Source organism: Moschus berezovskii, chromosome 17 (assembly GCF_049115385.1).
Source record: "Moschus berezovskii isolate FMDL1 chromosome 17, NW_MosBer_1.0, whole genome shotgun sequence".
In the NCBI taxonomy this organism is placed as follows: Eukaryota; Metazoa; Chordata; class Mammalia; order Artiodactyla; family Moschidae; genus Moschus; species Moschus berezovskii.
Window position 1 is genome coordinate 18,755,075 of NC_142476.1, and position 288,358 is coordinate 19,043,432.

Genomic DNA, 288,358 nt, shown 5'->3' on the forward strand with positions numbered 1-288,358 from the left:
AGTGAGTCAACTCGTCTCATGAGGTGGCCAAAGTATTGCAGTTTCAGCTTTAGCATCATTCCTTCCAGTGAACACCCAGGATCGATCTCCTTTAGAATGGATTGGTTGGATCTCTTTGCGGTACAAGGGACTCTCAAGAGTCTTCTTCAACACCACAGTTCAAAAGCATCAATTCTTCAGCGATCAACTTTCTTCACAGTCCAACTCTCACATCCATACATGACCACGGGAAAAACCATAGCCTTGACTAGATGGACCTTTGTTGGCAAAGTAATGTCTCTGCTTTTTAAAATATTATCAAGGTTGGTCATAACTTTCCTTCCAAGGAGTAAGCGTCTTTTAATTTCATGGTTGCAATCAGCATCTGCAGTGATTTTGGAGCCCAAAAAAATAAAGTCTGATGCTGTTTCCACTGTTATCCCATCTATTTCCCATGAAGTGATGGGACCAGATGCCATGATCTTTGTTTTCTGAACATTGAGCTTCAAGCCAACCTTTTCACTCTCTTCTTTCACTTTCATCAAGAGGCTTTTGAGTTCCTCTTCACTTTCTGCCATAAGGGTAGTGTCATCTGCATATCTGAGATTATTGATATTTCTCCCAGCAATCTTGATTCCAGCTTGTGCTTCTTCCAGCCCAGCATTCCTCATGATGTACTCTGCATATAAGTTAAATAAGCAAGGTGACAATATGCACCCTTGACGCACTCCTTTTCCTATTTGGGACCGATGATAGAAACAAGGTCCGATGCTATAAAGAGCAATATTGCATAGGAACCTGGAATGTTAGGTCCATGAATCAAGGCAAATTGGAAGTGGTCAAACAGGAGATGGCAAGAGTGAACATAGACATTCTAGGAATCAGTGAATTAAAATGGACTGGAATGGGTGAATTTAACTCAGATGACCATTATATCTACTACTGTGGGCAGGAGTCCCTTAGAAGAAATGGAGTAGCCATCATGGTCAACAGAAGAGTCCAAAATGCAGTACTTGGATGCAATCTTAAAAACGACAGAATGATTTCTGTTCGTTTCCAAGGCAAATCATTCAATATTAGAGTAATCCAGGCCTATGCCCCAACCAGTAACGCTGAAGAAGCCGAAGTTGAACGGTTCTATGAAGACCTACAAGACCTTTTAGAACTAACACCCAAAAAAGATGTCCTTTTCATTATAGGGGACTGGAATGCAAAAGTAGGAAGTCAAGAAACACCTGGAGTAACAGGCAAACTTGGCCTTGGAGCACGGAATGAAGCAGGGCAAAGGCTAATAGAGTTTTGTCAAGAGAACACACTGGTCATAGCAAACACCCTCTTCCAACAACACAAGAGAAGACTCTACACGTGGACATCACCAGATGGTCAACACCGAAATCGGATTGATTATATTCTTTGCAGCCAAAGATGGAGCTCTATACAGTTAGCAAAAACAAGACCAGGAGCTGACTATGGCTCAGATCATGAACTCCTTATTGCCAAATTCAGACTTAAATTGAAGAAAGTAGGGAAAACCACTAGACCATTCAGGTATGACCTAAATCAAATCCCTTATGATTATACAGTGGAAGTGAGGAATAGATTTAAGGGACTAGATCTGATAGATAGAGTGCCTGATGAACTCTGGACGGAGGTTCGTGACATTGTACAGGAGACAGGGACCAAGACCATCCCCATGGAAAAGAAATGCAAAAGAGCAAAATGGCTGTCTGAGGAGGCCTTACAAATAGCTGTGAAAAGAAGAGAGGCGAAAAACAAAGGAGAAAAGGAAAGATATAAGCATCTGAATGCAGAGTTCCAAAGAATAGCAAGGAGAGATAAGAAAGACTTCCTCAGTGATCAACGGGAAGAAATAGAGAAAAACAACAGAATAGGAAAAACAAGAGATCTCTTCAAGAAAATTAGAGATTCCAAGGGAACATTTCATGCAAAGATGGGCTCGATAAAGGACAGAAATGGTAGGGACCTAACAGAAGCAGAAGATATTAAGAAGAGGTGGCAAGAATACACAGAACTGTACAAAAAAGATCTTCACAACCAAGATAGTCACGATAACGTGATCACTGACCTAGAGCCAGACATCTTGGAATGTGAAGTCAAGTGGGCCTTAGAAAGCATCACTACAAACAAAGCTAGTGGAGGTGATGGAATTCCAGTTGAGCTATTTCAAGTCTTGAATGATGATGCTGTGAAAGTGCTGCACTCAATATGCCAGCAAATTTGGAAAACTCAGCGGTGGCCACAGGACTGGAAAAGGTCAGTCTTCATTCCAATCCCAAAGAAAGGCAATGCCAAAGAATGCTCAAACTACCGCACAATTGCACTCATCTCACACGCTAGTAAAGTCATGCTCAAAATTCTCCAAGCCAGGCTTCAGCAATACGTGAACCATGAACTTCCAGATGTTCAAGCTGGTTTTAGAAAAGGCAGAGGCACCAGAGATCAAATTGCCAACATCCGCTGGATCATGGAGAGAGCAAGAGAGTTCCAGAAAAACATCTATTTCTGCTTCATTGACTATGCCAAAGCCTTTGACTGTATGGATCACAATAAACTGTGGGATATTCTGAAAGAGATGGAAATACCAGACCACCTGACCTGACTCTTGAGAAACCTGTATGCAGGTCAGGAAGCAACAGTCAGAACTGGACATGGAACAACAGACTGGTTCCAAATAGGAAAAGGAATACGTCAAGGCTGTATATTATGAATGAAAAGAAGTAGAAAAAAAATTAAGGTAGAAAATTAGTTTTATCCTCTATTTGTCTTAAGGGAAGACATTATCTAGCCATCTGACACTTAACTTTTGAATAGTTGTCTTAGAACATTCCAGTTTGATTTCTGAATGGAATTATTTATTTTAAATTGTAACGTTGCAGAAAGGGTGATACTGATATAATTGTTTAATTATTTTTCTTCATTTGAAAACTTAAAATTTAATAATGACAGAAGATAACATGTATGATATTTACTTAAAAGATAAATATGTTTTATAATACTTTTTAAACACACGGGGGAAGATTACAGTTATGTTAACTAGTAGATATGTGGTGCCATCTAATGGCTAATATGAAGATCTGTTTGGTAAACAATGCTTAGCAGTTTGTTTTCTGCTGCATAAACTTTAGCACTGAACTCTCTGGTGCTTTTAAAGTCAAAGGTGCAATTTTAATTTAAATGCTAAGGTTTATGTATATTTTCACTTCAATTTATAGTATCTAAAATTCTGCTACATCAGTGTGATTTGTCATCCCATATAAAAGCATATTTATGCAATTTGCATATTTTATAATACAGCCACACAAAACCAGTTTTAGTAAGCAAGTCGGGTTTGCACATCTTTCCGTCTGCTATCGTCTTTAGTTCTTGACCCCTTTCCCTGGTCCCAGTATGTACTTAGAAATTATTGTCTTGTGGAAGTTCACTGTTACTGTAACATAATTCATTCTTCTTCCCTCCCTGTCTCACTATATTTTATAAAATATGTCCAGCATGTGAGAATAATAGAAGAGACTGGTGATTTTTAAGTGATTCTCCGAATTCTTAGAGGTTCTGTGTAGTCTCTCTAGGGGCTGGCATGGAGGTGGCTGAGGTTGGAAAATTTGCGTTTGAAGGCTCTGGAAGCCTGAAGACTGTTCAACTCTATTTAGCCCAGTTTTTCCTAAATGTATTTTATGATAGAACCTTTGCCATTCTTTTCTTGCAAATAACACATATTGAAATCCTGTTATCTTGAGCTGTTTAGATCAGATTTTGGAAATTGTTCTGTAATGCCTTTTTAACAATAAAAGGATCCTGTGTGTGTGTGGGTGTGTGTGTATTATATATATATAATTTCATTATATATAATTTCAATATATATTTATATAATGAAATACAGTAGCTTTTTTTCTGGTCATCTGAGTTTGAGTGAACTCCAGGAGTTGGTGATGGACAGGGAGGCCTGGCGTGCTGTGGTTCATGGGGTCGTGGAGAGTCGGACACGACTGAGCGACTGAACTGAACTGAACTGAATAATATTTGTTCATTGTCAGTAATTTAGAAAATACAGAGAGTTGTTTAGAAAATATATAGCACATAATTCTACCCTCTACAATAACAATTAATATTTCAGTATTATCATATAATTTTAAAATTTAAATATATACATAGTTTAAACAAAAGAGGTATCACTCTGTGGATTATGTCCAGAATTTTTCTAACCTAATATAACATTGAATATTTTCCTACATTAGCAATCATTTTTCAATTTATTTTCTTACTGTTTATCTAATTTTTAATGATAATATAGTGTTCCATTGTATGGGAATACTATTATTTATTAACCAATCTGCTAGTTCTGGATTTTTTTTAATGTACAAATTTATATTATTACAAATAGTATTTTGAATGGAAACATTTATAGCTACATTCAGTAGCTTTGATTATTTCCTTAGAAAAAAGTAATTTTTACATTGACATAAAATTCCTGGAAATAGATTATCAATGTCAAAGAATATCCTAATTTTTAAGGTATTTTTAAAAGTTTATGGCAGATTTCATTAATAATAATCACATACAAGATTATTTTCTCATTTCTTTGTTTAAAAAGCTTTGTCAAATTGGTATGTTGTTTTACCTTCCCTTTCTCTGTTTACCAAGAATGCGAATATTTTTCATGTTATTTTTTTTCCTGTTGTCTTTCATGAAAAATCCCTAAGTGTCTAAATTGAACTTTGGTATTAGACCCTTCCGTAGCCTGCTAGGCAGTTTTCTGAGTAGCCTTCCCTTAATTTTTGTAGCTACCAAGACTGCTGAATTAGTTTGTCCCAGATGGACTATATAGTCATCTAGGCATTTGGTTTAAGAATAGAAACCAGCATGACTTGATAGATTATATTTAACTTTATGAAAGAAAATCCTACAGCAGGAGCAGTGTGATTTGAAACAACACAGTGACCAAAGTATACAACAGTGTCGTGTGCCCCTCAGTCTTCAGAGTAGATGGGAAATTTAGGCACAAAAGATTTAATTTTAGGGATTGTTCACAAAGAAATTCCTTGGTAAGACAGGAGTGGCTTTACCAGACCCAAAGGAGAATTTAGTTCTAATGCTCTTAATTTTCCTTTATTGCCCTTGCATAGATCAACTGGATTATATTTACCAGTGACTTTTGGAATATACACAAAGAGTCAGGATATTTTTCAGTTTAATGATGATTTACAATTTGAAATTGCTCTTGTAGATTTAAAGTTTATTAAAAATATCAAGTGTGTGCTAAGAGTGGTAACTTCTCTCTCTTTTTTTGCCATATCTTAATTTTTGCTGTCCTCTTCATTGTATAATTTAGAATTTTGATTCTAGTAACTTTTGATGCATAGAATTTTTATATTTGTATGTAGGAAAAAGTATTAATCATTTTTGTTTATGAGTTTTTGTCTTGCTTTTGTAAATTTTATCTAAAATCGAAATTCATTTAAACTTAAACATTTTTTCAGATAGCTAATATGTATGTGAAATCCCTGTATCTGTATGCAGAGATAACAACATTGCTTATTGAATAAACCTCTGAATTTATTTTTTCTTCACTGATTTGAGATAACCTTCTTTATCATATTCTGGCTCACTATGTATACAAATACACTGAACTTTTTATAGGGTTTCATTATTCTGTCTATTCTTTTGTTAATATTGGTAATTATTTTAATATCTGGTTTAGTGAAATCTCATTATGCATCTTGTTAAACATTTTCTCTCTCTCCCATGAATTCTTAACCAAAAAAACCCCTCTTCTATTAATAAATACATCTTCATAATGACCTGAATGAATATCCTTAATGCCTAGCAATCACTACTCTGTTTTTTAACTCTATGATTTTGTAATGTTTATATGCTATATAAGTAGAGTTATATAATATGTGACCTTTTGAGACTTGATTTTTTCACTTAGCATAATGCCCTTGAATTCCACCCAAATTGTTGCATGTATCAGCAATTTGCTCCTTTTTATTTCTGAGAGTATTTCATGGCATCAGTGAACCACAGTCTGTTTAAATATTCACTTGTTGAAGGACAATTGTGTGCTTTCCATTTGGGGGGTTATTGGGGTCCAGCCCCGATATGACCCAGGGTATCCTCGGGATGAACGGCGTCGGCGTCAGAGAGAGAGAGAGAAAGAGAGAGAGACAGGGGCTGATGATTCCTTGGTTTACGCTGGAAACCAATAAAACCCCAGCACGGGGCTTGCTCTGTTTACGTAGGCCGCAGGCGCCCTCTCGAATCACTTGAGGCACCCCACCAGGGCACCCCCTCGAGTGGGTCTTAGAAGCCCAGGCAGATAAGTAAACTCACAGGGCCCAGCGCTCCAAGGATCTCAACCAGAAAAAGGAGAATAGAGAAAAGGATGGAAAGAGAGAAAGAACGACACGGGGAGACCAAGCTTCAGTGCGCAAGGCCCAAAACTTTATTTTCCAGTGCTGCTTTTATACCCTAAGTTATGCGCATAAGAAACAGAGAAAGGGAGGTATAGATTCACGCCAAAATCACGTGGGGTCAGCAGTCTTGACCCTTATCAGGATCAGGGCTTATTTTTGTGTGATAAAAGTTTTAGGTGATTTACATCATCTTCTGGCCAGGGGGCCTGCTAACAGTTTTATGGCCCTCTCTCCTGACAATAGGTTAGTTAGCAAGTAAAAGACTTTTCTTTTAAGGTGACTTTCCTAAAGTCAGGTGCTATACACATGACAAGGTTACATTCCTATAAGGTACAGGTGTAGTGAGCTACAAGAAAGGAATTTATTAACTTAAGATCTGATGTGGTTAAATCAAAGGCTACTACTTATATTCTCTATATGTGATTAATATATTTCCAAGGATACAATAGAGGAAACTGCAGCAAGCATTGATTCAACAATGAAATCTTTTCTAGTACTATTCTAATGATTTTAACTTCTTCAACAGATTCCTGTATTTTAGAATATTAGGCTTTCTGTCCTTGCATGGCTGGGAGGCTATAAACAGTCACACTCATAGTTGTAAGAGCCCGGACAAACTTGTCATGCAAGTTAGAAAGCTATCAGAGGGGCTTGGATTGGAACACTCCTATTAAGCCGAGGAGAACTTTTAAACTACAGCTCTGAATTAATGTTTTCAGAGAAAGGTGGTTGGGGGGAAGCCCCTGTAAGTATTAGAGGACTTGGTAAGAGGCATAAGATAGTAAAGCAGTCAGACTCCAGTTTTCTTTGGGGTAGATGCTCAGGTAAGTCCAGGGGGTTCCTCGAGCCCTGATTAGCCTTTGCCCGTCAGGCCTCTTCCCCAGTTGACCTTTGCCACGGGTAGGATTTCCCTCGCTGGCTCCCGGCAGGGGGTTTTAAGGAGATCCAACCAATTCATTCTAAAGGAGATCAATCCTGGGTGTTCATTGGAGGGATTGATGCTAAAGCTGAAACTCCAATACTTTGGCCACCTCATGCGAAGAAGAGTTGACTCACTGGAAAAGACTCTGATGCTGGGAAAAATTGGGGACAGGAGAAAGGGACAAGAGAGAGTGAGATGGCTGGATGGCATCACTGACTTGATGGACATGAGTTTGAGTGAGGTTCGGGAGTTGGTGATGGACAGGGAGGCCAGGAGTGCTGTGATTCATGGGGTCGCAAAGAGTCGGACATGACTGAGCGACTGAACTGAACTGAACTGAACTGATACATAAAACTGTTAAAAAATTTTGTGTACAGGTTTTTGTATGGATGTTGTCAGAGTTAATTTTATGTTCCATCTTGGCTAGGGTGTAGTACTCAGTTGTTTGGTCAAACACCAGTCTAAATGTTTCTCTGATGTATTTTTTAGGTATGACTGACCTTTAAGCCAGTAATTTTTGAGCAAAGCACATTACCCTACGTAATACAGATGAGCTTCATCCAATCAGTTGAAAACCTTAAAAGGAAAACACTTGAGATCCAGCCGAAAAGGAACAATTTCTGTCTATAGACTGAAAGACTGTACCATCAACTCTTCCCTGGGTCTTCAGCCTGCTGCTGCTAAGTCACTTCAGTCATGTTCGACTCTGTGCGACCCCATAGATGGCAGCCCACCAGGCTCCCCCGTCCCTGGGATTCTCCAGGCAAGAACACTGGAGTGGGTTGCCATTTCCTTCTCCAATGCATGAAAGTGAAAGTGAAGTCTCTCAGTCGTGTCCAACTCTTAGTGACCCCATGGACTGCAGCCTACCAGGCTCCTCTGTCCATGGGATTTCACAGGCAAGAGAACTGGAGTGGGCTGCCATTGCCTTCTCCACTTCAGCCTGCTGGCCTGTTCTTAATGTTTCATATTTGCCAGCCCGACAATCTTACGGCCCAGTTTCTCAAAATAAATCTTCCCCCCTCCCTCTTCTTCCTTCCCTCCCTCTCTCCTCTTTGTTCGGTTTCTCTGGAGAACCCTAATACAGGTTTTGTTACTGAGAGTACTTTTAAAGGAAGGGTATCTTAAGAATGCATTTTCCGAATTAGTTCTGGGATTTCTCCAACTGGTCCCTTGATCTGATTTGGTTTAAAGGTGCTGACTCTGTTTGAAGTGGTAAAGAGTACTGGTTGTCCATGGCCTGGTGTGGCAGTAGTGATAGACACAGCATCAGCAGTGGATATTCCTAATCAAATACTTTTTAAGAGGTGAGACTTTGGTGACCATGTATTTTGACACCTGGCAACATTTTTTCAGAATAACAAGTTTCATGAACATGGCCAGGGAGAAAAAGGTGAACATAGGGATTTGAATTCCTAGCTCATAAATCACCTGAAAATTTCTCTGTCTTCCCCCAAAGAGAGCCTTATCTCTTGTAGTTCAGAGAACTGAGATGGCTGAAAATGAAATCCGAAGTCTCTTCCTCAAAATGGCTAACTTACAACGCAAACTGGATCCCCCGCTTTGTAGGATGTCTGCTGTTGAAATGAGGGTGTTGATGGGGGAGGAAATGGGATCCTGAAAATTGGAATGCTGACACATGGGAAGAGCCTGGTGAGTTTGGAGTTAGCATGACATGCCCAAGGAAGCTGCAGTGCTTCCTCTGAGACAGCTGCTTTGTGATACACTCCTGATTCTCCTTAAAGCCCTCCACCATCCCTCTGTCCGTCTGGACCTGAGTGGACTGGAATCTTAGCTGCCTTGGATGTGAAGTACAAAGAGTGACTCTTGAGGAGTTGTTCCATAATCCAGAAGAACTGCTTGATTTTTCCAGTTTATTTAGACTGAAACGTGGGGAATGTGTCTGGGAGTGACTGTTAAGGGTGTGGCCTAGTGGCGGATTAGCAGTCCCCAGCCTTTTTTGGCGCCAGTGACTGGTTTCATGGTAGACAATTTTTCCACAGACCGGGGGCGGGGGGATGGCTTTGGGATGATTCAAGTGCGTTATATTTATTGTGCTCTGTACCTGTTATTATTGCGTTGTGATATATAATGAAGTAATTATATGACTCTCCATAATACAGAATCAGTAGCAGCCCTGAGCAGAATTTTCCTGCAGCTAGACCATCCCACTCGAGGGTGATAGGAGACAGTGACATTCCAAGTGTGTTGCTTATGTACAATCACAATCTCGGTTTGGTTGCTGTCACTGCAGAAAACCCTGCTTCACAAAGAGAGGGTGTTGGACATAGAAGCAGATTTTCCAGTGCTTTTGTGGCCATCTCGAGATATTCTGCCTTGACTTGCATCCTGAACTTACGGAGATTTGAAGTTGTCTCAAACGTACTTTTAAGACCACCAGTGTGCAATCTCAAGCACAGTCATTCTCTTGTAGCACAGTCGTTCAGTTCACGTGGCTTATTAATAAATGTTCTCGGATCCATTCCTTCCCAGCTGGGGGATCTTTTGTGGTTGGGAAGTAATGCTCAAACTCTTTTGAAAGCTGAGATAAGTGATCATGCACCAGTTGAGAGAAAGAAGGCTCTGGCTCAGTCCCTTTCAAAATCTCTGCAACGTTTGAAACATGTCAAAAATCCCAGTGTTCGCTTGTTGCCACCATAATTCCTGGAAAAGGGAATGGCACCCCACTCTTGCCTGAGAAATCTCATGGACAGAGGAGCCTGGCAGGTAACAATCCAAAGGGTCACAAAGACACATGACTGAGCAACTAAACACATATAAAAGGACTAAAAATAAACAAAACAGTGCTTTAGTTAAGGTAATTCTTTTATACTTAAAAATTTTTATGCTTATTTTGTAGATGTTTGGAAATGTATCTGTGCTGAGGTATACAAAGTATTTGCCTTTAAAAATTTAAATATCCTCCCTACCAATGGTTATGTCTCTGTTCTGTATCCTGTATTTGTAAACAGTATGTTGGTTCAGATAATGAGATCTGAGTTAAAAAACTTGTTTGAATCTTGACTCTGCCACTTAACATCTCTGTGAATTTGAAATTATTCAGTCCATCAAGTTTCAGTTTCCTTTTCTTCAAGGGTAGTGTTATAGAAAGTGAATGGAAATATTACCTGTAAAATATGGCATAGTAAACCTTGAATTAGTGGTTTTTCTTTTTTCCCCTTTTCATGCCACAAGGCATGCAAGATCTCAGTTACCTGATAAGGGGTGGAACCCTTGCCCCCTGTATCAGAAGTGTGCGGTCCTAACCACTGGACCACCATAGAATTCCCTGAATTAGTGTTAGTTTTATTGTAATTATTGATTAGTTTTATTGTAATTATTGATTAGACTTGCTAAAGGTGTGTGTATTTTAATTTAGTTCTCCACCCCCACCAAATCTAAGAAAAAGTTCTTGAATTCTTGTTTTTAATCTTAAGTAATTGATGCTTTTATCTTTATTATTTCTACTGCTTTCTTTTTAGGGCTATTTTATGCCTTCTTTTTAAAACTTATTTAATTGAATGTTTCATCCTTTTATGAGAAAAGAACACAGCGTTTAAGACTGAATTACACTTTCATTAGCCTCCAAGTAATATCAAGATATTTGTGAAAATACAAGAGATGGGATATCAGACTGTTATTTTCACTGGAACTCAAGGAGACTAGAAATTGAACATTGTTTTGAATATGAGATAACCTAATTGCTTTAATAAGAATCCGATGGCATAATAGAAGGCTTAGTTTTCACTTGTTAAAAACTTTATGCTGCTGATTTTTCTCTTACATGTATTATAACATTATTTTACATTTTTGCTTAGCATATTTCATTAAGCCAAAGTTTTCATTAACCTTTATCAGCATTTGGCTCCTGGTGGGATAGTAACTTGCCATTATCTATGTTGAACTTCATTTTGTTTTGATGTATTATTTCTTTAGTATTTTGAGATTCCTCATGTATCTTTCTTTTAATGAATTAGCCACCATGCCCAGCATAACGTTCCTAACATCATCTACAAAATTAATGAACATATTCTCAGTTCCTTCATTCAGTTTATTGGTAAAGATATGAAATAGCAGTTTATAGAGTTATTTTCTTTAAGCTTATTTAAAGTGAAAGTCTCAGTTGTGTCCAACTCTTTGTGACCCCATGGACTGCAGCCCGCCGGGCTCCTCTGTCCGGGGAGTCCTCCAGGCCAGAACACTGGAGTGGGTAGCTGTTCCCTTCTCCCAGGTATCTTCCCAACCCAGGGATTGAACCAGGTCTCCTGCATTGCAGGCAGATTCTTTATTTTTTTAAATTAATTAATTAATTTTAATTGGAGGATAATTACTTTACAATAATGTAGTGGTTTTTGCCATACATTGACATGAATCAGCCACGGGCACACATGTATTCCCCATCCAGAACCCCCCTCCCACCTCCCTCCCCATCCCATCCCTCAGGGCCATCCCAGTGCACCAGCCCTGAGCACCCTGTCTCATGCATCGAACCTGGACCGGCGATCCGCTTCACATATGATAATATATGTGTTTCAGCACTTTTAAATCATCCCACACTCGGCCTCTCCCATAAAGTCCAAAAGTCTGTTTTTTACATCTGTGTCTGTTTTGCTGTCTCGCACATAGGGTCATCGTTACCATCTTTCTAAAGTCCATATAAATGTGTTAGTATACTGTATTTGTGTTTTTCTTTCTGGCTTACTTCACTCTGTATAATAGGCTCCTCCAGTTCATCCACCTGATTAGAACTGATTCAAATTCATTCTTTTAACGGCCGAGTAATATGTACCACAGCTGTCTTAACCATTCATCTGCCGATGGGCATCTAGCTTGCTTCTATACCCTGGCTATTGTAAATAGTGCTGTGATGAACACTGGGGAACACATGTCTCTTTCGATTCTAGTTTCCTCAGTGTGTATGCCCAGCAGGGGGATTGCTGGGTCGTGTGGCAGTTCTATTTCCAGTCTGAGCCACCAGGGAAGCCCTTAAGCTGAGACCGAGTCTTGAGTTTTGGATGTAGTCTTCCATCCTTTTGTGTAGATTTGTTCTTTCTGCCTCTGCCCGTGTCCATATCTCAATACTCAGTCATGTTTGCAGCTGTTTGCTATTCCCTCATCTTAGGTTGCTGGGCCAGAAAAAGAGAATATTCAGTTAGAGAGGGAGTAATTTATTTGTCCTCTTTTGACAATAGATCGAGCCACCAATTAGGGCAGTTGTGATGAACCAGAGAGGTTGGCACAAGGCAGAAAAGCAAAGCTGGCTCTAAGATTAGCACCTGTCTGAGAGATGACCTGAGTGGTATGACCTGCCCTGACGCCTAGTGACTGACTTGTTGGGCTTTCAGATTTTCATCTAGAATCTAGATGCTATCTGTAAGTTTGTAGATTAAATTAAAATTTTCATTTTAGAGGAAACTGTGAGCTTTTCCCAAGAATGCTAGACATGGTGTGTGGTTTTTTTGTCTACATAACTAGTAATTCTTTAACAGAAAGAAATCAACAACTCCTCCTGAAATATTTCAGTGAGACATAAAGATTATTATTTAGTGTCACATGTTTATCTGGATAATTAAAAGTTGGTGTTTTGATAATCTGTACTAATCTTTTCTTGTGTCACTGCCATGGTTGTCCTTAAAAAATAATAGCATTTGGCATTTTAACCCGCAGACTATATTTCATTTACCTGAATATCAGTGGGATTGTCATAGAAGAAAGATCGCTTGTCAAAGCATGTGAATGGCTTGCTAGCTTGTATATGTGTTCACAAAATCCTTAAATAGTTTATATTTTGCTAGAAGATTGTGATATCATGCCATGGATTGGAAGTTCCTATCATTGGAAATAGGAGCATTAATGGAACAGGTACAGGAAAAGTATTTTAAAAATTAGTATAGGACGTTACAGATGTGTTGCTGCATTTACTAGTTTAGATATTTGAGACAGCCTAAAAGGTAGGCTCCAACAAGTACCTCTTTCCTCTAGTCTGTTAGCTGGGCCATCTAGTATGTTGGGTTATCACTGTTTTTTAGCTTGGATTGCTGAAATTATGAAATTGTTTTACTAGTCCACTCGCATCCTTATTTCTATACCAGAGTGAACTTACCACGCAGTACCCAGTAATGTCTGATTCTTCGCGACGCCATGGACCGAAGCCTGCCAGACTCTTCTGTCCATGGAATTTTCTAGGCAAGAATACTGGAATGAGTTGCCATTTTTCTTCTCCAGAGGATCTTCCTGACCCAGGGATTGAACCCACATCTCTTGTACCTCCCGCATTGGCAGGTGGATTCTTTACTAACTGCACCACCTGGGAAGCCACTTAGAGGCCCCGCTGATTTCAGGATAAAGTCCAGATTCCTCAACAATCTTTACAGAGCCTTTCATGATTTTGGCCTTGCTCTCTATCCAGTTTTATCTCTAGACACTTTATACCTTTTATTCTGTTCTCTTAAAATATATTTTTCTCTTTTCTGTGAGTTTTTTTAAAACCATTAATACTCTTTTTTTCCTCTTTGCTTCATCTCTTCTTCTTTCTTACTCTAGAATCTTTATATCTTCACATTTTAGTTTAGGAGTCATTTCCTCCAGGAAGTCTCTATCTCCCAAGTCAAGGTTAGGTGCCTTGTAGTGCTTACATTGTTATGTCTTTGGGTTCAGGAGCCACACCTGTCTTATTCAGGCTTTCATTCCTATCGCTTAGTATATATTGAATACATTAAGGTACATTTGGTACTTCTCATACATTTACACTGACAGAAAAGAGAACCTTTATCCCCTATGGGTACACAGAGCTATCTGCTAAGAGTATTAAAGCTTCATTGTTTTGAATTTTGTATTTTTAATTGCAAAAATTTTCTTTTATTTTTTGTTATTATTAATTTAAAATATAAAAAAGTTTACTTACTAGTTAAATTATGTAATATCTTCCTAAATCTCCAACTGAAATAGACACTGCTGAAAGATGTGTCATGGTGCTCCGCCAAATTTTATTCCTCTTAGTTTCATCATTTATCGCTCATCTTTTCCCTTTTTGACTGATAGATTCTTTCTTCAGCTATGTGATTAATGCTGATCTTGTTATGGGTGATTTGGTTAACTTCCAGAACCACTCCTTATTCTGAAAACATTTTTGACTGAAATTAGTCCCTACTTTAATGATTTGAAGGTTGGATTCACAGCCTCTAAAGGCCAAGACTGAAACTGCTGCCTGTTTCATTCTGCTCCAACACAAGGTTTCATTTATACAAGAGGAATCAGTTCTGGAGATTAAACGTATAGCAATGTGACTGAAATTATTGATACTGTGTTCCTGGCAAGAGATCCTAATGTGTTCTCACCACAAATACCCACAAAAGACGATGACTGAGGTGATGAATGTATCAGTTAGCTTGTTCGTGGTGAATATTCATAGTTGTACCTTAAATATTTACAGTTTTCTGTTGTAAACTGTGCCTCAGTAAAGTTGGAAAAAATATATAATAATATGAAAACGTTTAAAGAGAACTAGTTGACATAATATTAAAGTATAGGAGGAAGTTCTTAGATGTGAAAGAAACTGGTTTGTATTCATCAGAATTCAATGGTTTAGAATTAAAGTCTGAAATAAGTTTATCTAAAACTATTTGACATGAGTTTGGCTTTAACTCGAAGGATTTTCCTGCAGTTAGCATTGTGTTGAAGTTTCAGAATCTTGTCATTGAAGATCTTACTGAAAAGGAAGGGCAAATAATCATTGAAAAAGTAAAAGGGGAAGAAGTGACCTTATCTGTTGTCCATACCACTTGAGCTTCAGATAATTTTGGAGGAATTCATACACACTGAATAGAGAAAAAATTTGAAGCAGGTAACTCTTCTTTGTTGTTTAAAAGAATGTGTATGCTTTGCTGTTGGGTGATTCACCAGGAAAAAAGTTTTTCGTAGTCTAAACTTCATTGGAATTATAATTTTGAAGCCTCAGTCAAGACTACCCTAGAAGAAAAATCTCTTTCAGACATAGAGCTTGATTTATTATTAACAAGTGTTTGCTTTAAATATATTATCCTAAGTGTAGTAAGTACATTATTATCAAGCCTAAGTATTAAGTGTAAAGTTTTTAAATATATTATGTATTTGGTGTTCCATACTTTATAAGTGTTTGCTTTATTTTTTTCAGTTTTTAAAAAATATTAGTATTTTTTTGCTGTTGTTTCAGTATTTGAATGAAATTCCAATTTACTACATGTTACTTAGAGGAAATACAGACTTAATTTACTGATGGTTTGCCATTTGAAACAAGTTGGGTAGCATCTGTTTTATCAGCCTTGTCAGGTAACTGTCTCCCAGAGGGGAGTTTTGTTTCCAAGATCCCATTCCTGCCATCAGTGCCTTCCCCCTGTTGTCCCTTTAAATTACTCAGCAGCCAACTATATCAACTATGTCATGTAAATGTTTTTTTAGTGATTATTTTTTAATAAAATCTAGAATTATCAGATATGTATTATTTCTTTCTTTGATTTATTGTCATTCTCTCCATTTTTCATCATTTATATTATAATATAAAAGTTTCGCAGTTTTTATTTGTGGGAGTAACTGAGATGTTACAGAAGGAAATTTAAGCAAAACATCAAATTAATCTTTTATCTTCCTACCTTCTTTCTTGGATCTCTGATAGGTGATCTGTTTTATGTCTAAACCAGAGAAAAATCAATGGAGGGTTTTTTCTGATTAAAATCTGGGAAAATATTCAGGGATTATTAAATAGGGAGCAATATTCTTTTTAAAACAAAAGTTGACTTCTTATATAGTTCACATTTTGTTCAAGAGATAGAATTGCATCTATTTAATGAATTATTTAAGTCTCCATGACAGTGTTGTTAGAGGACTAGTATTTCTTGCCCAGCAGCACAAATCAGCAATAAAGACCTTATGATGTAAACTGTAAGTTGTTTCTCTTTATTCTTATTTTTAAAAGAATTACTGTATAGGAATCGTAAGTACTTGTTTATTTTGTATGTATTTGAAATGTAATGGGCAAAATAGTTTTATAATATTTATTTTGTAACTAAAAATTAATATATTTTGATACAGATTAGAAAATAATATTATTATATAAATAAATTTATATTGAAAGTGTTAGTTTAATAAATAAATATCTCCCTTATAATTATATTTCAGTACATCTTTGTATTTTTGGCAGAAAGTGATTTTTTTTAGTTTACCTTTTGTAAATATATATATATTCTTTTGTAAATATTTAGTATAGATAACTGCAAAGCCAGTTCCATATACATAGCATAAATAATTATTAATCTTGGACAAGCTAAACTTTTAGTATTTTCTGGTGAGACACTATACCTTGTTCCCTTTTTGACTTTGCAGGTGTTGCCTTTAGATACTCCATATAGAGAATCATATAACTCACAGACACCTTCCTTATATTTTTATTGAGCATTACTAATACCTGTCAGGCTTATTATTCTATAGAATACTTTGTTTTTAAATTTTTATCTTATTAGCTTTCAAAAATATCTTGAATAGAAAATACTATGATTCCAGTTTTATAATTTGTATATTTGAGAAAGTTGAAATCAGTTCCTATATTTTAACATATATACAAAGCTAATCCATGAAATGTTTTTTCATAATGTATGTACTAAGCTATGTTATTTGATCACATGGCTTTCCTTTATTTTTATATTTCAGGTTGGCATTTAAGGAAGCTGTAGTATTACTTGGTGTTTTAAGAAGGTGGGCTCTGGAGTCAAAGTATCTGGGTTCAAATCCAGATTCTATCATTTCCTAGATTTGTGATGTTAGACAAACTTATTACTCTCCAAGCTTCAGTTTTCTAATCTAAAGCCTAAGATAATATGTAGTATTTATTACCACAAAATCGTTTTGAGCATTACATTTAAAATGAAAGATTATAATAGTGCCTGGCAAATAGAAAGCAGTAAGGATTAGTGTTTAACATTTTGGGAGCAGGAATCAGTGTGCCTGTATTCATATCAAGATTTCATCTCACTCAATAATAATTTTAAGATCTTGAAAATTCTTCTTCTTCTTACTGAGCCTCAGTTCCCGTACCTGAAAAATGAGATTATAGTGAGGATTCGGCTTGATAATGCTTGTAATGCATTTTCTAAAGCAGGCACCAACAAATATTAAGCACTCTTTAAATGTTTGATATTATTAATTTTGTTATTGTTTGGTCTTGGTTTTTTTGTTTAATTAAATTTGATTCAGCAAATTTAGTTCTTTAAATGTATAATATTAACTTAAACTAATTAACTGTGTGCTGTTAGAGACTTTGAAGGTTCTCCGTTAAGAGGTAATATACATTTAAAATAGTATTTACTTGCCTGTAGCAAATGACCTAGAATGTTTGGAGAGAGTAGATTTATCTATAGATAAATTAATCATAATCTTAGAAATATTTCTGTGGCTTTTTAAGCAGATTCATAGTATAAGAATTTACAAATAAATTCCATCAGATACTAAAAAATATGTTTTGTATCAGTGAGGTTTGAGCTCATATAATTTTATTTAACTTTTTTGATGATGTATCATGTTTATATCTTCAGGGTGATTTCAGTGTATTGTTCCATCTCAGTTTTATGGACAAGTGGGATTATCAAATAATTAAATATTATCTCAATCCTGACATAAGGGTGAAAAAGTAAAAGTCTGAAGCTTTTTAATATTTTCTGTCAGAAAATGTTATTTCTCTTCTACAGTTACATTACTATTTTAAAATTTTCAATACAAAATGTTTTCCCATGAATGTCGAGAATGGGCGTTTAGCCAAGCAGTGGATTAAAAGGGAGTTATACAGTATGTTTGCCTTGTAAGTATAAGGCACCTTTCACCATTTCCTAGTGAGGAAAGATTCTGTTTTCATTTTGTCCAAATTAATGGTTTGTATTGATCTGAAAATTTGTGAAGTAGGAGATTTCCCATTAAAGCATAGTGCCTGTCATTTGCCAGTGAGGTTTCTATTTGATCAGCGATATCTTTCATATGCAACAGATGAGCAAAAGGAGAACTCCCAACTCTTTATAACGAACCTGACCTTCATCAGAGCACTATCGTATTTCTCTCTTTACTGGACATCCACACTGAAGTAGTCTGCAGACATGCTAAAGTAACATGTCAAAACCTAAACTTGCTACCTGCCTCTCTTCCACTGATTTCTCGGCTCCCATGCTCTAAACCACATGCCTTTACGTTCGTATTTTTTCATTTTTTTAAATGGTATTACCATTCACCCAGGCTTCCCAGGTAGCTCAGATGGTAAAGAATCAACCTGCAATGCAGGAGAGCCTGGTTCGGTTCCTGGGTTGGGAAGATCCCCTGGAGAAGGGATAGGATACCCACCCCAGTATTCTTGGGCTTCTCTAGTGTCTCAGATGGCAAAAAACTCTCCTGCAATGTGGGAGACCTGGGTTCGATCCCTGGGTTGGGAAGATCCCCTGGAAGAGGGCATGGCAACCCACTCCAATATTGTTGCCTGGAGAATCCAATAGACAGAGGAGCCTGGTGGGCTACACTCCGTGGGGTTGCAAAGAGTCGGATACAGCTGAGGAATAAGCACAGCACAGCACTGCACCATTCTCCCATTCGCTCAAGCTAGAAACTTTAGAGTTACCTTCTACTTCTCTTTATCCTCATGCTCTCCATTAACTGACTGGATTGTTGTCAGTTTTCTCTGCACAAACCCACTCCGCCTCTCTGCCATCGCTGCTACCGCTTCGTCCTCATACTTTGCACCATTCACTCCCTGCTGTTTGCCTTGTTTTCTGATTGTTTGAGGGAATGGAGCTCTACAAGGACAAAGTCTGTAGGATGGTGTTCAGGGTTCTTTGACAGTTTGAACCTTGCTTTCATTTTCAGTAACTGTTCTGGCATACTCTTGATCTCTCCTGAACACACGTTCATTCATGCATTTACAGATGTGTATAATGTCAACGGGTAGCGTTGTGCTAAGCGCTTAGGAGACAGAGGTAGATGAGACAGCCATGACTGTTGCACATCGGTGCCGATGGGACGCCGTGCACGCTGTTCCTCGTCTTTGGTCATGCTCTTTCATCCGCCCTTTACTCTTTAATAGAGTTCCTGTGAATCTTTCATACCCTGCCCAAGTGTCATCTCCTTTCTGGAGCGTTTGTAACTTTGCCAGGTGGTATTCCTTCTTTGTGTTCCAGCAGTACTGCTCATATTCAGTACGTCTCTTGTCATGCTTGCTGTATTATACTTGTTTATAGTTGACCTTTCTCCCTGGGTTAAATTTATAAGTGGGAATGGAGGAGGGAAATGAAAGAGGAGCACAGAAATGAGGATTGAGGAAAGGTGTAGGAGAGGCAGGAAGGGAAGACGACAAGGAACACAGGAGAAGTATGAGCAGTAGTTAAAAACACAGACTCTGGAGCCAGACGGGGCTTGAATCCTGATTCTTCTACCTTCTAGCTGGGCACATGGTATAATATCTCCATGTCTCAATTTATAGTGGGGGTAAATGAGAGGAAAATGGTGAAGATTAAAAGAGTTACTAAATATAAAGTACTTGAAAGAGTGACTAGCACATAATATATGTTGTATTGTTTTTATTAGCAATAACTAGCTTTCGTAAGTGAGGTGAGTTATGTTTCCTCCTTCATGTAGTCTTCTAAGAGATGGGAGATTTTTTTTTAATTTTACTTATTTATTTTTAACACCAAAAACATTTTGTATTGGGGTATAGCCGATTAACAGTGTTGTGATAATTTCAGGTGAATAGTGAAGGGACTCAGCCATATGGGATGGGAGGTTTTAAGCTGCTTATTATTATAGCTAACGCTGTGTGTTCACTTACAGCATCACATTTCTTAGTGTGCTTCGGGCCTGGGCTGAAAGGGAAGCTCCTGTCCATATGTGCTGTTTACAGTGTAACACTGAACATGGTTACACTGAGAATTTTGTGTCTTCCTACCAGATTCTGTCCTGCTGTGATCTTCCTAGCTTTTAGATCTGCTGATGATCATTTTTTTACCTGTTGGTTTTTTTTTTTTACCTTAACCTTCAGGCTTGATGTGTATCACTGCTTTATGTCATATACCTTAGATTCTTTTATTAAGCTATGTTCTCTTTCCTGACTATTCTCCAGCCTGAGAATGAGGCAGAAAGGGCTAATGTCTAGGCGTAACGTCTTGGTTCTGGCAGCAGGATCTGTTCCTCCGCACCAGGCAGCTATTCAGAGAGCGCTTCTACCATTCCTGCCACCTTCTCCCTCGTGCTCATCACCCGTCCTTTGCAATATCCTTCTCTGCTCTATCCTCTCCTGCAGTATTGTTGACCCAGCTTTGAGCAGACCATAAGGTCATATCAGTTCTGCACCTGGGATGCCTAGCTTTCACAAATGCTGAAAAGCTAGGAGGGTAAAGCACTCATCATTGACTGGTGGGTGACTTCATTTTTAACAAATGAGTTAGATGCTAATTGTCATGGTTCTTCAGATTAAAAAAGGAATTTTGGAGGAGATGACATTTTAGTCACTGTGAGCAGTGGAGGAGGAAAGAGTAGGGTGGTATTTGAGGCTTTGGATTCATTATCTACTAATGCTTAAGTCAGGCACTAAGATTACAAAAGTTTAGTTCTGTTTAATTCCAAATGACTGGTCCCACAGAGAGAGATAATGCAGAAGTTGAAAAAACAGAGATGACTGAGCATTGGAGAAGTTGGAGAAGGTTTTGTCTGTTCTCACTCTACCAAATCTCCCTGGATGATTTCATCTATTCTCTCGAGAACCTGGCAGTTCATAACAAAGTTTCCTGGAGTTTCTGGAATGCACAGTGATATCCTGTCTCTTGTTTTCACGTGCTGTTTCTTCTGCATGAAATAGTGTTCACTTGGCTAATATTTCTTGGGCTTCCCTGGTGGCTCAGATGGTAAAGAATCCGCCTACAATGCAGGAGACCTGGGTTTGATCCTTGGGTCGGGAAGCTCCCTGGAGAAGAGAACGACTACCCACTCCAGTATTCTGACCTGGAGAATTCCATGGACTCTGTAGTCCATGGGGTCACAAAGAGTCGGACACGACTGAGTGACGTTCACTTTCACTTTTTGGGCTAATTCTTACAATATAATCACGGGAGCCATAACTTGCAGAAAAGCTTACTTAATCCTTCAACACTGGGTTACATAACCTTGGTTGCACCACGTTGTGACTGCCTTCACCAGCCTGTTCAAGGAAGATAGGAAATGCATATGTGATATGCTCGGTGTATGGCCGCTGCTCCAGAGTATTTCTTGGTTGAATGAATGAGTGGTATTTGGTATAGAGAGGATACTTGGTCACTCCTGGCAAGGGGAGGAGGCAGACAGAAACACAGTATGTGGTAAATGGAATCATATGATTGGAGGGTAGTATTGAAAAGAGGCTGGAGTTTTCAGTGCCAAGTTAAAAGGTTCAGAGTTGGTTTAATACAAAAAGACCATTGAAGCTTTTAGAGATAACAGCAGTAGTATACGTTCTCATAAATTTAAGTGCTTGGGAAATAAGTTTTTCTAAATCTTGTTTTAAAATTTTTTTAATACTCGTCAGTGGACTAAATATATGGTAACTGCCTCTTTTATAGACTCATTTCTTTTAAGATTGTTCCCACATAACTTACAGGGAAACTGTTAATATACTCTTCAATAAATTTTAATATACTTTTGAATAAATTGAACAACTCATTAAACAGTGCAATTTATTTTTCTCACAAACTGAACTGTTGTGAACTATGAAAATGTAAAAATAAAATTCAAATAAGGCAGCAATCTTAACACAATGTATAGGGTTTCCTTCTTATTTGTAACTTGAAGAAGAATAAACGCTTACAGCTGTGACTTTTTTTCCCTCCAGTATCTCCAGAGGCAGTTGGATTTTTGTCTGCTGTTGGGGTGTTTATTATCTTGATGCTGCTCCTTTTTCTCTATATTAATAAGAAGTTCTGTTTTGAAAATGTTGGCGGGTTTCCAGATCTTGGTTCAGGATACAGTGCAAGGAAGAATTCACAAGATAAAATTTGTAAGTATCATATCGCTGCTTCTCTTGTTTAGTCTTTCTGTCTACTGTTTATTCCTTTACTTTAAAAATACGATATACATTTAAAAGTTTGATTCTGACATACAATAAACTAACCTTTAGACATTATTCTGTGAGAGTAAAAGGTCTATTACATAAATTATGTTCAGCTATCTTTTTATTGCCCATGAATTGCTACTATATTGCATAAAAATGAATTGTACATCGTCACAGAATGACACTTTTATATACTTTAAGAAGAAGTACATATCTTATTACTTTCTGTGCTTAAATCCATTGTCCAAATAGTTTTCTAGAGAGCTTTTTTCCCATGTCCCTAGAAAGCTTTTGAAAGTATTCACCCTTTAATCTGCTGTTGAATTCTCAGCAATGGATAATTTTGTTGTTTAGGGAAGGTGGTTTTCTTTAATTTAGTATGTAAAATCTGATTATGAAACTTAGTGTTCCTCTTTCCTGCTTGGCAACACAGGTATATTGCTTAGTGTTTCCAGATAATAGGAAAGATGAGGGCTGTGATAGTGTTCTTTTTCTTATGAAAAATTTTTATTTTTTTAAGTTATCATAGAGTTCTTTATTTGCTTTTTGCAAAGACTGGCTTATGTAAATAATAGCAAAAAGAAGTTGAAAATTGTAAAAGTGAGACATTAATTTAGAATTTTAAGGAAAAATTCAAGAGAAGCCTTACATTTCTTGTCCATGTACAAATGTTGAAAAGATGCTTTTCTCTTATATCTGATAACTTAAAAGGTGATAGTCTCATTGTTTATAAAAATCTTATTGTTGAATTACATCATGCAGATTTTGCATTAGGAAACTAGTATTTTATGTGATTTGGTTTGATTAATGTTTCTCATACTTCACTTCAGTCCTGTTTCTTTTTTTTCCATCATTTGTGTAGAATAAACTGGTTAAAGAAACCTCTTTTAGTAGCCTCCAGTAATTCTCTGTTTTGGCATTTCTAGTTTTTCTTTGGTCTTATCCCTTTACACTCTTAAAAATTATTGAGGACCCCAAAGAGTTTTTGTTTATGTCAGTTATAGCTCAGTGATATGTACCAAATTAGAAGTTAAAAGCTAAGAAAAATTTAAAATATTTCTTCAATTTATTTTTAAAACCCCAATAGTAAGTCTATTACTTGTTAATCTAAAATGTATTAATTTTTAAAACTGTATGTTTTCTTTTTTTTTAATTTTCAAAATTTTTATTAGAAAACTGAAATTTACAATGTGTTTACAATGTGATATAAAAACTGTATATTTTCTAAAACAAAAGTGTTTGATGAGAAGAGTGACATTGTTTTACATTGCAAATCTCTCTAATGACTGGCACAGAAGAAAGAAACAACTGGATTCTCATGTCTGCTTCTGCATTCAATCTGTTCCATGGCCTCGGGAAAACCCAAGAGCTCATTTGAGTGAATGAAAGTGAAAAGTTAAATATCCTCTTACTCTTATTGTAGAAAGAGTTTTGACCTTGAGGGTCTATTGGAAAGGTTGGGGGACCTTATTAATTTTTCTGAGGCTGTTTCTTTACTCGCTTATTAAATAATAATAATGATATTTACCTTCTAGAGTTATTATAAAATCAAATAAGAAAAAAATTTGTAAATCACAATCCCTTACATATAACAGCCACTCAGCAAATGTTCTCTCTCTGCTCTTCCCTTTTCTAACTTGTGGAAAATTGTTTAGATATGTAAACAAATACATATTTGGGGGAATATATGTATTTGGGGAATCCTTAATACATTTTTTATTTTGAAATGGTATTGGTACTTTGTTAATAATATAGGGCAGTTCCCATACATAGACTATTAATAAGTTAACTAAAAATTACATAATAAAAATCCTTTTTATACTTCTTCTTGCAGGTATAGAATAAAAACCCAATAATATTTGAGGGGAAAATACTGTCTTGCTGCTGTCATGACAGCTGTGGAGTGGGAAAAAATGTCATTATGTTTAAACCAAGTGGTTTGATTTTTTTTTTTTTGAAGCATCTTTTACTTCAACATATTTCTTCCATTACGTAAGCATTTACAGAAAGATTAAAAGCCATAATTTGAAATACTGATATTGAACTAATGAATAGCACCATTTAAGTAATGTTTAATTGAAACTCCAGAGTGCTTCATATTTTGAGAAGAGAAAATTCCATGATTGCAGCTTTTAGGAACAAGGAATTAGAAGATGGCATTTTTCAAAAGTTTTCAGCAGAATCTGCCTTCCATGTCCTCTCTGGTGGACACGATCAGTAATGCTGTGGAAGATTTGACCACTGCTGTAGGAGAAGTCAGCTATGCCTTCACTGACTCAGTTGCTGAACAGGTTACAAGCATGATAAATGGCTTTCGCCCAGAAGAGGAAAGCTCTGCCGCCTCAGAAGCTGCAGATACTTCTAAACAAGAAAGCACCACAATACCAGAAGTCTCCCAAAACACTGATTGTCAGAAAGCACCATTCAGTTTAGAGAACCGAGCAAATCGAATACATAGCTATAATCCTTCCGTTTCACAAAAGCAAGACCAAGGGATGAATGAAGGAGGAGGAGTTAAACGTATTAATGATAGGCAGCAGATGCCATCACAATATCAAGAAACAGATAATGCTTTGAAAGGTGATTCTTCTATGAAAGGCCACGTGAGTGATGGTAGGGTATCAGTTAGCAGGCAGAATGCAAGTGCTGGATCTACTTGGCAAGAACTTGAAAGTACTGACAGGTGTAGAAAAAATGGATTAGAAATTTCCAGTGATGGTAAACTTGACTTAAAGGAGGTAAGATATCAAGAAATGAAAGAAAATTACTTAAAGAAAGCTGAAACACATATTAAAAGTAAAGGATACAAAGGGAATAACTACTCAGGAAATGAACGTTCTCCAAAAGATGTTTTGGAAAGCGGTAGACAGAGGATACAGAAATCCATTAAGGAGGAAGACTTATATCCAGCAGCATCAACTAATTCTAAAGAGCAGTGTCAAGGAAAAATCAAAGAACAAATAAATCCAACAAAATACTACAAAGGGAAAGGAGGTGTAAAAACAAAGAAAAATGAAGCCATTTCTGCCAAAAAAGAAACAGCAAAGAGTAAAGATGAAAAATATTTTAAGATAATACCAGAAAAAGGTGAGGTCTCCTAATGTGAGTTTGAGTGATAAAATTTTCTCTTAATTTTTTCACATTAGGAAAAACATCATCCAGCTTCTTTAATTGTTCTCTGTACATCTGTCTTTCTAAGGCTTTCTTGAGTCCTCTTACTGGGAGACATTTTTAAAGTCATGCAGTTTTTTCTTATAGTCCTTTCAAAAGCATGTTGTTTGTATTCCTCTGATTTAAGTATTGCCCCTGGTCCCTGCATTATTTGGACAATTTTAAGGACCTTCATTTTACTTAATACCCATTTATTGTACAACCCAGAACTCTATGGTTTTCTTAAGTACTGTGCCTACTTTAATTGGAGTTTATTTAGTGTCTTAAAGTTGAATTTTAAAATTTTGTGTTTTTGTAACCTACCCTTACCCCTTTATACGTTATTGCTCTTCACATCTTTCCTGGTAAGAATCTCCCAGATGTTTTATGTTTTCCTTGAGAGCAATGGATTTTTATTTTATTGAAATACATTCTTCAGAATATGTCTTTTCATTTAGCCATACATTGAGAGTTTTATGTGACTTCTGTGTTTCCAATGCATATACATGAACAATCTGTTTTTATTTATGAGTTCTCTATGTACAATTAAAATTCCAACTAAGCAGTCACAGTTTTCATCCACAATATTTGTGACAGTTTTCAAAACAATTAGCTGTCAGTTATTTGGTTTTGCTTCATATTGCCAGTTACCACTCCTGGTTATCCCTTGAAGTGAAGTGAAAGTGGCTCAGTCACGTCCAACTCTGTGACCCCATGGACTGTAGCCCACCAGGCTCCTCTGTCCATGGAATTCTCCAGGCCAGAATACTGAAGTGGGTATCTGTTCCCTTCTCCAAGGGATCTTCCCAATCAGGGATCAAACCCAGGTCTCCCACGTTGCAGGCAGAGTATTTACCATCTGAGCCATGGTTATCCCTTAGTCATGCTCATGTATTGTTGATCTGATCACAACACCAGAAGTACAATGGCTTTTATTTATAAAAGATACATATGGAATTTTTGTGTATATTTACATTCTCATAAAATAACAAAAAACTGAGTAGCACTAGAAATGAAGAAGACTGTTTCAGTTCTGCTACATGACTTCATGTGTAATAGGAATCTGCTATTTATCAGTTTTACGAATGATTTTTAAATGATATAATAGAGGCTGATCCAGGATGGATGAGCCAATTAAAAAGAAGTGTAAATTTTTGTAAATATATCTGTTTTGAAGTTTATTCTCCTAGCAGTTGTTTGAAATGTCAGATTCAGTGGGTTTCTTTTTTAATTTGGTAGCCTTGATTTAATTTTGGTAGCCTTATTACCTGAAGTAATAAAAATTAAAAGAAATAAAATTAAATGAAATTACATATTATCTTATTCATAAAATCACAGAATGGATGCTATTAATACTTCACAGGTAGTAGTGCAGAATTAAAAATTTTGATTTGTTTTAATTAAGAAGAATGCTGCTACCTAAAGGAATCACATATCCCTCAGGTATTCTAGATTTTAATGAGTACTAAACTGAAAATTCCATGGACAGAGGAGCCTGGTGGGCTCCATGGGGTCGCAAGAGTTAGACACGACTTAGCAACTGAACCACCATCTCCAAACTGAAACATATTATGATTTAAAAATCATTTTGAAAATCATTCGACTCGTATGGATTGTCCCTTCATATAACTGAACTGTAATATTGCTAGTATTAATACCTGAGTCCTAGGTTCTGACAGAGCTTATAAGATATAATAAGAGGAAGAAGAGTTTCCTTCTCCGTTTCTGAATGCAGGGCTACTTTAGGTAATATTTTATAGTAGGTAAATTTCTTGCTACCCTCCTCAGAGCTCTCCTGCTACCTTAGTATCCACACAGTGCTAAAACCCGGGAGTCAGAATGCCTCGGTTCTAGGCTAGATCTGCCGTCATCTCAGTCCTGTCTAGTAGAACTTTCTGCAGTGGTGGAAAAGTTCTGCGTATCTGTATCGCTCGATACAGTAACCACTGTCCACACATACTATTGAGCGTTTGGAATGTGGCTCGTAGCACTGGAGAACTAGATTTTAAATTTTATTACTTCCACTTAATTTAAATAACTGCATGTGGCTGGTGACTTAAGTATTGACAGTGCAGAATGTAACACTGGTTATGGTTTTACCCTTTGATGGTTTTATTTTACTGAATTAAAAAGTGGGACTTGGACTAGTGACATTGACGCTACCATGTTTCTAGCTCTAAATATTGAATTTCTATCCCATATCTTATACTCGTTCTTTGTCTCCCCACCTGAATTTTAAACTTTGATTCCTGTAGTGCAGATGATTTTAGCTGAGTATAATGAGACAAATGTCTAGACTGAACTAATAACTTCTGACTGCTGTGGTCTCTTCATCCTTCTGGAGTTGTTTTAGAATTCTGAGACAGTTACATCTTGTCTAAATGAATCTCAACGTGATGCAATTTCAAAATCTTTACCTTTTAAGTAAATGATGCTAGTAAGTAGTGCTTTTTAGAAGAATATAAAATTAATTGATTTACCAGTTTGCCTTCTGGAAATGTAATTTGAAATTTGGGTATATGTAAGTAAAGCTTTCCTAGGAAGTTTGCCTTTCACAGATGATGTGTTAAGTTTGGTATATATCCTTCCAGATATTTTTGTATGTATCTATAAACTTAAACTGCATGGATATGTGTATACATTGCATGTAGATGTGTATGTATGTTAATCTGTGTTTTTAAATGAGACTATAACTTCTACTTTATTTCTCTTAACATTATATGTTAGGCATTCTTTCCCTGTGAGTACTTATAAGTTCACCTCCTCATTTTTAATGATTGCGTAGTGTATCTTTCTACAGATGTATCATAATTTACTTAACCAGGGGGCCCAACATTGTACATTTAACTTGCATTTTTGTTTTCTTTTGCTGTTAAACACTATTCAGTGAATTGTCTCAAATACATATCACTGCTCATCTGTTAATTATTTTTTTAGGCTGAATTCTTAGAAATGGAATTGGTTAATTCTTGTAAGTGAATCAAAGACTATACAAATTGGAAACTTTGATATGTATTGCCGGATTGCTATCTAGAAAAGTCGTATCATTGATATTTCAATCCATAGTGTGTGTATGTCTGTTTCTTCGTTCTTCTTATAGCGCTAAGCTGTGTCAGCTATGAAAATTTTGGCTAAGATGATGACCAAAAATGTCTGTTGTAACGTGAATAATTTCAGTCAGCTCCATATGTATTGGCAATACTTAAACTCCTTTGTGTGATACTAATGCTTTAAAAAATTGTGTAAGATGGCAAGCCCTATTATTCTGTTTACCTGTATCATGATTGGAAAATCCCTGTGACTAACATTATTTATGTAATTCAAATACGCAAGTCAGTTTTTTCTAGTAAAACATAAAAATCCAAAGCTTGGGCTTCTTAAATGAAAAAATATTTTTCTAAAGCTGAAAATTCAGATTGTGTGTGTGTATATATATATGTTTATATATATTTGTGTCTATATGAATATATATGACACATATATAAGTGTGTAACATATTTATGACTATAGCAAATTTGCCATTATTTTATCGCATTAAGTTTTGATCTGCTCTCCTTGTCATTCCAAATAGATAATTCCTACATGGACAAAGATGAGCATGGTTCATCCTCTGAAAGTGAAGATGAAGCCCTGGGTAAATACCATGAGGCCTTATCCAGAACACACAATTCCAGACTACCATTGGCAGATTCTAGACAAAAGAGCTATACTTGGGAAACGAGACAGAAATATAGCCCTCTTTCTGCAGAGTACGATGGATACAGTAGTGAAGCATCAATAGATGAAGGTAAGAAAGGTTAATTACTTAGTTTTTTTAGATGATACGCTGTGGTATTTAATTATTTGTTTCTACAACTCTAGGCATCTGTGGTTGCACGGTAAATAAGAGATAGCGCGAATAGTCTGGTCACATCTCTGGGACTGTAATTTATTCAAATTCAGATCTTTGGGCTCAAGCCAAAACCAAAACACCCCAAACCAAAACACCAGTAGTTGAAATACAGTGGTGATTCTAGTGCTCTTTTCACAAGGAACATATGTCTAGCAGTCATGAAATGGGAAATGGGAGTCTGCTCTCGTCTCAGATGGAATCATTTCCTAAATACCTGCTATAGGCTCTGATATCTCACAGTGGTGACTGTGACTGCAGTGTGTAAATGAATGCGTTTTCGTTCAGCATGGCCCCTAGAATGAGCTGAACACTTCATGCAGCCCCTAGCAGAAGAAATGATGATCTGTCCCATGTAGAGGAAAAACTGAGATAAATTTGTGGAGTCCCTGTACTGTATTGTACTAGGTTTCAAGGGGAATTTAAGGAGTTTTCAAGGATTATTTTGTCTCTCATTGATTTTTGCCTCACATGTGGACATTGACATTTGAACTCAGCTTCCATAGAAGATACAAGTCCACTCTCACACATTTTTGGTATCTTTCTAAAACAGAAATAAAAAACCTTTGCTATTGCTTACAACATTTTTCCTTCCACATTTAAGTAAGTTGTTCATGTATTTGATACAATGTGGGTCTACTCCTAGTAATTATTATATATATGCCCAGATATGAAGAAAAGAGCAATATATTTTAAATAGCACTTTTGTTATTGCATCAGACACAAACTAACCTTAATTTTATAGCTGTGGCTTGTATTTTGGGACCTGTTACTATTGATGGCTTACCCTGGCGCATACAGTTGTCAAAAGAGTTAAATCATTTACTTTTGTATTTGGCTTAATCTAAAGATTGGTATATATACCTCCCTTTTATTTCTGCTAGTACATAGGTACAGTAAGAAAATAAATGTAGAAAGCTTGTTATGAGATGTTCGGGAAGAAATAAAAAAGACTCTACCCTCAAATATACCTTACTTAATACTAGAGAAAATAAGATACGTGTTTACAGCGATAACTAAATAATGCAAAAATGGCAAAGCCAGGCCCCAACTTATGTAAACCCTGGCTCATGAATAGTAGAGCAGAAAGAGAATGGGTCTTAAAGCCTGATCCTTGTGCATATTCTGACCCTGTGACTCACCAAGCTGGGAAGCCTTGAGCAGCGTAGCTAACAGTTTGTAGGTTTGCTTCGTTGTCTCTCAGTGTGAATAATGACTCGCTGATAGGGTTGTCACGGACCTTAAATGTCACGCGTGGTGCTCTTAGCATAGCGTCTGATGCCTGATGGGAAGTGGTCAGTGAATGGCAGTCATGGTTGTGGTTGGTGAAGCAGTGATGGTGACGAGAGTGAGGAGCCACACGCAGGCTATGCGTGTGTAGTGTGTGGCTCTAGACGTTTTCTTTCCCGCAGCTGCAGGTTAGGCTTTTTTCCTCTGCTAGCCCTTCTTGCCCTGCACTTCTCTGCTGGTTTGGTTGCTTCTTCCCACCAGTCCTGTTACTCTCCCTTGGCTCAGCAGTTTGGGGAAAGCAGTAAAGAGAGAAGCATAACCTCAGTGGCCCTTCTGTTCCTGCCCTTCCCTCTGGAATCACCTCTCATTTCATGTCACCTGTGTATTTAGGACTCACTTGTACCTTTCTCCCGTTTCTACCTGAGATCATTTGGTAAAACATCCAGGATAGCTTGATTTTAGGCATTCTGAAATGAGATTTACTTATTTCATAAGCATTTGTTGAAAGCTTTTTATGTGCCATACTAGATCCTGTCGATATAAATAAAAGTATTTTATAAAAAATTATATAGAAGATTAATCAAAGCAAGCTTGTTTTAAAGAGCCCCCAGACTGGCGGAGGATGACCTGTGAGTACATGTGTAATGTTGTGTGGTAAGAGGTCTGTTAATTACAAGAATAGCATCATGCAGAAATACAGAGGAGGAGGTGATTGAGACTTTGGGAGGTGGGGGAGTGGGGGGTCTGCACAGGGTGGGTGAGCTAGACTTGAGGGGGAACCGTTCAATCACCATAGACTAGTGATTGTAGGGAAGCAGAAGACACTGTGTTTCCGAGTCTTTAACCTAGGATCTCTGCTTGGAGAAGGTGCGGTAATGGGACTGAATGCCATACTCAGGAGTGTGGATGTTGTCTTCCAGGAAATATAGAGCCCTAGAAAGTTTTTAAACTGGCTAGTGTGGCACTTTTAGGTTAGTATTTAAATACTGTAATAGAAGATGAATTGGAGGTAGGAACTGCGGAAGACAGGACAGATTAGATAAACAGCCATGAGATCCTCATTAGCAGTGTTAACTGAGGGACAAAGAATTTGAGGGACTTCTCAAGAAGAAATTGAGGGACTTCTCAGGATATCCTGGCAAATGACTGTATGTTATGTGTAAGGAAAGACTGTTTACTTAGTTTAGAAAACATAAGAGAAGTCAGTTTGTGGGAGGAGACAGTTTGGTTTCAGTCATGCTGTGTTTCAGGGGTCTGTGGAATTTCCAGGTGGAGATGGATACCCTTATTGTTAAAATTCTGGCACTGGGGTTTAGGATGGAGAGATGACCAAGTGAGAATGTCAGATAGCGATCGACTAAGAAGATAGTTTTTTGTATCATAGATTATTGCTAATTGAAAAATCAGAGATCGCTGTGAGTCCAAAGTAGATTCAGTGGAGTAAGGGGAAGAACAGGAAAACTTGATTAGAGAGGGAGATTTCAGAACTCTGGATTTTAGAGGACAGCAATTTCAAGTGATAGTAAGTTCTGAACATGCCCACAGGCAAAGATGCAGAAATACACATAAAATGCTAAAAGGTTTTAAGGAAGGGAGCGAAATACCATCCATTGGGGAAGCTGTGAGAGAGCTTCTGTGAAAATGGCGTTAGGGTTCAGCTTTAAAAACTGTGTAGAAAGCTGGTGAAAAGAATAAGAAGAGGTATCTTAGAAGGAAGTTCATAAATGCCACAGTACAAAGTAGTGAAATCTAGGGACTATTTCAGGAACAGAGAAAAGACTCTTTTTAACTCTAACATAGGTGTGTGTATGTGTTTATATATATATAATAAAGTGGAAAGACAGATTAAAATCTAAATCCTGGAGTGGCTTTCTGAGAAGTTTGGATTTCATTGGTTAGCCAGCAAGAACTCACTGAAAGTTTTTCACCAAGGAACCATGACCAGGGATGTACTTTAAAAAAGAATAGTTTACAACAGGAAGACTATAGGAAAAAGTCACCAATAAAGGAGGTCTTTGGAGTCATCTATGTTGGAAATGGTAAAAATCTGAATTATAATAATGGCAATAGGAATATAAGAGAATAGGACAGACCTTACAGAGGCACCGTTTACTGGATTTAGGAACTCAATGTATTGGAACTTTAGAATGAAGGAAGAAGTATCAAAAATGATCCTAGTTTCCGGCAAGTATGACTGGGAAAATGCTGAGGTCATTAATATAAATAAGAAATCCAGAGAGGGATGTTTCTTACTTGGAAGGTGGGGGAGGGTGGAAAATAAAAGTGGTTTCATGTATATGGTAAGGCAGAATATTTAAGCAGTTGGAAATGATCGTGGATCTTAAAATCATGAATGAGTTTGGGAGAAGGTTTGTCAGATCATATATACTTAGCAGATAGAAACCAAGGGAGGTAATTAAATTAATGAAGGAGAATGCATGGAGAGAAAAGAAAGTCACTTCCTTTCATTAACAGAATTAAGGGTGTCACTTAAACAGGGACGAGTGAGTACCCGATAAAGTGGAGAATCGGTCGAACGTTGTGTCTCATCAGCCACAGAAGGAGAGTTTGGTCTGCCACGCTGCAGAGAGACGGGATGAGAGCTCAGACTAGCTCCTTTGTCCGTCAGAAGTTGATCCGTAACTCTCAGTGTCCATTTGAGTAGTGTAGACTCAAAAGTGAGCCTGAATGTGGTTAGGAGAGAGTAAGTGGAAGAGTGTCCATTTGCTCCCTGCATTTTCATCTTACTTTTTCTCCCTTTATCAAGAAAAAGAGGTAATCGAAGGGGTTCACCTTCTGCCTCCAACCCCAGAACAGTAACCCGCCTCTGGTATGTATTCATAACGGGGGGGTGCTTCTGAAACCCATTTGGGTCTCTGCCAGGCGGTTGTACCTCTGCAGAGCTGACTCAGGAGAAATCCTGCTCACTTCATGGCCGGTCACCTAGGAGGACCACTGAGTGCCGTTCTCTTGTAGCATATGTTCATTTTCCTGGGATACAAGTAAAGAGGTCAGCTGAATAGGTTATGCTTTCTTTACTGACCTGACCCTTTATCTGCATGCTATTCTGCATGTGTATAAAGATCGGACTCGACTGCTGTCGGTTGAGGTGACTAAAGGGAATTACAAGGCAGGAGGGAAGATACTTTTTAATGTGCATTTTTACATGGCATACTGTGACCTCATTAGGGCTGGTAAAGAACCATTACCCCATTTCTCAACTCTGAATAATTCCAGTAGAGAAGCTATGAAATAGCCAATTCTGGATGTATCTCAGAGTAGAGAGGGTCAGGGAGGGCCTGGTAGGGATTAGGAGAGACCAGGGCAGGAGGACTTTATGACCAGTTAGGGAGACCCTCCATTCACTGAGCTCCTATTATGTGCCTGACACTGTTAGTTTCTGTACCCCTTGTCATATTTAATCTTCACTGCAACACATTGTGATGGATAAGATTATTTCCATTTTACAGAAGTGAGAGGAGATTTTAGGTCAGATAAGTAACTTTTAACAAAAGGACACACAGTAAGTTAGACTACATTTGTCAGTTCAGTTCAGTTCAGTCGCTCAGTCGTGTCCAACTCTCCGTGACCCCATGAATCACAGCGCGCCAGGCCTCCCTGTCCATCACCAACTCCCGGAGTTCACGCAAACTCATGTCCACAGAGTCGGTGATGCCATCCAGCCATCTCAGTCTCTGTCATCCCCTTCTCCTCCCGCCCCCAACCTTTCCTAGCATCAGAGTCTTTTCCAGTGAGTCAACTCGTCGCATGAGGTGGCCAAAGTATTGGAGTTTCAGCTTTAGCATCAGTCCTTCCAATGAACACCCAGGATTGATCGCCTTTAGAATGGACTGGTTGGATCTCCTTGCAGTCCAAGGGACTCTCAAGAGTTTTCTCCAACACCACAGTTCAAAAGCATCAATTCTTCGGCGATCAGCTTTCTTCACAGTCCAACTCTTACATCCATACATGACCACGGGAAAAACCATAGCCTTGACTAGACGGACCTTTGTTGGCAAAGTAATGTCTCTGCTTTTTAATATACTATCAAGGTTGGTCATAACTTTCCTTCCAAGGAGTAAGCATCTTTTAATTTCCTGGCTGCAATCAGCATCCGCAGTGATTTTGGAGCCCCAAAAAATAAAGTCTGACACTGTCTCCACTGTTTCCCCTTCTATTTCCCATGAAGTGATGGGACCAGATGCCATGATCTTTGTTTTCTGAATGTTGAGCTTCAAGCCAACCTTTTCACTCTCCTCTTTCACTTTCATCAAGAGGCTTTTGAGTTCCTCTTCACTTTCTGCCATAAGGGTAGTGTCATCTGCATATCTGAGGTTATTGATATTTCTCCCAGCAATCTTGATTCCAGCTTGTGCTTCTTCCAGCCCAGCGTTCCTCATGATGTACTCTGCATATAAGTTAAATAAGCAAGGTGACAATATACAGCCTTGATGCACTCCTTTTCCTATTTGGAACCAGTCTGTTGTTCCATGTACAGTTCTAACTGTTGCTTCCTGACCTGCATACAGGTTTCTCAAGAGGCAGGTCAGGTGGTCTGGTATTCCCATCTCTTTCAGAATGTTCCACAGTTTATTGTGATCCACACAGTCAAAGGCTTTGGCATAGTCAATGAAGCAGAAATAGATGTTTTTCTGGAACTCTCTTGCTTTCTCCATGATCCAGCGGATGTTGGCAATTTGATCTGTGGTGCCTCTGCCTTTCCTAAAACCTGCTTGAACATCTTGGAGTTCACGGTTCACATATAGCTAAAGCCTGGCTTGGAGAATTTTGAGCATGACTTTACTAGCGTGTGAGATGAGTGCAATTGTGCGGTAGTTTGAGCATTCTTTGGCATTGCCTTTCTTTGGGATTGGAATGAAAACTGACCTTTTCCAGTCCTGTGGCCACTGCTGAGTTTTCCAAATTTGCTGGCATATTGAGTGCAGCACTTTCACAGCATCATCTTTCAAGATTTGAAATAGCTCAACTGGAATTCCATCACCACCACTAGCTTTGTTTGTAGTGATGCTTTCTAAGGCCCACTTGACTTCACATTCCAAGATGTCTGGCTCTAGGTCAGTGATCACGTTATCGTGACTATCTTAGTCGTGAAGATCTTTTTTGTACAGTTCTTCTGTGTATTCTTGCCACCTCTTCTTAATATCTTCTGCTTCTCTTAGGTCCATACCATTTCTGTCCTTTATCGAGCCCATCTTTGCATGAAACGTTCCCTTGGAATCTCTAATTTTCTTGAAGAGATCTCTTGTTTTTCCTATTCTGTTGTTTTCCTCTATTTCTTTGCATTGATCACTGAGGAAGGCTTTCTTATCTCTCCTTGCTATTCTTTGGAACTCTGCATTCAGATGCTTATATCTTTCCTTTTCTCCTTTGCTTTTCACTTCTGTTCTTTTCACAGCTATTTGTAAGGCCTCCTCAGACAGCCATTTTGCTTTTTTGCATTTCTTTTCCATGGGGATGGTCTTGGTCCCTGTCTCCTGTACAATGTCACGAACCTCCGTCCAGAGTTCATCAGGCACTGTATCTATCAGATCTAGTCCCTTAAATCTATTTCTCACTTCCACTGTATAATACATTTGTCAAGTTCACTATAAAATGAATGATGCTTTAGCTTCTGTTAGGTTATCACTGCTGCTTTAGTGTCCTCCCTAAGTCTCTTCTGTTTATAATTAATCTCTTCAGTCCAGTCCTTTAGAGAAGTTTATATATTATAAATCTGAAATACAGATACTGTAGAAAGAGTAAGAAAATATGACAGCCTGTATTTGTTGATCATATTTTCTCCTCTAGGTGGCCACGTTCATCTTCCATTTTTTGGAATACAAATGGGGATATCTCTAAGAAATTTCTTTGGACAAAATGAACATTAAAATAATTTATCAGATTTCCTTTGTTCACAATTTTATTTTACTATGTTCTTAAAATTAAGATTTTCTGATAATCCTCTTTATTTAAAAAGGTTTAAGAGTTAAATAGTAGGTTGTGATATCTTGTTTAAATTGGTAAGATAGAACAACCTTTGAAATTCTATTCCTGCTATTTAGTACTTTCCATTTTTATGTAAGAGAAGACTTATTAGATTTTATATAAAGAAAAAGCAGTATAAAATTATTATAATGTCTTTTGTTACGTGTAGCTTTTTATTCTTAGTTTACCATTGAGATTATCAGGCTACATTTACATATTGTGGCATAGCTATATATAAATAATATGATTATTTTTTTGGTGAGTTAATTTTAAATGCTATTTAAAAATAAAATAATTTCCAGCATCACTTATGTCTTAGGGTACATGTAACACACACACACACGCCACTCTCTTTCTTATGGCTGCTTCACAAGCTCCATGCTGTTGACTTTGATGTTTCCTTAAGATTGTTGTTTTTCAGTTTCTAAGTCACGTCTGAGTCTTTTCTGACCCCATGGACTGTAGCCCAGCAGGCTCCTCTGTCCATGGAATTTTCCAGGCAAGAATATTACAGTGGACTGCATTTTCCTTCTGTGGGGGATCTTCCCCACACAGGAATCAAACCTGCATCTCCTGCATTGCAGGCAAATTTTTTATTGCCGAGCCACCGGGGAAGCTCACTCTTAAGATTAGGATCATTAAAGCACATTTCTTTATTCCCTTTATTTAAATGTTACTTTTAAAATAATTTAGTACTTAAGAGTAATAAATTTTTTGTTTCTATTTTTTTAAGTGCATTTTAAGTTCTTTATAAAGATTGTTCTACTGATTTTCACAATTTCTGTGTGAAGAGGGTAAGTACAAAAAAATTTTGTCTGTATTTTTCACATGCTTTTGACACAAATATTTTTACCATGTCTTAACATGGTAAAAGTGATTTATATTACATGGTTTATTTAAATTTTTGGTAAGCATTTTCCTTGACTTCAGGTTTTTGTTCATGAAAATTTATCCTCTGAAGAATTCTTTGTGTATATGTGTGTATGTATACATGTATCTATACTCTAAATATGACCAATTTGAGGAGAAATTGCTCTTGAAGACTTTTCCTACATTTTTGTGTTTTGGAGATCTTTTTTATGTGATGAGGTCAATTGTGACCAGTAGTGTAGAATTCTTTTATTATGCTACTTTTGCAAACCACATCTCACCTATGAGATGAGCTGTCTTTGTGCAACTTAGTTAAAGGCATGGCTTGCCGGGTGGATGAATTAGAAAACAGCACTGCCTTTGAGCAGACAGTACACCATGAGAATATAGTTCAGTGAAGCAGATATCCCCTGTGTTAGAAGCAAAAGGCATTCCTTCCTTCGGGTGTAAGATATGGCAGACCAAAGTTGCATTGTACTTAAGCAAACCCACCTCAGCCAGGTACTTTTTGCAGTGTACAGACTACACAACCATACATAGTGGTTCTAAACACCTGTTTTTTATACACTTCCAATCTTAAAATAAGTTGGTAGGATTGCTGTGTTGAATGGATATAGATCTATATATAGATCCTTCATAGTTTTATTTTTTGTCTGAGATACTTGTCTAGTAGTGGAATGATGGAATTTAAATCATAGACATTAAAGATACCCTTAATTGATTGATTACAAAACTGACACCCAGACATGTGCAGCTTTGCTAAGATCGTACAGTTCATTAGCTGCAAGACTGAGGCTCTAGGTGTTTGTAACCAGAGAATAGGTCAGTGTCTTTTAAAACAACTACTCAGTCACGTGAGTTAATAAGAGATAACTATAAATTGAATGCAGGCTCCGTCCATTGCTAGAGGCTGAGGCATATCTGGGAGGTGGAGGAATAATGCTGATGGAAATCTAACAGTTAGGGTTAAGGTTGGGACCTGACACTTTAATTTACACGTTTAATTTACAGGTTTTCAGGTGTTAGTGACACCTGTAGGAACTCCGTCTCACCTGCATTTAGGTGAGACAGTCACAAATGGATTGACAGTAATGTTACTTCTAAGAGCAGTAGTGGGTGGTTTAAACTGACTAGAACATCTGTATTTTTCCTGAGTTTAAGTTTATCAACAAGGTATATCTCCTGGGAAACCAACCTTAATCAGGGAGGCAAGTCTATTTTTGAGGTAATCTCTTTAAGGACATGGAAAATTTGAAGCTACTTCTGAAGACTAAGCCAAACATGGCTGTCAACTCTGGAGCCCAAGAGAAAAAACCCTCACTTGTTTTAGAGTATTAGTGGAAATTTGGAGGACAGCGTGGTGGGAAGGCCATGTCATGAAGGAGCCCTCAAGCCGGAGGAGTATTTATTAATGTGGCCACAGTGGAATATATGTTTATTTTCTTTTAGGCACTGCTAAAGTCTTTATATAGAATTTAATTTTATCTTCACAGAAATTTTTTGGTTTTGTTACTTATTTATATATTTAATTAATTAATTCTGAAAAAAAAACAGCATCTGCAGAGGTACATTAAAATGCCCAGTTTTCCACAGCTGTAAGAGCTGGAGCCCAAATCCAGGTTCAGTTGGTTCAGAGCACAGTTGCTTGACTACCATAATGTACTGAATCAGGTACTCTCCTACCTATACAAGAATTCAGGAACTTTTATCTTCTGAGATTGCTGTCTCGTTGTTCCAAGAACATTTCATGAAGACTTTGGACTCCTAAGCAAATAAAGAACCCTACTACTGGGAAATACCTGGGGTTTGGCCTCAAATTCAGATATGAAGCATATTATTCCTCCTGTATTTAGCCTTTCTGAAAGTTTCTTGTATGCAGACTTTGTATCCTTGGAACCTGGTACAGAAAGTTTGAGGAAATACTAGTGACTTGTTACTTTACCTGTTAGGCTTATTTCAAAAAGGTCAGAGCTGTTGTTTTTTGTTTTTTGTTTTTTTTTTTGAGGTACTGTGAAATAATAGTCATGACAGACTATTGTGAAAACTCACATAGATAAGGGGAAAGATTTTAGGAATTGGTTCCTATGTGAAATATTTCAATTATCTAGCATACAGGAATCTAGAACTTGTCTCCTGTCACCTCCAGACATGTTTGTATTAAGCAAACCACAGCAAGAACATAAGGGTCTATGCAGGTAGCATGAAGTGTCACATCTTAGGTCTTTCTTTTAACGTTTGACAGAAATCTTGACTGTAGACCTTTGCTTTAGAGTATAGGATAGGAGATGTAGGAAGCCCTATCTAATACTGTAAGTCTTTGTAACAGTCTCAGCAGTAATAAAGGTATGACTTCTACTGTGATACAGTTCTTGAAACTGTGAGAAGGCAACTGCCGTTAAACTGGGCATCTCTGATAGACTAATACACTCCGTTCCGTTCCGTCGCTCAGTCATGTCTGACTCTTTGCGACCCCATGGACTGAGCCTACCAAGCTTCTCTGTCCATGGGATTCTCCAGGCAAGAATACTGGAGTGGGTTACCGTTTCCTTCTCCAGGGGATCTTCCCGACCCAGGGATCGAACCCGGGTCTCCTGCATTGGAGGCAGACGCTTTAACCTCTGAGCCACCAGGGAAGCCCAGAGTCAACTAATAAAGAGCTACACCTTTCCTTCTGATGGACTGGTAGGAACTAAAGCAAAAAATACAAAGAAGTTAATGTCCTTCATTAATGTTCATTCTACCCAGAATCAACAAGTGTTAGTACTTCAGCATTATTTTTTCCAGAAATTTTTTGTTTCTCTACTTTAAAACAATTTATATACTAGCATGTGAATGTGTCTTGCTTTTAAAAATTCAGCTTGATTAAGGTGGAGAGACACTAGTGCTATTGACTGCCACCTCACGGTACTTCCTATCTGGAAACATGCCCTGGGTGGTGGGCAGGGAGGTAGGTGCTGCTAGTACACGCAGTGGCTAGGCACTGAAACACATGTGTTTGTCCCTGGGAGTGGACTCCATCCAGCTGTGCGAAGACAGCCCCAAGGGCCTGGAATGTGATCTTGACTGAACCTTGGAGCCCAGTGTAAGTACATGCATAGCAAGGCATGGCCGTCAGAAAATACCTCAAGACAAGCAATAAAGACAGTGCAGGCTGGGATAGAGCAATAGCAGTTCTCAGAGGGAAGTTCATAGTGATTCAGGCCTTCCTCAAGAAAGAAGAAAAATCTCAAACCACTCACGTGCCACCTAAAAGAATTAGAAAAATAAGAATACAAAACCTCCATGTCAGCAGAAGGAAAGAAATAACAGAAGATTAGAGAAGAAATAAAATAGAGGTTTAAAAAAAGCAGTAAAAAAGCTAAATAAAAGGAAGAGCTGGCTTTTTTAAAATGGCAAGCCTTGACCTAGGCTCACCAAGAAGAAAAAGAGAAGACCCAAAAAATAAAAAATGAAAGAGAAAAAATAACAACCGATACCACAGAAATAGAAAAAGTCATATGAGCAGTTACATGCCAACTATTAATAACTGGATAACTTAGAAGAAATGGACAAGTTTCTAGAAACATACAATCTATCAGGACTGAGTCAAGAAGAAGCATAATTTTAACAGACCAATCACTAAAAGTGATATAGAGTCTGTGATTAAAAAAAAAAAACAACTTCCTGCAACATAAGTCCAGGATCAGATGACTTCACTGTAGAATTCTATGAAACATACAAATGAGAACTTATACCTATGCTTCTCAAATTATTCTAAAAGACTGGAGAGAAGGGAACATTCCCAAATTCATTCTGTGAAGCCACCATCACCCTGATATCAAAACCAGACAGACGCAACAAAAGAGAAAATTATAGGTCATCATCTTTGACAAATATAGATGCAAAAAGTCTCAACAAAATATTGACAAACCAAATCCAACAATACATAAGAAGAATCATACACCATGATCAAGCTGGATTCATTTGAGGGTTGCAGGGATGATTCAACATATGCAGAGAAGTCAGTATGATATACCACATTAACAAAAGAAAAGACAAAAGCCATATGATTCCCATAGATGCACAAAAAGCATTTGGTAAAATTCAACATCTATTCATGATAAAATCTCTCACCAAAATCAGTATAGAGGGAACATACCTCAACATTTTGAAAACCATTTACAACAAACCCAATAGCCAAAATAATACTCAGTGGTGAAAAAGCCACAAGCCTTCCTGCTGAATTCAGGAACAAGTTAAGATGCCCACTCTCACCACTTCTATTCAACGTAATATTGGGAATCCTAACAGCAACCAGACAAGAAAAAGAAGTAAAAGGTATCCAAAATGGAACAGAGGAGGTAAAACTATCATTGTGTGCAGTTGATATGATACTCCATATAGAGAATCCTATAGGCTTCATTAAAAACATATTAGACCTAATGGATTCAGCAAGGTAACAGGATACAAGATTAGTACATAGAAATCTGTTATATTTCTTTATACTACCAATGAAATAGCAAAAAAGAAAATGCAAAAACCAATTCTGTTTAAAATTATGTCACAAAAAATACTTAGGAGTAAAACTAACCAAGGAGATGGGAGATGCATATGTATGCTGCTGCTGCTAAGTCAATTCAGTTGTGTCCAACTCTGTGGGACCCCATAGGCTCCTCCATCCCTGGGATTCTCCAGGCAAGAACACTGGAGTGGGTTGCCATTTCCTTCTCTAATGCATGAAAGTGAAAAGTGAAATTGAAGTCGCTCAGTCATGTCTGACTCTTTGTGACCCCATGGACTACAGCCTACCAGGCTCCTCCATCCATGGGATTTTCCAGGCAAGAGTACTGGAGTGGGGTGCCAGTGCCTTCTCCATCCATATGTATACTGAAAACTATGAAACATTGATAAAGGAAACTAAAGGTGATTCAAAAGAATGGAAAGATACCCCATACTTTTAGATTAGAAGAATTAATATTGTTAAAATGGTCATATTACCCAAAGCAATCTGTAGATTTAATGTGATCCCTATCAAAACACCCACAACATTTTTCACACAACTTGAAGAAATAATCTTAAATTTTATATGGAATCACACATACCCAGGATTGCCAAAACAGTCCTCAGGAGTGGGGGCGGGGGGGTGGGAAGCTGGAAGCATAACCCTCTCAGACTTCAGACAAGACTACAAAGCTACAGTAATCAAAACAGCATGATTATGGCACAAAAGCAGATACACACATCAATGGAACAAAACAGCCCAGAAATAAATCCACGCACCTGAGGTCAATTAGTCTACAACAAAGGAGACAAGAATCTACAATGGAGAAAAGACAGACTCTTCAGCAAGTGGTGTTGGGAAAGATGGACAGCCACCTCTGAATCAATGAAATTAGACCACTCCCTCACCATTTACAAAAATAAACTCAAAATTGTTTAAAGACTTAACTGTAAGACACTATACCGTAAAACTAGAAGAGAACAGAGGGAAAACATTCTCTGACATAAATTGTAGCAATATTTTCTTAGATCCGCCTCCCAAGGCAACAGAAATAAAAGCAAAAATAAATAAATGAGACCTGGGCTTCCCTGGTGGCTCAGAGGTTAAAGCATCGCCTCCAATGCGGGAGACCTGGGTTCGATCCCTGGGTCGGGAAGATCCCCTGGAGAAGGAAATGGTAACCCACTCCAGTATTCTTGCCTGGAGAATACCATGGACAGAGAAGTCTGGTAGGCTACAGTCCACAGGGTCGCAAAGAGTCGGACACGACTGAGCAACGGAACGGAATCAAACTTAAAAGATTTTGCAAAGCAAAGGGAATGAGCAAAAAGACAAGCTATTGAATGGGAGAGAATGTTTTCTTGTTTTAAACTTTATTTTATTTTTAATTGGAGGATAATTACTCTTGATGAAAGTGAAAGAGGAGAGTGAAAAGGTTGGCTTGAAGCTCAACATTCAGAAAACTAAGATCATGGCATCTGGTCCCATCACTTCATGGGAAATAGATGGGGAAACAGTGGAAACCGTGTCAGACTTTATTTTTTGGGGCTCCAAAATCACTGCAGATGCTGATTGCAGCCATGAAATTAAAAGATGCTTACTCCTTGGAAGGAACCAACCTAGATAGTAAATTAAAAAGCAGAGACATTACTTTGCCAACCAAGGTCCGTCTAGTCAAGGCTATGGTTTTTCCCGTGGTCATGTATGGATGTGAGAGTTGGACTGTGAAGAAAGCTGATCGCCAAAGAATTGATGCTTTTGAACTGTGGTGTTGGAGAAGACTCTTGAGAGTCCCTTGGACTGCAAGGAGAGCCAACCAGTCCATTCTAAAGGCGATCAATCCTGGGAGTTCATTGGAAGGACTGATGCTAAAGATGAAACTCCAATACTCTGGCCACCTCATGCGACGAGTTGACTCACTGGAAAAGACCCTGATGCTGGGAAAGGTTGAGGGCGGGAGGAGAAGGGGACGACAGAGACTGAGATGGCTGGATGGCATCACCGACTCTATGGACATGAGTTTGAGTGAACTCCGGGAGTTGGTGATGGACAGGGAGGCCTGGCGTGCTGTGATTCATGGGGTCGCGGAGAGTCGGACACAACTGAGCGACTGAACTGAGCTGAATTACTGTGCAATATTGTGATGGTTTTTGCCATACATCAACATGAATCAGCCATAGGTATATGTATGTCCTCTTCCTCCAGAACCTCCCTCCCACCTCGCACCAGTTCCCACCCCTCTAGGTTGTCCCAGAGCACCAGATTTGGGTTCCCTGTGTCACACAGCAAATTCCCTCTTGCTCTCTGTTTCACATATAGTAATATACATGTTTCCATGCTACTCTGTAAAATCATCACCCTGCTGTGTCCAAACCTGTTCTTTATGTCTGCATCTCTTTGTTGCCCTGCAAATAGTATCATCAGTACCATCTATCTAGATTCTATGTATGTGTTAACACGTGATATTTGTTTTCCCCTTTCTGACTTAGTTCAATCTGTATAATAGTCTCTAGGTTCATCCACCTCATTAGAACTGACTCAAATGCGTTCTTTTTATGGCTGAATAATATTCCCTTGTATATATATACCACAACTTTTTTCTCTGTTAATGGACATCTAGGTTGCTTCCATATTGTAGCTATTGTAAACTGTGTTGCATTGGGTACAGTGAACATTGGGGTACAGGTGTCCTTTTTGATTATGATTTCCTTGAAGTATATGCCCAGTAGTGGGATTATTGGTAGTTTTATTCCTTATTTTTTAAGGAGTCTCCATACTGTTCTCTGTAGTGGCTGTATCAATTTACATTCCCACCCGCTGTGCGAGAGGGTTCCCTCTTCTCCACACCCGCTCCAGCATTTACTGTTTGTAGATTTTTTTGATGATGGCCATTCTGAATAGTGTGAAGTGACACCTCATTGTAATTTTGATTTGCATCTCTCTATTAATGAGCAACATTGAACATCTTTTCATGTGCTTATTAGCCATCTGTATGTCTTCTTTGGAGAAATGTCTGTTTAGATCTTCTGCCTACTTTTTGATTGGGTTGTTTGTTTTTCTGGTATTGTGCTGTGTGAGCCACTTGTATATTTTGGAGATTAAACCTTTGTCAGTTGTTTCATTTGCTTTTATTTTCTCCCTGAATGGGAGAGAATATTTTCAAGTGATACAACCAGCAAGGTCTTAATTTCCAAAATATATAAACAGCTCATACAACTTTATATCAGAAAAACAATCTAATCAAAAAATGAACAGAAGACCTAATAGACTTCTCTCCAAAGAAGACATACAGATGGCCAACAGGCACATGAAAAGATGCTCAGAATTGTTAACTATTAGAGAAATGCAAATCTAAACCACAGGGAGATAGCAACTCAAACCTGTCAGAATGGCTAGCATCAAAAAGTACAAATAATAAATGCTGGAGAGGGTATGGAGAAAAGAGACCCTGCTATACTGTTGGTAGGAATGTAAATTGAAATAGCCATTATGGAAAACAGTAGGGAGATTCCTTTAAAAACTAATAATAGAGATAGCATATGATCCAGCAGTCCCACTTCTGGGCACATATCTGGAAAAGACAAACCTCTAACTCAAAAAGATACATGCCCTCCAGTGTTATAGCAGCACTGTTTACAAGACAAGCCAGGACATGGAAACAACCCAAATACATGGCAACAGACAGTTGACTTAAGAAGATATATATAATGGTATATTATTTCACCATAATAAAGAATGAAATATTGCCATTTGTAGCAACATGACTGAATCTAGAGAATATCATACTCAGTGAAGTAAGACAGACAAATATCATGATATTATTTGTATGCAGAATCTGAAAAATAATACAAATGAATCAACATTCACCACAGAAAGAGACTGACAGATGGAAAACAGACTTACGGTTTGTTTCCAAACTTTGGAAACTTACGGTTTTCAAAGGGGAAAGGGAGCATCTGGGGGAGGATAAATTAGGAGTTTAGGATTAACAGATACAAGCTATTATTCTTAATATAGAATTATGAATTTACTGTATGGCAGAGGGAACTATGTTCAGTATCTTGTAATAACCTATAATGGAAAAGAATCTGAAAATATCTATGTTTTTTTAACTGAACCACTTGCTGTACACCTGAAACTAACACAATACTGTAAAGCAGCTATAATTTTAACAAATTTAACGTGAAAGCTAAATGTTCCCTTTTCTTGACCCCTTCACCCTTTCTCAGAGTTTTCTTAATAAGTTTGGTATATATGCTTCCACTCTTTGTTTTCATATTTTACATATACGTATAAGCTGTTCATAGAAAGTATACTTCCGTGTGTTTTTAAACGTCCATAAATGGTTTCATCTTAGAACCATTGAAGGTATAATGTACATTTTTTCTTGGGGGAAAAGGAGTAAACAGTGAGTAAAAGGAAATCAAGAAATATCAGTTAATAGAACAGCTGGATAAGATCAAAATCTTCTTTCATTAGACTCTGAACTTCTTTAGACAAGTTACTGAGTCTTCTATTTTTAAATACCCCTTTCCTCCTATCCCTTCATGCCTAATGTAATCTGATTAGGCCATTAAGTAATTTTCTTAGGGTGTGTCTACATCCCAGAGTTAATTATTCCAAATTAATTTACTCTTCGTGGACCACTGGAAGAGAATTTACAGTTAGAAGTTTCTGAATTATTGCTTGTCTTTCTAAAACAGAAGTTAAACAGGGAAAAGGTGGAAAGGAAAACCTAATCAGAGCCTTAAAACATGAAATCATAATTTTTATTTATGGTATTTGTGATGATAATTCCTTGTATAGCCTTCTTTCATTTTTTTAGAGGTGATTCTGACTCCCTAATGCTCAGTTAAAAATCCATCACCGAGAAAGAATGCAAATATTTATAAATGCATCCTAGAACTGAGGAATGTATCAGTGTTGTGTTGATGTCTTATTTAAAAGCTTTCTCATGAAGATAATAGTTGGAAATGGATTAGCTTCCCTATTGTGTTTTCCCAGTTTGCTCTTCCGTGTTTCTCATTGTGTACATTGTGTGTGGTACAGACTTGACTAGGCATTTGCACTAAATTTATTTACATGTTTTCTAAACTTGTTCACAATCCTTTCTTTATAGTTTCTGCTGTACTACAAGATAGAATATGAATGAATGAAGAGAGAAAAAAAATAAGACAGTTATGACAGCAACAGCATGAACCAAATGTTTATGTGATGTCAGAAGGACATGTCTGCCCCTCGTTTGAGCAGATAATAATCATGGTTTGAATTGCAGAAGGAAAGGGAAAAGAGACCTGAGCAAATGCAAACTTTATTGGGCATTGGGGTAGACTGTGAAAGTTGAGTTAGACGTCTGACTATACAAATCATACATCGTGACAGGTAGTTACTCCTGCTCCATTCATGGTGAATAATTACTGAGCTCTTTCAAAGAGGGAAGTATCAACTTAATTATCAGTTTTTGGTGAAATGATATGAGGTTCTATTTTACTATAAAATGATGAAAAATCTCTCCATCCTTTGGAAACTTGCTCCCTTTGAGAAAATATTAAAGTACATTTGAAGTCTCTGATGTATGAGTCAAAAATTACATTGAGAAGCTGAGAGGTGTTTTGATATTTTGGCATATCCCTTTCCTTTTCCTTGATAACTATTCATAAGGATAAAGATTTTCTTAGACAATTTGGTTATGTTTAAGTCTCTGAGGTGTTCAGTAATTTCATCAACCAAAACTAAGGTAGTTTATATGGATTTTGAGAGTTAGTATGGTAGTTATTTAAGACCTAGATAGTTATGAAGAAAGTTCTTTTCTTTTTACAGTTTAAATTAAATTTTTACACTTTTACATTAAATTTTTTGAAAAATTGAAGTTTTACAATTTAAACCAAGTCATTATGCTTTGCCGTAGTAGTTAAGAGAAAAACGTACTATAGGATTTTGGTCACTGGTAACTTTGGGAATGCTTCTCTAAGTATAAATTTAATTAAGCATCAATGATCTATGAAGGAAATATTTCTAAACTAAATCTTTTTAAATTTCATGGTGAACAGCTTTTTTAATATGATTAAAATATTTTTGAAATCTGAAAATCTGTGCTTTTACTTTGTTGACAAAGGTTAATTAGAGTTCTGTAAATTCTTTAGCTTGACTATGTTGAATGATTATGTAGTAAACACTATTCTGAACACTTTACATAAATTATCTCTTTTAGTTTCTGCAATAACCCTAAGAGACAGATGCCATCAGTGCCCATATTTTGTAGATGAGGATAGTCTGAAGTTGTATACCAACTGTGTGAGGGAACTAGAATTCAAATACAGTCAGCTGTCCTCAGATCTGATGTCCCGACCATCTCCACTGAAATGCCTCTTTTTACATAATTTTTATACCTATTAGTAAATAAGTTCTTTATTACTGTTTTTATTGTGTATGTAGTAATATGTTCCGGAGGAGGTAATGGCAACCCACTCCAGTACTCTTGCCTGGAAAATCTCATGGACAGAGGAGCCTGGTAGGCTGCAGTCCATGGGGTCGCGAAGAGTCGGACACGACTGAGCAACTTCACTTTCACGCATTGGAGAAGGAAATGGCAACCCACTCCAGTGTTCTTGCCTGGAGAATCCCAGGGACGGGGAAGCCTGGTGGGCTGCCGTCTGTGGGGTCACACGGAGTCAGACATGACTGAAGTGACTTAGCAGCAGCAGCAGCAGTAATATGTTCATTATTGAAAAATCAGAAATTACAGGTGAACAAATAGAATAATCATTCATATTACCACTATCAGAGAACCATTGCTTTTATTTTCAAGTATACTTTTATAGATATTTCTCTTTGCATATGTTTTTTAAATCAAAATGGCTTCTACTTTACATCATGTGTAATAATCTGCTTTTGTTCCACTAAAAATTGTAGCGTTTCTTTGTACACTTCTATGACATCAAGTAGATAAATTGCGCTAGTTGTGCATATATTATTACATGGATGTACCATGCTTATTCAGTAATTTCCAGTTACTGACAGTCTATTATTTTTCCCTATGGATAGGTTGTTCTTAATAATTCCTAAACTTTGACTTCTTTTCTACCATATTCTTAGACATTCTCTGTTAGTTCAAGACACTGACTTGAACTGTACTGTTCAGTGGAGCTTTTTTTAATTCTATGTTTATGTTTTTAATAAGACATCTGATGTGATTCGTACATGCTCATGTTTTGTATTGTGCTGAAAACAATTCAAGGTGAGGTTCATTATGAACTGCATTATAGTGAGAGCATTGTAGTAACTCAGAAGTGGTGATATTAAAAATATTTAACAACTGATAGGATAATATTAACTAATATATAAATCGAGAGTAAGTAAAATTTGAATATAGTCCCTTATTCTGTACCTAAATTAAAGTTTATCTATTATAAAGCTAATTACCGAAGCAGTATAAGTTGAAGGAAAAACTATCGTAATTCTAGTAATTTTATACTCATTTAATTGTTTTTAAGAACAATTATTTTTAGAAATTGTTGCTATGATCTTCTGTTTGCCGCTCTTACCAGCTAAATGATATGCTTTTCTTAGCCATTATTTGACAGTGGAAGCAATCTGAAGCTCTTCCAGTTCTTTTCCCATTAAGTTTGTAGTCATTAGTAGGCTTGAGTCTTAATAACTGGAAACTTTCTCTTCAGTTCAGTTCATTCAGTAGCTCAGTCATGTCCGACTCTTTGCAACCCCATGGACTGTAGCATGCTGGGACTCCCTGTCCATCACCAGCTCCTGGAGTTTACTCAAACTCATGTCCATTGAGTCAGAGATGCTATCCAACCATCTGATCCTCTGTCGTCCCCTTCTCCTCCCACCTTCAATCCTTCCCAGCATCAGGGTCTTTTCCAATAAGTCAGTTCTTTGCATCAGGTGGCCAAAGTATTGGAGTTTCAGCTTCAGCATCAGTCCTTCCAGTGAATATTCAGGACTGATTTCCTTTAGGATGGACTGGTTGGATCTCCTTGCAGTCCAAGGGACTCTCAAGAGTCTTCTCCAACACCATAGTTCAAAAGCATCAATTCTTCAGCGCTCAGCTTTCTTTATAGTCCAACTCTCACTTCCATACACGGCTACTGGAAAACCCATAGCTTTGACTAGATTGACCTTTGTTGGCAAAGTAATGTCTGCTTTTTAATATGCTGTCTAGGTTGGTCATAGCATTTCTTCCAAGGAGCAAGTGTCAATCACTGGACAAATGATAATAAGGATTAACTTTCATTTTTAGTAATGAAATTTATATTATTATGCCAGTGTTGGCTGCATCTTCAATGAGTCTGTGAAACTCAGAAGAATTTTAGACAGGACTTCCCTGTCCTGGGCATCTCCCCAGCCTCATATTGCCAGGCTACCCTGGTCTGTGTCGCATTACAGGAGTGCTTGTGTTGCAACACCAAGACGATGCCTGCAGTGACTTTCGTTACCACCTACTCCTCTGCCATCCTTAGATCTTTCAGAGTTGGTTCTATGGGGACTGCAGTTACCAGCGAGAGCTACGTGTGGGAAGGTAGACAGACAGCAGGTACTTAGAGCTCGAGTCGACCAGATGAACATGGAGCATGTGTTTGCCGGGGGGCCAGTGCCAATTCTGTCTCCTCCTCTGGTGTCTTTGGGGATATGTCAGGATGGGGCCTGGAACACTGCTAGGTGGGGGCTAGGGCAGCCTAGGGCTCCTGAGGGACCCAGATAAGAGACCTAAGTCAATCGTCTAGAGTCCCTGTTGTGTCCAGAAGGTGGAACTTATGGTATCTATTTGCCTGGCTCCAACTAGCCTCAAGGAAGTTTTCAAATGAGGAAACCAAAGCTGTACTGATATACTGGCAAATGTCAGCCTTGAACTGATGTCAGCACTGATGGTGATATCATTACTAGTAAAATAGGCGAAGCGCAATAATTTACCAAATAGTTATTTCCTAGGGAAAGTATATATGTGTTTGCAATATATGAATTATATGTAAATATAATACTTACACTGCTGCTGAAATATATGCAGCATATATTAAGTAAGGGGGAAAAAGCAAAGTCCAGAAAAATGTGTGTTCAGTTCAGTCGCTCAGTCGTGTCCGACTCTGAGACCCCATGAAAAAATGTGTGTAGTGTACTACTTTTAATGTAAGAAAGGGAGAATATGTTTGTATTTGCTTGCATTTAAAATAATGGAAGGAAAAACAAGAACTTTAACAAATAGTTATCTGAGAAGAAGGGAGAAATGAATGGAGGGAATGGGATAGGGGAGACAGGGATGGAAGCTAGACTGCTCTGGCAAGCCTTGTTTTACATAATTATAAAGTAGAATTAAAAACATGTAACCCTAAAAACCCAGGATTGATCTCCTTTAGGATGGACTGGTTGGATCTCCTTGCAGTCCAAGGGACTCTCAAGAGTCTTCGCCAGCACCACAGTTCAAAAGCATCAATTCTTCGGCGATCAGCTTTCTTCACAGTCCAACTCTCACATCCATACATGACCACTGGAAAAACCATAGCCTTGACTAGACGGACCTTGGTTGGCAAAGTGATTCATGGGGTCGCAAAGAGTCGGACACGACTGAGCGACTGAACCGAACTGAATTGAACTGAACCCTAAAAACCAAAAGCACGATGAAACAAAGGAGCTTAGCCATATACTCATTAATTTAACCATACAGAGGGATATTTGATTTTTTTTTTTTAAGCAAAGAGAGGGTTGGTAGGAGAATGTTACTGTAATCCACAGGGCGTATCATGGTTGTTTCAACTGCAGTAATAGCAGCAGGAATAGAAGTAGGGAGATTTGAAACATATTTTGGAGTGAAGATTAACAAATTTTGGATTCAATATGGAGGTGACAGAAAGTGAGAAATCTAGGATAGATTCCTGGGTTTTTGGTTGATCAGTGAGGATGGTATGAAAAAGACTAAGTTAGAAATAAGGATTTTGTGGGCATGTTAAGGCAACTTTGAGATAAGCCACTTAAAATACCAATTTGATAGTAGACGGTATGTGTCTGAATACTGCAAGGGAGACTGAGACTCGGAGTAATGAATTTGAGAATCATCACTATAGACGGCATTTAAAACAAGGGACTCTTGTTTTGGTGAGGCTTATTATATACTACACTATAATCAATCTGCCTCCTAGTCCAGATTTTTTATTGTAGTTTTGATCAGTATTTCTTATAATATTGACAAAGTACTTGTCAATAGTGTAGACAATAGAGTGTGTGTTTTTTTAGTTGTTTAAAATATTACACTCCTTTTGTATTGGCATCTCAGTTTAAAACAGTTCCCCCTTCTCTAAAGACTATCTCTGATTTCTAGGGGTGGAGCCCTAGCAGTTATGTATGGATTTCATGACCTTACCATTGTGACTCTGGTAGGTTGATCCAGCATTCTAAAGAGAAGGTGCATCAGCTTCCACCTTTGGGTCTCTAGAGGGATCCTGGTTCATGCCCCTTTTTAAAGGTTCAGTTTTTCTATCATTTCTTGGATCATGTGACAGATATCCTTTTTCATATACGTTTATATTCCTCGCTTATGGTGGCTCTAATTGGTTTCTATTGCTAACTCTATTGAAATGTATCTGACAACTCTTGTGTTTTACCATCTGAAGCTATATGTGGAATTTCATTAAATTTTGAAATCCTTTAGAAATTTCACCTTAACTTGAAGTTTATTTATTTCAGAATCGCATTTCCATTTAATACATTTAAAATTTGTAAGTTTAGCATACTTTAAGGAAGGACATATCCTCTATGTGTGTTCATGTATGTGTGGGGTTTTTGGCATTCAGATAAAATAAACTTTAAAAACAGTATAATGCTACCAGCATTTTTGAAGGAGTATGCTTTCATATGAGATGAAGACTCTGAGAAAAGCTTTCTCTAGCCATTTCATGTCTCTAACATAATTGTAGTTACATGAATAAACAAGAAGCGTTTTTACAAAATGAAAAAAAAGTCTCATCTTTCTGAACTTTGGTTTAGAATAGCATCTGGATGAAATCTACCCTGGTAATAAAATGTTAAGATTTCTTATTGTGTTCTTTTCGTGCACACACACACTCACACAGAAGCACACATACACACACCCAAAATTTTTTTAAAAGGGAGGGCACAAGGAAACTTTCGGAGGTGACGGATATCTTAATTACCTTGATTATGGTGATGGATTCTTGAGTGTATGCACATGTCCAAACTCATCAAATTGTGTATTTTGAATATGTACAGTTTTGTGTACTATTATACCTCTGTAAAGTTTTTAAAAGAAAGAAAATTTTTTTCAAAAAGTAGATGGTGCTTGAAGATAGCATTTTGGAGGTACATTCATCAGTAATAACTAGTAGACTCTGTGTGTATGAAATCAAGTAAGTAAAATCATTATATTAAAACAGAAACGAGATTTTGTAAATCTCTATGGGAATATATTTTTTGTTTCTGTTATAGGCAGAAGATTTTTCAAGTAACTTTATAACTTGCAAATTTTTAGAAAGCTGTCATTATATTCTAATTAATTTTCAAATATTTTGCTGATTTTATTGTATGGTCTATTTATCCTTGAGAAATATATTCTTTTGTGTCTTGTTTGATAATACAAATTACGTAGTACAAAAATTACTTGATTTGTTTTAATAATTACTCATTTATTGAATATATTGTTTAAGTACTTTTTTAAAATCAGCTTTATTGGTATTATTTTACATATAAGATTGACTCATTTCAAGTGTGTGATTCAGTTAAGTTTTTAAGTAACTTTACTGTTACAACTATCACCTTTTATCATTTCTAGAACATTTTTCTTCTCCAGAAAGATCTCTCATGCGTACTTACAGTTAATCTCTGTCCTCACCCTTAGTCTCAAGCAGTTGCTAATCTGATTTCTATAAATTTGCCTATTCCAGACATTTCATATAAATGGAAGCATACAATGTGTAGTCTTTTGTGTGTGGCTTCTTTTCTTAGCATAATGTTTTTGAGTTTTATCTCTTGATGTCGATGTGTCCTTGTATAAATGTACCACATATTCTGTATTCATTCATCAGCTAATGAACATTTAGCACATTTCCAGTTTTTGACTATTCCAATTAATGCTGCTCTGAACACGCACATGCAAGTCTTCATGTGGTTGCCAGTAAGCATGCTAAGCTTTTGTGTTTAATACATTTAATCTTCACATCTCCGTAGGTTAAATAGTAACATCATCGCCATTTTACAGATGAGAAAACTTTAAACTTATATTAACATCATACAACCAGTAAGTGGTGGCTGCAAGTATGTAATCACTTTCATTAGTTTCTAGTTTATCCTTCCTATGTTTTTTGGTTTTGTTTTTCAGAAGAGTATGTGTTTTCTCCTTTGTTGTTATATGAAAGGTGGCGTACATATATGTACATATGCACATATTTGTCTGTGTATGTATGTATGTGTATATATATTTTTTTTCTTTTGCATCTTCCTTTGTTAATGTATCTAGGAAATCACTGCATATGAGGTCATAGGGATATCTTCCTTTGTTTTTACCCCTGCAGGATACGTTTAAATGAGCATATAGCATATTCAACCAGTTCCTACATATGGGGTAAATACCATTCAGACTATTTTCTTTTTAATTTTTAAAGAAGTTTAAATTGCAGTATGGTTGATTTACAATGTTGTGTTAGTTTCACGAAAACAGCGAAGTTTTTCAGTATTTATACACACATATATATATGTACTATGTATATATTCTTTTTCAGGTTCTTTTCCCATATTGGTTATTACAGAATATTGAGTGTAGTTACCTGGGCCACAGTAGGTCCTAATTTATCCCTCCTCTCAGTTTGTTTTCTATGTCTGTGGGTCAGACTGCTTTGTATACAATATTAATATTGTTTCTTTGAAAGACTAGTTAGCCTTATATCTGTTATTTTGTTTCATTTATATTTAATATGATTGAGAGTACTAAGTATATTTTAGTTATTTTTAGCAGATTATTGAACTTTCTTGTCTGTTATGTATACTAACTTTTGGACCTTTCTGCATACATATATGTATAGAGAGAGTAAAATTTCTTGGTTAGTATTTTGAATTAAAATCTATCAGGAATACTCAAAGTATTAACAATGACTTATTTAGTTCTTTTCAAGCTCTTACCTGTTAAGTTACTCTTTTAAGAACAGTTTATTTGAACTCTTAATTACAAAAGTTTAGTATATTCAGGCTCTTGGGTTTTTTTTCCCCCATTGTAAACAGTTTAAAACCAATTTTAGGTATTAAAAGCTCCTAAGCACAAAAACAATGGCATTCTTAGGCAATTTAATAAATAATAAAGAATTGGCAGGCAGGAAGCATTGTGAATGGTTAGGAATCCATTCAACAGATTGCTCACAAGAAAATAAAGAGATATGTTAATTAACAAAATGTTCCACCTGTCTGTTGAAAGTTTATAACTTTCCCTTTTTAAAAATCTCAATCCATAATATGTTACCTTTAAGTTTTAGGCTTGTCATTAAACTCTCAGGTCCTTCTGTACAGAAAATGTATTCTGTACATTTTCTTACAACTTCCAGTATTATAATTTTGTATAATATCTGTTTCATGGCTCCAGATTTTCTCCATTTATTTGCACATAAAGACATAGTTCAGATCAAAGAATACCAAATTACACTGCAACATGGACATTTGAAATCTCTACTTATTATCTACTTAATGCTTTTTGCTCTTTGCTCTTTTACTACAGTGAATTACTTTATGCCACTATGCTGCGTATAGAAAATAACTTTTTTTTTTTTTTTGAGAGAAAATGAACTTCTTTCGCTTGTGTCTGAGTAGCAACAAGTGGTCATATGTGGTTGCATAGCATCAGTGAAATATGCGACTGAAAGGTTGTTGGTTTAGGCCTTTTAGGTCTCAGCTGTTGGGCTAAGCAATTTAGACTTTTTTTCAGCAATGAAGAGCCATTATAAAATTTTTAAGTAGGAGCATTACCTGACCTGACACTTGTTCTAGGAAGATAGCACTGCAAAGTCTAAGAAGAATGGATTAGAGATGTGAGAAATTAAAGGTAGGAAGATAAGGTAACTGTTCAGGCAAGACATTTGAATGGTTTATGTCAGCAATAATAGGAATCTTGTCAGGTAGCTAAACCTAACAGTTCCTGGCATTCTTCAGGCAGTTCTGTAGATTACATCTGTAGAATGAGTGCTTAAGTGTTCGACTTCTGGTACCACTCTCATTAAAACCTAAAGCCGTTAGCCGTTATTCTAACCCTGGTCTTGTCATCAGAGCACCTTTTAGTTTTTATGAAACTAATTCATGTGGATAAGTCCCTAAACAAATCGACCATCTTCTCTGGTTAATTTTTACATTTTGGTGTAGAATAGATTGGGTTGGCCAAAAAATACACTCACATTTTTCCCTAAGGTGTTATAGGAAAACCCGAATTAACTTTTCGGCCGGTGTGACATGTTCCAGTAGCTTCCAGAGAAATGTATTTGATGTGACCTTTTTGAAACGTTGCACTTATGAAAATATATTTATTCTAACTTCCTAATTGATTGACGGTTTGGCTTGATATTTAATGCTAGTTTAGAAGTCATTTTCCTTTAGAAATTTGAAGACACTGCTCTGTTGTCTTCACTTTACATTGTTGCTGTACGTCTTATTCCATTTTGATTCTCAGTCATATTTCGGTGACATAGTTTCCTCTGGAAATTTTAGGACGCTGTCCTCTTACATTGTGCAGTTTTGTAATGATGCACCTTGGGCCCTGCTGTATTATAAGCAGAGTTTCTGTGGCCGTTCAGTTTTTCAGAAGATGGAGGCCTCACCCTTCTTTCAGTAGGCTTGTGGTGATGGCTTGATGGCCAGCCTTCTTGGAACTGAGTAGCAATAGGCAGCTGAGTGTCCTGCTGATCATCATACAGATTTTCATTTATTCTGTTCTCGGAATGATGACCCTCTTCTTCCTGTGCCTGTGTCGGCGTTCCGTAATGGATGCATGGATGCTTAGTATGAAGGATGCAGTTTGGGATCAGGGGTGTTAATTGCTTATCATGCAGTTTTTGTCTGTCTTTTCTTGATTTGGGCAAACACTTCACCCACTACCTTCCATAGTACGTGAGCCTTTCTGGAGTTCTCTGGAGTGAATTTGTTTCTCATCATATTCTAACTTAGTCACATGAGTCAGGAAATGAATAGACTGTGGACAAACTCAATTCAAATTCATCTTTGATTATTATTGTATGTGTAACACAATTAGCTTTTCTGAGTCTAACTTATGGGGAAAAGATGAATTCATAAACTTGGATCTATAGAAATTGGAACTGTTGACTTCATTAGTCAAGAGGGCAAAAGTATCCCATTTTCTCCCTATCAGAGTAGTATTCTTAAAAATAGAATTATCTCCCATCCAAAAAAATTAATTCCAGTTATATCAGTAGTTATTGGTTAGATAGTTAAAATTTAAATTAATTCTCAGTTACCATTTTCACTTCACTCTCACAATACTTTTAGAAACCACCTCGAAACAAGACTCTCTTCTTAGCATTTAGAAACACCATGTAGTTAAGATTTTTGATGCCATATTTTAAAAATATTTTGTTCTTTTGCCTATAACCTGAGTTTTAGTGAAAATTCTTCAGTTATACATGCGAATGCAAAGTTTGCCTATTTTTAAAATCACTTAAAATACCGCTATAAATTAGACCCAAAGCCTTATTTTCCTATGTTTATGTTCTTTAAAGAACATCGGGTAACATAGTATTACAAAAGTTGCTCTAATGTAAATTATTTCCAACATTTAGCCTAATGGAGCCGACGTCTCTTAAGGGCTTGCAGTGAAACCATGTATAAAGGCATCTCTAGGATATGAAATTGGATGAGAATTGAACCGCCTGAAGCTAGTTGAGAGCCCTGAGATAGTCCCCAGTAGTTTTAAACCTGGGCCACATGAGTGGGTCCTGCAGACCCCTTGATAGTGGTTTGCTCTAGGAGTGAGAACACATGAGGGGTGGGGAATGCAAATGAGCAGGTGGAGATCTCGCTCCTCATGCCTTACTGGCTTAAATAAATTATACTTTATTTGAACATAGGCTTCTGTAACTAGCCAGTTTTCTCTGAAAGCCGTTTTAATAGTATTGAGAGTTGAAACCCAGAGGTTGAAGACATCCGAACGTGAGGTCGTCTAAACGTCTAGGTGAGGCTCTCCTTGCTCCCCTGTTGTTGAACACCTTCAGTTGCTTACTGTTCGCTGTGGTCATCAGGCCTTTTCCTGACTTTGTACCTTTGCTGATATTTTACCCAAGTTTGGAATATCACAATTTCTTTTTACCTATTTAGCTCTATATTTCAAAGCAAAAGTTAAGACCAGCTCCTGCCATGAAGCTTTCTTCCTAACACTCCCACACAGTTGATCTTTTTATTCTCACAATTTCCATAGCTCTTGATTATATTACTTTGGGCTGTTCTTTTGTGACATGCAGTAATTTATTTCACGTCAGTGCCGTGTGAATTCCAGTTTCTCACACAGCACTCAAAGGATACAAATTTAATAGATCAATAATTTTTTTATTTAACGGAAATGAAGTTATGAACCCGATCTTCCCAATTGTTTCCCTCATTACTGTGAAACATTAATTTTGTGAGTTATTTGCATATTTGAACTTAAGTGTGATTCTTTAACATGCTTTATGCTCTTTCTCATTTTGCATTCATCTTGATTTGCCCGCAGAATGGGATGATAGGTCATTCATATTTGACAGATGTTCTCCTACTTCTCTGTACCTTGGCAAAAGAATACTGCTTTATACATATAGATTTCTTTTGACTGTTTAGGGGTAAAGAGGATCATCCGTCAGAATGTATAGAATATGCATACTTCCTGTCTGATCTCATACAGGCTTCTAATGCTTTCAGCTTGTGTATCAGCACCTATACAAGCTACAGTGATGTTTCCGGAAAACAGTTTATCCCAAGATGAGGGTGTTTAATGGGACTTTTCTTGAGATATTTGTTTTTTTATAATTGGTTAAGTTGAGGCCCAAAGATAGATTGAGAAGGTGATACTATATTCCCCTAAATCTGGAGCCAGCTAGCAGTCTGAGTCAGAAACTTCCCTGAGTGTTTATTACGAGGTGAGCGCAGACTGGCTCTGTTACCCCGAAATATACTGAGACCGGAAAAGAAGAGAGTTGGGAGTCTGAAACAGAAAGATGGTATGTTAAAGCTCTTGTTTCTCATCTCACCTCCCAGTGGGCCCTTGAAATTCTTGGAAGGCATGGAGGTGTTTTTGAGGTTTCAGGAGAAAGAGCATGGAAGGTTGAAGAGAACATAGCCATGGGGCTGGTCGGGCAACCTACAAGCTAGAAGATACTCCACCTAGTAAGAGGTCTGGGAGCATGGACTGCTGACCACAGGGGAGGGAAGGCGTAGCTGTCCTGTTCTGGGGAGGCTGGACGTCACCCTAACCAATCGTGTGCATCTCCTATGAAGAAACCACTACATCAGCAAGAGCTGCCACCACTGGTCAGGACTCCAGTGAGGTTTGGGGTTCCCCACCACCTGCAGGCAGCCAGTGAGGCAGTTCTAGCGATTTCTTCCATTGTCCCTCTTCAACACATCGTAGTAACTGGAGTCAGGAGAATAAAGGGAAGAACATGTCCCAGAACTGAGTTACCAAAGTGCTGGAGTAGGAGTAGGATTGCAAGTGCAGACTACACCTTGTCTCCCACTTGATGTTGTGAGCAGAAGCTTAGCTGGCATCCGTGGGAGGGAGTAATAAAAGTATTAGTAATAAAGTATTAGTAATACTTACAGAGTGCTTACTGTGAAAAAGGTACTGTTCTAAGCTCTTTAGCTGTATCCATTTAATCTTTTAACAGCTCTGTGAACTATAGAGGGTTGTTAACTGTTTTACAAATTAGAAAACTTAGATATAGAGGTGAGATTTGAGTTAGACTTGGGAATGGAGTTTTTAAATTCCACTAGCTTGAGATTCCTTATGGGCAGAAAGTAGCTGGGAATGTATGAACTTTCTTAAGGCCAAATTAAGGACAGTATGGGGAAATTCTATATCATACCATTAAAAGAGATCAGAATAAAAATATGCTGCTTCATGCTATATTCTTCTGAAGTAAGAATGTTTAATAAACTGCTTACATATTTAAAATCAATTGAACTCAGCTTTCATGTATTCAAAATATATGTGGAAAAAGTGTTAGTAACTCAGTCATGTCTGACTCTTTGTGACCCCATGGACTGTAGCCCGCTAAGCTCCTCTGTCCATGGGATTCTCCAGGCAAGAATACTGGAGTGGGTTGCCATTTCCCTATCCAGGCAATCTTCCTGATACAGGTATCGAACCCAGGTCTCCTGCATTGCAGGCAGGCTTCTTACCATCTGAGCCACCAGGGAAACTAAAATACATGTAATAAATAGTATATAATGAAAACCCAGCTTTTTACATTTTTCTTTAATTAAATCCAACATTAGAGTCAGAGAGAGAATATAATATTTAGTAATTTGGGAAAGAATTTTATATTTAAGAGTTGATAAACTCACCCCTGCTAATCTGAGTGAGAGAATGTGTGTGTATGTATGTGTTTGTGAATCCATCCCAAATATTGCCAGGTTTTTCTGTCATGTGGGCATGAATAGGATCACATTACATTAATGCCCAAATCTCAGCAAATCCAGCTTTTCGTACTCATTCAGACACTCTGATCTCTTGCATTTCCCATTCCGTCAGCTGTTTTAGGGAGCTCTCAAGCGGTGTCATTTAGACCAGGTTGCTACTCCCTTTTTTGCCTCTGTTGCTCTGCACTGATCTTGGCTCTGCAACCCTAAGCACATTGTCAGCACTGCTTTTAACTGTAATAGTTGACCTCTGTCACCTTGGCACTCAGTAATGCCTGGGACATGACAGCTCACCATCCTTTTGCAAGTGAGAAGGAGAATTCTCTTTTTGCATTATGCTCAGTTTGGGGAATCCTGGCTGACGTGTTAGCAGACTCTAGGAGACTCTTCTTTCAGTTCATGCACAGCATGTTTTCTTCCCAGAGCGTGAATACATGACCGCAGCAGTTCGGCCTGACAGATTCATCACCTTGTATGAGAGGGTCTCTTTTCCCTACTTCAGGCCCTAAAGCTTAGCATGATTTTTTTTTAACAGACTGTGTGTGTCAAGAGTCCCATTGGTCCTCTGAGAAATTTGGATTGTCTCGTTCACTTCACCCTCTAATATTCCAAACATACTTGGATGCAGTCTTAGTTTAAGGTATCTCCTGGAGGCTTCTCACCCCTGATCACTAGGGAGAAGAGAGTGGGGGAAGGTGGGAGGTGTGGAGTGGGAGGTGGGAAGTTGAGGGATGAGGGTGTCATCTAATTCCTTCTATGAACTGTGTCTGAATCTCAGCTCTAGTCTGACTTTGGCCTCTGCTTTATCTGTATTACTGTTAAAACTTCATATTTGGCCTAGACTTACTTAAGACAAAAGATTCCCTGGTGGCTCAGTAGTAAAGAATCCACCTACAAGGCAGGAAACGTGGGTTCAGTCCCTGGATGGGGAAGATGCCCTGGAGGAGGAAATGGCAACCCTTGCCTGGGAAATCCCAGGCCAGAAGGGTCTGGCGGGCTGCAATCCCTGGGGTCTCAAGAGTCAGACACTGCTTAGCAACTAAACAACCACCACTTAAGATGAATGGTTTGAGCCACCATAGCTGGTTGTACAGGTCTGTACTCAGCAGTCGTTAAGTGGCAAATGTGGCCTCTCATCTTGCCCTTCTTACAGACCGTTACTTTGGTCAATTCACAGGGCCGGTCTGCTTCCTTTTGTGGAAATGATAGGGTTGAACAAATGACCAAAGGTTTATTCTAGTTCTCACACTCACACTCAGAGGTTCCTAAGCAGAACTGTTAAAATTTCATTTTATTGCCCTTATAGTTTCTAGTCTAATATGTAAAGTGAGTTATGATGAATAAATTATATGCAGTTTAATCATTCTTTTACTTCTTTTTTGTTGGCTACTTTTGTGAAACTTGTCATTAGCCTCTGTGTCCAAATTAATATGAAAATACTTTCTTTGGTGCTGTGTATACTAAAGTATTATCCAAGGTGTTTGTAAATAAAGGAAAAATAATTTGTAAATATTTGTGAAGAAAAATTTGTAAATAAAGGTTGTAACTGTGCGCAAGAAATACAGAAATTTAAAGGGAATTTAAAGAAAGGAAAAAAAAAGTTTGGTCCATGGTCCATGCCGCTGTTCTCTCTAGGAATCGTTGAACTCCTCTCTTTTTTAGGGCACTTTTCAATTTTCTATTGCTATTACAATTTTTTAATTTCTGTGTGTTGGTTTATCTAGCATTAATTGGTTGAATTGCTCTAAAACTTTTTTTTCCCCCTGCATCACCGATTCTGTGGACATGAGTTTGAGTGTACTCCGGGAGTTGGTGATGGACAGGGAGGCCTGGTGTGCTGTGATTCATGGGGTCGCGGAGAGTCGGACACGACTGAGCGACTGAACTGAACTGAACTGAACTTTCTTATAGTATAGTTTTTGGACTAGTGTGGCGAATAGTGCTCTCTATAAGCTCCTAATTAAATTCAGGTCTTAATCAATGAAGACATCATTGATTTATCCACTCTGTCATCTGAACTTTTGTTTAAATTTTCCATCTCTGCAAGAAAACTAAAAAGATACTTTCTTTGTAACTGAACTAGATTCTCTGTCTTCACTGAAAGGACTTCCATGCCTTTACAGAATTTCCCAAAGGCCTGCCATTTAATCTTTTTTTTCATTAACTCAGATACCATTGAATCCTTCTCACTATCCCATTAATTTCATCCTTCATATTACTGCACCTTGACATTAATGGACTGTCATTGTAGAGGATATTGTGTTTGGTATGTCTGTAATACTGAATAGAACTAATAGGAAATTTTTATAATTGAGTTCAGTTGCCCGAGCAAGGATGTCGTTCATATCTGGAGGGTTTCTTTAAATGATGAGTCAAATCTGAAGCCTGTGGGAGGAAGAATTATCAAAATATATACATTTATTCTTAGAAGAATTTTAATCCAGATACTCATCAATTATGTGTCACATTTCAAGTTTTGGCAAATATATTTGTGTTTTTAGTGGCCTCAAAAATAGACCTTTATAGGTTAAGACCCAGTTGTCTTTCTTTTTTTAACTTTTTAAAAAACAAATATCCACTGTGAGGTGACAGAGACTCGAGTCTGATATTATAGATATTTAGGGCGATATCTTGACATACTTAGCTGATAAACCTCAATTTCAGTTCAATAAAATCAAGGTTTTCTAAACCTAAGCCATTTCTACACATATTACTAGTTATAGAAATTTAGTAGTGGGTTTTTTATTTAAGAAATTTAAATAAAATTGACTTTACTGATATTAAAACCATAATCTGAATTTAAGTGTAAAAGGAACTCTCAATTCACAGTATAACTTAGATCCTTGATTTTGTAATTTTATGTATGTTCCAGTTGTTGGCAAAACTTCATATAATTTATTGTTATGTCGTGAGCTTTGCTATTTGACTCTTGTTCAGCTTTATGTCTTTTGCTATTTAGAATTAATTTTCTAAGACTGCTGTACTTGCCTTATTTATTTTTTCAATTATCTCTTTATTCAGTAGTGTAAAGATCTATTATACAGTGGCTTTGCATTTTTGGCATCCCATTGCAGAAAGTATCAATTTGTCACATAAAAAGAAAAATTAGATATACTTTATTCATGTTAAAGTCACACCCTAGCTTTTTTAAAGGCAGCTTTGACTTAGATTTTGCAAGCCTGAGGATATTGATTTGAATTATGCATGACTGTCTGGTGTGCAGTTGCATTAGCCTGCTGGATGGATAATGTAAACATGTTCTGAATTTTAAGTACATGGCAGTATATGAGTGGCAGGTTAAAAATAGAACTAATAACCAAGTGCATATTTGGAAATTTGATTTTTACAGTGTAAAACTACACAGGGACGATCTCTGCAAATGGTTGGCTGCCAATATAATAACTTGTTTTGTATTTTATAAATATAAAATGTGCTGTCTGGTAAGTGTACTAGGTCAGTAATTTTTTTCTAATTTGTTAAACTTTTGACAGTAGAAAACAAAAACGTAGTAATAAGCTAGTGAAAAAGGATTACCTTTCACAGATTATGAGTTGATTCCTAGGCATGCCCCTCTCTTACATTTTTTTAAATAAAAAATTAGGAAGCTTTTGGTTGCTAGTTACAGCACCTTACCATAAACATTTTGAAGTTTACAAATGAAACGTGGCATTGTAGCCTCTTAAAACCCTGTATGTTGCACTTCCATGGAGAATGGGAAACAATAGCCTTAGTTGTTTGTTAGTAAATGTTTTCGTGGTTGATATTTTTAATATTCTTGATACTGATTTTCTAACGTAGAATTTTAATATTGATTAAAATTTTTTTCATCTTTTCACTTATGGCTTTTGAAGCTTATGTTTAGAGAGACCTTTCATATTTTTAGATTTGAAAAATTTTTGTGTGTTTTCGTCTAGTATTTTTATGGTATCATTTTTTTACCTGTAAAGCTTTGATCCAAAAGGTGGATTTCTTTTGACATAATGACTGAAGTGAAGATACAGCTTTCTTCTTCTCCAAATCACTAGCCATTTATGTTATTTACCGAACAATATAATACTTTAACTACTAATCTGACATAGCACTTTCATCATATATTAAATTTCTTTTTGAATTTGTGTCTGTTTCTGAACTTTATTCTGTTTCTGTTGCTTTCTCTATTACAGTGTGTAATAATATTCTGTAACATTATATTGTGCGTGTGCTAAGTTATTTCAGTCGTGTCTGACTCTTTGCAACACTGTGGAAGGTAGCCTACAGGCTCCTCTGTCCCTGGTATTCTCCCGGCTGGAATACTGGAATGGGTTGCCATGCCCTCCTCTAGGGGATCTTCTTGACCCGAGGATCGAACCCGTGTCTCTTATGCCTCCTACATTGGCAGATGGTTTCCTTACCACTGGCACCACCTTATTCTTTGTCAGATTTTTTTCTAGTTATTCTTATACATTAATTCTTCCATATGCACTTTAGAACAGTTCACATGCTACTTTGATTGGGGTCACATTGATTTTATTGCATCAAAGATATTTACTTGATTTCTTTTTAATGTTGATTTTAATTACCAGTGTGAAGTTTTTCAGTGCTTCGTCTTTCCATTTCAAAATCTTTTTATTTTTACCTATCATCTTTCAGATCAGTTCAGTTCAGTCGCTCAGTTGTGTCCGACTCTTTATACCCCGTCAATCAGCATGCCAGGCCTCCCTGTCCATCACCAACTCCCGGAGTTCACTCAAACTCACGTCCATAGAGTCGGTGATGCCATCCAGCCATCTCATTCTCTATCGTCCCCTTCTCCTCCTGCCCCTAATCCCTCATCTTTCAGTTCAGTTCAGTTCAGTCGCTCAATCGTGTCCGACTCTTTGCGATCCCGTGAATCACAGCACGCCAGGCCTCCCTGTCCATCACCAACTCCCGGAGTTCACTCAGACTCATATGCACAGAGTCGGTGATGCCATCCAACCATCTCATTCTCTGTCGTCCTCGTCTCCTCCTGCCCCCAATCCTTCCCAGCATCAGAGTCTTTTCCAGTGAGTCAACTCGTCGCATGAGGTGGCCAGAGTATTGCAGTTTCAGCTTTAGCATCAGTCCTTCCAATGAACACCCAGGACTGATCTCCTTTAGAATGGACTGGTTGGATTTCCTTGCAGTCCAAGGGACTCGCAAGAGTCTTCTCCAGCACCACAGTTCAAAAGCATCAATTCTTCGGCGATCAGCTTTCTTCACAGTCCAACTCTTACATCCATACGTGACCACGGGAAAAACCATAGCCTTGACTAGACGGACCTTGGTTGGCAAAGTAATGTCTCTGCTTTCTAATATGCTATCTAGGTTGGTCATAAGGTCAAATAATTTTCCTATGCCTTTGCTACATTCTGCTTATGACCTCAGCTAGAATCCGTTATCAGCAATCACTTGTCCCTCTTTTTACTATACAACTTAATTCTTTCCATGATTCATTTCTTTCTGTTCTTAAACATTCCTGGATCTTCCTACGTCAACAATGCCCATCCTTCTAATTTTCTTCTAATGTGTTTTTTTCTTTAAATGTTTTTTAAAAGTCAACTTATTTGAGATAATTTCTTTCTAAGCTTTTGAGTTACTCTGTACTAACACCCTCTTTCCTTTCCTAATACAGTAAGTTCTCTTTAGAGGTTAGTTAACAGTGTGTCCATATCTTCACTAGCTATTAATTCTAATCGCTTGAAAGCTGGATTTTAACTTTGTCGCTCTAGTGAAATACTTTGAAATTAATTTTGTTATTATGGTAAAATGTACATAGCAAAAAATTTGCCTCCTAAGTGGAATCATAAAATACTAGTATTTTGGGGTCTGGTTCATTTCCCTTAGCATAGTGTCTTTGAGATTCCTCTATGTTGTACTTTGTATCAGAAATTCATTCCTTTTTACAGCTGAATAATATTCCACAGTAGATTTGTTTGTGTGTGTATGTATACCACATTTATTAGTTCACTCATCAATGGACACGTGGGTTGTGTCTACTTTTTGGCTATTGTGAATAATGCTGCTGCTGAACATTAGTGTAACTGTTTGAGTCCTTGCTTCCAATTCTTCTGGGTATATACCTAGAAGTAAAATTACATGATTCTGTCAGTTTTTGCATTATTTATTTTGGTGCTCTGTCAATAGATGCTTATATGTTTATAATTTGTTATATATTTCTGATTGATTGACCCTTTTATTGTTATAAAATGTCCCACTTTATCTCTAGTAACGTTTTTTTGTTTTGTTTTAAAGTCTGTTTTTCTAACATCAGGATAATCATTCCTGCTTTCTTATGGTTTCTTTTGCAAAATATATCTTTTTTCTAATTGTTTAATTTCACTCTGTTAGTATCTTTTAATCTAACATGTTTTCTGTAGACAGCATATACTTAAGTCATGTTTCTCTAAATCTAGACTGACAGTCTTTGCATTTTGATAGAATTATTTAATCTGTTCATGCTTCATATTGTTTGATGTGATTAGAAACTTATCTGCTGTTTTATTTTCTTTTTCTTCATACCTCAAGGCTTTTTTGGTTTCTCTTCTCCTTTAACACTGTCTTTTGCTTGATATGGCAACCCACTCCAGTACTCTTGTCGGGAGAATCCCGTGGTCTGAGGAGCCTGGTAGGCTACAGTCCACTGGGTAGCAAAGAGTCAGACACGACTGAGCGACTTCACTTTCACTTCACTTTTGCTTGATGGGGATATGTATAATATAGCATTTTAGTTTCTTTAATTACTTTTTCATTGTATTATATGTAGTTGTTTTGTTTGTTTGCATAGTGGTTTAACATGTACATGTTAATATAGCCAAATCAACTTCAAATTTATGTTAGCTTAACTCCAGTGATACATAGAAATGTTATCCTTTCAGTTCAGTTCAGTTCAGTCGCTCAGTCATGTCTGACTCTTTGCGACCCCATGAACCACAGCACAATGTTACCCTTAGATAGCTCTATACCTTTTCCCCTTTTTTGTTGTCTTATTTTTATACAGATTATGCCACTAATGTTACAACCCAAAGAATGTGTTGTTATAAATTATTACTTTGCCCTTATAGTCACAGTCTAGTTTCACTCCCATCCATCCTATTATGCTATTACTGACAAAGGTATTACACATGCATTATATTTCTATATATTATAGGCCCAACAGTATATTATATACCTATAACTTCATAAGTTGCTTTTTAAATAAGTTGGAATAAGGAGAGCGCTTTGCTGGTAGCTCAGATGGTAAAGCTTCTGCCTGCAGTGTGGCAGACCCAGGTTCAATCCCTGGGTCGAGAAGATCCCCTGGAGAAGGAAATGGCAACCCACTCCAGTATCCTTGCCTGGAAAATCCCATGGACGGAGCAGCCTGGTGGGTTACACAGTCCATGGGGTCCCAAAGAGTCGACGTGACTAAGCGACTTCACTTTCACTTTCAGAATAAGGAGAACTATATATTTCTGTTGTATTTTATAATTAACCATCTGTTGTATTTTATAAACCTTAACCATCACTGTATATATTTCCTTACAGATTTGAATTACAATCTGGGGTCCCTTGCTCTCAGCCTGAAGAACTTCCTTTAGTATATTATTTTAGGGTACATCTGCCAGTAGGCATAGTCTCTCAGTTTCTGTTTATCTGGGAAAGTCTTTATTTTGCCTTCATTTTTATTTATTTTCTTTTTAAGATAACTTTGCTGGATATAGAATTCCTGTTGACAGGTTTTTTTCCTTTAATTTTGAATATTTTATCCCATTTCTTCTAGTGTTTTTGCTAAGAAGTCAGATGTTAATTTTGTTGGATTCCCTTGTATGTGAAGAGTCATTTTTCTTGGGCTGCCTCCAGGATTTTCTCCTTGGCTTTGATTTTCAGCATTTTTACTGTGATGTTTCTGTGCTTCTCTGCCTTTTCTCTCTCTTCTAAAAAATATTTTTGAATATTTTTTCTGCTTTTTTCCTCTCTTCTGCCGACACTCCTATTGTGTGTGTGTTAGTGTACTTAATGGTGATCCTCTTCATTTTTATGCACTCTTTTCTCTCCCGGTTTGTTGGCTGGCTAAATCTCTGTGGATATAACTTGTGTTTACTTATTCTTTTTCCTGACAGTTTGTATTTACTGTTGAACCCTTCCAATGAAATTTTTATTTCAGTTTTTATGATTTTCAACTCTATCATTTCTATTTGGTTATTTTTAAAAGTAATTTCTCCTCTTTAATGGTATTCTCTATTAGATGCGACTTTCTGATCATGCCCTCCTGTATTTCTTTAATCATGGTTTCCTTCAATTCTGTGATATTTTTAATAGCTACTTTAGCATCTTTGTGATAAATCTGGTGTTTCTCGCAGTTTCAGCTGCTTCTTTTTTTTTAAGTGTGTGATTCATACATTCCTATTTCTCTGAATGCCTCATAACTTGTTTGTTGCTGTTGAAAGCGGGGCATTTTATATAATACAGAAACTCTAGGTACTGATGCCACTAGGCTGGAGGCTTGTTATTACTGTTTTCTTGTTTGCTTGTTCAGTGACTCCCTGAGTTGTTTTAGTGAAGTTTGTTTCTCTGCCCCAGTGTTCAGTTCTGATTTTAAACCACAGCTTGGGGTAGGCCCACAGTCACCCTGAGTGATAGTGGTTTCAGTAAGGCTCTTGTTCCCTGGACACACCCAGCTGTCAAACGCCACTAGTTTCTAGCCAATTGCCCTGGTACTTATATAATGCCCTGAGTCTTAAATTGCTCTATAAACTAATCCAGAACAGTCTCTGCCTTCTAAACTGAGAAGGAATAAGAAAGGGGAGCAGTCTTGGGTCAAATACTATAGACTCTTGTCTTTCTTTCTTAGTGACTTTTCATCGATATTCTTGAATGGATATTTCTTCATTTGTAGTTCATTTCCAGAGTTAAAATTTTTTAATTTTTTAATCGTTTTCACCAGTTTCAGTGGAGAACAGATGAGTAGAGCTCCTCTTGTTATCAGCCAGAAGTTGGTCTCATAATAATTTGTTTTTAAATGAAATGTTTTAAGCATACAAATTAGTACAGATAATTTTGTAATGATAATACACGTTCTCTAGTGTTTTTAGATTCTAACATTCTATTATATTCCCAGTTTTTTTTTAAAAAGGAACCTTAAATAGATTTGAAGACTTATGTATATGTATCTTTATAATTTGGTGTTTATCATTCCCATGTATTTTTTTAACGTATGTTTAAAATTTACCCTCCATTCACAGTGTATAAGCGTTGTTACTGATCTTTATGTGTTTATCAACACAGGTAGTTGCCAGACTCCTTCACTTTGGCAGTCTAGTAGATAGCATTCAGCGTTGTGATGGAGTTCCTAGGAAGAACAGATAAGACAGAAGAAGAAAGGAAATTTGTAAAAATTTGAAAGGAAGAAATAAAATGGGCATTTCTGGAAAATGTGATTATTTGCCTAGAAGAGGAAAGAGATTGTAGAGGCAAATATTAGAAAAGATACTTTATTCAGCATCTTTGTTTGTTGTTTTTAATAATTTCTGACAATTTGCCTCTAGCTCTGGCTAGGAACTTCTGTACAATGTTGAATGCTAACAAATGCTTCTTGATCCTATTTTAAAGGGATTTCCTATCTTTTCATTTTGTTATGTTTGCTGTAGATATTTGGAAATTATCATTTATTGAGTTACAGAAATTTCCTTCTGTTCTAGTTTTCTAAGACTAGTTTTTTAGTTATTAGTTGATGTTTAATTTTATCAGTTGCATTTTTGTGATCTTACAAGGTCACATGGTTGTTAACTTTTAATCTGTTTATGTTATGAATTATATTTAAAAATATTCATATGTTAAATCAAACCTGCATTCTGGAGATAACATCAAATCATATCTACATTTAGTTTATTACTCTTTTGTTTGCCTTAGGATTTTTATAGCTGTGTTCTTAAAGGAACTTACTGTAAACTTTTCTCATGTTGCCCTAGTTTGAGTTTTAGAATCAAGGTTTTACTAAAATCATGAAATGAATTTTAGATTATTTCCTCCTTCTCATTTTCTTAGAACATTATATAAAATTGAGAGTTATCTTTTCTTCAAGTGTTTGGTAGAATCAATCTGTAAAATCACTTGTACTTTATCATTTTTTTGTGGTTAGATTTTTTTTTTTTTAATGATTCAGTACCTGAATGTTACAAGTGTAATTGGGTTCTTTATTTTCTTGTTAAATCAGTTTTGGTAAATTATATTTTCCCAGAAATTCTTTGTTTTATATATTTTAAAGTTATGCCTATAAAGTTATTAATATATTCTGGTTTTTGTCCAGTCTTTTAAGAGTTACTTTTTTTCCCCTTAGTTTTTTCAGGGAACTTGGTTGGGGTTTTTATCAGTCCTTTCTGTTGAGTATATTTTTTAATTTTATTAATTCTGTGTTATTTTTTTCCTATTTTCATTGGAGTTAATCCTTGCTTTAACATCTTGAGCTAGAAACTTTATTATCTTTGTCGTTTTTGTTTTCTAACATGCTACAATTAAGGATATATATTTCTTTACCATTTTAACTGTAACACACATTTTAGTACATAATATATTCACTTATATTTGTTTGTATGATTTCCCTAAATTATATCATGATTCCTTTTTTATTTTTTCATTCATAAGTTATTTTAAAGTTTAGAAAAATATTCAAACATATAGAAAATTTCCAAATAAACTGAATTTTTAAAATGTCTCTTCCAGTTCATGAGTTCTAAGTAGTTATGTTGTGAACAGATAACAGAATCTATGTGATGCTGACTCTTGCCATTTGTTAAGACTTGCTTTTTATGGCTAATGTATTTTGGGGAGAATGAGAGAGCAGGTTGTCAATGTTTAATATCCCCATCAAAGGAATATGTATTCTTTAATTCTTGGCTGCAAGGTTCTATGAATGTCCTTTAGCCAGACTTCAGTTCAGTTCAGTTCAGTTCAGTCGCTCAGTCGTGTCCGACTCTCCGCGACCCCATGAATCACAGCACGCCAGGCCTCCCTGTCCATCACCAACTCTCGGAGTTCACTCAAACTCATGTCCATAGAGTCGGTGATGCCATCCAGCCATCTCATTCTCCGTCGTCCCCTTCTCCTCCCGCCCCCAACCTTTCCCAGCATCAGAGTCTTTTCCAGTGAGTCAACTCATCACATGAGGTGGCCAAAGTATTGCAGCTTCAGCTTTAGCATCAGTCCCTCCAATGAACATCCAGGATTGATCTCCTCTAGAATGGACTGGTTGGATCTCCTTGCAGTATAAGGGACTCTCAAGAGTCTTCTCCAACACCACAGTTCAAAAGCATCGATTCTTCGGCGATCAGCTTTCTTCACAGTCCAACTCTCACATCCATACATGACCATGGGACTTACTGTGTTCAAATTGACTGTGCCTTTCCTAAGTATTTTTCTGCTTTACCTTTTTTTAGAAAAATTGAAGTATAGTTGATTTGCAGTGTTATATTAATTTCAGGTGTACAACATAATGATTCAGTATTTTTATCAATTATACTCCATTTACCATTATTACAAAACAATGGCTGTTTTTCTGTGTGATGTACAATATATCTTTGTTGCCTATGTTAATATTTTATACATAGTCGTTTGCATCTCTTATCCCATACTCTTATCTTGCCCTTACCTGCTTCCCTCTCCCCACTAGTAACCAGTAATTTGTTCTCTATATCTGTGAGTCTGTTTCTGTTTTTTTGTATACATTTGTTAATTTTTTTTTTTTAGAGTCCACATATAAGTGATAACATACAGTATCTGTCTTTCTCTGACTTACTTCAGTAGCATAATAGTCTCTAGGACAATTCACATTGTGGCAAATGGCAGAATTTCATTCTTTTTCAATGACTGAGTGATATTCTGTAATAGATATATGTGTGTATATATATATACACACACACACATATATATAGTATAAAACATCTTAAGCCAGCCATCTTGATGGGTGTCTTGTTGTTGTTTAGTCCCTAAGTAGTGTTTGATTCTTTTCCAGCCCCATAGATGGTAGCCCACCAGGCTCCTCTGTCTGTGGGATTTCCCAGGCAAGAGTACTGGAATGGATTGCCACTTCCTTCTTCAGGGGATCTTCCTGACCCAGAGATAGAACCCCCATCTCCTGCATTGACAGGTGGTCTTTACCAGTGAGCTTCTAGGGAAGCCCAGTGGATGACTTACGTTGCTTCTTTTATCTTCAGTTCAGTTCAGTCACTTAGTCGTGTCCGACTTTTTGTGACCCATGGACTGCAGCATGCCAGGCTTCCCTGTCCATCATCAAACATCAACAAAACTCCCGGAGCTTGCTCAAACTCATGTCCATCAAGTCGGTGATGCCATTCAACCATTTCATCCTCTGTTGTCCCCTTCTCCTCCTGCCATCAGTTTTTCCCAGCATCAGGGTCTTTTCCAGTGAGGCAGTTCTTTGCATCAGGTGGCCAAAGCACTGAAGTTGAAGCTTCAGCATCAGTCCTTCCAATGAATATTCGGGACTGATTTCCTTTAGGATGGACTGGTTGATCTCCTTGCAGTCCAAGAGACTCTCAAGAGTCTTCTCCAGTACCACAGTTCAAAATCATCAATTCTCCAGCACTCAGCTTTCTTTATAGTCCAACTCTCACATCCATACATGACTACTGGAAAAACCATAGCTTTGACGAGACCGACCTTTGCTGGCAAAGTAATGTCTCTGCTTTTTAATATGCTCTCTAGGTTGGTCATAACTTTCCTTCCAAGGAGCAAGTGTCTTTTAATTTCATGGTTACAGTCACCATCTGCAGTGATTTTTGGAGCCCAAAAAAATAAAGTCTCTCACTGTTTCCATTGTTTCCCCATCTATTTGCCACGAAGTGTTTGTACTGGATGCCATGATCTTCGTTTTCTGAATGTTGAGTTTTAAGCCAACGTTTTCACTCTCCTCTTTCACTTTCATCAAGAAAATCTTTAGTTCTTCTTCACTTTCTGCCATAAGGGTGGTGTCAACTGCGTATCTGAGGTTATTGATATTTCTCCCAGCAGTCTTGATTCCAGCTTGTGCTTCATCCAGTCTGGCATTTCCCATGATGTACTCTGCATATAAGTTAAATAAGCAGGGTGACAATATATAGTCTTGATATACTCCTTTCCCTATTTGGAAAGTCTGTTGTTCTATGTCTTTTATCCTGGGTATTATAAATAATGCTGTGGGCATTGGCTTGCATGTGTCTTTTGAATTAGTGTTTTCATTTTCTATGGATATATACGCAGGAGTAGAACTGCTGTATCATATAGTAGTTCTCTTTTTTGTTTTTTTGAGGAATTCCCATACTCTTCCCCGTTTTCACTGCACCACTTGGCCTTCCCATCAACAGTGTACTGGGGTTTCCTTTTCTACACATCCTCACTAATAGTTGTTATCGGTGGTCTTTCCCATGATAGCCATTCTGACAGGTGTGAGGTAATAATGTATCTTAACTCACTGTGGTTTTGATTTTTTATTTCTCTAATGAGTGTCTGCTTTACCTTTCAATCATTGAGAGATGTATTATAGCTTTGACTGTTAACAGATTTTTTTCTTGGGGTTCTCAGTTTTTCTTAAAGTCATGTTTTCAGGGGCTTACATATTTACAGATTTATATGTTTTGGTAAATCATCCCATCTCTCATTATGTTGTATTAACCATCTTTATCTCTTCATTTTTATAGTTTTCAGGGAATGGACTAAAAAACTGTAATATATACTGTATTATATATTTCCTATATGTTTATGTAAAACTTATTACAGTTATTCTTATGTTTGAATTTATTTCTACCATGTTCTTTTGTCTATTCACTCCACTTTTTCTATGCTGCTTTTTCTTTTTTTGCCTTCATCCTGATGTGATTTTTAGGGACATAATGTAGTATGCATCAATTTGTGATGGTCTCTCTATTTGATGGCATCTGTGTCTCTAGAAATATCCTTAGAAAAGAGGATATTCATAAGCATTCTAAACAAAGTTTAGGAATTTAGAAAGACTGCAACAAAACATTGTTCACACTAAATTGAAAATGAGATCTAGCATAATGTTAATGTAAAATATCTACAATATGTAATGATCACTTGCATTTCTTGATATAAATGTCTTCTTCTCAGGAGGGCAAGATGTTTTTTATTTTTTTCCTCTTTTAACCTTTACCTATAACTTTTCTTGATATGCTTTCCATCTCCTTTTGTATTGTGCAATAACCATGTATTTAGTTCTGGAATCTCAAAGCCAGATAGGATCTTGAAAGCTATGTAGTTATGCAGGAAGGTCTACATCTCAAATATGAAAAGGTGAAACTAGTTTTGAGCAAATAGACTTCAAGAAAGGAGAAGTCTAGTCCTGTTTTCTCTTACAATTCATCACATCTTCAGCAGTTTTCACTTTAAGAAAATTAATCCCTTACTTTATTTCACTTCCAAAATGAAACTGTTAAATGTTGTGGATTCATAATAGTTAAAATTGCCAGGATCTTTCTTTTTCAGTTATAGAGATCTTTTAAATCATAAATTCATTTTCTTCCGTTTATTCACACAGGCCCAGAGTACGTTTGCTTAGTTGGCTTCTTAGTGGTAGAGCACAGTTTCAAACTCAGATTTTCTCCCTCCCTGTTCAGTGTTCGTTTTCTCCTTATCTCTGACATAAAAGCAAATTAGGTTTTCTTCTGGGGGCCAATGGAGTTTCAGTGCCTAGCACAAAATAGGTACCAGAATAAATGCATTTACCATTTCCTAAAAGAGAAAGATAGGTAAACTTGGAATTGCTCTGTTTTAAGCTGTTGTTCAGTAGCTGTCGTGTCCAACTTATTTAAGACCTCATGGACTATAGCCTGCCGGGCTCTTCTGTCCATGGGATTTCCCAGGGAAGAATACTGAAGTGGGTTGCCATTTCCTTCTCTAGGGGATCTTCCCAACCCGGGGATTGAACTTGCGTCTCCTGGATTGCAGGCAGATTCTTCCCTGCTGAGCCACCAGGAGTCCGCAAGTGGTTTACACGTCATTATATGTGAGCCCGGTGAGGAGGCCTGTTGAAATCAGGCGGGTGCTTTTCAGTCAGGGGCTGCATCTTACTTCCCGAAACCACTCAACAGAACATGGCTTTGGGTCTCCTGTGGCAATCGTGAGAGAAGCTGATTTAGGTAGATAAATTCGCTCAGCTATTCACCTGAATTCAACAAGGATAGTGTGAGTATAATTTTTTCCACAGACTTTTGCTGTAGTCATTAGTGGTAAAGAAAACAAGTATTAAATGTTTACTGTGAATCCTTATAAGAATTTCAGAGATGTATTATTTTTCCCTGAGTGAACTCTGATTTAAACCAAGTAATCTCATTTTCTTTAACTGTTTTCATGATTTCTGTTTAGAAACTTTCATAATCTTTCAGTAACTACAGAAGATGCTTTCCCCCTCTACAGATGGAGAAATTGAGACATTATGAAGTTTAACTTGAAACTTGTGTGTAGAATTCATTATATCAGACTGAATTTCTGTATTATGCTTGCTACTTATAAATTCAGGAGCTTTCCTTCAGTAAATCATACATTCATTTGTTAGGTAAAAAAAAATTGTGTTTATTTTTCTATATGATTTCTAGATTAAATGTCCTTTTAATTGGAATAATATGTGTATTACTAAGTCGATGTATCTTAATCATAAAATTTAGAGTAATTAAACTTTCATTAAATGACATATCTGCCCATATTTAATAATTTTGCAGCTTATGTCCTCTGAAGAGAATGAAACTGTGTATATATACTTTTGTCTTTAAAAATAAAATTATATAACTCTAAGAAGTCTGCCGCACCACCCCTTACCTACTTACACTATTTTTTTTAAATATGTTACAAAAAGAGATGCTGAAATTGTTCCTTGCTAGAAATAGTTTGATTTTAAATTCTTGATTTTTAAAAAAATATATTTTACATAGTGAAAAGTTTTAATTTTTTAAGAAAATGTGATTGCCACAATAAGAAAAAAGTATAGACAAAGGAGATGGTTTCTAACATTGTCCAAATAATTTTTATTGGTAATTTTGCTGATAATACACGTTCTATTCTATTTTGCAATCATGTTTTTGTTACAGGGCAGCACTTAACTTAAGACATTCTAAATGTTCTCATAAATGAGTTCCGAAATTTTTTATTGTGGGCTATATTTATAAATGTCCCTATGAGACATTCTTTAGTATAATTTAAAATGTTCATAACCTAAGTCCAGCTTTCACTTTGGACCCTATAAATCACTGATGGACTATTGTATTGGTTTAGTTTAGTATTTGTACCTTTTCTTTTATTATATCTTTTATTTTTTGTCCAGTGATTTGATTTACCAGCTGAGCCACAAGGGAAGCCCTGATATCTACTCAGAGTTTCAAAAATAATTTGCTTGTCCTCTGGTTTGCTTACTTAATATTTTTTTCTATTTTTTTGAAAATCATGAATAATTGTACAAATAATTAGAAATTCATAGTATCTAGAAGGCTTGATTCCTGCCATGTCAGTTTTTCTTGTGTTTGATGAGACACAGTTGTGGGAGAATGCTTGTCACTGGTGTCCATGGTAACTCCAAAGATACTTTGAAACTCAGATGGATAGAGTAAGCCACAGTAATAGGTCTCATTATAAGGGCAAAATACATAAAAGGTTCAGGTATATGCTTTTAATTAGTTTCCAAAAATAGCTATGGCTGGAAAGGATGCAGTGAAGTAATATTTTTCAGTGTTAGAAATAGTGTGGGCAGCCTTTGAAATTTGATGATTGTTTTTTTTCTTACAAAAGTAAGGAGGTGTATGCTTTGAACACTCATGGTAGTATAGTTTCTTAACCATAATTTGAACCTGTGAGTACACATTGATAAAAAGTAGGCTTAGTTTCATATTGATAGAAATGTGGAATTTGTTTATTATTTTTAATTCTTATCCCTCCAACATAGTTTATTCAAAACAGCACCCTTCAGGCTTTTTCTTATAGATTCTAATGTACCTAGCAAACATACTTTCTATCTACACAATGTGTGAGGATGAGTCCATAAATTTTTATTTTAAAATATAAGACAGTAGCCAAAATTCTTATTGTTCAGGTATATTAAATTTCAATCTTTTTTGGAACCTATTACATTTGAATGAATTAAAATAGGATTCTGGAAAAGTAGACTAGAATAATTAAGTATTTTCTGTTGGAGAATTATGGTGGATAAAAGATTAATAATTCTTTTAAGACAAAATTCTTTAAAAATTTCCTTTTGAATTGCAATCTGTAAAGAATAATCTTGTATTGCATTGCAATTCAACACATTATTTCTTCCTGTTGCTATAGAAACTAATTCTGGTGCAGCTGTGATTGCTAATCAAAATTCTAACATTATACAACCTTTTTCCCCCTTAGTGCTTCATTTTATTTTTAGTTACAAAATAATAAATTTCAAATGGTGAGTTCATAACAATGGTCAAAACACTAATGCAAATTAAAAAAAAAAAAACATGAGCCCTTTTCTGTGAAAATAAGGAGGCATTATTATTGTATAGTTTCAATATGAATAAAAGAAAACAAAGCCTTTTTGCTGAATTACAAAGGTCTATAATTGCTATATTACATCAACATTGTGAAGCACTTAACTGCTTCATAATCCTGAATTGCTACTGTTTCAACCATCTATTTTTGAAGTGTCTGGTTACTTGGTGTTATAAAAATGAAAAAAATAAAAATCCTCAGAATGCCTGAAGTCTTTTAACACAAAATGGTAATGAAATCTGCCTTATTGTTTTATTCTCAAAGAATTGAGATCACATCCCCAGTTTTTGTCATAAGTAAAAGATAATTAGTTGTTCTTATTCTTGTCTTTATTAGTATATAAGCCCCACCCCCACCTCCAGCTACACTTTTAACATCATCCTGTGTAAATCTATGTATATTCTACAGGCCAGAACTGAATTACTCTTTTGTCTTTATAAGAACATTATTTTTTTTCCATTTCATAAAACAAATACAAAAATTTCTCACCAGATTATTCATGGCAAAAGATGTAATATATAAACTCAACAAGGCTTGAGCTGATTTTAAAATTAAATATTTGGTATGTGTTGTAGTATCAATTAGTATCAATTAGAGTATAACATTTGCATTTTAGTACTTACATTTTATTTTCTGGTTTGATACATCAAATCAGGCAAATAAATAAAATTTATTATTTCAGATTAATGATTGAATTAAATTAAAACTCAGACATGTGAAAACAATCTTCTGTCTTATATGAATAAAAAACACAATGGGAAATGTAGCAGATAAGATTTTGTAATTCAGCTTTTTTTTTTTAAGGTACTGTTGGTCACACCTGAGAGTGATTGACTTTATCAGCTCTTAAATGAGAGTGGGGAGGGGGCACAGCACGGCTTGGCCAGGGCAGCAGGTGGGGCGTGAAGGGGAGCGAGGCAGGGCCTGGGAGGGGTCAGCGCGGCTCCTTCAGCCTTGCCAGCGGCGCAGGGACGGTGGGGACCAGCCTGGGAGAGGTGCACGGAGCCAGCGGGGCGACCTGACGGTCCTCGGCACCCAGCGGGAGCTCTGGCTTCTTCCTCCACTGGGGCCTCCTGCCAGCTGCCAACTCGCTCTGCGTCTCCTGGTTCTGCGGGCCCGCTGTGCCGACTCCTGGGTGCTGCGGATTGACAGGTTGAGCCGTGACGGCACACCCCTGAGCTACAAGTGCTCCTTGCGGCTGCAGGCCGGGCCCTCTCGGCTCTGGCCCACCGGCTCTTTCTCAAAGCGGTGGCGCTTGCTGGTGACATCCACGGGAGCCACGAGCAACTCCGTGCGGGACAGGCTTGCATTGACGGACTCTGATCTCTGTGTGGCCAAGTGGTATCGCCGCAGCTTCGGGCGTATTTTGACGGAGCTGGCCGGGAGCCTCACACTGGTGCGGTGGGTTAAGGCCGCCTCTGAGCTGTCTCTCCGGGGGCTCATCGGGAAGGAGATGGTGCAGGGCGCTGCTGGAGGCTGGCGAGGCCCGTGGTGGCGAGGGGGCCTCGGCCTCATCCTCCGTGCTGGGGGTCCTTAGCTGCAGAGAGACGGGCGGGAGGCCGCCAGCCCCGGGCAGGGGCCCCGCCGAGGACTCGGGCTCCTTCTCAGCCCCAGCGCCCCGCTGCCTCCCGGGGCTGGACGGGCGCTCCGCTGAGGCCGGGTGCTTCCAGGCCTGGCCCTGCCCGGGGCCGGCTGCGTCTCGGGGGCCGGCGTCTTCTCGAAGACGGTGGCTTTCTGAGACGTTGGCTCTGTCTGGAGCCGCCCTCCTTCCTGCGACGGCGCTCTCCTCCAGCACAGAGGTCTCCTGGGACACGGACCATGGGCTGGGGCTGGGGCTGGGCGCTCAGGGTCCGGGCTCGCTTCTGGCGCAAGTGTGTTCCGCGCAGCAGACGGCTTCTCCGGCCGGACGGCGACTGCGCCTGCTCCTGGGCGCGGGGCGCGGCCGCCTGGCCTCCGGCGGCCCGGGACGGGGCCCCCCGGCGCCTCTGCCCCACTGCTGCCGCATCCCCAGGACGGCCCAGGCCTCCTCCTCATCTCTGGGATCCCGGGCCCTCTGCTTCCTCCTCGCTCAGCAGTCTCTCGGGGGCCGGCGGGTCCGCGTTGTCCGTGGCAAAGCTCAGGTTCCGCTGTCGCCGCCGGCGTACCCCCTCCTGTTGCTCCTCGTCCTCCAGGGTCCACGGCCGGGTCAGGCTGGACAGAGCGGCCCAGCTCGTCCTGCTGACCGCCGCGCGTCGCGTCCGCCCCGCGGCCCAGGTAGGCTCCCCTGGCCTCTTACCCCGGGCCGCTGTAATTCAGTTATATTCATTTTTTACTTTCATTCACTTATAAGCTTATTTTGTATGCTGATTGACGTAAACGTGTAAAATTTTAGGAGCCTATAAAATGTTGGAGACGAGAAGTACGAGATATCTAGAAACTGCACTTGGAAATAAAGTCAGCTATACTTTAATAGATTTATTGCATCTCTGATGTAATATGAATGCTGTATGTCACAAGTTATCTATATTCCTCAAAGATAACAGAATTTATTCCTTAAGCATGAGAATTCTTTAATTTTTAATGGAAATCTTTCTCATTTCTATTTCATATGTAGCTTACTTGCATCTCTAGTGGTAATTAAGAGTCGTGATTATTATTGATTACTATGTAGAACCTAAGTATGTAGAAGTAAAAATATATGAAAATAACACAAAAAATGGAAGGAGATGTATTCTATTGTAAGATTTTTATATTATATATGAAATTATTTGAAGATGAATTTTCTGACGTTACAGATACTATAAATCCTAGACGAACCACTGGAAAATAAAACAGAACTGATGGCTAGCAAGGTAATAGTGGAGAGAAAATTGAATCATAGAAGTACTCAATCCAAAAGAAGTCAGAATAAAAATGAACAAAGAATAATTAGGGCAAATAAACAGATTACAGGAGGGCAGATTTGACTCAAACATATAGATGAGTTATAGGTACACTATACCCCGTGAAGCAAATTTGGCATGCAGCCTGTTTTTGTATGGCCTGTGTGTTTGAAATGATTTTTACATTTTTCTTAATTATGAAAAACATATATGACAAAATTTACATTTTAAACCTTTTAAATGTACATTTCAGTGACATTAAGTAAATTCACATTGTTGTACAACCATCGCCACCATCCATACTTTTTCATCTTCTCAAACTGAAACTCTGTACCTGTTAAACTATTAATTCTCCATTCCCCACTCCCCCAAGTTCCTGCCAGTCACCTTTCTGTCACCTTATCCTTTCTGTCTCCATGAGTTGACTACTCTAAGTAACTTATATAAATGGAAGCATACAATATTTGCCCTCTTTTGTCTGGTTTATTTTGCTTAACACAATGTATTTAAGATTCTTTAATGTCATTCATGTCATAGCAAATAGCAGAATTTAATCCCTTTTTATGGCTGAATAATATTCTGTTGTATTTATATAACAGATCTTTATAGTTTCAAAGTATTATAAAACTCATAAACGCACACAAAAAATGTGTGATAGACACTCTGTGTGGCCTACAAAGTCTAAACTATTTATTCTGTTAGAGAAAACTTGTCAGTCCTTGATTTTGGTAATTACACTAAATCTAAACGATTTAAATATGCAAATTAAAAGGCAAAGATTGTCATATGAGATTTTTTAAAGCAAGACTGTATATATAAAAGCAGTATCCAAATATATATATGAGAAACCTAATTTTTATATAAAGTCATAGATAATTTAAAAGTTAAAGGATAGAAAAAAATGATATACCTACCATGCAAACATGAACTCAGAGAAAGCTGAGGAGGCTATATATATTAATATCAAAGAGTATTTTAGAATAAGTATTCTTATCAGGGATAAAGAGAGACATTTACACAATTTGAGTCAGTTCATCAAGAAGATATAACAGTCCTGAATAGCAGTTTCTATAAACTTGAAGCAAAGGAGAAATAGAAATTAGCAATTATATTCAAAAGATTCAGTACTTCTGTCTTAGTAAGGAGTAAGAAAAGTAGATTGAAAATCAGTTAGGATGTTGAAGACTTCAGCAACAAAAAACAACCAACTTACTATGGTTAACACTGATAGAACACTATTCAACGGTAGCAAAATATACTTGGTGGAGAAATGTTTTTTACTGTATTCAACTTCCTTTCATGATAAAACCGTCCATGAAACTTTTAAAATCTCTTCTATCCGCTGAGAAGAGTTTCCTTCTTTCTTACCTCTCAGGGCCTCTGAAAGATGATAAATCTTTATAATCCCAGAACATTCCACTTCTGGTTTTGGGCATATCATTAGCCATAATTGTTTTTTGGGGTTTTTTTGTGTTTTACTTTTGGTTGTGCTGGGTCTTCGTTGCTGTGCATGGGCTTTCCCTACTTGTAGCGAGCAGGGGCTACTCTTCATTGTGGTGCACAGGCTTTAGGGCACACGGACTTCAGTAGTTGCAGCATGTGGGCTGCGTAGTTACGGTTCATGGGCGTAGAGCATGCAGTCTTCTGTACTTCTGTACATGCGCAGTCCTCTGTGCATGGCCTCAGTGGTTATGGCTTCTGGGCTCTAGAGTGTGAGCTTAGTAGTGTGGCACATGGGCTTAGTTGCTGCATGGCGTTGGAATCTTCCCAGACCAGGGATCAGGCCCATGTGCCTTGCGTTGGTAGGCAGATTCTTATCCACAGTACCACCAGGGAAGTCCTAGACATAATTTTTTAATCAGCATAGTTGTGAGGCTATGCATGCAGGCGTAGCAAGACAATCATAATACCTCCTTTGCTTTCGAGCCTCCCCAGTCCTCATGCAAGATCTGCCAATCTCCCTTGATGGTGGAATGCAGCTTGACATTTATAACTCAGTAGCTAGGTGATCACATGCAAGCTGCTATGTACTGGACAAACCACTTAAGCTTCACCTGCTGAAATGAGTGTAAAATATTTTTATCAAAACCTAAGAGTCAAGAAATGAGAGGCAATGATATTTTCTACTCAGAAAGTAGATGCACTGAATAAGATTGTACTGTTAGAAAGTAACTACATGTGAAGTTTGGTTAAATCAGAAATTATTTCAAGTTATCAGGGAAATAAAGCAGGAAGGATTAGGGTTTTAAGGCATGGTACAAAAATAATGTGATCTGTGTCTTCTAATAAAATGTTTGGAGGTACAAAAACATCCCTTTTTTTAAAATCAAAAGCCCTCCCATGCCGGTCTACCCTCAGAACTTCTCAGTGATACTTTTAAGCATCATGACCTACCACAGTCGTTGGGAGGACCATCTGGTTTGCTGAATCTTAAAGGTCAAGTGTAGAGTTTATGCCACAGTACCTGGATCACCTGGAGAGATTTACCTTGCTCTGGGTGCCACTCAAAGCTAATAGCTTTTTATTTTACCTTATAAAAATATCAGAGTGTATACTCAATTGTGGAATGTGCTGCTCTTCAAGGTTAAAGAGGCCAACCAAATTTTTGTCTCCCTAGTGTCAGGCAGACAAGGGGTAACAAATTCTCTTTGACCTTGGGAGGAATATTCCAACCAAACCCTGGATCCTCAAGAACTTGATTGACGAGGCAAGTCCCCTGTATTTCCTTAAGATTTAGTTCTCACTTTCATCACACATGTATACTTACCAAGAAATTTCATCTGTCCAGTCTTCTACTCTTATAAGTCCTAATAGCTTGCTGTCTTCTAGAACAGGTTCAAGGAGATGTTGTTTGGAATGTGAAGGCAGCCAGGGTGTCTGCAAAGTAGATCATGGCAGAGAACAAGAATATTTTATTATGTTTTCCTGAAGTAGGGCAGTAGAAGTATTGCTGTGTTCACCAGATGAGATGTAAATAACCTGTTACTTTTGTTCACTCTGGATTGCTATGAAGGGAAAGGCATTTGCTAAATTAAAGCTCTGTATCAAATACCAAGGCTGTGTTAATTTGCTCTGTAAGGAGGCTCCATCTGGAGTGGCAGCGCCACTTGATGTCATCTTCTAATTCTGTTTATGGTTTTCTGCCATTATTTTTTTCAATTCTTTTAATTTTTGTAGAGGCCAAACTAGTGGAGGCCTTCGCCACACCTCAAGCCTCTGACTAAGACTAATCTCTGCTTTTCCTTTGAGATGTCATGTTGCTAAAGAAAGGAGTCCGCAGTAGTTTCCAGTTGTCCCTTCCTATATAGCACATAGACATTGCTTGGAAAGGCAAACTGTAGATTCTGCCGTTGGCTTTCAGAGTATGCATTATGATAGTAAACCCCCAAAACAGCAGCAAGGTGTTTTCTGAAGTTTATTTTTAGATATTTGGTGTTCAGTTCAGTTGCTCAGTCGTGTCCGACTCTCTGCGACCCCATGGACTGTAGCACACCAGGCCTCCTTGTCCATCACCAACTCCCGGAGCTTACTCAGACTCGTGGCCATCGAGTCGGTGATGCCATCCAACCATCTCATCCTCTGTCATCCCCTTCTCCTCCCTCCTTTAATCTTTCCCAGCATCAGGGTCTTTTTCAATGAGTCACTTCTTCGCTTCATGTGGCCAAAGTATTGGAGTTTCAGCTTCAGCATCAGTCCTTCCAATGAATATTCAGGACTGATCTCCTTTAGGATGGACTGGTTGGATCTCCTTGCAGTCCAAGGGACGCTCAAAAGAGTCTTCTCCAGTTCAGTTCAGTTCAGTTCAGTCGCTCAGTCGTGTCCGACTCTCCGCGACCCCATGAATCACAGCACGCCAGTCCTCCCTGTTCATCCAGTACCACAGTTCAAAAGCATCAATTCTTCAGCACTCAGCTTTCTTTATAGTCTTAACTCTCAATCCATACATGACTATAGCTTTCACTAGACTGACCTTTGTTGTCAAAGTTATGTCTCTGCTTTTTAATATGTTATCTAGGTTGGTCATAGCTTTTCTTCCAAGGAGTAAGCGTCTTTTAATTTCATGGTTGCAGTCACCATCTGCAGTGATTTTGGAGCCCAAAAAATAGTCTCTCACTGTTTCCATTGTTTCCCCATCTATTTGCCATGAAGTGATGGGACCAGATGCCATGATCTTAGTTTTCTGAATATTGAGCTTTAAGCCAACCTTTTCACTCTCTTTCACTTTCCTCAAGAGGCTTTTTAGTTCCTCTTCCGTTTCTGCCATAAGGGTGGTGTCATCTGCATATCTGAGATTATTGATATTTCTCCCGGCAATCTTGATTCTAGCTTGTGCTTCTTCCAGCCCAGCATTTCTCATGATGTACTCTGCATATAAGTTAAATAAGCGGGGTGACAATATACAGCCTTGATGTACGCCTTTCCCGATATGGAAACCAGTGGGCTATTCCATGTCCAGTTCTAACTGTTGTTTCTTGACCTGCATACAGATTTCTCAGGCAGGTCAGGTGGTCTGGTAGTATTCCCATCTCTAAGAATTTTCCATAAGTTTGTTGTAATACACACAGTCAGAGGCTTTGGCATAGTCAATAAAGCAGAAGTAGATGTTTTTCTGAAACTCTATCAATTTTTGGTGATCCAGTGGATGTTGGCAATTTGATCTCTGGTTCCTCTGCCTTTTCTAAATCCAGCTTGAATATTTGATTTTATCTATTGCTATTATATGTGGGATTGTTTTTCAGTTTCACTTCCTATTTTTTCATTGCTTGTGTTTGGAGATTCAGTTGATTTTTTAAATAGTTCTCTCATAGTATTCTTTCTAAATATGGTAAGTCTAATTATCTCTAAATTATTTTGAGATTTCTATATTACAGTCATCATTTGAACATAATGGCAGTTTTATTTCTTTCTTTCCAATCCCTTTCTTTTTCTCAGCTTATCCCATTAGCTAGACCTCCGGCACGTTGTTGTCTTTCCTTTTTAAAAAAATTTATTTTTAATTGAATGATAATTGCTTTACAGTATTATGTTGGTTCCTGCCATACATCCACATGAGTCAGCCATAGTTAGTCATATGTCCCCTCCATCTTGAACCTCCCTTCCCCCCACCCCACCCCACCCTTCTGGGTTGTCACAGAGCACCAGTTTGAGCTCCCAGAAGCAAGTTCCCACTGGCCGTCCATTTTACATGTGGCAGTGCATATGTCTCCATGCTACTTTCTCTGTTCGTCCCAGCCCCTCCTCCCCCGCCACGTCCCTAAGTCTGTTCTCTAGGTCTGTGTCTCCACCGGTGCCCTGCAGATAGGTTCATCGGTACCATCGTTCTAGATTCATATATATGTGTTGATAAACAATATCTGTTTTTCTCCTTCTGGCTTACTTCACTCTGTATAATAGGCTCTCAGTTCATCTGCCTCATTAGAACTGATTCAAATGCCTTCCTTTTATGACTGAGTAATATTCCACTATATATTTGTATTACAGCTTCTTTATCCATTCATCTGTTGATAGACATCTAGGTTGCTTCCATTGTATTTCTGCTTCTATTGTAAATAGTACTGCAGTGAACACTGGGGTCTATTTGTCTTTTTCAATTATGATTTTCTCAGGGTTTATGCCCAGTAGTAGGATTGTTGGGTTTTATTTCTAGCTTTTTAAGGAACCTGCATTCTGTCCTCCATAGTGCTATATGAGTTTGCATTCCCACCAACAGTGCAAGAGGGTTCCCTTTTCTCCACACCCTCTCCAGCGTTTATAGATTTTGTAGATTTTTTTTCACCACTTTATTTATTTTTTAATTGAAGGATAATTGTTTTACAGAATTTTGTTATTTTCTGTCAAACAAGATGGCCATTCTGACTGATGTGAGGTGATTATTTCATTAAAGTTTTGATTCACATTTCTCTGATAATAAGCAATATTGAGCATCTTTTCGTGTGTTTATTAGCTATCTGTGTGCCTTCTTTGGTGAACTGTCTACTTGATCTTCTGCCTGCTTTTTTTGAAGTTATTTAACTTATTTTAATTGGAGGATAATGATAATATTGTGATGGGTTTTGATATGCATTAACCTGAATTGGCCTGCCTACTTTTTGATTGGGTTGTTTGTTTTTCTGGTATTGAGCTACATGAGCTGCTTGCATATTTCGGAGGTTAATCCTTTGTCAATTGTTTCATTTGGTGTTATTTTCTCCCATTCTGAGAGTTGTCTTTTCACCTTTCTGGTACATCGTTGAATATAACTGATGATAATAGGCATCTTGTCTTATTCTTGATCTCAGAGGTAAAGTTTTCAACATTTTACCAGTAAATTTTATGTTTACTATAGGACTTTTGGTTTCCCTGGTGACTCAGAGGTAAAGAATCTGCCTGCAGTACAGGAGCCGTGGGTTCACTCCATGGGTTGGGAAGATCCCCTGGGGAAGGGCATGGCAACCCATTCCAGTATTCTTGCCTGGAGAATCCCATGGACAGAGGAGCCTGGCGGGCTACAGTCCATGGGGTCACAAAGAGTCGGACACGCCTGAAGTGACTTTGCACACGTGCACACACAGAGGACTTTCAGAGATACCCTTTATGAGTTAAAGGAAATTGCCTTCTATTCCTCATTTGCACAGAAATCTTTAATCCTAATTTAATAATTAATTATATCAAATGATTTTTAAAATCTGTTATAATTATCACATTACTTTTAACCTTTATTCTTTCAATGCAATGACTTTGATAGATTCATTTTCTAATGTTAAATCCATCCTGCATTTGTATATCAAAACTTTTTAGTCCTTTTTTCCACCTTAAACCATTTGAGGGTAAATGGGTTACTTCTTCACCCTCAAATACGTTAGTGTATATTTTTTACAAGCAAGAATATTCTCTTACATAGCCTTAACGTAACCATCAAAATTAAGGCACTAATATTGATATATTGACATATTCATTTCAGTCGCTCAGTCGTGTCATACTCTCTACGACCCCATGAATCGCAGCACGCCAGTCCTCCCTGTCCATCACCAACTCCCGGAGTTCACTCAAACTCATGTCCATCGAGTCGGTGATGCCATCCAGCCATCTCATCCTCTGTCGTCCTCTTTCTTCTCCTCCCGCCCCCAATCCCTCCCAGTATCTACCATTTAATTCTCAGAACCTACTGAAGGTCAACAGTTGTCCAAATAATGTTATTATAACAAAAAGATCAAATTCAAAATCTTGCATTTAGTTACCTTTTCTTGCTAGTCTCCTTTAGTCTAGAATGGTTCTTCAGTCATTCCCCTTTTGACTATTACACTTTTTCCTTTTTGATATCTGAGTTTGTCTGATACTCCTCATGATGAGATTCAGGTTACGCACCTCTAGCTGGAAGTGGTGGCATATTCCTCTCATTGCATCTTAGCAGATGATGCACAATTTTGATTGATTCCATTACTCAGAATGTTCCCTTTGATCTCATCATTAAGGAGGTATCTACTAGGCTTCTTCACTAAATTGCTCTTGATGATTAAACCCTCATCAGAGTGCATCTCTAACTACAAAAATGACCTATTTTCTCAAAGTTCTTCCAGTTTATTTTTGTGTTTGTTTATATCTAGGTGGACTCGTGGTTTTCTCTTTTCCTCCCTGTCTTATGATCCATTATTGTGATTATTTATTTTGAAGGTCAAATTGTTAGTGAGATTTGGTCAGTGTGACCCCCTTCAAGCTGGTTTCTTTGTCCTTTTGACATAACCTCATCATTCTTTGAGTGGGTCCTTACTCTCAACACAAGAAGCTTGTCTAGGCTTGTTTTGTATTTTCCTTTCCTCAGCCCTGGAATTAGACATTTCTTCATGGAGTCCTGATTGCTTTTAGTGAAGAACGGATCGAGAAGCCAGGATTGGAACGCTTAGGTATGCTTGTTGCTGTCAAAGGGTTTTTCTTAAGCCGTGGATACTCAGGAATGTGTGTGTATGTACACGTTATATGCATATTTACACTGTATTTCTGCCTACTACTAAACACCTGAATTCACACTGATATCTTTTCCTGTTAACCCAGAATCACAGGGTTTGTTCCAGTTTTTTCCCTGGTTCTCCTCCCGCTCTGGCCCCTGCCCTCATTGTGGGCACACTCCTCACTCTGGGTTCTGTTGCCCGGGCTAGGCTTCCTTTCCGTGGGGAACCCATGTACCCTGTTGAGGCTCTGGCTCCCTGTGCTGTGCTCACCCGGCTCACCCAGACTAGATTCCGTCATGCTGCATGGCACTGCCCCATGTGTGGATGCCCTCTCTGCCCTCCGTGAGCTCTGACTCGTGGCTCTGGCCCACGTGGCCTCTGGTGCCACCAGCAGTGTGGACCGCTGCCTCCCTCTGCCCACTGAATAGCTTCGGGACTGGCAGATTTCCAGAAAGGGAAGAACAAAGGGAAAGCTTGCTGTCTTTCTATGTGTCAAGGATTTGAAATGATGTCCTCTTTTTTATTCTTGAGATTACTAATTTATGACATCTCTTTTTCTTCTTGACTAGTCTCTTCTAGCATCTTATCGATTTTATTACTGTTCTCAATGGATTTTATTTTGATTTGCTGCTGCTAAGTCACTTCAGTTGTGTCCAACTCTGTGCGACCCCATAGACAACAGCCCACCAGGCTCCTCTGTCCCTGGGATTCTCCAGGCAGGAACACTGGAGTGGGTTGCCATTGCCTTCTCCTATGCATGCATGCTAAGTTTCTTCAGTCATGTCCAACTCTGTGCGACCCCATGGACAGCAGCCCGCCAGGTTCCTCTGTTCACGGGATTCTCTAGGCAAGAATACTGGGGTGGATTGTCATTTCCTTCTCCTTTGGTTTGCTAATGCTTTTCTGTTGTATGCATTTTTTTATGCATGTTTTCTATTTCTGATTTCTGCTCCTTCTTTCATTCTTCCTACTTCCTTTGAATTTCATTTGTTTGTTTTTTAAAAACGTCTTAAAATGGGTACTCAGATTATGGTTTTCAACCTTCCTCTCTCCCCTGCCCTCCCCAGTATATGCACTTAGGCCTGTAACTGTCCTTCTTAGCCACATTCCACAAGTATTTATATGGATTATTTTTATTCTCATTATTTCCAATGTATTTTCTGATTTCTGTTGTGATTTCTCCTTTAATCCATGGGCAGTTTAGAAGTTTATCTTAATTTCTAGTTATTTTATCTAGATTTCTATAAATTTTATTATATTTTTGTTTCTGATTTTTAATTTAATTCCAGTGTGGTTTGAAAACATCCCCTTTACACTCCCAGTTTTGTGAAATGTGTTGAGCTTTAAGTTATCACCCAGTATATGGTAAACTTTAGCAGATTTCCACAGGCATCTGAAAAGAGGCATGAATTCTACAGATGTTGAATATTCACCTCTTTTTAGAGCTGCAGTTGCCAAACTTTGAAAACCAGTGTCTTAAAACACAGTGTTGAGACCTACAGGTCACATTCCAGATATGCGTGCATCCTATTTTTTTCTTAAAGTAGGAGGATACTTTGTCTTGTTTTCTAGGTGCTGTGCAATATGCAAATGGCAAATTAAAATGCTTAAAATATATTCCTGCGTGAACCCTTTTATATCATTTCCATAAAATAGAGTTGGGTTCCATAAAATTGGGTTGTAAAACGAGGAATAAAGTAAGAGTATGACATTATCATTCTGGTATTTGATAGTCCCACAAAAAATTTCTTTCTAAGGTTGGATGTTTATAGTGTAATCTAACAACTCTGACATAAATTGTGCTATTTTATAAAACAATTGTCTTAAAATTTTTCCAACATCAATTCAATTTAAGCCAAGTTCTTACACTGTGTAGACAGTGAAAAGCAGTTAACAGCTAGAGAGAAAAAGATATTATTGCAGAAAGTTAAGGAAGAAATCCTCATAACTATCTTTTTAATGAAATTTAGATTCCAGATACATTTGGCCTTCTTCATTTTGAAAAGTAAAATGCAAGAGTAAAGTGAAAATTAAACAAAAAAGGGTGGTAATTATATTCAAAGCTTTGAGGATTTATACAATAATATATAATTATATAAACTTACATAATTTATAAATCCCAATGTTTATATATAAATCTGTGTATTCCAAAATATATATTCCACTTCACAGCTTTAAAGTTGTTTCTCTCAAATCCAGAAACAATATTGAAATCAACCCGTGGAGCCTACTTAGCATCTTTAAATATCAGTAAACTTCTTTGGGATAACTTATGCCTTAGTCTTTGGACCACAGTGACACTAACTCTAAATAAGATCCAGATGACTGGAGGTCAGCTGTGTAAGTACCACAGTTGGTGGCAGCTACACAGGGACTTGATGTGTGAAAGAGTAAGCCAAAGGAGTCAGATATAAAGTAATTACCAGACAGAGACTATATGTGCTGGTCACATCAAAAGGAAGTTCAGAAAAGGATTATTAAAAGTGGAAATGGACCCACATAAAGAGAAGATTTTTTTTTTTAATAAAAATAAAGACTGAAATCAATTGCTAGACTGATGGATAAGAAAAGCAAGGATCCTTTATCTTCCTCCTTCCTGGCATCTTTAGGCATCCACTTTTTTGTTTTGTTTAATGTGTGCATGTTTTTATACTCCCAAAGTGCATAAGTTTTTGGAAGGAAAATATTGAGTCATTTTTTACTTTTCCCAGTTTTATTGAGATTTAATTAACATATAACTTTGTGTTATTCCAAGATGTACAACATAATGGTTTGATAATATGTAAATATTGCAAAGTGATTATCACAATAGGCTTAGTTAACATCAGTCATTTTACATAGTTGTACATTTATTCTCCTGATAAGAACTTTTATCTATTTTTATTCTACTCTCAGCAAATTTTAAATATACAGTGCAGTGTAATTAAGTATAGTCAACACTGTGCATTACATCCCCAGGACTTATTTATCTTGTAACTGGAAGGTTGTGCCTTTTACCACCTTCATCCCTTTCCCCCAACCCCAACCCTGCCATTTATTGCCCACCACCAGTCTATTCTCCATATCCATGAGTTCATTTTTTTTTAAGATTCTATGTATAAGTGACATCATACAGTATTTCTTTTTTTTTTTATTTCCTTCATTTAACATTATTGGCCTCAAGGTCCATCCCTGTTGTCCCAGATGGCAGCTTCTCTTTTGTGGCTGAACCTAGTCCATTGCCTGCATAAACCACAGTGTCTTTATCCCTTCATTCATTGATGGACACTTAAGCTGTTTCCATGTCTTGGCTATTACAAATAATACTTTGGTGAATACGGAAATGCAGATACCTGTTCAGTACAGTGATTTCCTGTCCTCCAGAGAAGTACGGAGAAGTAGAATTGCTGGATCATATACTAGTTCAGTTTTATTTTTTTGAAGAATGTCATCTTGTTTTCCATAGTGGTTTCAACAGTTCATACTCCATCAGTGGTGTGCAAGGATTCCCTCTTCTCCACATCCTACCCAGCACTAGTTATCTCTTGGCTTTTTGATAATCACCATTCTGACAGATGTGAGTTGATATTTCATGGTGGATAACTTGCATTTCTGTGATGATTAGTGATTGGAAACCTTTTTCATGTTTCTCTTGGTCATTTGCATATCTTCTTTGGAAAACAGTTTTTTTCCAAAGATGTTTTTTAGTTTCTCAACCCATTTTCCAGTCAGATTCCTAGTTTTCTCACTGAGTTGTGTGAGTTCTTCATGTGTTTTGGATATTAACACCTCACCAGATAACGTGATTTGTAAATATTTTCCACCATTCTGTAGGTTGACTTTTAATTTTGTGGATTGTTTGCAGTGAAGAAGCTAGTTCTATGTAATCCTACTTGTTTATTTTTGCTTTTATTGCCTTTACTTTTGGTGTCAGATCTAAAACGTTGTTAAGACCAATGTCAAGGAGCTTACACACTGTTTTTTTCTGTGAGTTTCATGGCTTCAGTTCTTATATTCAAGTATTTCATCCATTCCAAGTTGATTAATGTATATGATGCAAGACAGTAGTTCAGTACCATTCTTTTGCCTATGCGCTGTCCAGTTTTCCCATCACCATTTATTAAAGAAACCGTCCTCTCCTTACTGTATTTTCTTGGCTCGTTTATCATAAGTTAATTGACCATACATATGTAGCTTTAGTTCTGGGCTCTCTCTGTTCCGTTGGACAATGTATCTGCTTTTGTGCCAGTAACATCCTGTTTTGATTAATGTAGATTTGTAATATGCTTTCAAATCAGGAAGTTTTATAGTTCCCACTTTTTCCTTCTTTTTCAAGATCTCTTTGGCTTTTTGAAATCTTCTGTGTTTCCATACAAATTTTAGGGTTTTTTTTTCTATTTCTGTGAAAACAAATTGCCATTGGAATATTGATAGCTATTGCATTGAATCTGTAGATTGCTTTGGATAGTATGACTATTTTCACAATATTCTTCCAAACCATAAACACAGAATGTCTTTCCATTTATTTGAGCATTTTTCAGTTCCTTTCATCAGTGTCTTACAGTTTTTAGTGTAAAGGTATTTCGCCTCTTTGGTTAAACTTATTCCTTGGTGCATGCTTGTGCATGCTCAGCTTCTGTGTGTCTGACTCTTTGCGACTTCGTGAACGGTGGCCCACCAGCCTTTTCTGTCCATGGGAATTCCTAGGCAAGAATCCTGGAGTGGGTTGCCATTTCCTTCTCCAGGGGATTTCCCAACCTAGGGGTCCAATGTACGTCTCACGTGTCTCCTGCATTGGCAGGTGGATCCTTTACATGCAATTTTAATTGGGACTTTTCCCTTAACTTATTTTTATGACAGTTCATGTGAGTTGACAAAAACTCAACTGATTTTTACATTGATATTTGTATCCAGCAGCTTTACTGATTATGTTTATTAGTTCTAAAAAGTTTTTTGTGTGGACTCTTTATAGTTTTCTATATATAGCATGTCATTCCCAATACAGATAGTTTTACTTTTTCCTTTCCAATTTGGATGTCTTTTTTTTCTTGCCTAAATTCTATTGCTAGGACTTCAAGTACCGTGCAGAACAAAAGTAATGAGAGTCAGAATCCTTGTCTTCTTCTGTTCCCAGTCCTTTTTTTTTTTTTCATTCGTTGAGTGGCATCTACTCTTTGCCATATAGATAAGAGCAGTGAGATGTATCCTAGCTTCAATTCGATGGCTTCTGGTTAAGCCAGTTATGGTAATCACATCCCACCTATCACAGATGGGTTTAGAAATAGACATGTGACCTAGTTCTGTCCAGTGAGACCTATGGGATAAGATGCTGTTAATAAGAGACTTCTGGGAAAGATCATCTCTCCTTTTTTAAAAAATTAGGATGAAAAGATGATATGCTGATTCTTAGAACTACTATGGGAATTTTTTAATTGACTTCATGTTATAGTAAATATTTAGGTATTACAATTTAATTTATAATTCAGTGACTGGTTGAATAGACATTTTTAAAGGGAGAGAAGATGTCAGTTTGAAAACTATCAGAGAGTATATTTAGAAACAAAAGAAAATTCAGATATCAAGTTTGGGGGGTTTTTGTTTTGGAGATGGGAGATGGGTGGGGGTTGGGCATGCCACGCAGCATGTGGGATCTTAGTTCCTTGACCAGGGATTGAGCCCATGCCCCCTGCAGTGGAAGCTTGGAGTTTTAACCACTGGACTGCCAAGGAAGTCATTGTTTTTGTGGGGTTTTTTGTTGTCATTGTTTGTTTGCTTTTTAACAAATAGGGATTTATTTGTCTCAGACATCAAGAAGTTTTGGAGGTAGCTACTTAATGATTCTTCGGATACTTCCTCATCATCCTTAGTTTTCATTCTCATGCTGTTTCTTCATGGTTATGAGTGTAGCACCTCTAAAGCAGGAGAAAGGGGAAGGGCCACTGGACAAAAGGGACATGCAAGTTAAGTCTGCTGCTTTGTCAGGAGACTGTAGCTTTCCTGGAAGCCCCATGCTGAAATCTGGCTTATTGTGTTTTATTGGCTACTACTTCCAATCTATGTCCTCAAATTTAGTTTCAACTTAAGTCATTAATTTTTCTACGTTGTGTTTATGTCCTAACACTGGTATGTTAGACTCACTAGGTGATACATTTAATTTCTTTTTTGAAAATTAGGACTTCTGATCAAATATATAAATCTGTGCTAAGTTCATGCAGATCAGTGTTTTTCATTTGAACCAGACATCATGGTAATTTTAAAATGAGTTTTATAGTTCTTATGTAAAGTTTTTCTATCTTAGCAAGAAGCTTTTCTGTCTTAGCAAGAATATAAGACCTGTTGAACACTTCTCCAATATAAAAATTACAAACAACCTTTTTTCCAGAATTCCTTTCGAGAAAGAGTGACAGTCTATCAAAGGAAAAACTGAGCCATGTTTAAGTTTTATATCTGATGTTATGTCCAGGAATTATTTGCACAGATGTAGCTGTCCCTGAGTTGTGTGGTGAACTCTGTTTCCTAACACACCCACCTGTCTGCACCTTTGTCCTGTTCACAGACCTGCTTATTCTGTTATTTAGGTAAATCATTGAAGTAAAAGTTAAAAATTTAAGAGAGAAAGAAAATGTGGAGTTGGAGATGCCGGCTATAGACAAGGTAGAGTGGACTTTCGGAGTCCTGATGCAGGATGTGGTGGAGCAGGGAGTGACCTCTTTATGAAAGAGACAGGGTGGAATGCAGACTTCAGACTTCACTGGTGGGTGGCGGGCTACAGTCCATGGGGTTGCAGAGTCGGACACAACTGAGTGTCTAAGCACAGCACAGGAGGAATTAGGCCTTGATTCACAGTGCACTTCATTTCAGGATTCTGGATCTCAGATAGACAGGAAAACGTACTTTCCAGTGCTGCTGAGAGGAATGCTAGTTTAAGTTCATCTCAGTAATTGAAGAAAATAAATGAGATTTATATTTGTTTTACCTACCTATTGTGACTGGAGAGGTCACAGATCACAAGGGAATAGTTGAAGTTTGTATGCTTTAGGATTGTTTGGAAAGACAGACCTATATATATCATTGATTTCACTAGTATTTATCGCTGTCCCATTTTTATAATATGAAACGGGGTGTCTCGATACATAACTTTTATTTTTCCTGATCTTACTATGCAGGAGAGGATTGGGAAACCAGATTATTTGATTTCTGCATCTGAACCAGGGAAGAAGAAAACTCATTAGTAAATCTAGTAATTACCTTGCCACAAAATTTTAATCCAGTTTTTTTTTTAAGTTATTTACAATTATTGTGGACTATACTGCATGTTGAGGCTAATTGGAAACAGTGACCAGATTCTTAATCATTATCAGGAAACTGCATTCAGAGAATGAGAAGAACACCCCCACTGGATGAATTGCAGCCACCACCATATCAGGATGACAGTGGTTCTCCCCACCTCTCATGCACGCCCTCAGAAATTGGGGACAGTAAATGTGAATTTTCCCACTGCAGCAACAGTCCAAGATGCTCATATAACAAGTGTCCGAGTGAAGGAAGCACAGGTCATGAAATAGAAAGTTTTCATAATAAAGGATATGAAGAAGATGTTCCAAGTGACAGCACTGCAGTCCTGAGCCCTGAAGTAAGTAAAAGCACATAGAATATTTAAATTAATGTTATTTGGAAGATAATAATCCTGTGCTTCTCCTCCTGATCAGAAGGTTTTATCACTATCGTGTCCTTTGTGGCTTATGGTTTCTATTTTTATGCAGCAGACCTTTCAGGGCTGTCCCAACCATCCTTCAACTCCCCCTCAAAAAAAGGATGGGTTGATAGAACTGAGAGCAATTTACAAGATGCTGAAAAGTATCTTCCCCGACATTTCAATTTCTGTTGGGGTTTAAAAAAATTTTGTTTAGCATTTTACATAAAATCTTCTGGAATTACCCATTTCTTTTATGTTAAGGTTCCTATTTATGTTTGTGTTTATTTTTTAAATTACAGAATTCGGATATTTTTACTATTGGGAGGTTGCCCTTGAATGTTTTACAAACCTCACAGAATATTGTTTGCATTTTCACTCTCTGGAATATGGAAGGGATAAGTGATGCTCAGCTTTACTATAAAGTTTGAATTCATGGCATCATGCATTCAGAGTGATTGGTTGGTTGTGCTTTACGATTTCCTTTTTGTGGAGCAGAAAATGTGAAAACAGCAATAAAAATAGGTGTGTTATACTTTTGAAGTCTTTCCATGTTCTAAAAAGGATTTGTTTTGATCTTCCTATGATGATGGAAACTGTAAAGGTAATCTAGAGGTTTTCATAAGGCAGTATTTACTTTCTTCTAGATTGCAAGTTTTTACAAGTTTTGTCCCGTACAACATTTCATGATACTGCAGAGTGTCAGTGTTCTTTCTCGGTGAATTTTTATCTATTGCCAAAATAAGATAATGAAAGTAGAGTTCTGAATACAATTTCCTTAAATTTTTTCTTACATAAAAATTTCTAAGGACACTTTTTATCTGTTACTATTTTATGCTATTTCTAATATTATTATATAGTATCTAAAATTCTAGATTGGTATTATAAGTTTAATATAGCAGTAGTTCATGATTTTCCACAAAGAATATTTCTCCATGTTCTGTACCTGAGCAAATTTGAGATAACTATTTTATAGACTTGGAAACTATATAGCTAGCCAAGAAGTTTAACAGTGAAACCTGAATTGTGGAACTAACTAACAACAGTAATAGCTATGACCAATTGTCCTAGGAATTTTGCTGTAATTTTTACACAGTCAGCTCATTTAATTCTAACAACATCACCTTTCAGTCAGTTCAGTTCAGTTCAGTCACTCAGTCGTGTCCGACTCTCTGCGACCCCATGAATCACAGCACGCCAGGCCTCCCTGTCCATCACCAACTCCTGGAGTACACTCAAACTCATGTCCACAGAGTCGGTGATGCCATCCAGCCATCTCATTCTCCGTCGTCCCCTTCTCCTCCCGCCCCCAACCTTTCCCAGCATCAGAGTCTTTTCCAGTGAGTCAACTCGTCGCATGAGGTGGCCAAAGTATTGGAGTTTCAGCTTTAGCATCAGTCCCTCCAATGAACATCCAGGATTGATCTCCTTTAGAATGGACTGGTTGGATCTCCTTGCAGTATAAGGGACTCTCAACAGTCTTCTCCAACACCACAGTTCAAAAGCATCGATTCTTCGGCGATCAGCTTTCTTCACAGTCCAACTCTCACATCCATACATGACCACGGGAAAAACCATTGCCTTGACTAGACGGCCCTTGGTTGGCAAAGTAATGTCTCTGCTCACCTTTAGGAAGTTGTTATTTCCATTTTAGAAAAGAAAACATTAAAACTCAGAGATTTAAGCAGTTTACCCAAGTATAGGCAGATCTTAAATGTAATTCAAACCCAGGTCTACCTGACAGTAAAAACAGTGCTCTAAAAAGCTTTGCTACATTGCCCCTCTTCACCTGAACCATAGTGTGGGAAATTACTTTGAAGCATTGGTTAGCTCCAGGTACACCACCAGGGAAGCAATCCCAGAGGACTCAAAACAGACTGAATTAAGATGCTCAGATTACCCTGGTGAGTGTATGTGTGAGGACGTGTGTGCGTGCATGTGTGTGTGTTAAGCTATTTCAGATATAAAGCAAGCAGTAAGAGGAGCAAGAGAAGGTAGGAGAACACACTTAGGATAGGATACCAGTGAGTACAGGTGACAGGACCACTCTGTGTGAATCCCGGTTTACACAGTGTCCTTATGTCCAGTCTTACTATTTCTGCGCTATTAGCATTCCCTAATTATGGCATGGTAACAGGGACAGAAGTTGAGATTTGAACAAGGGTTCCAAGGGCCATACTGGTTTTATGGGAGACATGCAGGGGAAGGTCCTCTTGGCCATCACAGAAGCTTGTGGTTAGTCTACCAGACACAGATTTTATCTGCATTTCTTAAACAGAACAAACAGGTGGCAGAGCTGTCAGCCCAGAGGTGACTTGATCATAGCTTAGGCATTCTGTCCCTTTCCATAGCTAATAGTCATTTGTTCTGTCCTATTTTCTGTTTATTCTGTCTTGAGCATATCTTGCAAGTGATTAACTTAGTTGTTATCTATATTTACCACATCTTCTGAATTCTGCTTGTGTTTCTCAAGTTACTTCCTTACCTGTTATCTATAGTTAACAGAGCCTGTGAGTTTTGCCTGTATTTCAGAAGCTTGTTCTCTGTGTTAATACTTCTATAAGGAGTCTCCGCTATCCTGCTTGTCTTTGTGTCTTCTACAGCAAAACTGAATATATTCAAACTACAGCAAATGCAGGTCACCTGAATACTTCAGTGCTGATAGCCTACGTTAGTATGAAACTGATTCTTGTGTCTTTTCCAGTTTATTTTGCTTACCACCATTCCTTTAATAGAAATGATTTATCAACTAGAAAATTATTACCTTCCTGTTGGTTTAGTTCAGGATCCAGCTCTCTTAGAGCCTATCTGTCTCCATACACAGTTGAACTGGGAAAGGACCAAGGAGGGATCACAAGGCTTCCCAGGCAAGGAGTTCATTAACTGTGTTGATAACCTGTTGCTAGCTAAAGATTATTCACAACTTTGGCTCAGAACCTTGAAAAGAGGAGTTGTTTTCTAATTACTTCTTTGCAGAATACAAATACCGTAGCTTTTATCTCTAAAGGTCCCACCCTTTTAACCGCCAGTTTCATGACAGCTCTCAGAATGCCCAGAAAAAAAAAAGTAGGAAGGCAACCAAGAGAAACAAAATTCAGAAATAGCTTTCTGGGACCTTATAAAAATTTTTATTGCCATGACAATCTTAGCTGTCATGACACTATTTTAGAAAATATTTAATCAAAAAATAAATTAATCATCTATAATTATGAAGTGGCATGTATTAAAACATCTTGCTCTAAACTATAAGTGTAACAGAGTAAGAATATTTTTATACCGATCTAATCATATTGCATAAAAAAATGAGTTCCCCTGTGAGAGTTTATTCCTGCTTCTAAAGAATTCTTCACTTGTCATCTTTTCTTCCATACGTGATAGCAGTTGAATCCTCATAGGTAGACCTGTAGATTTATAAGGTCAAAGACTGTGTCTTTTTGATTCTCTGCTGCATCCTGCCACCTAAAATACAGCCAGGCACATAATAGGTGAAATAGTTAGGTACATGTTAAGGTCCTATTGGGTTTCCCAGTTGGCTCAGTAGAAAAGAATCCACCTGCCAATGCAGGAGGTGTGGGTCCAATCCCTAGGTCAGGAAGATCCCCTGGAGAAGGAAATGGCAACCCACTCCAGTATTCTTCCCTGGGAAATCCCATAGACAGAGGAACCTGGCAGGCTACAGTCCAGGGAGTTGCAAAACATCAGACTCAACTGGGTGACTAAACAACAAAGGTCCTAAAACAAGGAGACAAATACAACGTTAAATACAAAGCCATGGAAGATTGCCTTTCGTTTGACAGACTGTTCGACAACATCATCCATCAGCCCAGTTCGTGCTTTTTAGTCACTGTCATCCCCTAGGGTGTTGACCTGATCTGCATGGTCCACGCTGACCCTGTGGACCTCTGTGTGTGTCTGCTTGTGGGAAGAGAGTGCAGAGCAGGTAGTTCCTTCTGCAGACCTCATCTGGATGGTTTACACAGAACTTCTCTCTTTCCCACCGGCTGGCGCAGTTGCATAGCCATATCAGCTATCGGTTCAGTTCAGTCGCTCAGTCATGTCCGACTCTTTGCGACCCCATGAACTGTAGCACGCCAGGCCTCCCTGTCCATCACCAACTCCTGGAGTTCACCCAAACCCATGTCCATCGAGTCGGTGATGTCATCCAGCCATCTAATCCTCTGTCGTCCCCTTCTCCTTCTGCCCTCAATCTTTCCCAGCATCAGGGTCTTTCCCAGAGAGTCAGCTCTTCACATCAGGTGGCCAAAGTATTGAAGTTTCAGCTTCAACATCAGTCCTTCCAGTAAACACCCAGGACTGATCTCCTTTAGGATGGACTGGTTGGATCTCCTTGCAGTCCAAGGGACTCTCAAGAGTCTTCTCCAGCACCACAGTTCAAAAGCATCAATTCTTTGGTGCTCAGCTTTCTTTATAGTCCAACTCTCACATCCATACATGACCACTGGAAAAACCATAGCCTTGACTAGATGGACCTTTGATAAAATAGTTGAAGGGGTGAAGTGGTACAGCTGAGAAGTCTGAAAGCTGAATTTGGTACTATTCAGTACCTAGCTGTAATAGGTACTATTACATCCCAGATAGATTAGCAGGAATTTGAGACAATCAAAGTGGGTAGTTTCTTTTATAATTAAAATATACAGTTTAACACTTTTTAAACTTTTGAAGTATGTATCCTGCCATTTTCAACAGTGATTAGTATTAAAAATAATATGTACTTTGAAATTCTAGTTAAAATTTGAAATAGTGTCTGTGTTATGGAAAATACATATTTGGCTTTAAATATTTTGAGGCTTTTGTGTTTATACTTTCATATTTCACCTTTCCATTGACTTTTAAGCCTGTGTATATTGACATTCTAATACAGGTGAGGGCATTTGGGGGCACATCCGAAATCGGAACCAAATGTTTCAGTAGCATTATACTTCCATTCATGTTCTCTTTCTCTCCAACCTGATATTGAGCTGTATTGTTGTATTGTATTGTTGTATTGTTTATAACAATACAAAACAGTTGTATTGTTTATAACATTAAAATTTTAGCGTTTATTTTTTTTCACAAAAAGAACAGAGATACACCTTGAAATATATATTTTCAATTTCTCATGTTAAAAACATACAGCCAACTTTCTCAAAATTGTAATGGTGACTATTTCATGTCTTTATTTACTAAGTTTTTTAGTTTAACTTACGTTATTCTGCATCCATAGAGTAACATTTGATTGTAGTTGGCTGTTGATTATTATTACTTTCTTTATGATAGCAAATCCAAACAGTTTTCATATCATCCTTCTAAAGAAATACCAGGTACTTATTTACATGCTGAATTAAATAATGGAGTTAAAAACTGAAAACATTTAAATTTGCTTTTCTTAGGATGTGTCAGCTCAAGGATCGTCTTCACAGCTTCCTAAACCTTTTGATCCTGAGCCAGAAGCTAAATATGGTACCCTGGATGTGACTTTTGACTATGACTCACAAGAACAGAAGCTTCTGGTAACAGTGACAGCTGTCACAGATATCCCAACATATAACAGGACAGGTGGCAACTCATGGCAAGTACACCTTGTTCTTCTACCTATAAAGAAACAGAGAGCAAAAACCAGCATCCAGAGAGGACCATGCCCTGTCTTCACAGAAACATTCAAATTTAATCATGTTGAATCTGAGATGATTGGAAATTATGCAGTTCGGTTTAGACTGTATGGTATACACCGCATGAAAAAAGAAAAGATTGTGGGGGAAAAGATTTTTTATTTAACAAAATTGAATCTTCAAGGGAAAATGTCATTACCTGTGATATTGGAACCTTCTTACAATCATTCTGTGAGTATCTGCTCAAATAGCCCAAATACAGTTTATGTCATGGTATATAATATACACAATTTTTAAAATCTATGATCAACCCAACCACTTTCTCAGCCTATTTTTTTCCATGGTAATCATACCTACAAAATTTCTAAGTCCTAGATAGGTAGGTATAACTTTTTCTCATCTATAAAAGTCGCCCTTGAAGATTATATATGATTTATGTGTTTTATGTTCACAGAACCTGGCCTGATGTCTTATATTTATTCCTTCACTAAACATGTATTAGATGATCACTTATGACATCATTTGAACTCTTTAGAGAATTTATTGTTTTCCTTCCATGTTAAATCCAGGTTGATATGTTAACAACTATCTAGCCCCATATCTTGTTTGATATACTATAGAAATCATTTGTTCTTACAGAGTATATGCTGCTGCCTCGGTCATAACTGATTGTCTTTCCAGAACGGCTGTGAAATTATCTTTAAGGGTTCAAAAAAACCTTGCCCTTGTTATACTTTCTACTCTTTTTTTTAAACAAAGATTTTACGGTGTTTCTGGGAGAATATTTGTGTTTAGTACTATAAGCTCTTCTCCCTTTTCTCTTTTTTCCTCCAGGTTCTGATCACATACCCTGTCTGTCTGTCTCTCTTTGTATTTTAAACTAAATTGTCACAAGGCATTGCAAGTCACAGGAGAGCTGCACAACTGATTTAAACCAGGAAGATATACTATGCCACATAGCTATTTAGATTATGAGAAAATCCATGATATGCTATAAGTAGAAATTTTGAATTATATGTAGTCTCTTAAAATTGAATAAGAAGTATTTTTACCCATAAATACACAGGTTTGGAATAAATCTGTGTATTAAAATGAAAGTATACTATTTTAGAGTTGTTTCTAAGCTTTTAAATGTCAAGCATTAAGTCCAAGATTAGCTTAATTGAACTTCTACCAGGCAGCAATTGATCTCATAGGACCTTCATCCCCAGTAGAACCATCCCTTTTCAACTAGATTTTAGCATCTTTAAAAACCAAAAGGTGATAATTTAGTATATCTCTCTGGGTTTTTAAGATAATATTTATTCTTTATTGGATAAATTGATAGCTTTTTTTCACTTTAAATTTTAGAATTACTGTAGATGCCAGCAGTTTATCAGAAGGGAGCAGGAAAAAAAAATGCAAGCACTATTTCAGAGGGGAAAAGATAACTTTTTAATAAAACTAAATATTCTGTAATTCTTACTGTGATTTTTTAAACTTTCTCATTATTCGGTCTGAGCGGTTACTAGTTAATCTGTGGAAAATGCATTCTTATATATAGAAATACCTGATTTACATTAGAAGAGAATGCCTGTACCATCAAGAGGTATGTATTTTGTGTTCCTTTATTTGCTTTGACTGTTCTGTTCCCAATTCTGTATTAATTACATACTTTTCACAAAGAAAATGAAGCCATACAAAATAATATGGTTTTAACATGTTTTTTTTTTTACCCCTCTGGCCAAACTCAATGATTTCTGTACACACCTCCATTACATGTATTGGCCTAAATCTAATTCTGTATTTCTATATTTCTGACACCAGTGCAATTAATTTCTGTGGAGTCTTCACAAAAAGAAACAAGTGCTAAGTGGACAGCATCTAAGATGTAACGTTTCAATCTGAACAAAACTTCTCTTCTGCTCTTAGAGAATGTTTTCTCTGCTTTGTGTGCTTCTCAGAGTCTCTGCTGCTGCTCAAAGTCTGTGCCCATGTTGAATTGTTACTCTGTCTTTTTTCTCCACCTGCCCGAAATCTCATTGCTTGTTTTGGCTTCTATGCCAAAAACAGCTAGCGTTTGACAATTGCAAGGTTAAGACTCCAAATTCTATCAGCTTTCTTGTCATAAAAATAAAAGACTAAAAGAATGTATATATTCTGGCTGTTCTCCAGTGCTAATGTTCTCTTTGCTGAAGTTTTGATATTAACTGTATAAAGAAATCATGTGATTGTAGATCACCTAGGTGATTTTAGCTCCACTTTTGTAAGATGTAATAATATATGAGTGAGAGGTACTTTCGAATAAGTGAGAGCTTTTGAATAATTTCTTCTTGTTGAAAGAATATTAGCCTTTTGGCAAGGGAAAGTTCTAATCTAGTCAAAAAATTTACAAACTTTGGTTAAAGCATATTTGAACCTTAATTATGGTTCATTTCCATGCGTAATAATAGAAAATTAGAATTCTGCATAAAGAATTTAGTTTTATAGCTAATTTTTCAGAAACTGATCCAAACAACACATTGAGAGAAAAATGACCAGTATCACCAAACTAACTTTCTGAGAAGTAAGCCCTGAGTTTCCTTGAGGGTAAGATTTAAGTTTAACATTAAGATAAGCATATAGTAGCCCTATCCCTTTGTGTATTAAATCTCTTGCCACTGACTGTTAGTGGGCGGGGGCGGGGGGGGCGGCTGTGAGTTGGCCTTTGGACAGGAGTCCACCCTCCCATCCCCTTACTCCTGCTTGCCAGCATCCAAAATAAAGCAAACTTTTCTTTCAAAAAAAAAAGCACTGGAAGAACTTTATTGTGAAAATCTGAAAAAAATAAAAGCAATTTGTTTTCCCATAAAAAAAAAAAGATAAGCATATAATTTGATCAGTGAACAGTAGAAAATATACGAAGGGTTAAAGAGCACGTGTTCTTCCCACTAACTAATTGGATGCATTTGGATAAACTATCTAATAATTTTTGGCATCAGGTTTCTTGTTAGTAAAATGAGAGAATTACAAGAAATGATCTCTAAGGTTCTACCCATCACTGTGTTCTCTGATTCTACTAATATATGTTGGGGGAGAAGTTAAATGATTTTTAGGTGAGTTTTGTATGCTAGTATGTGACATTTAATTGTGGGCGTTTATTATGTTTTCTCACTTCTTCATAATTTTTCAGCAACCTTCTCATGTCTGAGGAAGTCCCAACTAATACTCCCGCCTCCCTCAGTTAAGCTGTTTCATTCACTTTCCCAGTCTCACGGGTAGCTAGGGCAGGAGCCATGTTAACTAGACACTCCACTCATACCCACCTCCAGGAAACCTTGGCACGGACTGAACGGAGAAGCAGATGCCACTCTCAATTTATGTTCTCAGGAGGCCGATGGTGGAGGAATCTGGTATCAAGTCACTAGTAATTCTGGAATAGTTTTGCTCTTGCAGAAATTGTATTGGTGCTGAACAATGTTAAGTAATAACTGCAGAAGAGACAAGACCTTGGCATTCAAGTGCGCAGTAGGAGCAGTAGCAAATTTCCTCCCCAGCTCAGTTCTGCAGTATGATGTTAGAGTTTGCTCTTGAGAAGCTTAGCCTTAAACCTGGTTCTCTCATCACCCCAGTCCCTTTAATAAATTGCTGTTCCACTTAGAGTTAGCTTCCAGTGATTTCAAATGAGAACCTGACTGGAAACTTTGAAGTAGCCACATGGTATAGTATTTACTCGCTATAGTCATTTCTTAAGCTGTACTCAATAGTTAGAGTCGTTAGTTACCCTTCCTACCACGGTGTGAAAGTGAAAGTGTTAGTTGCTCAGTCATGTCTGACTCTTTGCAGCCCCACGGACTGTAGCCTGCCAAGCTCCTCTGTCCATGAGTTGTCCAGGCAAGAATACTGGAGTGGATTGCCTTTCCCTTCTCCAGGGGATCTTCCCAACCCAGGGATTGAACCCAGGTCTCCTGCATTGCAGGTAGATTTTTTACCATTTGAGCCACCAGGGAAGCTCACCATGGTGTATCCCTCTCATAATTTGAACTTTTCTCTTACTATCAACTTGTTTATATGACAATCTTTCTTTGTGGCTCAGTTGGCAAAGAATCCGCCTGCATTGCGGGAGATCTGGGTTGGGAAGATCCCCTGGAGAAGGGAAAGGCTGCCCACTCCAGTATTCTGGCCTGGAGAATTCCCAGTCCATGGGGTCACAAAGAGTCAGACATGACTGAGCAACTTTCACTTTCCTTGTGTATTAATATAACCCCAAGTTACTTTCTTCACATGCATTTTTGGTACTGAATAGTAATCTATTACAGTCGTCTGAAATAGCCTCTTCCATTTTCCGCCCTCAAGTTTTATTTCTTATTCAACTTATTAAATTTCTTAATATTATATGTATTCATTATGATTTATTAATAATTAGACTTTATTCTTTCTTTCATAAACATGCAACCCTTCCTGTACAGACAGTACTTAATTAGTATAATCTATGCACAGTGGGAGACCTGGGTTCGATCCCTGGGTTGGGAAGACCCCCTGGAGGAGGGCATGGCAACCCACTCCAGTATTCTTGCCTGGAGAATCCCCGTAGACAGAGGAGCCTGGCAGGCTACAGTCCATGGGGTCGCAAAGAGTTGGACACGACTGGGCGACTAAGCACAACAGTGGACAGCCGAGATGGAATAAAAGGTAAAGACACTGGAGACGGACCAGTTGGTCAAAGGAGGCCAGGTTCTTGGATGGGTTATCCCCATGAGAGTCAGAAAAGATGGTGGCAGAAGTTGAAGTATAAAATAGGATTGAATCAAGGATTGTGATTCTCAAGAAACAAAGAGAAAATGATCAGGGAATGAAGAGGAAATGTCTCGGACAGAAAAACTATGAAGACAAAATGACATGCTCCTTAAAGGAAAATTGTTCCTCTTTTCCATGATTTTAGAGGAGCAGTGTTTGCGAAAGCAGCAGAGAACTTTGCTGCCTGACTGAGGCACTTTAGGTATGAGAGAATAACCAGGGTGTATGCAGACTGTAGACAATGATACACTCTCAGGGAAGAATTGGAATTCACTTAAAGGTGTTGAGGATTCAGAGAACACAGTCAAGTTCTGGAGGAGTTTATCATAAATCCGGAGCACCCAAAGGCACAGTGAGGAGATTCTGAAGAGGAGGAGCATGATGGAAGTTCGTGCTGGCGAGGAAGTGCCAAGAATACGTGAGTATATTGGATTGGCCATAAAGTTCATTCAGGTTTATGGAAAACCGCAAACCAACTTTTTGACCAACCCAATAGAATGAATATTAAAGTAAAAGAGATGGCAATATCATCAGGGATTTGCCTTCATTTACATCTGGGAGTTGGTGATGGACAGGGAAGCCTGGTGGGCTACAGTCCCTGGAGTTGCAGAGTCGGACACAACTGAGCAACTGAACTGAACTGTCGCTGTACCAAAATGTCATTCCCAATCATAATTTGACAAGCTAGCCTTGTTGGGGCTCAGACGGTCAAGAGTCTGCCTGCAATGCAGGAGACCTGGGTTCGATCCCTGGGTCGGGAAGATCCCCTGGAGAAGGAAATGGCAACCCACTCCAGTACTCTTGCCTGGAAAATCCCGTAGATGGAAGAGCCTGGCAGGCTACAGTCCATGGGGTTGCAAAGAGGCAGACACAACTGAGCGACTTCACTTAATCATAATTTGAGTCTATTTAAATCTCAAATTTCCTTTGAAGTCTAATTTAAATACAGTCTTTACAAAAATTTATTTATTTCCAATATAAATTAGTTGATCTTTCCTATCTAGAATCAAATAGTACTGGTTGTTATTGTTGTTTAGTCACTAAACTGTGTCTGACTGTGCAACCCCATGGACTGTAGCTCGCTAGGCCCCTCTATCCCTGGGATTTCCCAGGCAGGAGTGCTAGAGTGGGTTGCCATTTCCTTCTGCAGGGGATCTTCCCAATCCAGGGATCAAATCTGGGTCTCCCACATTGGCACACGGATTCTTTACCACTGACCCACCAAGTAAGCCCACCCATACTGATTATTGCTATATAAATGTTGAATGGATGGATGGGTGAATAGGTGTATATGTTATATAATATTTCTCAATTATTGCCCCTAATGCTGATTTTTGCAGTTAGTCATGTGTTTTCTTGTTCTCTAACTTATTTTATATCTTCCTTCTAGAATTTAAACACTTGGAGAATAGATACTCTTGTTTCACTTATTTGATATTTTTCATACATCCTAGAACATAGGTGAAATTGGTTCATTGACATGTTCAGCTAAACTTAATCATTTTAAAAGTCTTACCAAGTTCTATATAACATTATTTCCTGCTAGATATCAGCACACTTTGTTGTTGTTTAATCACTCAGTCGTATCCAACACTTGTGACCCCATGGACTGTAGTCCGCCAGGCTCCTCAATCTATGGGATTTCCCAGGCAAGAATACTGGAGTGGGTTGCCATTTCCTTCTGCAGAGGATCTCTCTGACCAAGGGATGGAGCCTGTGTCTCCTGCATTGGCAGGTGGATTCTTTACCACTGAGCCACCAGGGAAGCCCAGCAGCATGCTTTAAACAGCTCTATTAGGAATATTTTGTGACCTGGAATTCAATAAATATGCACCTCAGGGTAATTAATAGAAACATGCTGCTGCTGCTGCTAAGTCACTTCAGTCGTGTCTGACTCTGTGTGACCCCATAGACGGCAGCTCACCAGGCTCCCCCGTCCCTGGGATTCTCCAGGCAAGAACACCGGAGTGGGTTGCCATTTCCTTCTCCAATGTGTGAAAGTGAAAAGTGAAAGTGAAGTCGCTCAGTCATGTCAGACTCATAGCGACCCCATGGACTGCAGCCTACCAGGCTCCTCCGTCCATGGGATTTTCTAGGCAAGAGTACTGGAGTGGCTTGCCATTGCCTTCTCTGTAATAGAAACATAGCAGGAAATATTTTATTTTAAATCATGATTGGCTAATTAGGGACATAAATGCTTTTTATAATTTCTCATTCAGGAGTATAATGCCACAGTGTCCTAAGGATGATCAACTTTCCTCATGACTGACTTGTTTTAGACCCTTATATTTTCAGCCTTTAATTTCTATAATCCCTATGTCTCAAGAGCAGCCTCTCCTTATACTAATGGATTGAATTAATTTAGTTTGATGTTGGTACTATTATTTTTAAGAGATGAATTACTGCTCAGACTTTATCATTGAAATGTGTGTTCCTTTAAGAATCATACTTGAGTCTCTATTAGCAAATAACTTTTAAAACTTATGCCTGAAATTAACACTGTTAATCAACTATATATTCCAATATAAAATTAAAAAAATTTTTTTCAGTTCAGTCGCTCAGTCGTGTTCCTACTCTTTGAGACCCCATGAACCACAGCATGCCAGGCCTCCCTGTCCATCACCAACTCCTGGAGTCCACCCAAACCCATGTCCATTGAGTCAGTGATGCTACCAACCATCTTATCCTCTGTCGTCCCCTTCTCCTCCTGCCCTCAATCTTTCCCAGCATCATTTACCAATTTTCATATTCACTACAATTAACACACTACCATTGTCAATAAAAACCTTCATTTTCTTAACAGATTACACTTACTTCTTTACCATAAAGTAATTTAAAATAAATACTTCATGATAAACTAATGATCCCAGTTAAAAATTTCTGCATCAAGGAGAAAGTTGCATGTATGCAATTCAGTTCCCTGGATGGTAACATTAATGTGAGCCATGGCTCACTGTAGTATGAAACTGAATAGCTGTAGGCCTACTTAGAGACAGTTAGTCAAAGAGAAAGCGTTTCCTGGATAGCTCAGTTGGTAAAGAATCCACCTGCAGTGCAGGAGACCCCAGTTCAATTCCTGGGTTGGGAAGATCCGCTGGAGAAGGGATAGGCTACCCACTCCAGTATTCTTGGGCTTCCCATGTGGCTCAGCTGGTAAAGAATCTGCCTGCAGTGTGGGAGACCTGGGTGAACCCTGGGTTGGAAAGATCACTGGAGAAGGAAAAGGCTACCCACTCCAGTATTCTGGCCTGGAGATTTCCATGGACCATAGAGTCCATGGGGTTGCAAGAGTTGGACATGACTGAGCGACCTTCACTTTCACATTCAAAGAGAAAGTAAGTGAGCATACATTATAGTAGAGAGCAATAACCCTAGTCTCGCAAGAAGAATTGTTAATCAGATAAATCTTTCAGTGAAAAGGAGAAGCTGAAGTACAGCATAAACGGAAGCTTTTTGTTTAAATCAGCCTTATTTTAAATGTTTAAAGTTCGTTTAAAAAGAAGTCAAGTTTAAATGTTAAGTCCCAAGAAATTTTGAACATGCAGAAAAACTGAGTGACAGAAACTGAAATTCCAGGGACTAAAATTGTTTGTTTTTTTAATATCTACTGTGGGGAATGAAAAGCGTGAAGCATCTTAGCTGGGATTCATTTAGCTGAACCATCCAAGTGCTAAATAAACTATAAACTACTGAGAACCGGCTCATACTTCATTCCTGTTTTCATATTATTTTTCAAATATAAGCTGGAAAAGTAAAGTTTGTCCTTGAGGCCTTCCCTTTACAAACAAAAGAAATACCAAACAGAAGCAACACTTGATTGTTTCCTAGTCATTCTCCTCATTGTGTTAATGTTATACAGCAGGGCAGTATCTAACGGGCAAGTGTGAATTGCCCGTGAATCAAGTGTGAATCAAAACCAAAATCCTTAATTCTAGGATTTCCGCATTTAAGGCCGTGACAGATATTTTAGTAGGTTCTTCACTGGAAAAAAATATTAAAGTGCTAGATACTAATTTTGAATAATTATAGACACACAAATATATTTTATAAAAAAACTAGTACTAATGATATTGTTTAAAGTATTTTCATCTGGATTAATGGTATTCCTAATGCTTCTTCCAAAAGAGTTGTCGTTTTTATCTGCTGTGATATTTATTTTGAGGTTGACAGGGTTTGGGCTTCCCTGATAACTCAATTGGTAAAGAATCTGCCTGCAATGCAAGAGACTCCGGTTCGATTCCTGGGTTGGAAAGATCCCCTGAAGAAGAGATAGGCTACCCACTCCAGTGTTCTTCGGCTTCTCTTGTGGCTCAGCTGGTAAAGAATCCGCCTGCAATGCGGGAGACCGGGGTTTGATTCCTGGGTTGGGGAGATCCCCTGGAGACGGGAAAGGCTACTCATTCCAGTATTCTGGCTTGGAGAATTCCATGGACTGTATAGTTCATGGGGTTGCAAAGAGTCAGACGTGACTGAGCGACTTTCACTGACAGGGTTTAATGATGCTTTTCCAAGGTAATGGCTATTTAGGTATATAGTGGGAATCTACAGAGAACTGATAAATACTAATTACAAAAGCATTTTTCTGAAATTTAAAAAGTTTACATTTGATGCATTTATATTCTTACAGTGAAATATGAACTTAAGAAATACTGCATTCAGGTTTAGGACAGGCTCATACTGATGCTAAGTCACTCAGTCGTGTCTGACTCTTTGTGACCAGGCTCCTCTAACCATGGGCTTTTCCAGTCAAGAACACTGTACCGGGTTGCTGTTTCCTACTCCAGCTGTTCTTCCCAACCCAGGGATTGAAACCCACATCTCTTGCATCTCCTGAATTGGCAGGCAAATTCTTTACCACTAATACCACCTTACTCTGAAACAAAATACATATTCTTAATTTATTTTAATCATTCTGCTATTATTTATTGTTTTATAGTTTAAAGATACCCTCTGGTCTTACAAAAATAATGATTTTTGTATCTTAGACCTAGAGTTGTTAACATAGGCTGTATCTTACCTATTAACAGTGTTCATTTTATAGTCTGTCACTTTGGGGCAATTGATGATTCATACTAATTATATTCTTTTATAGCAGAGAAAAGCTAGTAGAGTTACCTGGAACTGAAGACTTAAGTCTGGCACACATAGAGTTTTAATTATCTCATGTTATATAATCAAAGTATGTCATTTGTATTCTCAAAGTTATATATCTCAGTATATCCACATTCTACAGTAAAAAAGTAAACTGATTAAACTTCAATTTGGTTCATTTTTAAAGGAATATGATGCCATTTAGTTGAAGGAAAATAGCATGTATTAAAAGTACATTTTTCATATTAGATTATTAAGGCGGATATATTTTTCTTTGAATTGAAAGCTGTCATTATTCCTTAAGCTCTATTCGAGTTCTAAAACTATTCTTTATACTATCTTATTTGTGGTTTCTTATAAAAGGTTTAAGAATTATTGGATATCTTGTTAATATTTGGCAGAAAACAACAAAACTCTGTTAAGTTTAATTATCCTTCAATTAAAAAATACAGAAAATGAATTACTGAATAGTGGAAACTTACAGTTTTAATGCTGAAATTATTAGATTTTTAAGATCAAGATTATATTTGCTTTTAAGAGGGTTGATACAGCATAGGAATTAAGAACGTAGAGATTATGAGGGCCCTAGAACATGCCTTAGTTCCCCACTTCTTCCTAACTGTGTGTTCCTAGATGAATACTCGACCTCTGTGTGCCTCATTTTTTTCGTTTTTAAACAGGGATGATTAAAAAAAAAAAAAAAGTTATCCATGTAAAGAATATCATCTGGTACAGAGTAGGAACTTTTAAATGTTAACTTAATAAATTAAAGAACATTAGACAAATTTTAGCTAATGCTGTTTAAAATTTTATTACACTGTGTTTTTCAAGTTTCAGAATCAGAAGGAACATTGCAATCAGGAAGAGAGGAAAGTAGAAGTGCTTTGATCCAACAATGCAAGTAACTAGGAAAATAATTTTATTAGGAACCAAATATAATTCAAGCCTTGAATGTTTTTAAGATACAACTTTTTGGAAATGTATTTTAAGTAATTATTAAGAACTCTGAATTATAAATATTGTTTAAAGAAGTGCGGGCACATAGAGTAATTTATTACTTTAGCAAAACCTGCAAGGCGGTTTTAGGCAAGTTTATCTTGAGATGACAAACCCTGAATCTTTCAGTGCCTGATACACAGCAGAGCTTTCTTCCTCACTTGTGCTGCATGTCCATTTGGGTCAGGTTTGGCGCTGTTCCACGTTATCTTCATTCTGGGGTCCAAACTGGCAGGGGAGGTGCTTTCTGAAACTTTGCTGGTTGTCAGAGGACGTAGCAAACTAATCCTTATCTCTTAAAGCTTCTGCCCAAAATTGACATGCTACTTCCATTGACATTTCAGGTGTCTAAAGCGAAGGTGGGCAGACTTTTTCTGTAAAGCACCAGAAAGTTAATTTTGTTTAGGCTGCACAGGCCACAACATATGGGCTCAGTCTCATGTTCTTTTTATTCTTTAACCCTTACTTAATTTTCTTCCAGTTCTACTGAGATACAGTTGACATACAGTACTTTATCAGTTTAAGATGTACAGCGTTTTGAGTGACTCACATAAATACATCATAAAATGATTATCTCAATAAGTTTAGCATATATCGTCTTGTATATATACAAAATTAAAGAAATAGAAAATTTATTTTTTCCTTGTGATGAGAATTCTTAGCCCCTCCTATTGTTTGCACACTGTCCATGGCTGCTTTTGCACTATAACAGTGGATTGCATAGTTGGGACTGAGATCATATGGCTTGTGAAGAAAAAGTTGTTTACTGTCTGCCTCTTTACAGAAAAATTTTGTTGATCCATTAGTCAGAAGATAGAAATGAGAAGAAATTTCCAGAGATAGCGAAGAAAAAAAAGACTAGAAAAAATAGACATAAATACCAAAAAAAGAAAAAGAAGAGAGACAGTATGTAAGAGGATTTAACATATGACTAAAAGGTGAATCATTAAAAAAAAAAAAAACAGAGGAGAGGAAGCTGTATTAAAACACAAGAAAACTTGCCAGAACTGAAGGACTTGGCTGTCCAAATAAAGAGCCTGAATAAGCAATGAAAACGTCCAGACTTAGACACGTCATGGTGAAATTTCAGAACATCAAGAGAAGATCCTGAAAGGGCCCAGGTAACATAGAAGGACAAGTGATGATCAGAATGGCGTCAGACTTCTCAGCTGCGATGCTAGATGCTGGAAACTTAAGGCTTCAAAACTGCAAAATAATAGTTTTTACTGTTTTCTTAAATCCTCATCATAACCCCACTATGAGTATCATTATTTATCCCCATTTTACCAATGAGAAAAAGGTACTTCAGTGACTTTTACAAAGTCACTGTTACATTCGATTGCTTAGCAATATGCAGTATTCCCAACGTCTTCTACTTTGCTGTGCTTCAGAGGATGTGCCTCTCAGATTCCCTAGAGCTCCGAATGCTAATCAGGTTCTCCCAATTACATGTATTCATGCATGATTTGCAAAGTAGAAGTGAGACAGAGGCCATCTTCCTGCTGCTGCAGGCAGGCAAGTTCAAGGGAAGATGGAACATGGAAGATGTTTTTTTCCCCCCTCTAGCAACGTTCTAATAGCTAGTTTTCAGCTTCGTGGGTGCTAAGGAGTAATTGTAATGGCAGTGATGACTTCCTGATCCCTTAATGAAGCTAAAATAGTTATGTTTTTCAACTCATACTGTATCTCCCCCACCTTTTTGGTAAATGTAATAGATCCTTTGGTGAGTCAGTTTTTCTGTGTTCTAAGGAGTCATTCCTTCAGGTCCGGCCTGGACTCTGCTCCTCCAGCTCTGCCTACTGTTCTGTAAGCACCTAACTTAACAGAATTAAATCTATCTTCTTAAAATACCTGAAGTCATTTCTTTTTCCTTCACTGAGATGTAACTGACACAGGTCACAGCAAAGGTTTAGTGTTAATGTTAGAAAAGGAGATCTCAGATTTTAAATTTTCAGGTTTTAAAAATTTTATCTAAGTAGTCCATGCTTTACAAGGATACTGTCAGTTATAACTAGGGTTTAATTCTAATTAAAATAATTTTAATTTATAATTTCTGAAAATAGTAACATTAGTAAAAGAAGTTAAAACAAGTAACATTCATTTACTTTCAACTTGAGTGGTGTGTCCATGTGCTAGGTACAGTTTTAAGTACTTGCTGTCATTTAATCCTCACAATTACCCTTGAAGATAGATAATAGGTACTATTAGCCCCAGTTTATAGCAAACAGGCATAATAGGTTAACTGAACTTCCTGGGGTCACACGGTAAATTGCAGAGTAGGAATTTCAGTCCATCGCTCCACAGTCAATGTTTTTAGTTACTCTGTACTTTATCAATTTGTTGTTGTTTGGTCACTAAGTTCTCTCCAACTCTTTGTGTCCCCATGGACTGCAACACACCAGGCTCCTCTGTCCTTCACTGTCTCCCGGAGTTTGTTCAAATTCATGTCCATTGAGTCAGTGATACTATCTACCCATCTCATTATCTGCTGCCCTCTTTTCCTTTTGCCTTTAATCTTTCCCAGCATCAGGGTCTTTTCCAGTGAATCAGCTCTTCGCGTCAGGTGGCCAAAGTATTGGAGCTTCAGCTTTAGCATCAGTCCTTCCCATGAATATTCAGGGTTGATTTCCTTTAGGATTGACTGGTGTGATGTCCTTGTAGTCCACGGAACTCTCAAGACTTCTCCAGCGCCACAATTTGAAAGCATCAGTTCTTCAGTGCTCAGCCTTCTTTATGGTCCAACTCTCCCATCTATACATGACTACTGGAAAAACCATCTGTTCTGTTCCGTCGCTCAGTCGTGTCCAACTCTATGCGACCCCGTGGACTGTAGCCTACCAGGCTTCTCCGTCCATGGGATTCTCCAGGCAGGAATACTGGAGTGGGTTACCGTTTCCTTCTCCAGGGGATCTTCCCGACCCAGGGATCAAACCTGGGTCTCCCGCATTAGAGGCAGACACTTTAACCTCTGAGCCACCAGGGAAGCCCCAAAAAACCATACTTTTGACTATTTGGACCTTTGTCAGCAAAGTGATGTCTCTAGTTTTTAATATGCTATCTAGGTTTGTTATAGCTCTCCTTCCAAGGAGAAAGCATCTTTTAATTTCTTGGCTACAGTAACCATTCGTAGTGATTTTAGAGCCCCCCCAAAATAAAATCTTTCACTGCTTGCAATTTTTCCCCTTCTATTTGCCATGAAGTGATGGGACCAGATGCCATGATCTTCGTTTTTTGAATGTTGAATTTCAAGCCAGCTTTTTCAGTCTCGTCTTTCACCTTCATCAAGAGGCTCTCTAGTTCACTTTCTATCATTAGAGTGGTATCATCTGCATATCTGAGGTTGTTGATGTTACCCTTGACAGTGTTGATTCAAGCTTGTGATTCGTCCAGCCTGGCGTTCCACATGATGTACTCTGCATAGAAGTTAAATGAGCAGGATGACAATATACAGCCTTTTCGTATTCCTTCCCCAGTTTTGAATCAGTTAGTTCTTCCATGTCCAGTTCTAACTGTTGGTTCTTGACCCACATACAGGTTTCTCTGGAAAAAGGTAGAGTGGTCTGGTACTCCCATTTCTTGAAGAATATTCCACAGTTTGTTGTGATCCAGCCAAAGTCTTTAGAGTAGTCACTGAAGCAGAAGTAGGTGTTTTTCTGGAACTCTCTTGCTTTCTCCATGATTCAGCGAATGTTGGCAACTTGATCTCTGGTTCCTCTGCCTCTTTGAAACCTTATCATTATATAAGACTAAATTTTACCTAGAAGATGGTTGGATTTGTCTATGAGTGTTGATAGGCCTACTTTAAATTGTTAATGTCTTTACTCCCATGAAATTTGTTTTTATTAGATGTAATAATCTCTAAGAATCCCTAAATTCAAGACTGTAATTTTTAGGGGGAAAAAAATAGTGTAAAATAGATCCAGAAATGAAAACTAAAAATGCTTATTGATAATTAACACTGGTATCCTGCTGAGAATATATCATAACCAAAATGTTTTCATGAAAAGTAAAGGAGGAGTCTCTCGTTGTTTTATTCTGTACCATTTCTTTTCAAACTTTGTTCCTTTGGAACTGCTCAATTTCTTAGATAGTTCTCATCATTTACTTCTGAATCTTTTACAATCCTGTATCCTAGAATGAATTATAAAATGTTACTTCATTATTGATCCTAAAATTTCACAACTCAGAGCAGTTTAACAGTTTACTAATACTTTGGCCACCTCATGCGACGAGTTGACTCACTGGAAAAGACTCTGATGCTGGGAAAGGTTGGGGGCGGGAGGAGAAGGGGACGACCGAGGATGAGATGGCTGGATGGCATCACCGACTCTGTGGACATGAGTTTGAGTGAACTCCGGGAGTTGGTGATGGACAGGGAGGCCTGGCGTGCTGTGATTCATGGGGTCGCGGAGAGTCGGACACAACTGAGTGACTGAACTGAACTGAAATTGTGTTAGCCTCAGCAAGAGAGACTAGAAATGCAAGTATCTGGCATTTTAGTCTTCATAGTGAGAGGTGAGCTCTCCAAGCAAGAAATAAAAAGATGGAGAATGACTGTTGAGCAACTGACAGTATTCACTGTGGCTTACAACCAGGAGTTTTGGTAGCTGACTTCAAGTTTATATGTCCATGGGTTCATTTTGGAAGAATATGTGTAAAATGAAACTTTTCTCCTTTAAATTTTTCCCCTCTTTCTAGTATGCAGTATTGCTTATTTAAAATCTGATCATGTATATCAGTTCAGTTCAGTCGCTCAGTCGTGTCCGACTCTCCGCGACCCCATGAATCACAGCACGCCAGGCCTCCCTGTCCATCACCAACTCCTGGAGTTCACTCAAACTCATGTCCACAGAGTCAGTGATGCCATCCAGCCATCTCATTCTCGGTCGTCCCCTTCTCCTCCTGCCCCCAACCTTTCCCAGCATCAGAGTCTTTTCCAGTGAGTCAACTCGTCGCATGAGGTGGCCAAAGTATTGCAGTTTCAGCTTTAGCATCAGTCCTTCCAATGAACACCCAGGATCGATCTCCCTTAGAATGGACTGGTTGGATCTCCACTAATTATTTTCAAAGTGGATATATAAATGTAGTCTATATAGTAAACAGCTGTCTTATACTGTTAAAGCAAGAAAAAGTTTATCCTCATATAAAGTATTTCTTCTTCCCTTCACCCTAATTGTTTTCATCTTCTTTTAATAAGAACTTAGACTTTTTAACCTTTGGGTTTGTTTCATATTTTTATATACATGTTATAAATGCCACTCCAAAAAAATGAATGTTTAAAATGCAAAATTAAAATCTAAAATATTTATTATGAAGCAAATCAAATATCTAACCCTCTTCTAAATAAGTCCTGTAGTTTAAAAGCAAAATTTCTCAGAGTGAGCTCTAACAGTCATTCACATCAATTTGGGGGCTCAACACCAGGTCCACCAAACCAGAATCACTGGGTATCTTTATTTTAAACAAATTCCCCAAGTGGTCATTAACTACATTAAAATTTAAAGACCACTTATATTCAAAATGTTAATAATAAAATACATTAGGTGTTTAGGGTCAGTTCAGAGGATACATTTTTTATTGTTGTTGAATTTCATCAAATCTCTTTATCTTTTATTGTCTTTGGTTTCCTTTTCAAATATTTACCAATGTATGTTCTTTGTGCATTCAAAAAATAATTTGGAGGAGTAGAATTATAACAAAATGTCAGTGCAATGATAGTAAAAATATGAAGAGAAGATGCCCTTTTGGAATATCCCGCACTTTGATTTCATTAACTGAAATTACCCATGAGAAGCCAGTGACTACATTGAGTAAATATTTGCATCAGTTAAGATTCTGTCAGTTGCAAGAGAGTGCAACAAACTCAAAATGGCTCGAGCAGTGAGGGAACAGATCCCTAAGATCCTAGTTTCTTTCTACTTCCCTACCCAATCTGTGTTCATACGTCACCTTCATAGTCAGTTTTCTGTGGTATCTCTCTTCCTGTGTCTGACTAGGCCACGTGTCCATGCAGAACCAATCACTATGGCTACAGTGATGGCTGCACTGATTAGTTTTCACCCTAGAGCTGAGCAGTGGGTCACTTCCCAAACCACATTAGGTAAGAAATGAAAGAGAGTATACTCACTGCTGGAAGGAAGCGTTGAATGGACGCTGGGGAGATAACCAACTCATGTCCAGTTCAGTTCAGTTCAGTCGCTCAGTCGTGTCCGACTCTCCGCGACCCCATGAATCACGACATAATGTTTATTTAAATTCCTTGAAAATGAAATTCACTAAAACTTTAGTGATGGAACGTAGCATGGGTGGAATCCTGTTTCAGAAGCTCCGGTAATGCCTCAGACATACTTGTCTGTGCATTGCTTCAGGAGTCTTGAGTTACGTGTTTCACACAGTTGATGTCTTTCTGACATGCTTAATTGGCGATGAACTAAATTCTGAAAATCGTGATTCTCAATTCTGAATCCATTAGTTAAAAATCATCAACACAAAAAGTTTTAAATACTTGTAAAGAGAATTCAATTTTTATAAATTATTTTGAGGTAAGCCAGAATAGGAAGAAATACTCTTATGCATACTGGAGTATTAAGTTTCATTGACTGATTTCTTTTAAAAATGTATATTTCAGGTATATTATAAAATATGAAAATTATTCATCTCCTTGATCATTAGAAGCTTGACATATTTTGAGAATAGAAAAAGATGAGGAACATTTTAAACAGAATTAAAGACCTTATGGCCATAAGAAAAATTGTTTTTCCAAAAATATTTACTATATATAAAACCTGGAATATTATAGATTAGATTTTCTTTGGATTCAGTTTACTTAAAGTTTATTGTGGCACTGAAGATACTATAAGTTTTTGGAAATTGACAAATTTAGCATTTCCTGGGTTTCAGTGGTCTCTTAGGAACATAAGTTTTGTAAAATATGCCAAGGACCTGGTAGCTGTCTTCAAGGCTGTCTTTATAGTGTAGTCCCACCTGGACAATCCTGAAATTCAGACTGTAAAGTTACATAATAGAGAATGAAAATAGGATTAAAAATTTTTTTGTTCCAAAGTAGGACACATTGTGATGAAGTAAAATAAAAGGCATTGCTATTTCTATTAACATTTCATTTCCTGGGAACTACTTTGAATGCTCTGGGAGGATATGTACAAAAACAAGAGTAATAACATCATGTGAAATGACTCTGATAGCTTGGGAATTCATTATGAAGTTCCATTAAGACTCTCAGAAATATCCTTCTATATTCATATTTTAATGAACATATAAATCTTATTTTGCTATTTCATTTGTCACTAAATTATTCATAACATTCAATTTTGAATCAGAACTAATCTTCAAATAGTCTGTTTTGTGGCACAAGAGAATTGTTATTACCATTTTAAAATTTAAAAAAGGAAATTTGAAGTTCAAGGTGTTTATACATTTAAACTGAAATCATCATTGTTCTAATGCCTTAGTGATGAATGTCTTTAAGATTTTAATTTGTGTAAAGTAGTTACACATTACCTGGGACTCAGTAAGCCCTCAGTAAATATTAGCTATGCCAATATCATCATCATCATCACTACATTACTGCTATTATCAGCCACTACTATTTTCACCTTTTACCTATGTTTTGCATAAGGATAGTTTAATTTGGTTTTCTTTTGGTAGCAGCCCCACAGTTCACTATATTCACAATTCATTTGGTTCCTGTTGACTTTCTACGTGGATAATTTTTTTAAATGTTTTGCCTTTTGATATGGATAGTCTCACTAATATAGAAACGTTGTTCAATTGCCCAGCCATGTCCAAGTCTTTGTGACCCCATGCCCTGGCAGCACGCCAGGCCTGCCTGTCCCTCACCATCTCCTGGAGCTTGCCCAAGCGCACGTCCATTGCATCAGTGATGGCATCCAGCCATATGATCCTCTCATGGCCTCGTCTCCTGCCCTCAATCTTTCCCAGCATCAGGGACTCTCCAGTGAGTCAGCTGTTCGCATCAGGTGACCAATATACTGAAGTTTCAGCTTCAGCATCAGTCCTTCCATTCGCCCTTCTTTCCGTGTCATATCTTTTTGTCTTTTCATTCAGTTTATGAGATTCTCGTGGCAAGTATACTGGGGTGGTTTTCGTTGCCTCCTCTCATTGATTACATTTTTGTCAGAACTCTCCACTGTGACCCAGCCATCTTTGGTGGCCCTACCTGGCATAGCTCATAGCTTCACTGAGTTATACAAGGCCCTTCACCATGATGAGGAAGTGGCCCATGAAGGGAATTTACAAGTAGGACTTGTTATAAAATATGAAAGAAAAAGTAAACTTTGAAGCTTTAATTTTACACTCGTACCATATCAGTTCAGTCACTCAAACGTGTCCGACTCTTTGCGACCCCATGAACCACAGCATACCTGGCCTCCCTGTCCATCACCAACTCCCAGAGTTCACCCAAACTCATGTCCATTGAGTTGGTGATACCATCCAACCATCTTATCCTCTGTTGTCCCCTTCTCCTCCTCCCCTCAATCTTTCCCAGCATCAGGGTCTTTTCAAATGAGTCAGCCCTTCGCATCTGGTGGCCAAACTATTGGAGTTTCAGCTTCAACATCAGTCCTTCCAATGAACTTTCAGCTTCAACATCAGTCCTTCCAGTGAACACCCAGGACTGATCTCCCTTAGGATGGACAGGTTGGATCTCCTTGCAGTCCAAGGGACTCTCAACCAGCACCACAGTTCAAAAGCATCAATTTTTCGGCTCTCAGCTTTCTTTATAGTCCAACTATCACATCCATACATGACTACTGGAAAAACCGTAGCCTTGACTAGACAGACCTTTGTTGACAAAATAAGGTGTCTACTTTTTAATATGCTGTCTAGGTTGGTCATAACTTTCCTTCCAAGGAGTAAACGCCTTTTAATTTCATGGCTGCAATCACCATCTGCAGTGAGTTTGGAGCCCCCCAAAAAATAAAGTCAGCCACTGTTTCCCCATCTATTTCCCATGAAGTGATGGGACCGGATGTCATAATCTTAGTTTTCTAAATTTTGAGCTTTAAGCCAAACTTTTCACTCTCCTCTTTCATCAGGAGGCTCTTTAGTTCTTCTTCACTTTCTGCCATAAGGGTGGTGTCATCTGCATATCTGAGGTGATTGATATTTCCCCTGGCAATCTTGATTCCACCTTGTGCTTCTTCCAGTCCAGCGTTTCTCATGATGTACTCTGCATATAAGTTAAATAAGCAGGGTGACAGTATACAGCCTTGACGTACTCCTTTTCCTATTTGGAACCAGTCTGTTGTTCCAATGTCCAGTTCTAACTGTTGCTTCTTGACCTGCATACAGGTTTTTCAAGAGGCAGGTCAGGTCATCAGGTATTCCCATCTCTTTCAGAATTTTCCACAGTTTGTTGTGATCCACACAGTCAAAGGCTTTGGCATAGTCAATGAAGCAGAAATAGATGTTTTTCCTGGAACTCTTGCTTTTTCAATGATCCAGCGGATGTTGGCAATTTGGTCTCTGGTTCCTCTGCCTTTTCTAAAACCAGCTGGAACATCTGGAAGTTCACGGTTCACATATTGCTGAAGCCTGGCTTGGAGGATTTTGAGCATGACTTTACTAGCGTGTGAGACGAGTGCAATTGTGCGGTAGTTTGAGCATTCTTTGGCATTGCCTTTCTTTGGGATTGGAATGAAAACTGACCTTTTCCAGTCCTGTGGTCACTGTTGAGTTTTCCAAATTTGCTGGCATATTGAGTGCAGCAGTTTCACAGCATCATCTTTTAGGATTTGAAATAGCTCAACTGGAATTCTGTCACCTCCACCAGCTTTGTTTGTAGTGATGCTTCCTAAGGCCCAGTTGACTTCACATTGCATGATGTCTGGCTTTAGGTGAGTGATCACACCATCATGATCTAACTTGCCTTGTCTAACTCAGTGAAGCTAACTCGTACCATATAAACTGTCCTAAATATCTTTTATGGCTCTTTCATAGATATAAGACATAAAATATTTATTCTGTTATCTATTAATATATATGTATATGTACATATTTACATTTACATATATTTCTACGTCTATATATTAAAAGTTGTGCGTTCACACTGAGAGAACCAATTCCATTTCAACACAGCAGGGTTCATTCTGACTTGTAACTACCTTCTTTGATACTGAGAAGCCTTCTGCTGTCTTGATGCACTCATTTGATCAACCCCTTTGTGTGTAACCATATCCATTGCAGCCATCACCTTCTCCATATTCACACCCTCCTCCCCAAACTTGGGCTCCAAATCCCTGTGTCTGCTCCTCCTGTGGAGAAGCTCTTACTGTGCTCGACCTCGGACACCCCTAGCAATCTGCACCCTCACCCCCATCACTGCATGGGTGATCTCGCAGCATGCCAAGGCTTGTCTGTGACACGCCCACACTACATCACCCATCTGTGGAAACAGCCTCCTCACCCTGTTTGGGATCTGACAGCCCCTACAGACCCATCCTATGAATGGGTGCCCTCACCCTACTAAGTCTCCGATCGCCCATTCTCTTTCACTCCTCAGTGCCCTCAGTAGGACATCTTCCTGACCCTGCCCTGGGGCTCTGTACCCCAGGCTAGGCCACACCTCATTCTGCTCAGGACCTGATGGCCACCATCAGGCTGCCCATCTGGATTCTTTCTCCCCGCACTAAGTGACCACTTCATGTCTTCTGCCCCACCCCAGCATGGACATGTTCCTCATCCTGCTTGGGCTGGTGTCCAGTTCCTCTTGAGGATGCCCTCCTCAGCCTGCTTGGGCTTAATAGATTTTCTAAGTTAGTGACCCCAGTCCCTCGGTGTGAGGTTAGGAATGATGGTGGTGATGATGTGTTTCTGCTGATAGCAACTAACTTATTTTGGCCACGAAGAACATATGCCTATACTCTGCATCATAAATAATTGAGATATTTCTTTTCTGTGTGTCTTTAAAATGGCCACCAGGTATAATCTTAAGAATCTTGCATCTTGGGATGAAAGGCAGAGAAACTGGGTGGGCATGGAGCTGTCCGTGGTACTGACAAGTCTTTGTAGTCTCATGGACTTTGTAGCTGCCTTGAATCTTCCTTACTGTTACACCTAACTATACTTCTTTACTGCTTCTGAGATTCCCCCCAGTTTATTTACATATAATTTCCATGTAGCATTGTGTAACTTTGTGATGATTTAATACACATCTATACTATGAAATGCTTGCCACAATAAAGTTAGTACGTCCTTTACCTCACTTACTTACTATTTTGTTCCGGGTTTGATCTCTTGGTCTGGAAGATCCCCTGGAGAAGCAAATGGCAACCCACTCCAGTATTCTTGCCTGGGAAATCTCATGGACAGAGGAGCCTGGTGGGCTACAGTCCATAGGGTCACAGAGAGTCAAACTGAGCAATTAACAACTGAGCAATTAACCACCACTGCTGCATGGTGAAAACATTAAAGCTCTACTCCCATAGCAATTTTCAGATATGTAGTGCAGTATTAACTATAGTCACCATGCTATACAGATTCCTGGAAGTTACTCGTTTTATAACTGAAACTTTTACCCTTTGGCCAACATCACCCCATTTCCTGAACTCTCAACCCCTGGCCGCCACCATCCTACTCTCTTGTTTCCACAAATTTTATGTTTTTAGGATCCACATAAAAGTGAGATTATAGTGTTTGTTCATCTGACTTAATTTCTCTTAGCATGATGCTCTCAAGGTCTGTTCATGTTTTGGCAAATGGCAAATTTTCTTCATTTTTTCCCTTTTTAAAAAATTGAAATATAGTTAATGTAAAAATATTATGTTTCAGGTGATTTGACATTTGCATAATGAGCTACTAACACTTTCACTACTACATACATTATGACATGATCATGATATCTAATAACCATCTGTCCCCATGAAAAGTTATAATACTATTACCCATATTCCTTGTGCTGTGTATTACATCCCTGTGGCTTATTTATTTTATAATGGATGTTTGTATCTCTTAATCCTCACCTAGTTCACCCCACACACCCTCCACCCAAATCAGTGAATCTGTTTTAGGATTTTCTTCATTTTTAAAGTAGAGTGTGTATATCACATTTTCTTTATCCATTTATCTGTTGATGAATACTTAGATTGCTTCCATGTCTTGTCTATTGTGAATAATGCTGCACGATATCTTCAAGACAGTGACTTCAGAAATAAAATTGGTAGATCATATATGGTGTCTCAGATGGTAAAGAATCTGCCTGCAGTGCAGGAGACCTGGGTTTGACCCCTGGGTCAGGAAGATCCCCTCAAGAAGAGAATGGCTACCCAGTCCAGTGTTGTTGCCTGGAGAATTCCATGGACAGAGGAGCCTGGTACGCTACAGTCCATGGGGTTGCAAAGAGTCGAACACGACTGAGTGACGGACACTTTCGCTTTTTCACGTGGTATTAATAGTTCTGTTTTTAATTTCTTGAGAAAACGCCATGCCGTTGTCCATAGTGGCTGCACCAATTTACATTCCCACCAACAGTGCATCAGGTTTCCCTTTTCTCACATCCTTGCCAGTGTTTTCTCTTGTCTTTTTTATAATATATACTTTAAAAGTTGGGAGGTGTGAGCTCACCATAGTTTTGATTTGCATTCCCTTGATGAGTAGTGTTGTTGAGCACCTTTTCATGTATTTTTTGGCCATTTGTGCGTGTGCTTTGCTGGTCCCCTACCCGTTTTTAAATTGGATTGTTTGGGGTTTTTCTGCTGTTGAATCATACAAGTTCTTCCTGTGTTTTGTATATTAACCCATTATCAGATCGGTGGTTTGCAAACATTTTCTCACGTTTTCCAGGTTGTCTTTTCATTCTGTTGCTCCACAGAAGCGATTTAGTTTGATATCGTCCCACCTGTTGATTTTTGCTTTTGTTACCTCTGTTTTGGAATCAGGCCACCAGAAAAATTCATGGCCAAGACTGATGTCAAGGAACTTTTCCCCTGTGCTTTCATCAGGGAGGTTGACAGTTTCAGATCATGCATTTAAGTGTGCAGTTTATTTTGAATTGACTTTTTCTGAGGAGTGTGAGCTAGGGGTTCAGTATCATTGATTCAGCGTCATCCAGTTTTCACAAAACTGTACACGTGGACAACAGCATGGAGTTTTCTCACAGATAGTCCGAAGAGACGATCTTTTCATCAGTGAATATTCACAGTCTCCTTTTCAAATATTCCTATATACTTGGGTTTATTTCTGGGCTCTCAGTTCTGTCCCATTGTTTTTATATCAGTACCATACTGTTTTAATTATTATATCTATACAGTATGGCTTGAAATCAAGAAGTGTGATGCCTCCTGTTTTATTCTTTTTCAGCATTTCTTTCTATATTCAGGGTCTTTTTGTAGTTCCATAGAAACTTTAGGAGTATTTTTTCTATTTCTGTAAAAAAAAAAATGTCTTTGGGTTCTTGATAGGGATTACATTGAATCTATAGATGGTTTTTGGTAGTATTGATAATTTAACAATATTAATTCTTTCATCCCATGAATATTGGATGCCTTTTTATCTATCTGTATAGTTTTTGACTTCCTTCATCAGTGTCTCATAGATTTCAGGGTAGAGCTCTTTCAACTCATTGATTAAATTACTTTCTAATGCTATGTAAATGGGATCTGTTTTTTAAATTTTTCTTTTTCAGAGTATTTGTTTTTAGTGTACAGAAACACTCAGTTCAGTTCAGTCGCTCAGTCGTGTCCGACTCTCCGCGACCCCATGAATCACAGCACGCCAGGCCTCCCTGTCCATCACCAACTCCCGGAGTACACTTAAACCCATGTCCACAGAGTCGGTGATGCCATCCAGCCATCTCATTCTCTGTCGTCCCCTTCTCCTCCTGCCCCCAACCTTTCCCAGCATCAGAGTCTTTTCCAGTGAGTCAACTCGTCTCATGAGGTGGCCAAAGTATTGGAGTTTCAGCTTTAGCATCAGTCCCTCCAATGAACATCCAGGATTGATCTCCTTTAGAATGGACTGGTTGGATCTCCTTGCAGTATAAGGGACTCTCAAGAGTCTTCTCCAACACCACAGTTCAAAAGCATCAATTCTTCGGCGATCAGCTTTCTTCACAGTCCAACTCTCACATCCATACATGACCACAGGAAAAACCATTGCCTTGACTAGACGGACCTTGGTCGGCAAAGTAATGTCTCTGCTTTTTAATATACTATCAAGGTTGGTCATAACTTTCCTTCCAAGGAGCAAGCGTCTTTTAATTTCATGGCTGCAATCAGCATCTGCAGTGATTTTGGAGCCCAAGAAAACAAAGTCTGACACTGTTTCCACTGTTTTTCCATCTATTTCCCATGAAGTGATGGGACCAGATGCCATGATCTTTGTTTTCTGAATGTTGAGCTTCAAGCCAACCTTTTCACTCTCCTCTTTCACTTTCATCAAGAGGCTTTTGAGTTCCTCTTCACTTTCTGCCATAAGGGTAGTGTCATCTGCATATCTGAGGTTATTGATATTTCTCCCAGCAATCTTGATTCCAGCTTGTGCTTCTTCCAGCCCAGCGTTCCTCATGATGTGCTCTGCATATAAGTTAAATAAGCAAGGTGACAATATACAACCTTGACGTACACCTTTTCCTATTTGGAACCAGTCTGTTGTTCCATGACCGGTTCTAACTGTTGCTTCCTGACCTGCATACAGGTTTCTCAAGAGGCAGGTCAGGTGGTCTGGGATTCCCATCTCTTTCAGAATGTTCCACAGTTTATTGTGATCCACGCAGTCAAAGGCTTTGGCATAGTCAATGAAGCAGAAATAGATGTTTTTCTGAAACTCTCTTGCTTTCTCCATGATCCAGCGGATATTGGCAATTTGATCTCTGGTGCCTCTGCCTTTTCTAAAACCTGCTTGAACATCTGGGAGTTCACGGTTTACATACTGCTGAAGCCTGGCTTGGAGAATTTTGAGCATGACTTTACTAGCGTGTGAGATGAGTGCAATTGTGCGGTAGTTTGAGCATTCTTTGGCATTGCCTTTCTTTGGGATTGGAATGAAGACTGACCTCTTCCAGTCCTGTGGCCACTGCTGAGTTTTCCAAATCTGCTGGCATATTGAGTGCAGCACTTTCACAGCATCATCTTTCAAGACTTGAAATAGCTCCACTGGAATTCCATCACCTCCACTAGCTTTGTTCGTAGTGATGCTTTCTAAGGCCCACTTGACTTCACATTCCAAGATGTCTGGCTCTAGGTCAGTGATCACATTATCGTGACTATCTTGGTCGTGAAGATCTTTTTTGTACAGTTCTTCTGTGTATTCCTGCCACCTCTTCTTAATATCTTCTGCTTCTGTTAGGTCCATACCATTTCTGTCCTTTATCGAGCCCATCTTTGCATGAAAAGTTCCCTTGGAATCTCTAATTTTCTTGAAGAGGTCTCTTGTTTTTCCTATTCTGTTGTTTTCCTCTATTTCTTTGCATTGATCACTGAGGAAGGCTTTCTTATCTCTCCTTGCTATTCTTTGGAACTCTGCATTCAGATGCTTATATCTTTCCTTTTCTCCTTTGCTTTTCGCCTCTCTTCTTTTTACAGCTATTTGTAAGGCCTCCTCAGACAGCCATTTTGCTCTTTTGCATTTCTTTTCCATGGGGATGGTCTTGGTCCCTGTCTCCTGTACAATGTCACGAACCTCCGTCCAGAGTTCATCAGGCACTCTATCAATCAGATCTAGTCCCTTAAATCTATTTCTCACTTCCACTGTATAATCATAAGGGATTTGATTGAGGTCATATCTGAATGGTCTAGTGGTTTTCCCTACTTTCTTCAATTTAAGTCTGAACTTCGCAATAAGGAGTTCATGATCTGAGCCACAGTCAGCTCCTGGTCTTGTTTTCGCTAACTGTATACAGCTTCTCCATCTTTGGTTGCAAAGAATATAATCAATCTGATTTCGGTGTTGACCATCTGGTGATGTCCATGTGTAGAGTCTTCTCTTGTGTTGTTGGAAGAGGGTGTTTGCTATGACCAGTGCATTCTCTTGACAAAACTCTATTAGCCTTTGCCCTGCTTCATTCCGTGCTCCAAGGCCAAATTTGCCAGTTACTCCAGGTGTTTCTTGACTTCCTACTTTTGCATTCCAGTCCCCTAGAATGAAAAGGACATCTTTTTTTGGGTGTTAGTTCTAAAAGGTCTTGTAGGTCTTCATAGAACCGATTAACTTCGGCTTCTTCAGCATTACTGGTTGGGGCATAGGCCTGGATTACTGTAATATTGAATGGTTTGCCTTGGAAACGAACAGAAATCATCCTGTCATTTTTAAGATTGCATCCAAGTACTGCATTTCGGACTCTTTTGTTGACCATGATGGCTACTCCATTTCTTCTAAGGGATTCCTGCCCACAGTAGTAGATATAATGGTCATCCGAGTTAAATTCACCCATTCCAGTCCATTTTAGTTCACTGATTCCTAGAATGTCGACGTTCACTCTTGCCATCTCCTGTTTGACCACTTCCAATTTGCCTTGATTCATGGACCTAACATTCCAGGTTCCTATGCAATATTGCTCTTTACAGCACCGGACCTTGTTTCTATCATTGGTCACATCCACAACTGGGTATTGGTTTTGCTTTTGCTCCATCCCTTTATTCCTTCTATAGTTATTTCTCCACTGAGCTCCAGTAGCATACTGGGCACCTACCGACCTGGGGAATTCCTCATTCAGTATCCTATCATTTTGCCCTTTGTTACTGTTCATGGGGTTCTCAAGGCAAGTATACTGAAGTGGTTTGCCATTCCCTTCTCCAGGGGACCACATTCGGCTGTGGTCCATGTGATTAGATCAGCTAGTTTCCTGTGATTATGATTTCAGTTTGTCTGCCCTCTGGTGCCCCCTAGCAATACCTACCTTCTTATTTGGGTTTCTCTTACCTTGGTCGTGGAAAATCTCTTCACAGCCGCTCCAGCAAAGTGCAGCCGCTGTACCTTACCTTGGACGAGGGGTATCTCCTCAAGGCCGCCCCTCCTGACCTTGAACGCGGAGTAGCTCCTCTCGGCCCTCCTGCGCCCGCGCAGCCACCGCCTGTTGGACGTGGGGTAGCTCCTCTCGGCCGCCGGCCCCGGCCTCAGGCGTGGGGTAGCTCCTCACGGCCGCACCTCTTTGCGTGGTTCGTTGCGCCGGGGCCGGCGTCTCTCGCGTCGCGTCTGCGCCGCCGGGGCCGGCGTCTCTCGCGTCGCGTCTGCGCCGCCGGGGCCGGCGTCTCTCGCGTCGCGTCTGCGCCGCCGGGGCCGGCGTCTCTCGCGTCGCGTCTGCGCCGCCGGGGCCGGCGTCTCTCGCGTCGCGTCTGCGCCGCCGGGGCCGGCGTCTCTCGCGTCGCGTCTGCGCCGCCGGGGCCGGCGTCTCTCGCGTCGCGTCTGCGCCGCCGGGGCCGGCGTCTCTCGCGTCGCGTCTGCGCCGCCGGGGCCGGCGTCTCTCGCGTCGCGTCTGCGCCGCCGGGGCCGGCGTCTCTCGCGTCGCGTCTGCGCCGCCGGGGCCGGCGTCTCTCGCGTCGCGTCTGCGCCGCCGGGGCCGGCGTCTCTCGCGTCGCGTCTGCGCCGCCGGGGCCGGCGTCTCTCGCGTCGCGTCTGCGCCGCCGGGGCCGGCGTCTCTCGCGTCGCGTCTGCGCCGCCGGGGCCGGCGTCTCTCGCGTCGCGTCTGCGCCGCCAGGGCCACTACTGATTTTTATATGCTAATTTTGTATCCTCCAGGTTTACCAAATGCCTTGATTAGTTTTAGCAGTTTTTTGATTGAGTCTTTAGCATTTTTTTCTAAATAAAATTACATAATCTGTAAATAGACACAGTTTTTAATTCTTCCATTCCAATTCTGATGCCTTAAATTTCTCTTTTTCACCCTGATTGCTCTAACTCGGACTTTCTATGTTGAATAAGAGTGGTAAAGAGTGGTTGTGTTTGTGCAAAGTTGCTTCACTTGTGTCTGACTCTTTGCAACCCTATGGACTGTAGCCCGCCAGGCTCCTCTGTCCCTGGGATTCTCCAGGCAAGAATACTGGAGTGGATAGCCGTGCCCTCCAAGGGATTTTCCCAACCCAGGTATCGAACTCAGGTCTCTTATGTCTCCTGAATTGGCAGGCAGGTCCTTTACCAGTAGCAGCACCACTTGGGAAGCCTGGTGAGAGTGGCGACCTTGTCTTTTTCCTAATCTTAAAGGAAAAACTTTCATGGTTGCATGTGGTATTCACAGGTTTGTCATATATGACCTTTGTTATGTTGAGATATGTTCCTTCTTTGCCAAATTTGTTGAGAGTTTTTATTGTGAATTGATTTTTTATTTTGTCAAATGTTTTTCCCTATGAGTACTGAGATGATCATATGATTATTTTCTTTCATTCTGTTGATGTGATATAGCACATTGATTGATTTGCATATGTTAGACCATCCTTGGATCCCAGGGTAAATTCCACTAGGTCAGGGTGAATGATTCTTTTAATGTGCTGCTGGATTTGGTTTGCTCATATTTTGTTGATAACTTTTGCCTCTGTATTCATCAGGGATATTGCCCTGTAGTTTCCTTTTCTAGGAGTGCCCTCATCAATGCTGACCTCATAAAATGCGTTTGGAAATAGTCTTTCCCTTTAATTTTTTTGCAAGAGTTTGAGAAGTATTAGTGTTAATTCTTCTTTAAATGTTTAGTAATATTCACCAGTGAAACTCTCTGGTTCTGGGTTTTCTCCATGGGAAAATTGTGATTACTGGTTCGATCCCCTACCTAGTAATTGATCTGTTCCGGTTTTCTGTTTCTTCATGGCTCAGTCTTGGTAGATAGTATATTTTCCATTTATGCTTTCTTTTTCACTCACTCAGTCTTACTCAAGGTTTGTCCGTTTTTTGTTTTATCTTTTCAAAGAGCAACTCCTCGTTTGGTTAATCTTTTCTATTATTTTTCTGTTCTCTGTTTCATTTATTTCTACTTTAATCTTTATTATTTTCTCCCTTATTCTGACTTTGGGCTCTGTGCTACTCCTTAAGACATAGAATTAGGTTGTTTATATGGAATTTTCTTGCTTCTTAATGTAGCTATTTATTGCTGTGAACTGTGGTCTTAGAACTGATTTTTATATCCCTTATAAAATGCTATATAAAATGTTATAGTATGCTGTATTTCCATTTTCGTCTGAAGAAACTTCTTAATGTCATATTTAAATCCTTCTTTGATCCATTGGTTGCTCAAGAGAATGTTGTTTAATTTCCATGTAGTTATGAATTTAGTGTTCCTCTTGTTACTGATTTCTATGTAGATACCATTGTGGTCAGAGAAGATACTTGGTATGATTTCAGTCTTCTTTATTTGCTAAGACTTGTTTTGGGGCCTAACCTACAGTCTTTCCTAGAAAATGTTCTGTGTGCACTTGAGAAGATTGTGTATTCTGCAGTTGTTAGATAGGATGGTCTCTGTATGTCTGTTAGGTCCATTTAGCCTACAGTGTTGTCCATATCTGCTGTTTCCTTACAGATTCCCTGTCTGGATGATGTATCCATTGTTGAGAGTAGGGAAGTAAAGTCCACAGCTTTTATTGTATTGCTGTTTATTTCTCCTCTTAGCTCTGTTAGTTTTTGCTTTATATATTTAGGTATTTATACATATATTTATATATTTTTTATTTAGGCATTTATATCTGATTTGGGGGTGCATATTGACAGCTGTTACAGCTTTTTGATGGACTGACTCCTTTATCATTATACCATGATCTTCTTTGTTTCTTTTAATCATTGAGTTTGTAACTATTACATCCAGTTCTAGGATCATCTCATTATTAATATCATGATTAATTTTATAAATAATATTGTCTAACTTTTAAACATGTCTTTTCTTAAAAACTTATCACTTTTCAAAAATTCCTTTCAGTTCAGTTCAGTCGCTCAGTCGTGTCCGACTCTCCGCAACCCCATGAATCACAGCACGCCAGGCCTCCCTGTCCATCACCAACTCCCGGAGTACACTCAAACTCATGTCCACAGAGTCGGTGATGCCATCCAGCCATCTCATTCTCCGTCGTCCCCTTCTCCTCCCGCCCCCAACCTTTCCCAGCATCAGAGTCTTTTCCAGTGAGTCAACTCGTCGCATGAGGTGGCCAAAGTATTGCAGTTTCAGCTTTAGCATCAGTCCCTCCAATGAACACCCAGGATTGATCTCCTTTAGAATGGACTGGTTGGATCTCCTTGCAGTATAAGGGACTCTCAAGAGTCTTCTCCAACACCACAGTTCAAAAGCATCGATTCTTCGGCGATCAGCTTTCTTCACAGTCCAACTCTCACATCCATACATGACCACGGGAAAAACCATAGCCTTGACTAGACGGACCTTTGTTGGCAAAGTAATGTCTCTGCTTTTTAATATACTATCAAGGTTGGTCATAACTTTCCTTCCAAGGAGCAAGCGTCTTTTAATTTCATGGCTGCAATCAGCATCTGCAGTGATTTTGGAGCCCAAAAAAATAAAGTCTGACACTGTTTCCACTGTTTTTCCATCTATTTCCCATGAAGTGATGGGACCAGATGTCATGATCTTTGTTTTCTGAATGTTGAGCTTCAAGCCAACCTTTTCACTCTCCTCTTTCATCAAGAGGCTTTTGAGTTCCTCTTCACTTTCTGCCATAAGGGTAGTGTCATCTGCATATCTGAGGTTATTGATATTTCTCCCAGCAATCTTGATTCCAGCTTGTGCTTCTTCCAGCCCAGCGTTCCTCATGATGTACTCTGCATATAAGTTAAATAAGCAAGGTGACAATATACAACCTTGACGTACACCTTTTCCTACTTGGAACCAGTCTGTTGTTCCATGTCCAGTTCTAACTGTTGCTTCCTGACCTGCATACAGGTTTCTCAAGAGGCAGGTCAGGTGGTCTGGGATTCCCATCTCTTTCAGAATGTTCCACAGTTTATTGTGATCCACACAGTCAAAGGCTTTGGCATAGTCAGTGAAGCAGAAATAGATGTTTTTCTGGAACTCTCTTGCTTTCTCCATGATCCAGCGGATGTTGGCAATTTGATCTTTTAGGATGCTTGAAAACTTTGCAGTTCTGCTATGTTTATGTTGCAAGTAAGACTAATTTCTATTATAGGCTTTAATATCTTTTGAATTTAGAAATCCTGAAATTTTAAGTGTCAGCTACATATTCATACTTATATTTCATGGGGTATTTAAAACTATTGTTAGGTTGTAAATTAGAAGGGTGATTGTGTCCACTAATGGTGAATTAGGGTAACTGGATTAACCCTTTCACTAAAGGTACCTGTGAATAAAGCTGGAGGAAACATGAAAAAATACCTTAAGCACTTAAGAGGTAATAAGATTTTGAGGAATTACTGAGTTCAGATCTAGAGAACAGACTGGAACCCAAAAGGATGAGCATAGCCTTAAAGTCACTTCTGCCTTGAAGTCATTTGTCAAACCAGATAATAAATTATACGTGATCACCTACTTGGCTCTATTTAAGTCCGTTATATTGCTGTTTGTTTCCTATTTGTTCTGTGTTCCGCTTTCCTCATTTTTTTGTCTTCTTTTGGAATAATTGAATATTTTGTTATTTTATTCTGTCTCCTTTATTGGCTTAATTATCTATATCCCTTTTTCTGTTGTTGCTGATGTTGTTATTGTGTTGTTTTAGTGGCTGATTTAGGCTTTATAGTTTACATCTTTAACTTACACTGTACCAGCAGTAATATTTTTCATTTCATACATAGGCTGAGAGTTGTATAATAACATAATTTTATTTTCCTTCTTTCAGTGTGTGTTGTTATTGTCATGCATTATACTTCTGTGTTATGAATCCCATAATTACGTTGTTATTATATTTTGTTTTAAAAGGTCAGTTACATTTTAAAGACATTTAAAACATAAGAAAAAGGTCTTTTAGCAGTTTACCTACATATTTACCATTTCTGGTGTTCTCTGTTCCTTTGTGTAGATCTAGCTTTACATGTGGTATTATTTTCTTTCTGCCTGAGGATGCCTTTTAAACTTCTTATAGTGCTGATTTGGTGGTGACAAATCCTTTCACTTTTTGTGGGTCTCAAAAAAACCTGTTGTGCCTTTGCTTTCGAAAGGTGTTTTGCTGGGTGTGGGTGTTTAAGTTGACAGCTATTTATTTTTCTTTCAGTCTTTGGAAAATGTTGCTCCATTTTTTCTGACTCGTAACAAAGAGTCGTCTTGATTCTTATCTTTGTTCCTCTAGTATATGATGTTCCTTTTTCCCTCTGGCTACTTTAAAGATTGTCTCTTTTTATTTAAGCAACTTAATTGTTATATTACTTGGTATAATTTTATTCATAATTCTTTCACTTGGTATTTGTTAAGCTTCTTGGAGCTATAGGTTTATAGTCTTAATTTAACTTTAGTTTGGATTTTTGCCATTCCTTCTTCACGTATTAATTTTGGCTCATGTACACTTGTATTACACCACTTGGAGTTATCCCGCAGCTTGCCGTTATTCTGTTCTTTTTCAGTTTTACTCTCTGGTTTGCTTTTGCGTAGCTTCTGTTGCTTTGTCTTCAGGTTCATTAATCTTGTCTTCTGCAGTGGCATCTCTGTTGGTAGTTCAGTTTAGTGTATTTTTCATCTCAGATATATTTTTCCATCTCTAGAAGTTAAATTTGGGTCTCTTTTATATCCTCTTTGTCTTTCCTTAACATGTTCATGCATTCTTTTATTATCTTGAAATCTGGAGTATTTTTATAATAGCCATTTTAATGTCCTTTCTAGAAATTCTATCATCTGTATAATTTTTGGTCTGTCGCTTGATTTTTTCCCCTTATTCTGAATTGTATTGTCCTTCTTTCTTGTATGTTCGATATTTTTTTAATTAAATTCCAGACATTATGGGTTTTATGTTGTGTGCTGGAATCTTTTGCCTTTAGTATATTTGAACTTTGTTCTTGCATGCAGTCAGGTTACTTGAAACAGTTTAATCCTATTAAGTTTTGTTTTACAAAGCCAGAGATTCTTTAGTCTAGGGCTTATTTAGCCCCACAACTCAGGGATTATCCTTCTGAGTATTCAACTTGATACCCCATGTGAGTTTTTTCCATTTGACTGTTCAAAATATGAATTATTCCCAAGCTTATGTGAGTTTTGAGAATTGTTCTGTCTGATTCTTTTCATTGCTACTCTCCTTGGCTGTAAATAGTTTCCTCACGTGCATGCACTAATCAAAACTCAGCTGAAGATTCAAGCTGTATCTTTTGAAGACCTCTGAATATTTGAAGATCTCTTTGTGCTGCTCTCTGCTCTCGAAAATTTGCCCTGTTAAATCTGTTACCTTGTTCAGTCACGTCCGACTCTTTGTGACCCCGTGGACCGCAGCACTCCAGGTTTCCCTGTCCTTTACCATCTCCCGGAGCTTGCTGAAACTCATATCCACTGAGTCAGTGATGCGATCCAGCCATCTCATCCTCTGCTGTCCCCTTCTCCTCCTGCCCTCAGTCTTTCCCAGCATCAGGGTCTTTTCCAATGAGTCACTTCTTCACATCAGGTGGCCAAGGTATTGAAGCTTCATCTTCAGCATCAGTCCTTCCAGTGAATATTCAGGACTGATTTCCTTTAGGATTGACTGGTTTGATCTCCTTACAGTCTAAGGGACTCTCAAGAGTCTTCTGAATACCACAGTTCAAAAGCATCAATTCTTTAGTGCTCAGCCTTCTCTAGGGTCCAACTCTCAAATCCATACATCCAGACATGACTACTGGAAAAACCATAGTTTTGACTATATGGACCTTTCTTGACAGAGTAATGTCTCTGCTTTTTAATATGCTGTCTAGGTTGGTCATAGCTTTTCTTCCAAAGAGCAAATGTCTTTTAATTTCATGACTTCAGTCACCGTCCACAATGATTTTGGAGCCCAAGAAAATAAAATCTGTCACTGTTTCCATTGTTTCCCCATCTATTTGCCATGAAGTGATGGGACCGGATGCCATATTTTAGATTTTTGAATGTTGAGTTTTAAGCCAACATTTTTACTCTCCTCTTTCACTTTCGTCAAGAGGTTCTTTAGTTCCTCTTTGCTTTCTGCCATAAGGATGGTGTCTTCCTCATATCTGAGGTTATTGATATTTCTCCTGGCATTCTTAATTCCAGCTTGTGTTTTATCCAGCCCAGCATTTCACATGATGTACTCTGCATATAAATTAAATAAGCAGGGTGAAAATATACAGCCTTGACATACTCCTTTCCCAGTTTGTAACCAGTTTGTTGTTCCATGTCTGGTTCTAACTGTTGCTTCTAGAGCTGCATGCAGGATTCTGAGGAGGCAGGTAAGGTGATCTGGTATTCCCATCTCTGTAAGAGTTTTCCAGTTTGTTGTGATCCACACAGTCGTAGGCTTTACCTTCTCATATTTTCCATGCTATCTCCTCCTTAGCTCAGGGAGACCTCAGGCTCTGTTTGATTTCTCCCTGTCTACCTTGCAGTCTAGAAACTCTAAGCAGTAAACTACGCTGTACTGCACTACCTGTTGCACATTATAAGAAAACCATTTTTATGTGCATTAGTATCTGTTGTCTTGCTTGTTTAGACCAAGAATAAATCCAGTTCCTGCTACTCCATCATTGCTGGAAATTAAGTGACAAATTTATTTTAAAATGTATAGGACATAAAATGGACAAAACAATTTTGTGGAAAAAAAAAAAGATGGAATGTTTATATTCCTGATCTCAAGATTTACTATCAGTTCAGTTCAGTCGCTCAGTCATGTCCGACTCTCTGCGACCCCATGAATCACAGCACGCCAGGCCTCCCTGTCCATCACCAACTCCCGGAGTTCACTCAAACTCATGTCCATCGAGTCGGTGATGCCATCCAGCCATCTCATTCTCTCTCGTCCCCGTCTCCTCCCGCCCCCAATCCCTCCTAGCATCAGAATCTTTTCCAGTGAGTCAACTCGTCGCATGAGGTGGCCAAAGTACTGGAGTTTCAGCTTTAGCATCAGTCCTTCCAATGAACACCCAGGATTGATCTCCTCTAGAATCGACTGGTTGGACCTCCTTACAGTCCAAGGGACTTCTCCAGCACCACAGTTCAAAAGCATCAATTCTTCAGCGATCAGCTTTCTTCACAGTCCAACTCTCACATCCATACATGACCACGGGAAAAACCATAGCCTTGACTAGACGGACCTTGGTTGGCAAAGTAATGTCTCTGCTTTTTAATATGCTATCTAGGTTGGTCATAACTTTCCTTCCAAGGAGTAAGCGTCTTTTAATTTCATGGCTGCAGTCAGCATCTGCAGTGATTTTGGAGCCCAAAAAAATAAAGTCTGACACTGTCTCCACTGTTTCCCCATCTATTTCCCATGAAGTGATGGGACCAGATGTCATGATCTTTGTTTTCTGAATGTTGAGCTTCAAGCCAACCTTTTCACTCTCCTCTTTCCCTTTCATCAAGAGGCTTTTGAGTTCCTCTTCCCTTTCTGCCATAAGGGTAGTGTCATCTGCATATCTGAGGTGATTGATATTTCTCCCGGCAATCTTGATTCCAGCTTGTGCTTCTTCCAGCCCAGCGTTCCTCATGATGTACTCTGCATATAAGTTAAATAAGCAGGGTGACAATATACAACCTTGACACACTCCTCTTCCTATTTGGAACCAGTCTGTTGTTCCATGTCCAGTTCAAACTGTAGCTTCCTGACCTGCATACAGGTTTCTCAAGAGGCAGGTCAGGTGGTCTGGGATTCCCATCTCTTTCAGAATGTCCCACAGTTTATTGTGATCCAGTCAAAAGCTTTGGCATAGTCAATGAAGCAGAAATATATGTTTTTTTGGAACTCTCTTGCTTTTTCCATGATCCAGCGGATGTTGGCAATTTGATCTCTGGTGCCTCTGCCTTTTCTAAAACCTGCTTGAACATCTGGAAGTTCACGGTTCACATATTGCTGAAGCCTGGCTTGGAGAATTTTGAGCATGACTTTACTAGCGTGTGAGATGAGTGCAATTGTGTGGTAGTTTGAGCATTCTTTGGCATTGCCTTTCTTTGGGATTGGAATGAAGACTGACCTTTTCCAGTCCTGTGGCCACTGCTGAGTTGTTCCAAATTTGCTGGCATATTGAGTGCAGCACTTTCACAGCATCATCTTTCAGGATTTGAAATAGCTCAACTGGAATTCCATCACCTCCACTAGCTTTGTTCGTAGTGATGCTCTCTAAGGCCCACTTGACTTCACATTCCAAGATATCTGGCTCCAGGTGAGTGATCACGCCATCGTGATTATCTTGGTTGCAGAGATCTTTTTTGTACAGTTCTTCTGTGTATTCTTGCCGCCTCTTCTTAATATCTTCTGCTTCTGTTAGGTCCATACCATTTCTGTCCTTTATCGAGCCTATCTTTGCATGAAATGTTCCCTTGATATCTCTAATTTTCCTGAAGAGATCTCTTGTTTTTCCTATTCTGTTGTTTCCCTCTATTTCTTTGCATTGATCGCTGAGGAAGGCTTTCTTATCTCTCCTTGCTATTCTTTGGAACTCTGCATTCAGATGCTTATATCTTTCCTTTTCGCTTCTGTTCTTTTCACAGCTATTTGTAAGGCCTCCTCAGACAGCCATTTTGCTTTTTTGCATTTCTTTTCCATGGGGATGGTCTTGGTCCCTGTCTCCTGTACAATGTCACGAACCTCTGTCCATAGTTCATCAGGCACTCTATCAGATCTAGTCCCTTAAATCTATTTCTTACTTCCACTGTATAATCATAAGGGATTTGATTTAGGTTCCTTACTTTCTTCTATGTCAGTTTGAATTTGGCAATAAGGAGTTCATGATCTGAGCCACAGTTAGCTTCTGGTCTTGTTTTTGCTATCTGTATAGAGTTTCTCCATCTTTGGCTGCAAAGAATATAATCAATCTGATTTTGGTGTTGACCGTCTGGTGATGTCCATGTGTAGAGTCTTCTCTTGTGTTGTTGGAAGAGGGTGTTTGCTATGACCAGTGCACTCTCTTGGCAAAACTCTATTAGCCTTTGCCCTGCTTCATTTCACGCTCCAAGGCCAAACTTGCCTGTTACTCCAGGGGTTTCTTGACTTCCCACTTTTGCATTCCAGTCCCCTAGAATGAAAAGGACATCTTTTTTGGGTGTTAGTTCTAAAAGGTCTTGTAGGTCTTCATAGAAGCGTTCAACTTCGGCTTTTTCAGCATTACTGGTTGGGGCATAGACTTGGATTACTGTAATACTGAATGGTTTGCCTTGGAAACGAACAGAAATCATTCTGTCGTTTTTAAGATTGCATCTAAGTACTGCATTTCGGACTCTTGTTGACCATGATGGCTACTCCATTTCTTCTAAGGGATTCCTGCCCACAGTAGTAGATATAATGGTCACCTGAGTTAAATTCACCCATTCCAGTCCATTTTAGTTTGCTGATTCCCAGAATGTCTATGTTCACTCTTGTCATCTCCTGTTTGACCACTTCCAATTTGCCTTGATTTATGGACCTAACATTCCAGGTTCCTATGCAATATTGCTCTTTACAGCACCGGACCTTGTCTATCACCAGTCACATCCACATAGAGGCACAGTAATTAGGGTGGTATGATATTAGTATAAGAATAGATTCAGTTCAGTTCAGTTCACTCACTCATTTGTGTCCAACTCTTTGCGACCCCATGGACTGTAGCACACCAGGCCTCCTTATCCATCACCAACTCCTAGGGTTTACTCAAACTCATGTCCATTGAGTCAGTGATGCCATCCAGCCATCTCATCCTCCGTTGTCCCCTTCTCCTCCCACCTTCAATCTTTCCCAGCATCAGGGTCTTTTCCAGTGAGTCAGTTCTTTGCATCAGGTGGCCAAAGTATTGGAGTTTCAGCTTCAGCATCAGTCCTTCCAGTGAATATTCAGGACTGATTTCCTTTAGAAGACATCAGTTCAGTTCAGTTCATTTCAGTCGGTCAGTCGTGTCCGACTCTCTGCGACCCCATGAATCACAGCACGCCAGGCCTCCCTGTCCATCACCAACTCCCGGAGTTCACTCAAACTTATGTTCATCGAGTCGGTGATGCAATCCAGCCATCTCATTCTCTGTCGTCCCCATCTCCTCCCACCCCCAAACCCTCCCAGCATCAGAGTCTTTTCCAGTGAGTCACATACGTATGATATGATTACATTTGTATAAAGTTTTTTAAAAGGAAAATTAGTCCGTCAGTCTAAAACTAGTGTAAATCAGATCAGTAGTCATCTGAGATGGGAGAATTGATTGAGAAGAGGCGCAATAGAACACTTTCTGATAAAGTATTCTGCATATTGGTTGGGAGTGATTGCACGTAAATGTATACATTTGTCAAATTTTTTAAACCGTACACTTAAATTGCCACATTATCTTTACTGAACGATCATTTCAGATATGAGACTAATTTTAAAAATCAAAAAACATATAGAAAGAACAGAACAGATAGTAAAATAGAAAGCACAGAGGAACAGGACAGACGTGTCAGTAATAACACGGCATGCAGCTGACTACTGAAAGGTAAAGACTCATGGATTTTTTAAAAAACTGTATGTTTAAAAGAAAAATATTTAACACAGGGTTCTTGCTAACCATGAAGAGGCTGAGAATTGAACCTACTTCTAGTAGATAAGTTAGGCTACCACAGGTTAGTGGATACTAGCAGTCAGGAACTTGATTTTTCTTGCCGTTATAAGCAGCATTGTCATCAACTTGTTTGCATCAGCTCCCCTGCCCTCAAGTTCCATGAGAGCAGTACAAGTGGACCCAGATGGATGCTTTCCAATCAGATGAGATGAAGGAGAAAGCTCTGCCCCACATAGTCTCTCGGGGATCCATTTTTCTTTCATTGTAGTTGCTGTCACATATCCCCCTAGGGCAGAGGTCAGCAGACTTTTTCTATGAAGGGCCATAAGTAGGTATTTTAAGACTTTGCCAACCACATGTAGTCTCTGTCACATGCTCTTCTTTTTTTTTTTTTTTTTTTGTAACCCTTAGAAAACATAAAGTTCATTCTTAGCTTGCAGACTATAGAAAAACAGATTTGGGGCCAGATTTGGCCACACATCGTTAATTTACCAATTCCTACTCTAGGACAGTGTCATCAGTGCGATTGTTTAAATGTGATTGGTCTGCAGTACACCCAGATTCCAAGTGATGAGAGAGGGGCAGAGACGATAGAGAAGAGACATGGCCATTGTCTCAAGGCCTGGGCCTAGGAGTAGCGTCCACCTCTTCTGCTTATGCTCCATTTTCAAGTGATCTGTCACATGTCCGTACCTTAACTCCAAAAGAAGCTGAAGAATGGGGCCATCATGTGCCCATCCAGAGGTGAAGAGAAGATTCTTGTGAACAGTTAGCAGTGTCTGTCACAACTAGAAAGAAGGATAGAAAAAGAAAGCAAAACCAGAGGATGGCATCACAGACGTGAAGGGTGGAGTTTCCGACAGGAAAGGGCGGTTGGCTGTGCTGAACGTTACCTATCCGATTTAACATGGAGACCTCTAGTGATCTTAATCAAAGAACTTCTGGAGGAGTGGTGGGAGCATAATGAGTGGAGGAATAAGTGAGCGCTGAGGATACGGGCTAATGTAGACCAACTCTTCAACCAGATTTGACGCTGGATGACGAAAACGTAGAAGAAAAAAAGGGAAAGCGAGAATGGGATACCTGGAGGAGAGTTTGGGATCCAAAGAGTTGTTTTAAACAGGAGTGAAATGTGAGCATATTTAAATATAGATGAAAATCCAGTGCAGAGAGAGATATAGCATACGAGAGAAAAAGACACGCACTATTTTAAAAAAGGTTTGCGGAAACAGAATCTAGACAACATGTGGAGAACTGGTCTGACATGGACGGAATTCCTTCTCTTAGGACAAAGATAAAAAGGGAGGGAAGGATCCAGATGTAAGAGTTTGTAGATACTTTGGCAGGAAATTGAGGAAGATTCCATATGGTGTGTGTGCGCACATGTGTATGTGGGTGTGGTGAAAAGCAGAGAAAAGTAAGGGAGAAAACAGTGTCAGGTTCTTTGGGAAGAACGAATGATACAGTCATTGAGAAGAGGGGAAAATACTGGGGAAGTGTGAGAAGACTGTGAGTATAACCAGACCATGACTCAGCAAAGTTCCAATCCACTGAGTTGTGTGATAACTTCCCCGGTGCAGTAAATTCATCCAAGGTTAGCATTTTGCCAGCCTAGTAAGTGTGTTGAGTAGACAGAAAAGCAGCGAAGTTTAAGCGAAGAGAAGATTGAAGTGATGGATCTTGATGGAGGAGGAAGTGAAAAGGAGGAGGCTGATGAGCAGAAGTCTAGCGTCAGTGGATGGACGTCTAGTCAAAGTGCTGGTGTTGCGAGAGTAGTAGTTGAATCAGCAACTTAAATAACTGAGAGGTTGTGCTTGACACCTGGGATTTTTCCTTAGTCATTTTGGTAAAACCTAACCGGAGCCTCTGATGATGCCAAGATCCAAAAAATAATGAGATTGGGAGGAAGAAATCATTAGAGGTGAGAAAATCAAATATCTTAGTGCCCATGGGGGTTAGAAGGGCACTATGTGTGGAAATTTGATTCACCTTAACTCAGAACAGGTTGGGGGAAAGGAGAAGTCCCGGAGCCAAGTGGGAATCTTCAATAAACGAGCAGGCCTTACTGGATGATTTGCAGTTGAAAACACTGCTGAGGGGGAAAGAGAATGGTACGTTCAGATCTCGCAGGCACTTCAGACAGAACTGTGTTATACAGAAATAATCCAGGGATTTTAGAAACATATGCTTCAGATTTTTATAAAAATACATTTGTGTCAGTGTTATGGGCAGGTTTGAGGGAACTGTATCTGACTCCATAATTTTATATCGGCCCCCACTGAAAGCCACCTCAAATAATAAAGGAAACTCTCAAGGAAGAGGGTGTGAGCTCCACGTTTAAGAGGGATTTGCATAAGACAACCTCCAGCGCCTGTGTTCACCTTCTTGGTAATCTGTGGAATATTCACCCACCAATATCCCATCACCATCCCATCATTCCAACAACTACTCTCCCCATTTTTCCTCAGCAGCAATTTTGGGACCTTATTGCACTCACAAATTGTGCGGGGAAAGAAATAGAGCAGTGAATATTAGGATGAAACCAAATTATAGAGATTCTTGAAAAACGGAATGGGGATTTAAACTTATTAATATTAGTAATAAATGACTGAGACTAATTATAGTGAGTTCAGAATCCTGAGTCCTAGTCCATTTTCTTTTTACTAGTGAACTATTTGATTTGATTTGGAAGTCGCTCAGTTGTGTCCGACTCTTTGGCTGGACTGTGCAGTCCATGGAATTTTCTAGGCCAGAATACTGGAGTGGGTAGCCTTTCTCTTCTCCATTATTGAACTGCAGTTTATTTAAATATTAGTTTCAGGTGTGGAGCATAATGATTCAGTATTTCTGCGGGTAGTACTGCATTGTAGGATATTACAAGATAATTATAGTTCCCTGTGCTATCCAGTATATCCTTGTTGCTTATCTATTTTATACATACTAGTAGTTATACATAACTAGTAGTTAATCTCATACCCCTAATTTGTCTCCCCCCTTGCCTCTCTTCATTACTACGTGGGCTTTCCTCTAGTTGTGAAGAGCTGTGGCTCCTCTAGTTTCAGCATGCAGGCTTCCTGTTTTGGTGGCTTCTCTCATTGTGGAGTACGGGATCTTGGGTGCATGGGCTCAGTAGCCACAGCTCCCGGGCTCAGTAGCCACAGCTCCCAGGCTCTGGAGCACAGGATCAATAGTTGTGCCCAGGCTCAGCTGCTGCGTGGTGTGTAGGATCTTCCCGGACTGGGGATCAAACCTGTGTCTTCTGCATTGGTAGGCAGATTCTTTACCACTGAGCCACCAGGGAAGCCCACACATGAATTTTAGAATTAGCGTCTCCATCTATGAAAAAAAATATATACCTTTGGAGTTTTGATAAGGATCGCATTGAATCTGTTGATTGCCCTGCGAGGTATTACCATGGCAACACTGTTTTAAGTCTTCCAATCCATTAATATGAGATGTCTTTATATGTATTTAGGTCTTCTTTAAGTTTCTTTCAAAAAACGTTTTGTTAGTTTTGGTATAGAAATCTTACACTTCTTTTGTTAAATTTATTCCTAAGTATTCTATTCTTATTGATGGTTTTGTGAATGAAATGGTTTCTTAATTTTGTTTTCAATTGTTTATTGCTAGTGTATAAAAATACAGCTGATTTTTTATTGAAGTATAATTGATTCACAGTGCTCTGTTAATTACTTCTATACAGGAAAGTGATTCAGTTATACATACATATGCCTTCTTTTTTATGTTCTTTGCCATTATGTTTATCACAAAATATTGACTATATTAACAGTTCTCTGTGCTATACAAGACCTTGTTGTTTATCCATCCTATACATAATGGTTTGCATCTGCTAACCGTAACTCTCAATCCATCCCCCTTCTGCTTACCCACCCCCTGGGAAACCACAGTCTGTTCCCTACGTCAAAATACACTTGATTTTTATATGTTGTCACATGGAAGAACAAAATGGCAACCCACTCCAGTATTCTTGCCTGGAAACTCCCATGGACAGAGGAGCCTGGCAGGCTGTAGTACATGGGTCACAAAGAGTCTGACACAACAGAGCAACTGAACCACATTATGAAGCCTTGCTTGGACACACTCATTAGTTCTAGTGTTTTTTTCCCCAACATGTAATTTAGGATTTACTGTATTGAAGACTGTGTCATCTGTGGTTGAGATAATTTTCTGTTCCCCAATCAGAATGATTTAACAAAGGCTGTCCCATTGACCACATGTTCATCAGTTTCCCCCTCTGAGCCATCTTTTCAACTGAGCCTCTAACTTGATGGGGATCTTGTCTTTAATCAGCTCAGCCCAGCCCAGTCTTAGCCGAGAATCCTAAGTCAGTTTAAGGAGAATTCCCCCTACCTTTGATATCTGATCAAGTTCCTCATACCCCACTTTTGATACGTAAGCCTTTGACCTGCCTTAAACAGAAATGCTGTTAAGCCAGTTTAAGAAGAATTTCCCTCCCCTTGATGTCTCTTCTTGGAAATTTTCCATCGACTGACGCCCTCACTCTGCTCACTGGCTACGAATCTGCAGTTGTCTTTGCTGAATTTGGAGTTAAACCTGATCTCTCTCCCTAATTGTGATCATCTTAACAGCCTTTTATTTATTTTTCTTACTAGTCGCCCTGACTAGCTCCTCTAGTACAGTGTTGAATAGAAATGTTGAAAGCAGACATCCTTGTCGTTTTCCTGTTCTCAGGGGGAAAGCATTCAATCTTTGACAACTAGTGTGAAAAGTGAAAGTGTTAGTTGCTCAGTTGTGTCCAACTCTGCAAACCCATGTGCTGTAGCCAGTCAGACTCCTCTTCTCCAGGCGATCTTCCCAACCCAGGGATCGAACTCAGGTCACCTACATTGCAGGCAGATTCTTTACTGTCTGAGCCACCAGACCTTGCCTTTTTGACAACCAGGTTTAATATTTTAATATTAACTATAGGTTTTTCATATATGCCCTTTATCAAGTTGAGAAAATTCCCTTCTGTTCCTAGTTTGTTTAGTGTTTTTATCATGAAAAAGTATTGGATTCTGTCAAATGCTTTTTTTCTGCATCTATTAAGATGACTGTGGTTTTTGTCTTTTATCCTGTTATTATGATATATTACTTTGGCTGATTTTCATACATTAAATCGATATTACATTCCTGGGATAAATCCCACTTCGCCATGATATATAATCCTTTTTATATGTTACAGATTTGATTTGCTAGTGTTTTAGTGAACTGAGGATGTTTATGATATTCATAAGAGACGTAGATCTGTAGTTTTCTTTTCTTGTGATATCTATGCCTGGCTTTATAGTATTACTGACCTTAAGGAAAGAACTGGGAAGTGCTTCCTCCTCTTCTATTATGTGGGACAGTTTTTAAACATTTGGCAGTGTATTTGTTTCCTTGGGCTGCCACAACAAACTATGTGGCTTAAAACAACAGAAATTGATTCTTTCATGGATCTTGGGGGCTCAGCAGTTTGAAATCCGAATGTTAGCAGGATTGATTCCTTCTGATGGCTCTCAAGTAGAATTTGTTCCTTGCCTCTCTTTTACTCCAATATGATCTCATCTTAACGTGTGTCTTAATGAATCTGCAAAGACCCTGTTTCCAAATACCTTTACACTCATAGGGTAACAGGTGTTAGGACTTGAACATATCTTTTGCAGGGCTCATTCAGTCCACAGCAGGTAGAATTTACCAGAGAAGGTCTAGGCTTCCCATCGTGGGAAGCTGTTGTTTATATTTTTTATTACTAATTCAGTCTTTACTTGTTATAGGTGTTCAGATTTTCAGTTTCTTCTTGAGTCTCTTTCAGTATTGTGTCTCCCTAGGAGTTTTTCCATTTCATTTAGTTTATCTACCTTGTTGAATTGTGCATAATATTTTGTTATAACCTCTTTTACTTCTGAAAGTTCAGTAATGATAACTTCTCTTTCATACTTTCTTTAGAGTTTGAGTGCTTTTTTTTTTTTTTGGTCATTCTAGCTAAAAGTTGGTGAGTTTCAATGATCTTAAAGAAACATTTTCAGTTTATTTATTTATTTCTGTTTTATTTGTTTATTTACTGTTATTTTTCAGAGTCTGCTACTCCAGTTTTTGTAACTTTTCTTCTGTTTCTCAATCTTTATATATAATTTTTCAGGTTTAGTTTCCTCTTCTAGTTTCTTCAGGTAGGAAGTTAGGTTGTTGGTTTGAAATATTTTCTTCTTCTTTTTTTTTTATAGGCACTGTCTGGTATAATTTCCCTCTAAGGTAGTTTTCACTGTCTCCTTTCTAATTTGATATGGTGTGTTTCTATTTTTATCCCTCTCAAGATTTTTTTTCTAATTTTCTTCATAATTTTATCTTTGGCCCATTGGTTATTTATGAAAATGTTGTTTTATTTACACATAGTGAACTTCCAAAAATTCCTTCTGTCAGTGATTTCTAATTTAATTCCATTGTCATTAGAGAACATAACTTGTATGATTATCAGTCTTGTTAAAATTATTGAGACTTGCTTTTGGTGTAAGAAATGGTCTGTCCTCGTCTATCCATAGAGAAATGTTTCATGTGTACTTGAAAAGAGTATGTTCTGCTATTGTTGGGTAGAATGTCCTGTGGATATCATTTAGATATAGTTGGTTGATAATTTTCAAGTCTTCTATTTCCTTATTGTTCTTCTATCTAGTTGTTCTATCCAGTATTGAAAATGAAGTATTGAAAGCTCCAGCTATTATTGTTGAATTGTCTGTTTCTAATTCTGCTACTTTTTGCTTTATATTTTAGAGTGGATATTCTTTATTTGGTTAGACATTGTTCTCATTCTTTAATTCTTTAGACACAGTTTTCTTTAGTTCTTTGAATATATTTCAGTTCAGTTGCTCAGTCATGTCCGACTCTTTGAGACTCCATGAACTGTAGCACGCCAGGCTTCCCAATCCATCACCAACTCCCAGAGTTTACTTAGAACCATGTCCATCGTGTCAGTGATGCCATTCAACCATCTCATCCTCTGTCATCCCCTTCTCCTCCCTCCTTCAGTCTTTCCCAGCATCAGGGTCTTTTCCAATGAGTCAGTTCTTCACATAAGATGGCCAAGGTATTAGAGTTTCAGCTTCAGCATCAGTCTTTCCAATGAATATTCAGGACTGATTTCCTTTGGGATGGACTGGTTGGATCTCCTTGCAGTCCAAGGGACTCTCAAGAGTCTTCTCCAACACCGTAGGTCAAAAGCATTAATTCTTTGGCTCTCAGCTTTCTTGATAGTCCAACTCTCACATCCATACATGACTACTGGAAAAACCATAGCTTTGACTAGACAGACCTTTGTCAGCAAAGTAATGTCTCTGCTTTTTAATATACTATCAAGGTTGGTCATAACTTTCCTTCCAAGGAGCAAGCATCTTTTAATGTCATGGCTACAGTCACCATCTGCAGTGATTTTGGAGCCGGAGAAAATAAAGTCTCTCACTGTTTTCATTGTTTCCCCATCTATTTGCCATGAAGTGATGGGACCAGATGTCATGATCTTAGTTTTCTGAATGTTGAGCTTCAAGCCAACTTTTTCACTCTCCTCTTTCACTTTCATCAAGAGGCTCTTTAGTTCCTCTTCACTTTCTGCCATAAGGGTAGTGTCATCTGCATATGTGAGGTTATTGATATTTCTCCTGCAAGCTTGATTCCAGCTTGTGCTTCTTCCAGCCCAGCGTTTCTCATGATGTACTCTGCATATAAGTTAAATAAGCAGGGTGACAATATACAGCCTTGACGTACTCCTTTGCCTATTTGGAACCAGTCTGTTGTTCCATGTCCAGTTCTAACTGTTGCTTCCTGACCTGCATACAGGTTTCTCAAGAGGCAGGTCAGGTGGTCTGGTATTCCCATTTCTTGAAGAATTTTCCACAGTTTATTGTGATCCACACAGTCAAAGGCTTTGGCATAGTCAATAAAGCAGAAATAGATGTTTTTCTGGAACTCTCTTGCTTTTTCAGTGATCCAGTGGATGTTGGCAGTTTGATCTCTGGTTCCTCTTCCTTTTCTAAATCCAGCTGGAACATCTGGAAGTTCACGGTTCACATATTATTGAAGCCTGGCTTGGAGAGTTTTGAGAATTACTTTACTCGTGTGTGAGATGAGTGCAATTGTGCAATAGTTTGAGCATTCTTTGGCATTGCCTTTCTTTGGGATTGGAATGAAAACTGACCTTTTCCAGTCCTGTGGCCACTGCTGAGTTTTCCAAATTTGCTGGCATATTGAGTACAGCACTTTCACAGCATTATCTTTTAGGATTTGAAATAGCTCAACTGGAATTCCATCACCTCTACTAGGCTTCGTAGTGATGCTTCCTAAGGCCCACTTGACCTCGCATTCCAGGATGTCTGGCTCTAGGTGAGTGATCACACCACTGTAGTTATCTGGGTCATGAAGATCTTTTTTGTACAGTTCTTCTGTGTATTCTTGCCACCTCTTCTTAGTATCTTGTGCTTCTGTTAGGTCCATACCATTTCTGTCCTTTATGGAGCCCATCTTTGCATGAAATGTTCCCTTGGTATCTCTAATTTTCTTGTAGAGCTCTCTAGTCTCCCGTTCTATTATTTTCCTCTATTTCTTTGTATTGATCACTGAGGAAAGCTTTCTTATCTCTCCTTGCTATTCTTTGGAACTCTGCATTCAAATGGGTATATCTTTCTTTTTCTCCTTTAAAACACTGATTTAAAATCTTACTTGTCAGGTATCAGGGATTCCTCGGGACAGTTTCTCCTGACTGCTTTTTCTCTTGTGGATGAGCCATATTTTCCACAAGGTGTCAGTAGTACTTTAAGTAATAGCAATTATAGCAGTTATTTAGCATGGGACATCTACATTTGTTAAATATTATGCAAATTGGTAGTTTCCCTGGTAATCCAGTGGGTGAGAACTCCATGCTCCCAATTGGAGGGGCCCAGGTTTGATCCCTGGTCAGGGAACTAGATTCCACATGCAGCAACTAAGACCAGCGCAGCCAAATAAATAAATGTTTTTTAAATATTATGCAAATTGGGAGTATACTATATTTATCTGTTCCCACTATAAGAGTGTGTGTTCTTAATAAGTGTGAGTCACTCAGCCGTGTCCAACTCTTTGCAACCCCACGGTCTATAGCCCGCCAGACTCCTCTGTCCATGGGATTCTCCAGGTAAGAATACTGGAGTGGATTGCCATGCCCTCCTCCAGGGAATCTTCCCGACCAAGGGATTGAAACCAGGTCTTCCACATTGCAGGCAGATTCTTTACCATCTCAGCTACCAGGGATGTCTTAAGTAGTTGACAAATTTCATATATTTTTCAGCACTGCCTTCCGTATTTTACCATCTGCATTTTTATTGTCTTCCAGCCTACTGCAGAGTTACTTAACTATAATACTGAAGTGTACGTTTTGACTTCTCAGAAAATTCAAAATATATTAGAGAAACTGGGTCAGCAGGGGGCAGCACAACCTTATAGTGTTTAAAATTTGGTCATTCGAATGGACCATTCAGAAACAGAAGAGTATAAAGACAGTGTGGTACATGATTTTTCAAGTTTCTCAAGCATTCACATCCTGTATTTCAAAGAAATATTATTGGTAACCCAAATATATAAAGTATTTTACTAACAGAGCTCTTACCTTGTAATATTTCTTTATAACATCAAACAGTAAGAATAATGGAGCTGTTTCTTGAACAAGAAAATGTAGAATAAAAACTTTGAGATAGTATTAATATATTTCTATCTTACTTTTATAAATAAAGAAATTGAGTCTCGAGGAAATTTAAAAATATGTCAAAGGTCATACAGATGGCAAAATGTCAGAGCTTGCATATAAATCCGTTGTCTTACTTCAAAGCACATGTGTGGGTACGTGCTCAGCTGCTCAGTCATGTCCGACTCCTTGTGGCCCCATGGACTATAGCCCACCAGGCTCCTCTGTCTGTGGAATTTTCAAGGCAAGAAATAGCACAGATACTTACAATTATACAGTTGTTGATAATACGTTTTTAATCTTAACGTCAGCTCTTAAATTCAATCCAGATTATTTTTTTAGTATTACACAACAAAAACTAAGTCTGACTCACACAGATAAAGGGTCACAAGTGGTGCCTCTTTGTAAACAGCTTGCTGTGCAGTCTCCAAGTACTACTTCCAAATAAACAGAAATAGAAAGCAGGTAAATCTTTAGTCCAAAATACAGAATTAAACCTTCAATCAAAATGAATGCAGTAGTGTTGTCTAGTTTGTTAGCGTTCAGTTCAACTACTAAGAAAATAGACAGTTTTTACAAGTTTTTCAGGTAAAGCATGGAGATGCTAAGAACTTTGCGTCAAGTCGCGTTTCGTAACTAACAAACCCCAGCGGTCTGACTCCAGAATGTGCTTTTCTTACCGGCATGCTGTATCACCTCTCTATTTATGTGCATTTATAGTTATTATTTTAGATTTTAAATAGTTTAAATTATTTTTTCAAAATGAAATTCAATAGTTTCCATTAACCACAGTTAGAAAACCAGTAGCTGTTGGGTAATAGAATATAACAGAAATTTAGGAAGCATTTGGTAATACTCTGTCGGCCAAAAAGTTCATTTGAGTTTTTTGTAAGAGTTTACAGAAAAACCTGAAAGAACTTTTTGGCCAACCCAATAATTTTGGGCTGTTGTTATCATTCTATTTCAGTTTCCAATAGTAAAAAAAAAAAAAAATTACATTTCTAGTAAGAACACAGATTCAGATCATCTCATTTAAAACAAATTGTTTAAAGGAAAAGTTTAACATGTTTGGAATACACTAGGAATTGCATTGCATAGGAATAACTGTGATTCTAGCTCTCTGTGAGCTTAGTGACCGATTTTAAACAGCTTACACCTCCCACGGATGTTTATGTGAGGAGTTGTATGTATGTCTGGGGTGCAGCATCTGTACTACCTTAGCAATAGATATTTCCAGTGACTCAGATACCTTAGAGAAAAAAAGCTTTTGTGGTTTTCAGAAATATGATAGATTATTAAGAAAAGAGAAATCAGCTCCATTTATTTTGAAACAAAAGTCCTGGTTCTTATGTGCTAAAGCTGTTTTTCAGGTTACAAAAATCTAATATGATTACTTCCACTATTTAACATGTTTCTAGATCTCCAATAATAATCAAAATAAATTATAGTAAATCATATATTTTTTAAGTCTATGTTTCCTGCAAGGTAAAAAGTTGCAATTTTTTTTGCTTAAGATGTAAAATGTACCCAAAGACAGACTACAAGTACTTCTCAAGGAGAGACCTATCTGTCACTCGGCCAACAAAGCAAAATGTGACTTTTGCCCAAGCACTCAGTCATGCCCATGTTTGGCCGTCTGGTATTTTTTCTAAGGCGTCAGCCTGAGATGTCGCTTCCAGTTCACAGTGCCTCTCTCTTGCTCTCCACTGCTTAGAGAGCAGGTCCAGAATTTCCTACTCCCACATTTCATGGTTTTCACAACTTATTCTTTTTATTAAACAGTATTTGTTAAGTGCTTGCTGAGTGAGAAGTACTATACTAATTTGGGGACATAAAAGACGAATAAAACAAAGGTTCTACCTTCAACAGACTTAGAATCTAGCAAGAAAGATAGAAAAAGCAATGGTTATAGTTTATGATAGAAATGTTGACCTAGTTAGGTGAGTAAAATGTGGCTTTAGTCTTACTTTCTACATTTTCTATCCCTCCCCATATACACCAGCTGCTGCTGCTGCTAAGTTGCTTCAGTCGTGTCCAACTCTGTGCGACCCCATAGACGGCAGCCTACCAGCTCCCCCATCCCTGGGATTCTCCAGGCAAGAATACTGGAGTGGGTTGCCATTTCCTTCTCCAATGCATGAAAGTGAAAAGTAAAAGTAAAGTCGCTCAGTCGTATCCGACTCTTCACAACCCCATGAACTGCAGCCCACCAGGCTCCTCCGTCCATGGGATTTTCCAGGCAAGAGTATTGGAGTGGGGTGCCATTGCCTTCTCCATACACCAGCTACACCAGATCAATTTTTTTTTAATCAAATGTGCTGTCCACATTTAGACCTTAGCTCATTTTGCTGTCTGAAATGCCCTTCCCTGTGCCTATTGAAATCCTGTTAGGGCCTACTTCAAAATCTGTTCTTAGGAATATAGTTTCTGATATTCCAGAGTTGATCAGATCTACCTGTATTCTCCCATAAACCTCTCAAGATATTTTGTTTCATAGTCTGGTTTAGGATTAGTTCATCGCCACCCCCCAGAACAGTGCTATGTGCAGAACAAACATTCAATAAGTTCTTATACTGCTGACTTCCAAAATGTTTTGTTTCTATTCTATTTAGTTTCCTTCAGTAAGATAAAGAAAATAATATTTGCTCTGTTAATTACTTTTTTGCAAGTAGCCTGAAGTCTGGTCACAAATAAATCAAGATTGTAAAATGAATTTGAGTATTTCCAAAAAATATTAAATAAGCTGAGAATATAAATATTGGATATGGGGGTGCAATGGCTACTGTTGGTTTTCTACCAGCATCTTGTTCCCTACTTCTTCTTGGTTCTTTCCTTAGAAGTTGTTTTGTAGAATTTACTCAGCCTTCAAATGTTCTTTTGATGAATTTGTTAGGGAAAAAGTGGTCTCCCCGTCCTACTCCTCTGCCATCTTAGGACCGCCTCCCAGTTCTTTCCTTAAATAACGTCTTATTTTGTTCAGGTAGCCAAACCTAAGTAATACAGAATTCCCAACAGAGAAAAACAATCCCTCTTGAAGATGAACTTACATTAGAAAGGAGTATAGGCAGAAAGAAATAACCCACCATGATGACAGCAGGCCCAAAAAATAGATACGTTGGCATCTCTAGGACATAAATTAATAGGACACTGTTGTTACTATTGTTGTTTTTGTTCAGTGATTAAGTCTTGTGTGACTCTTTGCAACCCCATGGACTGTGGCATGCCAGCCTCCTCTGTCCTCCACTATCTCCTGGAGTTTGCTTAAATTCATGTCCATTGAGTCAGTGATGCTATCCAACTATCTCATCATCCGCCACCCCCTTCTCCTCCTGCCTTCAGTCTTTCCTAGCATCAGGGTCTTTTCCTAGGAATTGGCTCCACACATCAGGTGGCCACAGTATTGGAGCGTCAGCTTCAGCAACAGTCCTTTCAATTTAATAAGACATTATGGAAGAGGTTATAAAATAAATATGCTTTAAATGAATAAAGAACTAAAAGACGTAACAGAAACCACAAGGAAAGAACAAGACAATATGGGAAAAGAGGCAGATTTAAATAATGACCATATGGAACTTCTGGAATGAAGAATAGAGTCATTAAAAATAGAACCAATGAAAAATATGAATAATATGGTAAGTAGAATGAGAATATTAAAATATATTTTCTTTTAAAAACTCCAGAATGAGAGACTAGAAATCGTAAGAGGAAACATTTGAAATACATAGATCATCAGATTGAAAAAGTGCAGGTGCTAATAAGCAGGATTATCATAAATGAAACCACATCTACCAAGGTTACAGTGATAGGGTGAACACCGAAGACAAAATGATAAGCATAAGCACAGAGGGAAGGGAAGGGAACAACAACCTGTCTAACAGAAGGCTTCTCAACAGCCCTAAACACTGAACAGCACTCTGTAATATCTGTATGGAGCCAAAGCAAATAAACTACCAACTTAGAATATTATAGCCACCTAAATTATTGCTAAGGAAGGGGGCATATTCCAGTGTTTTTAAGCAAAGACCAAGAGAGTTTAGCACTCATGGTTCATTGCTGGGATAATTACTCAAGCATGTACTTGTATAGGAAGAACATTGAATTGAAAAGGAGGATATAAGATAGAAGTAACTGTGAGCTGAGAGATTATTAAGTGTGCAGAAAATCTAAATAAGCAGAGATAGAGCAAGCAGAAAAATACTAGCAGATATGGACGGTCTGATTTGATTTAATGTATAACAAGTTTAATTTGATGTGTATGTATGGGACCTCTACTTAATCAATGTAAGCATGTGTAGAGTAGTTACAAATGTCAGCCATACATATGTCAGGCCACAAAGGAATTCTCCACAAATAACAAGGAATTAATATATAAACTTCATTCTTTGACCACATTGGATTGAAATTAGAACTTCCTTCAACAAATATCTCTGACACAAACATACATTATATGCCAGACATCATCCCGGTTGTTTTGTGTACTGAGTACATTAATGAAAAGTAGACATAAATTTTACCTGCACGGAATTTAATTCATTAGTGGAGAGGGAAGACTTGGGATACAGTAAATATAATATGTATGCAGTATGTGAGAAGGTTATAATGATAGTGAATGGGAAAAAAGGTAGGCAGGATCAAGAGTGCTAGTCGGAAAGGAGTTGTGATTTAAACAAAAGGTCACCATAGGCAATGCAACTTGTGGGCAAAGACTTAGAAGAACTAAAGAGTTTGTCATTTGCATATCTGGAGAGAGAACATTGCAAGCAGCTAGAACAGCTCATCCTGAGAGCCCAGAGAGTGTGCGATGTTTTCAGGGAAGAGCGAGTAGGCCCCTTTAGCTAGAAGTCCATGGTTGAGGAGCAGAGTGGTAGGAGAGGTCAGAGGGAGACCTCATGCCCCGCCCATCCCTCACAGCTGTATGCAGATAAACAACAAACTCTCTAACTCTGGGTCAGAGAAGAAAGCATAATGGAAATCAGAAATGGTTAGAACCAGACAAAATGAGAACAGAATTAAATTTATGCCCTACAGATATAACGATAATACAGAGAAATGTATAGCCTTAAATATATTTGTAAGAAGAGTGGAAACTGATGAGTTAAATATTCTTCAACACAGGAAGTTAGAAAAGGAAAAGGAGGAGAAATTAATGAAAAAGAGTAAAGAGGTTTAGGAAAAACAAAAGCTGGGTTTTTTTAATTGCTAATAAGTTAGATAAACCTCTGGAGATATTGATCACGAAAGAAAAACATTACGCTAAGTGAAAAGGGGGACATAATCTTCAATTCAGTGGAAATTTCAGAATCATAAAGAGAATAATTCTAGAAAAACAAGTTTGAAAACTTAGATGAAATGGGCAATTTTTTGAAAATATGAATTTCTTAAAAGTGATTCAGAAGTAATAGAAAACTTGAGATGACTTATTACCATTAAGAAATTTCAATCAGCAGTCTAAACAGATTCTCATAAAAGAAAGAAAAAAGATGGTTGAGTTTCAAAGGCAACTTCAATGAACACATAACTCTCTTGGAATAATACCTGTTTGATGAAATATATATACATAGTTTTTGTTGTTGAGTTCAATTTAATACAGTATTTAGCTTGGGGCTTCTGCATATATGCTTATAATTGAGATTTGTTTATAATTTTATATTCTTCTTATCTAGTTAGTATCAAAATTATACATCTCAAAAGAGAAGGGTACTTTTGTATACTCTGAAATAGTTTATGTAGCATAGGAATTGCTCAAAAGCATGGGAAACATTTTATAAACTTTATAAACCAATCTCACAAGCTCAAACCAAGCTTTCACAAGCATGTATGCAGAAATGCCAAATTAAATATGTTCATATTGAATGTAGCAAAAAGAATATGTGCATATATTTATACATACCTACCCTTATGGCAGAAAGTGAAGAGGAACTCAAAGGCCTCTTGATGAAAGAGGAGAGTGAAAAGGTTGGCTTGAAGCTCAACATTCAGAAAATGAAGATCATGGCATCTGGTCCCATCACTTCATGGGAAATAGATGGGGAAACAGTGGAAACCGTGTCAGACTTTATTTTTTGGGGCTCCAAAATCACTGCGGATGCTGATTGCAGCCATGAAATTAAAAGACACTTACTCCTTGGAAGGAAAGTTATGACCAGCCTAGATAGCATATTAAAAAGCAGAGACATTACTTTGCCAACCAAGGTCCGTTTAGTCAAGGCTATGGTTTTTCCCGTGGTCATGTATAGATGTGAGAGTTGGACTGTGAAGAAAGCTGATCTCCGAAGAATTGATGCTTTTGAACTGTGGTGCTGGAGAAGACTCTTGAGAGTCCCTTGGACTGCAAGGAGATCCAACCAGTCCATTCTAGAGGAGATCAATCCTGGGTGTTCATTGGAAGGACTGATGTTAAAGCTGAAACTCCAATACTTTGGCCACCTCATGCAACGAGTTGACTCACTGGAAAAGACTCTGATGCTGGGAGCGATTGGGGGTAGGAGGAGACGGGGACGACAGAGAATGAGGTGGCTGGATGGCATCACTGACTCGATGGACATGAGTTTGAGTGAACTCCGGGAGTTGGTGATGGACAGGGAGGCCTGGCGTGCTGTGGTTCATGGGGTCGCTAAGAGTCGGACACGACTGAGCGACTGAACTTACGTATACATGTAGAAATTTAGATAAAACCAGGAGTTTTTATGACCATTTCCACTGAATGCTGTATTCAAGTATTGGTACTACAAAAGATCTTGTTTTTATTTGTTTTACAATTAATTTATGTTGTATCTTAAATCTTATCAGTACATCTTCAGTGTTAATATGAAAAAACTTTCTGTATGAAAGAGAAAGTGAGAATTTTTCCCCTTTCCCCCCCTGTTCATTAGCTAACCTGAATATCAGAGCTCTGCTCCACGAGTGTAGTAACATTCCCTTTTGCTGAACCATCATTTCCTTTTCTTTGGCTCTTGCAAAGCTAATGACCTCAGAACAAACACGGCAAAGAGACCGAGGGAAGTAGTCACGGTTGGTGCAATGGCAGCAGCATCACCGGCTCCTCAGTAGTAGGGTTGATAGTCCTCACTGAAGGTCACGGGGGAAATGCAGGGCGAACAGTTCAGTTGAACAGGCTCTGTAGTAGACATCTGTTTTCTCTGCCTGGCTTCCGTGTCTTCCTGTGGCCGCGGTATCCAGATTTTGCTTGGGAGACCAACCTGCCCCTGTACTTTTGATGACGTGACTTCATTCTGGTTGGAGCAATCAGGATGCTATCTTCCTCTTTCCCAAAATACTCAGAGCTGCTGAAAACTATCTGGCAGCTCGGAGCAAAGAGTCTACCTGCAAATAAAGCCAAATTTGGGAAACAAACCCAAGGAATGGCAGAGAACTCTTTTCCTAGTGACACGGGTTGAGGCCTGGACCCGTGAGCATCTGAAGCTGTCCTTGTGTTAACTGTTGTATTACAGAAGCTGTAAATTCCCATGTGTGTGTTTAGCTCATGAAAGTTGGTAGTTTGATGGTAACTGCCAGAAGCTTCTCAGCACCAGCCTTCCCTGCAGGGAGGGAGACAGACTGGTGTTCTGCAGGCTGAAATGAGTCTCCTTCCTTGTGGAGTGCAAGGGCCCACGCAAACAGGGGGAGGGCTTGCTGCTACCTTCCAGCTCTCTTGGTCCTCCCTTTAGGATGCTTTTTGTCTTTGACCCTCCTGTGTTTTTGGTAGGGAGCTCTTGGTGGCCTCCGCAACCTGTTGCTTTGGGGGCAGACCCTGTCTGGGAACGCCAGTTCCTCCCCTGCCAGGAGCCATTGTCTGTCACTTGCAACCGGAAGTATCCTGATTCCAATACCACTTTGAAATGTAAACGATCCACCCACCCCTTGCTTACACTGGACTGGGGAGGGAGTGGAAGTGGAAGAGGGGTCAGATGTGGAGCAGTTATGCTGCTCTTGCTTCCTCCTTCCTGAAATTGCCCCTGATGAGCTTCCCAGGCGACTTGGTCAGTGAAGAATCCACCTGCAGTGCAGGAGGTGCAGGTTCGATCCCTGGGTTGGGAAGATCCCCTGGAGGAGGAAATGGCAACCCACTCCTATATTCTTGCCTGGAGAATCCCATGGGCAGAGAAGCCTGGCATGCTACACTCCAGAGGGTTGCAAGAGTCAGACACGACTAAACCACCACCACGTCTCCTCCTTACATTGTCTGACTGGTGCTCATGACCTGGGGCTAGGGAAGGGCGCTAAGTGCTGTAGTGGGAGACTGTCCTCTGTTACACTTCAGCACCCTCTGCACCACCATCACCCCATTTTTAGGAAAGTGTAATGGAAGCATTTCATGCTGTGCAAATTACCTTAAAAACCAGAAAATATCTTTGAGGCATAGGGAAAATAAATTCAACGTGAAATATTCATCATAATTGCCATTATAGAGTTCAGCAGTTTTACCTTAAAAATACTGAGTAGAAGTGGTTACAAGTAAGGTGAAGTCAGTTTAGTATTAATAAAAAAACTCAGTACATTTACGTAATAGTTCTGTTGTATTATATTTTTAAATCTTCTGTTTTTCTCTCTATATTTACAAGTTCCTACCTGTTTTTAACCTGTTAGCATAAGGACATGTAATGGCTATCATAAGCACTAATTCTGCTTATGGTAAACATTATATAGAGTTGGTTTATTTCTCAGAGAAATTAAACCATTTTTTTCCTACAGAATTGCTTGTCATCCTTCACCCTAGGGCAGAGGACTCGAAAAGAAGTGAAAAAGAAATGAAGTATTATGTTATATGGGAAGAAGTTGTACTTTCACTTTAGGGAGCCTGTGGGACAATTCCTTTAAGTAGACCCAATTATGATTGGGGTTTGTTTGACTTTGGGTTCATCACCTGCAGTTACTGCCACCAACGCAAGCCCTAGTGCTGAATTAATGACGGAGTCTGCAGCGAGAGTGGTAGAGATTCCGGAATGCACGCTGAATGGAGCCGCCTGCCCTGAGGAATCGTCGAAGGAAAGATGCCACTTGCGTGTAGAGTGTCTGTGTTTAATTTGTCTTGACTCCAGTTACTCTATTTATACTGCTGTTCTCTACTGCTTTCATTGTGCTCCGTGATCTCCCTGCGCTGCCACACCTTTGCCAGCCCTGGATCGGCAGTTACACCGATGGCAGTGGAAAAGACCGTGAGATTTGCACTTTTTCTGAGGTATACATTCAGAATGAACTCCTCAGAAAATAGTCTTTTTTTCTGTTAAACACTAACTGTATTTCAGCAGGGCTTACTGAAATAAAATGTGATCACCAAGGATCTTACCACTCTTTTTTTGTTGGGCTTGGAGACAAGGACATTTTTGCAGCAGTACATGGGGAGATAGCTGTTTTTCTTAGGAGCAAGAAAGACCTTTCCCAAGACTTTCCTGGGACATCACTTAATGACCTTAATGTGTGGATAAGAAAACATTAGGTTCTTTTATTATTATTATGTGACAGTAGGTTAACATGAAAAATACTACACTATGAAAAATGCATTTCACAATATTCTAACAGATGCTGCTAGGATAATAGCCTAATGTAGCGAACGCACCAAATGTGCTTGAGCATGTTTCTGACACTATTTTCATAAGTGATGATATATCCTAATTGAAACTTACTAAAATTATGTTTTCTCCTCCAACTGTCATGAAAACATACCAAACTATGTATTTTGTGTACCCATGATTTAGGAACATAAGATGTATCTTTTTTTTTTTTTGGCTTTCTCCTCTGTGGTTTAGAGTTAGATTTGACAATAGGAAACTTTTATCCCTCTCAATATTAGTCCAGTGAGTTAATACAATCCCCAAGTAAGTATTAATTCTCCTTGATGACTTGTATAAGCCAACCTAAATTCGAACTTGAAGACTTGTATAAGACATTTTTAGATTTTTTAAATCTAAACATCTAAATCTATAATTTTTAAATCTAAAAATTTGTTGTAGAACAATAGTAGTTCAATTCAGCTCAGTTGCTCAGTTGTGTCCAGCTCTTTGCAACCCCATGGACTGCTGTACGCCAGGCCTCCCTACCCATCACCAACTCCTGGGGTTTACTCAAACTCATGTCCATTGAGTCAGTGATGCCATCCAACCATCTCATCCTCTGTCATCCCCTTCTACTCCCACCTTCAATCTTTCCCAGCATCAGGGTCTTTTCTAATGAGTCAGTTCTTTGCATCAGGTGGCCAAAGTATTGGAGTTTCAGCTTCAACATCAGTCTTTCCAGTGAATATTCAGGACTGATTTCCTTTAGGATGGACTGGTTTGATGTCCTTGCAGTCCAAGGAACTCTCAAGAGTCTTCTCCAGCACCACAGTTTGAAAGCATCAATTGTTTGGCGCTCAGCTTTCTTTATAGTCCAATTCTCACATCTATACATGACCACTAGAAAAACCATAGCCTTGACTAGATTGACCTTTGTTGGCGAAGTAATGTCTCTGCTTTTTAATATGCTGTCTAGGTTGATCATAACTTTTCTTCCAAGGAGCAAGCGTCTTTTAATTTCTTGGCTGCAGTCACCATCTGCAGTGATTTTGGAACCCCCCAAAATAGTCTCTTACTGTTTCCACTGTTTCCCCATATATTTCCCATGAAGTGATGGGACCAGGTGCCATGATCTTAGTTTTCTGAATGTTGAGCTTTAAGCCAACTTTTTCACTCTCCTCTTTTACTTTCATCAAGAGGCTCTTTAGTTCATCTTTTAACTCATGGAGTGAATCCCTTTAGGAATGTGCAAAGAGAGCCCTAAATATTTTTATCATTATTTTATCCTAAATATTTTATCATATTTTTATACAGTTTTTATCATTATAAATGTTGTATCCTTGTGTCTTGTAATTCTTTCAATAAAACTTTTTTCTTGTGAAACCAAACAGATAGAGGGCTTCCCAGGTGGCTCTAGTGGTAAAGAACCCAGTTGCCAGTGTAGGAGACAGAAACATACGCGCATTTGATCCCTGGGTCCAAAAGGTCCCCTGGAGGAGGAAATGGCATCCCACTCCTGTATTCTTGCCTGGAGAATTCCTTGGAAAGATGAGCCTGGTGGGCTGCAATCCATAGGTTGCAGAGTCAGACACGACTGAAGCGACTTAGTATGCACACACACAAACACAGTAGAAATTGGAAAAGACAGACATGTCCAACCCGTGTAACTACCATCCAGGTCAAGAAATAAAACATTGCCTGTACCCCCAGAAACCCCCAGTCACTCTTTCTTCTCTCCCCACCCCTGGGGTTAACCACAGTTTTTACTTTTAAGTTAATCACTTTTTTACTGTCGTTATCATTTTACCATCTATTCATGCATCATGCATCTGAAATACTTCAGTTTAGTATTATCCTGGTCTTTCTTTGGTTTTTGTTTTGGGCTTTTGTTGTCGAAATTTAAATAAATGGAACCATATAGCTAAGTATTCTTTTAGGTTCAGCATTTTTCACTCAAAATCATGTTTGTAAATGTAGTTATAATTAGTTTCATTGCTGTCTAGTGTATGTATACTGTATGTGCAGTACAGTTGCTGTATTTTATGAACTCACCACAAATTGTTTATCTGTTCCACTCTTCAGGGCCATTATAAATAATGCTGCTAAGGACATTCTTTCGTATGTATCTTGACAAGCATTACACATATTCCTGATGGAGATAAGTATATGGAATTGACAGATACTATGGTTTGTGCATTTTTAACATTTTGAGAAAGCATCACTTTACATTATAACCGTTGGAAAATGAGGCCTCCCATTGCTCTGTGTCCTAACCACAGTATTGTTTTAGCCCATCTGTTCGTTATGTAGTGTTACCTCATGATTTTAATTTTCTTTTCCTTGATTATTAATGAAGTTGAACATCATTTCAGATTTTTATTGACCATTGTTTTATGAAAGTTCTGGTTCAAGTATCTGTGAAGTGTTTTTATATTGTCTTTTTCTTACAGAGCTATAGGTACTTGAGCTAAATATTTGGAATTTGAGCTAATCGTGAACTATATATATTTCAGACCTCTGCTCCTACCTGATGATTTTGCCTTTTTGCCATCCTAAAAGTCTCAATTGAAGCCCAGGAATTCTTACTTTTAATGTTGCTAGGTTCACTAAAGTTTATGATTAACACTTTTCTGTCTTCTTTAAGGAAGTCTTCCCCTACCCTGAGATGGTGAATATAGTCTATTATAATGTATAGGTTTATCATTTTACCTTTTATATTTAGAGCTACAGTTGGAGTTTTTTGGTATATTTTGAGGTAGGGTTAATTTTCATTTATTTCTGTGTCAATAACTGGTTGTTCTATCACTATTTATTAAAAAGACTGTCCTTTCCCCTCTGCTTTATAGTTATACCTTTGTTGTAAATTGCATCTATTATGTGTAATTAGTGGGCTTTCTATTTAATAATCTTTTATGCATTGTTTCATCACATTGTCTTAAATAATGTAACTTTATTACAAATTTTGATAGTAGAGTGGAGCGCCCTATTTATTTACCTTGTATTTATTGTGGTAAGAACATTTAATGTGATATCTAGCCTTTAACAGATTTTAAGTGTACAGTGCAGTATTGTTAACTGTAGATTGATTGATCATTGCACAGCCGGTCTCTGGAGCTCACTCATTGCGCGTAACTGAAACTTTATACCCACCGAACAACGACTCTCCCTTTGGCCCTCTGCCAGCCCCTGGCTGCCCCGTCCTACTCTCTGCTGCTGTGGCTATCTTAGATATCTCACGTGAGGGGAACCACACAGTATTTGTCTGCGACTGACTTGGTTCACTTAGCATAATGGCCTCCAGGGTCACCCGTGTTGTCACAGGTGGCAAGAGTTCCTTAAGACTGAATGCTCGTCCATTGTACCTATATACTGCATACATTTTAGAATTAGTTTGTCAAGTTCCACACAAAAAGCCTCTTAAGGTCTTTATTTATTATGGTTACATTTAATCAATTTGGAGAGAATATTGCAAAATTGAACCTTATAATTCATTAACATAGTATATGCAGCACTTTTAAGTTTCTCTCAGTAATATTCATGGTTTTCTGTATAGAGTCCTTGCATATCATTTGTACATTTATTCCTAGATATTTTATATTTTATCCTCTAATAAATGCCGTTTCAAAATAAGTTTTATTTTTTAATTTGTTGCTGGTATATGGCAATATATGGATTCTTAAATTTTACCTTTGCAGCTGTGATACATCTGCAGACTTTCGATTTCACGGTGGCGTAACTGTATAGGATGCACGTAAGGCCATTCCAAGTCACTGTACCTTTTATTTCATTTCATTGCCTTTCGTCAGGCTAGGACCTTCTCTTCCTGGAATCTCCAGTGCAGCACTGACTACCAGTGGTGATGGTTGGCATCACCGTCACATTCCCAATTTCAAAAGGGAGACAGTGAGAATTTCTGCTGAGGATGATGTTATCTGTTGCTCAGTTTGGTTTGCTCAGTGTTTATTTAGTGTTGAATCTAAGTTTATGAATGAGAAAATTCTGTAATGTTTTAATAACGCCCTGTCAGGTTTTGATCTTAAGGTTTGGCTATTTTTGTTCAGCCACACCACGTGGTATGTGGGATCTTAGTTCTCCAACCACAGGACCTCCAGGGAAGTCCAGAGGTTTTGCTGCTTTCTTATGGGAAACGGGGGAATGTGTCCTCTTTTCCTACTATCAGAAAGAGTTTGCGTAAGACTTCTTTACCAACTGGGCCACAAGGGAAGCCCAAGAATACTGGAGTGGGTAGCCTATCCCTTCTCCAGCAGCTCTTCCCAACCCAGGAATTGAACCGGGGTCTCCTGCATTGCAGGCGGATTCTTTACCAACTAAGCTATCAGGGAAACCCTGCATAAGACTAGTATTATTAATTAGAAATCACTGTTGAAGCCATCCAACTAAAGTTTTTTGTTTTATTTTCTGTTTGTTTTGGAAATTTGTTTAATTACTGATTCAGTTTCTTCAGTAAGACTGTTCAGATATTGTATTTCTTCTTGTGTCTATTTTGGTTAGTTGTCCTGTTCCAAGAATATGTCTATTACATCAGAATTTCAAATTTGTTGAAAGAAAGCTGTTCTTACTCATCTTTTAAAAATCTTTTCATGGTCTATAGAATACATATTAGTGTCTCATTTCATTGCTGATATTTTTTTATTTGTGCCTTGTCTCTTATTTTCTTAATTGGACTGTCTAATATTTATGTATTTTTGTTCATCTTTTCAGGTAACTGATTTTCATTATTGTTTAGGTACTCATGGGTTATTTATAATTGTATCCTTAAATTTCCAAATTTATAGGAGTTCTTTCTTCACTAGAAGATAGTTTGCATTTATAGCTGATTTTTGTACAATTCTAAGTTATTTCCATCATTTGAAATTTGTTTGCTTTTTTAATACATATTTTTGTAAAAGTCTATTGTGAAAAAAAGGAAAAAATACCCACTACGTGCTTGAGAAAATGTATATTCTGTAGTTGTAGCATATAATGTTCTGCATATTACCATTAGGTCAGTTTTACTTATCATGATATTCAAATCTTCTACACCATTACTGTATTTATTTGCCTCCTTATTTGGTCAGTTACTGAAAGAAGTATGCTGAAGTATCCCACTGGTTGTAGATTTGCCTGTTTCCTTTCTCGTCCTGGCAGTTTTTGCTTTCTAAATCTTTGCTTTTGAGCCCATGCATGCAAATTTGGAATTACTTTATTTTTCTGGTAAATTTGAAGCATTATCATTATTCCGTGTACCTCTTTATCTCTAGAAATGATTATTGCCTTAAAGCTAACCTTGGCTGATACCAATGTAGCTGCACCAAATCCCTTTTGGTTATTATTTGCGTGGCAAATATTTTCCCACCTTTTTTTTTTTCCACTTTCTCTATGTCAGTGTTTTACATGTCAGTTTATAAATAGCAGAATTTTTGCTTATTTAATCAAAGTCTGCCAATCTGTGTCTTTAAAGGCACAATTAAGGCATTTACATTTAATGTAATTGAGTCTACATCTGTGTCAGTCTTTTAAGGTCAGTAAATCTTTAAACAATTTTTTTGCATTCAGGAAAGAGTTCATTAACAGCTATGAGTTTAAGAAATTTCTCTCTTCTCATTTGTATACAAACATGCAAGAATTTATGAAACCTCATCTCCTGTTATTCCTTTGACTGTCATATGATGAAAAGAGATCCAGACACCAAAATATGCTAAAAACATTTCTCATCTAGTATTTTGGGAATTTTGCTTGCAGCTCTTGTCTTTATCATGATTTACCTACCTCATTCCAATAGACAGGGCATTACCAACATATCTATGAATATATCCTTTTTTACAAAATACTATAAAGATCTCGTTTTTGATTGCAGGGCTGTGACTCCCAAATGAGTGTGTCGGAAATGTCCTGCAGTGAAAGCACGTCCTCCTGTCAGTCTCTTGAACATGGCTCAGTCCCAGAAATACTCATTGGTCTGCTCTATAATGCCACAACTGGAAGGCTATCCGCAGAAGTGATAAAAGGCAGCCACTTCAAAAACTTGGCAGCAAACAGGCCACCCAGTGAGTGAAAACTTTTCTTAATTCTAGTGTTTTCTGTACTTATGGGATTCTAAGTGTTAGGGCTTCAATCCTATCATTTAGTCTTAACCAATCAATAATGGTGTAATCATCAGCTAATCTATTTCATGTTTTCTATTTCCAGTCATTTGGGAAGTAGAAAGATTTGAAAATCAAAATACTAATTGTAAGCTGACAAGACTACATTTTTCAGCATCTTCAGAATAAATCAGCCCTATCATAGCCATTATCTTCTAATACCAGAAAAAGTTATGAGTATTTTTTTAGGTAATAATATTCCACAAATATGATGAGGAATATATATAGCTGTTGTTAACTGAAGATGAATGTGTTTTCTGTCTGCATGCAGTACTATGAGCTAATGTGTGTCCTTCTGTATTTTTCCTTATTGTCTGCGTTAACAATTTTAAGAAAAAAAAAATGTTTCTTTACATTTTTCCTCCTCTAAAATTATAAATCAGTACTGCCAGCAGAGTCTTATCTTAAATGAAGTATGCTTTGCTTTTACCAGGACACAACGAATAAGGAAGAGTTTGATGTTTATACTGGATGCTAGGAAAGGAAAGCTAGGTGGCATACATCCCTCTACCCTGCCCATCAGCTTGTCTCCCCTCTCATCTCTCTCCTAGTGCAGGAGGCGGGGAGCAGGTCAGGCACAGAGAGATTGTCACAGTATACCTCCAAAGCTGTTCGTTGTTACCTATAGAAATGAACTGGGAAAGTAGCAGCTTCTTTATATTTCTGTAAAATTAAAGCTGTTGATGGCCTCAACTCAAAATTTGAAAGGAAATCTTGAACAGTAATGGCACCCTTAAATTTGTTTCATGATTTCTCACAAACTTGCTGAAAGCAGCATTTTAGTCCAGGTAGCAAATGATTGTTGGAGGAGGGGAAACTTTTTCCACCCTTGAGTTAACTTTACTTCTAAGTATTCTAACAATTATTTTTTCAAGCAAAGTGAAAAGTCATAGAAATATATTTAATGTGCCCTCAGTAGTACTGGAAACCTTGCTTCTCACATACATCACACAGTGTATCTGTCCCTGCATTAAAAAGTCAGAGGCCAAAATTAGGTTTATATTTCCACCCTTGGACGAATGACCTAACTCCCCTAAGTCTGGTTCCTTATGTGTAAAATTAAGGTTGCATCTCACAGGGTAATTGTGCTACTCAAATCAGACAAAGGCACATAACCAGGATGCAATTATTATTGTCCCCTTTTTCCTTTCAAAAGGAAAAATTCAGAGGAAGGAAAGAAGCAATTACTAAACAGCTTTGGAAGTCTGACTTGGTTATCTTCATTAATCCACACTAGGAAAGCAAACTCAGATGGCCTGGGAAGTAACTTAAATGAGCAGAATTTGTAAATAAAAGATAAAATCATGGAAAGACCTGTGACAAATGCAAGAGAGCACTGTACTCTTGCTTGAAACCAGGAGAAAGTTTTACTTGATTTGTTAAACTTGGAGTGTTTTTGAAACACTGTAACAGATAAATCATTATTTGAGATTACATTTAGTAACCAGACATCTGTTTGCCATTCCTACTCAGCCAATAGTTTAATTTTTTGACACATCTTTAACTTGAAATGCTAGGAAGGAGCAGAATAAAATGATCGGTTTGTCTTTCTGTCCCTGCTGAAGCAGAGAAACATTCATCAGAACTAAAATGAAGGATCGGGAGTAGAGGCTGGAGTGGATAATAAACAAGAGATTTGCATCCACAACACAGAATATATCTTATAGCAATTTCCATTATTTTAGATTTAGAGCTTCAGGATTAGGACAGTTACTGGTATTAGCCGGGAGGTAGCTAGTAGGTAAATACAAGTTAACATTAATCTTTATTATATGAAATAAAACATTTGTAAGGTAAAATAGAAGACAGTTTTATCACTTTGTCTACTGTATATAAGATTGTGACCCTTCATGTATACCTGGGTTCTAAGCTTTTAACTGTGTTATAGACTGACTAATCCAGTTTTTAATCTCAAAAGAACAATGGTAACATTCAGGAACAAAAATTTTAGTAGTTCTATTTTTCATAACTTAATTTTATATTACATTCGGAGTAATAAAAGTGTTGGAAATGTTAAATATTGCATGGATAAACTTAAAAATTCAGCAAAATAATAATTATAATGATCTTTTAATGACTTTTATTCAGTCTTTTATAGTCTGATAATTTGCATGATTCTATGTTCAATGTGCTTTAGACCACAAGGATATCATGATAAAGATGTCCCACTTTAAAACAGTGTAATTTTTGTTTAAGATTGCACAATGACCTTAAAAATTCTCATTCCATGAAATTTACCCAACATACCCTTTGTTCAACCCTCTACCTGAATTAAGATGCTAAGGTTTTGTGTTCTTCCACTCCAGTGAACAGCGTTTCCTCTTTAATTCTAACCTTTGACCCTCTTTCACCCAACAATTGACATCTGGTCATTATTTCTTTTACTGCTTTCCACCCCCTGTTGTCAGATGGACTGTTCTGTTGTCTAAAACACTTGATAGGTGGACAGGTTTATATAATCCGAGGTGAGTTCCTGTAGAGGCTAATTGGATGTTGTCTTTTCATGCAAAAACAAAATACCCTAAAACTTGCCAGCAGTGAAGCTGTCCACCATGTTGATTTCCAAAAAATGCACATTTATTATCTGTGGTACTTTGAATAAAACTAACTTAGAATTTATCTCTGATTATGGATGATGGTATTCAGAGTATCTATAAAATTAGCAAAACTTTTAAAATTAAAGGTTTTAATTTTTATTCATTATATTGATTCATGTAGAAACATTTCGTTAAGAAATATTGAAATTTTCATAAAATTAATTGAAATTTCGATATGAAGTACACATGATGGATCTACATGCTGAAGGTCATTTGCATGAGTTCTGAAGGAACTGAAAACACGGTTGTTTGAAATGAGGGTTTATCTCCTAAGTAACCAGGAAATGAACTGTTACGTTTCACTTGGTACACTAAACATCACATCAACTTTTTTTTAATAATTCATGAAAATAGTTAAGATACCATACTTAAAATTTCACATTAAATTGTGCCAAAAAGGAATCCTGTAGTATTTATTTTTAACCATCCAAAAAGCACATTAAATGTACTCTTGCATGAAACCAAGGAGAAAGTTTTACTTAATTTGCTAAACGTTGAGTCTTTAGTGCATTTGGCTTCATTTCAGCCCTGAAATGTTTTAAAAATGTATTTAAAAACCACATCCATGCAGAGATTTTTTTGACATTTCATCCTAAGCTGTTTCGATGTCATCTTTGCATTCTTGTCTTTCTCTTTTCCTCCTTACCATTTGCCTTCATTTCTGTTTGTTTGTTTATTCTTACACTCTGAAAACACAGTGGAATGCTTTACAGTGTTGTGGCTAACTGAGCTTGCTAAGTGTTTATTAATGCTATGATGTCCTGCTTAGTGAAGCTAAATGGGGGTGGGGATGGGCAGGGTGGGTAGTGGGAGGTCGGGGGTGGGGGGTCAGGGTAAGGGAAGGATTATGAGGTATACCTTTAAATTCTAGAAATAGTGAGGTTAAGATATTATTACCCCCCAAAGATTTTATGCCTACTTAGCATTCTCTGTACTTGTCACATTTTATGATCATGTACATCAAAATGGAATTACTAGATTTCTACTAAACATGGTATACACCATATCCTTATAAAGTATGAGTACTTAACCTCATCAAGTATTACAAGAAAGACATTTTGAGTTTGTTTCAAATGATATTTGTGGTATGTTTTGTTTTGTTTTTTTCTGTAGATACATATGTTAAATTAACCCTACTGAATTCCATGGGCCAAGAGATGTCCAAATGCAAGACATCCATCCGCAGAGGGCAGCCAAATCCGGTGTACAAGGAAACATTTGTTTTTCAAGTGGCCCTGTTTCAGCTGTCTGACGTGACACTGATACTCTCAGTGTATAACAAACGCAGCATGAAAAGGAGAGAGATGATAGGCTGGGTTTCTTTAGGTCTGAACAGCTCTGGAGAAGAGGAACTCAACCACTGGACTGAAATGAAAGAGTCCAAAGGACAGCAAGTCTGTAGATGGCATGCATTGCTAGAGTCGTGATGACCAGGAGGAAGGAGCAATTGCAGTTCAAGGCAGCAGCATTTCTGAGTGCAGCGCTACTGTTTTTACCTAGTCACCGTTAGAAGAGCTATTCTTTGAAGAATCATCTTTAACATTCTCCCCAAGAGCTTTAAATTCTGTGGAACAGACGTCTAACACTGACATAAATGAAGAAAAGATGGGTCTCTAGCAGAGCTTGTTGGAGAAAATGAGAAACTTGCATCCTCTTTGTTAAACTAACAGTCCTCCAGAGCTTTCAGAGCATCCTTTTGGTTTGAAGTTAATTTTACTGTAGCAAAAGAGCCAGTAATGTCATGAAAAGTCAAGATTATAAATGATTTTGAAAATCAGAATTTTTAGTTGCAGCACTCTGTTAGTGTCACCCTACATGTTATCCACAAAACTGGCTCGTCCCTGGTGTGTGTAATGTTCTTTAATATGAGAAAGTCATCCTGCATCAGTCAAGTCTAATGGTGAAGGCGGTCAGTCACATTGTAAATTGTTTTATTTCAGCTTATTTTCCTTTTTGTTGTGCCTGAGTTCTTCTCAACAGCACTAAATCTAAGTGCAAGCAAGTATTCATTTTCATAAGGGAATTTTTTTATGTATTATTTTAAGAAAAGTTCACTTCTTCAATTGCCTCTGATTTTGCCTGATCCAAAGAGACCAAGTCACTGTACTGGTCCTTTGCAAGTCTTCTAGACAGGTTGTACTGTAGAACCATGTAACTTTCTGTTGAAAGCACTTCCTGTATTCTTGTATTCCAATGTAGGAAGCTAATAGAGCAGGACTTTACTTAAAAATCTCTTTCAATGATTGACTGTTTAAAATTGTAGTAATGTGAAAGTACATTTTTTTACAAACTAAAAAAATATATAGTGAATAAGCTGTTGAAAATTGAAAACAATTCAAGTTAAGGGAAATTTTAATCATCTGCTCTGAGTGTTTAGTAACCAACACTGCATAAAGCAGGTAGAGTTCAAATAAGAAACAGTTCTCTCTTCTTCACTCTTACTTCGATTTGTATTTGGTATATAAAGACTCCTCAGTTCTAAGTTTGAATCAGAACAGCATAGACAGTTCTGAGATTCCTTAAAATGTTTCTAGTAACTTGTGACTAGATTTTATGAAATTTACAGATACGTTCTTCAACGTGATGTCATCCTGTGCCTTCCATGTAAGTTAAATTTGCTCATACAGCTTGAAAGTTGTATTTGCAAAATTAGGCCTTCAATTTTTATAAACGTAAAGATTAGATTCCTCAGAACAGTGTCACAAGATCTTTATTTCCTCTGAAGTATGTAAAAGTTGTATAATGTGCTAATTTTTTAAAATGGCAAGGCATTTGTTGTTTTTATATTTAGGAACTCTAATCATCAGGAATATTATAAGCTGTTTTCTTTTTAATTTTGCCTCTTACCCAATATATAATTTTATGCACATACTTTATTAAATAGAATATGTTTTGTATATATGAAAAATATTTTCTTTTTTCTCTTTCTAATTCCTAGTTAAATTAGACAAAACAGACTATTTACCAGTTATTCAAAAGCAGTATATCATTGTTCCTAGTCCCAACTAAGTACTATGTATTATTGTAAGCTAGAACTTGTTATTACCATAATAAAAAAATGCATAGATATTATTACTTCAGCTTGGCTGTACTGAAAGGCCTTAAAAGAAATCCAAAAAGACAGTGAACTCCTAATATTTTTTAGTTTAAAAAAATGGCAGCTCTCTGCATTCATATACATGAGTTATATGATACAAAACAAATGCTGTATCAGGTGACATGGGTTTAAGAATGTATGTTACAGAGATGCATTAAGGGAAGAACCCATTCTCTTATTATTACGTTAATGAGCATTTTCCAGGGTTTTGTGACTCAGTTAGGTTATAAAGTTAAAACATGAATCAAATGGCAAAATATCTCATGAAAGTATTTTTAGCAACAGATATGGAAAGAGATTAGAAGGGGGCGCTGTAGGTTTTACTGAGAAATTGGATTTAGGCATTTGATGCTGCGAGTAACTTTTTCGGCTTTGAAACAACTAAGTGAACTGCTAACAGCCAGGATTGGCCTAATAATTAAAAGAGTTATCAGTCTCGTTTGTAACTGTCACAAAGCCTAGTCAAACACATTATGAGACCAGCTTGGTGCTTTCTCCTTCAGCACGTAAAGAACTAACTAGATGTTATCTGTTAAATCTTTCTTTCTTCAGACTGTGCCCAGAATTGTGTGCTTGCATATATCTTTAGGGGGTTAGTTAGTCTAAGGATCAAATACAGAATGGCCTAAAATTTAATCAACAATTTTTAAAAATTTTAAGAAGGACCCTACCTCCACCCCAGCTGCCAAGTCCTCAAGGATTATGATGTTTGTGTATATGTATTTATACACAGTACACACCTGCACACAGTATATATATGTATATATGTGTGTATACACATATATGTGTGTATTTGTAAGATGAAGGTGCCCTGGCTTTTTCAGATAACTAAATAGAAAAGCATTTACAAAGTTTATGGATTATTTTTCTCCTCTGTATATTTATTAGAAATTATATTTGGTTTTGGGTGCTATTTGCTGCCATTCTCTTCCACACACAGCAAAATATATATCTTTTTATTCTTTGGATTGAGACAACTTAGAGTAATTACTACCCCAAATTTGTCTATTCTTTTAGAAAAAGATTAAATAGGGCTCAAGAGACCCACTCACTCTGCTGAATCTAATGTACGAGACTGTACTGCTGCTCTTTTGTGTGCTTAAATTTGCATGAAAGCTTAAAGGAAAAATCTTATATCTTAGCAATTAAAGGAAATAGGGGCCCAGTGGTGGGCAGCAGGTGTTGTCTGAGAAACTTGAGAAAGACAACCCACTTTCTTATTGTTCTCTTCAAATCCCCTAAGTTTTGTAATAAAATGAGATAGTCCAAATACAGCAATTGACTGGCATTCATGGGAGCTCCTGAGCTTGGAATTACAGGTTTTATTTGTCTCCCAAATGAGCTGCAAAATGTAGTTGTTTATTGCTGCCCAGGAAGCAAAGTGTATCTTAAATCAGTAGAGAATTTGTTTCGTATATCCTCTTACCTTTAAGAAGTTCTCCTCTGTAATCTGTGTGTCTTCTGTACTGTGCACATTTTGTATGAAGTCTCTTCGCATATTTTCTCACCATGCATTCAGCGAATTCTTGATATTGTTGAACTTAGTGACAAAAATAATAAGTTGAATCACAATTTTCAAAAAAGAAAAACCAATGAGAAAATATCTAATCTACCCTTACTTATAGCAACATGTTTAAGTTTAGGGGCTGGTAGACTCTCTCATCCAGTCTAGTTCAGAAGCCCGGGGCTATATGTTAAATCATTTTCTTGATTCCTTCATCATCTTCACTTTACTCGTCAAGTGAATCAGAAACGTAATGCTTACAAAAACTATTATAGCACAAAAGTTCATACAATGGAGGGTGTTCTTTGAGATGAGGATGGAGATCAGGTGACATCATAGCTTTTCAGGTGGACTGAGAGAGAGGCTGAAGTATAAATTTAAATGAAACTAGAACAGCAGTCACCAACAAATTTCTAAGGTCTCTATCCAGCTGTTAATGGCAATGACACAAATCCACTTTTCTGAAATTGCTGTTTGCCTACGTAGACTAGATGGTCCACTCATGGAGATATTTCTCATTGAGAGCTGTTATTCAGAAGATTTCCCCTTTTGCTTTTCTTTCACTGTCACCAGCGTGCCCATGGCCTACACTGGAAGTGGCCATTGTGTCGCCATCACCACCAACAAAACTCAGTACTGAGCACAAAGTTAAACAGAATACTTTTTTTTAGATTAACTTTAAAACATCATCTGTGTTCACCAAAATGTATAATAATGATGATGGTAACTGCTATAGTTTACTAAGATGTAGCACAATAATTTGTTATTTTGATTCTCATATTACAACAGTAATATGAGGTAAGTAATATTATCAACATTCTATAGATGATGAAACTGCAGGTTAGAAGTTAAGCAGACTTAGTAAGTAATAGAACTGGGATTAGGACCCACATATAAATTACTCTGAAACCTATATCATATATATTACAATTGTATCCCTCTTTACTAATTGCAAGAAAGAACTGAACAACATTATATTCATCAATGATACCCCACACACACTTTAATTGGATGGCAGAACTAGAAAAAAAAAAAGACCAAAACAAACAGAGCTTGGGAAAAAGAATTACAAGACAAAGAAGAAAAGATCAGAGGGTTTTTTTTCCTCTCAGGACACAAATGGTACTTTTGTGTCATACTTTGTAGATGACTTATATTTTTCAAAGACTTGGGGATTAATTTACTCTGCCAGTTTAGCCTATACTTACTTATCTTCTGAAAATGTATGAGTCAATTTGTTCTGCTCCTTGTCCACTACTGGGAATCCTATTGTACAATTGTACATGTTCACTTTTCTGCCCTGCGAAGTGGATAGCCTGTATCCATGATTATATATCTTGCCCATACTAGTGATGAGAGGAAAGTGTCTGCCTCTGCACTCTCACTTTAATTTATGTTGCTTCTCTACCCTTTGTTAAGGTTTAACTGGATGACAGCTAATTTTATTATATGCATCCCTCCTCTCAGCAGTACTTAATGTCCTGTCTTGTTATCTTTATATGTCCCTTGCTCATAGTAGGCACACTATAAATATTGAATTAAACTAAATTACCTATACAGAAGAATTCAATAATACTGTTATATATCTCAACATTTATTTATGAATCTTGTGCATGGATTTATTCTTCATTTCATGAATATAAGAGTACCCACTGTGTGCCATGTGTTTTTCTAAGTGCTGCAAATGGAGAGAGAATACATTGGGTAGACAAAGTCTTTGCCCTCATAGAGTTTGCATGAAAGACAGCACAGAATAAGTTTAGCAAAGGAATAACATGGAGTTCAGAAAAATCTGAAAAAAATAACATGGAGTTCTGAAAAATCTGAAAAAAATCCTGGAGAAAAGAATGCCTGAGTTGAATCTTAAAGATCAAATACAGATTACACTCCCATCACAGGACATACTCTCCAAGGGCAAACTTTAAAACAGTGGTTCCCAAACTGTTGTGTTTAATAATTATTTTGAGAGCTTAATTGGTCTTCCAAAGCCCCACCTCCAGAGATTCTGTTTCATTTGGTCTGGAGTGGAGCCCAGGAATCTAAATTTTATTAAGCTTCCCAGGAAATTCTCTGTTTAGATGCATTGGTATAGAATGTAGAGCTCATTATATAGAATTATTGGCAGTAGTGTTTCAGTACACATAGATTAGATCTTAAAGTGTGATAGTGATAAAGAAGAGGAAGATTAAGCTAGGATTAGTGCTGTTGATTTGTTTTTTACTTGTGCTTCCTTAAAAAGAAAGATATTTAATGAAAAACTTAAAAGTAATACTTAATTACAAGTTTCTTTGCATTCACATTCAACATAACTTTTCCAAAGGGTTTCATGGTATAATAAATAAGTTCTATTATGTCAGGGATTATTGTTCAAATATTTCCTTGCAGACTGTCTTTACAGTGATAGGGTTAAGGCAAAGAGAGAAGATATTTACCTAGTATACCTGTCGGTATTCTAAATGAAATAAGACTGACCCATAAGTACCTGTAGAGGAGCAGTCATAGGTGGCGGCATTGTTCGTTCTCGTGTATAGTAAGCTTTCTTGCCTTTTATCATCATCCTGAATAACTCCTTTGTCATTATACTCATCAGATGAACCTCATTCCTGCATTCTTCACTCAGGAACAGCAGTGTTTCTATCACTTCTGCTCTGATCTCTGTTTCCTTGATTGCTTAGCTCTTTCTTAGAGTTTTTATTTCAAACAGCAAGTTAACAATCAGCCTCGAGTCCTTTTTCTCTAAAAATGAATGCCATATATGTTATGTTCATCTGAGTTTCTGTTTTTCCTCATTTAAAATGTTGTCATACCAACTTCTCTGCTGTAATATGTTGCATGAATGTATTTTACATTTTGAAAGTATTTTCCCGACAAAGATCTGTGATTAACCCACTGAAAAATTAGGTTCGTTGGATATTTGAAATAATGTGGCATGGAATTAGGCTTTTTGTGAACGCTGCTGTGTCAGTGTTTAGTCTGGTTATAACTCAAAATCTGGCTAACACAACCTTAACGTGAAAGAGTTTGACAAACTTGATTTATTAATCCATTATCAAAAATGAATATAAGAATCTTGCTTTATTCCCTCCCTATTTAGTCAAGTATGTATCTTGCTTAAAATGTTCCTTCTTCCTCCCTCCAGGACTTTTTTCCCCGTTCCTATTCATGTATGGAGCTTCCCTGGTGACTCAGTGGTAAAGAACCTGCCTGCAAATACAGGAGGCAAAGGTTTGATCCCTGGGTCAGGAAGATCCTCTGGAGAAGGAAATGACTACCCACTCCAGTATTTTTGCCTGGGAAATCCCATGGATAGAGAAGCCTGGAGGGCTACAGCCCATAGGGTCACAAAACAGTCAGACATGACTTAGTGGCTAAAAACAACACATTCATGTACATTCACAATACAGTCCAGAGTTATCACAACTGTGTAATTCCTAACAAAAAGTGATACCCTGACTTTTTGCACTTAATCACATAAACTGGACAGTAGAGAGGACTGGATAGGACTTCTCAGAGACGAGAGAGAAAGCAAAGTATGGCCCTCTTTAGTCATCGAGATTGTTGTATTCCTTGTGATGGTTGCTGTTGCTGTACACTTGTCTTGAATAGTGTGATTCCCGCATACCATGTTGCATGGAAGCAGAGAAAAAAATGTGATTATTAATGTAACAAAAGTTTGGCATAATTTTATTGTAGAATTTCAACTCCATAGTACATGAAAATTTCTAAATAATTAATTATGAGAACAAAGTCACTGATACAGCAGTAGTTTTGCAAAATGTTAGACATTATTTCAATGTCATTTTGACAGTCTGCTTCTCAAATAGTCCTTTTATTTCAGGGCCCTTCACCCTTTGCTGCTGTTGTTATTCTGATGACTATTTGATATTTGAGTTTGTCTTTTAAATATTCAAGACAGTTTTAAAAAGAAAAACCTAACCCCTTTCAGTTTCATCCTTTCCCATGTGATCTCTCACCTGACACTGTGTTTAAAATGAATACCCAACAGAGGAAATATAATACCCTATTATACACCGAAAAAATAATTATCCGAAATTTGTTTGTATATTCAGATATTGCTAGAATGCTTATTTCCATAAATCTAAGCAGTTAATATTAAATATGGCTATTATGTTTAATGAGAAAATAGGAATTTCCCCTTATCTCTGAGATTTATTGTCCCTCTTGCCTTTTACATCTGGCTGAAGGCTGTGAACCTCTTACCAACACTTCATTTGTCAGTCTCTGAATGTGTTCACCTCCTCCAGATGGTATTATTTTCAGTAACAACCAAACCATTTATACCCTCAAGGTCAATCCTCACCAGTGATTCCTATTCGTATCCTCTGTTAATGTTGATAAAAGTAATACAGAAGCACCTACAGGAGAAAAGACCCCTAAATGTAAAGGAGCAATGTCTTAGCACCCTGGTATGACACCATAAATACTCAAATTAATACCAAGTATGATTTCAGTTGTAATGGAATAGGAGCCAACTTCTTGGAAATGAGATTTTGGGTCATTATGTCCTAAATTCTCAACTTTTGGTCTTTTCTCTTCCCTCTCTAGCTTGAATTTAAATTTGGTGAGAAAGTCTTTTTTAAAGTCCTGGTTTTAATTTGTTAAATGTTGACTTAACTGGGCACGTTTATTTTAAAAAAAAAAGACTGACGTAGATAGTCATAAGAAGGCTTTGGGCAGACAGGGTGCTTGTCTTGTTGGGGCAGTCTTTTTGCGTAACTATTGAGAGTATTTACAACATTCTATAATAGTGTCACACTTGTTTTTTGAGGGGAGACCAAGGTAGCTTTTACGTATAAATTGGCTCTCTTAGTACTGAAATATATTTAAACATTATTTAAAACACAACTAGGAAATAATGGTGACATTTCTGACAGTATTTTGAAATTATAAATATTACTTTAAATTTACAAGGAAAATTTCCAGTAGTGGCTTGCATTACAAAGTTAATTTATAATGTTTCTACATAATTCTGTTGAGATGGCCTTTGTTTTTGTGGTGATGATAATATAGTGGCAACAGTTTTGAGGAATCTTTAAAGCTGTCATAGAGGAGATAGCCAAATTTTGGCTAGATTTTTACTAGCATGTTGAAATAAGAAAATGTATCAATATACTTTTCAGTTCAGTTAGCCTTGATGAAAAACAGTTATTATATGAGTTTAAGGGTCTTGATAAATGTTGGCATCTGTTCTTTTTCTAAAATTCATGATGGTCATCACAGCTCAACACTATTGTATTATATTTGATTTGTCAACATAATGTAATTTTTATGGAAAACTCAATTAGTGGAATCTTATTCAGTATTCCCTTACTTTGCTTCTTTCCATCATCATTTCTCTTTCTTTCTTCTTTTGTTGAGGCAGGAAGCTTAATAGTATAGTTTCTACAGAGCTTTCTTACTTATTTTTCTAATAATGTGTATAACTGTGTGATGAAGTTTAAATGCTCTGTGAGCAAAACTCTATTAAACAATCTGAAGAAATGCACTGCTGACTAACATTTCCCTTGGTCTTAAATTGTCTCCGACGTATTTTCTAGTGTCTCTACACTATTAATGGATCTTATTAATATAGTGTCTGTATGGTTATCAACAGTGCTGTATTATTGTCACATATTAATTTGCATTTTTGATCAAAAAATGTAAACAGATGCGTGTGTGAAGCAGCCCATTTTATAGAATGAGCATATATGTAACCATTTTCACGGGACTGAAAATGTGCTGTATGTTGCATTTTATTCTCATATTGACTTTTCTACTATCTACTCACCGACTGTCTCGGTGCCTTTCTCCTTTTGTATTATTGTATTACTTAAAGAAATTGCTGACCTCTGTGTAAACAGTGTAAAATCTGTTAAAATTATTAATCCAAGGAGATTTTAATGTCAGTTTAATTTTCCAGAGAATAAATTTTTGTGTGGGTTACAAGTTACTTTTCTTCACTTTTCTGTAACAAACCTCTTTACATTTTAGTACTCATTTGGAATAGGTAAACATGTGACTTCTCTGATGATGATACCCAAAAATCAGCCTGAAGTCTTATCACTGACAAATAAGTGTTCCTGTGACTGTTACACAAAATAAAATAATGTCACCTTCAGAAGCAGATATCAAGTGGATATATATAGATGTTATTAAGATCTTGAGTTTAAAAGGAATCTTATTTAAATGTGCTGTAAAATGTTGCTATCAAGATGTTTGGGTTATATTATTTCTTTTAATTCTAAGTCAAATCTGACATGCAAAGAAAATAGATGACAAACAAATTTACACATTTTAAAATAATCTCCTTTAAAGTGTTCAAATCAGGAATGAAACTAAGTAGCTTTAAAATGATCATAGTATGTTTAGCTGGAATAGGCACACATATACTCTGTTGTCTAGCTTGCTCTTTCATTTATTGCAGACTTGTCATAATTCCTATCAGTATTGTCATTCTGTTTAACAAAATAATTTTCCATTTGGCAGGGATAGTTTGTTGATTTTTAATTCTTTTTTATTAGGTTGTTATTATATGTTTCCCAAAGACCTTAATTGAGATATTTTTCATATTTCATTCCCTTGTTCATTTCATTTCCAGCCACAAAGGTCTATAAGAACAGACTTAAAAAGTACTATTTTCCATATTCAAAAGAATCTAAACTTTTGGTGTTCTAAAATTTATAGAAATTTAAGTTTCTACCTTCTCTGATCTCTGTCTTTGAATCTTTAGTTCCATAAATAAACCAGAAGGCTTTTTTAAATTAATTTTTTAAACAGAATATCAATGTCCAATTAATCCGGTTAAGTTTTTTTCCTTGTTATTAGTCATACTACTTAAACACAAGAAAAACATGAATCACTTCTACTTAAAATAAATGGGCTCATAATTTAATCAACAACCAAGTTTACAGAATGTCTGTCCTTTCCCAGTACTTGTTGCTGTGTGCCCCATCCTCTTAACATCCTGGGCTTCCATTGTTAAGACATTAAAGTTGAAGAAGGAAATATAACAGTCTTGCTTATAGGTTTACTCTGAAAAAAGTCATCTGGGTCATGACATGTCCTTCATAGAATTAAAATTAAAAGTGAAATTCCACCAGAAAATAGACACATCTGCAGTGTAACTAGCAAATCAAGAGTCATTTTTTATTGTTACAGAGGAATTTAGATAGTTTATTCATCATACCATGTTCATACTTAAGAGTTTTAATTGCAAATTGACTAAATCCTTTATCTTCAATATGCAAAGTCATATTTAAGTCAGATTTTTTTCTTTCCTAAGATTACCAAAGTATTCCATGATGTTTCCCATTTGAAGATAAAGTCATTTCCAACTCAAAACTAAAAGGTCTCAGTTAAATATATGAAATACTTTGTTTGAATAGTACTTTATAATGACATATAATAGTATAATACACTAAAGGCTTCTACACATAAGTGTAAATAAATGCCAAATAAAGACACATATTAGGAGGATCTGATAAATTCAATTAAGAAAAGGGAAAAACTGACAGCACATTCTCAGTTGACATAAAGAAATATATCTAAAGGAAAACCTTCCAAATAATACTTTTAATATGCCCACTCTACCAAAATTCATGTTTGTCTCTTCTTGGCCATATGACCTACTTACATTTCATGGTCTTCCTTAAAATTAGGTATGGCGGCGTGACTTGAGTTCAACCAATGGAATGTGAGCAGAAGGTAATATACACTGGTTTCAAGGAGGCTTTTTAAGAAATAACATTGTGCTATCCATGCCATCTTTCCCTTTCCCCTGGCTGGAGACAGAAGGAAATGAAAAACGAAAGATGGCAGAACCACGAGTTGGGAAGATCCTGGGTCACTGACTCACTTCACAGAAAAGGGATGACCGGATACATATGGCTTGGAATGTTAGGTAGAATAGGAAAAAGGAGTCCAAAATGACGGTGGCTAACAATCAAAGAAGAGAAAAGCCCGCGAAAATAGAACAAAGGAAGGTCCAAGGACGGAAGTGAGGACCTCAGGTAAAACAAACAGCCCTCCAGGCTGGCCCAGTTTACTTAGAGCAGGCTCTCGGGGGAGGAGACAAAAGGAGGAAGCCTAGAAGGATTGGGACCTCTCTTCTCTTCGTCTTTTGGGTCAGGCTGCCTCCTCGAGGGTGTACTGTCGTTTGCTTTTCCTAATAGGACTGAGCTGTGGCACCAATTCATCCGTTGCTTCAAATTTTTGCTGCAGCGAGACAGAACCGAGGAAATGACACTCTCCCCCAACATCAGCATAAATGAGAAGAAAAACTTCCGTTGTATTTGAGCCATTACACATGTAGGACTCATTTGTGACTGCAAACAACTGAAGCTAAAATATTGGGATCTTCCAATGGGGTTCTGGGAGGATGAAAATCTACAATATGGTACATCGGTTTGGCAGCCAAGCAGCCAGAAAAGAGGAAATAGATACAACAGGCTGACAAACTGTAACCCACGTTAGTTTTTTTACTAAAAGATACTACAAAAAGGCAAGAAATAAATGGTCTTCCAGCAGAGATTGAGGGGAATGGACAGGGCCCAGAGATTAAGTGCTTTAAGTATTTGAAAAGTCCACTGCTTCTGAACCCCACATATTAAGATTATACTAAAATGGGTTTTGAGTTTAAAAGGCCTATGAAGACTGTGCAAGAAAGCAAAGGGACTCAACTGTGTCACAAAGATAATTTTGAATGTGTTGCCTCTTATTTTAGAGGAACACAAGATAAACCTGTGTGCTCATGGAGCAAACTGTGAAAGTTGTATAGCTCACAAGCAGGAAATGATTCTCAACACCTACTTGCAAAGAAATCATAGCACATAAGGGAAAAGGAAAACCTTCCCAGAAGTCAGAGCAGGGAACCGTTGAGAACAATGGATAAGGCAGTTTCTCTAAGAGAAGAAATGCAGAGAAAGAAGGAAGTAGGGGGTTTCACTGCCGTGAATCAGCTTCTGCTGTATGTTTCTCATTCTTCTCATTTTTTTCAAATGATAATTCTAATTGCAGTTACCCACTTCCTGCTCCCCAGTGTGTATGTGGTGGAGGTCAGGGGTGGATGACTTGTCTTTAAATCCTGAGGTCACTGAATTATCAAAGTCAAACCATCCGGTAAGGAGAGTACACCACGAGAGATGAAACTTTGAAAGGATTGCAGGAGCTGAATGTGACTTGAGGTTGTCTTCCTTAGGGAGAATGTAAGCTATTTAATAAAATCTTTGTTCTCCTCTTCCTAGACACACACGACTACCTTTTCTGCTGTCTTGCAAATATCTGTGGCTACGTGACTGAGTTTTAGCCCCCTGGATGTGAGAGGAAGTGACACATGTCATTTCTAGGTCAAATGCCTGCTTCACTGTCTCTTTCCCCATTCATTAGCTGACGGGGGTTTCCCAAAGGGATGGTGAGTGCAGGATGAGAGGAGCCTTGGTTCCTGAATCACTGCTTCGAGATCATCTTGCCACCATCTTCCCATGTTGTATGAGCAAGAAATAAACATCTGTGTGTTAGGATGTTATACATTTTAGGCTCCTTTTGTTCCTACAGCACCTACCTTACAATAATAGGTAAGTTCACAGATTCCAAGCTAGCGACTGAGAGACGTCTGATGTCACCATTGTCAAAAACATAAAACTTTTGTACGATGTGAGGAAGGACAGCCTCTGACCCCTGATTGTTTAGGGGCCAAAACCAAAGAATGAGGTAAGTCTCAGGAACACTGCCTGCAGCATTACCTCAAGAAGTTATTTTTAGGAGCAGGTTTTAAGGGTATTAGAGCGATTCAAATTGCTTGTCTCTCCAACTGGACCAGAGAAACAGGTGTGACCCAGGAGATGTGATGAGGTGATGGGTGGAAAGCCTAAAACCTAAGCATCAAACCCAGAGACAGAACTGAAGCAGTAAGAACGTTGGAGGAATACAGCATGAAGAGGGGAGGAAACCCAGCTGGAACAGATAATTCAGCAGAAAACATTGTGAGGGACAAGATGACAGATTGTTTAAAAAATAAAAACACCTTGAATCCTGTCCAGAGACTTATGGACTTAAGATTTAGAGTAGATGAGTGGTTTAAGAAGGGTAGGCTAATAGGGGATCAATTAGGAAGCTATTCTTAAAATCCAGATGTTTTACAAACATTGAGTAACTAGATATGAAGGGATACCAGCAGTTTAGCTTAGATGGGTAGAGAAAGTCTTTTACAAATGAGATTGGTGAAGGAATTTCCTGGTGGTCCAGTGGTTAGGACTGTGAGCTTTCACCACCATGGGTCTGGTTTCAATCCCTGATTGGGAAACTAAGATTCTACAAGGCACAAGGTGTGGTCAAAAAAAAAAAAAACATGAGATTGGTAAGACACTGTTAAGGGAAAGTTTCAGGAACTTGATGAGTAATTGAAAGGCTGGTGAGGACGCTGCATGAGAGAGGATGGGGTTGAACAGCGTGATTTTTGAGGAGCAGCAAGTAAGGTGTAGGGTCACTGATAACGGAGTCCAGGAAAGCAGCTGGATTTAGAAGGGTTGGTTTCTGCTGTGTTGACTTCCAAATGACATTTTGTGGAAAACATCCATGAACTGGAAATGAAGGACTGGAATTTAGGCAAAAGATACAGACTAAAATTAGTCTGGGGACTGGTACAAAGCTGTAAGTCACAGGAGCCAAGAGCTAGAATGTGAGTCCTCTGATGACAGGAACTATTTACCTGTTTTGTTCACAATTGCATTCCCAGTGCCTAAAACAGAGTCCAGGGCATAACAGATATTGATGAGTTTCTGTTTCTGACTGAATTTGACATCTTGAGAGTGTGGGTGGGAGGATTTTTTGGTGTTTTTTTTTTGGGGGGGGGTCTTTGTTTTTTGGTCTTTTTTTGTGTAATTATTTATTTCAATTGAGAATTACTCAGAAAGTTTCTATTTAATGTGCATTGTTTACCAAGGCAAGAAAAATATACAAATACATTTTAGAAACCTAGTACCTGAATTGATGAAATTCTTGTCTAACCATGAAATTTGATTTATGAGGCCCCATGACATACACGATTTCTGGTTCATTTAATTGATAAAAATTCCATTCCTGACATAGTTATAATTGTTAATAAGAAAATAGCATCATTATTAAGCTAATATTAGTGCCTAACAACTAAGGTTGCTAATATTTTAACTATATTTTAGGACAGTTTTATGAGGGGAGGATAAATTAGTAGTTTGGGATTAATATATACACACCACTACATATATAAAATAATCAACAAGGCCCTACTGTATAGCTCAGTGTAGTAGTCAATATTCTGGGAAACTTGAATATTTTCAAGAACACTACTCAATATTCTATAATAAACTATATGGGAAAATAATCTGAAAAAGAATGGTTATATGTATGTGTATAACTGAATCAGCTGTACACCTTAAAACAACACTGTAAATCAACTATACTGCAATATAAAAGAAAGTTAAAGAAAAATCAACAACTAAAAAAAAATCAGATTTACAGAAAAAGAATAGCAAAATGAGTCCCTGTGTATCCTGTACTGTTTTTCCTATTATTACCATTTTTTATTTGTTCCAATTAATGAACCCGTATTGACACATTCTGATTAACAAGAGTTCATAATTTAATCAGATTGCCTTCAGCTCAGTTCAGTTCAGTTCAGTTCAGTCGCTCAGTCGTGTCCAGCTCTTTGCGATCCCATGAATCACAGCACGCCAGGCCTCCCTGTCCATCACCAACTCCCGGAGTTCACTCAAACTCATGTCCATCGAGTCGGTGATGCCATCCAGTTAACTCATTCTCTGTCGTCCCCTTCTCCTCCCGCCCCCAATCCCTCCCAGCATCAGAGTCTTTTCCAGTGAGTCAACTCGTCACATGAGGTGGCCAAAGTATTGGAGTTTCAGCTTTAGCATCAGTCCTTCCAATGAACACCCAGGATCGATCTCCTTTAGAATGGACTGGTTGGATCTCCTTGCAGTCCAAGGGACTCTCAAGAGTCTTCTCCAGCACCACCGTTCAAAAGCATCAATTCTTCAGCAATCAGCTTTCTTCACAGTCCAACTCTCACATCCATACATGACCATGGGAAAAACCATAGCCTTGACTAGACAGACCTTGGTTGGCAAAGTAATGTCTCTGCTTTTTAATATGCTATCTAGGTTGGTCATAACTTTCCTTCCAAGGAGTAAGCGTCTTTTAATTTCATGGCTGCAATCAGCATCTGCAGTGATTTTGGAGCCCAAAAAAATAAAGTCTGACACTGTTTTCACTGTTTCCCCATCTATTTCCCATGAAGTGATGGGACCAGATGCCATGATGTTAGTTTTCTGAATGTTGAGCTTCAAGCCAACCTTTTCACTCTCCTCTTTCACTTTCATCAAGAGGCTTTTGAGTTCCTCTTCACTTTCTGCCATAAGGGTGGTATCATCTGCATATCTGAGGTGATTGATATTTCTCCCGGCAATCTTGATTCCAGCTTGTGCTTCTTCCAGCCCAGCGTTCCTCATGATGTACTCTGCATATAAGTTAAATAAGCAGGGTGACAATATACAACCTTGACGTACTCGTTTTCCTATTTGGAACCAGTCTGTTGTTCCATGTCCAGTTCTAACTGTTGCTTCCTGACCTGCATACAGGTTTCTTAAGAGGCAGGTCAGGTGGTCTGGTATTCCTATCTCTTTCAGAATTTTCCAGTTTATTGTGATCCACACAGTCAAAGGCTTTGGCATAGTCAATGAAGCAGAAATAGATGTTTTTCTGGAACTCTCTTGCTTTCTCCATGATCCAGCGGATGTTGGCAATTTGATCTCTGGTGCCTCTGCCTTTTCTAAGTTTCCACTTAATGGCCTTTTTCTGTTCCAGGACATCACACTACATTTAGCTGTCATGTCTGCTTAGGCTCCTCTTGACTGACAGTTCTCTGACCTTCCTTAGTTTTGATGACCTGAACAGTTTCAAGTAGTTACTGGTGAGGTATTTTGTAGAATGTCCCTCAATCGAGCTTTTGTCTGATGTTTTTCTCGAGAATACACTGAGGCTATGGGTTTTGGGAAGGAGACCAGAGAGGTGAAGTGCCATCTTCAGTACATCTTATCAAAGGTGCATACTATCCACATGCGTGATCATGGTTTATACTAACTGTTAATTGTTAGATTTCTCCACTGTGAAGCTTTCCTTCTTTGTCTTTGTATACTGTACCATTGGGGAGGAAGTCACCCTGCACTGACACTTAAGGAGTTATGCTCCACCTTCTTGAAGGCAGAGCATCTGAAAATTACTTGAAGTTCTGCACAGGAGATTTGTCTCTTTTCCCACTCCTTCCTCTCTCTCATCCTCTCTTTCTCGAGCCTCCTTACTTTCGGGCACTATGAGATGCCCCAGCTCAGATCACCTTGTATATTTGTGGCCCCAGTTCTGAATCAGCCGTTTATCCAAGAAGTCCTTGTTCCTGCTATTAGGGAAAGGTATCAGAAACCACTATCTGAGCACTAGATATGCTTTTTGCTATTGGGATATCATTGGTTCCAGGCCTTCTCAGCTGAGAGGAAATAGTGTGTATACTAACCTATATATACACATATCTACAAATATGTGTTTTACAATCTGTGTCTGTATTAAGCTAAACATGAGTTCATACTGTCTTCAGCTCTAAGCATTACCACATGGATCATTCTAGCCTCCTCTCCTCACTTGTCTGTAAAATCCCACTGCGTCAGTGAGCTTTCACCATCCCTTTGCTATAGTGAGAGTGAAAGTCGCTCAGTCGTGTCCAACTCTTTGCGACCCCATGGACTCTTGCTGGATCTGTTCAATTCCAGTATACACGTATAGCATATCACGACTGTTACCCCGTACCCCATTAATAACAATGGTATCAACTAGGGAATAGTACAGCTTCTTTTCTTTATTCTTTCTTCCAAGGTCCACTCATTTTCAAAGCTACTTAAGTGAGCACCTTCCCCCACTCCCTTCAGTGAGGCTGTCTTACGCATTCCTAGTACAGTTATTTTATCACATCCTGCATCCCACCCTGGGACTCCTTGACCACCTGAACGATTTTTAGATTTTTTCATACATTAAATTTCTTTCATCATATGATAAACTACTACAGGTTTTAACAGACTCATAGTGTCGTGTATGGGCTTCCCCAGTGACTCAGCGGTAAAGAATCTGCCTGCAATACAGGAGTTAGTTGCAGGGGATGGGAGTTCGATTCCTGAGTCAGGAAGATCTTCTGGAGGAGGGCATGGCAACCCACTCCAGTATTCTTCCCTAGAGAATTCCATGGACAGAGGAGCCCAGTGGGCTACAGTCCCTAGGGTGGTAAAGAGTCAGACACGACTGAAGCGACTTAGCTTCAGTGTCATGTATCCACCATTACAAAATCGTACAGAATAGTTTCACCATCCTGAAAACAGAATTCTGTTTAACTCTTCAACCCTCTTCTTCTCACCTCAAGCCTCAAGCATTCACTTTTTACCATCATTTTTTGGCCTTGTTTAGAATGCCATATAATTGGAATTATATTGTGGATAGCCTTTTCAAACTGGCTTCTTTCACTTAGCAATATGTGTTAAAAAATCACCCATGTATAGTTTATCCACTGTTTATACTTTCACCTACTGAAACACTTCTTGGCTGCTTCTAGTTTTTGTCAACTCTGAATAAGGCTGCTACAAACATTTATGTGCAGGATTTTGTGTAGACATAAAATTTCAAACTAAAACTGGGTAAATATCTATGCATGCAATTGCTGGATTGTATGTTAACATTGTGTTTAGCTTTGTAAGAAACTGCCAAACTGTCTTCCAAAGTGGCTGGAGCATTTTGCATTCCCACCAGCAATGAATGAAAATTCCTGTTGCTCCACACCCTTGTGAGCAATTGGTAGTTTTTTGGATTTCAGTCACTCTAATAGGTACATAGTGATATCTCACTGTTGTTTTAATTTGCAATTCCCTACAGATGGGGTATATGGTTTCCATCTGTACATTTTCTTGACTGAAGTATATATTCAGATCTTTGCTCATTTTTAAATTGGTTTGTTTGTTTTCTGAATGCTGAATTTTAAGGATTTTTTGTGTATTTCACATACAAATCCTTTATCAGATAATATGTTGAGCAAATATTTTCTCCCAATCTGTGGCTTGTCTTTTCATTCTCTTAACATTGTCTTTCACAGGGCAGAAGTATTTAATTTTAATAAAGTTAAACTTATCTGTGCTTTTCTTCATGGATTATGCTTTTGGTTTTGTATCTAAAAACTTTTGACCAAATCCATGGTTACCTGATTTTCTCCTTTATTTTCTATTAAAATTTTTATTGTTTTTGCATTTGATTGTCCAATTATCCCATCACCATTTGTTGAAAACACTATCTTTTCTCCACTGAACGGCCTTTCTCCTTTTTAAATATGAGTTGACTGTATTTGCCTATTTCTGGGCCCTCTGTTCTTTTCCATTGAACTATAAGTCCATTCTTTGACAAACATCATGCTGTCTTAATTAGTGTAGCCTTACAATAAGTCTTGATAATCGAGTACTGTACATACTCTTATCTTCGTTCTTCTTCAGTATCATGTTAATTATTCTCGGTCTTTTGCCTTTCTGTACAAACTTTAATATCAGTTCATTAATACCTACAAAACAGTTCATTGCAATTTTGCTTGGAATTGGGTTGAATCTTAAGATCAACTTGGAAAAAACTGACCATCTTCATAACATTGAATCTTTTAATTTAGGAACACAAAATATTTCTTCTTTTATTTATATCTTTAGATGATTCTTTCATCAGATCTTTGTAATTTTCCACATATAGCTCCTATACATACTTTGGTAGACTCATATCTAATATTTCTTTCTTTTTTGTTTTTTTTCATCCACCTTACCACATGGCAGCAGGAATCTTAGTTCTCCAACCAGGGATCGAACCCCTGCCCCCAGCAGTATAGAAGTGTGAATTCTTAACCACTTAACTGCCAGGAAAATCCCTAATATTTCTTTTCTTTCAATTGTTGTGTTGTTTGGTCACTAAGTTATATCCGAGTCTTTGTGACCCCGTGGAGTGTAGCACACCAGGCTCCTCAGTCCTCTGCTATCTCCTCAGTTCAGTTCAGCCACTCAATCGTATCCGACTCTTTACGACCCCATGGACTGCAGCACACCAGGCCTCCATGTCCATCACCAACTCCCAGAGCTTGCTCAAACTCATGTCCATCGTGTTGGGGATGCCATCCATCCATCTCTTCCTCTGTCATCTCCTTCTCCTCAGGTCTTCAGTCTTTCCCAGCATCAAGGTCTTTTCTAATGAGTCAGTTCTTCCCATCAGATGGCCAAAGTACTGGAGCTTCAGCTTCAGCATCAGTCCTTCCAATGAATATTCAGGACTGATTTCCTTTAGGATGGACTAGTTGGATCTCCTTGCAGTCCAAGAGATTCTCAAGAGTCTTCTCCAATACCACATTCAAAAGCATCAGTTCTTTGGTGCTCAGCTTTCTTGATGATCCAACTCTCACATCCATACATGACTACTGGAAAAAGCATAGCCTTGACTAGATGGACTTTTGTTGGTAAAGTAATGTCTCTGCTTTTTAATATGCTGTCTAGGTTGGTCATAGCTTTTCTTCCAAGGAGCAAGCCTCTTTTAATTTCATGGCTGCAATCACCATCTGCAGTGATTTCGTTCTGTTCTGTTCTGTTCAGTCGCTCAGTCGTGTCCGACTCTTTGCGACCCCGTGGACTGTAGCCTACCAGGCTTCTCTGTCCATGGGATTCTCCAGGCAAGAATACTGGAGTGGGTTACCGTTTCCTTCTCCAGGGATCTTCCCGACCCAGGGATCGAACCCGGGTCTCCCGCATTGGAGGCAGACGCTTTAACCTCTGAGCCACCAGGCAGTGATTTCATAGCCCCCCCCAAATTAAGTCTGTTTTCATTATTTCCCAAAATTAAGTTATTTTCATTATTGGATTTTGTAGCCCCCCAAAATTAAGTCTGTTTTCATTATTTCCCCAAATTAAGTCTGTTTTCATTATTTCCCCAACTATTTGCCATGAAGTGATGGAACTGGATGCCATGATTTTAGTTTTCTGAATGTTGAGTTTTAAGCCAACTTTTCACTTTCCTCTTTCAGTTTCATCAAGAGGCTCTTTAGTTCTTCGCTTCCTGCCATAAGGGCGGTATCATCTGTGTATCTGAGGTTATTGATATTTCTCCTGGCAATCTTGATTCCAGCTTCTGCTTCATCCAGTCCAGCATTTCTCATGATGTACTCTGCATATAAGTTAAATAAGCAGGGTGACAATATACAGCCTTGATGTACACTCCTTTCCCAATTTGGAATCAGTCTGTTGTTTCATGTCCATTTCTAACTGTTGCTTCTTGACCTGCATACAGGTTTCTCAGGAGGCAGGTAAGGTGGTCTGGTATTCCCATCTCTTGAAGAATTTTCCACAGTTTGTTGTGATCCACACAGTCAAAGGCTTTGGCGTAGTCAATAAAGCAAAAATAGATGTTTTTCTGGAACTCTCTTGCTTTTTCGATGATCAAGTGGATGTTGGCAATTTGATCTCTGGTTCCTCTCCCTTTTCTAAATCCAGCTTGAACATCTGGAAGTTCATGTTCTGTTGAAGCCTGGCTTGGAGAATTTTGAGTGTTACTTTGTTAGCATGTGAAATGAGTGTAATTGTGTGGTAGTTTGAACATTCTTTGGCATTGCCTTTCTTTGGGATTGGAATGAAAACTAATCTTTTCCAGTCCTGTGGCCCCTGCTGATTTGTCCAAATTTGCTGGCATATTGAGTGCAGCACTTTCACAACATCATCTTTTAGGATTTGAAATAGCTCAACTGGAATTCCATCACCTCCACTAGCTTTGTTTGTAGTGATGCTTCCTAAGGCCCACTTGACTTCGCATTCCAGGATATCTGGCTCTAGGTGAGTGATCACACCATCGTGATTATCCATGGAATTCTCTAGGCCAGAATACTGGAGTGGGTAGTCATTCCCTTCTCCAGTGGGTCTTCCCAACCCAGGGATCAAACCCAGGTCTCCTGCATTGCAGGCAGATTCTTTACCAGCTGAGCCACAAGGGAGGCCCTGCTAACGCCTGGGTTTGCTTCAATTCATGTCCATGGAGTCAGTGTTGCTATCTAAGCATCTCATTCTCTGCTGCCCCTCTTCTCCTTTTGCCTTCAATCTTTCTAGCATCAGGGTCTTTCTTTTCTTTTTAGTCCTATTATGAATCGCATTGTCTTTAATCCAATTAATTTAAGTTCACATTCCAGTTTTCATTGTTCATATGTTGGAAAATCATTGATTTGTATTTTAATCTTGTGTCCTGTGACCTTTCTACACTCACTTAGTAGTTTAAGAGTATTTATTGTTAATTCTTTGGGATTTTCTATATAAACAGTCAAGTCATCTGCAAACAAAGATAGTTTTATTTCTTCCTTCTCCTGTGTATATCTTATTTCCTTTTCCTTCCATGCTGCACTATCTGGGACTTCCAGTAAAATATTGAAAAGGAGTGGTGACAGAGGACACCACTGCCTTGTTCCCAATCTTGGGGGGAGTTTGTCTAGTCTCTCACCATAAGGATGTCAGACTGTAGAGTTTTTGTGGATATTCTTTCAGTTAGAGGAAGTTCTCCATTGCTACTAGTTTACTGAGAGATTTTATCATTTGAATTTTGTCAAATGCTTTTTCTGCATTAATTGATACTGATCATATGATTCTTCTTCAGCCTACTGAGGTAGTAGATTATGTTGGTTGATTTTCTAATGTTGACCCAGCCTTGCATATCTGGAGCAAATATCATTTGGTCATGGCGTGTAATTCTTGTTTTATATTGTTATACTCAATTTGCTGATATTTTGTTGAGCATTTTGCGTCTGTGTTATGACAAATATCGGTCCGTAGATTCATTCTTTGTCATGTCTATCTGGTTTTTATATTGAGGTAATTCAGCTTCATAAATGTTTGTTAAAGTTCATCTGTGAAACCATCTGGGCCTGGTTCTTTCTTTTTTTGAAGGTTTTAAGTTACTGATTCCATTTTTTAATAGGCTAAGCCCTATTCAGTTCATCTATTTCTTTTTGTGTGTTTTGGTACTTTGTGTCTTTCAAGGAATTTGCCCATGTCATCTAAGTTATCACATTTGTGGGCACAGAGTTGTTATAATTATATTCCATTATATTCATAGATATAATTGTATTTATATAGCTATATTCCATTATTATCCATTTAATCTACATGGGACTTATAGGGCTGTTCCTTCTTTCATTTCTGATATTAGTAATTTGTGTCTTCCTTTTGTTGTTCCTATGATAGCTGGCCTAGAGGTTTATTAATTTCATAAACATTTTGTGAGACCATCTTTTGGTTTTTTTTATTTTCTCTATTGATTTCTTATTTGTTTCATAGGTTTCAGCTCAGTTTTTATTATTTATTTTATTCTGCTTGCTTTACTTTTAAATTGGTCTTTTTTTTCCCCTTGTTTCTTAAGGTAGAAATTTAGATGACTGGTTTTAGAACTTTCTTCTTTTCTAGTATATACATTTAAAACTGCAAATTTTCCCTTTAAGCACTGCTTTCACTGTACCTCACAAAGTTTGATAAGTTGTATTTTGGGGTGTTTTTTAGTTTTTGGCCATCCCAAGCAGCATGTGGGATCTTGGCTCACTGACCAAGCATTGAACCCTCAATCCCTGCATCGAAGTATGGAGTCTTAACCACTGGACCACCAAGGAAGTTCTGATAAATTGTTATTTTTTATTTTAATATTTAGTTTAAATATTTTTAAAAATTCTCTTGAGATGTCTCACCTGTCATATGTATCATTTAGGAGCATGTTATTTAATTTCCAAATCAAGAAAAGTAGTTGATTTCCACTTTGTTCAGTTTTTTCTTATTTTAAGGACATAAGTGACAATTTCCAAGCTCTGTATTTTGGAACTGAAACCAGAAGTCCTTGGAAAGGTTTTAAACCCTTGAAATTATTTTCTTATCTGGAGATACGACTTAACTGTTGGGCTGTATCACACAGGCTTATGAGGCATGGGCTTGCCCAGCTTCAAGACTGAAGAAAGTGCCCGGAGTGGAGTCAGCAACAGAGATATTAGTGATTTAATGAATGGGGGAGCCTAGCGATGGGCAGGACATGGTGGCAGGCTTTGCTCCTGGGGGGTGGGGGGTGGAGAGATTACCAGTTACAGAGGAGTTGTCATTGATGTCAGGTGGGCTCATTAGTTATAGGGAAACCAGTAGAGAATAATAAGAATAATCATTTGATTATTTGATAAGAAGAAGAAGAAGAATTTGATAAGAATAATCATTATCTGGGGCAGAGGCAAGTGTGTAGGAAGGTCAGTCAGGCACTGGTCAGGCAGGGGATGGACAGAGGGCAAGAGAACAGCCATCCTGAGAGGCCTGACCATACCCTTACTCAGCAGAGTTACGAGTTTTATTTGTGTGTGTGCGTGTGTGTGTGTGTGTAATAAAGTTTTATTAAAGTATAAAGGAGATAGCGAAAGCTTCTGACATAAACATCAGAAGGGAGCAGAAAGAGTGCCCCCTGCTAGTCTTCAGCTGGATGTTATATAGTCACTGCTAAGTCGCTTCAGTCGTGTCCCGACTCTGTGCGACCCCATAGACAGCAGCCGACCAGGCTCCGCCGTCCCTGGGATTCTCCAGGCAAGAACACTGGAGTGGGTTGCCATTTCCTTCTCCAGAGTTATGAGTTTTAAACGACTTGGCTGAGATTATCTAGCACTTACTTTTTAAATGTTTACGTACTTTCATTTATTTCCATCTTTTCAGGCTTAATAAAAGGAAACTCATGAGCTTTAGCATAGTAACTTCATATGCTTGAGAGACATTATTAAATCAATTATTTTTATTCTAAAAATACTAATACCTTCCAAAAATCCTATTTTACAGCTTTTCCATCCTCTAGATCTTTTGAACTACCTTAACATCATCGTAATTTATGAGATCAAAACCATTACTTAATCATTTATTAAGGGTCATAACATGATAAGGGCTTACTCTGTGACTCTACATTTTATACCACTCATCTTATTTTCTTTATTTCTTAATCACAAAATGATTATGAGGATTCAATTTTATTTATTTAAGAAATTCTGAGCAAAAGTTTTATTTAAACAAACCAAAAATTTTGAGAATTATTTTTAACCACTAGGCAGTATTTTGCTATAGCTGTCCTTAAACTGTGCAATACAGATGTTCACCCAAATTAGTTTCATGTTCTGTTAACTGGAAGTTGCCCTATACTGCGTACCATACATGCATATAGATATCCAGAGAATTTGAAAGCAAAAAAAAAAAAAGTGTTAAACTTCAGTGGAGATTTTGTTAATGAATCAGAAACAGTACTCTAGAATATTTATTTTGAATACCAGCTTTATAAGTGATAGGATTTCAGACTATATGTGTGAGTATGTGAGAGAGAGATTGAATGTGTGCAAAATTTTCTTTGTAGAAATATTCATACTGTTGAAGGACTTTAACCATTTATTATCTGAATCTAGACTATAGATTTTATGATATCAGTTTTTTCTTATTATTTGATAAAAGTGAAATATTTTTAAAAACCCACTTTTTTACCGAGGCCTGAAAACCAACAAGGCAAAAAATTGTTAAGGGGCAAAGCTATAAGTCTGGAAATGGTATCCAGGCTTACAAAAGCTATAATGGTTGGTTCTTTGGGACTGGGGAACGGGGATGGCAGGGTGGAGTTTTCAACAAGTATCTAACACATGAGTACAATCTGAAAAGAGAAGTACATATTGTCTAGGGATTTGTGATGAAGAAGCAGTAGATTGAACACAGGCATGAAGACATGGGCAGCATGCTTCTTTTTGATTATCACGCGTCCTTGATCATGGCTGGAACATAACATGTGAGGACGCAGGATGAAAGGTAATGCTGGAGAGACAGGCAAGGACTGGGTCATAGGGGGCTGTGTTTGCCTCTCTGAGAGTTTCATTTACCAATGGGCAGAGGAGGGTTCCTGACGAGTGAAAAGTTAGATAGCAACAGGATGAGATTTTCGTTTTTGTAAGACCATCCTCGCAGCAATTTGAAGGGTACATTCAAGCAAAGGGAAAAACTAGAAGCAGAACCTCCTATACATAGGTCATTGCAGTAATCTAGGTAAGAAATGTGTGGACTTGGACTAGGATAATAGCAGGGGGAGAAAAGGAGAAAATATTCAACAAGACAACAGGCCCTGGTGAGTGACTAGATGTGGAGGATTAGTGAGGGAGAAGTAGGGGAAGAGACTCCATTTCTGGTTTGGACAGATGGATAGAGGATGTTGCTGACTCCTGAGGGAGAGAGAACAGGGTGAGCCTCTCTGAAGGTAAGTTTGTTTCAGATGTCTGTGGGGATAGCCCAGAGATTTCCAACAGGTTGGAATATGTAGGTCCAAAGTCTGGAAGAAAACTCTGAACTGAAGAAATGAATTTGTGTTTCATCAAATTTCAAATTATCTGAAGTCTAGATAAATGGGGTTTGTTACATGCCAACAGTGTATCGGACAAGCAATATATGTTACATGGGTGAACATTTAAAAACGTTTCAGTTAGGCAACACTAAACCCAGTGGGAAGATGGCGTAGTGTCTAACCAACACTCCTGCGTGCGAGCGTGCTTAGTCGCTTCAGTCACGTCTAACTCGGTGTGGCCCCATGGACTGCAGCCCGCCAGGCCCCTCTGTCCATGGAATTCTCCAGGCAAGAATACTGGAGTGGGTTGTCATGCCCTCCGCCAGTACCAACACTCTTACCACTCACTGAAAAGGGCGATTATAAAATAATTAGAAGAGACTTCAAATAAATTAAATGACAACAAAAATTTTTGCACTAGAATATAAAGAGCCACCATAATTAATGTTGTGCTTACTTAAATTGCTGTTGTCCTGCCAGTTAACATCATTATCAGGAACTAGTTCTGTTTATTTTTGTTTGTGTTTTTGTTTGGAACTAGTTTCTGTCATTACTGTTCTACAAATGTTTGGTGGATGGACAGTAACTACTAAATAAATAATAAAAATTGTATGGGCTGAGTAAAGTAACATGTTGAACGATATAAAATAATGAAACTGGTTTTAAAAACAAAAACATTTACACATTACATCGAGTGTTGTGCTTTGGTAGTCTTGAAACATAGTATGCTACTCATCCATTTGAATAACACAGCCTTATTCAAAACATTTTAAAAACATATTCTTTCAATATTTTCAGAGCTTCCCTAGCAGCCATACAAGAAAAAGACTTCATTGTTTTATAGTCAAATTTCATTGTTTAGAAAAATCAGACTGTTTTTCCTTTTTAAATGTTTTATTATGAGAAATTTAAAACAAATACAAAGTAAACAGAAAAGAATGAACCTTTATGTACAGATTTACTACTTATCAACATGTTGCTGTTCTTGTAGCATCTATACGTTCATATACATGTCCCACTCTCCCTTAATTTTTATTATTTTTTAGTTTTTTAAGGTAAATTTTTGCATACATTGAAATGCATGAATGTTAGCAGTAATTTAGACAAATAGATGCATCTTTGGAACCCCACACCTCTATCATGATATAGACACTTTTCATCCACTTTTCATCATCAGAATGTCCCCTGATATCCTTTAATCGGGTGCACCTAAAAGCAACCACTATTGCAATACGTTTGTCTTGTATTAATTTTGCCTATTCTGGAATTTCAGTTAAATGGAATCACACAGTCTGTACTTCATGTCCAGCTTCTTTTGCTGAGCACAAGAGCTATGAGATTCATCTATGTTGTTGCATGTATCAGAGCATCATTCCTGTTTATGGCTGGATAATATTCCATTGGATGGATAACCCACAATCTGTTCATCTATGCTCCCTGTCCCAGTATCTTATGGCTGCATAACAAACCACTTCAAATGAAAAGCATCTTAACAACTGATCACTCTATTTCACTCACGAATCTGCACTTTGTGAGTGGCAAGGAAGGGACCGCTTCTCCCTGTTCTATATGGTATCAACCGGGGTGCCTCAGAGGCTGGAGGTCACTTGAAGGCTAGAGGCTGGAGTCCTCTGAAGGCTCATTCCAATGCCTGACGGTGGATGCTGGCTGTCAGCTGGGAACTCAGCCAGGCCCGTGGCTTCCCCACAGCCGGGCAGCTGGGCTCTAAGAACAAGCATCCCAAGAGAGCAAGGCAGACGTGTGGCATTTTTAGGACCTGACCTCAGAAATCACAGAGCATCACTCTCTTCATGCTTTGTTGGCCATCACAGTCATAACATTCTGCCTGTTCAGTAGAACAGCACATAGACGTCATGACTTGGAAGAGTCAGTGTCACACTGTAAAATGTGTAAGATAGAACGTATCATGGTGGCCATCTTCAGATAGTGCTATCTGCCACAGTCGCTATTCTGGCCACAAGAGTTCACATCCCTTCCACATACAAAGTACATTCAACCCCTCTTCCAAGAGTCCTAAGCCTCTTACCATTATGGTATTCACTGACAGTCTGAGACTCATCATATCATTCAGGTCTAAGTGTGGTTGAGGCTTGGGAGCAGTTCCTCGAATTCAGCTCCTTGAGTAGAGTTCTGAAGTACTATGAACTAAAGAGACAAGTTATAATATAGACTCCCCATATAATGATGGTTCAGGCAGAGGATAACCACTCTAAACCCTGCTGTTCAAAAGAGAGTTCTGCTCTCTGAGTAGTCCTTTCTTTGCCATTAAATGTAGAAGGGCTTTTCTTAAAAGCCCTTCTCGACCTAGGAATCTCTGTGGGGCTGCTATGAGACAGGCCCTCAAGATCTTTAGAAAGATTTTTTTGTCTATTTGAAAAGGTCCATAAAACACCATCTTGCCTCTCTGAGGTCTTAACAAAGAAATTTCCAGTCATGTCCTTGGTTTCATATTTAGACCACATTTTTCTGCAGCACCATTGATTTTCCTAGAAGTCATTTCTTAATTTGAGTGTCATTTACCATCTGGAGAGGCTGAAAATGAGAAAGTTGAATTTTTGTACCCTACAATTCCTGGTTTCTTCTAAGTTTAATTGTTCTCTCTCTTATCCCTTTTTTAACGCACAGCCAGTGAGAGGTCAGGTGGCATGTTCACTACCCTACCTGCAAATCTCCTTAATTAAATTATTGACTACGTTAGGTGCATTTCCTACTTTCTCTGTTACTGCAGGTGACTTGGGGGACAACTCTCCACCACTATAAAACAAAGGACTTTTCCCCCAGCCCACAATAACATTTTCCTCAATTGCTTTGCAGTAGATAACGAGCTGTCAGCTAGGACGCTTATGCATGAATTTGTCTTGTTTCCCAGCACCATGGTATCTGGGTTCGAAGAGCCAGTGTCCTAAGAGAACTGGCATTTGTCTGACCTAGCCTGAGAAGCCACTCAGTGTCACTGCCTCCATTCTCTGCAGGTTGACACAGTTGCAAAAGTCCATCCAGGTAAAAGTGGAGGGAGTATGGGAGGTGTAATATGAAGTGGCAAGCATCTCCGGGAAAGAAAATCTGCCAGACCACTGTTGAGAGACATTACTTAGTTTTCCTGATGGCTCAGACAGTGAAGGACCTGCCCACAATGTGGGCAACCCCTGGGTCAGGAAGATCCCCTGGAGAGGGGAATGGCAACCGCGTCAGCATTCTTGCTTCGAAAATCCCATGGACAGAGAAAGGAGCCTGGTGGGCTACAGTCTGTGGGGTCTGCAAAGAGTTGGAAACAACTGAATGACTAACATTTTCACTTTACAGTTTTAACTTGTATCTTATTCACAAGTCTGGGTCCCAGATGATATTTTTATATTTCTGAAGATCAAACCCATTCTCAAGGAACTATAAGTGAGGTAGTGGGAAGAACGCAGTGGAGGCTTTCAAATACCGAGAGCTTTTGTAAATATTTTAAACAAAGATATTGGAAAGACTGTCTAAACCTATATTTAATCCTAACTCAACCCTTTAAAATAGATTGTTTATCTGTATAATTGACTGCACTGTCTACTTTGACTATAAAGATGAGATTATCACTATCGAGGAGAGAATTAAATCTTCCTGGCAAGGCGCAGACTAGTTAATTTCCCAAGCTCCCTTGTGCTTAGTCATTCAGCTGTGTCTGACTCTTTGTGACCCCGTGAACAGTAGCCCACCAGGCTCCTCTGTCCATGGGATTCTCCAGGCAAGAATACTGGAGTGGGTTGCCATTTCCTTCTCCAAGTTTCCTCCCTAAAACCTGCCAATAATTTTATGAGACCTTTGACATTGTTATTAGCATGCTTGATTTTTCTTTCCCACTAGCACATTTCTATGAGGAAAGTCAACTAATACATACTTTCCATGAATAGAGCCCAAGAGTATGTAACAATCTAATTGTATGCTTAATTCTTCCAAGAGGTAGCTTTTTAAAATTTAGTTGTAGGGTCTGTTGCTAAACTCTCTATCCAGACGAGGACGTAACTGATGCAGACTTTTAGGGCATCCCTGAGAAGCATTTAATATATAATCCTTTCTGCTATATTTGAGACTCTCAATGCATGGAGAATATTCTATAGATATACGCAAGAGGCCTCTCCTCTTGAAAACTTCTAGCTATAAATAAACTATCAATGGGGAGTATATACATTCTTGTCACCCCCTCTGCCATTTATAGGGAGAAAAGCAAGGGGAAAAAAATGGAAATGTCAGGTATAATCATTTAGTCTTATTAGTTGGGACCAGTCAGAAAAGAATAATCATACTTACTAAAAGAGTGACAGCCCCTCTGGCTACAAACGAAAAATAAGCACAGGGTATAGATGCTTGGGGGTGGCCACAGATATTCTGGATCACTGCAGTCACTCTGAATAGGATTTTTGACTTAAAAGTAAGAGAAACAGAATGAGTAATAAAAAAAAAAAGTTTCTTACTCAAAGTTGATTAATGAGGTATATTTTAGTGAAAATTAGCAGGTTTTACTTGGGCGTTTTTCTTTATATACTTGCTATATAGGTATAACAGTTGAAATCTTATTAGTAATAGTTACAAGTTCCAACTTCTAAAACACCTGAAACTAACACAACGTTGTAAATCAACTACAATCCAATAATTTTTTAAAAAACACAAACCGATTTTAAAAGAAAAGGTTGCATATTAGCAATGTCAAATAAGCATGCTTGGAATGACAGTCTTCACTTGGGACCATGTAACTGTTACCAAGACCTCAATGCCATTTACTGTTGCTCTATTCTAATTGCAGAAGGAAGGAAATACCTAACCTTTTGAGTATCAGATTTGCAAATACAGCCATAGAAAGGCTCAGATGGTAATATGATTTTAGAAAATAGTGTAAGTAAGACTTTAGACAAACTGACAGATTTTCCCCCTAGCTACATTATGTGAGCCATCCTTAGGAAGGTTGCTATGGCTCCTCAGCTTTCTCTTCTAGATTTAAGCGTCAACCTATTTTTTCCAAGTCATTTGACCTTCTCTTTTCAATGATTCTTCAATTGATTACTTTGTCATTGAGAACAAAGAGAGAGAGCCTTATGGAGAGGGTTGGAGTTGAAATACTTCTTAAAGGATAATAAAATGTTTAGAAATATAATTTAGATCAATTTTATTTTGAGTCATTGCAGTATCTTGATTAATGAATTGTTCTATAAGCCAAAGAAGGCTGAGCACCGAAGAATTGACACTTTCAAACTGTGGTGCTGGAGAGACTCTTAAGAGTCCCTTGGAGTGCAAGGAGATCAAACCAGTCAATCCTGAAGGAAATCAATCCTGAGTATTCATTGGAAGGACTAATGCTGAAGCTGAAGCTCCAGTATTTCAGCCACCTGATGCAAAGTGCTGGAAGGGATCCTGATGCTGGGGAAAACTGAGGGCAAGAGGAGAAGGGGGCGACAGAGGATGAGATGGTTAGATGGCATCACTGACTCAATGAACATGAGTCTGAGCAAACAGGAAGGCAGTGATGGACACGGAAGCCTGGTGTGCCACAGTCCATGGGGTCGCAGAGAGTCAGACATGGCTGAGCGACTGAGCAACAACAAAGTAAGCTTAGTCACACTGATTAGTAATAAACACTGATTTTACTAAAATATACTACTATATTTAATAGTAACAGAATGGTAATCAGTTCAGTTCAGTTCAGTCGCTCAGTCATGTCCGACTCTTTGCGATCCCATGAATCACAGCACACCAGGCCTCCCTGTCCATCACCAACTCCCGGAGTTCACTCAAACTCATGTCCATCGAATCGGTGATGCCATCCAGCCATCTCATTCTCTGTTGTCCCCGTCTCCTCCTGCCCCGAATCCCTCCCAGCATCAGGGTCTTTTCCAGTGAGTCAACTCGTCGCATGAGGTGGCCAAAGTATTGCAGTTTCAGCTTTAGCATCAGTCCTTCCAATGAACACCCAGGATTGATCTCCTTTAGAATGGACTGGTTGGATCTCCTTGCAGTCCAAGGGACTCTCAAGAGTCTTCTCCAACACCACAGTTCAAAAACATCAATTCTTCAGCGATCAGCTTTCTTCACAGTCCAACTCTCACATCCATACATGACCACGGGAAAAATCATAGCCTTGACTAGACGGACCTTTGTTGGCAAAGTAATGTCTCTGCTTTTTAATATACTATCTAGGTTGGTCATAACTTTCCTTCCAAGGAGTAAGCATCTTTTAATTTCATGGCTGCAATCAGCATCCGCAGTGATTTTGGAGCCCAAAAAAATAAAGTCTGACACTGTTTCCACTGTTTTTCCATCTATTTCCCATGAAGTGATGGGACCAGATGCCATTATCTTAGTTTTCTGAATATTGAGCTTCAAGCCAACCTTTTCACTCTCCTCTTTCACTTTCATCAAGAGGCTTTGGAGTTCCTCTTCACTTTCTGCCATAAGGGTGGTGTCATCTGCATATCTGAGGTGATTGATATTTCTCCCAGCAATCTTGATTCCAGCTTGTGCTTCTTCCAGCCCAGCGTTCCTCATGATGTACTCTGCATATAAGTTAAATAAGCAGGGTGACAATATATAATACTAGTATACTAATAGAATACTATTACTAATAGTAATACTAATAATAGTAAAATATACTAGTATATGTTAGTAAAATATACTAAATATATATAAGTATACTATATATTTATATATATAAATATACTAAAATATAATTTAGTATATTACTAAATCAGTATAATCACTCACAAGTATACAGAGTGAAGTAAGACAGAAAAAGAAAGATAAATACCGTATTCTAACACATGTATGGAATCTAGAAAAATGGTTCTGAAGAATTTATTTTCAGGGCAGCAATGGAGAAACAGACAGAGAATAGACCTATGGACATGGGGAGAGGGAGGAGAGGGTGAGATGTACGGAGAGAGTAACAGGGAAACTTACATTACCATATACAAAATATATAGCCAACGGGAATTTGCTGTATGGCTCAGGAAACTCAAACAGGGGCTCTGTACCAACCTAGAGGGGTGGGATGGGGAGGGAGATGGGAGGGGGGGGTCAAAAGGGAGGGGACATACAGATACCTATGGCTGAGTCATGTACAGGTTTGAGAGAAAACAAAAAAATTCTGTAAAGCAATTATCCCTCAATAAAAATATAAATAAATTAAAAAATTAAAAGTCTTTGTTCTTTTGAATCATTATTAAATATAGATAGATTTAATAATAGGTAATACTTTGGCCACCTCATGCGAAGAGTTGACTCACTGGAAAAAACTCTGATGCTGGGAGGGGTTCAGGGCAGGAGGAGAAAGGGACGACAGAGAATGAGATGGCTGGATGGCATCACCGACTTGATGGACATAAGTTTGAGTGAACTCCGGGAGTTGGTGATGGACAGGGAGGCCTGGCATGCTGTGATTCATGGGGTTGCAAAGAGTTGGACACGACTGAGAGACTGAAATGAACTGACCGGAACTGAATAAACCTATTATTAGGTTAGGTAATAGGTAATAAACCTTTAACACTATATTGGTAGGCGATAGGAAATCTTAAAAGATAAAAATGAATTTGGTTATTCATATTGTTCAAGGTATGTTCAAGATTTTTGAGTCCGTATTTCTTGAAAACTATTGGTGGGGTTTGTCATTGCCTTCTCATTGCCACTACAAACACAATTACTTTGTTCCCAATAAAGTTATTTCTGATTCTCTTCTTCATTTTGATTTTGATTTTGTTCTAAATGGATCTCTTTGACAGCAATGGAGTAAAATTTCTTGAAGGGGAAATTGCTCTGTATGATAGTTTTGAAATAAAATACCTGCCAAATTGGATTGATTGGGGCTCTGAATGCAGAAATATTAATATTAAGTGAAGAAGTTATCTTCCATAAAAACCTTTGGGTGAAATAATATGTGAGTTACAGGGTTATATTTCAAGATGTCAAACTGGGGTTCATGGTATGAAAATGAAATGCTAGCTGAAGTAATGCCAAATGCACTGGAAACTAGAGACATGTGCCTAGGGCTTGAGACATAGAAAAGAAAGAAAAATCGTTTGGATTATTCAAGGGTTTTTAGTCTTTTTTTCTTGAAGCCCATTAGTGGATGGGCTACTCATTACCTACCTACTCATTACCAGTACGAATCTAATCACTTTGTTCCCAATAAAGGTGCTTCTGGTTCTCTCCTTGCTTTTGACTTTGTTCTAAAGGAGTCTCTCTGTGACAGCAAGAGAGTGAAATGTCTCAAAGGTCATCTGAGACTCAGGCGGCAGATGAGGGGCATGGGGGAAAAACCAGGCATCACAATTCTTAAATCAGCCGCTCTCAGACTTGCCTGTGCTTGAGAGTCACCTTGCGTGGGGGGGAGCGGCGGGGAGTGTTAAGCATACAGATTCTCCAGCCTCAACCTCGTAGATGCATCCCAAGACCCCACAAAGGTCAGCGAGATTTACCTCTAAGGCCAACTGGGTAACTCTTGACTGCATCTAGGCATCAATTCCTCTCAAGGAAAATTATCCTTTCTGGTTCCTTCCTCTGAAAACACTTTATGTTTCTTCTGACACGGCCTGAATCTGGGGCTGAATCCTGATATCGTCTAGAAAAACTACAGGTGCAGCATTTACTCTTAAGCGTCTTTAGGGTTTTGAATGAGTGTGTACCCTGGAATTAAAAATGTTACCTGGCTTTAATGTTGACTGTGAAACTAAAATATACTTATTATACATTAACTTTTATTGTTAATCACTTCAGTCCATGTATGTGTTCATTAAATATGTTTGCTCTTAACAGGACATTTTATTTGGGCAGGAACTTCTCTTTAACCCTTGTCACCACTAGAATATTTTTTGAGCTGAGCCGAGTTCATAGGTACTAAAGTGTAGGTTCAATCAGCCTGACTTCCATTGAATTACCTTGAATCCGTTGATATACGCGTGGACTGAGGCTCCACTTCATAGGGGAAGGGGCAAGAATGAACTGCCATGCAATGCAGTCTAAGGATAAAACAACATTTCTGATGAACTGAGGTAGGACCAGACCAAGTCCAGATCACGAACTGGCTATGGGATCCCTGAGAACAAGGTGCGGGGGGGATGTTTTAATTATTGTTAAACAAAAAGCAACCCACAAATTTAATGCCTTATTAGAGAAAAAAATTCATGTATTTTGCTCATAAATCTGTAGGTCAAGAATCGGGACAAGGTGCAAAGCTCATGTGTGCCCAGTGATTCTGAAGGTCTTAGCTGGAATGATCCTAAAGTTTGGAGCCCCCACCACCTCCCGCAGCCCTGTCTCTCTCCCTGCACCCAGCCTGTCCCAGCTTGAGCATCCTCAAAGTATGACAGCCTCTGCATTTTCAGTCTTTTTACATGGCAATCAGGGCTCTTAAGTGTTGTAAGAGGCCTGGGAGAAAGCTGCAAGTCTTCTTATGAACTAACCTCAGAAAGTCCCAAAACATCATTTCTACCACCTTCTATTTGTTAAGTAAGTCTCTAAAACCAGGCGAGATTCAAGAAGAAGGAAATAGACTCCGCCTATCAGTGGTCAGAGTAGCGAGGAATTCACAGCCATCTTCAGTCTTCCATAGTTTGTCTTCTGGCCACATTATTTACATTTATTGAAAGTGCAAAATACGCTTACCCCCTCCTAAGAATCCCAAAAGTATCATCCCGTTTCAGCACTGACCCAAAGTCCAGCATCTCATCACATATATCAGAATGAAGTGCTTCAATGCCACTGCTTAAACACAATTCCTACCCATCTGAAGACCTGGGAAATAAAGATACAAGCTATCTGCCCTAAGGTAACTCCAATAAACACTGCCATTCAAAATAGATAAGTTTGGAAGAAAAGGCTCATAATAGTTACTGGTTCACAATAATCATGAGATCCATCCAGATCCATATCAAGAGTGCATTTGCTCTGAAGCCATTTCTTACACTGAGAATCTTCTGCTGAAAGAATCTGGGGATAAGACGGTTTTATTTTCAAACTTAAAAAAGTCCTGCTCCCTAATACGTTTCTCTAGATTCTCAAAAACTGAACAGTTCCTCCTTTAATTTTTTTCCCCTCACTCCTCATATTTTATAATAGGCAACTAGGAAAAGCCAAGTGGCATTTTGAGGATTCTGCTTGGAAATCTATACAGCCAAATGCTCGAGATCTCTCTTTCCCACGTTACCACAGGCAACAGTTTGGCTACCAGGAGAGAACGTGTGTGCCCTTTCTTCCTGCCTCTGGTGGCATTCCCCCACCATTATTCAAGGCTTTATGAAGTGTCTCCTGAGCCCTTTTCAGTTTCCACCTACCACCTCATCCCAAACCAGCATCCCATTCTTGACACCAAATTCTGTTCAGTTATCAATGCTGTGCAACTACTCAAAATAACGATCATTTGTTCTGCTCATGAATCCGTGGGTTGGAATTCAGACATTAAACAGTGGGGAGGGTTCATTTCTACTCTGGATGTCTGGGGCTTCAGCAGGTAGAACTTGAAGGGCTGGCTGGAAGCTAAAACAGAGTAGGAGCTGGCTTGGGTATCCTTGCAGCGTGGTGGCCTCAAGGTAGTCAGACTTAAAATTAGTAGCTCAGGGGTCCAAGAATGAGTGTACTGGGGCCCAGGAGGAAGCTCCAAGGCTTCTCTTGACACAGCCTCAAAGGTCCTTGAATGTCACTTTTGCCTTATTATATTTGCCAAGTAAGGAACTATGGCCAGACCGGGTTTAAGGGGAGTAAAATTAGATTCCACCTGTTAAGGGGAAGAGTAGCAGAGAATTTGCAGCCATCTTTGTTTGAAAGAGGTCTACTTTTACAGCACGATTTCATTACTTGGAACATTTGTATATATTGCAATACCAAATGATAGAAAATGGAAGGTAAATAGGTGATTGACCGTAACCAAGAAAAATTTAGACCACTGGATTGATGAAGCAGATACTGCTATACATTAGGTTTCATATTCAAATTCTTTTAACTTTGCAAACTTCTCTCAAATTTATTTAAACACAAGGTGTCAGCAAAACCTTGAACCTTTAATTCTCATAAAAATATCCAGGTAACTGAGTAAGGAAGAGTTGTTCTAAAGAAGGCAATGTAATTTAGTTTCTCTATTTTGTCATTCTACTTAGTTATTTAGTATTGATAATTTCTAAATGCTATAATATAAACTCAAAGGGGGTGCTCAGAAATGATATTAAGAAAAAACACAAAACTGTAGGAAGGTAATAAAATATATCCAGCGGGATAATAAATCATATGAATTTTACAGAAACAATTTATATGGTATAAACCCTTAATATGATTATGGACAATGTATAAAGTTTACTTTTGTTTGTTCTGTGACTAATGTTAGAAGTTATGCCTCTCAGACTATTGATAATAGGAAGTTATCTCTACAAATATATGTTTTTACTAACAGGTACTTGCTCTGGTTTAAGCAGAACTCATGCAACTGTTTTTCAGTTCAGTTCAGTCGCTCAGTCGTGTCCGACTCTCCGCGACCCCATGAATCACAGTACGCCAGGCCTCCCTATCCATCACCAACTCCCGGAGTTCACTCAAACTCATGTCCACAGAGTCGGTGATGCCATCCAGCCATCTCATTCTCCGTCGTCCCCTTCTCCTCCCGCCCCCAACCTTTCCCAGCATCAGAGTCTTTTCCAGTGAGTCAACTCGTCGCATGAGGTGGCCAAAGTATTGCAGTTTCAGCTTTAGCATCAGTCCCTCCAATGAACACCCAGGATCGATCTCCCTTAGAATGGACTGGTTGGATCTCCTTGCAGTCCAAGGGACTCTCAAGAGTCTTCTCCAACACCACAGTTCAAAAGCATCAATTCTTCGGCAATCAGTTTTCTTCACAGTCCAACTCTCACATCCATACATGACCACTGGAAAAACCATAGCCTTGACTAGACGGACCTTTGTTGGCAAAGTAATGTCTCTGCTTTTTAATTTACTATCTAGGTTGGTCATAACTTTCCTTCCAAGGAGTAAGCATCTTTTAATTTCATGGCTGCAATCAGCATCTGCAGTGATTTTGGAGCCCAAAAAAATAAAGTCTGACACTGTTTCCACTGTTTTTCCATCTATTTCCCATGAAGTGATGGGACCAGATGCCATGATCTTCGTTTTCTGAATGTTGAGCTTCAAGCCAACCTTTTCACTCTCCTCTTTCACTTTCATCAAGAGGCTTTTGAGTTCCTCTTCACTTTCTGACATAAGGGTAGTGTCATCTGCATATCTGAGATTATTGATATTTCTCCCAGCAATCTTGATTCCAGCTTGTGCTTCTTCCAGCCCAGCGTTCCTCATGATGTACTCTGCATATAAGTTAAATAAGCAGGGTGACAATATACAGCCTTGACGCACTCCTTTTCCTATTTGGAACCAGTCGGTTGTTCCATGTACAGTTCTGACTGTTGCTTCCTGACCTGCATACAGGTTTCTCAAGAGGCAGGTCAGGTGGTCTGGGATTCCCATCTCTTTCAGAATGTTCCACAGTTTATTGTGATCCACACAGTCAAAGGCTTTGGCATAGTCAATGAAGCAGAAGTAGATGTTTTTCTGGAACTCTCTTGCTTTCTCCATGATCCAGCGGATGTTGGCAGTTTGATCTCTGGTGCCTCTGCCTTTCCTAAAACCTGCTTGAACATCTGGGAGTTCACGGTTCACATATTGCTGAAGCCTGGCTTGGAGAATTTTGAGCATGACTTTACTAGCGTGTGAGATGAGTGCAATTGTGCGGTAGTTTGAGCATTCTTTGGCATTGCCTTTAGTTAAAGAACATATTTTTCCAGGTTTTCACTTGTTATAACAGGAATTGACTTATTTATATCCCTCCATTGATTGACAGACTTTTACTTCATCCACAGTCTTTAGAAATAAAGCTGGTCCTTACCTACTGATAAAAGGGTCAGTTCAACAACAACAACAAAATCTAACAATCCCAAATGTACATGCACTAAAACCTGAACCTTTGCATTCATCCTGTTATTGTCTTAGGATGAGTTTGCCAGATCTAGACATACACAATTTTTAACCTTCTGATAAATCATGCCCTATAGCTCTCCAGAAAGGTTGTACTAACTTTCACTCTTAGTCAGAAGTATATGAAAAATGCCTGCCTCTCTTCCTTTTCACCAAAATCAGATGGCCATTCCATCTAAAATACTTTTAAATAGGGTTTTATTACTCTTAATTTCTCTGATGATAGTGACTGCCAAAGTCTAGGAATATTTTTATAAACAGATTCGTATCTGCTTTCAAAAACAATGAGAATGGTGTTATTTGCCTGTAAACCTAGTGCTTTGAAAATGCTTCAGAGCAGCTCAGAATTTTTCTTTAAAGTTTGATATGGAATGGTCATGTCTCATAAACATGTGTGATAGAGAGAGAGATAGTGAATGCCAAGGTAAGTAAATTCACCCCTCACAGCCTATATTTCTATTTCTATCACTAAACTGTTACATCATTTTATATTAATAATAATCAAATTGTATGTTTTGTCTGATAGATTGTGACCTTCTTAAAGTCACGGATTTTTGCTTTATATGTTTTTGAATTATCTCACAATTATAAAATCTGATATGATAACTATTCAATACATATTTGGAGGAGGAAGGCTGGCGTGAAAGAAATGAAGGAAAGAGATGTGAATTTCAACTTGGTCCTTGTCCACAGAATCACAGATTTCACTTAGCACAATCCTATTAAGGAGGTTAACTGCATTCTTTTAAAAATTAATGTGTTGAGCTCTAAACTAATCAGTTATAATGAAACCCACATAGAATGCCTACCTAGAGCCCATCAGAAAGTTCTCTCTTGTCTGATTTTTTTCATAAACACTAGCCAATAATCAATAATTACACTAGCCAGTAATCCAAGTCTATGCCCCAACCACTAATGCCAAAGGAGCTGAAGTTGAACGGTTCTATGAAGACCTACAAGACCTTCTAGAACTAATACCCAAAAAAGATGACCTTTTCATCATAGGGGACTGGAATGCAAAAGTAGGAAGTCAAGAGATACCTGCAGTAACTGGCAAGTTTGGCTTTGGAGTACAGAATGAAGCCAAGAAAACACACTGGTCATAGCAAACACCCTCTTTGAACAACACAAGAGATGACTCTACACATGGACATCACCAGACGGTCAATACCAAAATCAGATTGATCATATTCTTTGCAGCTGAAGATGGAGAAGCTCTATACAGTCAGCAAAAACAAGACCAGGAGCTGACTGTGGCTCACATCATGAACTCCTTATTTCAAAACTTAGATTTATATTGAATAAAGTAGGGAAACCCACTAGACCATTCAAGTATGACGTAAATCAAATCCCTTATGTTTATGCAGTGGAAGTGGCAAATAGATTCAAGGGATTAGCTCTGATAGACAGAGTGCCTGAAGAACTATGGACAGAGGATCATAACATTGTACAGAAGTTGGTGATCAAAACCATCCCCAAGAAATGTACAAAGGCAGAATGGTTGTGTTAGGAGGCCTTACAAAAGCTGAGAAAAGAAGAGAAGCTAAAGGTAAAGGAGAAAAGGAAAGATAAATCCATCTGAATGCAGAGTTCCAAAGAATAGCAAGGAGAGAGAAGAAAGGCTTCCTCAGTGATCGGTGCAAAGAAATAGAGGAAAAAAATAGAATGGGAAAGACTAGAGATCTCTTCAAGAAAATGAGAGATAGCAAGGAAACATTTCATGCAAAGATGGGCACAGTAAAGGACAGAAACAGTATGGACCTAACAGAAGCAGAAGAGATTAAGAAGAGGTGGCAAGAATACATAGAAGAACTATACGAGAAAGATCTTCATTACCCAGGTAATCATGATGGTGTGATCACTCACCTAGAGTCAGATATCCTTGAGTGAGAAGTCAAGTGGGCCTTAGGAAGCATCACTATAAACAAAGCTAGTGGAGGTGATGGAATTCCAGCTGAGCTATTTCAAATCCTAAAAGATGATGTTGTGAAAGTGCTGCACTCAATATGCCAGCAACTTTGGAAAACTCAGCAGTGACCACAGGACTGGAAAAGGTCAGTTTTCATTCCAATCAAAAAGAAAGGCAATGCCAAAGAATGCTCAAACTACTGCACTGCTGCTGCTAAGTCACTTCAGTCTTGCCCAACTCTGTGCAACCCCACAGACGGCAGCCCACCAGGCTCTGCTGTCCCTGGGATTCTCCAGGCAAGAACACTGGAGTGGGTTGCCATTTCCTTCTCCCATGCAGGAAAGTGAAAAGTGAAAGTGAAGTCACTCAGTCGTGTCTGACTCTTCATGACCCCATGGACTGCAGCCTACCAGGCTCCTCCGTCCATGGGATTTTCCAAGCAAGAGTACTGGAGTGGGTTGCCATTGCCTTCTCCAAAACTACTGCACAATTGCACTCATCTCACACATTAGCAAAGCAATGCTCAAAATTCTCCAAACCAGGCTTTGACAGTACGTGAACCGGAACTTCCAAATGTTCAAGTTGGATTTAGAAAAGGCAGAGGAACAAGAGAACAAATTGCCAACATCCACTGGATCATCAAAAAAGCAAAAGAATTCCAGAAAAACATCTACTTCTGCTTCACTGACTACACTAAAGCCTTTGACTGTGTGGATCACAACAAACGGAAAAATTCTTCAAGAGATGGGAATACCAGATCACCTTACTTGCCTCCTGAGAAACCTGTATGCAGGTCAAGAAGCAACAGTTAGAACTGGACATGGAACAATGGACTGGTTCCAAATTGGGAACGAAGTACATCAAGGCTATATATTGTCACCTTGTTTTTTAACTTATATGCAGAGTACATCATGCAAAATGCTGGGCTGAATGAAGCAGAAGCTGGAATCGAGATTTCCAGAAGAAATATCAATAACCTCAGATATGCAGATGACACCACCCTGATGGCAGAGAGTGAAGAGGAACTAAAGAGCCTCTTGATGAAAGTAAAAGAGGAGAGTGAAAAAGCTCAACATTCAAAAAACTAAGATCATGGCATCCAGTCCCATGACTTCATGGCAAGTAGATGGGGAAACGATAGCAACAGTGGCAGACTTTATTTTCTTGGGCTCCAAAATCACTGCAGATGGTGACTGTGCCATGAGATTAGATGCTTGCTCCTTGAAAGAAAAGCTGTGACAAACCTAGACAAAGGTTTGTATAGTCAAAGCTACGGTTTTTCCAGTAGTCGTGTTTGGATGTGAGAGTTGGACCATAAAGAAAGCTGAGCGCTGAAGAATTGATGCTTTTGAACTGTGGTGTTGGAGAAGACTCTTGAGAGTCCCTTGGACAGCAAGGAGATCTAACCAGTCAATCCTAAAGGAAATCAGTCCTGAATATTCATTGAAAAGACTGATGTTGAAGCTGAAGCTCCAATACTTTGGCCATCTGATGCAAAGAACTGACACATTGGAAAAGACCCTGATGTGGGAAAGGTTGAAAGTGGGAGGAGAAGGCAATGACAGAAGATGAGATGGTTGGATGGCATCACTGACTCGATGGACATGATTTGAGCAAGTTCCAGGAACTGGTGGTGAACAGAGAAGCCTGGCGTGCTGCAGTCTATGGCGCTGCAAAAAGTCGGATACAACTGAGAGACTGAACTGAACTGAAGCCAATAATCTGCCTTACACACTAGTGAGAGACTTTGAACTGGAATGTTAGAGTGCTGGGTTTTTTTGGTCAGAATGTTATTTGCAAACTTCCTCAGCCCAAATATAGGGGATTTATATCCCTTTCTTTCCTGGTTAATTTTAAAATTTGGCTTTGTTTTATTGATATGAGGGTAAGTTTCTATTACAATTAGAATTTTGTGTAAAACACTTGTAAAAGCCAATATAATGAGGATTTCACTAGTCTGAAACCTGTTTAAACAGAATTTTGCTAGGCATTCATAGTGATAACACTGTGCATTGTTTTGAAATGCATTCTGAATTACCAAGGACTTAATTATATTTAATACAGGCTTATACATCACATTCAAATAATTTGAAAACTGATGTTGCATGCAGAATCAGGAATAATTTTAGAGAAGTAGATAATCTTAAAGATTATCAAACTGCATCACTGTACACAGGAGAGAAGAGAGGCCCCAGATAAGTGAAGTCATTTGTTTAAAGTCACACAGCTTGTTAGGGTCACAGTGGAGCTGGATCCCAAGTCTATTGAATTTGAGTCAATTACTGCATCCATTGATTTTGCTACATTGACTAACGGAACACTTCTTTCTTCAACTGATCATATTCCTTACCTAGAGAACAGTGAGATTTTTCTGTAATAATATACAAACGAATTATAGGCCAAATGGCCAGTCACACAAAATATATTAGATCTCCACAATAAAGAAAAGTTAATTTCCTTAGGTCTGAATATTTTTAAAGGGAACGTCTCAGAATTATTTCTTCAGCCTAAATTCCCCCAATTTTTTTTTTATAACTATAGTTGGGGCACAATGATAAGCATCTGGTAGCTACTTGTTAGCTAACAATGAAGAATGATAAGAATTAACAAGATGTAACTTCGTCCTTATTTTTCCTCCCCTTAATGATCAAGCTGAGCATCTTTCTCTCTGATGAGAGATATTAATGAATATCTGACTGTGAAATCCCTTGACACCTGAAAAGACTAGCAATTTATTTATTACTGATGGTACATGGTACCTAATTGTGAAGCTTTCTGCTGGCAGAGATTTTTTTTTTCAAAGATTCATCTTTCTCCCGGAGTAAATATCATATTTTTAATTATTCATAATGTTTTTCCTGTTTTACCACAAGCTTCCTCAGAGGACAGAGTGCATTAAGGCTCTTCTGTTACTATAAGAGTGTGAAGTGTGAATAAGAAATATATATATATATCTGTATTAGCATTTCATTGTTATTCTGGGCAAACAAAATTAAACATGATTTGCAAATGCTGCAGTCAGAAACAACAAAAGGTGTAAAGTGAAGCAACAAAATTTATACTGCATCCACACCAGAAAAAGTAAATGAAAAATTCTCGTAGCTGAAGTGGAAACTAGGAAGATTTCACATCCTTAACATCTATATTAGGGAAGTAAAAATGTGAGCGTGCCTATAAATATGCACAACAAAGCATTATTTAGATTCATGCTACAGACTTACTCTACAATTGTAGGCATCTTCTATTCGAGCTATGTTTGGTAACCTTCTTTTTCTCATATTGAATATTGCTGCTCATATTGAATATTGCTAAGTCACGTCTGACTCTTTGCAACCCCATGGACTACAGCACGCCAGGCTTCCCTGTCCTTCACATCTCCTGGAATTTGCTCAAACTCATGTCCATTGAGTCTGTGATGCCATCTAACTTCTCCTCCTCTGCTGCCTCATTTTCCTCCTGCCTTCAATCTTTCCCAGCATCAGTCTTTCCCAACAAGTCAGCTCTTCGCATCAGGTGGCCAAAGTATTGGAGCTTCAGCTTTAGCCTCAGTCCTTCCAATGAATATTCAGGGTTGATTTCCTTTAGGATAGACCAGTTTATCTCCTTGCTGTCCAAGGGACTCTCAAGATTCTTCTGCATCACCACAGTTTGAAAGTATCTCTTCTTCAGCACTCGGCTTTCTTTATGGTCCAACTCTCACATCCATATATGACTATTGGAAAAACTATAGCTCTGACTATATGGACCTTTGTCAGCAAAGTGATGTCTCTACTTTTTAATATACTGCCTAGGTCTGCCTTGGCTTTTCTTCTAAGGAGCAAGCATCTTTTAATTTCATGACTGCAGTCACCATCCACAATGATTTTGGAACCCAAGAAAATAAAATCTGTCACTGTTTTGATTGTTTTCCCATCTATTTGCCATGAAGTGATGGGACCAATTGCCATGATCTTAGTTTTTTGAATATTGAGTTTCAAGCCAACTTTTTCACTCTCTTCTTTCACTTTCTGCCATTCTCATTGCCTTTCTTGGCTTATGTCTTTTAGGAAATCGCTTTATTTCATGTTGTGAGGTCCCAGAAGGAAGTGGAGGTAAACATATATCCTTAATCTGTCATGTAATTTGATCATAAGTCTATTCTGCTTCTTAAAGTTTCATTCTAAGAGATATGGAATAGGAAAAAAATTCTCCCATTAGGCCTGTAGGGTGGTATCATTTGTATATTTGAGGTTGTTGATATTTCTCCCAGAAATCTTGAATCTAGCTTGTGATTCATCCAGTCCAGCCTATAAAAAAAGCTTTTATAATTACCTATTATTGTTGTTATTAAAATAGCAGTTTGTGTATAGGAAACTAAGCTGCCAGGAGCCACTCATTTGCAGATGGTGTTCCTTATTTATTCTCAAGTGGGAAGAGCTTTATCCTTCATGACCCAGAGTGCAAGCCTAGACATAACCAGAGTCTCCTTCGATCCATCTGAAGTTTCTCTGATCTAGAGTGCACACCCTCACCCTTAAGCACAGAAGTATGATTGCTGGATCCTGTCTCAGGAATCTCTGGTGTCTTCACGTTCATCTTGCACCTCTTAAATCTTCCTCCTTCCACTTAGTCCATCCTTCAGCTGGAAATGCCATCCACTTCCTCTCCAGGCAAGGAGACGTTGCTTTATTTCATATTCCAAGTTCTGTTATGTTGAACTTTATGTTCAGATCTCTGAGCTTTGGTTTCGGTACATGAAGGGAAGCCTTGACATTTTCTCTCAACCACGCCTGGCTTTTAAGATGTTTCTCTCATTCAAATGAAAAAATGACAGTCAGAACTGAACAATAACTTTGTTTTTCTAGCTGTACCTGCCCTCTCTCTAAAACAATGAAATGTTGATTCAGTGAGTTAAGACATCATCCAGTGAGCTTCACATTTTAAGAGAAATTTAAAGCTGCATTAAACTCTTCAAAATTATTATATCTATTACAAATGTACCAAAAAAAGTCATTTCAAATACAAAATATCAAGGAATTTAAAACTATTTTAGATTGTCAATGAGAGTGAGGAGAAGCATTTTCATACACTGTTTTCACACATTTCTGGTGGCTGATGAGTATAAATTTACTAATGAGTAAATCTATAGGTCCAAGCGATTGCCTCTACAGTTCAAAACTGGCTCCTCTCTGCTCATCTCTACCTAACCCTTTTCTCTCTTCTCTGAAATTTTAGATAAGTGACAATAGAAAATCTCTAAACATGGAGAATATTAAGAAAGAAATTAATTGGCTAATTTTCTGTTTTATAAATAATTTAGATTGCAAACCAACTTAGATACATGAAGGGCATAACTTTCTGTTTCCAATTATGTTTTGAGATTGGGGACAGATTATCTAGTCCATTCATGTCAAGAAGTATGTTGTTGTGAAATGAATAGATTCCTTTTCATTTTGGCCATCTTGATTGTATTTTTTAATCTATTAGTTTAGTGAATTTCTAATTTGCTAGAGATGTTGATGCTTGAGACCTTAAAAGATTACATTCATGTAGTATATCTTGATTCAAATTTTCTGTTCTCTAAGTAGTAAGCTTTGCATTTCCATCTAGATCCACCCTACAGGCCTAATGGGAGAAATTTTTTTCTTATTCCATATCTCTTAGAATGAAACTTAAAGAAGCAAAAGAGACTTATGATCAAATTACATGACAGATTAAGCACATATGTTTACCTCCACTTCCTTCCGGAACCTCACAACATGAAATAAAGCGATTTCCTAAAAGACATAACCCAAGAAAGGCAATGAGAAAGAGATAGGAGATAGCATAACATGTTAGAATTTAGAAAGTAGATAGATGAGTGGTAAATGACTTATTAGATAAAAGAATGCTGAAACTTAAACCAACAGTGAGGCAAAGTAGGGTTCAGTTCAGTTCAGTCACTCAGTCGGGACTCTTTGCGACCCCATGGACCACAGCACACTAGGCTTCCCTGTCCCTCACCAACCCCCCGAGTTTACACAAACTCATGTCCATCGAGTCAGTGATGCCATCCAACCATCTCATCCTCTGTCGACCCCTTCTCCTCCCGCCTTCAATCTTTCCCAGCATCAGGGTCTTTTCCAATGAGTCAGTTCTTTGCATCAGATGGCCAAAGTATTGGAGCTTCAGCTTCAGCATCAGTTCTTCCAATCAATATTCAGGACTAATCTCCTTTAGGATGGACTGGTTGGATCTCCTTGCAGTCCAAGGGACTCTCAAGAGTCTTCTCCAACACCACAGTTCAAAAGCATCAATTCTTCGGCGCTCAGCCTTCTTTATGGCCCAACCCTCACATCCATACATGACTACTGGAAAAATCATAGGTTTGACTATATGAACTGTTATCTAGGTTTGTCACAGCTTTTCTTCCAAGGAGCCAGTGTCTTTTAATCTTGTGGCACAGTCACCATCTGCAGTGATTTTGGAGCCCAAAAAATAAAGTCTGTTATGGTTTCCATTGTTTCCCCATCTATTTGCCATGAAGTGATGGAACCAGATGCCATGATCTTAGCTTGCTGAATCATTATACTTGAAACTAACACAACATTGTGAACCAAGTATACTTCAATTGAAACAAATAAAAACAGATCCCTTAAAAAAAAAAAAGAAAAAACCTAAAGCACACAAGAATACCAAGTTATTTCTTCTAGGGCTGAGGCAGCCCAAACCAAGGAAGGAAGAAACTCAGAAGAGCCTCCTCTCCCAAAGGCTGAGATTCAGACCTCGTCACAGAGGGCGCTGCTGAGGCCCATTTGCTGGTGGAGATGTTCACTAGAGTACCACAGGGCAAAGCTGGTCCATAGGAAGCTGCCCACTGGGATGTGGTGAACTACATGCACGTGCCCACCCACTGGAACAAATTGGAGCTGGCTCACTAGATGTCACCTGTTGGAAAGCTGAAGGAGCTCCCTGGAAGTGAGTGGAGAAAATTGTTAGAGGGCTAACTACGAACTATTGAAGGGAAGTTTCTGTTCTGGCAGTGAGTTTGGAGGTGAATTAACGATAGATGCATAAAAAACTAAGCAAAAGAAAGAAAGGAAGGAAAGAAGAAATTGAACCTTGACCATTATTAATATAAGAGGAAAAAAACCTTCTTTTATAAAAGAAGGCTACTTGTGGAAAGTTTTTGCATAATCATAAAGATCTAAATAAACAGTCAACTAGCCAAAAATCATGACATTACTATATTAGGAAGATGAAGAGGGAAGAACAAGAAGAGATATCTGAGCTCTGAAGCCTCATCTTACACAGAAATCAATAATAAATGATATTCAAAGTGAAAAATATGAAGAAGAAACATTATAAAGTGTTATTTAGAAAGAAGAGAAATACCAAAAGAAAGTCATAAAAGTGTTACAAGTGGTTGTTTCTGGGTAATAATAATTGAGGGTAGGGAGCAGGTAGGATAGGGACTATTGATTTTAATTATAGGATTTATAGAATATTGACATTTTGAACTGTGTATATGAGTATCCTCAATAGAAATCAAGGGAAAAACAAGCAGTTAAAGTAAGTTCTTCTTTAAGTTTGTTCGGAGTTTAAGTCTGGGTTAAACATATTCCCTCAAATTATTTCAATCAAAGACTGATCCCAGGGTCTGTCTCCCTGCTTTGGACACCTTCTCAGAAGAATAAAGTCTTTAGGCAGTAAGGACACCTCCTCCAATTGTGTGATAGTCAAAACCAATATATTCTAGAGGGAATGAGAAACTGCAAGATAAGCGTGATCCATCTTCACAGTAGAGAGTCGATATTACCCAAGTGTAACCCACGGAAAGCTTTGCATGTGTTAGCAAACACACCTATGCTATGGAGAATGGCAGAACATTCATATACATGCTCAGATAAAACCCCATGAAATGTGTTCATTCTTTGGTGTTACAGATACTGCAGAATAAATGTAAGGAACAGCTGCTAGAAGTTACTTTAAGGAAGGATAGAGATTTGTAATACTTCAGTTGCTAAGATATACACGTGGTTACACTGTCTTCAGAACTTCTGGAGAGTCTCTCCTTCCATATACATGACCCTCTAGCTCTGCAGACGGTGATTGCAGCCAAGAAATTAAAAGACGCTTACTCCTTGGAAGGAAAGTTATGACCAACCTAGACAGCATATTAAAAAGCAGAGACATTACTTTGCCAACAAAGGTTCGTCTAGTCAAGGCTATGGTTTTTCCCGTGGTCATGTATGGATGTGAGAAATGGACTATAAAGAAAGCTGAGCACAGAAGAATTGATGCTTTTAAACTGTGGTGTTGGAGAAGACTCTTGAGAGTCCCTTGGACTGCAAGGAGATCCAACCAGTCCATTCCAAAGGAGTCCAGTCCTGGGTGTTTATTGGAAGAACTGATGCTGAGGCTGAAACTCCAATACTTTGGCCACCTGATGCGGAGACCTGACTCATTTGAAAAGACCCTGATGCTGGGAAACATTGAGGGCAGGAGGAGAAGGGGATGACAGAGGATGACTTGGTTGGATGGCATCACTGACTCAATGGACATGGGCTTGGGTGGACTCCGGGAGTTGGTGATGGACAAGGAGGCCTGGCGTGCTGCAGTTCATGGGGTCACAAAGAGTCAGGCACAACTGAGCGATTGAACTGAACTGAACTAGCTCTTCAGAAGTACATTACTTTTCAATTCAGTGTGTCAGATGTATACTGAACACTTGATTGTATGTTACGGGTTGAACTATGTCCCCTCCGCCGCCAACATTCATAGGTTGAAGTCCTAACATCCAGTATCTCAGAATGCAGCCTTATTTGAAAATAAAGTCACTGCTAATGACTAATAAGGTCGTTAGTTACCATGAGGTCATTAGAGTGGGCCTTAATCCATATGACTGGTGTCCTTATTAAAAACGGAAATTTGAACATAGAGACACACACAGGGAGAATGCCTTGGAAGATGAAGGCTGAGATCTTGGTGATGCTTCTACAAGCCAAGGAATGCCAACTATTGCCAGCCCACCATCAGAAGCTAAGGGCCTGGCATGCAACAGATTCTTCCTCACAGGCCTCAGAAGGAATCAACCCTGCCAACACCTTGCTTTAGACATCTAGCCTCCAGAACTGTAAGAAAATAAATTTCAGTTGCTTCAGTCAGTTCAGTTCAGTCATGTCCGACTCTCTGAGACCCCATGAATCACAGCACACCAGGCCTCCCTGTCCATCACCAACTCCTGGAGTTCACTCAAACCCACCTCCATCGAGTCGGCGATGCCATCCAGCCATCTCATTCTCTGTCGTCCCCTTCTCCTCCCACCCCCAATCCCTCCCAGCATCAGAGTCTTTTCCAGTGAGTCAACTCTTCGCATGAGGTGGCCAAAGTGTTGGAGCTTGAGCTTTAGCATCAGTCCTTCCAATGAACACCCAGGACTGATCTCCTTTGGAATGGACTGGTTGGATCTCCTTGCAGTCCAAGGGACTCTCAAGAGTCTTCTCCAACACCACAGTTTAAAAGCATCAATTCTTCGGAGATCAGCTTTCTTCACAGTCCAACTCTCACATCCATACATGACCAGTCACCCAATTGATGGCACTTCATTATGGCAGCCCTCGTGAACCAATACAATATGTAATATGCTTTCTCTATTAAGTGAAGATCTAATTCCCAGGTGATCTTTTTGTTGCAAATCTTTTCCAGAGAGTTAATATAGGTATGGTGTATCTTCTCAACATAAATGCATCATCAATTGAGTTAAATTCCTTTTTAGAGTTACATTTGTATAGTTGTGCATGAAAAGTTGGAAGAGGGGGAGGTTGGGAGATAGCAGAGAAAGAAAATGTAATTACTGATTTCTTTAGACTGAATGAATACATTTATTTTTACACCAGGGAAGGAAGGGATCAGATTCATTAAGACTTTCCTATTGCATTCTTTATTTGATTGTCTACCTAATCCAAGTCCTTTCAGTTTACATTTCGTTTGTAAGTTTTCTTCAAAGATGACTGCACACAGTTCTGTGTAGAATGCTTAATATCTATATACTGCAAGGCAAGAGTAACCCTACCTTTCCATTTAAAATACTCTCTGATACCAAAATACTGAGCATCCAACTAGATAACACTGTCCTGAGACATATGTGTTACATAGAAGTTCTGTGAAAACAGATGAAGCTGTTGCCCAAAACAGAAGAATTTTCTAATGAATGACATGCACATGTTTCAGGGCAGAGTCAGCCACGGATGTCTTTAGAACACATGGTCTGTCTCAGTGCACACATCTGGAGGATCTCTGGAATAAAGGTCTGAAAACACTCATTCCTCTTAGTATGGAAAACTTCACTGCTGGCACTTCGGTCTATACATTCAAAGTGGAGCTGAGAATTGTGATACAGCTATGCTGATAATTCAAGTCAAAATCACACTTTCTTTGATTATCTGGGTGTTACAGGCAAATATAGAAAACTACTAACATGTAGAGAATTGATTCAGTTTTTCACTTCACTTTATTCATGTACAGTTCAGTTCAGTTCAGTCGCTCAGTCGTGTCCAACTCTTTGCGACCCCATGAACCACAGCACGCCAGGCCTCCCTGTCCATTACCAACTCCTGGAGTTCACTCAAACTCATGTCCACAGAGTCGGTGATGCCATCCAGCCATCTCATTCTCTGCCGTCCCCGTCTCCTCCTACCCCCAATCCCTCCTAGCATCAGACTCTTTTCCAGTGAGTCAACTCGTCGCATGAGGTGGCCAAAGTATTGCAGTTTCAGCTTTAGCATAAGTCCTTCCAATGAACACCCAGGATCGATCTCTTTTAGAATGGACTGGTTGCATTTCCTTGCAGTCCAAGGGACTCTCAAGAGTCTTCTCCAGCACCACTGTTCAAAAGCATCAATTCTTCGGCGATCAGCTTTCTTCACAGTCCAACTCTCACATCCATACATGACCACTGGAAAAACCATAGCCTTGACTAGACGGACCTTGGTTGGCAAAGTAATGTCTCTGCTTTTTAATATGCTATCTAGGCTGGTCATAACTTTCCTTCCAAGGAGTAAGCGTCTTTTAATTTCATGACTGCAATCAGCATCCGAAGTGATTTTGGAGCCCAAAAAAATAAAGTCAGCCACTGTTTCCACTGTTTCCCCATCTATTTCCCATGAAGTGATGGGACCAGATGCCATGATCTTTGTTTTCTGAATGTTGAGCTTCAAGCCAACCTTTTCACTCTCCTCTTTCACTTTCATCAATAGGCCTTTGAGTTCCTCTTCACTTTCTGCCATAAGGGTGGTGTCATCTGCATATCTGAGGTGATTGATATTTCTCCCGGCAATCTTGATTCCAGCTTGTGCTTCTTCCAGCCCAGCATTCCTCATGATGTACTCTGCATATAAGTTAAATAATCATGTAAGCATGGTCTAAATCATTGAGTGAGAAACATTCCTAGCAATGAACTGCATTTAAAACCTTGGTAAAAAGTCATTTTTTAAAACCAAATGCTCAAACATAACAATAATAACAGTGACTCCTTACACATACATGGTTTTGCAATTTACAAGCATCTCCCTATGTGTTACCAAATTTGATCTGCTCAATTTTTCCCCCAAGTTGGGAAAAATTTCCCCCAAGGTCAGAAAAATGAGGAAACTAGGGGTCAAAGGATTGGATAGAAACTGGTGGCTCAGATGGGAAAGAATCTGCCTGCAATGCAGGAGACCCAGGTTGGATCCCTGGGTTGGGAAGATCCCCTGGAGAAGGTCATGGCTACCCCACTCCAGTATTCTTGCCTGGAGAGCCCCATGGACAGAGGAGGCTGGCAGGCTACAGTCTATGGGGTCACAAAGAATCAGATACAACTGAGCAACTGACACTTTCACTTTTCACACAATTTAGGACTCATGAGTGTTTATTCCACTACATCAAGTGTTCTAAAATTTTTGTACCACGAGCCTCTTAAGAAATTTGCAGAAGTCTTTAGACCCCCTTCTCAGAAAAATGTTTTTGATTGTATATTAGAAACACCATATGATTACAAAGGAAATCAATTAGATTGAAATACAATTACCAAAATATTTTTAAATGTTTGATTCAGTGATATATGTGCTTCTTTATTAATGTATTAAATATCAATATACAGTAGCCAACCTCATAATTACCAAAATTTCAAAGATATTGAAATTGATATATCTCCAACAACTGCCCTGTTATATGCAAGTACCTGTAACTCCCACTGGTGACCACATAACTGCTACATATGAGACCTTGGGAGTCCCCAGTAAATAGTAAACTAAACAGGATGTGAGTTTTGAATGGAAATGATTATTTGATCAGTTTCTGGAGTGGTTCAGGAACTCTAGCTGGGTTGCAAAGAATGTAGCAGCTTGCAGTAGCTTCATTTTAGACCAAGGTGCAGGGTACCATCCCTGGAAATTCTGGAACCCAAGCTGACTTATATGGATCCTAGAGCCAGAAAGTCTCCTTTGGTGTATGTGGTGGAGGCATTTTTTCTTTCAACAAGGATTATTTACTGGGAACCAGGAACTAAGTGGACCCTTCCTCAGTATCTCGATCCTATCTTCAGTTATTCAAAGGCCAGTTAAAAATCCAGAGATTAACAGCAATCATTTATCTTGATAATTGGGTTAGACTTTCAAGAGACGGACATATATTCTATTCATACCATTGTTTCTTCCAATAATCTTGACCAATTCACCTGTGTGCCTGTGTGTGAAAATATTTTTATAGATTTTTTTCTTAGAAGTCAAAGGAAATTGGGAACGTAGTATGAAGGGTTCCCATATAGCCCATTCTTAGTTTCCCCTATTGTTGACATCGTACACTTGATTGGTTGATCCTGTTGTTCAGTTACTAAGTTGTATCTGACTCTGCAACCCGGTGGACTGCAGCACTCCTCTGTTTTCCACTATCTCCTGGACTCTACTCAAATGCATGTCCATTAAGTCAGTGAAGCTATGTAACCATCTTATCTTCTGCTCCCCCCACATTTTGCCTTCAATCTTTCCCAGCATCAGGGTCCTTTCCAATAAGTCGGCTCTTCACATCAGGTGCCCAGAGTATTGGAGCTTTAGCATCAAGCCAAGACACTACAACTACAGGATGTCTGGCTCTAGGTGAGTGACCACACCATCCTGGTTATCCAGGTTATCAAGACCTTTTTTGTATAGTTCTGTGTATTCTTGCCACCTCTTCTTAATCTCCTTCTGATAGGTTCTTACCATTTCTGTCCTTGATTGTGCCCATTCTTGCATGAAATGTTCCCTTGATATCTCCAGTTTTCTTGAAGAAATCTCTAGTCTTTCCCTTTCTATTATTTTCCTGTATTTCTTTGCACTGTTTATTTAAGAAGGCCTTCTAATCTCTCTTTGCTATTCTCTGGAACTCTGCATTCATTTGGGTATATCTTTCCCTTTCTCCCTTGCCTTTCACTTTTCTTCTTTTCTCAGCTATTTGTAAAGCCTCCTCAGACAACCACTGTGCCTTTTTGCATTTCCTTTTTGAAGGGATGGGCTAGGTCATTACCTCCTGTACAATGTTACAAATCTCTGTCCATAATTCTTCAGGCAGTCTGTACCAAATCTAATCCCTTAATCTATTTGTCACTTCCACTGTATGATCAAAAGGGATTTGATTTAGGTTATACCTGAATGTCCTAGTGGTTTTCCCTACTTTGTTCAATTTAAGCCTGAATTTTGCAATAAGGAGCTCATGATCTGAGCCACAGTCAGCTCCAGGTCTTATTTTTACTGATTTATGTATAGAGCTTCTTCATCTTTGGCTACAAAAAACATAATCTGATTTTGTTGTTGACCATCTGGTGATGTTCACAGGTAAAGTCATCTCTTGGGTTGTTGGAAAAGGCTGCTTGCTATGACCAACGTGCTCTCTTGACAAAACTCTGTTAGCCTTTGCTCTGCTTCATTGGACTCCAAGGCCACACCTGCCTGCTATTCAGCGTATCTCTTGACTTCCTACTTTTGCCTTCTGATCCCCTATGATGAAAAGGACATCTTGTTTTAAATTATTTGAGTTCGAGAAGGTGTTGTAGGTCTTCATAGAACTGGTCAACTTCAGCTTTTTCCACATCAGTGGTTGGGTCATAGACTTGGATTACCATGATGTTGAATGGCTTTCCTTGGAAACAAATGGCGATCATTCATTACCATTACCATCATCATCATCATTAGTTTGGGACACTTTACAATGAATGAACTTACACTGATACATTAAAATTCACTGAAGTCCATCATTTAGTCAGATTTCCTGAGTTTCCACTATGTCTTCTTGGGTCCCGGGTACCACACTGCATCTCGTCTTTCTCTTCTGGCCCCTCTCGGCTGTGACAATTCCCCAGACTGCCCTTGTTTCTGATGACCTTGACAGCTAAAAGGGATACTGCTGAGGTGTTTTTAGTCCCTCTGCTTGGGTTTGTCTGATTTTTTTCATGATTAGATTGTAGTTATGAGTTTGGGGGAGGAAGACTGCAGAGATAAGGTACCGTCTTCATCACATCATATCAAGAGTATATACTAGCAGTGTGATTTATCACTGTTGACGTTGACCTTGATTGCCTGGCTGAAGTAGTTGTTGTCAGGTTACACTATGGTCACGTTACTTCTTTTCCCTCTTGACAATTCAATTTTTACATTTCTGTAATTAATTAGTAAAGAAAAAATGACTCCATTTGTTAATCTAGTACTTTATAGAAGCATAGACGTAGATGAGATTTGGGGAGATTAGTTAGTTCAGTCTCTGGGCCCAAGCCATCCTGCACAGATGGGTTTCTGGCTGGCCTACTTTTAAAGATAAAAAAGGAAGGGAACTCCACAGCGAAAGAATCGACAGTTGACGTTCTACAGCTCAATCAACAAATAAGGAGAATGTCCCCACTATGTGCAAGCTGCCTAGATAGGTGTGTAGCTCCAAGGCCTTTATACTATCTTAGATCTTTTCTGGAACAAGTTGGTGTTTATATAAATAAATATATGAGTGGAGAGGGAAATGACTGAATAAAATACAACGCAGTATGTAACACAGTGGGAGTCAGGATGAAAAAATTGTACTGAGCAGTTTTAGACTCATAAAATCTAAATTTATGTCCTGGGCCCACCAGATTGAGGTATACAACTGTCCACAAGTCATTTAGCCTTTTTAAACCTCAGTTTCCTTAACAGTAAGATGGAGATAATCATACCCGCTGTTAAAAAAACTGTACAAGCTAGATAACATACAGAAAGCATCAGGTATGAAGGAGGCATTCAGAGCACCATGGCTATTGTTGCTGTACAAGGAATAAGTAGGTGATCCCACTTTAGAGTCATTCTAAATTAAGTGGAATCTGTTTTAGGGGCATTTTCCTCTACTGAAACGAGTTTAGGAGATGCACAGTGTACATTCTTCTTAGTTCTCGTCCTGATTGCCACCTTTCTCTGTTCCTTTCTTTCTCTCCTCCCTTTTTTGGTGTATTTTATTATCTCCTTGCTGTTCCCTTCGAGTCACTGATGCCATCACCGACTCGATGGACATGAGTTTGAGTAAGCTCTGGGATTTGGTGATGGGCAGGGAAGCCAAGCGTGCTGCAGTCCATGGGGTGGCAAAGAGTCAGACACGACTGAGTGACTAAACTGAACTGCTGCTCCTTTAGACTGCTGGAGTCTTCACATCATCTCTCACTGCCAAGCCCCCATCACAGGGCTATCTCTGGAGCAGCAGATTTCTTAGTGTCTGGTAGAGAGAGGCAGAGAGCTGGAGGTGGGGGCAGGGGGCGGGGAGGGGAATGTTTCTCTGCCTTGGATTCCTGCGTGTGTTTGTTTTGTTTTAAGTGGTTGCTTTGCTGATCCTATTACTGTAAAGGGTAATGGTATTTGGGAATAAAAGTCTATGAATAAGTAATAATGATAGAAGTAAGAACCAGAACTGCGGGATACAGAGCGTGTGTTAAAAATAGTCTGTCATTTTCAACTCTGCCTACTAAGCCTTTTCCTAGATGGAAAGACACAGAGCTTTTGGGAGAACAGGCAGCCTGCAAGCCGGACCACAACCAAAGGCAACCGCCACTCCACAGCAAACCAACTTCTCTATTATGGTCAAACTCTATCTCCACCAACACCACTGGGGTTCTCTGATGCAGGCAAGGCAAGTTTTTTGTTTTTTGTTTTTTTTTCAAAGCTAAGTAACCAGAACAACAAATGTAAAATGTATTGATTTAAGAATAGCATTGAAACATGTATATTACCACATGTGAAACAGATCGCCAGTCCAGGTTCGATGCATGAGACAGGGTGCTCAGGGCCGGTGCTTTGGGATGACCCTGAGGGATGGGATGGGGAGGGGGGTTCAGGATGGGGAACACATGTATACCTGTGGCTGATTCATGTCAATGTATGGCAAAAACACTACAATATTGTAAAGTAATTAGCCTCCAATTAAAATAAATAAATACATTTTAAAAAGAAGAATGGAAACTGCAACATGAGAACATTTTAAGGTCACTTTGAGAACTTGATGTTTCTTGGGCACAGTTATTCTTCTTGCGGAGCATCCGTGGTTGTGTACATTGCTGTAACAGGAAGGCCACCCAGGGATCCAATTAAAGCAAAGACATGAGCCAGGCTGAACCATAAGGAAATATGAGGAGAAGAGACTGTGGCTCAGGGTGAGAATTCAAACCCTAGCATCTGAGACATCATGCATTTCATTATCCAGAAGACTGGTCAAACCAGAGTCCTGAAACTCAGCACAAAGGGCAGCCAAGTCCCGGTTCCAGTGAACTAAGAAGAAACAGCCAACTGTACAGGAAGCAAGGACTCTGTGCTCAGAACAGCCAGCCTATGGTCCACGAAGGCCAGATCCTCAGGCAGCAAGCCGAGACATTGCAACCAACGTGAGCGATTGCTGTGGTGCCAATGGTGACCTCAGATTTATTGCTTTAGAGGCTAAGGTCACAGGCTAAGGCATTCTCCAGATTGAGCACAGACACGCCACCCCTCCTGCCTTCCCCCCATCAAACACCGGGAGTCTGTTAGGGCAGAACTGCACAAATGGGAAACACCCATCAAATGCGGCAGGAATATTAACTTCACTGGGAAGCCTTTATATGCCATTACTTTAGAAAGGATTCCTTGTTAGTCCTACCATTAAACAATTAAATTGTCAGAGATGAATTCTGTGCATGTGTGTGCAGAGCGGGCGTGTGTGTGCGGGATGTGTAATTTCCCACTCAGGTGATGTCTGCGGCAGGTCTGTCTCTCTCTCTCTCTCCACCTCAATTGTATGCTTCCCCCTTTACATTGTTGAAAATAAATACATCTTCCTGGCGGCATAAGCAGTTTTTGTTATGAACTTTGATATGCCTACGCATTTTATACCACTCAGAAACTAGGAGTACAAAATGAAATGCTCAAAGAGGAATCTGTCTTCAACTAGCCCCCTGCTGAAACATGATTCCTTATTCCCCTTTCCTGACACTAGTTATTGAGACAGTCGGTTTACTCCACTGGCATTGTGTCCACGGATGTTGTATGAAATAATCTAAATCAAGTTGATGCCTACAGATGGGCAGAAGGGTGACCATGTGCTGTAATTCCCTTACACTTTCATCCTAATTAGAGCTTTATGCCCTCATAATACCGATTTCTTTCTCCTAGTCTCTGTTATAAAATGTTTGATCTGTGAAAATCAAACAGGCTTGTGAAAAGCACATACATTCTGCTTAAATCCAGTGTTGATTTGTTCAGTAAAGAGAGAGCATATCACTTACAACAAATTGGGTAATATTTAACAAATAGAATTAGGGTCACAGTTAAATCTCTATAGTTTTATATAGCTTAAAACTTTACTTAATTAGATTATATCCTTGCCTTTGTCGGCTACCAAAATGCTCCTTTGAGGCTTTAATATTTTAAAAATGGCAAAAAAAAAAAAAATGGAATACACCAAGATGAAAATACCCCTGGAAATTACACATATATATGGCCAAAAGGTGGGCCAAGAAAATAAAGCAATTTCTATAAATCCTCAAGCTTCTGAAATAACCATGTTGAATAATTCTCTATATGCCAATGCAATTATTAGTCACTTAATAAATGCTTCTTGGCATGATGGCATAGCCAATATCAAAATATATCCTGTTGTTCTAATATTCAGCATCATAAAATGTTTAGCTTATCTGTTTTATAACAATGTGAAAGTGTTAGTTGTTTAGTCACGTTAGACTCTTTGCGACCGCGTGGAGCCTGCCAGGCTCCTCTGTCCATGGGATTCCCCAGGCATGAATACTGGAGTGGGTAGCCATTCACTTCTCCAGGGGATCTTCTCAACCCAGGGATCGAACCCAGGTCTCCTGCATTGGAGGTCGATTCTTTACGGTCTGAGCCACCAGGGAAACCCTTATAACAATGTATTTATCTGGAAATAAGAAAGTAAAGGGATTTTTAAATCAAAATATAAATAGCTACACTTTCTCTACAGACTGTTCCTCTTTGGGGTCTCATTCCCCTTGGCTTATGTGGGTTTTTTTTTTTAAAGGATGACAAAATTATGAATTTTGGATCCTATCCTTGTTTTTATGGTGAGATTTCTATTTAGGCTTTAGATGAACTGGAGTCCACTCTGCTGGCCAGCTCTGGATCCCCTCACATGACCCTGCCAGCCTCTCCCTGACCTTGCCAAAATCTGTGTTCAAGTTATAAATGGAACACTGCACCTCTTCATTCAGAAATTCAGACTTCTGAACTAGAGCTCTGGCACAGGTGGACTTTCGTGTTTAAGTTTTTGGTCAAGGAAAAACATTTTGGTCAAGAAAAAAATCAATATGCCATTGATCCCAAAGGAAGGAAAGGAAGGAAAGTGAAAGAGCTAGTTGCTCAGTCGTGTCTGACTCTTTGAGACCCCATGGACTGTAGTCCACCAGGCTCCTCTGTCCATGGACTTCTCCAGGCAAGAGTACTGGAGTGGGTTGCCATTCCCTTCTCCAGGGGATCTTCCCGACCCAGGGATCAAAGCTGAGTCTCTTGCACCTCCTGCATTACAGGCAGATTCTTTTCCACCTGAGCTACTAGGGGAAGGAATATGAGTAGGGAAATCTCCTTGGAAGAAGAAAAAAGAAAATAGAACAGAAAAAAGTGAATACACAGAAAGTATTCATGTCACCATTTTTCATTTATTTAATATCTCAGTTCAAATGGAAAACATTAAAACCACCCCACCCCCAACATACACATATTTTGACCATTTCCTGCCTTCTGACAATAGCACTGCCATCTTTCCACATATGAAGATTTAACCCTTAGAGCTAGTTTCAGTCAATCCAGTCCCTTATCCCTTGACCACACCATGTAAGCACACGGTTAACCACTTGCTGTTAAACCTCACAGGGGAGGGTCCTCCCTCTCTGTCTCTGGTCGCTGGTTATCCAAGTTCCACCCAACTTTCTTGCCTCACACGACCCATCTTTTCCCCGAAGACGTGGGAAGAATAGTGGGGGTGATATACACCCAAATACCACGCTCATGTATCTAAGATTAACCGCATTAAAAGTGTTTTAACAGAAACTTTTGAGTGGCAAAAATTATCAAATTTGTGGAAAGAACATCTCTTTACAAATAATTAGTATGTTAACTGTAAATCATTCCTGCTGCTGCTGCTGCTAAGTCACTTCAGTTGTGTCCGACTCTGTGTGACCCCCTAGACGGAAGCCCACCAGGCTCCCCCGTCCCTGGGATTCTCCAGGCAAGAACACTGGATTGGGTTGCCATTTCCTTCTCCAATGTGTGAAAGTGAAAAGTGAAAGCGAAGTCGCTCAGTCGTGTCTGACCCTTAGCGACCCCACGGACTGCAGCCTACCAGGCTCCTCCATCCATGGGATGTTCTAGGCAAGAGTACTGGAGTGGGTTGCCATTGCCTTCTCTACCTATTCACTATTATAGGTGCCCATAAAGAGTACCCTGAACAAAGGGATCATATATGTTGTGTGATTTCCATTCAGAAATAATACTTATTGGCTTGTTTTATATCTGAAATCATGTCATTAATTATTAATTACTTTGATTAAAATTTGTGTGGGTATTTAGAAGATTCCTATTACAGGACAAATATCCCTGAGACAGATAACACTCCAAGCTCATTATCAACGATTTACTTCTTTTCAGGGATTTTCTCAGGATTCTCTGATGAAATATCAAATCCCTTTCCACCTGTGATGGCAAAGCAGTAGATTCAGTCACATGAGAAAACACAGCATGTAACCACCTCTGTATTGGGATATTGGAATATTGGGATAGTGGAAAAGACTGGTTGCTACCCCACATCCATCACCCCCGTCCCAAATTTCTTCTTTAAATTTACTCCAAAGGAGACTGAGTACACCATTAAATACAAATATCCCTAAGAGAGGTCACACATTAGGCCAAAACATTATTTTTACCTCTGAATAAATGCATTTATCAGAGTCTTCAAGGTGTTGACTCAAGCTTTTTAGTCTTAAATTCTCTGTAATGTCTTCAATTACTTCATCAAGTCCTAAGACTTCAACCTCCACAGTTATTGAAATCATCCTAAATTTTTATAATTTCCTCTCAAATTCTATCCTTGGCCACCCCAGAATATTCAGATGTCTGTCTGTAGGATATCTCTGTCTGTTCCATGAACATTTCATACTTAATAGAAGCAAAAGCAACACACTGTATTCCTTTCCAACTTTCCTGTTCTCAGTTGTTGTGGGTTCACTGAACCACTTGGTACCTCTAGTAGAAACCTCAGTTATCTTTCAACTCTTCCCTTCCCTACAACAAATGACTGATAATATCCTAAAGATTCTAACACTGCAACATCTCATCTGTCTCCTTCTCCCAATTCAGGGACCACCACTGTAACACAGACCTCCATGTCCCCTCACCTGGGCTGCTGAAACACCACACTGCACTACACGCTATTCTTTCTAAAGCTGGACTTTGGCTATGTCACTCTCCAGTTCAAAATCCTTTATTGTTCCCCATGGCTTATTAAATTAAAATCAAACTCATCTTGGTTTTCAATGTTTATTATCCTATGACCTCATCTACCTTCTACTTTCACATGCTTTTTTTAATCCCTCCAGTAAAACTGGAATAATCCCTGTTGTCTGAATATGGCTTTTGCTTTCCAACCTATGTGCCTCAAATGGCCTCCTCCACTTGAAATACTTTCATCCATTTTCCATTTCCACTCAGTAAGAGCCTATCCTTCAAGATGAACTTCAAATTTTACTTGTTTCAATAAGTCCATCTGAAGGTTCCCACCACTGATCTTCTATGTCCTGAATTACTAAACAATACCATTATTTTATGTCTGCCTTTTGCTATTCACTATGTTGACAACTCCCTAAGTCTGGGAAGTGTTTTTTTCATCTCTACCTCACCTGCAGTGCCTAGATCAATGCTCACATATAAAATGCACGTGATTACCGAAAGTTTCTGAGCAAGTTTGGATGGAAGATGAGAAAGACAATAGAGGAGTTCCTGGCTTCTGAAAGGGCGGCTATGCCAAGAAGTGACTCTGCAGGGTCCTGGAGAATAGCTTTACACACGGTTGGTAACCTGAAGACGATAGCTTAGGAGGAACATCTCGGCAATGGGTGGAAATCTGCATTGCAGGGGAAGGCGGGCCGGTCCAGAGCCCTGGACCCACTTGGATGAAGACACGGTACTGGGAATTTTCAAGGAAGATGGCAGCATGAAACAGTTTGCGTGCTTGGGGACCTTGGGAGTGTCTTCAAGTCCTCGAATGCTGCAGGGCCGATAAGAGCACTGGATCAGAGAATTCTAGAATAGGCAAATGAGTTGGTGATAAAGTGAACTGCCTGTTTCACATTCTACATACTCTAAAGTAGCCCTGTTTTAGCCTTGTTTGGGTCTCTGTACACATGTGAAACTGTCAGTCAATTGCTCAGTTACTCAGTAAATACTTCCTGAGTGCTTTCAGTATGCCAAGCATTGTGCTAGGTGCTGGAGACAGGTGAATAAAACAGACAAAACGCCCCGCCCTCAAGGACCTTTTTAGTGAGAAGTGATAAATAGAATACAGAGCTTATTAGAAGGCGATAAATTCTCTGGATAAAAATAAAATAAGATATGGAGTTGAAGTGTTAGAATTTTGAGCAGAGTGGTCAGGGTTTGTTAAGCTGATATTTGAGCAAATATCTGGCAGAGGTAGAGCACTGATCCATGCATCTATCTGAGGAAGGAGTATTCCAGACAGAGGGGACACCCAGTGCAAATGTCCTGAGGTAAGCAGAGGCCTGACATCCTTGAGCCAAAGTGGCTGGAGAGAGTGGGGTCAGAGAAGTAAAGGGAGGCTTTCAGCCTGTGTGAAAGTGAAGTCGCTCAGTCGTGTCCGACTCTTTGTGACCCCATGAACTCTAGTCTACCAGGCTTCTCAGTCCATGGGATTTTCCAGGCAAGAGTACTGGAGTGGGTTGTCATTTCCTTCTCCAGGGGATCTTCCCGACCCAGGGATCGAACCTGGGTCTCCCACATTGTAGACAGACGCGTTACCCTCTGGGTCACCAGGGAAGCCCCCGTGGAGGCCACTGTAAAGATGTAGTTTTTACAGTGAGTGAAATGGAGAGCATTTAGGAAGAGTCTGAGCAGAAACTGTCATCATCGGCTATTGGGCTGGGATTGAATATAGAAGTGACGAAAGACTAAAGCAGGGAGACCAGGTAGGAAGCTATTGGAATATCGCAGGCAAGGCCCAGGATGGTGGCGGCAGAGACGATGAGAAGTCATCAGAGTCTGTATGTGTGTGCTCAGTCGCTCAGTCATGTCTGACTCTTTTACGATCCATAGACTGTGGCCCGCCAGGCTCCTCTGTGCGTAAAATTTTCCAGGCGAAAATACTGGAATGGGTTGCCATTTCCTACACTCCAGAGGATCTTCCCAACCCAGGAAGATCCCAACTCAACGTCTCTTGTGTCTCCTGCATTAGCAGGCAGAGTCTTTACCACTGCGCTACCTGAGAAACCTCTAGAAAAATATTAAAGCTACAGCCTTAGGGATTTGGGGGTATATCAGATATAGGGTGTAAAGGAAAACAATGTCAAGGATGACTCCAAAGTATAGTAAGGTTTATTAACTGGAGTGGAGATTATTAAGGAAGGTATAATTGGGGGAACAGAGACAATTAGGGATTTTGTTTGGATCTGTAAATCTTCTGATGTCTTTAAACATCTAAGTGGAGTCTGGAGATCAAGAGAAAGATCTCAACTAGAGATCTAAATTTGTGAGTCATTAGAATATAGACAGTATTTGAAACCTCGAGACTGAGGGTTTTCCACACAAGAGAGGTTTCAAGAAGGGACAAGGTTCAATGACTGGGCTTTCAGAGGTCACAGAGAATCGGTAAAGGAGTCTGAGAAGGAAGAACCAGTAAGGTGGGAGGAAAACCAGCTGTGTATGTTGTCCTGGAAACAGAATAAAAATCTTCAAGGAAGACAGAGTGATCAACTTGTTCAAATGCTGTTTACAGGTCAAGAAAGATGAGAACCAAGAAGAGCCCTTTGGATTTAGCAATGTGGAGGTCACTGGTGTCATTGACAGTGACAGTTTCAATGGAGCAATGGGATAAGAAAGCCTAACTAGAAAGGGCTTGAGAATAAGAGAAGAGGAATTGGAGAGATTTAATATTAGATATCTCTTTTTGTGGTTAAAAAAAACAAACATTGCACTTAAAAAATGCCAGTAATTCATACTTCTTATAACCCAAGTGGGCACTGTGTCCATGGTAATCTGAATATGTCAAATTTTACTTGAGAAATTCCCCTTTCAAAAGACAAGTTTTTGAGAAATGAATTTCAGCAGTTTTAAGTCTGGCACTCTCTTTGTTCCCTGAGAAAAAACAATCACTGTCTTCAGTGAATTTGCAGCTCGAGATATTTTAAGTTTCATAATCAAACTTCTGTCTTGGAACTTCATACACACACACACCCATCCAAGAATGATGACATCATAGCTCTCAGGTTGAATATTTCAACTCATAAATTACACTCACTCATTCCAAATATTTCATTATTGATTTATAGCGAGTCCTTTCCTTGTGCCATAGCCACCAATTACTCACTTTAAATTTTTAAATGATGTTTCTCGTTCCACGGACATTTGACTGCCTCCTCTGCTTGTAGACATTAGTTCACGTTGTCAACAGTGGAGCACCAAATCTCGACTAACATTAAGCTTGAGATTAAAAGGAGACCAGGGAAAGCTTTCAGTAAAACATGCTAACCTAGCATATCTGAACAAGACAGGGTCAAGTTCATACTCAGAACCACAAGGGCACTGTGAAGTAAAATGATTTCATACTTCTGTTATGATGTCATTTTTTTTATAACATTAAAGCCAAGAGTCCTCCCCACCCAAGGGCAATGCCAGTCTCCCAGAAGGCTAATTTCTCAGAGCCAAGGCTCCAAAGATGCCAGTGCAACCCATGCTGATTCTTAGGCCTCGTGTTATTTCTCAATTTTATGCTTAATTTGCTCCTTTTGGTTTTATGCATTTTGACGCAGCCAAGGGTATGTGGGGATTTCCCCATAGTCCTTTAAATGCTATAAAACTTTAATATAGCGAGATAAAAACAATAATAAGCCATGCCTCCAAGCCCTCACATTTAATTCTGTGAGTTAGACACTGATTGAGATTTTCAAGTACTTGCACTGCTTTAAATGCCCTTGTGTCTTTCCTTACCCTCTATCCCCTCTGAAATGAAAACTACATTTTTACCCACAGAATGTTTACAATTCTTAAATTATCATCATAATGGCTTATACATGCAACACCCAATGCAATTTAATCTGGTTCAGGATAAAGCCAAGATGGATGTCCAATTCCCAGTTTTAGGCTTGCAACTCCAAAATATCTTCTGGAAAAAAATGAAATAGTGCTCCTGGAAGTCTGTTGAGTTAGTCTGTTTTCAGCATAATTGCCTTCTCTCAGCTTCCTAATACCCTTAAAACCTCTGAGAGTCTTTAATGTACAAAGTTCAACAAAAATACCTTCAAAGCAGATTAGTTCTAATTATGTTTAATATTTGTTTGCTGCTTTATCGAATAAACTACATTTGCTTTAAGAAAAAAAAAATTCACTTAACTGCACGTCAGTCACCCAAATTTTAAGCATAGGAATGAAATGGAAAACATTTATTACACAAATTTAATTACAATTCTAAGAAATAAACATGCAAATTAGATAGGGTTCAATTTGCAGATGCTAATCCTCATCCTTGATCTTGTTCCTTTCCTCCCTGATTTTCAGTCTGTGCCTCTTCTTGATTCCTAGGGAGCCAGGCAGCAAGAGGTCTGGTTTTTCACAGTCGGAGGATCACTGTTTTAAAGAAGTGTTATATTTAGCACATCTGGCATAGTAGCAGTAAACAAACATTATAGCCTTTGTAACACTTTTGCGCAGGTGCCTTTCCCCCCATTTTATTAGGTCTCTGCCTTCCAAGCCTCTGCGTTCATTGCACCTGAAATGACCCATCTCGACTATGGAGGGGTCCCTAGACAGAAGTTATGAATTAATGTTTCAAAAAAACAAACTCTAGTGGAGCCCAATATAGAGGAAAATTACTATTTGCAAAATAATGTGATTCCGGGGCTTATATTACATTCTCTTGACCAAGGACAACCTCCTTTATTACTTTTTTTTTTTTATTTCCTGGAGGTTTTCCCTGGAGGCTCCCCCACCCAGAAAGAGTTGCCAATTCCAGTTGCAGTCGGACCAAGGTTGCTTTTTTGATACACTACACACACACAGCTCCGGCGGGGAACGGGCGGGGGCGGGCGGCGAGGGGAGAAGAACTGCTCGGGTCCTGCAAACACAGCTGTTTCTCATCTCCGTTTGCTGTGGCAAAGGAGAAGAAAGTCTTTTGCAAAGGGTGGGAAAGGCGCAGAATCTTTTTTTTAAATCACACGCATACACAACAACAACAAAAGTAAACCAAATTTTTTAAAAAGAGAGAAGACATCTCAGAAGGTTGCAGGGTGAATATATTCTTCGGCTGCAGCCGAGCCCCCCAGGGCGAAGGGGCCGGAGCCCGGGAGCGCGTGGGGTCTGGGCTGCGGGCTGGAGCTGGGCCCGCGTGTCCCCGGGCACCGGGAGGGGAGGGGAGGGGAGGGCGGGAAGGAGGGAAGGAGGCAGGGGGCGGGCTGGGGTGGGGGCGAGGGGAGGGCGCCCCGTGTGCTGCCGGAGGAGCGGCGGCGGCGGCGGGAGGGAGGGAGGCGAGCGGGCGCGCTTGTCATGTTGCCTCGCTCACCCTGGGGGCATCGTGCAGAACCTCTCCTCGGAAATCCACGGGGAAATGGCAAACAGGATTGACGGGTTTCACACGCTCCTCGCTAGACAGAGCCGCTCATTACCATAACCGTCTGCAGCGACGGCGGCGCGGCGCCCCAGTCGCGGCGGCGGGACCTGCCGGGACCCTCGCCCGCCGCGCACCCGCGGCCGCCACCAGCAACAGCACCCGCACCCGCGCCTCCCCGGGCCGGGCCGGGCCCCGCGCGCGCGGCGTCTGCACGGCGGCCGGGCTGGCGCCGAGCCCGGAGCGGGCCAGCAGCAGCTCGAGCGCCGCGGCCGCCGCCGCCTCCCGGCTGACCCCGCGGTAAGAGCCGGGCTGGGCGCGGGCGGCGGGCGGCGGCGGAGAGGCCGGGCCGGGCCGGGCTGGAGGGCGACGGCCGGTCCCCTCGGGCGTCTGCGGTCGCGGGACGGCTCCCCCGCGCCCCCCGCCGGCCCGGCGATCGCCGAGTGGGCGCGCGCCGGCCGGAGCGGGACCCGGGCGGCCGGTGGCGGGGGCGGAGCGGGGGGAGAAGGGGAGAAGCCGGGAAGCCGCTGCGCGCGGAGGCGGCGCGGGCTTTTCTCCGCAGGGCTGGCGTGCGCCGCGGAGCCCGTACCCGGGCGGGAGAAGACGCCGCCCGCGCGCGCACCGAGCCGACTCTAGGCGCTGGCGGGGACCGCGGCTCAGTGACACCCTGGGGTCCTCGGGAGCCGCTTAGTCGCCTATCCCCGGGTGCAGAGTCAGTAGGAGGCATGCCCCCCCACCACCATCCCCAAGGTCTGGATGACGCCGCGGCGGTTGGCAGGTGGGGAGGGAAGGACGGTGGATGTCAGGAGCGCGCGTTTGCAAGAAAAAGGAAGAGCTGCAAGAGCTGACACCTTCTGTCCCCCGCCACCTCCGCCCCCGCACCCTCCCCCGCAGCCGGGCCGCGCTGCGGGCGGCGGCGGCGGCGGCTCCTCTGTCCTCAGCTCACCTCCCTGGCGGGCCCGCTTGCTGCCCGCCTGGTCCACGCCTCCGCCTCTCTCCTCCCTTCCTCCCCTCCCGCCTCCGCGGCCCTAGCAACTTTCCGGAGTGTGCCCGGCCGGGGCCGCAGAGGCGGCGGGCGGCGGGCGGCGGGGCGGCGGCGGGGGCGAGGCGGCCGCGCGGGTCCCGCGGAGGCGGAGGGCGCTCCCGCAGCCCCGGGGCTCCGGGCGGGCATGGCCGGCGAGGGAAGGGAGGGCCGGGCAGGCATCTGCTGCGGGCTGGAGCGCGGGCCGCGGCCAGCCTCGCCAGAGCCCTGCCAACCGCCGTGAGTCATTTCCTTGGAATCCTACCTTTGGTGTTTATTTCCCTTAGAAGGAAACTTGGTTTAAAAAAAAAAAAAGAAGAAAAGAAAGAGTAATCATAGCTCTTATTCTTCAGGAGAGGCGCACGGCTCCAGCACCGTGGAAAGACAACTTGCCTTTGTTCCCAGACACTTGGGGTGGTGTTTACTTTCTCCCGCGGCCGACGGCTGGCTGAGCTCTGCCGGCTTTCCCCCGAGAGGGGCTGGGGCTGGGGCTCCCGACCCCCGGGGGCGTGTGTCACTGTGGGAACTCGGACATCGGCTGCTGCCCGCCTGCAGGGGGTGGGTCTCCAAACCTCAGACCCCAGTCTTGGGCGTGGGATGGGGAGACCTGGCGCCCCGGGCTGGGCTTGGACCCCCCGGGTCCCCCACTCTCATTCCCCTCTAGTTTGGCACCCCCAGCCCCAGCCCCAGGATCCGACCTAAACCTCTTGGCCTTTCAAAGCTGCAGCTGAGAAATGTATCTCCCAGGGCAGACAGGTGTACTGCAGGGACTGGTAGAAAAGCGACATCTGCCTATTTGGAAGGGTTGAAAGATTTTTATTCCACTCACCCAGACCCTGCCACCACCAACCCAAGCTGTTGATAGCTTGTTAGGGACAATGTCAGATCAAGGGCTTGATTCCACCAGGGCAGGATATCTAAGGCTGACAATCTTAAAGATATATTGAAAATATCAGCTCTTTATTTCCGTGCTTTTCAATATTGGAGTTAGACCTCTGAACTGCTCTAATGCTCTTAATAAAATATTTTCCAATGATGGATGAGAGGGATGGGGTGGGCAAAGAATGACTGAGATCCCCTGTTGGATGGCAGGCATCACTGAATCTGCAGCTACCCTGTTCTCTGTGCCAGCCACTCCTATTAGCATCATAATGGCTCCAAGGAGAGAAGAAGCCCAACTCATCTGGAAGAACCATAGTGTAAAACCGCCTGGTAACTTTACTGTGAACATTTGCTGGCAAAACTTGACACTTTAGCCCTGGCCTTTGGGGAATGCTTGAGGTGTCATTCTGCTACCTTCCCTTGGCTGACAAAACAGACATGCAGGAGCCTGAGGAGAAAAGATTAAGGGCTTTCTAGTTTTTATTTTTTAAACCCTCTTAAAGACAAAACGCACTTTAACACCTTTCTTTTGGATCCACTCACCTCTGATGTTAAAAATACAAAATCTACCATAAATGTGCATCTCTGTGACTTTATCATAGTATTCACAGCTCATACATTTGTGAATTTCAACTTCTGAACTCAGTAGCAGAATTACAATGTAAATCTCATTGTACTGAGGGAAAAAATGACAGTTTGGATGTGTACGCAAAATACAAATAAAACAATCATGTGATATCATGGCTTACTGCCCCATTCTCCATTTCTTCATGAACATTGAACTTCCTCCTTCATTTGCTAACATCCCAGTGTAAGTTCTAAATAGACTAAGAAGACTCAACTGCAAAATTTCCTCCCCGCTCCCAAATAATTCCAACTCATTTATATTTTATTCAGACTTATATAAAGTACTTGTGGAACTCAGCTTCTCCAGTTGAGGATTTTGTATGTAAAAGTTTCCCATTCAAAAAAAAAAACTTACTGAAACTAGATAGTATAAAAGAGAGAAACAGCCAAGATAAAAACTATTATGCCATGATTCAAGCTCAAATGCATAAGAGTAGAATTTCATGTGCCGGAAACAATACTAACAAATAGAAACACTGAAATCCTTAACCAAAAAACTATACAAGGATAAGTCATTAAAATATAAACAAACTCTTACTAACATAAAACAGCACAGGGCCCATATAATGTCCTATTAAACAAAGGTAATTGCTGCTAGGGGCCTGCAAATGTTTCTCTTGTCTTATGGGGTATGGATTTGTCAACCTGCTTTAGTTTATATGTAATAAAATTTCCACATAGGCAAAAAACGTGGATCTTATTCCCAGAATCCAACACAAAAGTAAGTGTAAATTTCAAGTGAGAAAATAACTGTTGCAGTCAATGAGACAGGGCTATGTACTGAGAAAAAGCTTTATAATTCTTGTGCTCCTGGCAGTAGCACTTCCTGATAACAACTGTCTTAGAATAGGGTAAGAAATGACCATTTCATGAGAGTCTTCCAGAGAACAGATTATCATGAGGCTTGATACCTTGTTTGGATGCTGAGTTTGAGCATCCATTCTATTGGGTGATAGAATGGCTTAGTTTGTGAAATCAGTGTGGTCTAAATTTCTTGATTGATGACTCAAAGAACAGAATAAATCGTGTGTCCGACCATTTATTTTTATAGAACTTTTTTTTTTTTTTCTTGAAATAAGGTTTTCCAACAAGTCCTTGCTGCCACTTTTAAAAGAAAAGGGGTAGGTGGTTCAGACTGGGAGGCCTGGCTTGCTGCAGTTCATGGGTCGCAAAAAGCTGGACACGACTGGGCGACTGAACAACAACAAAGGTGGCTTAGTGGCCTAAATCAGCCGGGTCCTCATCGTGGCCGCCGCCCTGGACATCTCCCCTGGATGTCAGAAAGCCGGGCTTCCTTCTTCAGTGAGGTTGGGAAAGAATTTCTGGTCTCAGAGAGAAACCTGGGCGATGCATGGAGTCACTGTTGCCGAGAGCTTCTCGCATAGCCGGAAGGACATTTCCACTTCAGCTGTTTCCCCTTCGCCTGGTGACTGTCCTCCTTTACCTGGAAGTGGACCCTTGTTTTAACACGTAGGTAATAACAGTCTCCTACAAGGCAGCAGTAGATTACCCTTACCCCCCAAACATTACAAGCCATATAATTTGGAGAAGAAAGCAAGAACTAGACCCTTAGCGTCTTTCAAAGACAAATCAGTCTTCAAGAAAGCAGACCTGACATCACTCTCTGTGACAGTTCTTTAAATGGCAAAGTGAGATAGTGGAGGTTTGGGTCTCAAAGGAATCGGGTGGTTAATAAGGCACTGAGGCTGCTGGTTGTCACTACTGATCTATGGCCCCGAGGTCTTTTGGCTTCTTCCCCCTTGCATTCACTCTGGACCCCACCTCAAGCCCTACTTAGGACCAGGTAAAGACACTGAGCCCCCAGGGGAACGGCCCTACCACCCCAGGTGCAAAGCAGCCCGGGGTGCATCTTAAGAGCAGAGAGGTCTCCCAGTCTCCCTGCAGACCCTGGGGAAGGGCGTGAACTGCCCAGGAGGGCAGTGGTGTGCTGCCTCTTGGAAAGTTTCTGCCTTGCGTCTGAGCTTTGCGGTGTAGAGTTGTCGGCTGCCTCTGGCCCTGAAGCCCTGGCTCCTGTTTAATATTCCGCCTGCTCCGTTGATGTTGTGCTTGGCTCCTGTGGGACTGCAACTCACGGCTGGAAACTGGAGCCAATTTTCTGTCTTCATCTCTCAGTGTTTTGACTGGAGGCAGATCCAGTTCAGGCCGATCAGGGCTGGTAGAAACAACTACCAAGTGTGTCTCTGTCTGCTTCGCTTTGGGAGAAGAAAGTGGAGGGAGCCCCAACATGTTGTAGAGGAACTGGCCCTGCGGAAACCGAGGAAGAGGGCCATGCGCAAGTGGAACAGACCAAGCCTGAGAGCGTCAGATGGAATTCCGGTGAAGATGCCTGCCTCCCACAGCCTTTTCTTTTGATTGATTAGTGGATTTCATCAAAGGAGACTCTCGGGGGACTTGACTAGAAAATTGATTTTGCCTTATTAATAGAAAGGAAGCGGCAAGGGTTTTGGCCTTGCCTCTTAGCGGTACATTTTCTGTGGGAAGGTCAGGAGGAAAATGTGTTTAGAAGGCAAAGCAGCTGTCTGGAAGAGGGCTGAGGAGAATCTGAGAACAATAAGAAATGGGGTTTTAAAGATCCGCCCATGAAATGCAGATTGCTGAACACAGAGGCTGAGCTAATAGCTGCAAGAGAGTTTACTGAGGTTTTTCTTTGAAAAAAATAATGTTTCAGGGCAAAGAGGAGGAGCAAGAAGTAAAAGTTTCCCAAAGCAAAGGAAGGAAGATGCCAAGGCCGTGCTCTGGCTTGCTCTTGATTAGGGCTCTTTTCTTTTTTTTTTTCTTTTTTCCAGATCTGAGGCTGTCAGAGATGACTCTGGTTCTGTCCATGAATAGATTCTGCGAGCCCATTGTCTCGGAAGGAGCTGCTGAAATTGCTGGGTACCAGACACTATGGGAGGCTGACAGCTACGGAGGCCTGAGCCCCCCGGGGCCAGCCCAGGCTCCCGCGCAGGGAGACCGGGGAGCCGGTCCCCCCCTGGCAGGTACTGCCTTTGACCTTTCCCTGCTGCCCTCTGTGGTCAGACTGGTAGATGAGGGTGGTGTCTGGGTTCCCCTCCTGAGCTGAGAGTGCTCCAGGGACTCCAAGGCCCCAAGGAAGGGACCAGGAGTGATGTTAATTGCATGCAGACCTGAGTTTCCATGAGCTGCTGCTTCAGGTAAAAGTCAGGCATTTGTATTTTTAAGAGACCCAAAGCAGATCTTGAAACTCTTCAGTCTGAGTTTTGATTTTCTATCCTCTGGAACTGTATGGATCTCCCAGTGCTACACAAGCCCTGGGTGGGCTTGACAATGAAATCTTTATCCCATGAGACATAAAGGAATGTGCCCTTTGGGCCAGCAGCTCTGTGACTCTTCTTTTTATTAAGCACACAACTGGCTTTGGTAAAAAAATTCATAAGCCCAGAAAAAAATATGTTCTCCCTGATTCATTATTCCTGTGCTCTAAGGTGAGTTCCTTCGGATTTTTGTGTGCTACTAGATTGGAAAAAAAGCCAAAACCTAAAATGAAAACAAGTACTTGGTGATGTCCGATTGCTAAAAAGGAGTAAAAGCTTGGTCTTTGAAAATTAGACCCTATTTTTATTCATGGTTGATATTTTGGATTTTTGAGAGCAAAAAGGACTTTTGTTACCCTGAAGTTTAATTTTAAATGAAAAAAATTTGAATTTAATATTTTGAAAGAAGGAATATTATAACTCCAGTGTGCAGATAATCGTTTGTTTACTTACTGAGAGCCAGTAATATTTAAAAGTTGTTCGGTTATTAGTGCTTAATACATACGTTTGAAAAATGGTGTTAACATGAATTTAAGTAAATAATTTTAATAAATACTAATATTATTTCAGTTATTACATTACTTTTTGAATTTTGCTGTTTGCCTGTGCATAGAATTATGATTCTGAATTTTGGTAAATGCTAAAATATGTCATTTTCCTCTATAATTGTCTAGAAATCCTTGCCTGGCCTGGGTCACAGGATTCCTCATGATAGCAACTATTAAGACTAATGTTTATTTTTAATCACCACATGTACAGACAAATACGTAGCCAAGTTATCTTTTAGAAGGCAAGGGAAGAAAAGCATTTTGTTTGGAGAACCTCTGGCAAACCGCATGTCATTTGTCATATCTGATTTATTACCACAGGATCACATTACAGGGGAATTTCAAATCCTATAACAACATCCAAGATCACATACTTTAAGAGGAAGTATGTGGAAGAAGAGGATTTTCACCCACCACTCAGCAGCTGTAGCCATAAAGTATGTTTTTTTTAATAGTCATTATTTTTATTAAGAGTTTAAGATACTTAGTAACAGTTGCTTGATCCATTTCCAGAAATTAAATTGTTCCACCCAAGCAATGAAAATGAGCCACTTCTCTCTGCAGAGCCATATTAATCGTTGTCACTTTTTGGGGTCCTGTGTTATTTCTCACAAGTATTTGAAGAAAGAGCCAGCAAGAACTCCTCTGTCCAGAAATAACACAATTATATAATCCAAGGAATGCCTTTTTTTCACTAATGATTTCATTTTTCTTGAGTTGTGTTAAGGGTTCATGGTGACTGGTGCTTTCACAAGTGCAGAAATGCAATTGTTCTTTCCAGACCTGCTCCCCGTCTCTGAGCTCAGGCTCCCGGGGCCAGTGCCACCTGTGTGCCCGCACGGGGGTAGTCACCCAGGGCTTTTCCTGACCTCTCAGAGGTGGACTCCCTACCCTTTGAAAGTGTGCATGCAAGTAGAAGTGTCCTTCATGGTACATTCATTACATATGTTTTGTTTGTGAAAATATGTAATTCATTCCCAAGAGAAAAACCAAAGCTAACTTTTTTTTGCATGAATAAGAAGGAAATGACAGGATCAGGAAAGCACACAGAAGTCTAAAACTGGCTGTCTAAGCTTTTGAAATACCAGTTCCTTTTCCTATGGTTACCTTCTTTCAAAAACTGTCTGCTAACTTAGTTGAGGAGAGGATAACCCAGGCCGTAGCTGTTTGAAATGCAGAGAGGATGTTTAACTTTTTTCTAATTCATCTTCCTCTCTTCTCACTCCATCTCCTCCCCCCACCCCACCCCCAGCCTTCAGATGTTGCTCTGACCCTGCTCATAAAAGGACATCAGTATGCATTGGCAGGTGCTGGGCTTTTCCATGTATGTGTAGTTCCTGCCTTTGGTCAGCTTGGGCTGGTTTAATTCACAGCTCCTGAGGTTAGCTTTTTTTTTTTCTAAATGACCTGGAAGAGCTGGGCCCTAGGACAGAAGCATTTTATGTCCATTTTGGTTTCTGTGTTGTGGCTGTAGCAGTTTTCCAGACTGCTGCCTGTTTGTGCCAACCATCACACAGTAATGGCATCACACAGCCTGGGAGTGAGTCCTCTGATTTCCTCTCTGCATCTCTTCTGCCCAGTTCCAGAAAAAGCCTATTTGGCCCTGCAACCAGCAGTTCCCTTTAGGGTTTGAGCCTCTTTCATTATTTTTGTCCCTCTGTCAGGCAAAGATAATTGCAAGAATGAAACCCAGAAAAACAGCACAGGCAGCATGAGCTCATGCTCCTTGATGTCTCGCCCAGGGTTTGAAATATACTTATGATGACCTGCAACTTGGCATCTTCCAAAAAGCATTTATTGACATAGAATAGATGAGTATGTGTGTGTGCATGTATATTTGTATACACACACATAAAGGCCCAGAGTTTCCTAGGTGGCGCTAGTGGTAAAGAACCCACTTGCCCATGCAGGATACATAAGAGACGCAGGTTCCATCCCTGGGTCAGAAAGATCCCCTGAAGATGGGCATGGCAACCCACTCCAGTATTCTTGCCTGGAGAATCCCATGGACAGAGGAGCCTGGCGGGCTATGGTCCACAGGGTTGCAGAGTCCATAGGCATGCACAGAGTCAGACAGGACTGAAGCAACTTAGCACACACATTAAGGCCCAAGTGTCATAAGAGTCCATCCAGCATGATGAATTTCATGAAGTGTCAAATAGCCATGTAACTGGCATCCAGATTAAGAAACAAGGTAACCAGCAACTTAGAGCCTCGCCACTGTCCCTCTCTAGTCACCATTTCTCAGCTCTCCAAAGAAACCCCTCCCCACTTTTAACAGCATAGGATAGTTTTGTGCATTTCGCCATCCCCCTCACTGCACCATAAAAGAGCGGACATCTTGACCTGTCCCTGGCGAGGTCTGCGTTGTGGCTGGATTCCCCAATGCTCAACATCGCCAGTCAGTCTGCTGGGAAGGGGAGACGTCAGCAGCCCCCAGGAGAGCATCTCTAAATGAACCCGAGGGAAACCAGACCACAGCATCCCCAGGCCCAGAAACTGCAAAGAGAGAAATGTGCTGGGATGATATTTTAATAAAGGCCACTTCCTAAGCTTTCTCTTCCCTTTTTGATTTTTAGACCATCTCAATCTTTGAGGAGCGAGCCCACATCCTTTATATGTCCTTAGAAAAGCTAAAGTTTATCGATGATCCTGAAGTGTACCTCCGAAGATCTGTCCTTATAAACAATCTGATGAAAAGGATCCATGGAGAAATTATCATGCAGAATAACTGGTGCTTTCCTGCCTGCTCTTTGAATGGCGCCTCTGCCCAGGAGTGGTTTATGGCTCAAGACTGTCCTTACCGGAAGCGACCTCGGATGGCCAAAGAGGAGTGTGAAAAGTTTCACGCCTGCTGCTTGTACCAGGAATGTGGTGGTCACTACCTAAATTTACCCCTTTCAGTGAATGCTAATGTCGGAAGTGCCTCCACCCCTGCCTCCGCTTCCTCCTCTTCCTCATCTTCCTCTTCCTCTCCCCCTCTGCCTTTACCGAGCTGTTCCCACCAGGTGGATTTCGATATAGGCAGCGCACCTGTTTACAAGGGTGATGGCCAGATACCTGCCAGTGAAATCTTTGTTACTAATGTCCGGTCACTTGGTGTTCAGGAAAAGGCCAAATTAAATGATGAGAAAGTAAATGTTGATACCAACAGGGATGGTGGCCCCCCGAGCCATGGACCTGTGGGCACCGACCTTGCTTTTGAGGGCAAAGGCCAATTTTATGATTATTTTGAGACTGGATATAACGAAAAAAGCAATGTAGGTGAGTCTTGGAAAAAGTCCTTAAGGAAAAAGGAGCCTTCACCAAGTAACAAACTGTGCTGCAACAAAGGAAGTAAAATATGAGCCATCTCCTCACGCAAACTTTGAAGCACGCACAGCATGATCAATTAGCGCTCATAAATTTCATTTTGAATGGATTTTATAGTTTTGTACAACTGATACAATTATGCCATGAACATGCCATGTCGTTTAAATGCCTGGAGAGCAGGTTGCATAAAACATCTGTGTCATAGGCATCGGCAGGCTACTCATAGATGTGCTGACGTTACCGAGAAGACAGTTGACTTTAACATGTAAACGTGTGTCTTCGTTTTCTTACCCAGAAGATCAGCAGATTAGACTGGGGGACAGTGTGCCCTTGTGCTGTCACTAGCGATGAACCTTCCCCCTGTTTGCCGGTTAATTAGGTAGCTATTTGGTGAGCAAATCAACATAACCAGCAACGGATGTCTGCGTCTTCTCTATGATACAGTATTTTGTTCTGAGTAAAAGACTGAGGACAGGGAGCTAGAAGAAATGGCTTCCTGGTGCTGTTACATATTTGGATTCAACCGTCTTGTGTGACAGAGGAAAATAGGAGGTAATGCAACACCTGACCAGGGGCAACAGTCGACGATACGAGTAGAGGGAGATCCCTGCAAGTTCCTGGCTTGCCTGTGATGGCTGATGAGGCTTTTAGAAAGGTGTTATACAGGGCGAATTTTGGTGCCTTACTTTATCTTAATTTTTGCCAATGTGAAAATTAAGGATAAATCAGAGTACAGCAGGGATTTAACAAACAGGAAAAAAAAAATACACAGGGTGGATCGATATTGTTTGGAAATCTTTACCGTCGAACTATTGCGTTCAGCTTTTGATTCAACATCTCTATTCTGCTTTTATTTTTCGATGCCCAGTTGCGTTTGGATTTGGCATTTTTAGAAAGGGATGGAGGAAACAATAGAGAAAGCTGTTAGAGACCAGCACTTGCTGCTCAAGCTTTTCTATGGCAACGGTCTGTTGCTGGGGTTTGGGTTCTCTGGGTTTTGGGTTGTTTTGTTTTGTTTTCTTGTCCAATGAAGTTCATGAACCAGTAGCATGCATCATACATTAATCTGTTTTGCATCATTTCACTCGTTTAGATTATGAAAGCATGTGGTTTTTTATATATGACTTTTGCTGTTGATTACGAAGCACAATGTTAATACATGATGTGGTGATCAATAAGGTTGTATCTTAAAGAATGTAAAGATTTTCGTTTGGGGAAGGTTATTTTGGAGAAATGGGACTCAGTCGGCAAGAGCTCCTATGAATTTGGCCAACATTTTTCTCAGTCGTTTCTTTTGACGTGCACATTGGCAAGAGTGTTCAGAGGGGCCCCTCTGACCATTCTTCCTTCCATGCCAGCCAGCTCCTCCTGCTAAACTCTATTCGCATTCCCAAGGTTACCGAGTGACTTGGGCCTCCTTACACAATACTTCACAGGAACCAAATTCCAAATGGAGGAAATAAGTCCTCCCCGTTTCTCCAAGATAAAGCTTTTTTATTACTGCTATTAATATTAAATATAGGTCTCATTCATACAGTGTATGAGTAGGATCGTCATTTGGACAATGTCCACAAGGACCAATTTTTAAAACCCGTTCTTGTTATGGCTGAATAGTCTAGTGATGTTTTGTCCTTTATTTTCAATATTTGATAAACATTTGATGTTGAAAACTTAGATGATAGATGCTTGTATATGAATGTGTTGTAATAAAGTGAGGTTTTCTTGATATATATTTATTAAAATGATCAAAATTCATTCAGATTTTCGTATTTTAATGACTATTGGCTGTTTCTCTTTTCTGTTGCTCGTTCTCCTTTTAAAAAAACTCAAAGTCGCTAGAAATTGTCATGGACATTGGCCACACAGGCATTTTCAGAGTTAGAGAGTGCTTTTTGAGAGGCCCACCCAACAGGTGTTTTAGAATGGTCCTAGTTTGTAGGTTTAGATTTCTGTTGATTTAAAAGCATAGTGTTAATAAATGATGTGGTTGGTGATGGATAAGGTTTTATCTTAAAGTATCTGAAGATTTTTTGGCTTTTGTGACGTTTCTGAAAAAGATAGCATAATGTGAAGTCATAAATACTGAATCCTAACTGATTCTTTTTGAATTGTCAGATTGTCAGTTGACAGTTGTCATATATAAATGGTTAAAACAGCTGTGGAGGTATTCCATTTAACTCTGTATTATTGTTATTCTTAGAGGCTAATATTGCTTCTGATAAAAGAGGCGAGCTTGGAACTTCCCTGGTGGTCCAGTGGTTAAGACTCTGTGCTTCCATTGCAGGGGTGAGGGTTCAATCCCTGGTCGGGGAACCAAGACCCTGCATGCCACCTGGTGCGGCCAAAGATATTTTTTTAAAGGGAGTGGGCAAGCTAGTTGGAAAGTAATTTGCCAAAAGCAGCATTCTTATTATGAGCATACTATATCATGGAAATTTGAATATGAAAGAAAGGACTTTTGTTTTTAAACCCCACGCCCCACACCCGGGGTTACCAGATAATGGTGACCAAAGCTGTGAAATGATGGAGTTGGTGATTTTCCAGAGAACGCACTAGTGCTTCTCTGAAGGATGAGACCTGCCTTTGAATCCAGTACCATTAAAATGCATCATAGTTCGTAATCAAGTTTCTGAGTGTAGGACAGTTCCAGCATACTTAAAGAAATACATTTTCTTTAAAGAAAAAAATAATCCCTAAACATCCATCAAACATGTTCCTGGTGTAGTTTTGAAAGCATTATGGCCTCCTGTGTGATACCTACTCAAGAGATATTAAGTTAGATTTTCCTGAGTGGACATGGCTCCCCTTCATTGTATGTTAAGCCTCTGAATTGGGTTCTCTAGTTATATCCTCAGAGATGGGAAAAGCTAAGACCGCCCTCCACACCACACTGCTGTCTCTCTACCTGGAAATAACACCTTTTCTTATTACTCTGCTTTCTTTGCTTTAAGGAAAATCGTATAGGGCCAGAATCCCGACTTTTAAAATATAAATGAGGGGAAATCTTTACTCGAGAAAATGGCCCAGCTCCCCGAAGTTTGCCTTTAATTGCTACTCCCTTAGGCACCTAGGTGAATGTCTTTAACCAAATCATTAACCTCCACCTCTGGTTCTTCCTCTCTTCAAGTGGGTGATTTGTCGATGAGAGTCTGGCAAAGACCCTTCAAAAGGGCAAAGGTATCACTGTCTTAAGCTTCTATTCTTAAAATCCTATTATTCTATAGTTCACCTTGAAGGGGTCCTAGGGATAAGACTAAGGACAGGAACCTGGGGAAAAATAGGAATAACTTAAACCAGGTGAAAATAAATGACTAGTTGACAGCAATCAGTAATTAGGGTCAAGCATCTTTGGCCTGATCTTTGAAGACAATGGAAATGTTGACCATCTTAACTGCTACTTTGTTACATAGATGCTGAAGCAAGTGAATGCCAGTTCTTTGCTTTTAGAGTTCATAGATAACTCCATCAAAGCATGGCTACCCGCCCTTCCAAACGTGAACTTGAATTACAGCTTTCCTTGAGTACTTCCTTTCTGTATATCCAGAGCAAAGAACGACTTGCAGAAAACATGGGTGTTAAGAGGTGTCAAACTCACAATAAATATCAGCCAGGGATATGTGGACGTTTGCAATGCAGCTAAGCTTTTATATCCCTCAAACAAACTATGAGCAAAAAACGTTTCTGAAAATAATTAGTTGTTCAAATCCATTTTTATAACAGCCCCTGAAATTTGTATCATTGTATTTGTAGTGCAATCACATTGCTGCCAGTTTTACTAGGCCTTTTCAAAAACAAGGATTTGGCATGGCATTAATGATGGTTTAAACTAGAGGCAGCAATGTCCCGTGAAGAATGAAATCAATATTTAAATAATAAATGAGACAATATATGCTTTCTAGGAATTTATTTTAAGATTGTTTTTTGATTCTGTGGTTTAAAATAAATGCATTAAGGATCTTTTAAATTAACTGCACGATGCCTCCAGTGCTTTCTTAGAGTTATAGCAAATGAGCAAGGTGTAGTCTCTTCCCTTGGCTAAAACTTCTCCATTTTATGTGATGTAGCTACATAACCTGAGGTGAAACAGTTACTAGTTTAAAGATTGTTTCCAGCCCTGTGTACTTGCCATATTTTAGCTGGGAGAATTCACTTAGGAAAAGCACTTGCAAAGATGTAAGTTATGAACACTTGAATCTCGCATCCTGCCATAAAGTGCATCAGCAAGTGAGTTTAATAAAACATGCTGTTTAAAATAGTCTGTAATTTCCTGTTTCTGCATTTCCCTTCACTGTCTGTGACAGGCTGAAGAGCGATGACTAAACGAAGGGAATTTACACAAGCTAGTCTGGTGGTGTTTGCAAAGCATCACCATGAGATTCTTCTTCTTTGGTAAACAATTCTCTGGTGAGCTGTCTGTGGCTGGTTTTTTTTCCCTTGGTGTTGGTCCAATTTGTTAATTTTTAAAATGCAAACCACTTATTCACAGCCTGGAAACACCTGCTTTTGACCGCAATGAAACTGATGGAACGTATGGAGATGAAATTAGTCATTTCTCATGAAATTTCCCATATTTCTCAACGCCTTTCGAGGCAACCATTGCCTTGATTTGAAATTATGAAACCTTATAAAATGCTGTATCTTGGTGGGGAGAACACACACAGAAAAGAACTTGCAGAGATGCAAGTTGCGACCTTGCTTCCTGCTGAGATCCCAAGACAGTGGGTAAATAACAGAACCCTGGGGAAGGGGGCTGACTTTCAACAGACATTGCCACCATCCAGGTCATTCCATGGGAGCAGCTGAGTCCAGGCATCAGGTGTGATTCTCCACGACACTGTCTGATTGGTCTGCTCGCACCTGAACCCAGCCTGGATATTTGTAGACACGGTGCTTTTCTGCAGATATCTTCGGAGGCAACTGCAATGTGTTAAGCTCAGTTCAATTCAGATATGACATAGCCCTTGTATTCTGGCCATCTAGAAGTGTGCAAATCTCTCTGAAAAGTACCTGGCACAGTGCCCTGGCATCTATACCATCCTCAAAACTCATACCACCCCTGTCTGCATGATAAGGAAAAGATGTGAGAATGACAGCAAGGCAAGGGATTTCAGCAACAGGTTGGGGAGTTGCTCTCTGATGGAGTGGAGGGGATGAAGTCTGAGGAGTGCAGCCCTCTGCGTGCCCTGAGTGTACTCACTTTCTTTAAGGAGCAGTCTAAAGATTAAAAAGGAAAGAAGGCGATTGGGGGGGGAGTGGTCAAACCTCTTCATAAAGACAGGAAAAACCGTTTCAGGGACTAAAGGATTTCCTTAATTTTTTTTTCAAGAAGAGAGAAATGGCTTGTCTGTCCTTTCAGGGAGCTGGGAGGGGTTCTCATTGTTGTTCTTCAAGCCCCTGCAGATTGCTGTGCTTTTCAAACAACCCACCAAACTGTCTTTGTGAGTAGGTATAGGCATTAGCTCATCTCTCCTGTTCCATTTGAGCACAGGTTGTGGGTTTCTTGTGAAACTGGAATGTAGCACAGGGTTAAGAGAGTGGGATTTGGAGTCAAACTCCCCAAACACAAATTTCAGCTCTGCTAATGTAATGCAATGTGGAAACTTGGCCTTGGCCAGCAAGCCATTTTTACTCCCTAGTGCTTCACTTTTCTTGTCTGTAAAATGGGGTGGCACGTTGTACCCACCTTGTCAGGTTGTCAGGATTCAAGACTTTGATATTAGGGAAGTGACTTGGCTTTGCCTGGCCATACACTATGGATGTAAAGTAGTTGTGAGCCTCCATAACTTCTCCACTAATGTGCCCGGATCCCTTGAAGGCTGGCGGTGACAGTACCAGATCCTCTCTTTGGGGAAGGTATCCTGCCTCCTGGATTCTGTACAGCAAATCTGAAATTAAATAGGGGGATGGTGTCAAACCTTCAAACCCAGTCAAACCTGCAAACCCAGAGCCCTTAGACAGCTGTGAAAGTAGTCATTGGTGTTTCTGAGTTATTTCTAATGTTTCAAAAGCTTATTGGAAATCATAATGTTTCTAATAAGCAATTGTGCAGGAAATAGTCACATTTCTGTACCTTGTCATATTTCTTTACCTTTGGTTAGAATTAAATCATCTCTGAGTAAACACAGATCAGACTGGGAAGAAACTCAAAACATGAAGGCATTATCTTTAATAAATACAATTTATTTTGAGGATAGACTCTTTTGGAACACTGGCTATGGGAAAGGAGTGAGAGGTATCCTTTACAAATGAAAAGATAAAAAACCACTAACCTCTGACTCAACCCTAGGATTTGCCGAAGATCAAGTTTATCCAATCGCTATATTGAATGATTCCCTTAGACCTGATTTTTACTCAGAAAAAAAAAATACAGTATTGAGTAAATAGATTTATTAATAGACCAGCATTGTTCCTGATGGTTCTATATCTGATCATGGAGGCCAAAGCAGAATTTTCTATATAATTATACCGTTGAGGATGTGGCCTCAAAGTAGTTACAAAAAAACTATGAAAGTTTCCACTTACAGGACCTAAGTTTAAAGAGTTCAGCTAAGGAGTGCTTGTCCCTACTTCAAAATCTCATATTTTCCCTATGTTATCTATAAACCCAGAGTCTTAACTGATGACTTAAATGAAAATAGGGTTTCATACTTAAAAATTACATTTCTATCTCTCTCAATGTTCCAAGAGTATACATTTTCCCAAAAGGTCAGGTATACCTGTAGTGATGCTCATTGATTGTTAGGACTGAAATGACCACCACAGCTGAACCATATGCTTTGAGAAACAGAAATTGGTGCCAGAATGAGAGAAAACGCAGTGTTGTGCTATGATGGCTCCAGAACTTCTCTGGGACAGATTCTTCTCCTGCCCAGCCGGGCTCTAGGATCTCCTGGGTGACACCAGTAGCTGTCATTTGAGCCAGCAAACAGCTGAGAGGGGCATGGAGGAGGGGGTGGGAGAGGCAGGACACCTTAACCTGCCCAGGGAGATCCAGGCTGGCCAGCTCCAGACTCTTGTTCTCCCCCTGCCTGGCAACTCAGCAGCTGGAGTAGGTTTTTAGTTTTTCAGTTAGTAGGATTCCTACCAATAAGGACGGTCACTTAGAATTCTTAACTAGTCCAGCCTTAACCTAGTTGCTTTTAGCCCAGATGACAACGTGCAACGGACATGAAGCATGGGGTTGGGGGGAATGTATCTTTCTATCTGGAAATGGTACTAGTCCTGCACAGGAAGGACCCATAAGGAAATCTTGGGGCCATGGGTCCATCGGGGTGTTGTAATAGATGAATGAATAGATTAAAGCTCAGAAGAACCCTGGGATGGAATTTGTAAGAATTGATTGATTTCCAGTTCTTACTGTCACTATAGAGCAGACAAGGTTTAACTCAATCATTCTAAAATGGTGTAACTTCTTGTTTTCTTACAGTCTCTTGCATTGGTTTTTTAATCAAATGACTTCTATTTCTTAACCATAAAATTATAACCAACTTAATGTTGAGAGCTCTAGATTAGGAGTTAGGGGACAGGTTTTTGCCTGGCTTTAACTACTCTCTCTGCTACCCACTAGCTGTCTAACCATCTATAATACCCTAACTTTTCTTGGTCTTAATTTCCCATCTGTCAAATGAGGAGGCTGCCCTCAAAGGGCCGCTAAGATGGGTCTCCTCTGGCCTTAACATCAGGGACTCAAAACAACCAGAGAGCTTTCCGAAGATTTTCACTAGAATTTTGTACAGGCTCACGCCTTCCTGTCCTTCCCCAGGATGCTCCTATTATTCGCCTCCCCGCCCCGTGAACCCAAGACATTGCTTTGGGATGTTTCTTAAAGAATAAATCTCTTGAGTTTTCCGGTCCAGATGATTGTTTTCTGCATATGGCTGCTAACCAATTCCCTGAAATACATTCCTGCAGATACGCCACGCTTCCCCGCGGTGTCTCAGTACACGTTCCCTCCCACTTCCCGGAGAGGTCTCTCCCCCATTAGCTCCACACATTCGCAACCAGCCAGGCACAGCGCCGCTCCGCCTGATGCAAAGATTGTCCTTCCCTCCAAGCAACCAGCCTGCCTGCACTACGCAGGCGGGAGATCCGAGAACCCTCTTCTCTCTCGTGTTGAGTAATAAAATAGCGGACTTTCCCCCTTCTTTTTATGAAGACAGTCCTTGCAGCTGTGACTGTAACTGTTGTTGGGTTGTTTTTTTGTTTTCATATGAGCCAAGATTATGGTCCCATAACCCAATTAGTGTCATTTGGTGGTGGTCCAAGTGCTTCCCCTGCTCGAGTTTTAATTTGGGGATCCCCGGAGGCTCCACATCTGTAGCCGGCCTGTTCTTCCTCTCCCCTTATTTGCTCGAGGTTTATGGGAGGATTAGCTGTGTGGTCTGGGAGGCGGCTGCTTCCCTTTCATCCACACGGCTCTCGAGCCACCGAGGAGCCTTTTACTTTTCATCCAGCCCTGGCACCTGGAGGCGGCAGCCTGGGCGACTGGAATGAATCAGTGGATGCCCGGCAGGCCCCGAGGGGCGCGGCCCCGCAAGCGTGGGGGAGGGGAGGACGCGGGGGAGGGGGGAGCCGCCTAGGAGTCGGGGTGGTGGGTTGGGGTGTGCGGGGGCGGCTCACCACTCCACCAGGCTGGGCCAAACTGGGATCCAGAGCGCAGGTCGCCGAGCACACCACCCCCCGCCACACACACACACACACACACAACACACACACAATACACACCCCGCCCCCACTCCCTGGCTGGCGAGGACTGGCGAGGGCTCGGGGCGCTTATTGTGCCGGCAGCTGGCACCAGCTGGGAAGGGGAATTAGCATAACAAAGAGCCGGAGCGAGCGCCGCGCGGCCCGGCAGGGGCTCTGCGCAGCGCCCCGGGCTCGGAGGAGCCGCGCTGTCACCCAGCAGCCGCGCGCCCCGGGCCGCCGGGGGCCGGCGCCCCTCGGGGTTGCGGGGCGGGACCCCACTGCCGGCACCCGCGCCCCCTCGCCAGATCCGCCAAAGCCCCGGCCGTCAGAGGAGGCAGCGGGGGTGGGTGTGAGTGTCGGCGAACGCGTGTGTGTGTGTGTGTGCGCGCGCGCGGATGCTGCGGGCCCCTCTGAGTGTGCGTGTGCGCGCCTGTGACTCCGTCCGAGGCCACCTGCACCCCGGAGGGGACCCACTCGCTCCCTCCCCACCTAGGCCTCTTTGGTTTTTGCTTCCCTGGGGCGGAAAGGAGTCGCTGGTTCCCAACGCTGGCGGCCCCGTGGAACCCTCTGGGGACCTTTTACAATCCCACCCACCACCACCACCGCCCGGCCACTGCACCCCAGACTCGCTAATAACAGGCCCTCGGGGCTCTCCAGCGAGGTCTCCCACAGTCCTAGGGTGAGAGCCCGGCAGACGCGCTGACCTGGCCCCCAGCCAGAGCCCGAGGGGGCGAAGGCCGCCGAGCCCTGCATTTGGGGCCTCGGAGCTTCGCCCTCGCCGGCTGAGGTCAAGTGCACAGTCTTCCCACACTACCGCTCGGGTCTCAAGCTTTCGATTGGGCAACTTCATCGCCGTGTTTGCATGGCATCCTTAGAGCTGCCCGTGGGAAGAAAAGTATCGGAAACTAGGCCTCCGTTAAGAGTCACGAAAGGTCAACAAAGCAGCAAATTCGGCCGACCGAACTGGAGCCCGGGACCGGGGGACTCGAGGCCCACGATCTTGCCACTGTGACATTAAAAACAAACACCAATGTTTCATGCGAAGCAGAGCTCAGACTGCCCAGCCCGGTCCCTGGGAGGACCGTGGGGAAGAGTGGCCCCACGGCCCGGCGTGGCTGACACAGACCGGAAGCCGTCCCTAGAAGAGGCCCGCGGCCTCTCCTCCAGGCGGGATGACTGCGCCACCTTCGACCTGACCGCCGCCTCCTCCGCTCGGCCCCGCCCGCAGTGCAGGCCCCTGCCGACCCCGGCTCGGGCCCGCAGTGCAGGCCCCTGCCGACCCCGGCTCCAGCCCCCTTCCTACAGGAAGGGAAAAGGACTGCACGCCGTTCGCCGCCACCCAGGAGCTGTCGGCAGCTGCGCCGCCGGGGGCGGGCTGGGGTGGGGAGCGCCGCAGCTCCCACCCGGGGACCCCGGAGCCCCATCTCCGCGCCTCGCTGCCCCGCGCACGCTCCTTGCTTGCGGGCGCCGGGCGTCTTTGAGGTCTCTCACGAGTTCCGTGATCGCAGTCCCTGGCCTCGGCTGACTGCACAACCCCCCAGGAAGAGGGAGAGGAGGAGAACTGAAATGAGCTGCGGGGGGCTGTATCAGTCCCAGGCTCCCCCATCACCCGGAGGTGTGCGTTTCCAGGAGTGCAGCCTCCATCAGGCGCTTAGCACCAGCAAGCTCTGCAGGGGAAGGGGCCTCCGTCTCAGGCTTTCACTCGCCCTTCTCGAAGTCCGGGGGACCAAGGTGCAGGGAGGTGAAGGAAATTTCCAGGTTTCACAGCCCTCTGACTGCCCGCTCAGCTTCGTTCAGCTGCACACCGAGGCTCTTTGATAGGCCAACCCAGGTGCTTATTACCAGGCCCCTATTCTACAGTCAGAGCCCCAGCACCCAGGAAAGGAGCGGCCCTAGGAATGCAAGCAGCAGCTGCCCTTGGAGGTGTCCTGGAGAGGAACAGTGTGGAAACCCTGGGCCCCTAGCCTGAGCGCCGGCCTTTCTGAGTTCAGGAATGTGGCAGGTGAACTGGTGGTCTGAAGGGGCTGGTGGTGTCTGATGTTATTATTATTAAGAGTTCAGAATTCTCCTAGGTTTTAACAACTGCATTCATTTTCAATAAATGGTTTCTTAATAATCATTTTAATTAGCAAAAAGCCTGTCTTATTAAAGCTAATTAAAGGCAATTTGGGAACCTTATTTTCATACAATCATAAAATTAGAGAAACAAGAGGCTGGAGAAAAGGGGAATGTCTCAGTCTTTCTGCAGAGGGGGCAGGGAGGAGCTGGCAAGGGAAACCCTACCCCCAAGCCAGGCCTGCAGGACTTGAGTGCCCTGGGGGATGGGCAGGAACCCTAAGTCTTGCGGAGGCTCCTGATGTGTTGGGGACAGCTTCTGGGAGCAAGCCTGTGTCCACATTCTCCAGCTGGAGTCTGAGTCCCCTGACCCTCTCCCTCTGTCCCGAAATTGGCCAGTTTTCTCCCTCTGCTGCTGCTGCTAAGTCGCTTCAGTCGTGTCCGACTCTGTGCGACCCCATAGACGGCAGCCCACCAGGCTCCCCCCCATCCCTGGGATTCTCCAGGCAAGAAGGCTGGAGTGGGCTGCCATTTCCTTCTCCAATGCATGAAAGTGAAAAGTGAAAGTGAAGTCGCTCAGTCGTGTCCGACTCTTAGCGACCCCACAGACTGCAGCCTACCAGGCTCCTCCATCCATGGGATATTCCAGGCAAGAGTACTGGATTGGGGTTTCTCCCTCTAGATATCTCTAAATGGGAATGAACTGCCATTACAGCCCTAACTTACCCCAGACCTCATTCCGTCTCAAAAGCTCCCCGTGTGTCACCAGGCATTCCTTCCTGTCCATTTTGTGGCTGACTGTCCAGAATCACCAGGCTACCGGATTTCTCCCCTTCTCAGGCCTCTCAATGCCCTCCAGATCTCAGCCCAGGCCGTTTGCCCAACCCCACCTTCTGCTCCAGCCACCATGTCTCCTTAGTATTCTCCCCTGCTGACCTGAGCCTTCTCATCTCGAAGCAGTCACCCCAGCTTCTCCCTTAGCCTGGGGTAACCTTGCTCCATATCCTCACTTATGCAAAGAGTAACTTCCCCTCAAGGCCAATTCAAGGTCCACATTTTGTATGAAACCTTTCCAAGCTATTACAGGCTGGTCCACGATATATGAAATGTAACATCTCCTCCCCTATCTATAATGACTTTTCAACTAGAATCTTTTTAAAGTAGGAATTAAACATGGGTTTCAGCACTAGTGACCTCAGCTACAATCCTGGCTTTCCATAAATTTGGGAGGTGGTTTACAGGCACATCCTCACTATAAATATCTTGTGTCTAGAAGATGGCTTGACTTTGCTGAGCTCTGGTTTCCTCATGAGGAAACGTGTGTGTGTGCTAATTCACTTCATTCGTGTCCGACTCCTCTGTCCATGGGATTCTCCAGGCAAAAATACTGGAGTGGGTTGCCATGCCCTGCTCCAGCATGGGCAAATGAGGCTCATAGTAAAACCTACACGACCAGGGTGTGTGTGTTCGTCACTCAGTTGTGTACGATTCTTTGCGACCCCATGGCCTGTAGCCCACCAGGCTCCTCTGTCCATGGAATTTCCCAGGCAAGGATACTGGAGTGGGTTGCCATTTCCTTCTCCAGGGGATCTTCCCAACCAGGGATTGAACCTGGGTCTCCTGCATTGCAGGCGGATGCTTTACCATCTGAGCTACTAGGGAAATCTGTACCAGTCTGTGGGATATGTAAGTAGATAAGGGTGTAAGTCATTTTATACAATGTAGGCATATGATGCTAATAGCTCTGTGATCATTGTCCTTGTTGAGGTGGGACACAATTCAGGGGGTATGAACAAGGGATTCCCTGGCTGCCTGAACTCCTGCCAGCCTCGTCTCTAGGGGATTCAGTGCAGAGCCTCCCTTTCATCCCTTCTCTCCAGGGTTCCTTCCAAACCTTGGAATAGGATTCTTCTCTGGGGACCACAGGACAGCTGTGTGTGGGCATATACTTACCTCCAGTGTCTAGTGTCAGAACTCAGCACAAAGAAGACGCTGGACCGAAAGTCATCTCCTTGCTTTCTTGTGTTAAGTTGCTCAGCCACCGTCTTCAGCAATCTTTTCTATAAATGAACTCATTCTGACAGTTAAAAAGAGCTCTCCAGTAAATGCTACTATAACACAGACAATTCTTGCCTGTGCTTGAAAACGTAGCTTGGGATATCTGTAGGTTTTGTGCAGCAGACCTTGCACTTGTCCTTATCTGTTGCTTAGGCTGCAGGACAGGGAGTGGCTATAGGATCAGCCAGAGCCTCCCCAGCTGTTCACCCCTGAGCATCCTTTCCGTGAAGTCTTAACTGTGGCAGACCTGACCACAGACAACGGACGATGAGCAGATCACGACGTGCTAGTGTTTAGCCACCTGTTCTCCAAATAACTGTCTAAGTAGGACCTCTGCCTCGATAATAACTATTATCCCCAGACCTTATGTTTATTAGTGTCTCCTTAATCAGAAGGAAGTGCAAACCAATGACATTCTGATCAGCAGCACACTTTCACCTACGGGGGGCTGCACTCAAAGCCGCGAAGCGGCACACAAATTAGCCAGCAGTCCACTGCATATCAGACACACTATATATTTTCTTCATCTCAGCCAAGAAAGGGACTCATTTGCCATCCCCAAGCATCAGTGGCTGTGTGAGCCCCACCACAGCTTCCGATGGGGCTGGGACTAGCCTGACATGGATGATTAAAGCTCCGTGTTATACAGCAGTGGCTGTGTTTGCAAGGAGATGGAGGAAACCTCACAGGACCCCTGGGGCAGGACACAACACTGCTCCTCAGAAAATTCCCTTTAAAAAGTTGTCATGGAATCCAATTAACCAGCTGGAAGGCCGGCATGGGCAGCCCTCCTCAGGGTTAATAAATAATAGAACATGCCCTGCATTGGAAGGGGTATCTCTCTTCTCTGAGCTCAAAGGCTGTGACAAGCCCTCCCAGCAGGAAGAAACGGGTACCACCCCTACCACCACCCCCTTCCCCAGTCCTTGAAACCCCAATGGGTCCAGCAGGGAGGGTCCTCTAGACAGAGGCCCCAGCATCCCCGGGGTGGGAAGGGGGCATCTCCTTCTCCCTACACGACAAGCTGTAAGTTCATCAATCAGCCCTGAGAGTGAGGGAATGAGGGTGCTCCTCTCGAGAGGATCCAGCATCAGAACGGGGGTCCCGAGCTCTGGTCGTAGTTCAGGGCAGGCCCATTCTCAGTTGGGAGGAGGCTCCTAACCCCAGCTGAGCTTCATAACGAGGCTTATCAAAGGGCCATAGCAGGCCCTTTCTCCAAAGCTGACCGCCCTGGACGGGATCTTTGCTTCACTTTTGCTGGACCAACACTCTTCCATAGAAATATAATGCGAACCAGGTGCCTGATGTTATATTTTCTAGTGGCCACATTAGAAAAATTTTTTTCAAAGAAATGAAGAAGTGAAGTGAAGTCACTCAGTCGTGTCCGACTCTTTTCAGCCCTGTGGACTGTAGCCCACCAGGCTGCTCCGTCCATGGGATCCTCCAGGCAAGACTACTGGAGTGGGTTGCCATTTCCTTCTCCAGGGGGTCTTCCCGACCCAGGAATCGAACCTGGATCTCCCGTATTGCAGGTAGATGCTCTACCCTCTGAGCCACCAGGGAAGCCCACAAAGAAATGGGTGACACTAATTTTAATAATATAGATTATTTAACCCAACATGTACCAAACATTATCACTTCAACATGTTCTCTGACTCTTTGCAACCCTGTGGACTGTAGCCCACCAGGCTCCTCTGTCCATGGAGTTTTTCAGGCAGCAATACTGGAGTGGGTTGCCATTTCCTTCTTCCTGACCCATGAATCCAACCCAGGTCCCCTGCATTGTAGGCAGATTCTTTACCATTGGTGCCACCTGGGAAGCCCTCAAGATGTAATCCATATAAAAATAATGACTGAGATATTGCATATTCTTTTCTGTTGTGTATTAAATCTTTGAAGTCTGGTGCGTATTTTACACAACACATACCACTTGGGACAGGACACATTTCAGGTGCTCAATATTCATATGTGTCTAGTGGCTACCAGCAGTTCAGTTTAGTCGCTCAGTCGTGTCCGACTCTTTGTGACCCCATGGACTGTAGCACGCCAGGCCTCCCTGTCCATCACCAACTCCCAGAGTTTACTCAAACTCATGCCCATTGAGTCAGTGATACCATCCAACCATCTCATCCTCTGTCGTCCCCTTCTCCTCCCACCTTCAATCTTTCCCAGCATCAGGGTCTTTTCAAATGAGTCAGTTCTTCACATCAGGTGGCCAAAGTATTGGAGTTTCAGTTTCAGCATCAGTCCTTCCAATGAATATTCAGGACTTGATTTCCTTTAGGATGAACTGGTTGGATCTCCTTGCAGTCCAAGGGACTCTCAAGAGTCTTCTCCAACAGCGCAGGTCAAAAGCCTCAATTCTTCAGTACTCAGCTTTTTTTATGGTCCAACTCTCACATCCGTACATGACTACTGGAAAACCATAGCTTTGACTAGACGGACCTTTGTTGGTGAAGTAATGCCTGTTTTTTAATATGCTGTCTAGGTTTTTCATAGCTTTTCTTCCAAGAAGGAAGCATCTTTTAATTTCATGGCTGCGGTCACCATCTGCAGTGATTTTGGAGCCCATATTGTGACCACCATATTGGACTGTAATACTGGTACCCTTGGGCCAAGGCCTAGCTCTGGGTCTAAGCCTGGATCCTGCTGATCTCTTGTACAAGGAATTATAAAGCTCCCACCTGGCTCACCATTACATCCCTTTTCCTCCCTGCTGTCCTGGCACCATATTCATGCTTCCTGGGGACCTCCAGCCCCACTCTCTAGTTCAAGGCCATGGGTCCACAGAAAAGCGTTGAAATCTCTGCCACTCTCAGCAATTTCCAGTGAAAACTCCGAGCACTGGAGGGTTAACATCTTGAGGTGGCCTGGCTCTGGTCCATTCCCTCCTCCCATCATCCCCACTCCCCAGGCAGGGATACATGGTCCAGCCTAGCGTGAGTAGAGCCAGGACCGGGCAGGCAGGGGATGGGAAGCGGCTGCAGACAACTGTGTTCACAGGGTGGCAAGGGCCCCTGTCAGGAGCCGAGTAGTCTTTAATCCTCTGTGCTACCAGAGAGGCAGGATGTGGGTAGCAAGTAAAGTCTTGTCAGGGAAAATACTGGCAGGAAGGTAAGCCACAGGCCCGAGTGACTGCCAACTCTACCACGCCCCTCCTTTGAAGTCGTGCCTTGGTGCCATGCAGGCCAGGTCAAGCCTGTGACAGACAGCCCTCCCTGGGTGAGTCTAACTGGGTAAGAATGTGTGTATCCTAACTTCTAATCAGGGTGCATGTGCCTGTCTCTGCATCCCCCTCAGACTGCGAGTATCGCAGGTGAATGAGTCCCAAATTTGTTCTGAGCCCCAGATTTCGACATGAAGTCTGAGAAATAGGAACGTGATGGAGAGGACCACAGGGCTGGGACAGATGGCACTGTACTCACCAAGTCTGCCCTCCCTCCCGACTGCTCTCTGCCACCTTGTGGAACAGAACTCAGTGGGTGACCCTGTGACGGACTGTGCCTGTGGTCGATGTGTTGAGTGGAGGGACATGAGGGTTACAAGAAGACAGTTTTGATGGAACGATGTTCACAGGCCTGGACTGTGGAACATGATGCAGCCTCGTTGAAGCCCTGGGGGTGGGGAGAGGACCAGTAAGGGAATGGTCAGTAAGGGAATACAGGTAGGGTTCACCTCTCATACCAGGAATTCAGTGAGTTCTGGTTGGAGGTCACCACCAGCCCCGAGATGTTAGGAAAGGAAAAAGTAAGCCAGTTAATTGAGGTCTCACATTTATAAAACATTTTATGGTTTATAAAACCTTTTACTTCAATGATGATATAACTCTCCTAACAATCCTATAAGGTTGCTAGGGCAGGTATTATTATCTTTATCTTACAGATAAGAAAACTGTGGCTCAGTGGAGCAAAAGACTCCTTCCAGGACTAATGCCAAGATAAACAGGCAGACAGGCCTTTCCAGAATCAAATTCTCCAAAAATCATCACCCATGGAGATCTTAGAGCAGGGTTCTTAAAATGTGAGGATTTTAGTTTTGGGGAGGAATCTGGTTAAAACTTTGAATCTCACTGAAAATATGGACTTTAAATGGTTCACAACCCCCTTGAAAATTTACAGAACATATTATATGTCTGTTATAGGGCAGGAGAGAGTAGCGGCAAGGAGAAACAGGATCAGAGTTTTAACAGAGTCTATGATGTCCAAAAGGTTAAGAATTAGAGAGCTATTCCAATGCCTCTATTTAGCAGATGAGGAAACTGAAGCTCAAGGAGGGGCAGTGAGGTACCCAGGATGACTCCACCTCTGGGCAGAGGTGGAACATCTGAGTCAGGCTGCTCTTTCACTGTTTACCAAGCTAATGAGGTGTACAGGGACCCTGAGCTGCTCGTGGATCCAGGAAATCCCAGCTTGGGAAACAATACAAAGACTAAGAATGAATGTCATCCCAGCTGTACCCTTGGCCGCTACGTACCCGGGGCCATGACTCTACCTCTCTGGACCTCATTTTCCCTTCTGAACCATAGAGAGAAGGTTCAGGAAGGAGAACCATCCCTACACTCTTTACTTCTGAAGATCCGTGTGAAGATACAAAAGCAGGAAACATGATGGAGCTCCCGACTTGTGGAACAGCAGAGGGAAGGACGGAGGGAAGCAAGTGGACGTGGACCCCAGTTGGAGAGGCCAGGGCTGGGCCTGGATAAATGAGATGGGCTCGCTTTAGAGTCCCACGTCGTTCCCTGGCTTCTCTGGTGGCTCAGACAGTAAAGAATCTACCTGCCAGTGCAGGAGACCTGGGTTTGATCCCTGGGTCGGGAAGATCCCTGGAGAAGGGAATGGCAACCCACTCCAGGATTCTTGCCTAGAGAATCCCATGAACAGAGGAGCCTGGCAGGGCTACAGTCCATGGAAGTCACAAAGAGTTGGACACGACTGGTCATGTATGGATGTGAGAGTTGGACTGTGAAGAAAGCTGATCGCCAAAGAATTGATGCTTTTGAACTGTGTTGCTGGAGAAGACTCTTGAGAGCCCCTTGGACTGCAAGGAGATCCAACCAGTCCATTCTAAAGGAGATCAGTCCTGGGTGTTCATTGGAAGGATTGATGCTAAAGCTGAAACTCCAATACTTTGGCCACCTCATGCGAAGAGTTGACTCATTGCAACAGACCCTGATGCTGGGAAAGATTGAGGGCAGGAGGAGAAGGGGATGACTGAGGATGAGATGGCTGGATGGCATCACCGACTTGATGGACATGACTTTGAGTGAACTCCGGGAGTTGGTGATAGACAGGGAGGCCTGGCATGCTGTGATTCATGGGGTCGCAAAGAGTTGGACACGACTGAGCAGTTGAACTGAACTGAACTGAGCAGCTAACACTTTCATTCCTTGGAGTTAATTTCCCCCAGGATGAGCCCCTTTCCTCATACTGTGTAGCCACAGTCTCCTCAAACTTTGCCCCTGTATCATCTGAAATAACAGACTTCTTCTTTGTAAAAAAAAAAAAAACAACCTGAAATTTTCTCCATCTGGTTTAAGTATAATGAGATTTATTATGGACATTGGGAGGACTTAAAAAATAGACTCCAGCTGAGTTTCTAGGGCAACTCCCAGAGCCATGCTGCAGATCTGGTGGTCACAGGAACCGCTGCCCATGTCAGGAGCAGGCGGGTGCTGCCTCCGACCTGCAGTGGGCCTGCCGCAATCTGGTACCAGCAAAAAGGATGACCCCTGTGACATCCCATCTTTAGGTAACACTGTTCTCAAGAAAAAGTGCATCTGACTGGTGGAACTTAAATCCCTTACCTGCCTTCTCACAGCAAGGGAAACTGGAAAACAAGAGCAGTTTCATTTTGTTTTGCTTCCCTTGGGAAAATGGGATGTACACCTTGAAGAACTGTTAGAATATTGAGAGGGTATCTCAAAGATTTGAGCAACCACGAACAACATATATCTACGACAGTGCCCCTTGGGAATTGGAGGACACAGTCCCAGGAGGTTTACTGCAAGAATTAAGTTTTTTGAGGTCTCTCATTTTAATTTAAATATTTTTTGAAAATTCATGAAAATTCTGTGTTATATGTGTATATATCTCAATCTCTCTACCAATACAGACGTAAGTATGTATATATGTTGACAAAGCACACATATATACTCCTAAGTGTACACACACACACTTCCCTCATAGCTCAGTTGGTAAAGAATCTGTCTTCAATGCAGGAGACCTGGGCTCAATTACTGGGTTGGGAAGATCCCCTGGAGAAGGAAATGACACCCTACTTCAATATTCTTGCCTGGAGAATCCCGTGGACAGAGGAGTCTGGTGGGCTACGGTCCATAGGATTCAGTTCAGTTCAGTCGCTCAGTCATGGCCAACTCTTTGCGACCCCATGAACTGCAATACATCAGGCCTCCCTGTCCATCACCACCTCCTGGAGTCTACCCAAACCCATGTCCGTTGAGTCAGTGATGCCATCCAACCATCTCATCCTCTGTCATCCCCTTCTCCTCCTGCCCTCAATCTTTCCCAGCATCAGGGTCTTTTCTAATGAGTCAACTCTTCATATCGGTGGCCAAAATATTGGAGTTTCAGCTTCAACATCAGTCCTTCCAATGAACATCCAGGACTGATTTTCTTTAGAATGGACTGGTTGGATCTCCTTGCAGTCCAAGGGACTCTCGAGAGTCTTCTCCAACACCACAGTTCAAAAGCATCAATTCTTCTGTGCTCAACTTTCTTTATAGTCCAACTCTCACATCCATATATGACTGGAAAGAGTCAGACACGACTCAAATGACTTAACACATATACATACACACTATATATATCTACATATAATAATCATGTTTCTGTAAAAATCGTCAGATAGAATTAAGGTGCTGAGGAGGATATTTGAAGATAATCTTCTGGTTTTCTTAAAACCTCAACTGCACACACACCTAGAGCCTTAAAGATTTTAGGAAAGGATGGTAGCAAATGTCCTGATTTATCTGGAACAGGCCTGGTTCATGCCTGTGGGCCCAGCATAACCTTTAGTAACCTCCCTTCCGCTCTCCACAGAGTCCCCATTTCGATGAGTCATCTGGTTCTTGGGGAACACCGGACAGGTCTCTGGCCTCTAGGATGTGCTGACAGAGACGTCGTTGCAGCCTGCCCTGGTGATCCCAGCTGCTGGCATCGAATCCCTTCGGGAAAACTTGTCGGTCAGTTGATTCGTCTTCATTCCCCTGTTGTCAGGTATTGGACCCCCAGGCCCTGCCTCACCACCCCGAACCAGGCAACTCGAGACCTCCGGGTATGTGGGCTTCTGACTCCTGCTCCCTAAGAACCAAGGCTGCAGCTCAGACTCACACTCAGCCTGTTGATCTATTGTCCTCGCCAAGCCATGGCCATTTAGCTGCTCAAAGCTGCGTTTCTGTAGGAACCACCCCTGACCCCATCCCACTGTAAGTGTAATTCCTTTACATAATATCACTAAATGTAATTGCTTTAGCATGTCCTCACTTCGTGCAAAATTCGCTGGAGCCTGTTTTCATGCTCATCTGATATGAGTTTCAAATGTGTTTCATTTGCTGCAGTCCTGTCTCCCGAGTCAGACTGGAAACTCGTCAGGAGCTGTCTACTGGGAGATCCCTGCATTCAAGGACTGAGTTTTTCCCGAAGAAAACTGAGGTTCCCTCAGGGCAACAAATGGTCTCTCCTATCAGATGGGTGCTCCCAAAGACCTGAATCCTATAATCTGGAAGATAAAGATTTCGTCTCCTCCTGGTACAGCCTTCTATGTCCAAAGTTAGCTCCCAAGATTCTGGGGCAGTTATAAGCACGAAGCTCCTGCTCCTAACTCCTCGCCCACTTGGGCTGGGTGCAGGGCTGAGATCTGTCCCTGTGACTCCTGCTCAAAACAGTTCTGATTTTTCCAGCCTGCCTGGGCCTCCGGGCTGCAGAGCGGACTCCTTGCTTAATGAAGCGCGCTCTCCATCTGCGGTCTGGCCCTCTTGGCAGCCCCAGCTGCCTGGGGCCTGGCTTTGGGGAAAGCAGTAAAGAAGTCCCCTCATCCCCCCCCTCCCACCAAGTACACACCAGGGGATGCACTCCTTCACAAGCCAGCATTACCCCACCCATTTTAGGCTAATGAGATCCAGAGCCCACACCAGGGCTGCTCTGACTGGTTTGACCTATTTAATGAAAACAGCAGCTTCCAAAAATGGAGGCTCTGCTCCAAGGCTCTGCCCAGGGCCACAGAGACAGACTCGGGCGTCTCTGGCCAAGCTCGGACTTTGGCATTCCTTCTCAGCCCCTGACTTTCTTCTCTCCCCTCCCTCCTTCCCTCTCCTCTGTTTTCCAACATCTGTGTCCAGAAAGGAAGAAAAACCCTGTTTGGACTGGCTTCCTTCCATCTGTCATTTTTTCCCCCCTTTCAAACGTCTTGTCTAAAGCAGAGTCAGTTACATAAACATTCCACCTCTTTCCATAAATTGGCCGCAGTTTCTGAACAATAGAGTTACTGTGAAGGGGAAGAGAGAGCCCAAGGCCACACCCCACAAGGGCTGGTCCCCCAGCCAAATAGAACCAGAGACTTATTCTTTGAAAGAACCAAAGAGGAAATCCAGAATCTTCAGGCGAGAGCTCTTCTGTTGTGCTTGGAACCGTTTCTTCACCAAACCCCGCTTCTTGCCCTGCCCCTCCCTCTGCCATCCTTCCATCTCTTTAGCTACAAGCTGTTTGAGCGGCTGCCCGATTTCTGTTTTTTCCCTCAACGGCCTGACACTGTGTGTCAGTGTGCATCCCTGTCCTTAGGGCAGAGTGTGTGGATGATGGACTTGGTGGCAGTGTGTGTGTGTGTTTCCTGGCATGATTTTTGGAGGCACGCCCTGAAGATTTTGTTGCCTTTTTCTTTAAATAGAAACAGTTGGACCTCACTAATTCAGACCAGTTGGAGAACAGTCTGGAGGGGAAGAAAAAAAAAGTCTGACTCTAACATAACACGTTGAAATGTAGGCCCTCTTATTTCTCCCAAGTTCATTGAGTTACTGGAACTGGACTAGCCGCACTGGCAGATAAGGTCCTGCCAGACCTGGTTCGTGTATCGGTGGAGTTTGTTATCAGCATCCTCTTGAATACGTAATTAAATCTGAGGATTGCTCAGGGTGTGAAAACACATTGTTTCGTAATAGGTCAAATATCTTCAACATGAGTAGCACTTCTCATTGGCTTAGGAAACTGTCTTCTTAGCCAGGCTGTGTGCTCTTTAAGGACAAGTTCTTATGCATTTGGTACCTGGGGCCTATTGCAACTCCCACGAAGTGTGCAAAATATGTATTGAATAGTGGATGGATGAATGGGTGGGTGGAGGGATAGGCTGATAAGATGAATGAGGCAGGAATGGGGGCGTGGGGAAGGAGCCTTGGTAGGAAGGTCCGTAGGAAACTTACAGTGGCCTCACTGGATGTGTGGGAGAAGTAGCAGAGATCTACGTCTGAGCAAAAGCGAGTAACTGAGAACCTCCTGCAGCTCTAGCAGCAACTGGCAGGAGATGACGGAGGCAGAGATGGTCAGGGACGCGGCGTTGGCCATGAGGGGATTCCGAGAGTTCAGGGGAAGCAGAGGTAAGGAAGGCTAGAATGGAAAGCGATGGGTGGGCGCAGTGTAATCACTCGAACTGGATCTGTGATTATAGAGCAGGTCTGGGGCTGGAGGAAGACGTGGGTGGGCAAAGGTGAAAAGAGATTAGTCTGTTTTGAGTAAACAAAGTTCGGGGGATGCTGTATCACTTAAGATGCTTTTTGACTACAAGTAGCAGTTAAGCTCAGCTGGCTTACATCAGTGGTTCTCAACAGGGGATGATTTGATCCCCTAGGGAACATTTGGCACTGTTTGGAGACGTCTTTGGTTTTCACAGCTGGGACTGGGGCAGGGTGGGCGCTGCTACTAGGATCTAGAAGGTGGAAGCCGGGGGTGCTGCTCAATATTCTGCAATGTATAAGGACTGTCACCCACAATGAAGGATTATGTGGCCCAAAATGTCAGTAGTGTCGTTGTTGAGAAACTCTGGCTTAAACCATTTATTGTCCCATATCACAAGCAGTTCTAGGTCAGTTATTCTGTTCTCTCCATCCAGTGGCTTTGCCTCTGCCATTTATGGGGCCTGTGTTCTCTCTGGACCACAAGAGCCTACAATGACTCCAATGTTACATCTTCACCCAAGAGCATTCTCCTGTCCCTTTTTAAACCTCACCTTCCCTTTTTGTCTCACAAGCCTGTACCCCATGCTGACTCCTGTCTCAGTCCTGGGCAAGGGGAGACCCATGATTGGTTTAAATTAACTGTGATTCGTCACCCTTCCCCCCCTCCCCGACACACTGGTGCTGGGGTCTGAAACCCGAAGGCAATTTATATTTTAGAAAATATTGTGTCTTCCAGAGAGGAGAAAGTGTGCCAAATAGTTCATGACAAAATCTCGCTGGTTTACTGGGCTCCTAAAACTGAAAAGGCTGTCTGTGATAACTCAGTTGGTAAAGAATCCGCCTGCAATTCAAGAGATCCCAGTTTGATTCCTGGGTCAGGAAGATCCCCTGGAGAAGGGATAGGCTACCCGCTCCAGTATTCTTGGGCTTCCCTGGTGGCTCAGCTGGTAAAGAATCCACCTGCACTGTGGGAGACCTGACTTCAATCCCTGGATTGAGAAGATCCCATGGAGAAGGGAAAGGCTACCCACTCCTATTCTAGCCTGGAGAATTCCATGGACTGTATAGTCCATTGGGGGTCACAAAGAGCCCAACACGACTGAGCGACTTTCACTTTTCTACTTTCACTTTCTAGAACTGAGAAATGTGCTCCTGGCCCTCAAGGCAATAGCTTGCCACTCACCTATCCACTTTGTATCCTCCACTCCCTAAATCATTCATTCCATAAGCGGTAGATGTTACAGAACACCTTCTCCCTGTGCTAGGGGTGAAACAGATATGGTTGCTGCTGGCCTAGAGCCTTTGCTCTTGTAGGGGAGATATTGATCAAACAATCTCATGGAGGATGTACAATTACAGCCAGAGATATGCTATGGTTTAAGAGTATCTGGAGCTGTGACAGCATTTGACAGAAGATCTTACAGGGAGGATGGGGGAGAGTCATATCTGAAGAATGAATAAAAATTGATTAGGTGAAAGATGGAGAACAGAGGAGATTTTCCTGGGAAGATGAGCACTAGTGTATGTCCCTCTGTCGGGAAGAACACAGCTCAGCCCTGGAACTGACGAAAGGCAGTGAGAGAGATCTAGGGGAGGATGGCCCAGATTTTGAGAGGTTAGGCAAGGGCTAGATCTCCTATGGTCTTGTATTAAATGCTAAGTATTCTCATCTTGATCTTAAGGACATAGAAATGTCATTTGAGTGCTCTACTGTGCTGATGGCAGTCTGAAGAATGAATTGGAGAGACTAAAGTGAGATTTGGGAAGATGGGGAACAGCAGGTCTGAAGGCAGGTGAGGAGTGTTGGTGGCTTGAGCCAGGCTGGTAGTGACGGTGAAGAAAAGTTGTCAGATTAGGGAGATATTTAAGAAAGAAAATTGACAGAATTTGTTGTGGATCGGGGGAGAGAAGAAAGGGTTACAAATGAGTTCTAAGTTTCTGGATTGTGAAAATGGTAGGAAGGTGGAGCCATTTACTGAGAAAGAAAACACTGGAAAAGGAGCACACTTGTGGGAAAATTATAGAGTTCAGCTCTGGACATGGTGAGATGGCAGTTCCCTTGAGACCTCCAAGTGGTGATGATGAGTAGGCATTTGGAATATGGCTCCAGAGATCAAAGGAGAAGACTGGGATGGAAATATAAGCGTAGGAGATATCAGCATACAGATGGTGTAGTGGTTGTCTATTAATGAGTAACAAATTACCTCAACTCTTAGTGACTTAGAACAACAACAGTCATTTATTATCTCTTATGGTTTGGGTCTGTTGGGACTTTGGACAGGGTACAGAGGGGATGACTTAACTCTGTTCTACAGTGTCTGAGGTCTCAGCTGGAATTCTCCATGGCTGGGAGCTGGGAGCTGAAATTATCTGATGTTGATGTTGGCTCTTGGCTGAGACCTTAGCTTAGCTGTTGGCTGTAACACCCACATGTGGCTTTCTCCATGTGGCCTGGGCTTCCTCACAAGGGGATGGATTGGTCCTAAAAGCAAAAATCCCAAGAGAGAGAGAGCCAGGTGGAAACTGTATCATTTACATGACCTAACCTTAGAAGTCATATATACTGTCACTCAAACCATACTTCTTTGGCCCAGGAAGGCATAAGCTGCCACCTGGATTCAAGGGGAGGGAACTCAGATCCTACTTTTTGGTGGAAGAGTATCATTTAATTGTAAGAAGAGTATGTGGGATGGGATAAATATAAAAATGTGTCTATCCTTGGACTATATGATCTGTCACAGATGAGAACTGAAGATAATGAATAAGATGTCCCAAGAAAGAGAATCTACATGAGAAAAGAGCCTAGAATGGAGGCTTAGAGTCATGCCCCCATGTCGGTATGCAGGAGATGAGTCTACAAGAGAGACAGAGAAAGAGCAGACAAGGAGGTAGGAGGAAAGTATGGCATCACAGAAGCCAATGGAAGACAGTTCATTCACTCTTCATCAGACTTCATCAAGTATCTTCTCTGCCAGCCTGTTCTGGGTGCTGGGACTATAGTAGTGAAGGCAGAATTCTCTGACTTCATGACAATTACATTCTAGGAGAGAAATATCCAGTTAATTGAGGACTGAGAAAAATGTGCCTGGATGTAGTGACATGAAGATCAATGGTGACTCTTTTGAACATAATGTTATTTGGAAGCCAGATTGGGAAGGTGAAGATAGCTCCAGGTTTCTGGAGGTAAAGACGGCTGCCACAGAGCCCCAGCCTAGGCATAGCATCCTCTCTATAGCCTGTCCTGTTGTCAGTCTGGTGTCTGTATTCGCTCTTCATGCCCAGGGACTCAAAAGTTGGGAGGGGTTGAAGCCCCACTGTAACTGGAAAGGAACCTGGATGAATTTTTCCTGGGTTCCACACACTGTTGTTTGGGAGGGAATTGAGAGAACGTACTGCCTTCTGCACCCCCTGCCACCAAACCTTAGCCAACAGCTCTGTTATCTTGCTTCCTGTCATGGGTTTTTCCCTGGATGGACTTTGGGTACTGCCTGGCCCCATTCTGAACCCGCAGCCCAGACTCCAGCCCTGCTGGTTTCCTCGCAGGCTCTGCCTAGTCATTTCTTTGTGATGTCTGGACTCCCTTCTTCCCTCCTTCTACCCCTCTCCCCATGAGGGCCAGTTCAATACTCCTTCTCTATGGAGAAGCACCTGCTCCAGCCTTCAGAGATCCCCTTACCCACTGCCCTGAAGGTTGGCCCTGCACCTGGTGTGGTTCTGACCAGCGCATGACGTGTGTGTCCTATTTAGTCTCCCCAGACTACATGCAACCTCCTTGAAAGAAGACTAGGATCAAGATGATCCCTATGTCTTCACAGACACCCTGAACAGAGCTCAGCATTGAGCTAAGCAAATGACCAGGGACCGATATTTGTTGCATCCATTGAATCAATCAGTGCAGAGCCCCCCTGTGGCCTCCCACACTTGCCCAGAGTACACATCCTTTGAGCTTGTAGCAATAACTGAATCTCGGAAAGGGATCTGGGTGATTTTTCAGGAATCTGCTTCCAGAACTCCTGGGGAACAAGCAGCCGAAGAGACCATTTTTATACCTATGAAGCTTCTATCTGGGAACAGGGGACAGAGTACATGGTTCCCCAACCCCCAGAAGTGTTCTTACATCAGGTAGGCAAAATACATGAACTCACAGCAACAGCTGAGCAAATCCATTTAGGTACAGTGAATAAATACAGACTAAAGGTTTAGCCAAAGCCTTTGACTGTATGGATCACAATAAACTGTGGAACATTCTGGAAGAGATGGGAATACCAGACCACCTGACCTGCCTCTTGAGAAACCTGTATGCAGGTCAGGAAGCAACAGTTAGAACTGGACATGGAACAACAGACTGGTTCCAAATAGGGAAAGGAGTATGTCAAGGCTGTATATTGTCACCCTGCTTATTTAACTTATATGCAGAGTACATCGTGAGGAACTCTGGGCTGGAAGAAGCACAAGCTGGAATCAAGATTGCCGGGAGAAATCTCAATAACCTCAGATATGCAGATGACACCACCCTTATGGCAGAAAGTGAAGAGGAACTCAAAAGCCTCTTGATGAAAGTTAAAGAGGAGAGTGAAAAAGTTGGCTTAAAGCTCAACATTCAGAAAACTAAGATCATGGCATCTGGTCCCATCACTTCATGGGAAATAGATGGACAAACAGTGGAAACAGTGTCAGACTTTATTTTTTTGGGCTCCAAAATCACTGCGGATGCTGATTGCAGCCATGAAATTAAAAGACGCTTACTCCTTGGAAGGAAAGTTATGACCATCCTAGACAGCATATTAAAAAGCAGAGATATTACTTTGCTAACAAAGGTCCATTTAGTCAAGGCTATGGTTTTTCCAGTGGTCATGTATGGATGTGAGAGTTGGACTGTGAAGAAAGCTGATCACTGAAGAATTGATGCTTTTGAACTGTGGTGTTGGAGAAGACTCTTGAGAGTCCCTTGGACTGCAAGGAGATCCAACCAGTCCATTCTAAAGGAGATCAGTCCTGGGTGTTCATTTGAAGGACGGATGCTGAAGCTGAAACTCCAATACTTTGGTCACCTCATGCAAAGAGTTGACTTATTGGAAAACACCCTGATGCTGGGGGGGTTGGGGGCAGGAAGAGAAGGGGATGACAGAGGATGAGATGGCTGGATGGCATCACCGACTCAATGGACATGACTTTGGGTGGACTCCGGGAGTTGGTGATGGACAGGGAGGTCTGGCGTGCTGTGATTCATGGGGTCGCAAAGAGTCGGACACGACTGAGCGACTGAACTGAACTGAACTGAAAGGTTTAGCTGAGGCAGGGTAGTCCTCTCTAGTATTATTTTTCCCAAGTGACGTGTCTTAAATTTGATGTGGGTGAAATACAAAGCATCACTTGCTAGCTGTATTGCATTGTGCAAATTGCACAACCTTTCTGAGCTTCAGTTTTCCAGTCTTTAAAATGGAATAATAATTCCCACCACAAGGGATCGTTAGAAAAAGTGAATGAGATAATGGATGGTCAATTCTCATTATTTGTGGGGTTCTATCTTTGTAAATTCAACCTACTCACTCAAATATGTAAACCTAAAATCAATATTCGCTGTGTATTCAAGATCATTGCTGGACATGCATAAAGATGCAGAAATTTTGAGTCAGCTGATATGCATGTTTCCAGCTGAGGTCAAATAAGGCACACGCTGCCTGCTTTTTCAAACTCTCACACTATAAGCAAGTGCCTGCTTTGTGCTTTATTTAGTGCCATGTTTTTGGCATTTTTGTGCCTTTTGTTGACAGTTTCTCTGTTTAAAATGGCCCCCAAGCACAGTGCTGAAGGGCTGCCTCCAGCACAAGATGGCTGTGATGTGCCTCATGAAGAAAAGACGCGGGTTAGACAAACTTCACTCAGGCGTGAGTTTCAGTGCTGTTGGCTGTGTGTCCAGTGTTAATGAATCAAAAATACATATTAAATAAACACAGAAAACAAGGTCGTGTGTTGATTGGTTGATGAAACTGTTGTAGCCAGAGACCCACAGGAACCTACCACCATATTTCCCCCAGGAGTGATGGTTCAGTGCAGTGTTTGCTAATTCGAGGTTCACAGTGGCTTAACAAATGAAATGACCATGAGCACCAGGAATGGACAATGGAGAAGCACCGGAACGGGGTCTGGTGTAGACAAGCGTTCCTGAAGCAAGGACTCCGAGCCTCAGCGAGAAGAGCGCAGGAAGCACTTCAGCTAGTTGACTGCCAAAGTTGTTCATGCCTTGCCAAGAAGTTGGTTTCTAAGAGGGTCAAAAAAATGGTTTGCCTGTCCCCGCCCTTCTCTCCTGGCAGAGGCAGCATTACAACGGGATCTAACCAGCCCTAGAGCTCGATCTGGTGCCACACATTATGTTCTTGCTAACAGGTTTCGGTCTTATTCCTCTCCTGGCTTTGGAAGCCTCACGGTTCTGTCCCCAGACAAGGACCTCTGGGCAAGGGCTTTGTTGTTGCAGCCTGGGAGCGTGAGGCTCTTCGGTCTGTTTCCTGCCCTCCTCTCCTCTCTGTCCCAACTCTCTTGTATTTTGTGGCTTCCAATTTTGTTGTCCTTCCCAGAGGAAGAAGAAAAAAGAAACAGAAGCCTTGTCTCCATCCAGGTTTTTCGGGCAGGGCGAGGACCTCTCTGAACTCCAGCCGTGCAGCAGCAGGATGTTCAAGAGTGGGGGAGGGGAGGGGCTCTGGCCACCGGGCTCCCCCCCGAGGAAGCCCCCCACCCTGACTGGGCCACTCTTGTCTCCTCCCAGGCCGGGGAGAAGCAGCAAGGACAAGGGGCAGGGACGTGAGGTTTTCTCCACACCTGGATCTCATTAGACTCCCATTCCTGAGACTCTGGGCTTGCACACTTTCTCTCCAGGCAGGCAGTTGCAGTTGCAGAAAATCTGTAAACCTGTGCGGAGGCCAGGCTTCAGGAGGCAGCCCTGGCTGAAATGCGAGGGCTGTGGGTACTTGATCTTTATCAGAGCCTCTCTGCCTTCCCGGCCTCCTGCCAGCTCCCCATCGCCCCCAGCCAGGATCCTCAAGGAATTCAGAGCCTGGGGATTGTATTACCTTCTGAATTCTATTAGCACAGTTGGGCTGGGGTGGGGATAGGGGGAAAGGGGGGTAAGTGGGAGGGGGGCATCCAGCAGCCTTTGGTGCCAAGCAGGCGCCTTTGGTTACTTGTCTCTGTTTCTCCAGCTTCCACTCCTCCCCACCCCCATCTCTCAGGCTCTCTGCAGGGAAGGATGTGGATTACGTATATATAAACTAAGATATGGGTTTTCAGATGTTCACAGTAGAACAGAAACTAACAACGATAGTAATAATAGCAAAACTGTGTGCCAGGCACTAGTTTAATTGCTTTGTATATATTAGCACTTTTGATTCCCCAAATATCCCTATTTTACACGAGGAAACAGACCTTTATGACCTCCAGGACATCAACAAATCCCTGTTTTGAAGCGCTGTTTCCTCATAACTCTAAAGAGGGGTTAGATGAGATAAAGCTAAGGCACCTTTCATCACCAATGTCTTTTTTTTTCTCTTTGTTGGTCTCTTTTAGTAACGAGGAGGAGGAAAAGGAAGGAGAAGGAAGAACTGAGTTCTTGCTACAGAGTTCTTGGAACAGAACAGGCAAATACTTCTGTGAAGAGCCAGACAAGAAGCATTTTAGACCTTGAAGTCGCTGCAGTCTTTGTCCCCTGTTGTCGCGAATACTCGGCTCTACTTTTCAGCCACTGACAATATGTGAGCCCATGAGCACAGCTGTACGTCAATAAAACTGAACCAAATGGGAAGGGGGCTGGATTTGCCCCTCTGGCCAGGTTGCTCTCTAAGAAGTCTGATCACCCAGGCAGCGGCCCTGCCGGCAGAAAGCTTACACTCTGCTCCAGGCTTCGCCACCGGCTGCATGCAAATGACAGATTCCATCTGTTAACATGTAAATTATGTACATGTGTAGATAACTCACATACGTGAGTTTCTCAGGTTTATGTCCATTTACGCAAGCTAAGCTCCCTTGTACACATTGTTTGGCAGTTTCCATTTTCAGCTGACCTTTGAACAACATGGGTTTGAACTGCCTGAGTCCAGTCATACATGGATATTCTTCACTAAATACACACTACAGAACCAGGTGATCCATGGCTGGTTGAAACTGAGGATGCAGAATTGTGGGTATGGAGGGTTGGCTGCAAAGTTACAGGTGAATCTTCTCCTGCTCTGAGGGTGGGTACCTGTAACTCCCTCGTTCTTCAAGGGTCAGTTGTAGTGTTAACCTGCCATTTACTGTTCGCTTTATGTGCCAATCACTGTTCTCAGTGCTTTTCATATATTGTCTCAGTTCACACTCCCAACCATTTCATCGATAGGAATTAGGATCCCTGTGTTAGTTTGCTAAGGCTACCATAACCAAGTGCCACAGACTGGCTGGCTTAGACAACAGAAATTTGTTTCCTTTCTCACAGTTCTGGAGGCTAGAAGTCCACGACTAAGGTGCTGGCTTCTTTGCAGGCCTCTCTCCTTGGCTTGTGGACGGTCATTTTCTCCCCGAGTCTTCACACAGTTGTCATTTCGTGCCTGTTCTCCTGGTCTCTTCTTCCTGACAAGGATATGGGTCACAGTGGATCTGGGCCCGCCCATATAACCTCGTTCTACCTTAATTACTTCTTTCAGGACTCTGTCCTCGCAGTTCAGTCGGTAAAGAATCCGCCTGTGATGGGGGAGACCCGGGTTCGATCCCTGGGCCGGGAAGATCCCCTGGAGAAGGGAATGGCAACCCACTCCAGTGTTCTTGCCTGGGGAATACTATAGACAGAGGAGCCTGGCAGGCTACATACAGTCCATGGGGTCGCAAGAGTTGGACACGACTTAGCGACTAATCCACCACACCACCACCTCTTTAAGGGCTTCCCTGGTGGGTGAGCTGGTAAAGAATCCGCCTGCAATGTAGGAGACCTAGGTTCGATCCCTGGGTTGGGAAGATCCCCTGGAGAAGGGAATGGCTACCCATTCTAGTATTCTGGCCTGGAAAATTCCACTGTGTAATCCATGGGGTCGAAAAGAGTTGGACACAACTGAGTGACCACCCTATCTGCAAATACTCACATTCTGAATACTAGGATCAAGACTCCAACGTGTGAATCTCAGGGATTAGGGTTTACACCTCAGCCCTCAACAATCCCTATCTATAGACAAGGTAATAAATAACCTGGGGGACAGGGTATCTGCCTAAAGGTCACACAGTTATTTGAATACTTTACTCCAAAACCCATATTCTTAATCTCTTGAAGGTAGTTTGGTTGTCACAGGAAAATCACAGCATTTTTGGAAATCAGAGATTATGGTTGCAGAGAGCTTTATGATTGAAGGCTTCTCTATGAAGAACCCTTAAAGTAATAAACACCAACTTGGCCCTTTCCGATACTAGAAATACGGTCACTTTCAAGAGAAGGAAACGATCCCATCCCTGACCCCTCACCCGTTAGGAACTGGCCTGAGCCCCCCGCATACCACCACTGTCCTCCTCCTCCCGTTCCTTTCTCTCTCACTCCAGCCTTGTCCTCCCCTGACGCCCCCTCCCAGGGAGAGAGATTTCATTCTAAGGGCCCAATGAAAGGCACCAGGTCTCAAGAGAAATACCCCTGAGACAGATTAGGGCTTTCCTAGAACCACTTTAACCATAGCCCCACAGGGATGCACCCTGCCACCTGAAGCCCAAGGGACCACCTAGCTGTAGGGCTGCAGTGGCCACAGGGCAAATTCAGGGTGATTGTTGTCACTAAGGTAAATAAACAAGGGATTGCGTGGGCTGAACATATTTCTTAGATGAGATAGAATCACTCGCAACTCCTTGATGCCTAATAAGTTTTCCAGGAGATTCTTTAGGGGTTCTCTGTACACCATTCAATCCATGCCCGGACCCCATTCTCCTCCTTCCTTGAAAAATAATAGACTTCCTCTTATCATGGTCTTTTTTTTCCAAGTTCACGTCCTTTCTTTACCTGTGCTGTTTGTACATATTCATCCCACTGACACTGGTGTCTGTCCTGGTCTGTCTTTTCTGCCACTTTCCATGTCCGACTCAGGATTCCCTGCATTATGTCTTGTGTTTGTCTTTTATTTTTCTAAAGTTGGCATAATTTATATTCAATGAAACACACAAATCTAAAGAATTACATTTCTGTGAATTCTGACATACACTGGCCTAAGCCACTCCTCTTTCAAGACACAGAACACTTCCATCACCCTAGAAAGTTCTCTCATATGCCCTTTCCTAGCCAGTCTTTCTTTTCAGCTCCACTCCCATCCCCAGGCAACTGCTCTCTTGATTTCTTTCACCATTGATTAGTTTTGCCTCTTCTAGAACTTCATACAAAAGGGACGTAGAGCATGTATTCAGTTAGTCTGGCTTCTTTGATTCAGCATAATGTTCTGGGGGTTTATCCATGCTTATTACTTTCGATCCCAGCAGCATACTCCTTTCTAGTCCACTGAATGCATACATCACTGTTTTCTTCTCCATATTTCTCTCTGATGGACAGTTGTGTTGTTTATAGGCTGTTACAAATAATGTCACTTTATTTATTAACATTCTTACACAAGTCTTTTTGTGGTGTGGTGGTGTTTAGTCGCTCAGGTGTGTCCGACTCTTTGTGACCCCATGAACTATATAGCCCGCCAGGCTCCTCTGCCCATAGGATTCTCCAGGCAAAAATAGTGGAGTGGGTTGCCATTTCCTTCCCCAGGGGATCTTCCCAATCCAGGGATCAAACCTGTGGGGCAGGTGGAGTCTTTACCGCTGAGTCACCAGGGAAGCCCCATTAGTCATTAGGGAAGTACAAAACAAAATCAGCCACTAGGATGCAAGAACCAGAAAGTCATATGCCTGTGCATCTGAGCATTTACCAACAGCCTTTAAATGCTGGGCACTTGTCTTCAGAACACAAGTGACTATGCCTCTGAGAAAGAGTTTGGGCATATTTTGTAGCAACTTCAGATGAGTGACTGCTTTTGGCAAACCTCTTAGCTTAAACAGCCTGAATAGTTGAAACCTGGGTGTGGTTTTTAACGGAATTAATAATCTAAACATAGGAAGCAACCAAGGAAGTCTTTCATCTGGGCTCTACAGACCTCCAAAGGAGTCCACGAGTACAGCTCGTTCTTAATATGAGACAGGCTGGGACCTGGGACCTGAGACCCTTTGCTACAGTGCTTGCACCTGGACAAACATCTCCTCTAGTCAACAAAATATTACAAAGACACTATGAAGGACTAAAAATAGCTGTGTGCATGTGCAGTTGGGGCAAATTGTGAGCAACAGGATACAAGAAGACCAAAAACCCAACTGCCACTTCTGAAAAACCAGGAGCAAAAGCAAGGTACACTGCATAACCCCTACACTCAACACCACCAAAGGGGTGGGCAAACTACCTAAGCTACCCCTCCAGCCCGACCCCTGGACAGCTCCTACCCTCAAGGTCATGGAAGGACCCAGCTTGATCCCAGCCACAGGGAACCAGCCTGCAAGGGAAACTTCTTACTTATTCTCACTCCCCGACACTGCAGCAGGAGCCCCAATAAAATTTTGCCTCAATCTCTTGTCTGGCCTCTTATCAATGCCTATTGATTAAGGAGGCCAAGACCCTGCTCCGTAACAAATACAGCTGGTTTTCTGGGTAATCCCATGTATTTATTTTACATATTTGAAAACTAAGGGAGGAGACGGGGACGACAGAGAATGAGATAGCTGGATGGCATCACCGACTCAATGGACATGAGTTTGAGTGAACTCCGGGAGTTGGTGATGAACAGGGAGGCCTGGCGTGCTGTGATTCATGGGGTCGCGGAGAGTCGGACACGACTGAGCGACTGAACTGAACTGAACTGAATGGCAGAAGGGGTCCCGAGGCTTCACTAGTCTGTCAAAGAGGACCGTGGTACCAACAAAGATCAAAAGGTCAAGAATCCGGGGCCTCGCTCACTCTTGTCTCTTTTCTTTTCTCTCCTTTCTCCTTTGTCAGTTTTCCTAGCAGCGCAACCGCAGGACAAAAAAATGCCCTCGTACGCTAATAGTGGTCCCTTCTCAGAGTGTACATTTGATATGTTTGTTTAAAACTGAAACATCCCTATCAGGGGAGAATGGGGAAAAACAAAGGTGCTGACCCCCCTCTCAATATTTAATGCAGAAGAATTTGTATCCCAGGCTTATTTGTATTTGATGGCTTATTTGTATCCCAGCTCCCTCCAGAAAGGACTTGCAGCAAATAAAAATATTTCAACATAAGTAAACCGACATCTCGGGCATTGGACAGCAGGAGAGAGAATGCAGAAATGATCCTGGAATATGCTGGCACAGACCTTGCTCAGCTGTTGAAATCAGCATTAGCATTTGGCTCTGTTCCAAAAAGTTCCTTCCTCATCTTCAAAGCGTATCTCAGAATCTAATAATAATCTATGAGAGTTATTTTTTGTCAAAAAGCTTGGCATGTTCTGTCCTTTAATAATCCTTTCTCAGAAAAGGTAAGGTAAAGTTGCTTAATAAATCTCAGGAGTAACGGATGGGATCAGTCAAGAGGAAGAAAGTTTACTTAACAGTCATTTGAGTTAATCAGTCTTCAAAATATTTTTCCTGGAGAGGAATTGGACACTTCAAGACATTTTCTATCATAACAGTGAGAAGTGGCTTTGGTACTTAAGTAGTAGTGGGATCATTGTAGGAAGCTTCCAGCTTGGCCTTTTGAATACTAGTCACAAACCACATGGTACAGCTTTGCCAGGTATTATCAGAAATCATCAAGAATAAAAATTCTACTTAGTCCCCCAAATATGCATTAGTCCTCTAGTATATTGGTTTGCCCCCAATATCCAGTTCCCTTCCTTTCTATAGTATAGGATCACCCAGACTTATCTGAGATGGGGACTTCCCTGGTGATCCAGTGGTTGGGGTTCTGCAGTTCTTTCCACTGCAGGGACTCGGATTCAGTCTCTGGTCTGGTGTGTGTACACTGTTGTGTCTGACTCTTTAAGACCCCATGGACTTAGCCCACCAGGCTCTTCTGTCCATGGGATTTCCTAGGCAAGAATACTGGAGTGGGTTTCCATTTCCTTCTTCAGGGTATCTTCCCAGCTCTGGGATCGAACCTGCCTATCTCTGGTCTCTTGCATTGGCAAGCGGGTTCTTTACCACTAGCACCATTTCAGTCTCTGGTCAGGGATCTAAAATCCTACATGCTGGCCCTGCAGCGAGGCAAAAAGAAGAAGAAGGATGAAAGAAAAAAGAAAAAAAGATTATCTGGACACATTATTACTCAGCTAGAGATCACATTTCTAGCCTCTTCTGCAGCTCAGTAGATGGTAAAGAATCCGCCTGCAATGAGAGAGACCTGGGTTCCATCCCTGGGTTAGGAAGATCCCCTGGAGGAGGAGATGGCAACCCACTCCAGTATTCTTGCCTGGAGAATCCCATGGACAGAGGAGCCTGGTGGGTACAGTCAATGGGGTCACAAAGAGTTGGACACAACTGAGCGACTAAACACAGCACAGCACAGCAGCATGGATGTGTGACTGAGCCTTGGTCAATGAGAAATGAGCAGAAGTGATATGTGCATCTTCCATTTCATTCTTTTAGGGAAAAGCTGGAACCATCATTACCTCTTATCCCCTTCCCACCAGCTGGAAGACAGAAGTTATGGCAGGAGCTGAAGTAGCCATCTTAGACCAGGAGGTAGCATCACAACCAGCAAGATAGAAGAAACCTGGCTCTCCAGGAAGCAGAAAAAGCCTATAGTACCAACAGCAGAAAACCACCCTCCCAGCCCTGAACCGTCTACCCTGATCTCTATGTAAGAGAAATATACCTTGTTAGAGACACCGTTATTTTGGCCTTTAGCACAGTAGCCAAGTCTCTGTTCTATCCCATCTTGGTCTCAGCCACATTTCTTCCTGCTCCTAGTTACTTTTATCCTCTTCTAGACCCCATTCCGTCTGGGTGGTCAGTGTCTGACATGTTGCCACCGTGATCCATCACCAGTGTCTCCCCTCCCTCACTCTCCCTCACATAATGTAGTTTGTGTCACTTCCCCGCCCGGTCCCATCCTCAGTTCTCCACCGAGGCCTATCCCTAGACAGTCTGTGATCTCCAACTTCTGAAAAGAATCCACTGAAATAAAGGAACAAATGCTGACAATATTTATTCAGCGCTTACCATATGCCAGCTTCTGTTTTAATTACTCATTAAAGTAATATCTAAGCTAATTACATTTTAACCTTTCAACAACCCTTTGAGGTAACATGTTTTATTCCATTTTGGAAATGAGGAATCTGAGGCACCACATGATGCCACGGATCATACGAGGATCTTGATTCCAGAAATCCGAAACAGAGATACGCGAGGAGAAAGTCCTTGAGGTCACTGGAGAGTGTGACGGCAAGGCTATATAGGACCAGGAAGGCCTTGGAGCAGCTGTAGCTTCTTTGATGGCCCTGAAACCCACCTGCTGAAGGCAGAGTCTTCCTGCCCAAGTCACTGCAGGTGATGAGCAGAGCCTGGAGGAGCTGGCTCTTGTTACTCCAGGCTATCAAGTTTTGCAGGACAAGCTGAAGGGAACCCCAGGAAGACCTTCCTAAATGTGTAATTCCATATACCATGCCAGCTTCCCATCCCCCTTGGAGAAGGAAATGGCAACCCCCTCCAGTGTTCTTCCCTGGAGAATCCCAGGGACGGGGGAGCCCGGTGGGCTGCCGTCTATGGGGTGGCACAGAGTCGGACATGACTGAAGCGACTGAGCAGCAGCAGTGGCAGTTCCCATCCCCCAGCACCATCTCCATAGCTTCTCTCCCTAGACCTAGTTTGGTCATTGACCAAATCAGTCTTCCTCCCCGTGGACCACTGGGCCAGAGTCCCCAAGCAGGTCTTAACCTTAGCAGGGGATTCACACTAGTCCTAGTGATGGTTCTGGGAAGAACCCTAATGGGGATGTAGAGATAAGCTGAGAAACTTTGGGGCCTTCTCCTGCACCTCCGGCTCTCGGGAAGCTGCTCCGCTGCTCTCAGGGTTCTGGGTCATTTACACGCTCCCCTGCTCTGCCTTCCCCTCCTTGCTCTCTTCACACGTAGTTCCACGGTTATTATAAATGGGGTTCTCCCCCAGGGTCCCTAAGAATCCTCCAACTCCTACCCTCAGGCCCTCTCTTTATATCTATTTTTTTCTTTGTCAAGCTTTGTATTTAATTAGAACCACATTCTAGCAGAGAGTAGCTCCCCAAGCCAGACCCCCAAAGGGCCCTAGGAGGAGGAACTGGGTCTCTCCTCTCAGCCTGGGGACAGCTGGGTCCTTTCCCCACCCCATACAACGAGCAGCTGAAAGACGCCCGGTACAAGCACGGAGAAATCAGTCTGCAGTAAAACATGCCTACTCAAAGCGGAGACTCCTCCCTCTCATCCTTCCTCTTACCACCTAGAACATCTGTTTCTTGCTCCCCCCTGCAGCTGAGGCAAGGACGGTGTGTGCCCCCAAGTTAACACAGTGTGGTTCCGCCTCTAATTAAAGCGGGGAGTGGTTTGTCCGTGGGGGAATTTAATGCTCTCCTAGTAGGGGTGCCACAGCTCGTTCCTTCTGCTTTAAACTACCACAGAGTCGATGAGACATGTGGGCTCCATTATTGTCGTTCTGCCGAAAGGGCTGAAAGGGTGGCAGTGATGATGGTCGCGGGTTACTCAGCGTTTATTCCACCTTCGCAAGTATGACTTCCTGGATTACAGGGGCTGATAAAGTAAACTGTTTCTCAGACTGCCCTGCAGCTGGGATTCTGGATGAGGATTTGGTTCTGCCAATCTGATGCACTTGATGCAAATAGGCAAAGACTCTCTTCCGGCAGCTTTGGCTGTTGGGCATCTACCTGAGATATCTACCCAAGAACCAGGCATTCCAGCTCGTTCGACCTCATGGTCTTGCTCAGAGTAATCCTGGAACGTGCAGTGAGCGTGGCTGTGTAGACACCATGGGTTCTGCAGCAGCCCTCCAGTGTTTTGTCACCAGTCTAGTAGGTATCAGGAGGCAGCAGCTGTGCTGGTGGTGACAGATTCCTGATCCCTGCATCCAGCTATAGCCATGGCCATGTGGGTGTTTTAATTCATCAGCTTCAGATTCAACCACCTGCATGTCATCTCCCCTGCTGGGGCAGTTCTGGGGTGCTGTTCTTGGAACTATTACAGAGACATCATCTAGGGCCTCCTGCTTCAGCCCCTTGAACAATCTTTTGAGCACCTAACTCCCAACGGAGGATGAGATGGGTTGGATGGCATCACCAACTCAATGGACATGAGTTTGAGTAAGCTCCGGGAGTCGGTGATGGACAGGGAGGCCTGAGTGTGTTTCCGTCCATGGGGTTGCACAGTTGGACACTACTGAGCGACTGAACTGAACTCCCAACAGTAAATCCTATTTCTGTTTAAATAGTTATAATGGTTTCTGTTTCTCATATAGCTGAACTCTTTTGAGGTAGGAAGCTTTGAAAGAAAAGAGAATTGAGAACTATGGGGAAAAAAGTTTTAGATTTGCCTGTGGAAAGGGGAAGTCATAATACTCTTCTTGCTGAAATGCCCATAAAAAAGCTAGAAAGGTATTTCTTTATGCCAACATTTATTCCAATTTGGAAAAAGGATTTAGATTTCAAGCTTGCCTAAGGAAAGTTTAATTCATTCACTCAACAAACACTTATTTTATGCCGAGTCTAGATCAGGCCATGGAGTCAAATGAAGAATAAACCATGATCTTCACCCTCCAAGTAACTGGGGAAAACATCCAAAGTTAAAAAAAAAAAAAAAAGGTAACTTGGAAAGAGGATTCTAATCAAAGTTTGGGAATAAGACCAAGCTTAAATTGTGATTGATGACTGTTAAAATTAACTGGTTCAGTATGGCTATTTCCCTGAAATCCTTTTTGGAGCTGACATGAGTCAGTAGATAGATGTCCTTGTCTATTTTTTTTTTTTTTATTGAAAAGCTTGCTTCCTGAGCATTTTATGTAAATAATTCAAATTCACAGCAAAGAATTATAAATTTCATTTTTAAAGTATCTAGAATTTTTATCATTCCAAGCTAGACCTTAGGTATAACACACACACTGTAGTTTGGAATGTGATAGCAAAGTATGTACCACCAGCTGGGTGCACAGCATTCCAATTCTGGGGAAAACAGAGCATCCTGAGAGCTACATTTGTAAAAGTAAAGTCTTAAAGGGACAGCAATAAAGGGCTACTGGTTAATGTTACAGCTACATAGCCAGACATTTTTTTAATATTGACCAATTAAACCAATTAATTTATAGCAAGTTCCCACTCCCTATCTGTTTTACATGTGGTAGTATATATATGTCAATCCTAATCTCCCAGTTCATCCCACCCTTCCCTTCCCCCAGCCGTGTCCACAGGGTCTGTTCTCTACATCTGCGTCTCAACTCCTGCCCTCGAAATAGGCTCATCTGTACCATGGGTGGGATGGGGTAGGTGGGAGGGTGTATATGTATACATATAGCTCACTCACTTCATTGTACAGCAGAAACTAACATAACATTGGAAAGAAACTATACGCCAATGGAAAAAAGTAAAAGCCAATCGCTTATTGTAACATGTACAAAAAAACCCTTCTTCATTTTCTTCCCCAAACTTTTCCCTTCCACACGGCAGGGGCCTTACCTATTCTGTTCAGTGCTAAATCCCTAGCAACTAAAATAGACACGTGTGTGTCACTCGCTCAGTCGTGTCCGACTCTTTGTGACCCCAAGGATTGGGGCCTGCTAGGCTCTTCTGTCCATGGAATTTTCTAAGCCAGAATACTGGAGTGGATTGCTATTTCCTTCTCCAGGGGATCTTCCCGACCCATGGATCGAACCCAGGTCTCCGGCATGGCAGGCAGACTTTTTACTGTCTGAGCCAGTAGACATACCTGAGCTCAATAAATACTTTTAAAGTGTTGAATAAATGTTTTAAAAGGATCCTCCTGGCTACTGGGTGAAGAAGGAAAGGCTGTGAGGAGCAAGATGGGAAGCAAGGTGGCCATTTCATGGGCTCCAGGTGCGGATGGTGGTGACTTGGGATAGGGTTGCTGATGGAGATAATAATAAGTAGTCTGATTGGGGATCTCTTTAGAATGCAAACCTGTTAGGACTCGCTAATGGACTGGCTGCGGAGTGTGGGAAAAGAAAGGTGTCAAGGATGACTCTTAGATCCACGGGCCGGAGCAACTGTATGAATCATAGGTTCATTGATGGGAATTGCAGGCCTAGGCAGGTGTGCGCTCTGCCTGCTCAAGGAAGAACAAGGAGGCCAGTGAGTGAGCTAAGGGGAAGGTGGTGAGCTGAGGTCACAGAATGGCTGGAACCAGATCCCAGGAAGCTCGTCGGCCAAGGGAGACGCTGAGTGT

The 288,358-nt window shown here is 40.1% G+C and overlaps 3 protein-coding genes and 1 pseudogene across 6 annotated transcripts; 2 read left to right on the plus strand and 2 right to left on the minus strand.

The window, feature by feature from the left end:
* Nucleotides 1-24,564: 24,564 nt before the first annotated feature.
* On the plus strand, nt 24,565-170,941 carry SYT14 (synaptotagmin 14). 2 transcript variants are annotated; one of them, XM_088845025.1, is made up of 7 exons: nt 24,565-25,498; nt 29,133-29,348; nt 96,259-96,530; nt 101,981-102,430; nt 166,632-166,821; nt 169,326-169,382; nt 170,628-170,941. In XM_088845025.1, exons 1-7 carry the CDS (start codon nt 24,565-24,567, stop codon nt 170,939-170,941), a joined length of 2,433 nt encoding a protein of 810 aa, XP_088701151.1. The 2 variants fall into 2 exon arrangements, with proteins under 2 accessions (XP_088701151.1, XP_055274763.2); XM_055418788.2 differs by lacking the exon at nt 169,326-169,382.
* LOC148775077 (uncharacterized) lies at nt 78,845-89,216 on the minus strand (annotated as a pseudogene).
* A 64,962-nt stretch (nt 170,942-235,903) lies between the features above and the next one.
* Nucleotides 235,904-239,046, minus strand: LOC148775078 (uncharacterized). The gene is made up of 3 exons (XM_088844916.1): nt 238,723-239,046; nt 237,732-237,813; nt 235,904-236,800 (listed from the first exon to the last, which is right to left on the minus strand). Exons 1-3 carry the CDS (start codon nt 239,044-239,046, stop codon nt 236,784-236,786), a joined length of 423 nt encoding a protein of 140 aa, XP_088701042.1. The 3' UTR covers nt 235,904-236,783.
* SERTAD4 (SERTA domain containing 4) lies at nt 237,737-249,228 on the plus strand. Of its 3 annotated transcripts, XM_055419015.2 has the most exons (5): nt 237,737-238,076; nt 241,386-241,776; nt 243,114-243,305; nt 244,469-244,584; nt 246,727-249,228. In XM_055419015.2, exons 3-5 carry the CDS (start codon nt 243,131-243,133, stop codon nt 247,492-247,494), a joined length of 1,059 nt encoding a protein of 352 aa, XP_055274990.2. In that variant the 5' UTR covers nt 237,737-238,076; nt 241,386-241,776; nt 243,114-243,130; the 3' UTR covers nt 247,495-249,228. The 3 variants fall into 3 exon arrangements, with proteins under 3 accessions (XP_055274990.2, XP_055274988.2, XP_088701365.1); XM_055419013.2 differs by lacking the exon at nt 241,386-241,776; XM_088845239.1 differs by lacking the exons at nt 237,737-238,076; nt 241,386-241,776 and adding an exon at nt 238,972-239,037.
* Nucleotides 249,229-288,358: the final 39,130 nt, after the last annotated feature.

Excerpts from the sequence above, each read along its gene's own strand:
- SYT14 (XM_088845025.1), top strand. The coding sequence starts at position 24,565 with ATGGCATTTTTCAAAAGTTTTCAGCAGAATCTGCCTTCCATGTCCTCT. Across the intron at positions 25,499-29,132 it reads TAAGATAATACCAGAAAAAG|ATAATTCCTACATGGACAAA; the intron begins GTGAGGTCTCCT and ends CATTCCAAATAG. Across the intron at positions 169,383-170,627 it reads ACAGGTTTATATAATCCGAG|ATACATATGTTAAATTAACC; the intron begins GTGAGTTCCTGT and ends TTTTTTCTGTAG.
- LOC148775078 (XM_088844916.1), bottom strand. The coding sequence starts at position 239,046 with ATGACTCACGGCGGTTGGCAGGGCTCTGGCGAGGCTGGCCGCGGCCCG. Across the intron at positions 237,814-238,722 it reads CAAGCGGGCCCGCCAGGGAG|CGAGGAGCGTGTGAAACCCG; the intron begins GTGAGCTGAGGA and ends GGCTCTGTCTAG.
- SERTAD4 (XM_055419015.2), top strand. The coding sequence starts at position 243,131 with ATGACTCTGGTTCTGTCCATGAATAGATTCTGCGAGCCCATTGTCTCG. Across the intron at positions 243,306-244,468 it reads AGCCGGTCCCCCCCTGGCAG|GATCACATTACAGGGGAATT; the intron begins GTACTGCCTTTG and ends TTATTACCACAG. Across the intron at positions 244,585-246,726 it reads TCAGCAGCTGTAGCCATAAA|ACCATCTCAATCTTTGAGGA; the intron begins GTATGTTTTTTT and ends TTTGATTTTTAG.